General features: G+C 42.3%; 81 protein-coding genes across 81 annotated transcripts in view; 43 read left to right on the forward strand and 38 right to left on the reverse strand.

Moving 5' to 3' along the window:
* Positions 1 to 2,173: 2,173 nt before the first annotated feature.
* FPOAC1_013760 (uncharacterized protein) lies at positions 2,174 to 2,593 on the reverse strand (the record flags this gene model as incomplete). The annotated part of the gene is made up of 1 exon (XM_044858101.1): positions 2,174 to 2,593. One exon carries the CDS (start codon positions 2,591 to 2,593, stop codon positions 2,174 to 2,176), a length of 420 nt encoding a protein of 139 aa, XP_044700925.1.
* Positions 2,594 to 2,637: 44 nt separating this feature from the next.
* Positions 2,638 to 3,129, reverse strand: FPOAC1_013761 (uncharacterized protein; the record flags this gene model as incomplete). The annotated part of the gene is made up of 1 exon (XM_044858102.1): positions 2,638 to 3,129. One exon carries the CDS (start codon positions 3,127 to 3,129, stop codon positions 2,638 to 2,640), a length of 492 nt encoding a protein of 163 aa, XP_044700926.1.
* Positions 3,130 to 3,866: 737 nt separating this feature from the next.
* On the forward strand, positions 3,867 to 5,960 carry FPOAC1_013762 (uncharacterized protein; the record flags this gene model as incomplete). The annotated part of the gene is made up of 4 exons (XM_044858103.1): positions 3,867 to 3,900; positions 3,992 to 4,597; positions 4,667 to 4,741; positions 4,807 to 5,960. 4 exons carry the CDS (start codon positions 3,867 to 3,869, stop codon positions 5,958 to 5,960), a joined length of 1,869 nt encoding a protein of 622 aa, XP_044700927.1.
* A 6,175-nt stretch (positions 5,961 to 12,135) lies between these two features.
* On the reverse strand, positions 12,136 to 13,032 carry FPOAC1_013763 (uncharacterized protein; the record flags this gene model as incomplete). Its single annotated transcript, XM_044858104.1, has 1 exon — positions 12,136 to 13,032. The coding sequence occupies one exon, from the start codon at positions 13,030 to 13,032 to the stop codon at positions 12,136 to 12,138; it is 897 nt and encodes a 298-aa protein (XP_044700928.1).
* Positions 13,033 to 18,235: 5,203 nt separating this feature from the next.
* Positions 18,236 to 20,442, reverse strand: FPOAC1_013764 (uncharacterized protein; the record flags this gene model as incomplete). Its single annotated transcript, XM_044858105.1, has 2 exons — positions 18,236 to 20,032; positions 20,086 to 20,442. 2 exons carry the CDS (start codon positions 20,440 to 20,442, stop codon positions 18,236 to 18,238), a joined length of 2,154 nt encoding a protein of 717 aa, XP_044700929.1.
* Positions 20,443 to 23,898: 3,456 nt separating this feature from the next.
* Positions 23,899 to 25,750, reverse strand: FPOAC1_013765 (uncharacterized protein; the record flags this gene model as incomplete). Its single annotated transcript, XM_044858106.1, has 3 exons — positions 23,899 to 23,961; positions 24,017 to 24,301; positions 25,061 to 25,750. 3 exons carry the CDS (start codon positions 25,748 to 25,750, stop codon positions 23,899 to 23,901), a joined length of 1,038 nt encoding a protein of 345 aa, XP_044700930.1.
* A 4,498-nt stretch (positions 25,751 to 30,248) lies between these two features.
* FPOAC1_013766 (uncharacterized protein) lies at positions 30,249 to 30,634 on the forward strand (the record flags this gene model as incomplete). The annotated part of the gene is made up of 2 exons (XM_044858107.1): positions 30,249 to 30,392; positions 30,413 to 30,634. 2 exons carry the CDS (start codon positions 30,249 to 30,251, stop codon positions 30,632 to 30,634), a joined length of 366 nt encoding a protein of 121 aa, XP_044700931.1.
* Positions 30,635 to 30,948: 314 nt separating this feature from the next.
* On the forward strand, positions 30,949 to 31,316 carry FPOAC1_013767 (uncharacterized protein; the record flags this gene model as incomplete). Its single annotated transcript, XM_044858108.1, has 2 exons — positions 30,949 to 31,097; positions 31,151 to 31,316. 2 exons carry the CDS (start codon positions 30,949 to 30,951, stop codon positions 31,314 to 31,316), a joined length of 315 nt encoding a protein of 104 aa, XP_044700932.1.
* A 2,092-nt stretch (positions 31,317 to 33,408) lies between these two features.
* FPOAC1_013768 (uncharacterized protein) lies at positions 33,409 to 34,440 on the forward strand (the record flags this gene model as incomplete). The annotated part of the gene is made up of 1 exon (XM_044858109.1): positions 33,409 to 34,440. The coding sequence occupies one exon, from the start codon at positions 33,409 to 33,411 to the stop codon at positions 34,438 to 34,440; it is 1,032 nt and encodes a 343-aa protein (XP_044700933.1).
* A 323-nt stretch (positions 34,441 to 34,763) lies between these two features.
* FPOAC1_013769 (uncharacterized protein) lies at positions 34,764 to 35,731 on the forward strand (the record flags this gene model as incomplete). Its single annotated transcript, XM_044858110.1, has 4 exons — positions 34,764 to 35,000; positions 35,028 to 35,330; positions 35,387 to 35,484; positions 35,536 to 35,731. The coding sequence occupies 4 exons, from the start codon at positions 34,764 to 34,766 to the stop codon at positions 35,729 to 35,731; spliced, it is 834 nt and encodes a 277-aa protein (XP_044700934.1).
* Positions 35,732 to 36,081: 350 nt separating this feature from the next.
* On the reverse strand, positions 36,082 to 37,723 carry FPOAC1_013770 (uncharacterized protein; the record flags this gene model as incomplete). The annotated part of the gene is made up of 2 exons (XM_044858111.1): positions 36,082 to 37,450; positions 37,563 to 37,723. The coding sequence occupies 2 exons, from the start codon at positions 37,721 to 37,723 to the stop codon at positions 36,082 to 36,084; spliced, it is 1,530 nt and encodes a 509-aa protein (XP_044700935.1).
* Positions 37,724 to 38,616: 893 nt separating this feature from the next.
* Positions 38,617 to 39,724, forward strand: FPOAC1_013771 (uncharacterized protein; the record flags this gene model as incomplete). The annotated part of the gene is made up of 3 exons (XM_044858112.1): positions 38,617 to 38,898; positions 38,957 to 39,309; positions 39,355 to 39,724. 3 exons carry the CDS (start codon positions 38,617 to 38,619, stop codon positions 39,722 to 39,724), a joined length of 1,005 nt encoding a protein of 334 aa, XP_044700936.1.
* Positions 39,725 to 41,257: 1,533 nt separating this feature from the next.
* On the reverse strand, positions 41,258 to 42,815 carry FPOAC1_013772 (uncharacterized protein; the record flags this gene model as incomplete). Its single annotated transcript, XM_044858113.1, has 4 exons — positions 41,258 to 41,350; positions 41,414 to 41,921; positions 41,969 to 42,157; positions 42,721 to 42,815. The coding sequence occupies 4 exons, from the start codon at positions 42,813 to 42,815 to the stop codon at positions 41,258 to 41,260; spliced, it is 885 nt and encodes a 294-aa protein (XP_044700937.1).
* A 4,749-nt stretch (positions 42,816 to 47,564) lies between these two features.
* On the forward strand, positions 47,565 to 47,927 carry FPOAC1_013773 (uncharacterized protein; the record flags this gene model as incomplete). Its single annotated transcript, XM_044858114.1, has 1 exon — positions 47,565 to 47,927. The coding sequence occupies one exon, from the start codon at positions 47,565 to 47,567 to the stop codon at positions 47,925 to 47,927; it is 363 nt and encodes a 120-aa protein (XP_044700938.1).
* Positions 47,928 to 48,262: 335 nt separating this feature from the next.
* On the reverse strand, positions 48,263 to 48,987 carry FPOAC1_013774 (uncharacterized protein; the record flags this gene model as incomplete). Its single annotated transcript, XM_044858115.1, has 2 exons — positions 48,263 to 48,870; positions 48,921 to 48,987. The coding sequence occupies 2 exons, from the start codon at positions 48,985 to 48,987 to the stop codon at positions 48,263 to 48,265; spliced, it is 675 nt and encodes a 224-aa protein (XP_044700939.1).
* Positions 48,988 to 52,847: 3,860 nt separating this feature from the next.
* FPOAC1_013775 (uncharacterized protein) lies at positions 52,848 to 54,500 on the forward strand (the record flags this gene model as incomplete). The annotated part of the gene is made up of 1 exon (XM_044858116.1): positions 52,848 to 54,500. The coding sequence occupies one exon, from the start codon at positions 52,848 to 52,850 to the stop codon at positions 54,498 to 54,500; it is 1,653 nt and encodes a 550-aa protein (XP_044700940.1).
* Positions 54,501 to 58,813: 4,313 nt separating this feature from the next.
* Positions 58,814 to 62,031, reverse strand: FPOAC1_013776 (uncharacterized protein; the record flags this gene model as incomplete). Its single annotated transcript, XM_044858117.1, has 5 exons — positions 58,814 to 59,177; positions 59,229 to 59,960; positions 60,018 to 61,454; positions 61,510 to 61,619; positions 61,669 to 62,031. 5 exons carry the CDS (start codon positions 62,029 to 62,031, stop codon positions 58,814 to 58,816), a joined length of 3,006 nt encoding a protein of 1,001 aa, XP_044700941.1.
* A 2,340-nt stretch (positions 62,032 to 64,371) lies between these two features.
* FPOAC1_013777 (uncharacterized protein) lies at positions 64,372 to 65,682 on the reverse strand (the record flags this gene model as incomplete). Its single annotated transcript, XM_044858118.1, has 2 exons — positions 64,372 to 64,434; positions 64,483 to 65,682. The coding sequence occupies 2 exons, from the start codon at positions 65,680 to 65,682 to the stop codon at positions 64,372 to 64,374; spliced, it is 1,263 nt and encodes a 420-aa protein (XP_044700942.1).
* A 178-nt stretch (positions 65,683 to 65,860) lies between these two features.
* Positions 65,861 to 66,195, forward strand: FPOAC1_013778 (uncharacterized protein; the record flags this gene model as incomplete). Its single annotated transcript, XM_044858119.1, has 2 exons — positions 65,861 to 65,881; positions 65,983 to 66,195. The coding sequence occupies 2 exons, from the start codon at positions 65,861 to 65,863 to the stop codon at positions 66,193 to 66,195; spliced, it is 234 nt and encodes a 77-aa protein (XP_044700943.1).
* Positions 66,196 to 71,821: 5,626 nt separating this feature from the next.
* Positions 71,822 to 72,436, reverse strand: FPOAC1_013779 (uncharacterized protein; the record flags this gene model as incomplete). The annotated part of the gene is made up of 1 exon (XM_044858120.1): positions 71,822 to 72,436. The coding sequence occupies one exon, from the start codon at positions 72,434 to 72,436 to the stop codon at positions 71,822 to 71,824; it is 615 nt and encodes a 204-aa protein (XP_044700944.1).
* Positions 72,437 to 73,511: 1,075 nt separating this feature from the next.
* On the reverse strand, positions 73,512 to 73,822 carry FPOAC1_013780 (uncharacterized protein; the record flags this gene model as incomplete). Its single annotated transcript, XM_044858121.1, has 2 exons — positions 73,512 to 73,676; positions 73,802 to 73,822. The coding sequence occupies 2 exons, from the start codon at positions 73,820 to 73,822 to the stop codon at positions 73,512 to 73,514; spliced, it is 186 nt and encodes a 61-aa protein (XP_044700945.1).
* A 178-nt stretch (positions 73,823 to 74,000) lies between these two features.
* Positions 74,001 to 75,311, forward strand: FPOAC1_013781 (uncharacterized protein; the record flags this gene model as incomplete). Its single annotated transcript, XM_044858122.1, has 2 exons — positions 74,001 to 75,200; positions 75,249 to 75,311. The coding sequence occupies 2 exons, from the start codon at positions 74,001 to 74,003 to the stop codon at positions 75,309 to 75,311; spliced, it is 1,263 nt and encodes a 420-aa protein (XP_044700946.1).
* Positions 75,312 to 75,535: 224 nt separating this feature from the next.
* Positions 75,536 to 76,079, reverse strand: FPOAC1_013782 (uncharacterized protein; the record flags this gene model as incomplete). Its single annotated transcript, XM_044858123.1, has 3 exons — positions 75,536 to 75,772; positions 75,824 to 75,976; positions 76,029 to 76,079. 3 exons carry the CDS (start codon positions 76,077 to 76,079, stop codon positions 75,536 to 75,538), a joined length of 441 nt encoding a protein of 146 aa, XP_044700947.1.
* Positions 76,080 to 77,658: 1,579 nt separating this feature from the next.
* On the forward strand, positions 77,659 to 80,879 carry FPOAC1_013783 (uncharacterized protein; the record flags this gene model as incomplete). Its single annotated transcript, XM_044858124.1, has 5 exons — positions 77,659 to 78,021; positions 78,071 to 78,180; positions 78,236 to 79,669; positions 79,727 to 80,458; positions 80,510 to 80,879. The coding sequence occupies 5 exons, from the start codon at positions 77,659 to 77,661 to the stop codon at positions 80,877 to 80,879; spliced, it is 3,009 nt and encodes a 1,002-aa protein (XP_044700948.1).
* A 2,156-nt stretch (positions 80,880 to 83,035) lies between these two features.
* FPOAC1_013784 (uncharacterized protein) lies at positions 83,036 to 83,401 on the forward strand (the record flags this gene model as incomplete). Its single annotated transcript, XM_044858125.1, has 1 exon — positions 83,036 to 83,401. One exon carries the CDS (start codon positions 83,036 to 83,038, stop codon positions 83,399 to 83,401), a length of 366 nt encoding a protein of 121 aa, XP_044700949.1.
* A 164-nt stretch (positions 83,402 to 83,565) lies between these two features.
* FPOAC1_013785 (uncharacterized protein) lies at positions 83,566 to 83,841 on the forward strand (the record flags this gene model as incomplete). Its single annotated transcript, XM_044858126.1, has 2 exons — positions 83,566 to 83,676; positions 83,725 to 83,841. The coding sequence occupies 2 exons, from the start codon at positions 83,566 to 83,568 to the stop codon at positions 83,839 to 83,841; spliced, it is 228 nt and encodes a 75-aa protein (XP_044700950.1).
* A 291-nt stretch (positions 83,842 to 84,132) lies between these two features.
* On the reverse strand, positions 84,133 to 86,777 carry FPOAC1_013786 (uncharacterized protein; the record flags this gene model as incomplete). Its single annotated transcript, XM_044858127.1, has 3 exons — positions 84,133 to 86,048; positions 86,105 to 86,378; positions 86,442 to 86,777. 3 exons carry the CDS (start codon positions 86,775 to 86,777, stop codon positions 84,133 to 84,135), a joined length of 2,526 nt encoding a protein of 841 aa, XP_044700951.1.
* A 2,647-nt stretch (positions 86,778 to 89,424) lies between these two features.
* On the forward strand, positions 89,425 to 93,144 carry FPOAC1_013787 (uncharacterized protein; the record flags this gene model as incomplete). The annotated part of the gene is made up of 4 exons (XM_044858128.1): positions 89,425 to 89,843; positions 89,895 to 90,101; positions 90,150 to 92,455; positions 93,011 to 93,144. The coding sequence occupies 4 exons, from the start codon at positions 89,425 to 89,427 to the stop codon at positions 93,142 to 93,144; spliced, it is 3,066 nt and encodes a 1,021-aa protein (XP_044700952.1).
* A 1,434-nt stretch (positions 93,145 to 94,578) lies between these two features.
* Positions 94,579 to 98,449, reverse strand: FPOAC1_013788 (uncharacterized protein; the record flags this gene model as incomplete). Its single annotated transcript, XM_044858129.1, has 7 exons — positions 94,579 to 94,859; positions 95,489 to 95,627; positions 95,685 to 95,945; positions 96,003 to 96,143; positions 96,207 to 97,589; positions 97,645 to 97,964; positions 98,020 to 98,449. The coding sequence occupies 7 exons, from the start codon at positions 98,447 to 98,449 to the stop codon at positions 94,579 to 94,581; spliced, it is 2,955 nt and encodes a 984-aa protein (XP_044700953.1).
* Positions 98,450 to 98,682: 233 nt separating this feature from the next.
* FPOAC1_013789 (uncharacterized protein) lies at positions 98,683 to 100,150 on the forward strand (the record flags this gene model as incomplete). The annotated part of the gene is made up of 5 exons (XM_044858130.1): positions 98,683 to 99,426; positions 99,480 to 99,579; positions 99,639 to 99,898; positions 99,962 to 100,042; positions 100,097 to 100,150. The coding sequence occupies 5 exons, from the start codon at positions 98,683 to 98,685 to the stop codon at positions 100,148 to 100,150; spliced, it is 1,239 nt and encodes a 412-aa protein (XP_044700954.1).
* Positions 100,151 to 100,347: 197 nt separating this feature from the next.
* FPOAC1_013790 (uncharacterized protein) lies at positions 100,348 to 102,150 on the reverse strand (the record flags this gene model as incomplete). The annotated part of the gene is made up of 4 exons (XM_044858131.1): positions 100,348 to 100,442; positions 100,491 to 100,805; positions 100,855 to 101,542; positions 101,593 to 102,150. The coding sequence occupies 4 exons, from the start codon at positions 102,148 to 102,150 to the stop codon at positions 100,348 to 100,350; spliced, it is 1,656 nt and encodes a 551-aa protein (XP_044700955.1).
* Positions 102,151 to 102,801: 651 nt separating this feature from the next.
* FPOAC1_013791 (uncharacterized protein) lies at positions 102,802 to 103,548 on the forward strand (the record flags this gene model as incomplete). Its single annotated transcript, XM_044858132.1, has 1 exon — positions 102,802 to 103,548. One exon carries the CDS (start codon positions 102,802 to 102,804, stop codon positions 103,546 to 103,548), a length of 747 nt encoding a protein of 248 aa, XP_044700956.1.
* A 1,421-nt stretch (positions 103,549 to 104,969) lies between these two features.
* FPOAC1_013792 (uncharacterized protein) lies at positions 104,970 to 105,387 on the reverse strand (the record flags this gene model as incomplete). The annotated part of the gene is made up of 2 exons (XM_044858133.1): positions 104,970 to 105,181; positions 105,258 to 105,387. The coding sequence occupies 2 exons, from the start codon at positions 105,385 to 105,387 to the stop codon at positions 104,970 to 104,972; spliced, it is 342 nt and encodes a 113-aa protein (XP_044700957.1).
* A 360-nt stretch (positions 105,388 to 105,747) lies between these two features.
* Positions 105,748 to 106,176, forward strand: FPOAC1_013793 (uncharacterized protein; the record flags this gene model as incomplete). Its single annotated transcript, XM_044858134.1, has 1 exon — positions 105,748 to 106,176. One exon carries the CDS (start codon positions 105,748 to 105,750, stop codon positions 106,174 to 106,176), a length of 429 nt encoding a protein of 142 aa, XP_044700958.1.
* Positions 106,177 to 114,671: 8,495 nt separating this feature from the next.
* Positions 114,672 to 115,278, reverse strand: FPOAC1_013794 (uncharacterized protein; the record flags this gene model as incomplete). The annotated part of the gene is made up of 2 exons (XM_044858135.1): positions 114,672 to 115,006; positions 115,050 to 115,278. 2 exons carry the CDS (start codon positions 115,276 to 115,278, stop codon positions 114,672 to 114,674), a joined length of 564 nt encoding a protein of 187 aa, XP_044700959.1.
* A 6,241-nt stretch (positions 115,279 to 121,519) lies between these two features.
* On the forward strand, positions 121,520 to 121,789 carry FPOAC1_013795 (uncharacterized protein; the record flags this gene model as incomplete). Its single annotated transcript, XM_044858136.1, has 2 exons — positions 121,520 to 121,550; positions 121,638 to 121,789. The coding sequence occupies 2 exons, from the start codon at positions 121,520 to 121,522 to the stop codon at positions 121,787 to 121,789; spliced, it is 183 nt and encodes a 60-aa protein (XP_044700960.1).
* Positions 121,790 to 173,773: 51,984 nt separating this feature from the next.
* FPOAC1_013796 (uncharacterized protein) lies at positions 173,774 to 174,656 on the reverse strand (the record flags this gene model as incomplete). The annotated part of the gene is made up of 2 exons (XM_044858137.1): positions 173,774 to 174,083; positions 174,580 to 174,656. The coding sequence occupies 2 exons, from the start codon at positions 174,654 to 174,656 to the stop codon at positions 173,774 to 173,776; spliced, it is 387 nt and encodes a 128-aa protein (XP_044700961.1).
* A 744-nt stretch (positions 174,657 to 175,400) lies between these two features.
* Positions 175,401 to 176,015, reverse strand: FPOAC1_013797 (uncharacterized protein; the record flags this gene model as incomplete). The annotated part of the gene is made up of 2 exons (XM_044858138.1): positions 175,401 to 175,604; positions 175,656 to 176,015. 2 exons carry the CDS (start codon positions 176,013 to 176,015, stop codon positions 175,401 to 175,403), a joined length of 564 nt encoding a protein of 187 aa, XP_044700962.1.
* Positions 176,016 to 176,614: 599 nt separating this feature from the next.
* On the reverse strand, positions 176,615 to 177,019 carry FPOAC1_013798 (uncharacterized protein; the record flags this gene model as incomplete). Its single annotated transcript, XM_044858139.1, has 1 exon — positions 176,615 to 177,019. The coding sequence occupies one exon, from the start codon at positions 177,017 to 177,019 to the stop codon at positions 176,615 to 176,617; it is 405 nt and encodes a 134-aa protein (XP_044700963.1).
* Positions 177,020 to 177,494: 475 nt separating this feature from the next.
* Positions 177,495 to 177,951, forward strand: FPOAC1_013799 (uncharacterized protein; the record flags this gene model as incomplete). The annotated part of the gene is made up of 2 exons (XM_044858140.1): positions 177,495 to 177,663; positions 177,716 to 177,951. 2 exons carry the CDS (start codon positions 177,495 to 177,497, stop codon positions 177,949 to 177,951), a joined length of 405 nt encoding a protein of 134 aa, XP_044700964.1.
* A 2,401-nt stretch (positions 177,952 to 180,352) lies between these two features.
* On the reverse strand, positions 180,353 to 182,384 carry FPOAC1_013800 (uncharacterized protein; the record flags this gene model as incomplete). Its single annotated transcript, XM_044858141.1, has 3 exons — positions 180,353 to 181,031; positions 181,105 to 182,151; positions 182,227 to 182,384. 3 exons carry the CDS (start codon positions 182,382 to 182,384, stop codon positions 180,353 to 180,355), a joined length of 1,884 nt encoding a protein of 627 aa, XP_044700965.1.
* A 1,763-nt stretch (positions 182,385 to 184,147) lies between these two features.
* Positions 184,148 to 185,108, forward strand: FPOAC1_013801 (uncharacterized protein; the record flags this gene model as incomplete). The annotated part of the gene is made up of 2 exons (XM_044858142.1): positions 184,148 to 184,897; positions 185,043 to 185,108. The coding sequence occupies 2 exons, from the start codon at positions 184,148 to 184,150 to the stop codon at positions 185,106 to 185,108; spliced, it is 816 nt and encodes a 271-aa protein (XP_044700966.1).
* Positions 185,109 to 187,369: 2,261 nt separating this feature from the next.
* FPOAC1_013802 (uncharacterized protein) lies at positions 187,370 to 187,658 on the forward strand (the record flags this gene model as incomplete). The annotated part of the gene is made up of 2 exons (XM_044858143.1): positions 187,370 to 187,392; positions 187,442 to 187,658. The coding sequence occupies 2 exons, from the start codon at positions 187,370 to 187,372 to the stop codon at positions 187,656 to 187,658; spliced, it is 240 nt and encodes a 79-aa protein (XP_044700967.1).
* Positions 187,659 to 188,439: 781 nt separating this feature from the next.
* FPOAC1_013803 (uncharacterized protein) lies at positions 188,440 to 188,838 on the reverse strand (the record flags this gene model as incomplete). The annotated part of the gene is made up of 1 exon (XM_044858144.1): positions 188,440 to 188,838. The coding sequence occupies one exon, from the start codon at positions 188,836 to 188,838 to the stop codon at positions 188,440 to 188,442; it is 399 nt and encodes a 132-aa protein (XP_044700968.1).
* Positions 188,839 to 191,962: 3,124 nt separating this feature from the next.
* Positions 191,963 to 192,394, reverse strand: FPOAC1_013804 (uncharacterized protein; the record flags this gene model as incomplete). The annotated part of the gene is made up of 1 exon (XM_044858145.1): positions 191,963 to 192,394. One exon carries the CDS (start codon positions 192,392 to 192,394, stop codon positions 191,963 to 191,965), a length of 432 nt encoding a protein of 143 aa, XP_044700969.1.
* Positions 192,395 to 194,022: 1,628 nt separating this feature from the next.
* FPOAC1_013805 (uncharacterized protein) lies at positions 194,023 to 194,914 on the reverse strand (the record flags this gene model as incomplete). The annotated part of the gene is made up of 2 exons (XM_044858146.1): positions 194,023 to 194,727; positions 194,786 to 194,914. The coding sequence occupies 2 exons, from the start codon at positions 194,912 to 194,914 to the stop codon at positions 194,023 to 194,025; spliced, it is 834 nt and encodes a 277-aa protein (XP_044700970.1).
* Positions 194,915 to 196,069: 1,155 nt separating this feature from the next.
* Positions 196,070 to 196,841, reverse strand: FPOAC1_013806 (uncharacterized protein; the record flags this gene model as incomplete). The annotated part of the gene is made up of 2 exons (XM_044858147.1): positions 196,070 to 196,683; positions 196,733 to 196,841. The coding sequence occupies 2 exons, from the start codon at positions 196,839 to 196,841 to the stop codon at positions 196,070 to 196,072; spliced, it is 723 nt and encodes a 240-aa protein (XP_044700971.1).
* A 4,725-nt stretch (positions 196,842 to 201,566) lies between these two features.
* Positions 201,567 to 204,760, reverse strand: FPOAC1_013807 (uncharacterized protein; the record flags this gene model as incomplete). Its single annotated transcript, XM_044858148.1, has 6 exons — positions 201,567 to 202,458; positions 202,509 to 202,535; positions 202,582 to 202,636; positions 202,690 to 203,067; positions 203,116 to 203,682; positions 203,728 to 204,760. 6 exons carry the CDS (start codon positions 204,758 to 204,760, stop codon positions 201,567 to 201,569), a joined length of 2,952 nt encoding a protein of 983 aa, XP_044700972.1.
* Positions 204,761 to 205,568: 808 nt separating this feature from the next.
* FPOAC1_013808 (uncharacterized protein) lies at positions 205,569 to 207,059 on the forward strand (the record flags this gene model as incomplete). Its single annotated transcript, XM_044858149.1, has 1 exon — positions 205,569 to 207,059. One exon carries the CDS (start codon positions 205,569 to 205,571, stop codon positions 207,057 to 207,059), a length of 1,491 nt encoding a protein of 496 aa, XP_044700973.1.
* Positions 207,060 to 208,788: 1,729 nt separating this feature from the next.
* On the reverse strand, positions 208,789 to 209,774 carry FPOAC1_013809 (uncharacterized protein; the record flags this gene model as incomplete). The annotated part of the gene is made up of 4 exons (XM_044858150.1): positions 208,789 to 208,928; positions 208,979 to 209,079; positions 209,126 to 209,330; positions 209,381 to 209,774. The coding sequence occupies 4 exons, from the start codon at positions 209,772 to 209,774 to the stop codon at positions 208,789 to 208,791; spliced, it is 840 nt and encodes a 279-aa protein (XP_044700974.1).
* Positions 209,775 to 210,849: 1,075 nt separating this feature from the next.
* FPOAC1_013810 (uncharacterized protein) lies at positions 210,850 to 211,203 on the reverse strand (the record flags this gene model as incomplete). Its single annotated transcript, XM_044858151.1, has 1 exon — positions 210,850 to 211,203. One exon carries the CDS (start codon positions 211,201 to 211,203, stop codon positions 210,850 to 210,852), a length of 354 nt encoding a protein of 117 aa, XP_044700975.1.
* A 4,055-nt stretch (positions 211,204 to 215,258) lies between these two features.
* Positions 215,259 to 215,645, forward strand: FPOAC1_013811 (uncharacterized protein; the record flags this gene model as incomplete). The annotated part of the gene is made up of 1 exon (XM_044858152.1): positions 215,259 to 215,645. One exon carries the CDS (start codon positions 215,259 to 215,261, stop codon positions 215,643 to 215,645), a length of 387 nt encoding a protein of 128 aa, XP_044700976.1.
* Positions 215,646 to 216,056: 411 nt separating this feature from the next.
* Positions 216,057 to 216,940, reverse strand: FPOAC1_013812 (uncharacterized protein; the record flags this gene model as incomplete). Its single annotated transcript, XM_044858153.1, has 4 exons — positions 216,057 to 216,152; positions 216,196 to 216,365; positions 216,417 to 216,507; positions 216,557 to 216,940. The coding sequence occupies 4 exons, from the start codon at positions 216,938 to 216,940 to the stop codon at positions 216,057 to 216,059; spliced, it is 741 nt and encodes a 246-aa protein (XP_044700977.1).
* Positions 216,941 to 218,518: 1,578 nt separating this feature from the next.
* On the reverse strand, positions 218,519 to 220,175 carry FPOAC1_013813 (uncharacterized protein; the record flags this gene model as incomplete). Its single annotated transcript, XM_044858154.1, has 6 exons — positions 218,519 to 218,591; positions 218,643 to 218,894; positions 218,945 to 219,034; positions 219,295 to 219,619; positions 219,765 to 219,910; positions 219,961 to 220,175. 6 exons carry the CDS (start codon positions 220,173 to 220,175, stop codon positions 218,519 to 218,521), a joined length of 1,101 nt encoding a protein of 366 aa, XP_044700978.1.
* A 6,542-nt stretch (positions 220,176 to 226,717) lies between these two features.
* On the forward strand, positions 226,718 to 228,568 carry FPOAC1_013815 (uncharacterized protein; the record flags this gene model as incomplete). Its single annotated transcript, XM_044858155.1, has 2 exons — positions 226,718 to 226,945; positions 227,021 to 228,568. 2 exons carry the CDS (start codon positions 226,718 to 226,720, stop codon positions 228,566 to 228,568), a joined length of 1,776 nt encoding a protein of 591 aa, XP_044700979.1.
* Positions 228,569 to 229,370: 802 nt separating this feature from the next.
* Positions 229,371 to 229,898, forward strand: FPOAC1_013816 (uncharacterized protein; the record flags this gene model as incomplete). Its single annotated transcript, XM_044858156.1, has 1 exon — positions 229,371 to 229,898. The coding sequence occupies one exon, from the start codon at positions 229,371 to 229,373 to the stop codon at positions 229,896 to 229,898; it is 528 nt and encodes a 175-aa protein (XP_044700980.1).
* A 149-nt stretch (positions 229,899 to 230,047) lies between these two features.
* On the forward strand, positions 230,048 to 230,488 carry FPOAC1_013817 (uncharacterized protein; the record flags this gene model as incomplete). The annotated part of the gene is made up of 1 exon (XM_044858157.1): positions 230,048 to 230,488. The coding sequence occupies one exon, from the start codon at positions 230,048 to 230,050 to the stop codon at positions 230,486 to 230,488; it is 441 nt and encodes a 146-aa protein (XP_044700981.1).
* Positions 230,489 to 231,413: 925 nt separating this feature from the next.
* Positions 231,414 to 232,520, forward strand: FPOAC1_013818 (uncharacterized protein; the record flags this gene model as incomplete). Its single annotated transcript, XM_044858158.1, has 1 exon — positions 231,414 to 232,520. The coding sequence occupies one exon, from the start codon at positions 231,414 to 231,416 to the stop codon at positions 232,518 to 232,520; it is 1,107 nt and encodes a 368-aa protein (XP_044700982.1).
* Positions 232,521 to 233,171: 651 nt separating this feature from the next.
* Positions 233,172 to 234,461, forward strand: FPOAC1_013819 (uncharacterized protein; the record flags this gene model as incomplete). Its single annotated transcript, XM_044858159.1, has 1 exon — positions 233,172 to 234,461. One exon carries the CDS (start codon positions 233,172 to 233,174, stop codon positions 234,459 to 234,461), a length of 1,290 nt encoding a protein of 429 aa, XP_044700983.1.
* Positions 234,462 to 236,000: 1,539 nt separating this feature from the next.
* FPOAC1_013820 (uncharacterized protein) lies at positions 236,001 to 236,789 on the forward strand (the record flags this gene model as incomplete). The annotated part of the gene is made up of 3 exons (XM_044858160.1): positions 236,001 to 236,068; positions 236,176 to 236,425; positions 236,478 to 236,789. 3 exons carry the CDS (start codon positions 236,001 to 236,003, stop codon positions 236,787 to 236,789), a joined length of 630 nt encoding a protein of 209 aa, XP_044700984.1.
* A 1,219-nt stretch (positions 236,790 to 238,008) lies between these two features.
* Positions 238,009 to 238,504, reverse strand: FPOAC1_013821 (uncharacterized protein; the record flags this gene model as incomplete). Its single annotated transcript, XM_044858161.1, has 2 exons — positions 238,009 to 238,400; positions 238,453 to 238,504. 2 exons carry the CDS (start codon positions 238,502 to 238,504, stop codon positions 238,009 to 238,011), a joined length of 444 nt encoding a protein of 147 aa, XP_044700985.1.
* A 2,371-nt stretch (positions 238,505 to 240,875) lies between these two features.
* On the forward strand, positions 240,876 to 241,718 carry FPOAC1_013822 (uncharacterized protein; the record flags this gene model as incomplete). Its single annotated transcript, XM_044858162.1, has 1 exon — positions 240,876 to 241,718. The coding sequence occupies one exon, from the start codon at positions 240,876 to 240,878 to the stop codon at positions 241,716 to 241,718; it is 843 nt and encodes a 280-aa protein (XP_044700986.1).
* Positions 241,719 to 243,140: 1,422 nt separating this feature from the next.
* Positions 243,141 to 245,956, forward strand: FPOAC1_013823 (uncharacterized protein; the record flags this gene model as incomplete). The annotated part of the gene is made up of 4 exons (XM_044858163.1): positions 243,141 to 243,435; positions 244,031 to 244,608; positions 244,655 to 244,957; positions 245,183 to 245,956. 4 exons carry the CDS (start codon positions 243,141 to 243,143, stop codon positions 245,954 to 245,956), a joined length of 1,950 nt encoding a protein of 649 aa, XP_044700987.1.
* A 1,959-nt stretch (positions 245,957 to 247,915) lies between these two features.
* On the forward strand, positions 247,916 to 248,881 carry FPOAC1_013824 (uncharacterized protein; the record flags this gene model as incomplete). The annotated part of the gene is made up of 2 exons (XM_044858164.1): positions 247,916 to 248,318; positions 248,823 to 248,881. 2 exons carry the CDS (start codon positions 247,916 to 247,918, stop codon positions 248,879 to 248,881), a joined length of 462 nt encoding a protein of 153 aa, XP_044700988.1.
* A 370-nt stretch (positions 248,882 to 249,251) lies between these two features.
* On the forward strand, positions 249,252 to 250,250 carry FPOAC1_013825 (uncharacterized protein; the record flags this gene model as incomplete). The annotated part of the gene is made up of 3 exons (XM_044858165.1): positions 249,252 to 249,341; positions 249,420 to 249,555; positions 249,622 to 250,250. 3 exons carry the CDS (start codon positions 249,252 to 249,254, stop codon positions 250,248 to 250,250), a joined length of 855 nt encoding a protein of 284 aa, XP_044700989.1.
* A 6,750-nt stretch (positions 250,251 to 257,000) lies between these two features.
* On the forward strand, positions 257,001 to 257,459 carry FPOAC1_013826 (uncharacterized protein; the record flags this gene model as incomplete). Its single annotated transcript, XM_044858166.1, has 1 exon — positions 257,001 to 257,459. One exon carries the CDS (start codon positions 257,001 to 257,003, stop codon positions 257,457 to 257,459), a length of 459 nt encoding a protein of 152 aa, XP_044700990.1.
* Positions 257,460 to 258,537: 1,078 nt separating this feature from the next.
* Positions 258,538 to 259,098, forward strand: FPOAC1_013827 (uncharacterized protein; the record flags this gene model as incomplete). Its single annotated transcript, XM_044858167.1, has 1 exon — positions 258,538 to 259,098. The coding sequence occupies one exon, from the start codon at positions 258,538 to 258,540 to the stop codon at positions 259,096 to 259,098; it is 561 nt and encodes a 186-aa protein (XP_044700991.1).
* A 1,008-nt stretch (positions 259,099 to 260,106) lies between these two features.
* Positions 260,107 to 260,766, forward strand: FPOAC1_013828 (uncharacterized protein; the record flags this gene model as incomplete). The annotated part of the gene is made up of 1 exon (XM_044858168.1): positions 260,107 to 260,766. One exon carries the CDS (start codon positions 260,107 to 260,109, stop codon positions 260,764 to 260,766), a length of 660 nt encoding a protein of 219 aa, XP_044700992.1.
* A 345-nt stretch (positions 260,767 to 261,111) lies between these two features.
* On the reverse strand, positions 261,112 to 261,645 carry FPOAC1_013829 (uncharacterized protein; the record flags this gene model as incomplete). The annotated part of the gene is made up of 2 exons (XM_044858169.1): positions 261,112 to 261,117; positions 261,175 to 261,645. The coding sequence occupies 2 exons, from the start codon at positions 261,643 to 261,645 to the stop codon at positions 261,112 to 261,114; spliced, it is 477 nt and encodes a 158-aa protein (XP_044700993.1).
* A 143-nt stretch (positions 261,646 to 261,788) lies between these two features.
* On the forward strand, positions 261,789 to 261,994 carry FPOAC1_013830 (uncharacterized protein; the record flags this gene model as incomplete). Its single annotated transcript, XM_044858170.1, has 2 exons — positions 261,789 to 261,795; positions 261,828 to 261,994. The coding sequence occupies 2 exons, from the start codon at positions 261,789 to 261,791 to the stop codon at positions 261,992 to 261,994; spliced, it is 174 nt and encodes a 57-aa protein (XP_044700994.1).
* Positions 261,995 to 262,875: 881 nt separating this feature from the next.
* FPOAC1_013831 (uncharacterized protein) lies at positions 262,876 to 263,376 on the reverse strand (the record flags this gene model as incomplete). Its single annotated transcript, XM_044858171.1, has 1 exon — positions 262,876 to 263,376. The coding sequence occupies one exon, from the start codon at positions 263,374 to 263,376 to the stop codon at positions 262,876 to 262,878; it is 501 nt and encodes a 166-aa protein (XP_044700995.1).
* A 1,082-nt stretch (positions 263,377 to 264,458) lies between these two features.
* Positions 264,459 to 264,779, forward strand: FPOAC1_013832 (uncharacterized protein; the record flags this gene model as incomplete). The annotated part of the gene is made up of 1 exon (XM_044858172.1): positions 264,459 to 264,779. The coding sequence occupies one exon, from the start codon at positions 264,459 to 264,461 to the stop codon at positions 264,777 to 264,779; it is 321 nt and encodes a 106-aa protein (XP_044700996.1).
* Positions 264,780 to 265,189: 410 nt separating this feature from the next.
* FPOAC1_013833 (uncharacterized protein) lies at positions 265,190 to 265,555 on the reverse strand (the record flags this gene model as incomplete). Its single annotated transcript, XM_044858173.1, has 1 exon — positions 265,190 to 265,555. One exon carries the CDS (start codon positions 265,553 to 265,555, stop codon positions 265,190 to 265,192), a length of 366 nt encoding a protein of 121 aa, XP_044700997.1.
* A 1,156-nt stretch (positions 265,556 to 266,711) lies between these two features.
* On the forward strand, positions 266,712 to 267,780 carry FPOAC1_013834 (uncharacterized protein; the record flags this gene model as incomplete). The annotated part of the gene is made up of 3 exons (XM_044858174.1): positions 266,712 to 266,832; positions 266,900 to 267,182; positions 267,330 to 267,780. 3 exons carry the CDS (start codon positions 266,712 to 266,714, stop codon positions 267,778 to 267,780), a joined length of 855 nt encoding a protein of 284 aa, XP_044700998.1.
* A 29-nt stretch (positions 267,781 to 267,809) lies between these two features.
* Positions 267,810 to 268,502, forward strand: FPOAC1_013835 (uncharacterized protein; the record flags this gene model as incomplete). Its single annotated transcript, XM_044858175.1, has 1 exon — positions 267,810 to 268,502. The coding sequence occupies one exon, from the start codon at positions 267,810 to 267,812 to the stop codon at positions 268,500 to 268,502; it is 693 nt and encodes a 230-aa protein (XP_044700999.1).
* A 701-nt stretch (positions 268,503 to 269,203) lies between these two features.
* Positions 269,204 to 269,788, forward strand: FPOAC1_013836 (uncharacterized protein; the record flags this gene model as incomplete). Its single annotated transcript, XM_044858176.1, has 1 exon — positions 269,204 to 269,788. The coding sequence occupies one exon, from the start codon at positions 269,204 to 269,206 to the stop codon at positions 269,786 to 269,788; it is 585 nt and encodes a 194-aa protein (XP_044701000.1).
* Positions 269,789 to 270,937: 1,149 nt separating this feature from the next.
* Positions 270,938 to 271,396, reverse strand: FPOAC1_013837 (uncharacterized protein; the record flags this gene model as incomplete). Its single annotated transcript, XM_044858177.1, has 2 exons — positions 270,938 to 271,120; positions 271,145 to 271,396. 2 exons carry the CDS (start codon positions 271,394 to 271,396, stop codon positions 270,938 to 270,940), a joined length of 435 nt encoding a protein of 144 aa, XP_044701001.1.
* An 855-nt stretch (positions 271,397 to 272,251) lies between these two features.
* On the reverse strand, positions 272,252 to 273,982 carry FPOAC1_013838 (uncharacterized protein; the record flags this gene model as incomplete). Its single annotated transcript, XM_044858178.1, has 1 exon — positions 272,252 to 273,982. The coding sequence occupies one exon, from the start codon at positions 273,980 to 273,982 to the stop codon at positions 272,252 to 272,254; it is 1,731 nt and encodes a 576-aa protein (XP_044701002.1).
* Positions 273,983 to 275,599: 1,617 nt separating this feature from the next.
* FPOAC1_013839 (uncharacterized protein) lies at positions 275,600 to 276,361 on the reverse strand (the record flags this gene model as incomplete). The annotated part of the gene is made up of 2 exons (XM_044858179.1): positions 275,600 to 275,956; positions 276,017 to 276,361. 2 exons carry the CDS (start codon positions 276,359 to 276,361, stop codon positions 275,600 to 275,602), a joined length of 702 nt encoding a protein of 233 aa, XP_044701003.1.
* Positions 276,362 to 276,426: 65 nt separating this feature from the next.
* Positions 276,427 to 277,095, forward strand: FPOAC1_013840 (uncharacterized protein; the record flags this gene model as incomplete). The annotated part of the gene is made up of 3 exons (XM_044858180.1): positions 276,427 to 276,531; positions 276,556 to 276,647; positions 276,696 to 277,095. The coding sequence occupies 3 exons, from the start codon at positions 276,427 to 276,429 to the stop codon at positions 277,093 to 277,095; spliced, it is 597 nt and encodes a 198-aa protein (XP_044701004.1).
* A 2,167-nt stretch (positions 277,096 to 279,262) lies between these two features.
* Positions 279,263 to 279,530, forward strand: part of FPOAC1_013841 (uncharacterized protein) — a gene marked incomplete at both ends in the record, with an annotated part of 426 nt that continues 158 nt past the window's right edge. The window contains one exon of the mRNA XM_044858181.1: positions 279,263 to 279,530. This exon is cut by the window's right edge and continues 158 nt beyond it. Coding sequence (XP_044701005.1) covers positions 279,263 to 279,530 — 268 coding nt within the window.

The raw sequence follows: 279,530 nt of genomic DNA on the forward strand, positions 1-279,530 counted from the left end.
TCAGGACAAGGCACCATCCGGGAGATCTACAAACATGCCGAACGAGTTGGAAAGGGTGGAAACACCATCACGATGCGTTGGGTATCGCCCACGAATGACTCTTTCACACTGGGAGCAAAAGCAAAGACCGAAGCGCGAAAAGCCACAGATAGCGGATGCAGAGCAACGAAACCGCTGTACCAGGCCCGATCGACCCGACTGAGAGTACTGCTAGCACAACGTCGGCAGCACATGGTGCTACCTGAGAGCGTAGGCAGCTATTCGAAGCAGCTCGATAAGGCGCTGCCCGGCAAGCACACGCGCACACTATATGACGCCCTGAAGAGACGCGAATCCGACATCCTGGTGCAACTACGAACGGGAATGGCACGGGTCAACAGGTATCTGCACAGGATAGGCGCAGCAGAGACAGATACGTGCGATTGCGGCCAGGAAGAAGAAACGGTGGACCATTTCCTCTTCCGATGTCCATGGTGGGATGAGCAACGAGAACACATGCGAAATGTCGACGGGGAAATGATGGGTAATCTATCATTTTTCCTGGGAGGCAAGACGGCGGAAGACGGGCATAAGTGGAGGCCGAACCTGGCAGCAGTGCGAGCAGCGATCAAGTTTGCGAAAAGCACGGGGCGTTTGGATGCTACACGGACATGATAACATACAAGATATACTAACAAACCAAACGATATAATACAGCAAGAACTAATATAGTACAGCCTCTGGTAGACAGACCAGGCTTCAGCCGCTGAAGATGGGACGCTGAACACTTGGAGAATTTGGGCTTCAAGAAGGCCTGTCGCAGGGACAAGCGAGGCTGGGAAATGTGGCGAGGAGTAGGGATTGTGATGTTTGAGGGTTATAGGGCTAGAAGTCGGAAAAGAATGTAACTAACGAGACTTAATGTTGTGGGCCCTATGAGGCGTATCCTCCCGGGCGGAATAAATTCATTCATTCATTCTTTGTGCATGCGCCACGCTTAATCCACTTTTGGGCATTTTTGGTAAAATTACAATGGCAGCTTACTGACGCTGGACCTGCACCTCACTGTAACCAATTAATCTACCTTTAGATTGCTCTCCGGCCGAGCCCTGAGCGGCCTGGGGCTCAAAACCAGCCAATCGGCTTGACTCAGTCCTCTAGCACCATTGCTTCTTGGGGAAGTGCCCCACTCTACGGGACCGGAACATTTATATTGGGGATATTTCGGGGCGGAACATAAGGATGATCCGACGGTTCTAGGGTAGTCACCATCTTTTCTAGAGATATCAGATATATCAGATGCATATATGCTTGTGTTTGAATTGATTGATCTGTTAAAATACCGTATTTGATCTGAATTGATTGAATTGATTGATATATCTGATTGTTAATCTGATCTGACAGCAGCCCTGGCTCGTCACTCAGCTCACGCAAGGTTGCGTCGTGGGACCTTCGAGGTTGAGCCATCATATGCAGTCAAAGGGAATCTGCGAAGTCGCTGTTTTGGTTTTGGCGCAGGTCCAGGCGGACTGGACTTAGTGTATGACAGTAGGGTTTTGGTTGGGTAGCGCCAGTGGGGGGTAAAGCGTAGATGACCTTTCTAGGCGTCGAAATGACAGCTGGCAAGGATAATTCCAACCAGGGTGGAATCAATGCCAGTAAGGCGCTCTCGCCAGGAGAACTTCAGCGACTATGCCTTCAACTTGCATGATGGATATTTTGTAGAGACCAGCGTGTTTGCTCGGAGGTCAAGTGCATTGCGCAACAGATCGAGTGAGCCAATCTACCCTATACAGCGAATAGGGGCTACTGTGACGGCTGTGATTCCCAAGGGATAAACTAGTCCGTACTAGGTTTATGTTGGCAGATGCCTAGGGCGTTGTCACTGAGCGGTTGCAAAGTGTCACGTCTCTTAATAATGAATAGTGCGGGTAAGCAGTGATCGGAATGGTCTGGTATGGTCTGGTATGGGGGGTCAAACCAAACCATACCAGATGCTTACATAATAACCGGTATGGTATTACCGGTAAGACCAATAATACCATTAAGGATGCCAAGACTTTTAAGAACGACGTCGAAAAGCTATAGAAGGGTGAAAGTGTTGAAATACAAAAAGGGATTATTTCTTAGTGGCTGTTGAGACTTATATCTCAACAGAAAGAAAGTGTATTATACTACTACTGTAGCTAGTGACTTAATCGTCGTCGTTCTCACTGTCCTCAATATCGTTGTTCTCCTCAAATCGGGGCTTTCCATACCAAGCCCGGAGATACTCACAGGCCTCTATAATATCCGCCTTCAGCCTACCACGGCGATCAACTATGGTAAGCTTTGCACTGCTGAAAAGGCGTTCACACTCATCTGGCATGGGCGAGATCGCAAACAGATCCAGAGCGAAGCGAGCAAGATCTCTTTGGGAGTCATAACGGGATAGCCAGTATGCGGTAGCCTCATCGCAACCTGCCTCATCGTCATGAAGCCGGTCGGTGGAAATGTATTGTTCATACAAATCAGCTGCAGAGACCGGAGCGTCTATTCTAATGCGTTTGTGTTCCCTCTGGCGATCAAATGCTGGGTCAGGATATCTCTCCTTTCTGACTGGTGGCGGCAGCATCTCAACGGCGTATCTTCCCTTATACCCTGTCTCCCAGAGCTGCTTCACCGCAGATTGTGCGTTATCAAACTACATTTGTTTTTCTTTTCCGGCTTGGAGTACCCATTCTTGCCTGAACCATGCCCACTTTCGATATGGGTCGAGTATCTGAGCTGCATAGTACGCTGGTGGAAGGTCAGTATCTTCAGGGAATCGATTCTGCCATTGATAATAAATAGCTCTTGCTTATGCTTTCCGGCTGCACACTCGTGGCAGTAATACACTTCTTTCTTATCACTGTCTCGGATGTAGCGAAGACCATACTTCCATACATATGATGAGCCCAGACGGGCTGCTTTCTTTGTGGTCTTTTCGCGATTCAAGTACGTGATGTTGTCTTGTACAAATTCGTCTGGAGGCTCGGGATACTGAAGGGGAACCGGTGATGGCGTCGAGACAAGTAGTGTGGGAGCAGGCGACGGTGTAGGAGTCTTGAAGGATAATGGCGTTGAGCTCGTAGCCGGAGAGGACGGCGAGGTTGGAACTGGAGATTCCATATGTGATACCTCAATACCGTAAATAGGTCAACTACGTGTTGTAGGATTGTAATTTTAAGCCGAGAAAATTCTTGACCTTGAGGCGCTAGCCAGTTTGGTCCTTAACCCAACCGCCTAGCGCCACCAACTCAGCCTATTTTTAGCCCATTTTAGCCTTACTGGTATGACTTGGTATACCGGTAATACCATGGTATTGAGATTTCTTCAAACCATACCAAGTCTTGGCGGTATTTACCATACCAATACCAACTCATACCAGACCATTCCGATCACTGCGGGTAAGGCGTATTCAGGTAAAGGAGTTTTGTTGATAGCTGGTGAGCTAAGTTCTATCTAGTGCTAAATGAATGTATATATACTTGGTGGAGTCGTGTAGTTCTGTTAGGATCACTGGGTGATTCTGATAATCGCCAATGATTCCTGAGAGTCGCTGCTGATCGTGAGTCCGTGGCGGTGATTCCATATGGATGCTTATTGGCCAGTGCGTGACTACGTGGTGACTCTGTCTAATAGGTGGAATAAGTGGGGTACACGTGATGTAATAACGGGGATCGTAACATCTCACTGTATATTCCTGGCGGGGTCGGCAGGGGTTGATAAGGCTCATCCCTGGAGGTTGAAAGGGATATAAACTTTGGAGATCAGCCTTGCGTCACCCCTCCTTTCCAAGCTATATTTCTAGCCTCTTCTCGGTTTAGCTGAATAGACTTTCTTGCAGTTGATTCCTGCTTCTGCCGATGGAAGACTTCGATTTGGTTGTCGTTGGAGCCGGTAAGTCATCACCATTGGAACTGAAACACATTGCGGATCTGTGCATCTTGTTCGTTCGTCAGTTGATAGCAATTAACTCATCCTAATCAAGGCTACTACGGCCTCGGCGCTGCGAAACAGTATCGCGTAACTCACCCACACCATTCCCTCGCTATCTTCGATGCCAACGCGTCCGTCGGTGGTGTCTGGTCCAATGAGCGCATCTACCCATGCCTCAGGTCCAACAACCTGCTTGGAACCTATGAGTATCCAGATTTCTCCATGGCCACCGAACGTTTCGGCGCCAAGCCACTACAGTACATTCCAGCAGAGGTCATGCATAATTACTTCGAGGCTTATGCGCAAGAGTTCGGCATAGACCGACACCTGAGACTCAGTACCAAGGTTCTATCGGCCGAGCATCAAGACGACGGTGGCTGGTTGCTTGAAATCAAGAACGAGGAATCCGAACTTCCTACCAGGGTTTTCGCCAAGAGGCTAATTGTGGCGACGGGTCAGGATTCCGAGCCATTGATGCCCCATATCAGAGGGCAAGAGCAATACAACAGACCACTCTTTCACAGCAGAGACTTCCAAAAGTACAAAGATACTGTCAATACAGCAAAGAGTGTCACTGTCTTTGGGGGAACCAAGTCTGGCTGGGACGCTGTCTATGCGTACGCAACTCATGGTGCCCAAGTTGATTGGATCATCAGACGTAAGTATCGTGATGAGCAAGCCATGGTGTGTCATGGACCATTGAACTGACAATGCTTCCTCTGCATAGCGACTGGTCATGGTCCTGTTTGGATGGCTCCCTCTTTCGTGACACCTTTCAAAGTATGGATTGAGAAGCTCGTTAGTAAGTCTAGACAGTTGCTTGCGGATTCAGTATTCGTTTCAGTGCTAATGTTTATCTCACGGTAGATATCCGTTTGCTTCATTGGTTTGCTCCATGCATCTGGGGTCAAGATAGTGGCTACCACAGCATTAAATCCTTCTGGCATGGTACAGCCGTCGGTCGCGCCATCGTCTCAGTCTTCTGGAAGATTCTCGCCAGCGATGTCATTGCCAAAATGAAGTTTGATACCCATCCTGAGCTCAAAAAGCTCAAACCAACTGCTTCAGCCATGCATACTGGCACAGCCTTTGGCATCTTCAATTATGCAACCGACTTTTATCAGCCGATACGTGATGGCACCGTGAAAATCTACGAGTCGGATCTCTCGCATCTTAGTGAGGGAAAGGTCCATCTTGATGATGAAGAAGGAACGACGATTGCCTCCGATGCTTTTGTCGCGGTTACTGGTTGGAAGCCATTCTCACCTCTGAAGTTTTTGCCTGAGGGCATTGACCGCAAGATTGGGCTTCCTTATGTGCCGATCGCCGATGATAAAGGCAACATCCCAGATGAAGGCCTTGCTAACTGTACTGCCCTTCTTGATCGGGCTGATCAGGAGATTCAGAAGCGGTTCCCAATGCTCAAGACGCCAATGAAGTTCAACCCAAACTATAAGCCTCTTACCGAAACAAAAGCCTTCAGCATGCCTGCTACTGATGAATCCCTCACCCCAACAGCATCGCATACGCCTCTGATGCTCTATCACTTTATGGTCCCCGGTACGGCAGAATTTCTCCGTACTAAGGACATTGCTTTTACGGGATACTCAACAAATTTTAGCAACGGTACTTGTGCACACATCCAGGGTCTTTGGATCAGCGCTTTCTTCGATGGAACTCTAGCTCGCGACCCAAGTTCGGCAGTTACTGCGTCCAGTACAACACTCAATGACATGAACGAAGGCAAGAATGCAATTCAAAAGACTATGACGCTAGATGAGGTACACTGGCAGACAGTCTTGCATAACCGCTTTGGCAAGTGGCGTTATCCAAGGGACTCGGGAGCCAATATACCGGACTTCATCTTTGAGGCTGTGCCGTTCATGGATATGATGATGGCAGACTTGGGGCTCCCGGTGCATCGGAAGCGGGGGCTCTTTAAAGAGATTACTGAGCCTTACGGACCAGAGGATTATAGGACAATCAATGAACAGCACGCAGCTAGGTTGAACGGTAGTTAAGATACCCTAGTCTAGCTGTATCATTGCTGACTACAGGGTTGTCGATGAGGACTAGTCGCCGTAATTGCCCACTGTCAATGCAAAAGGTTCTGGGAGTAGCGGATTCAATTGCGGAAGCTTCTGCGGTAACCTACAGTTGCTACCTACACCCGTGTGGGAACTTGACTGAACCCGCCTTTTTAGCACCTATGGATGTAGGCCTACAAGATGACTAGAATGTTATAGACGAAGATATAGAGCCATGGCATCTTAATTCTACCCGTTTGGTCGTTGCACGTGACCTTATTGTTGTACAACTGTTGTAAAGTTGTACAACACTACCTCACAACATACAACTATTGTACAACGTGCTACGGATCCACCCTATATGACTATAGGGTAAGCTGTCCCGCCCTGGGCTGTGACATCCCTCGAGAAAGGTGCGGAATTTATTTCGACACTTATAAATTTTGCAAATATGAACAAACTAACTAGACTACATTTAGGGACCAGACCTGAGGTCTTGCCATGCAGCCCTGAATTAGGCCACGGAATGCAAAGATATACCATACACCAAGGGTGTGCTCAACTCAACGTATTTCAATATGTTGAATGGATTGACGATCAACGTCAACTCAACGTCAATCAACATCGAATAAGGATTACATAAACATCAATCCATTTTGAGTTATCATTGATTGAATGGATTGAAGGTGGTGGATTTAGGGTAGCTGGTAATAGGACTCGTGATTCCTGAAGAGGTTTTGGCATCTTGAGTCTTTGTGGTCCACCCTTCCCGTCACACTAACCTTAATATGGTTTAGTTCACCACCTTTGGGTTTTTTCCCGATTAGATCAGTGCCGACGCGCTCCATGATCGCGTTCTTCCGCGACCGTGATACGGCTGGACGCTCTGAATCAGAAGGAATGGAGTCTACAGCGCCCTCCACGAACGACGTTGACGTGTTATCTTCCGCAACACTTGCAGTGGCCTCTTTAGCGACGCCAGCTCCCAGCCTGCGAGAGGAAACACCACATGAAGAAGTAGAGCATCAGTACCTCTGGCGTTGTTTCCCGGATTACGTGTGGTCCCAACGCGTCCGAGATACACCATCGTGGGTATGGAGTTTTGGGTACGATGTTGAGGATTCCTCTGGTAGTCGGCGGTGGGTCTGCAGGCGCTGCATCCAGAATAAGAATCCCAAACCCAGAAGCTTTGCGGAGAAGGGAATCCAGAATGCGAACGCCCATTTATTCAAGGGCCATGGAATACGCGCTCCCCCTGACAAGACGAAATCAGCCGCTGAGAAAAAGCCGAGAAGTTGAAGGCCAAGGATCAGAGGTCCATCGCCGAAGTGATGAAGCTCGATACGCGACTCCCGCGCGAACAAGATATTGCGAACAGTCTGGCCAAGGGTTTCGACCGCAAGCATTTCCAGCGCCTCCTACTCGAATGGATCATCGAGGAAAACCACGCATTTAGCGTCTGTGAGCAAGGAAGACTACGCCAGATATTCGAATACCTCAACCCACTTGTCAAGATCACGGATGCCAATATTACCAGGACAACCATCCGCCGCAAAGTCCTCTCGGCCTACGAAATGCATAAGGATAAGGTCATCGCAGCGCTGAAGCAGTCATGCGGCCTGATTCACGTCTCCTTTGACGGATGGAAGTCAGGCAACAGGCACAGCCTGTACGGGATTGCTTGTTTCTTTCGGGATGAGAAAAGCCAGCCACGCAAGCTGGCGCTTGGTGTGCCGGAATTGCGGACTCGCCATTTCGGACACAACATTGCGGCCGAAATACTGGACGTCCTTGACGCCTATGGGATCCAGGATAAGATTGGGTACTTCACACTGGACAACGCGGAAAGCAACGACAAGGCCATGGAGGTAATTGGTGGCGAGCTCGGGTTCGTCGGGTCGACGAGGCGTGGGCGCTGCTTCGGCCATACGCTAAATCTCTCGGCCAAAGCGCTGCTGTTTGGCCACAACGTCGAGGCTTTCGAAGAGCAGTTGTCAGGGGAAGCCGCTCTGTCTGAGGCGGAGCACACACTTTGGCGGCGCAAAGGACCTGTCGGAAAGCTGCACAATCTGGTGGTTGACGTCCGAAGGTCGGACCAGCTTACTTATTTGCTGCGGAGTATACAACGCTCCGAATTCGATCTATCCTCGGATCCCAGTATTAGAGCGAGGCAGCCGGTCGATTTGATCATTGACAACGATACCCGGTGGCTTTCTCAACTATACATGATTAGACGCGCCATCATTCTTCGACCATTCATCGAACAACTCGTCTTGAAGCATCGTCAACAGTGGGAGCAGGACAACAGATCAAAGAGGACAGGGAATCTCAGAAAGTCTGCGAGGGAGCCCCGGATTTGCTTGGAGGAAAACCAGCTTACGGTCAATGACTGGGCAGTCCTGGAACACCTGGCTAAGCTTCTTGGATTCTACGAGGATGCCGTGAAGACTCTAGAAGGCGATGGCCAACAACGCAAGCGGAAAGGAGGGTGGGTTGGCTCGTACGGGAATGTATGGGAGGTTATCCAGGGATTCGAGTTCTTGTTGGAAGTGCTCGAGGACTATAAGCAGCTTGCTTCTGAGATACCCGACGCGGAGCACTTCCGAATCAATATTAATCTGGGTTGGGAAAAACTCAACAAGTACTACAGCAAGCTGGATGAGACACCAATCTATTACACGGCCTTAGCGCTGCACCCGGCTTTCCGGTGGGGGTATTTCGAGAATGAGTGGAAGGATAACACGAAATGGGTGATGAAGGCGAAGCAGATGGTCCGAGAAGTGTGGGAATCGGACTATCGTCACCTGCAGGTGGTCCGGAGTCCCGTGGACGACGAACCAGTTGCGAAGCGGCAGCGAAAGTACTACAACCCATTTCAAGCGTACTGTGAGCGCACGCGGCCGGTTCTCGGATACGGTTTGGTGAAAGAGGAAGCGGCTTTGCCTGACGACATCAATGAAGATATTGACGAGCTCGAATTATGGCAGTCGTCGTGGGAGGATGGAGATAACGATGTTAGAGATGCAATATCATACTGGCATGAGCGCAAACGTCGGTATCCTCGTCTTTCACGAATGGCGCTGGACTTCCTTACGATCCAGCCGATGTCAGCAGAGTGCGAGAGGATGTTTGCAGCGGCAGGGCGGATGGTGACGCCACTACGAAATCGGCTGGACGCGGACATTATAGGAATGTGTCAAGTGCTGCGATCGTGGTTACGGGCTGGGGTGATTGACGACCTGGACGTGTCATTACTTCCTACCGAGAATGGTAGTGGTGATGGGCCGGAAGAAGGATCATGGGTGGAGGTGGGATGTGAAGAAAAGGGGATGGAAGAGTGGGAGTGAAATAGCTCAGCTTGGAGATCAACGACTTCAACCAGTGTCCATTCAACTCAATTTGACGGATAATTGATCAACGCCACTGGAGAGAGTGGTTGACCAGGTCAACTCACCGCCACCGGGCCATTCGGTTGATTGAATTGAGTGGTGCACATCCTTGCCATACACAACCCCCCTTTCGACAGCCCCACCCTTTCGTCAAGCAAAAAAAAAAAGAGCACCACCAAAATTAGTCAACTTCACTTACACGAAAGTTGGCCAGAATAAATAGCTACCTAAAAGAAGCTTCTTTTATTGGTTATAGAAATGAGTGGCGATAATTATTTTGACCTGTTGAGGATGTGCTGGGCACGCGATATATGTAAGTCATGCTATTGAAATATTTTTAATATGGTCACTAACCTCCTCACCGCTCTTTCTCGTGATTTTTGATCTTTACCCTCGACAACAGAAGAAAAATGCCTAAATCACGACTTCAATGGGAATATACAGAGGACGATATGGCCGAGGCCATATTGGATATTACCGATCATGGTCTTTCACTCCCTCAAGCGGCCCAGAGAAGAGGAGTGCCCCGAACGACCCTCATCGATAGACTTAACGGCCGTGGGGCCGCTGAAGACCAGATCCAGCCTCGTCGACGTTTGTCCAAGAGCCAAGAAGATAGGCTAGCTTTCTGGATCCTCCGCCAGGAGTCCTTGGGCTATGCTCTGTCCCACAGTCAGATCCGCGCTTGTATCATGGGCTTGTTGAGACAGCAGGGCGAACATCCCGACTTAGGACGCAACTGGGCGATCAAGTTTATCAATCGCCGCGCAGATCTAAAGACCAAGATGGGTAGACGTCAAGAAGCTAAAAGGTTCGACTCTTTTACCCCTAAAGCGGTTCATTGGTACTTTGATATCCGGGACGGCCAGTATGGCTGGATCAAGCCTGAAAACACCGTCAACGTTGATGAAGGCGGTATTATGGCTGATTTCGGCAAGCATTCACCTCTATTCCTTGTCAATTCTTGAATTTTGGCCGACTAACCCTCTGGGTTCAGGTCTAGATAGCCTGGTCGTTGGAAGCGCGGACCCGAAGCGCAAGGCCTTTCTCAAAGGACCACAAACTCGAAATTGGACTTCATTCATCGAAGCTGTCACTGCTGACGGTCGCGCTTTAGTTCCTGGCATAATCTTCAAGGGAAAAGAACTGCAGAAACAATGGTTTCTTGAGGAGTTCAAGCAGATAGCAGACTGGTATTACATAACATCGCCCAACGGGTGGACTGATGACCACATAGGCATTGAATGGCTTGAAAGAGTTTATCTACCCCAGACTACACCTGCTGACGAGTCAGACGCTAGACTGATCATTTTAGATGGTCATGGAAGCCATGCAACAGTATGTTCTCCATTTTCCCCACCTCAAGATTAGTGCTGAGTGATGGAAGGATGAATGGATGGCTACGTGCTTTTTGAACAACGTTTATTGCTGCTATCTACCAGCACACTGCTCTCATGGACTCCAGCCACTGGACAATGGAGTATTCAACGCATTGAAGGCTGCATATCGACGAGAGTTGGAAAGGTTCGCTTCGTTGACTGATTCCGCTCCGATGGACAAGGTCAATTTCATCAGGGCCTACGCCAAAGCTCGCCGAGTTGGAATGACTAAGAAGAACATACTGTCAGGCTGGAGGGTCACTGGAAACTGGCCAATTTCACGTGCGAAAGCGTTACGGCACCCTGAAATCCAACAAGATAGGCCAAACGGCAGCCCAAGAGTGACTCCTGAACCCAGGCCGTATCTTGGCTCGGACGATACGCCACAGACGAGCCGTCAAATTCGTGATCTTGGGTTGAACAAGACACCAAAGACGCGGAGACGATACAACGTGATAGCCAAGGGCTTTGAAGCTCACCAGCAGACAGTAGCGGCGCATACGCAGAGGATTGCCAGCCTAGAGGAAGAATTGGCTCGGCTGAAAAGAGGAAAGAAGAGGAAGGCGGTGCCGAATCCTAACAAACGTTTCATGACTCTTGGAGAGACTCTAGCTGGTAAAGAGTCCATACCAGAAGGGGCGACTCGTTATACGCCTATCGGGGTGGAATTTATCTCTTCAAGCGAGCAAGAGTCAGCATCGGAGGCTGGCTCGGTCATAGAAGTCAGAGAGGAAAACATACCCCACCAACCAACCAGGCGGTCGCAGCGGATAGTGAAAAAAACCAGAGTACAATAGATTGATCTACTTATGACTCATTAAATGAATGATTTTACGCATTTCTGTCAATTTGGTCAAATTCTGTGTAAGTGAAGTTGGTGAGTTTTGGTGGAGCTTTTTTTATTTTGCCTGGCGAAAGAGGGGTGGTGGCGAAAGAGGGGTTGTGGATGGTAGTGGAATTGCACAGCGGGAGGCAATCCGATAGCGGAGAGGGCTAGACTGAATATGGCAATTGGGACGGGACCCGTCCCATTTTAGAAGGACGGGTACCCGTCCGCTTATTAGCCGCCGCCCTTTGTGACTTGATGGAACTCAGTATTTGCCGGTATAGGAGGAAGCTACACGAACGCTGCGTTTTACTTCTTCTATGATCTGGCTGCCAGCACCAGTATCGCAATCTTACAAACGAAAACAAGGTAAAAATAGCAAACTGTCTAGACAGTTCATAGCGCCGTTGTAACACAATCCCCATCAGTGATTTTGCCGTGGTGGTATGTGGCTGACATTTACAATCGGAATCGCCGGATTACCGAAGAGTCTTCTGTCGTGCCGGACTTGCCATGCTACGCCTGACCCAGTTTTTGAGATAATGTAACGGTTCTGTTGTCCTTGAAAGTCTACCTCAAAACTGGTCGATACTTCCGTTATTTTCTTTGTGTGTGGGAACCCACTCAGCGTCATCATTGAGCTTCCAATGTCCAACTCTAATTTCCATAAGAAGTTCATCATTCCAATCGTCAATAGCAGCCTCTCTCTGTTCGCGATCCCACCAACTCTCTGGGCCCAAGTTTTGTCTGTCTTGTTTTCCCGGGCCTTTTTTAGAATCTTGCACTCTCTCCTGGGACTCCGCACGTGCGAAACGAAGCCAGACAAGCTCCCCAGGAAGACCAAGCTTGCGCCTGTAAACCGCCCACAGGGCAGGAAATAGCTCGAAACGCCTCCGAGATTGCCGAGGCACATGGCCTCGAGAGTTGAATAGGTACATGTCAGTCGAGTCATCTGACTGCAGCCAACGACGTTTAACGATGTTGGAGTCTGGAATGTCCTGGACAATGCATTGCGAGAGCCCAGCGAGAAACTTTTTAGACTGCCCATCGTCTCTGCTCGCGAGCTCCATAAGTTGAAGGTCATACATGTTACCAAGCGACACATTCAGTTGATTAAATAAGAGTCGGGACATGCCGCGGATGTCGAATCCTACTTTTGGGATAGCCTCTGACTCAAGTATTAGGCGGAGTGATTCGCCATTGTCACTGACAGTGGACAGAATCGTGGCACCAAGACAACCCATGTCGATCACGTATAGTGTATTCTTTGGCGGCACTAGAAATTGTAAGTTGAGCAGCTGATCTTGGCCAACACCTGATGCATCAAGGTAGATCGAAGGTGGTTTGATGGGAAGCGCGGCGAGATCTTGTAGCAGTCGTTTGAGCTGGTGGGTCGACCTGATCTCCACGGTGGATAAGTCATTGTCCTGGGCTGAATCGCTGATGGAATGAGAGGAATGGCAATTCGTCATGGTGATGGTAGTATTGAAAAGAAAAAGGATTGAGATCCTAGTGGCAATTGAGACCTATATCTCAACAGGTAGATACAGACTGAATGGAAAGTATAGGTTTATTTGTATCAGACGCCAGGTCGTGGCGGGTGGACCAAATTCGAATATATGAGTTATTATCTGCGGGCGCCCTGATGATCACCGGGTGAAGATGTTAAACAATAATTATAGTGGTGTTCAAAGTTACTTATACGAGCCTGCAGCCGGCTAAGCTGTAAAAACAACGGTTTGCACCATTGGTCGGCTTGAACAATTGCGGGAGCACTTGATGGAAAAAGAAAACAACCGTAGTACATGGCTGTCTTTGGGTTCGTTGCAAACCCTGTCGGAGGCTTGAAAGCGGCCAGCTTGATCGGCTGCAGCGACAAAGCCCTTTCGCTAGGGTAAACAAGGCAGGCTTCGACACATGTTAGTCCGAGCACAGGGTTAATGGTGGGCAAGTGACCACGTCACTGATGTACAAGGCCATTGGGTGTGCAGCTTAAGAGAATGGTGGGCACATTATGATCCGTCGAAATACCATTCTACGTTGCGCGGCCACACGTGGGCATGGATGGTACCGGGATCTGCTGCATATTTTCAACCTCCGTGATTAATGAACAGGCCGCGGCTACCGGGACCACTGCAGTCATCCTTAAAGTATGCTGTGTGACCCTCAAAAGTTGTCAAATCCATGTTTGATTGAGCGCCGAGCAAGGCGGGGTAGTGAGGCGCGCAGGACTGAAGGAGGAGGTAACAAGTTCGATTACAAGGCTTGTGCCACTTAGCACTGTCAATTATGACAGGACCAGGCCTTCATATGTTAGAATTGAATTTAATCCTACTAACAATAACTATAGTTATAACTAAGCTTATATGGAACTTATCTCTTTGAGCGGCACAAGACTACCACCAGGTCACGACAGGGGTGAAGAGCCAATCAAAATGACCGTGATGATTGGTACTTTCACCTACACCCAGATTGGCGTGTAATAGAAGTACCAACAGTCAGCATTGCTACATAAAGCTACATCACATACTTTACAACTGTACACGTTGGCTCGAGTTGGGGGGGCCAACTAAGCAAGCTTAGTTGGCCACAAAATCGCGTGACATCTGCGGGGGTGTGATTTTGGTGTGATTTTCAACAATTCTCATATTACGGTGCTTAAATCTTGTCGGAAAGGTCAGAAATTGCACAGAAGAGATAAATTGAGGTCTCTCGTGATATCAATTGACTACTGACTATCTTCGGGCTGCAGAGGCAGCTACAGCGGCGGCCAGGCTCGGGTGCCTTGCAGTGTGAGAAATAGGCGGTTCAGTCCAGTCCAGACACCCTGGACTGGACCGCCTATGTAACAGGAAGCACTGGACTGGACCGCCCAGCAGTCCAAAGGGCTTGGACTGAACCGCCTGCCTTAACTGGACTGGTGCCAAGGTCGGACCAAAATTTGGTATGGCGATCAAGTTTCGGTGTTGTTGTGCCTAGTTATGCTTCAGCAGCCGCCTGCGCAGCCAGCCTGCCGTACGGCCAACTTTTTACTCTGCAATATCTGCTTTATAGATTTCGAAGGTATGTAGGCCGGTCAAATAATCATAGTTTCCACCAAGCTCAACCAATCAGATTGCACTATTTACTCACCTAACAATATGGGCCTTAAATGGGCGGTCCAGGCGGTCCAATGACCCTGGACTGGACCACCTGGTCCAGCAATTTTTCCGGACTGGACTGGACTGAATAGGCGGTCCAGTCCAACAGCCCACTATGGACCGCCTATTTCCCACACTGGTGCCTTGTAGAACAGCCTCCCACGTAAATTATGCTGTAGATGTGTTTCCTTGATTGGCGGCGCCTGTATTCCTTCTTTCTGTGATGAGATTGTAAAGGGAATCTTCAGATCGGCCTTAGTGTTGAGTCGGGCACGGCGTTGAGTAGGGCAGGGGTGACTCAGAAAGTGATTCAGGAAGTGACTCGTAGTCAGGCAGGCACGGCGGCGATGAGGGCATCGCCACTTCATCTAGATCAGAGAATTCGTTAGGGTTATCTTCATGCTCGCTATCGGTATAAGCGTGAGGTTGTGTGAGGTTGAAGTCAACAGTATCATCACTGTGATTGAGCCTTGATTAATCTACTGCGCTGAGCGGCTTTGCAGCAAATCGAGCGTTGCGAATAGACTCATTGACTTCCGGTGCTCGCTGTGTATCAATTGTGAAGAATTCCTCCTTTTGACTAAGCTTCCTTGACATATCAGCACGGTTTTCATCGATAGAGTAATATTCCACATTCTTTCCTGTGTACTCAAGCCACTGCTTAAACTGTAGCCTCTTTGTGTCACGATCCCTGTCCCAGCGTCACGTGTACTCCACCTTTTTTACCAATCACCTGCAGGCTCACTTCCCCTTAAGTGAACCCTCATGTATATATACATTCTCTTAGCACTAGTTAGTACAATGGCCTACCAGCTATCAACAAAACTTCTTTACCTGAATACGCCTTACCCGCACTATTCATTATTAAGAGACGTGACACTTTGCTACCGCTCAGTGACAACGCCCTACGCATCTGCCAACATAAACCTAGTACGGACTAGTTTATCCCTTGGGAATCACAACCGTCACACTTTGGAAGCCCTTCAATAGTGACTTCTCTATTCTCTCGCCACTCTTTCTTAATTGAATCAAGCTCACGGATAGCTAGGCTTCGCGCCAAACGGAGCTGTTGCCGTATATCCTTCTTCTCGCCATCAGCAAGCAATTCGGTCTGTTGGTCTCGTAGGTCCTGTAAGCTTATGTTAAGAAAACAATCCCCTATAGTTTTTCCTCGCTTGCCTCTCTTTCGTTGGTTATACCTCTTCTCAATACGGGCCCGGCGGTCATCTACATGACTTTCAACAACCTGTTCAAGTAGAATAGCTTCGCTAACGATATTCTTGATATGCTTCAAGCCCTGAATTGTTGGGGAGCTCAGGATATCGTGATAACGCTCGCCGACGCGTTTAGCAGTATCAGATGCAAGAGTGAAGCGTGCTTCAGGCGGAAGAAGTGAAGAAAAAGCGGGATTAACAGCCTGCTTCTTTTTCAGCTTCTGCTTCATAAGGTATGTGACTGCAGGTTCGGGTGTTGGTGGAAAGATTCCTGACTTTTCAAACCCTCTGATGATATGTGCAGTTGTGAAGCCTTCATTGAAGATCTCCTGATTTTTATGAGATTAGTATGTGGAAAGCGGGGAAACTAAGAGATCCTTAATTTCATACATACCTAAAAAGCTCCTGCAAAGTCACGGCGGTTAAAAGTCAACTTTCCCTTCCGTAATGCATCACGAAGCTTCTTTTGGTGTGCATTCTTCAGGAATTGAAATACGCCTACATCCATTGGTTGAAGGATATGCGTTGAATGAGGAAGAAGATATGCCACGAGAATATTGAACTTTAAGCAGTATTCTCGAAAGGCAAAGGAGCCATGACCGGAGAAGCCATCGATAACAAGCAGTCGCCATATAAGATCATCACGATCCTTGTGGAGGGTCTTTGGAGGCACATCGACCTCCTGACTGAAGGTATCACCAGTCGTCTTTAGGTGCTCGTTACACCCAAACCACTCTTCAAAATCAAGCTGACGACGTTGTACAGTAGTAGATTTCTCCCAGGAGGTGCGGTTGAAATGCTTTGCCCACTCGAGCGTTATTTCACTGTTGGAAAAAGCTGTATCCGACTGTGCAAATCGCATATCAGGATCTGCATCGATGTTTGACCACTCCAAGGTTGGAAAGGCTTTGAAGATCAGCCAAGGAGGAGTTGTTGCTCCTGCTGCGTTGCCCGTGCCGATAACGGTACAAGTCTCACGATCCTCAGGGGAGACGACTTCTGCAGCCGACCTCTTCTTCGTACGTACAACAAGGCATTCCACTCGTTCTCGCAGTATCCCTACTCTAATACCGGCCTGATCAGCATTACAACACTCAGAAGGACCGATATTATAGTTAGCGATGACTTCGCGAAGTCTTTGAAACCACTCTTTGGTCTCTTCTATGCCTGCGGCTTCATATTCGGCACGAGAAACTTCCCTTGCCTTCAGTATCGATTTCTGAAGCTCAGGATGATTATCTCGGAAGCGGCTGTACCACATCTTGCTCAGAGGCTCTGCTTCAGGATCTCTGCGGTGGCGCAAGGTATTTGCTGCATCTTCAATCTCATACTTTGCGGCAGGCAATCCTGACCTATCCATCCATATAACGAAGCTCACGATAGCTTCTTCTTCTTCATCCGTCAAAAGTCGTGGCCGCCCTACGATTCCATCTACCAATTCCGAAGCATCAAGAGTATTTGCAGCTTCTAGCCGCTTAATCACACGTGAGATGCTCCCGCGATTAGAGCCGCGATATCTCTTTGCAGCTTCACGAACCGAGAGAGGCTGCTGCAGAGCTCCTGTAGCGCTACGAATCAGGCCCCTTCGGTGGCGAACGCGTGACCGAACAACGGCCTGACCGGCGAGGAGATTTGCTTGTGAGGTCATATTGAAGGTTGGACAAATTTTCGTTATTTTCACTGATTTATGTCTAGCTTTTCATGTGTTTTTGGTGCAAGAAGCCGCCAAAGTCAGACAGCCGGCCGTGCGGAGGTGTCACGCGATTTTGTGGCCAACTAAGCTTGCTTAGTTGCCCCCCCCCCGGCTCGAGCCAACGGGTACCTAGTCTGTGGGCCTCGCGCATTTCCTGATGTAGGGTGTAAATACCCTTCTTTTTGCTTCTTATTTTTGAAGGGTCGGGGCTGCCCTTGAAGGCGGGGGGTTAAAGCTATCATCATCTATGCAATCTTGTATTTTTTGAGAGCTCATTGTTTTCTTTATGACACTGGAGGGTTAATTTGTATAGGGATTTTGATGTATTTGGTTGTAACGGTTGCACCTAACCGTTAGGCCACAGGGCAAAAGATCGGGCTATAATCACTGTGCTAGCGATCATAGTGGTGCTTACAGCTGCCTATAGGGGCCAATCGTAACATTGGTGGTGTTTTTTGAAGCTGTTGTCTGACAGCTATAGTTAAGGTAAATGTACTAATAATTTCAGTAATATGAACTTCATTCTTTTCTAAATAAAAAGAAAACAGCCTTAGTTTATAGCTATTTTTAATGCTAGTGTAAATACTATTAAAATCCTAAAACGGCTTGCTTGGCTGGTTGCAGCCAGTTAACCTAAAATCTCAATAGCTTGTGCTAAATCCTGCAGCGCTGTCTGCAGGGTTTGACGCTTTTCCTGAGTCGCGCGGGACTCACTCGCAATCGATTGTAGCTTCTCATCACTCAAATCCAGCACCCACTGTTCACAAAATAGAATCAGAGGACTTGATGGGCCTGAAAGCAAGCAGTGATCAACGGCCTGGTGGTAGATGTTATCGACAAAGCGCTTACGGGCCACTTTATAGTAGGCCTGGAGAATATCGTGTATCTCTTCTGCTGTATGCTGGGAATTGCTTTGGTTGTTTACCACTGATGAGATATCATCAAGCTTAACAACTTGCTGCGCAGTATCTTTATCGCTCCATGACTTTTTTTTCAGAGCTTTATTAATTCGGTCGTTCCGTGCTTTCTGTAAGTTCTCGTTGAAATAATGGTTAAGCGTGTAGGGCTTTTTGTGTCTCTCGATATGAACCAAGTGAATGGCTCGGTTCATACCATCCTGATATTTGGCAAGGAGATCAGGCGTCAAGCCAGATATGAGCTCATCGAGAATATGAGTTTCATAACAGATTTTCCTGAGGGCTCCCAGTATGAACTTGTGGACGGATAAGATGACTTTACTCAAGTACTGTGTTGCCATCTTCTGCCAGTAAATAGACTGTTCTTGAAAGGCGCTGGATAGAACTCGTGGCCCGAAAGTACCTAGTTCGACACCTCGAGAACGTCGATGCATTTGAGTGATCCAAGGCATGATTCCTATCGATGGTTGACGTGAAATCCAGTCTTTTGTTATGATGCCCTCTAGATCGGGAAACAAGTTCAGATCAAAGCGAGTAGGTGGCTCATCATCAATATCCTCTTCCTCCTCATCTTCGAAATTAGAGAAAGTTGGTCGAGGAACTTCATGAGAGAAAAGCTTCGTCCGATTTATCGCTTCAAAACTGTAGGTGTGCGCACAGGCTTCGAAGTCGACAGCAAATTCATCTGTCGTGTTAACAACCTCCGTGATGAGACGTAAGTTGTCATCTTCGAATGCTTGGTGTGTTGAGTAGTCAGCATCCAATGCCGCTCTCACAATGTTCTGGAACTTGCTCGCAACGCTGACTAGAAACTGTTGCTGTTGTCTTTCTGTCTGGCGTGGAGGTCCAAGACTCGCTAGCTCTTCTTGCTTCTCAATGAGCTTGCGACGCGTCTCGGATCGAAGTTTAGGAAATGCCTTGTCAGCGATCTGACCGAGAAGCTCTTGTAAACATTCCCGAAGAGCCTTGACCCCGGTCTTGTGGTCTGGCAGAGACGTCCAAGGCTCATCTTCGAACATGTCTTCACGTTGCAGCAAGTCGGCATCCGCATTAGAATCTTCCTCGTCGCCACCTCGGCTCCTAACGACATAGTAACCAAGGGTAAGAGGCCGTCGTTTACCCAGGACTAAGTCGCAGACAACGGCTTTCGCACTGCGTTCTTTGAGAAGATCGGGCTTGGTAAGAATACCAAGCGTACGCTCACCAGTTGGGTCGACGTCTTCAGCAAAGGCGAGAATTTCCTGAGTGGCAATATCGACGTTACATGGAAGAACAGCCAGAATTACTGTGCGGCTGTCGCGAATGTAATTCTTGACCATTCTTTCGACTAACTGGCGATCTTTATCTGTAGTGACTCCTTGGGTGGTGATACGAAAGATTCCAGGAACGTCGATGACTGTCAGATAATCTTCATCTGGTCCACATCTCTCGATTTTCAACACGTCTTCAGTAAACGTCTTAATACCGCCAGGGTTTCTGGGCGTTTTGATCCCCATAAGTGTGTTCACCTGTTACCCGAAAGTCAGCATTGGATTCCCAAGATAATTGACGGTGTCTGTACCTCAATTAAAATATCCGGGAACTCGGCGTGGAGCTGATCAGCCGTGCACACCTCTTTAGTAAAACCATGGAGTTTCTCTTTATGCTCTGCTGTGGCCGTTGGTCCTGGAATGATACCAATAGTAATACGAGATATAGCATCGCGACGGTGAGTGATCTGGGTTGCATAACGAGTGCAAAGCTCTTGACCACGCGGAAATGGTATTCCAGTCAGATTTTCTAGGAGTGATGACTTCCCAGAACTTTGATCTCCGACGGCAACCAATTGGGGTAGGGCAAGGTAAGTAGCAATGTTTCTCTCACGAAGCTGGTCAATCTTACGCAGCCGGTCTGGGCTGGTTAGCATAGATTGGCTCATGGTGAGTTTTTGGTAGATTAAGAGTGGTGAGTGAAGTATGATGTTGTCAAGCACAGACTGAGGTTTTGACGACAAGGAGTCTGAGAGTAGCCAAATGTTTTAAAGGATGTTGACCAAGCGCTCTCTTTAATTTACTCATAGTCTGACTTAACTCTATTTATCGCCCTCAACCATCTGGAGATTTTCCACGAGCGCACAGAGTGTTTGGTGGGCCGCCATACAGCAACGATGACGAATACAACGCCATGGAACTAATTCTTCGCAGCAAGACAATGCATAAATAAACTTATCGGGAAACTTTTAGAGAGACGTGCAGGAAAGCCTGTGGGCTTCAAAAAGAGGTGGCCACTTAAGCGCTATTGCTCAAGGTGAGAGATAGCATTAGCACCAATCACATTGCTTGGTCTTCATTCGTGCCAACCTAGTCCGTCGCCTGACTGTATGAGAGCTAACGAACCAAAGCTTGGACGGCAGAGCCTGTCGATGCCCCGATGAGAGTAAAACTATTGGGAGGCTCGTTAATTGGTGCAGCCAATAATTCAGAGCAAGCGATATGCATGATGAGGCCTTCTTCTACCTGCAAGTTGTTGTTGGCTCGAATGCGGAAAGATTGACCGACACTTAAAGCGACGTGTCAGCCTTATCGGACGAACGGAAGCATGTCATTTTAGGGGAACATAACATATTAGAAGGGATGGGAAACAAGGCGCAGTAACATATACTTAAGATTCTAATAAGAATAAAATAAAATCTCTTATACTTATAAAAGAATTCAATTCTGGCCTGTATAATTGTAATTTCTTGCATAGGTTAGATGTACGCTCCATGTTGTCTCTTCTCCGTCTTATTGAGAAAAGAAGAGACCTACTGCGGTATCACTTTGGAACATAATTGTTGGCTGCATGACCCTGTCGACATGGGTGAAAAGGGAAGTGGCTACATGTTTCCGCCTCTCACAGATAACAAATAATAGGTCGCAGTTCTTCGGACGGATGCAGTCATCACTGGTTTATGCTGTATGAGGCTCGGGAGATGTCCATTCCGTCAATAGTTTATCGCCAAGCAGAGCGGGGTAGTAATACATGCAGGACGAAGAGAGGCAACAAGCGTGCTGTCATATGTCTCTTTTTTTTCCCGTAAGTAGAGCAGTGACAGTGCTTTGAAAAAGTGCAAATCTTGGTCACACAGACAGGTCAGGATATCTAAAAAGTGCAGCAACTGCATGTTCTCGACCAAAGTCGACAAAGGGCCATTCATGAATCGTGGCACTCAAGCCTTGAAAGTTGGCAGTCCTTTACTTGATTGAGCGCCCGACATAGCGGGGTAATGAGTCATGTGGAATAGACAGCAAGCAACAAGCTTGAAGATCATATCGGATAAAAGTGGGCAAGCCAAAGAAGTCTTGCCAGATATCGGGCCCGCGGATCAGTATTAACAAGTGAGATACGTGCAATGATTACCTCTACGGAAAGGGGTGGTGTTGAACGGATCGCGTGCGCCTTGATGTCCTTAATTGTATATGTATTGTTCAACTTTTTTCCCCCCGCCTTCCTTGGAGAGGGGTCTGCTTATTATGCTTTCCTGAATGGGTCTAGGGTCGCCGACAGCTGACCGATAGGTCACACGATACCCCGTGCGGCCATCCTACTGTTCAACACGCCCCTTCAGCGTGAGGGCCTCGCCGTCATGCTGCTCCCTTCTATAGCTCCTCTTCTAGCTCCCTTCTTCTGGTCATAACGAGCTTCTCCGATAAGTCAGCGAGGCGTAGCCGCTGCATAAAGAGTTCAAATTTATCCTCCGGCAGAGCCTTCGTAAACCCATCTGCTAACAGCTGTGCTGACGATGTGTATACCACATCTATCCTTCCTTGCGTTATCTCCTGCCTTAACCAGTGGTTGTGTATATCCACGTGCCGTAATTTCGTCCGTAGCTTGATAAGTTCTTCCTTTACTAGCCGTATCGTCTGCTTATTGTCGCACTCAATGGTGACTCGCGATGGTTGGGAGGTGCGTCGCCTTGCGGTGGGTGCTGAAAGGTCGATCTTTATAGCGGATAGGAGTCGACTCGCGAATAGAGCCTCTTTTGCCGCTTGTGAGAGCGCAAGGAGCTCTGCTTCTGTAGTTGAAGTTGTGACAGTGTCTTGTTTATTGGCTTTCCATGATGTGATCCCTCCGAATAGCCTCATTGTGAAGGCTTGAGAACTGCGGCGGTCTAGCGAGTTATCACCGAAGCTGGCGTCTGATGCTACTTGTAGTCCATCCTCCTTGCTTCCTGGCTCTGATCCGAATTCGAGGGAATGGCCTCTGGTTTGTAATAGGTACCATAGGACACGATCTGCTGCTTTGTGGTGTGAGGGACCCGGGTTCTGGTTGAATCTTGCTAGCCTGCTCGATGCAAAGGCTATGTCTGGCCGTGTCATCACCGCTGCATACATCAGTGTGCCAACCTTGCGTTGGTATGAGTTCGTGCTGCCTGGGCTTGCGATCCCTTCATAGGGCAGGAGCTCTTCTTGTGTCATCGGTATGACCTTCTTCGGTATCGGCATTGTATCGGGGAGCAGTCGCTTCATCTTGTCGATATAGACTGACTGCGAGAGCCATAAGCGGCGCGTGGGCCGGTCTCGGATAACTTCGATGCCCAGGAACCATTGGAGGGGCTGGCCTCCTTCGATATGGTATATCCTCTGTAAGTTTCCCATTAGTTTGGATGCCTCTTTCTTCATTGTCTCAGGGAAGCAGAGGACACAGTCGTCCACATAGAAGAAGAAGATAATGTCGCCGTGTAACCAGCAACAGCCTTCGCCGGGTACTCTCTGGAATCCTGTTCGTATTAGGCCTTTCTCGAAGTGCTTTTGCCACAGAAGAGGAGATCTCCGTAGGCCATAGAGTGCTTTTCGCAGCTTCAATATTCTGCCTTTCTTGCGGTAGCCCATCGGCATCTCCATATAGATATCTTCGTCGATTGTGGCGTGCACAAAGGCATTTACCGCGTCATATTGGAGCATCTCGTAATCAAATCTATTAGCAAGCGCCACAAGTGTTCGGAATGACATGCCTGCGAGCGTGGCTGCATATGTGTCTCGCTCATCCTTATCCTGTTGGTCGCCGCGGATTACAAGACGTGCCTTGATCTTGACTAGCCGCCCGTGCTTATCGAGCTTATAAGTATATACCCAATGGCAGCCGAGTATTTGACGGCCTCTCGCCGTACTCTTTGCGACTTCTTCCCATGAGTTTGATTGTTTGTGGCTTTGAAGATGTGCTTTCTCGGCCTCTAAAATCGCATCCCGGTATGGATGACTTTTTATCTGCATATGGGAGCTCGGCAGTTTCTCCAGCAAGCTCCAATGTATACCGACAATGTGCTGCTCTTTTCCCTTGTATTGTGGTGGGAGGAGAGGTTTGTTCCTGCCACCTCCTGCTCTTGATGATACGGGAGTGGCCACTCCGTCTGTCATTATTTGGCAGGTGCTCCGATGCTTGTGTTTCGGCGCTTGTATGCCGCCAGCGAGGAATGCAGCTTTGAATGAAATTCTTTGCCTTCGTGTCGCTGGGGTGGAATTTTTTCCACCGACTGATCCACCTCGCCCCTTCACGTCGAGACCGAAGGCCTCGGCGTGGAAGAACGCAGTCGGTGGCGATGGGGGCGGTGTAGGTAACACCTCAAACCTTGAGGTTGTGTACTCACTCATCGATCCATCGCCCTCTTCCCCTCTCGGAGGCAGCTTCGCGTGCTGGTCCTCCTCCGAGGTGGAGGCATCCTGCTGCGCCAACTGGTCGCTGCAGGGTATGTCTTCATCGTTTAGGACTTCCTCATGCTCCTCGTCAGGTAGCTGAGTTGTCCATTGCGATGGCTGCTCCTGTGCCATTATTAGCTCTTGGATTCGCTTTTGTATTGCTTCTAGGTCTGCCTGTAATAGGTCATCCCTGAGGCTTTCCGTGCGTCCGTCAAAATGTTGCCGCTCGTTGAATGTGACATCCCTCATTGTGAACACTTCACTCTGGAGGGGGTTCCAGATGCGAAATGAGTTACTCGAAGTATACCCAATCAGAAAACCGATCCAGGCCCTTGGGGCCTGCTTCTGCAACCGCTTGCGCCTTAGCTGTGTATCTGCAGTCAGGGCAAAAGCCTTGCAGCCGTACGAACGCAAGTGGGCTAAATCAGGCTTCGCCGTAGGGTCGCCTGGTTCTCGGCTAGCTGAGTGGAATATCTCATACGGGGTCTTCCTATCTCGGCGGAGCGACGGTGTACGGTTGTAGAGATATGTAGCTGCTTTCATAGTTTCAGGCCATAGATACGCTGGTAACTTGGCTGCTATTCTCATGGCTCGGCTTTTCTCAATGATCACTGCTGCGACTCTTTCTGCTCCCCCGTTCTGGGCCTGTGTATTCGGCGCCGAGGGTTCACAGATAATTCCCCTTTCTCTGATATCATCTGCCACTCGGGTATGTATCTCAGTGATTTCATTGTCACACTCGATGACTTTAACTTTGATAGAGTATTGTACCTCTAACATTCTGAGGAAACTTTGGATCATTGATCGGAGAGTGGGCGTCGAGCGCTCGGTTAGGTAGTAGTCCCACGAGTAGCCTGATGCTCTGTCAGTCAGGATGCATACCGAAGTGTAGCCTGCGTATCCCAGGGTAAGTGGGTGAAAATCTATTGCGATGCGGTCTCCCGGCCTTGCTCTTGCTGTAGCTTCTCGCGGTGCTCGGCGGATAAGCCGGTGAGCTTTCGCTGTGCCACAGGAGTCGCAGTTAACCGTAGTAATCCTCTGGGGTCCTTTAGGGGTGTCTCCCTTGATTCTGACGCCCCTTGAGGCTGTTGTAAGGTATCTTAGGACCTCGGGGCCTGGATGACCGAGCCTCTTGTGCCAGGTTAAGGAGTCTCCCTTCAGCGGTCTTCTGGGAGTCCATGAGGTATGCTGCTTGCGTTGCCGCGGTTTTGACGATACTTCAGCAATCAGCGCGGCTCTTAAGGTCGCGGCAGGTTCATAGCTTGTGCGATATTCCAGGACTTGTTGGCCGTTAATCTCTTCCACTTCACCTAGATAGCTCCCGTCTGCTCTTCGTAGGCAGTTGTTACCTGGTTTTGTATCCCACCAGTAGCCCCTCTTCCTCAACTTTGAGAAAGATACAAGGTTTGTAGTGAGAGCCGTACACAGGGCAACGTTGTACAGAGTGAGATAAGTCGGCGAGCCATCGCCGGATTTGAGGATAATTCGGGCCTCCCCGTAGCCATCGATCGGCACCTGTGTTGTTCCTGACCATAGGAAGTCTCCGATAGGGGCCGCTCGCAGGCTTTTCATCCGCTTCGTATCTCTGAAGATGTGGAGCGTAGCTCCCCGAGTCGAGGAGCACGCTCTCCTGCAGCGGGTATTCTTCGGCGATCATTAGGGCTGCCTTGGAGTTACAGGTGCCCACCGGCCGTAGTCAGGCTGACTTCTCCATCTTAATCTTCTTAATCTTCTCAGCCACGCCATCAGCATTGTCGTCAATTCTCTGCCGCACTAAGTCAGTGGTGCGCTGAGATATCTTAAAGTTAGCTGGTCGTAGATGTGGGAAGACATGGAAACACTTGTCCAAGGGATGACTTCGTTGGCAAGCTGGGCACTCGGCCGGTCTATCGCCGCCCTCTCGGCGTTGTTTCTTCTTTGGAGGTTGCTTTCTTTTATTCTCCTTTCTTGGTGTGTCCTTGTCACTATCGGCCTCTTCCTCCGTCCCTTCAGCTGTGAAGAAGGCTCCATGGGTAACACGAGGTCGTTTCGCCCAGTGTGTCCAATAACCAAGTTATTTGATTTGCTTGGTTGTGGTTGGTTGATTACGTAACAACCAACCACAAGTAAGACCCCCTCCGACCAACCACAAGCAAGCCTTTTTGGCTTACTCGAGTTAACTTGAAGTTACTCGACTAAGTTACCGGATTGGGAAAGTGGCCAACAAAGTCTAACCTTAATAGGGCAGGCTAGGAAGACAGCGCACCCTGATTGGCCCAGTCTTTAAATGAAATGGGTGAGGATCTCCTTTTCTTTCTCCTCCAACCTTTCCACAGAGCCAAGGCTGCCGATTTGGTCCAATAACTTGAAGAACAAACCAAATATGTCTTCGCGCCCATTCTTTAAGCCTCATGGAAGGCTCGAAAAAACCACTCCTCCTAGGACCCCTTCTGAGTCGCTCGGCCCCGCCCAGCCGAGCACTCCTAGCTCCGCCTCAACTCAAACCCATGTGCCTAACGATAAGCCCTCCCCTTCAAGGCTTTCTGACGAAAGAGGTGCGCCGGACGCCTCTCAGTGCCCTTTCCCTATCGACTGGGACAAAATCCGCTACAACAGGAAGCCAGTACCATCTATTCGATACCGCCAGCCCCACAAGCGCGCCATCAACTCCAAATCCCAGCCTTCAGCAATCTACAGGCACGGCGCACAGCTTACCACAGATGGGAACAATAAGTTCTGGCTCTGCAAGTATTGCCATAGTAGCGGCCATCACGATGCTGCGCTTTTTGCCAGTGAGAGCACGACCAGCATCAATTATCACCTTAAACAGCAGCACAGACTGGAAGAATTCGGTTACAAAGCCATAGGAGCCGATCCTTTCAGCATAGCCAAGAGGACAGCAAGCCTTACGCCATACCTCGGAAGCCGGCGCGCGGTGTTCAACGACCTGAAATTCAAGGACGATTTTACTGACTGGGTGACTGACCTTGGCCTCACATTTCGTCAGGCGACTCATCAGCGGACGAATGAGATGTTTATCAATTATCTGGAGGATATCGATAAGATCCTTCCCAGAAGCCCATTTACTCTTGGCAGTTGGGTCAAAGAGAAGTGGCTTGGCGATGGTGGGAGACGCGTTTGGCTAAGGACAAAGCTGCAATCCGCCAAAAGCAAGGTCCATGTATCGATGGATGCATGGACATCTGAAGAAGGGACAAACTATCTTGCCGTTGTCGCTCACTTCCTGGATGAGCGCCACAAGTTACAAACAGCTCTTCTAGACCTCCCACCTCTAAAGGGTCCTCATTCCGGTGAGAACATTGCCAAAGTGTTGTCGACCGTCATCGACTTTTACGACGTCTCGCCAATCATTGGCTTCTTCATGATGGACAACGCTGCAAGCAACGATGTATGCATCCAAGAGCTAGCAGAGCAGTACCCGACAATCAACCGCGAAAGCCGCCTTCGGTGCGTCGGCCATATGCTGAACATCATCGTCAAAGCTCTTCTCTTTGGCAAGGGCGTTAGCAAGCTGGAGAAACAGCTGCGCGCTGCATCCGATGACGAGCGGTTTGAGATATGGAGGAAGCAAAGCTGTATTGGCAAGCTCCATAACTTCTGCGTGTGGATCAACAGAAGCGACCAGAGACGGGAGCGGCTGAAACAGTACATCCTGCGGGCTTATGACGAAGGCAGTATCGAACACCTCTACACCAGGGCCCTGGTCGATGGTGGTATCCGCTGGAACTCTGTACATTCCATGATTGAGAGAGCTCTGAAACTCCGCCACGCCATTGATCTCTTCTTTCTCAACTATCGCCGCATCGTCGCCGAAGGATACGATATCTCACAAGATATCCTAACTCCGCAGGATTGGGTTGATCTCGATCACTTCCTCAATATCCTCAAACCTTTCAAGGGTCTAACAAAACGCATGGAGGGCCGGGCTAACAAATCTGGCTCGGAAGGATCACATGGCTCACTTCACGAGACTCTCGAGTCGCTGGATGTGCTCTTCAAGAAGCTCCAAGAGGCTGGGAAGTTCGCAGATGATCACCCTGACGTGGTGTCAACATACTATTCCCATGCTATTGATGCCGCTCGTATCAAGCTTGAGGAATATTTTGGCCTCACTGATGCCACCCCTGCATACCGGTGTGCAGTTGCCCTACATCCGGCTAACAAATTTACCTATTTCGAGCTTGAATGGAGTCACAACAGGCAATGGATCAGCGGCGCAAAGAGAGTGGTACAGGAGGTTTTTGCACAATACGAGGCAGCAGCTGCGGAAGCGGACCGAATGGACGGAGTAGGACAAGAGGAGGAGCCGGAGGAGCTGGAGGAGGAAGCAATTGCTGACAACAGTATCGCTCTTGATCCACTTCAGCAAGCTCGTAAGCGTCGGCAGAGGCTTGCTGTCACTGCGATGTCAGCTACACGAGGAAAGAAGCGGGTAAAGTTGACGTCTGAGCTGGATGAGTTTATGGCGAGGACTAACAAGGCTGATCTGGATGTTGAGGATCCTCTGGAGTGGTGGGTTCGCCATGCATCTGACTATCCTATCCTGTCGAAGATGGCGTTTGACTTGTTCAGTTGCCCAGCAATGAGCGCTGAATGTGAGCGCGTCTTCTCACAGACAAAGAAGGTCATTACGGATGAACGGAACCGGCTCAGTTCGGACACGGCAGTAGCGATTGAATGCCAGAAGCACTTGCTTCGAAGCGGAATATTAGCCTAGATCTACCACCGTAGCTATACAGGGCATGAAAAATAGTCGAGTAATGCCAACCAACCAAGTAAATCAAGCCGCTGTTGCCGAGTAAACCAAGTCAAGCAAGGGGTTCTGTCAACCAAGTAAAAAAAAGGGTCCAAATTTTGCTTTACTTGGTTATTGGACACACTGGAAGGGAGCAGGTAAGAGTGATTGCAGTATAGTATCTGTATAAGTCAGTATAGCCCAAGCATATTTAACAACCCCGACTGACCCCGCTTCTAGCCATCTCTCATTGGGATTGGCGATATGTCCATCCAGATTTTTATTGAAACCATTCATAGAGTCTTCAAGTTTGTCCCAAGACTTCCCAGAGAAGAGTATACCATGAGCGCGAATGAATGAACCATCGATTGGATTCAAGCGAGCGGCGCTGTTACTCAGCAGAGGATCAAAAACCTTCATGATACTTTCCTGTGTGCTGAGAAATGGAATGGGGATGCAAAGAGATTTGGTATAGTAGAATAGCTGTTGAACTGCGTTGGGTCTTGCCAAGATAGCAAGATGGTGATAAAGTCTCCCTGTCTCGGGGCTCATGTCTGACGCTTTGCTGTACCAATGCCGGCTGACATCCGTCCAAAATTCGCGGTCGCCGATATTGTCATCTTCAATGACCATACGATATCGAGCGATATCGCCAAGACACTCAATCCAGGTATCGTCGAACGCAGGCACAGTTTCTTATAGCAAGGGCATCATACCATAGGCCACGTTTAGGAAAGTGAGCATATTGTTGAATAGTGTCAAAAGGAAGCTCATGGAAGTAGCTTGAAAAGGCTATTGTCATCAAAGATGACAGTTGCCACCTATTGCCACAGGCTTAGGTAGCAAGCAGATTCTAGTTGATTCCACATAGCACAGAAAAGACATATAGAGCCTGCTTTACACCTCAAGTAGAAAAGGAAGAACAACAGAATTCACCTCAATATCTGACAGCAACCGACTGCGAGAGGCAGTTCAGCCTAGCCAAGCTGACACTAACATCGCAAAGGCTCGCAATGGGCGCCGACACGCTGGAGCGAGTTCATTGTCTGAGGAACTGGGTCCGACACGGCGGGGTAAAGCTGGGCAGTTGGGTCGGCAATTGAGGCTTTGGATCCGGCGTAATACCTTCACATACTCACATACTCAATATATAGGCCTCCCATACAATTGATTGAGACGAGCCAATCAAACCAAACAAATCAACTTTTACCTCAAAGTTGATTTGATTGATTTATGATTGATTTATGATTGATTTATGATTGATTTATGATTGATTTATGATTGATTTATGATTGATTTATGATTGATTTATGATTGATTTATGATTGATTTATGATGAGCGCTGATTGGGAGAATATCTGGCACGGTGGCAAACGACTTATGGGCGCCAAAAGGAGGCCCCGTCACAGGCGGGTCATCGGTACCAGGATCAAAGAGTCGTGGATATACCGACATGGCGCCAATTTGGAGCATCACGGGGTACGTTACTGGCTTTGCAGGATCTGTCATGTGAAGAAGAGCTATTCGACAGCTCTATACGTCTCATCGGGGACGTCTCATACCGCGAGGCACCTGCTCCGTCAGCACCAAATCACGGAGGCAGGGGAGAGCGATCCCAGCTTAGCGACTCCGTTTACGTTGGCGGCGACGTCTGGCTCCTCGTTGTCCCGTCTTTTGTCGCGGCAGGCCAGCCTTGGCTTGCAGCTTGCTTCACGTTTTGAGGAAGGAACATGGAAAGCTTGTTGTTATAATGCGCAGTCATGCCGGGTGCTCTTGTGTGTAAAAATTCAGTTGTTCGTTATTTTTCTTCTATTCAAGAATCATCAAGGTCTTTTATACTTGAGTTATCTTTGAGTTCTCGCATCTTCTATGTACTATTAACTCTGATCATGATGTGAGGGGAAACCCTGGTACTTCCAACAAGACTCCAAGTCTGTAAGTCGCTTTTCAAGTACCTGCTGTTGGAGAGCTAAACCTTCCGTATTGGCTTGAATACATACGATCGACTAAGTCTTGAAACCTTGATGTGCTTCCTATGCTTCGCCGTGAGAGCTGGGCGTTTGCTTCGAGTGTCGAGGCCCAAGCTGCTTCGACGCTGTTTAATTGTACAGTGAAGTATTGTATTGGAATAGTCTGGGATGAAGAAGAATCAGCAGAGGAAGGTGGACCATCCTGTGGTGGCCAGTGAGCGATCACCGTTCCAAGACGAAGCTAACAGCATGGAGGACTATATGTAGGAATATACTGTTTGTTTCGGGCAAGAGCGAAGCCGATAATGATAGCAAGATCGGTGGTGGTTACGTGCTTCCTATCGATAGGTCCAAGGTCGATACCCTGGGCTTTCAAAGAAGGCTAGATGGTCAACAAGGCGTCATCTTTGATAGGTACTCTGTCTATCAATAGGGGTTTGCTGCCGGTGGTGAAAGATGTGTTCTGGATTTCCTTGACGTGGCCCACGAAATCTTTAGCTACGTATTTGAAAGGAAGATTGAGGGCTTCGCGGAACTTGTAAATCGTCGACAACATCAAACTGTGAGCATCTTCTAGCCTGCTCTTGGTAGTAGTCCGGGATGACACGCTTCCATTGGGATCAAACGACGAGAGACAAGCCAACGAGTAAATGATCCCTCCGAGGCTATCGTCATCGGTTGTCAAGGTAGCTGGGGCAATCGGGTTGTGGCCGGCAACGTCCAATGTGGAAACAGAGGTAAGAGGGAAAGTCGGTAACAATAAGTAAAGCTACACAAGAACGGGACATATAAGGTGCTTATTCTGACAGAAGTCGGCCAGAGTTTGATAGAGAAGCTAAAAAATCTCCTTCCGGAAACACAGGTTTAAGTCACTTGATACTGTATGCCAGATTGGACGATGGAAAGACCTCGGCTGTGAACTCGATTCTCTTGTGTATGATGAGCGAAATAAAGCAGCAAGACTCTATCCCTGGATAAATTGAAGTATGGGGTCATCTATTACTGGCATCTGCTACGACTCCAACGTTTTCCTCTTCTCTTCTCTTATGTCCCCCTTCCCCACCTTTTTACCTAGATCTCCTCCCTTAGCGCTATCCCCTGTTCTGTCTCTTTTTTTGTCTCCCTTTGTCTCTTCTATCTCCTTTGCCTGTCTTTGCGTCTTTTTATACCTCTTTGTCTCTTTGTTTACGTCCTGCTCCCCATTTGTCAAGCCTCCTCCCTCCTTTCCTCTCATTCGATCCATTTTACTCCCCCGTTCTCCCCTTTTCTCTTCCCGTCTCTTTTTGCTAGACTCCGCTCACACTCTTGCTAGACAGCGCCACGTTTGGGAGCTCGTCAAAGGATCCCGATCCCGGTCGTGGTTTTGTGATTCATTTCGAAGATCAGTGGAGGTGTGCATGAATAGAGGATCATAGGTGTCACGCGCGACGGCCTTTGCAGACATACCCGTATGCAATAATGCCACCATTAAAGCTTTGACTTCGGGAAACAATTCTTCATTTTTCTTTCTATTGGGACATAATATTTGCCAAAGGAGAGGTCGTTGCGACATTATTAGAAATAACTGTATAAGGTTGAAGCCGTAGAAGGGTCGCGTTGTTCAAAAATTGGGGTGGTTGGTGGAGGGGTCGGCAGACTTTTGGCACTATACTGCGACAGTGGTGCTAAAGAAGCAAGGAAAAGATAACTACTGTAGCCTACTCCAAAGCGGTGGTTGTTGCCCACTCCCACGAACAATCGGCGGCTATCCCGAGGTTGGTGTGGGACAGGGGATGAAGCAGCTAACAGGCAGAGACTCCCAATCCCTCGAGAGGAGAATACTCGGCAGGGTTCAAATCCACGACACATCTGAGCTCAGTGTAGTGAATTTGAACCCTGATACACGGTCACATTGCCTCAACTACTGGAGTGGGAAGAAGAAGGTGGTGGTTTGATTATACGGTACATAGGTCCAGTGCCAAGTTCATCTTTGGCACCACCATGCATCAATGGAGGCAAGCTTCGATGTTTTCTTACAAAGTATCTCGTTGCTACTATTACCGCGTACTCATCGAACGGCAACCGCTTACTAAATTTGTCGACCTTGTTATTTGGACAACCCGTGACAAATTCCTCATGCACACCCCGAGTCCCCACCTCAGCCCCGTTTTCGACCAGTGGCAAAAACGCTCAGACGACAAGAAAGAAAGCCATAGTATTATGAAAGGCCTGGTTCGAATTAGTACTAGACAATGTGGGAATAAACATGGAGAGGCGACCTATATTTCCATGTAAATGCTGCGGGGATATGATGTATAGGTGGAATATGCAAGGATTTTGCTGACATGTTCATCCATGTGATCCTTGACAGGTTTGCTGCAACGGCACTTTATCTGCTCAGCTGAACCGTTTGCTAGTACTCTAAGAGTTCTCGTGATTTTCTGTTAAATAACTTACGTGTCTTGGTTATACCCCTCTCAAGTTGTGACTGTGCATTTAGAGTACAGGTCCAACATCCAGCCTGCTTCGACTACCGTCTGGCGATCATGCCTATGCAACTCCTACCAGCATCCGCTGCTGCATTTTCCCCTCGACCTTCATCTGTCAATGTTGTCTTGGGTTCAAAGGTTGAAAAATGGCTCACATCAATTCTGAAACGCATTCGGAGAGATAGAAGCTGTCTCAATTCTGTACCGCAGCAGCAGCGATTTCTCACCAATATTCTTTCATCACCAAATGCCATCTGGACCTTGGCTTCGTTCATGCTACCCAAGACACCTGAGTCCGACTTCAAACTAGCTGCCAACAATCCTCTCCTAGAGTCCATCACAAACTATGAGCTTGTTCACGTCGAGGCTTATGTTGTTTATGTCGACATGGTTCTGCGCAATGAGGTCGCCTACAAGCTAACCAAAGACACCATCGAAGCTTTTGTTAAGTACCACCAGGATATTCACTGTGCCGACGCCAAGGCCGACACTTACGACTGGACAGATAAGGAGCAGCAGTGCAAGAAACTTCACGAAGGTTTTGTTGAGGACATTAACAAGTTCGTCTTCCGCACCCATGTCTCTGCTCTTGAGGGTCTCGAGGAGGGAGGTGCTGGAGAACTTCTCTGCGGTGAGAGTGAGGAGGTCAAGAACAACATCAGTGCTCTCATGAAGCCTCTGCTACCTCAACCCCCTCATTACTTCGCCGAAGCTGTCCAACAGCCTGAACTGCTGCCCGAGTCTGCCGTCAACAACATGTGTTCACAACCTGCTTTTCAGTGCAGCCTTGCTGATATAGCAATCCCCTCGAGGTCCGGCGAAAAACCATCTGCCGACTCAAGTACAAGTCCTATCGGGGCACCCAGGACCCTGACTGATCTGTCGCCTACTCCCGCCTTCACCCAGCCTCACTCTACCGCTGGCTTTTTCTGGAGCTCGCCTCAAGTAACGGCCTCTATCCACGCCTCCCAACCCTTAAATAGCATGTTTGATCTCGCTCAATGTGGTATGGGTATGGGTATGGGAGGCATTGGCGGTATGTCTGGCTCTGAGTGGAATCAATACCGAGAGAACGCAGCCAACATGTGATAGCCAGGGATTGTTGGAAGGACCAAGGTTTCCCCTCACATCATGATCAAAGTTAATAATACATAGAAGATTCGAGAACTCAAGGATAATTCAAGTATAAAAGACCTTGATGATTCTTGAATAGAAGAACAATAATGAACAACTGAATTCTTACACACAAGTGCACCCGGCATGACTGCGCATCATAACAACAGGATCCTGAGTACAATAAGCTTGCTCTGACATTCTGGACTTGCCTGTAGCTCGAGAGCGATCTCGTCGCGGAGGTGCCACTCCCACCGTCAGGACTGCTCTCGCACGGCGATGGCATGCCTCATTCCAACATGAGTCTTCTGGAGGGCTTCAACCACCGAATTCTGGACAGCCATCCGGGTCAACTGTACCTTCGAACGCATCTTAATAATATCCATCGAATGTTCTACGCGCCCGAAGACCCCGCCAAAGCAGTTGAGGATAAGTTCAAGGACGTTGGCGTCGTTTCTGACGCTGTCTGGGCCATGCACTGGGTTGCCCCCAGCTTTGCATTCCGGGAGGATGACCCACCGGCCGGGGATATCCTGGTTGCAAGATTGTGTGCAAAGTACTAGGGTGCTCAGGTGATTGCCTACCGTCCGTTTATTCGACGGATTCATCAGTTTTCGCACTCCATCAAGAACCATGCTTCAAGCCCCAACTTCCCCAGCGTCAGCTCGGAATTCAGACAGGACGTTATTACGCCTGCTATCCACCCGAAGGCCAGGACGGTTGGAGATATCGACCCGCAAGTGGTTGAGTTGGCTAAGAAGGGCATCAAGGCCCTTATCGAGAGTACCCGCCCCAGCGCTGCCCACAATTCAAGTTCAAGTAACTTTAAGGCCAAATGCAGCAATATGATTGGAGAACTTGATCAAGTTCAATTCAATTATCTCAAGTTATCCAATTAAAAATCCGAATTCTTGCATCAAAGTTACTTGAACTTGAATTGTGGGCAGCGCTGACCCGCGCCTTCCATGGTCTAGGAGACAAGAGGCCGATCATCACCAACATCTTCGGCACTGCCCATACGTGAGTCCCCTCCTCTACATTGTTCCTTCAAACTATACTGACCAACCGTAGTCAATGGGGTAACCTCTTGATCCCTTTGGCTGCTTTCCGCGACCCCGTGCTTCACAGCTATGTGGACGAGGAACTGCTGCAGACGTTGTTCCATAAAACAATAAAGTTTCTGCGTCAGCCGGCAACAGAAACAAGTGCACTTCGAACGGACATGCGCAGTGCTGAACGGAATGATCTTTGGATGTTATTGGGATGATACAATTTAGAATTACCTGTTGCGTCCAGGTGCGTGATTTGTGGCGTTTATTTGGAATTGGGAAAGACGAAATAGACACCGTTAGAGAGCGCGTACAATTTATAATTATAAGCGATATGTAGCCCAGGAAACAAATTTCAGCACATCGAGGTTATATTAGCTATTACTATCGCCTGTGCGCTTCAGTCTTGCAATGGCGCCAGTTCCAGTCAAGCGTATGCACAAATGCAACGAGACTTATCCAGGGAATGGGTTATGGGAAACAATCTCTGCTGTAAGTCCTCCGGGGTCAATGATTGCTAGTAAGCGGGTTCCATCGACTTTGGCCTCAGTTAGGCTCCGTAGAACGATCAAATTTCGTCCGTTTCCATGACCCGACGCGCAATCCCATCGTCTGGCCGCTTCCATGTATTGTTCCGAGCCCTTATAAACCAGTACAGAACCACCATTACGAGCACGGACACCATCAACGGCCCGCAGTAATTCATGTTTGATGGAGTGACAGGAAGTGTGGAAGGAAAAGGCAAGAACACCATGACGTACAAGGTGAATGCCAGCGCGAAAGTGTTGACATACACTCCGCATCGTCCAAGGTTCCACTTACCGAGTTTGACGGACCCGATGAAGCGGGCATACAACATGCTCGCAATAGCAATGGCATAGCTGGTATATAGGGAGATTGACGAGAGCGACGTCAAGGCTCCAAAGGCGATGTAAGGGCCATTTCCAATATTGAGCAGACAGAGCGCGCTCGGGATGACAGCCGTGAGGCATACTGCTTTGATAGGGACATTCCTTGTTTCATCGATAAAGGAAAGTTGTCTTGGCAATCCATCATCTCGCGCCCAAGCGGATGTTAGACGGGAGACGCTAGCAACGTTCGCTATGTTGCAGCTGAGGTTGACTATGGAAAACGCTGACATCAAAACTGTAGTAGCAGCCTTTGACCCGGTGGTGCGCATGAGAATGGCGATGATCGGATTGTCCATCGCAAGGACCTCCTCCGGCGAACCCATAGTCAAGACAAGGACGTTAACCATGCAAAATCCAAGGATGCCGTTCAACACGATGGACCAGAATATCGCTTGAGGTACGGCAGATTTGGCTTTGCGCGTGTCTTCACTCATGTGCATGGCGCCATCGAAGCCTGTGAAAGCCCAAACGCTTGCCACCATACCCATATTCCACGAGACAAATCCATCCTGCCATCCGGAAGATGAATTTTTCGAGAGCCAAAAGACACCACTGTTCCGTGTTCCGGAGACAGCGAGGACGACGGCGATGACAATAAACAAGGCAACGTGCAATACGCCGGCTACCATCTCGATCCAGGGAATGAGTTTGAAGCCAAAGATGTTCACAGCTCCGATGATTGTGAACATGAAAATGACAAGAACGGAGGTTTTCCATCCACCAGGAACAAAGTCGGGATAATTAAGCTTCACAATACTTTGCAGAAATATGATTGTGACATTGGCCATGCCTGCCACAATCGACATGTAACCGAACCATGTCGACCAACCTTGCAGCCATGCCGCAAAGGTTCTGCATCTCTCAGGCGCAAGATCAGAGGTCCATTGATACTGTGCACCGGCAACCGGCTTCATTGATGCCATCTCACAGATGGAACCCGCCTGCGACATGGCACCAAGGAAAACTATAATGAAGCCGAAAACGAGGGGTTGCGGGCCACCGTTATAGAGCGCCGCGTACAGATTTCTATTACAGCCGTTAGTCGTAACCCTACTGATATCAGGGACATGAAGGGCAGTAATAAATAAAAAATAAAAAATAAACACAAGTAAACAACGAGGAGTGGGGAGAGACCAACCCGATCATACTCTCCCAAACGGCCATGTATGTCAACGAAAAGGCAAACAGCTGTACACCTGAGAAGGTTCTCCTCTTCACAATCTGCCTTCCCACCTCGGGTCTTGGTCTGAGATCTTCGTGGCCGCCGCAGACAGACATTTCATTGTCCAGAACAGCCATGGCGTCGTAGAGCAACAGGTTCGAGTCGGAGGACGACAAAAGCTTGGGATCGATACTTGGTTGGTAGCGGATTCGGGTTGGATGGAGACAGCAAGTGCTGGGAAACAGTTGAGGGCTTGTTTATGAATCAAGAACAAGGTCGGAGACTTGTCTGGGAGATGGAGAAAATCAGGAAGCAAGGAGAGACCTAACATGGGAGAACAGCTCAGCGAGAAGAATCGCATGCCTGTTGCTTCGTACATAGGCGATCCAATCACCTATCTTGTAGGGGTTAATAGGTTGGGAAGGTCGGTCCGGCTAGATCCCAGACGGGGATACATGGTCTGGGTAGTACCCCGTGTACTTGCGTTTCCGGCTAGCTACTTCCCAAGGCTCGGCTCTCTTACAGGCTCAGGCCCCGCCTCCCATGTTCTGGCTTCCCGTAGCATACATGGGAACCACCCATTGAATTCGGTAGCTCGTGAGCATTTGATGACAGGGTTATCAAATAACCCGATGCAAGAGCCGGTCTAGTCTCCCGTACGTTGTAGCGCCTAGGCGGATGTGAAGTCTTTCATTCCGATTGGACGATTGTTGGTGTTTCACATTCCTTCAATCCATACAGAGTAATTTACAGCACCAATGCATCTATCTATCATTTCGTCTTTATATGGGCATAAATACTCTCATGTCATAGTTTTTGATCATTATTAAAAGCCCTGATACCCATTTTAGTCAAGTCAAGCCTCTTCTCCATTTCTTATGTTTACTCAACTATTCGATTCTGTGCTCCTATGCAAGCTGTAGCTGTACCTACACCAGAAGCACAAACCATTCTCAGAATACGGTCCTCGAACCAATTTTGCGGAAATTGTTGACCCATATGCTTTCCTCAAGAAAGACGGCCGTCGAAGATGTCCACTACCTACCCTCCCTTATACCCTCTGAGTAATGACAATCGCGCTGGCGTTGTCGTGATCACCGCGGTTGTTACCGCTGTTTTTACACTTATTGTCCTCACAATCAAATGTTCCGTCCGGCCTGGCGTCTCGATAACGAACCCGTCCGACATTGTGATACTCATCAGCATAACAACATACCTTATAGAGACCGCCTTCGTTGTAGTTGCATGCAACCATGGTTTAGGACAACCGCAGGGAGTGCTCCCAGCAAATAACGTCGAGACAGTCAAAAGAGTATGCATCGCCACGTTAACCCGTCTACCGTCAGGGATATCTGACACTGCGCTCACAGACTCTACTCGTATCACAGCTTCTGGGCCTGTTGAGCTTTGCCTGTTCAAAGCTTTCGGTCTGTCTACTTATCAACCGGTTGTGGAAGTTTGGTAAACTCCGATGGGCGAATATGATTCTCGTCGCGCTTGTCTTCCTATGGGTTGTTGCAGGCCTCCCGCTTCTCATAACCGGATGCGCAGGGGGGGAATCATGGGGCTCTGAGCAATGTCCGGTCAGTCGATCGGCACATATCTTCAACGGCCTCATAAACATCATGACAGATTCCGCGCTTTGCATCCTTGCCTTTGTATTAATTAGCATGATCAAATCTGGAAAGGGACATCTCATGCTCCTTTTCAACTGTCGCATAATGTGAGTGACTCTCAGCCTACGGAGTAATCACTAATATCGCCCTAGCACGGTGGTGCCAATGATTATTGACCTCAGCACATTCGGGCCTCTATCTGATGCAACCTGGGTACTTGCCACAACTATGATCTGCTTCCAAGTCTCATTGTGTCTCTCAATCATCACGGCCTGTATATCGAGTCTCAAGGTTGTGGGGGATATTTTTTTAGGGGGGGATGGGGTGGACGGTCGAGAGTGTCACGAGCTGACGAGGCTTGGGGTTTGCAATGCCTCGCGTTCGGTCGAATATCACCAGGGCAGATACTATAAAACACATCCGACGCTTAATAGAAACTTTGGAGATGAAGAAAGGACCATAGCGCTGTCGACGACACGGACGGGAGGCGAAAGTGTCGAGCGATTGAATCCTGGGTCCTGAGTCCTGATGAGCGGGATGGGAGGGAATACAGAAAGATAAGCTCAGCAGGAAGTTCCCTGGCACCTTTGTTTTTTGTATCTTGTATTTTGTATTTTTATTTATATTTTCTTGAAATCAGAATGTAAGATGTGTCTCGTCTCTTCCTACCCATACAACAATACCATCGATCTAAAGCTGAAGCTAAAGCACCGAGGACGTTATGAACTAGCTGCAAAACGTAAAGTTGAACTTTTATGCCTAGTCTATCATAAAAGGTACAGATAGCACCTCTTAGCCATTCTGGCGGGTGCTGCGAAAATCATAGTCATGCTAACCCCAGCTCGCATAAGGGCGATACTCTACGTACCTTTCCTTTCGGTCACATAGTGTTACCGAGTCAATTATCTGTCGTCTGCCAAGAACATTGAACTCAGATAGTAAAACGCTGGCGGACAAAACAAACATGAAGTGGTGCAACAGAAGAAAAGGAGCGAAAGGCGTTACCAACACCTCCCACCACCACCGTTCCCTCAGGCTTATTGCATCTTCACTGTCGGGGGTCGATCTTAGAACCTGGGATTGGGTTTCTTTAGCAAAGGACCCTTCGTCCGCTCCGAATCTGAGGGAGTGGATGTCAAAACGGGCTGTTGCACGGCAGTTCAAAACAGGCCACCGCGCAGTTGACCGTATTATCAAAGGATTCGTCAAAACACACACATTTAACAGAAATACTCGTATCGGGCGTCCTTTGAAGCTGAATCGATTATAGAGAAGGAATATACTAAGGTATATCCGGCAAGACCACTTTATCTCATGGGAGAAGCTCCGAGGACTGATGGATAACTCTATATCAGTCAGGACCATCAAGCACGCCATATCCTTCCACTACAGGATGATATGGAAGTCAATGGATCGACTAAAGTTTAATAAAGAAAAAGACAGAATCCGGCTTCATTTTTGTCAAGGTTGGATTGAAGATTTGAAGAATTGAAGGAAGTATGCTGCAAATCACAAGGAAGGTAGTTTCGATATTGACAACAGTTTAGTTCATCAACTCAGATGAAGTCTCTGTGGCTAACGCAAGCAGCAACCCCAAAAGCTTCTGCTTCCGTATGCCACATGAAAAGTATAATAAGGACCTTGTGAACAAGAATGATTATGTCAAACCAACAATTTCGGTCATGTTCTGGGTTGCTATCTGGAAAACGGGAAGACCTCGACTTATCACTATGACACGCGATCCGTTGAGCAATAATAACGGATATAGCTTCAATTACAGAATTCACAAGATGCGTCGAGTTGGCGTGGGAAGCTATCCCACGGGACAAGATTTTAAAGTGTATCAATTCCTTGGAGAAAGGACTGAGAGCTTGCATTTAGTTAGGCCCGAGATTGGTAGTTATACAGAATATTAAATGCTAGAATTAGGTCTTTCTAATTATATATATATCGTCTCAATTGACATCTTATTGATAAATAAATAATATGTTGATTGTGTGGTGTTGAAATTCCTCCATGGGCGAAAATGGTGTGGTGAGGTCAGACTTTGGCCTCTCACCGTACGGGTTGAACGATACATTCCTGGTTCATGAGGGCGCAATTCTGGCACTTGCTACCGAGGGCGCCCTGACGGCCGCTGCAGCGGATCTACAGATAGTCAGCATTTTTGAGCGGCAATGATGTTACCCTCAAACATCGGCAGGCACAAACCTTTCTCTTCCGGCAATGATTGCAAGCAATTGATATTCGTTTTCGCCGTAAAGGCGCACGGCCGTATCTGACCAGAGGGTATTTATAGACACCAGCAGGGTAGCCCGGGTAGCCATTTGGTGGTGGAGGTCCTTGAGGAGGCTGTCCACGGCAGTAGGCATAATAGGGATCCTTGTCATAGGGCTGTTGCTCGTATGGTAGACGGCGGTCATCGTAATTGTCACCTCGTTGGTCCGGCGGTGGAGGAGGATAGGCCGAAGATCGGGGGTCAGATTGCGGCTGCAGAGGCAGGAGGTACTGCGGAGGCTGATGGCCGAGAGGCGAGTAAGGATTGATGACATTGGGAGATGCGTATCGCGGCTCTGCATGCGGCGGGCCGTAGCCGCGAGAGTCGTGGATAAAGGGCAAATTACCGGTAACTGATGTAGCCATGCTGGATGGAGGAGCGTCGGAAGGCCGCTGGGCGGTATCCGGCGGAGGAGGATAGTGTGGCTGGGGTCGGGAGTACCTAGCTGTCGTCGGCCATGCTATGTTGAGGCGCAAAGGGTCGCATACGGACAGATGCGTTCAGCGGCAATCATACCAAAAGCATACAGCCGAATGAGATAGAGCACGTTCTGCGAATGGATATTTGACGATGGAGATAATCCAAAACCACGTCGGATTGGAAGGAAGAGGAAATGGTTAAGTGATCTAATCTGAGCCTTTGAGATCTTGGCCCATCGAGGACGGGACGACGAATTGCTGCGAGTCAAGAATGAGTGAGCGAGTGTGTATATCGATGGGAAAGGTAACAAATTCCAAGAGGCCTTCAGACCGCGAACCAAAGCCTAGCTCGCGGAGGAGGATGAAGGTGATCTATGGCCGTCAACAGGGTTGCAGCAGGGCAGGCTGATACTTATAGCGAAGGGAGGAAATGTGAAGGGAGGAAATGTGAAGGGAGGAAATGGGAAGGGAGGAACGTCCGATTCAGCTTGATCCATGTTGATGGTGTACGTGCAGTGCAGCGTGCACAGGAAACTCAGGCACTAGGCAACTGTGAGTAGAGGCTGAGTTTTTGGAGATTATGAATTACAGAAAGGAGGACGTAAGCCTAGCAAAAGAGACCAGGGGTAGGTTTGGTACAGGGGCTTTTGCTAAGTATAAAAGGATGGGAGCTTTTAGTGCGTGGTGTAGATAAGCCCGAAGCCGTGACGTGCCCAGGGAAACGGCGCCCGCTAGTCGCATCAAAGTGATTGGAGATAGTCCTAATCGGGGCTGTTCCATGTTCTGATGCTTAAAGCGCAAGCATACTGGACGACAATGACATACTGGGGCTTGTGAAGTAAGCTCGGCTCTGCGGGATGAAATTAGAGTTGCGGTGGCTGAACTCAGCAACAGGGATAACCTCTGCTTCCTGCATACAGGGTTGTATGTAAATTTCAACGCCGTTTTCTTCTCTTGTGTCGCATCCGATTCGTCTGCACCCCTTGTAGTGATCGGCAGCAACCCCCGAACCAGAAATTGCACTGACTGACGTGACAGGGTGTGAAGGCCTATGAGGTATCAATAGTACCTGCGTTCTAGAAAGAGCACTTCCGTTCGGGCCACAGTCAGAGCGGGATCAGTAGTAGTGTTCATTACGCCCGGGAGAACGGATCTCAGGGCCTATAGCTACGCTAAGCTATCCACGTATCCCCGCTTTTCGTCCACTCTACACAGAAGAAAGCCCTACTGCCACTATAGGTACCTGCCGCTGACGAAGCTGGCACTCGCCCACGATGGCACAGTAGAACGGATGGAGACGATCGAGCCGTATGCGCTACCACCGTGGCATAGGCACATGGTGGTGGAGTACCGGTACGACGACTCAGACAGGCAGGCAGCGGCAGGTGCAGTTGCAGGTGTAGTTGCAGGTGACGGCTTGACCGAGACCAGAAAAATGAGACAAGTGCTCATCGCAACGAGCGCCTCTGCGAGAAACGGACTAGTCGGCATGGGCGGTGTTGTGCGCAACACCACCGGCGGAGGAGTGAACGGGGATGTTATAGCAAAGTACTCCGTCACTCTTGGCCCGCGAGACGAGCAGAGCGCATATACGGCCGAGCTGGAAGCGATAGCACTGGTCCTCAGGTGCATGCCTGACGGTCTCCGACATCGAGATGTAATTATTGCGACAAGAAACCGATCGGCGCTACAAGCAATTGCGAAACCTCGACAACAGTCAGGACAATGCACCACCCGGGAGATCTACAGACATGCGAGACGACTGGGAAAGGGTGGCAACATCATTAAAATGCGCTGGGTACCTATCGTCCACAAACGAGTCTTCCACACTAGGAGTAAAAGCAAAGGCAGAAGCACGGAAAGCCACAGACAGCGGATGCAGAGCAACGAAGCCGCCGTACCAGGCCCGATCGACCCGGCTGAGAGACTATGCGGTGCTGGCAGTCGCCTAACCGTACGCCCTCATGGAGGGATCGGTGGTGACAACGCCAAATAGTCACAGAGACTGGATTAAGTACATACCTACAAAGAGACATGAGATGCAATGGCCGATCCGGAGCATGCTCTGGATCCGCAGCGACCTAGAGGCAGAGCAGGTGCCGGCACGATCAGCTCTGAGGAGGCGACGATGTGACAGGCAGGAGACAAGGTGAGGCAGGGCCGATCATTAATCTCATGGACGAGCATGGCCTTCTCAGTCCTGTCTCACGAGGCACTAAGACGCGGGAAGGACCAGGCGGCGAGAGCACGATCGACCTGACGCTCGCGTCAGCTGAGCTGGCAGACGAGATGGTCCACTGCGGTATACACCCGACCGAGCATGGATCAGATCACAGGGTGATCCAGACAGAGTTTGATCTCGCGACGCCCGGGAGGACGACGGAACCAATATTGCTGTTCAAAAATGCGCCCTGGAACGCGATTAGAGAAAGGGTGAAGGAAAAGCTCTCTCCACTTCCGTGGGGCGGCGGCGCCCAGACACAGAATGACAGGTTGATGGACGTGGTCCTCGATGCAATCCACAATCTAGTCCCACGTGCGAAGCCATTACCATACGCAAAGAGATGGTGGACAGCAGACCTCACCAGTGTGTCCAATAACCAAGTAAAGCAAAATTTGGACCCTTTTTTTTACTTGGTTGACAGAACCCCTTGCTTGACTTGGTTTACTCGGCAACAGCGGCTTGATTTACTTGGTTGGTTGGCATTACTCGACTATTTTTCATGCCCTGTATAGCTACGGTGGTAGATCTAGGCTAATATTCCGCTTCGAAGCAAGTGCTTCTGGCATTCAATCGCTACTGCCGTGTCCGAACTGAGCCGGTTCCGTTCATCCGTAATGACCTTCTTTGTCTGTGAGAAGACGCGCTCACATTCAGCGCTCATTGCTGGGCAACTGAACAAGTCAAACGCCATCTTCGACAGGATAGGATAGTCAGATGCATGGCGAACCCACCACTCCAGAGGATCCTCAACATCCAGATCAGCCTTGTTAGTCCTCGCCATAAACTCATCCAGCTCAGACGTCAACTTTACCCGCTTCTTTCCTCGTGTAGCTGACATCGCAGTGACAGCAAGCCTCTGCCGACGCTTACGAGCTTGCTGAAGTGGATCAAGAGCGATACTGTTGTCAGCAATTGCTTCCTCCTCCAGCTCCTCCGGCTCCTCCTCTTGTCCTACTCCGTCCATTCGGTCCGCTTCCGCAGCTGCTGCCTCGTATTGTGCAAAAACCTCCTGTACCACTCTCTTTGCGCCGCTGATCCATTGCCTGTTGTGACTCCATTCAAGCTCGAAATAGGTAAATTTGTTAGCCGGATGTAGGGCAACTGCACACCGGTATGCAGGGGTGGCATCAGTGAGGCCAAAATATTCCTCAAGCTTGATACGAGCGGCATCAATAGCATGGGAATAGTATGTTGACACCACGTCAGGGTGATCATCTGCGAACTTCCCAGCCTCTTGGAGCTTCTTGAAGAGCACATCCAGCGACTCGAGAGTCTCGTGAAGTGAGCCATGTGATCCTTCCGAGCCAGATTTGTTAGCCCGGCCCTCCATGCGTTTTGTTAGACCCTTGAAAGGTTTGAGGATATTGAGGAAGTGATCGAGATCAACCCAATCCTGCGGAGTTAGGATATCTTGTGAGATATCGTATCCTTCGGCGACGATGCGGCGATAGTTGAGAAAGAAGAGATCAATGGCGTGGCGGAGTTTCAGAGCTCTCTCAATCATGGAATGTACAGAGTTCCAGCGGATACCACCATCGACCAGGGCCCTGGTGTAGAGGTGTTCGATACTGCCTTCGTCATAAGCCCGCAGGATGTACTGTTTCAGCCGCTCCCGTCTCTGGTCGCTTCTGTTGATCCACACGCAGAAGTTATGGAGCTTGCCAATACAGCTTTGCTTCCTCCATATCTCAAACCGCTCGTCATCGGATGCAGCGCGCAGCTGTTTCTCCAGCTTGCTAACGCCCTTGCCAAAGAGAAGAGCTTTGACGATGATGTTCAGCATATGGCCGACGCACCGAAGGCGGCTTTCGCGGTTGATTGTCGGGTACTGCTCTGCTAGCTCTTGGATGCATACATCGTTGCTTGCAGCGTTGTCCATCATGAAGAAGCCAATGATTGGCGAGACGTCGTAAAAGTCGATGACGGTCGACAACACTTTGGCAATGTTCTCACCGGAATGAGGACCCTTTAGAGGTGGGAGGTCTAGAAGAGCTGTTTGTAACTTGTGGCGCTCATCCAGGAAGTGAGCGACAACGGCAAGATAGTTTGTCCCTTCTTCAGATGTCCATGCATCCATCGATACATGGACCTTGCTTTTGGCGGATTGCAGCTTTGTCCTTAGCCAAACGCGTCTCCCACCATCGCCAAGCCACTTCTCTTTGACCCAACTGCCAAGAGTAAATGGGCTTCTGGGAAGGATCTTATCGATATCCTCCAGATAATTGATAAACATCTCATTCGTCCGCTGATGAGTCGCCTGACGAAATGTGAGGCCAAGGTCAGTCACCCAGTCAGTAAAATCGTCCTTGAATTTCAGGTCGTTGAACACCGCGCGCCGGCTTCCGAGGTATGGCGTAAGGCTTGCTGTCCTCTTGGCTATGCTGAAAGGATCGGCTCCTATGGCTTTGTAACCGAATTCTTCCAGTCTGTGCTGCTGTTTAAGGTGATAATTGATGCTGGTCGTGCTCTCACTGGCAAAAAGCGCAGCATCGTGATGGCCGCTACTATGGCAATACTTGCAGAGCCAGAACTTATTGTTCCCATCTGTGGTAAGCTGTGCGCCGTGCCTGTAGATTGCTGAAGGCTGGGATTTGGAGTTGATGGCGCGCTTGTGGGGCTGGCGGTATCGAATAGATGGTACTGGCTTCCTGTTGTAGCGGATTTTGTCCCAGTCGATAGGGAAAGGGCACTGAGAGGCGTCCGGCGCACCTCTTTCGTCAGAAAGCCTTGAAGGGGAGGGCTTATCGTTAGGCACATGGGTTTGAGTTGAGGCGGAGCTAGGAGTGCTCGGCTGGGCGGGGCCGAGCGACTCAGAAGGGGTCCTAGGAGGAGTGGTTTTTTCGAGCCTTCCATGAGGCTTAAAGAATGGGCGCGAAGACATATTTGGTTTGTTCTTCAAGTTATTGGACCAAATCGGCAGCCTTGGCTCTGTGGAAAGGTTGGAGGAGAAAGAAAAGGAGATCCTCACCCATTTCATTTAAAGACTGGGCCAATCAGGGTGCGCTGTCTTCCTAGCCTGCCCTATTAAGGTTAGACTTTGTTGGCCACTTTCCCAATCCGGTAACTTAGTCGAGTAACTTCAAGTTAACTCGAGTAAGCCAAAAAGGCTTGCTTGTGGTTGGTCGGAGGGGGTCTTACTTGTGGTTGGTTGTTACGTAATCAACCAACCACAACCAAGCAAATCAAATAACTTGGTTATTGGACACACTGCTCCCTTCCTGGTTACGGTGCCGAATCCAACGTCCTTATGCGAGCTATTTCCAAGACGCCCGGGGGAGCAGATGTTACTACGGATAGAAGTAGCATTTCCGAGACCATGCCGGACGAGAAATTTAAGCATGCTTACAAGTTTGGGTGACCACTATTGAGACGGTCCTTAATCGTCAGGGAGATGTAAACACGTTGCCTTTCCTGCACGCGATTTTTGTCTTTATTAACTACATGACCCTAAACCCTGCGGCCATTAACCACTTGGAGAATGATTTTCCTTGGGGGCTGACTGCTTTAATGTTCAACTCTTTGTTAGAATCTTGCGAGCCTGGATACAAAGTGCAAAGTCACACAACGCTGCTTGATAATGATCAGTCGAAGCGCCCATTGCCAGAAGACTTCGCAATGAGAGGGCTACTCTACTCAGAGGACTATCCTCCTAAGGACTGGTTCCACAATGACAGAATCGACGACGATGAGAGATATTCTGAACTGGCGCCCATGGCAGAAGAACGAAAGCACCGGATTCTTTCTTTGGGGCTTGGCATTGCTAATTCAGGCTGCTGGCTGATTTGGGATGAGGCAACTAGCTAATTCTCACCCGCAGCCAGATATTCCACCGCTCAAACAAGCAAAAGAGGTACGGCAGAAGTACATGGTATAAGGTTAGCTCTCACCATTGGCAGAGCTGCATAATCTGCGTAACATTGGTCAGAAGGTGGTCAAAACCGAGCCACCTCCATTCCTCTTACGCTGGAGTGACGATGGGAAGGTCGTGTCGTACGGGAGCAATTTCTCACTTTCTATGGAGGAGTTTCGTGGACTAGCCGATCACTTTATTGCAAGAAAGTATGCGGCAGGCTTTCTAGGCGAGCCCTCCGGATTTTTAGAATCTTGTGACTTGACTGTGCCAGAAGATAAAAGATAATTCATAAACTATCAACCGTACCCACGCTGCCCAGCGAAGCATTCGTCTCATTATGTGTCGCAGCGTAAGGAATCTCCATGATTTTGAGGGCCTCCTCAAAAAACTCCTTACGAGGTTTCCTGACGGCGTATTCGTGCCAGTTCGCTGCATCCACACCGTGCACCCTTTCTGCTACTATTTTACCTGCGGTCATGCGCAAACAATCTTTGTTACCATCCACATGTCCTCTTCTCCGCTCCGCCTCATCTAAGAACCAGTGGTTTAGGGTTGTTCCATTTGTCGTTCTGGTCACCGTTCTACCAGTCGAGACATTGAACAAGACAATAAGAGCCGCATCCACTGGCTTTTGATCATTCTTCCTCTCAAAGAAGCTTTCGATGACCGCAATAAAGACTGTGCCGATTTCTTTGTCTTCCAGGTACGTCTTGTATTCGGGTCTAGATCGAAATTTATTCATCGCTTTCAATATGCGATCTTCTGCGCGAATGCGGCCTTGGTCATTGCATGGCTGGCTGCACCCGTTGTCCGATACTGGTATCTCCTCGAACAATAACGAGTTGACATCACTAGGCTTTTCGTTGTTGTTAAAGTGCGCTTTCAAAGCCTCGACTTTGTGTTTGTTTCCTGTGGGAAAGATAACAAGACAATTCTTTCCATACTGGTGCCACCCTCAGGGTTCAAATCCATACCACGAAATCCACATATGGATCCATAATGTGGATCCATATCCATTCCATTCCATTCCACGTAGGCTTCAGCATTTCCATATCCACGCCACGGAATCCCTTCCACATGTTCCACATGTGGAAATTGTGGCAAGGAATGGAAATTTAGGTGGGGTTTGAAAATACCTGGATTTCCTTATGAAATAGCGCATACCCTAAGTACTTTCCATCGGCAATAACAACGCAACAGCAACAATTTTCCACTCCGTTTTACCCGTACACAAAGTTCAAACAAGTCTATTCTAGGACGGTTTACTATTACTCACGCCCTTACTATCCCAAATCGAAATGGCCACCCTTCATCCTACCAAGTCAACCACACCCGTTCCAGAACGTACAGAAGAAGACAATCAACGACTCTTCCAGCTCTACAAAGGCTGGACCTTGACGGAGAGAGACGGCCAAGTGCGTCAATGGGTATATCAGTTCGGCTACGATATCCAGCATGCCCAAAAGGGGGAACGCCGATGGGTGTGTTGCCTTTGCATCAAGCAAAAGCGGCCGAGGCCAAAGAGTTATGCCATCAAAGGGTTGCAGAACGCTGAGGGTCACCTGTACACGGACCACAATGGCATCATGGATCCGACAGGCAAGAGGCAAAAGCCTGCGAAGGCATCCGAGAAAGCACATCAGTCCATTGCAACAATCCTACAGTTGAACCCGAAGGAGCCGAAGGAACAAGATTTGATCAATACCTTGATCAAACGTTTCGACAAAACTGTATTCCAGCAGAAACTTGTCAACTGGATTGTCAATTCTAACCAATCCTTCTCGATCGTCAACGATCAAGATCTTCGAGACATCTTCAACTACCTCAATCCATCTGTTGAGATCACAAAAGCTAACATTACTGACGTGACCGTGCGTGCCATCGCAGAACGAGAATTTACCAACAATATGGAAAGAGTGAAGGATGCTTTGCGAAAGAGTCCGGGACAGATCCATATCCAGTACGATGGCTGGAAGTCTGGTAACCGACACGCCTTATACGGCATCACATGTGTGTTTCGGGATTCAAACAATCGGCCGCAGAAGTGCGTTCTCGGACTGCCTGAGCTTACGGAGCGGCACACAGGCGAGAATATCGCCGGGCAAATTATCGAGATCATTCGGGAGTACGAGATCAGCGATAAACTCGGATATTTTACACTGGATAATGCCGGTAACAATAAAACCTCGATGGGGGAGATTGGATTAGAATTTGGTTTCGACTGGGCGAAGCGATGGGTTCGCTGCGTTGGCCACGTTGTCAACATAGTAGTGAAACAGATGCTGTATGGCAAGAACCCGGATGTTTTCGAGAAAGAGGTCTTCGAAGGACTTCACACGGCAGCGAAGGAGCATGAAGTCTGGAGGAGGCGAGGCTCTGTTGGAAAATGGCATAACTTTGCTGTTGTAGGTGGCTGAGTCACCTGCTTTATTTGTTATACTCACGAAGACCTAGGAGGTGAGCAGATCGGACACGTGGACCGATATGCTCAAGAAGGTACAAGCTGTCGAGAGCCAACTCTCTGATGATGCTCAGCTCAAGAAACACCGTCCAGTTGGAGTTGTGGTCGACAATGCTACCCGGTGGCTTTCTCAATTCTCGATGATTGAGCGCGCTCTCGCCTTGAGGCCATTTTATAATTCTTTTGTCCAGAGAGCATCAAACGAGTGGGAGAAGGTCAACTTGACGAGAGCTGGCCACATCAAAAAGGGCTCCAAGCTGCCCTTCTTCCTGAAGGAAGAGAATCGCATGACAGCTGATGATTGGCATGTGCTCGGGACTCTTTACGACATTTTGCTTGACTTCCAGCTGGTTGTGAGAGGCCTTGAGGGTGATGGACAGGGAAAACACCAGAGAAAGGTCGAAGAAAACGAGATCGACCCTCCACTGTCTGGTAAGCCTTAGACTTCTCAAAAGCGGCCTGATTCCTATTTTAACAGCTGACTTGTACAGGAACAAGCTGGGATCTTATTCACGCGTACGAATTTCTTCTCGAAACCCTCGAATCCGGGAAAAGAGCAGTCGCCAATTTTCCGGACGGCCATCATCTCGCTGTCAACATCAACCTGGGCTGGCTCAAATTGAACGAATACTACGAGCATCTGAACGACAGCCCCCTGATCTATGGCGCCGCAGTTCTTCATCCTGCCTACCGGTGGGCACTGTTTGACGATTTGTGGGGAGACGACGACGAAAGACAGTTGTGGATTACCAAGGCGAAGGAGATGGTCCAGGATCTCTGGGAGAGAGAGTATAGGGACCTGGAGGTTGATGACCCAGAGATTGAGTTGCCTGCCAATAAGCGGCTGAAGACCTCAAGAAACAAGTTCACAGCGTGGCGCACAAAGAAGCGAGGACTGACGGCTGGAGGGATTTCTGTTACCGAGTCGCCAATTCAATCCCCAGCTCAATCCCCTAGGTCCTCGGTTGGCGGTCTGGATCTTGATGAATACGAGCAGTGGCAGCGTGATATCGAGGATGCTGATGCTTCTGTCACAGATCCCTACGAATACTGGCACATAAGGCGGCTCAAATACCCCCGGTTGTCTAGAATGGCCTTGGATCTGCTTACTGTGCCACCAATGTCAGCCGAGTGTGAGAGGCTATTCTCGACCACTGGCCGCATGGTTACCAAGAGCCGCAATAGGCTAGATGCCAGTACAATTGGGCTTTGTCAGACACTACGGAGTTGGTTGCGTGCCGGTTTGATCGGGTCGCTAGATAGGATTCTAATGGACGAGTGACAAAAACGTCGACGACCAAGACCTGGATGCGGCCCACTAATTACCATTGTTGGACAAAGTAGGTTTCATTCCACAAATTCCACAATATGGATTCATTTCCATAATGGATCCATTTCCACCCATTCCACATCGAAGTTATTAGTCAGCATCCATATCCACGCCATATTCACAAATGTGTCGTGGAGTGTCGTGGATTTGAACCCTGGCCACCCTTGAGGTCCTATATTAGAAACCTCATCATTGCGAGGTGGGTCGACGATCGTCTCAGATCCCGTGAACTCTTCGAGCGTTTTGGGGACCCCAGAGTGGGGCGACGTTTCCGGCATCATGGAGACAGATTAAAAATATAGATTTAGAGAGTGGTATGAGGAAATCTGGCCAAGCGGCGATCTGGAAAGGCTGATGATAATTTGGGTACGGTCAAGACGAGGAGAAATGCGTCTATTTATGTGTTTTCCTGGAACATTCTTGTGCCTGCACATCGTTCCTAATCTGCCTCGGGTCGAGACTGTGTCCGCCTAGATTGACGGTGACGCCCGAAGCGGCAACATTGTCGTTGTGATAATATTGTCGGGATACATTAGCCAGTCCTTACGGCAAGGCGCCACCACAGGGAACAGGCCAGGCACGCCTTGCGCTTCCACCCACCGCGTCGCAAGGCAGGGTGCAAGGCGAAATTTGATGACAAACTACGTTGGCAGTCTTATAACGCTTACAAGCGGGTTTGTTTATCATTGGCCATTATAAATACACTACCTTCTGTAGGTTTAATCCGCTGAATCACTCTCACCCTGTTTCATTTGTTGCTGGGCGTAACCTTCGATATTCGTACTTTACCGTCTGCTCCTGAACATACAACGCCACTTCTGACAACACTCATCTAAAGGCACACTTTATAACAACGCACGAAAGATGTCCAATCCAGATGATGTCACCATTGGGTACATCTGCACAGATGTACCCACATTGACGAGCTGTCGTATCTCGTTGGACCAGGAACAACGTCCTTTTTTTGGACAGCTGCCCCGAGACGACAACACCTACACCATCGGTAAAATTGGTTCATTTTTGGTCGCTTCCTGCGTAGGACTCGGCGATGCGACAAGCACAGCCATTTGTGCAACTCATATGCGGCGTACATTCCCGAATATAAAGCTGCTGTTTCTGCTTAGCAGTAAGGCCGGCATTGTGCCACATGATAGTGGCTCTGGCCGTGTTGGCGATGTACTTGTCCCGCATAGCCTACTCATGAGAGACCAAGATGGAAACAGCAGAACGGTGGACCTCACTAAGATTTTGATTCAAGATTTATCGTGTGGGCTCAACGAGAGCATCGAGAACCTGATTTCCCGAAACGAGAAATGGGGCAGGAAATGCCAGCGACCTACAGCGGATCACGTGGACGGGCTGAGTAAGGTTTTCGTGCAAAAAGCTGGTTGCTCGATATATCCAGACGGAGCGGTTATCTCCATGGGTGACTGTCCGGAGGATGCGGATTACAGGGACGACGTCGCAGCCTCCTTCAACACGCGATCTATCGTCTGCTTCGATGACGGACACACGTCAAGTCTATTGCGTCAGATGGGTGACAACGATCTGAGTGTGGTGCCTATTCTGGGTATCTCGCACTACTGTGATGAACGTACGACATCTAGTCAACGCATTTGGAAAAACTATGCTTCTGTAGCTGTGGCGGCTTGTGCACGAATGGTTCTTGAACAAGATAATCTCAGCTCCTTTGGCCATAGCCGGCAAACATCCCATACATCAAAAGCTGATGTGAACGGAAACACGTTGACTGACAGTAGTATCGACTGCGGGAGTATTGCCACCCCCAGTAGCATTACAGCTACATGTACATTGCCGCAGGGGGACGAGCGCTCCGTGGACACAACTTCCCAGCAAATATCAGCCCTGGAGCATCCCATCAGACCACCACCCTCACCAGAACCTACAGTCATACTCGCCGAGATCCAAAATGCTGCTCAAAACGTATCGCAGCTCGCTGGGCGATTCGGCTTCAAGATGATTGCAACGCTCCAACGCCCCAGAATCAAGACTGCGCTATTTAAAGACCAGAAAAAGCTCCAGTTATCAAGCCTGAGATACGCCGATAACTTTAACTGTCGGGTTACGAAACGTTTCGGAAAGCCAGGGAGCTTCAGTACTGTCTCAGCTCCGGCGCTTTGGTGGTTATGGGACCCGCTACTAGAGTGGCTCGGACCATCATATCGCTCGACCGATTACACACTCGAATTTACGCCGATTTCGAAGAGAGCCGACATCGACTTGAGTTACGGCATCAAGATAAGGCTTTGCGTTGAGGAGAATGAGTATCTTATCGAGCTCACAGCAACCTTTGGCGGTATATTCAGGGAGCAACGTATCTTCAAGGCACCAGTCACGATATTTCAATTTCCAAAATTAACATGCTTCGGCGTATCTAAGCCTGCCTTGGACGTTGATGAACGCCCATATAAAGGAGAAGGCTCCTTCAAAGACACATTCGACTACCTCATGCCAGCCTACGGAAACCTGTGGCGCAGCGCCATGGGTGACTCTCCAGCAGAGGAAATATTACTAGTTGAGGCTTTGTCTAACACTTGTAAGGCCGAGGATGACTATATGTACATGTCTAAGGATCAAGACTGCCAGTGTCAGAACCTAGTACTGCGCTTCTCTCCAGCAGCCAGGGAGTTTGTCACGGAGCGGGGCCTTGTCGGAAGGAAGGGCGGGGCATACAGCAAGGCCGCCAATGGCCCTCCCGGCCCAAAGGACTAGCCCACTAGCTGGGAAGTCTAGCACCAGGATTGAGGGTTGAATGGACAGTAGGTATCACTATTATTTCACTATCATGTCTATTAATCACCAACATCATTTTATCTGATCTACATCAGGTCTTACGGCAATCAAGACGAACAAAAAAAACTAGGAAGTGAATTAATAGGTCAGATAGTTTATTTCTTAAATAGAGACTGATACCCATCTACAAGTGAGCAACGACCAAGCCGGGCTAGTAATCAATAACAGTAGGAACTCTAGTAGAGTTCTTTTATGCGCCCCACCTTACAGGGGGTAGAGTTCCTTTAACAGACAGGGGTGAGTTCTTTCTTATCGCCACCAATTATAATCTCTTATATATACTACCTGATACACGCGAGTATGCGAAGCATATCGAAAGAAAACAAGTCCTACTTCCAGTACTTACAAGAGCTATCTGGCATATAACATAACATAATTAGAGGTGTGCCTAGTAACAAATAACCAAATCAACTCTACTAGAATTGATTTTACTGACCCACTTTAAGCATTGTAGACCAGCTGAGGGAGGGGCAGTGATCCTACGCTTGATTGGATGAAAATACGGGACACACACGACGTAGCCGTGAGGCTGCTGCCACTGAACCCCTGACAAGAGGCACAAGACGTAGGTTCAAAAACCAACTGGCGTGCACGGATAAAAGGAATGTAATTTACAGTAGGGATCTTATCTGCTACACAACTATAGTGATATGTCTAGCACACTAGTACTCGATAAGATCTGAAGTATAGGAAAGGGCCGAGCTCTTCCATAATGAGTAAGTATGATTTAATGTGGTCCTTTAAAAATATTAGTAGAGGCTGTATATTTCGGTGCTGTATGCGGTTATTGCCTTGTGCGCCTTATGCAAGAGATCAGTAGCGTTTAATTGGCTGACATAAATCAACTCTTCCCCTGTTAATTAGATCAACTCTACCCCCTGTATAGTGGGGCTGGAAAATCAATTCTACGAATTGATATTGTCATTAACTACTACCCGTTGGCTCGAGCCAACGGGTAACGTGCTTGATAAGCGAGCGTGACAAAAATCCCTTACCTAACAACATTTTAATCTAATCAGATAATTATCAACAACGCAATATGTCACAGTCTTCAAATGAAGCTAGAATCCTTCTGGCCCTTTAAGCCCTTTAAAATGACTCAAATCTAAGTCTCCGACGCGCTGCAGAGATCTATGAAGTTGGCCGAATGCATTTATGGCGCCGCCATAATGGCATTCAATCACGACGTGATTCCGGCCCAAATTTGCGGCGACTATCTGATCTGGAAGAACAGACTGTAGTTCAGTTTATTCTTAACCTAGATTCGCAAGGATTCCCCTTGCGACTGCGTTTTGTGGAAGAAATGGCTAATTCCCTGCTTGCTGACCGCGATGCATTAGGTACCTGTTGGCAAGCGCTGGGCTCATAACTTCGTGAAGCGACAACCAGAGCTAAAGATGCGTATCTTTCGGAGATATGACTACCAGAGAGCTAAATGCGAAGATCCTACGATTATTCGTGGCTAGTTTAGGCTTGTACAGAACACAATCGCAAAGTACAGCATCCAATCCGGTGATATCTGGAACTTCAATGCGACCGGCTTTATGATGGGTCTGATACAGTCCGGGATGGTTGTCACAGGCTCAGAAAGGCAAGGAAGGCCAAAATCAGTGCAGCCTAAAAACCGTAAATGGATTACCGCAATTCCAGCGATAAACGCTGAAGGCCAATCGATCCCGCCGTTTATCATTAGTTCAGGCCAGTATCATCTTGCGAATTGGTACCGAGAAAGCAACCTTCCCGCTGATTGGGTTATTGCAATGAGCCAAAATGGATGGACAAATAAAGAAATGGGTCTTGAGTGGCTAAGGCACTTCGATCGATCAACAGCGAAGCGATCAGTTAGTCTCTATCGTCTCTTGATCCTCGATGGTCACGAAAGTCACCACTCCGTTGACTTTGAGAGATATTGTCAGGATTACAAGATCATTACACTTTGTATGCCTGCTCATGCATCCCACTTGCTCCAGCCTCTCGATGTCGGGTGTTTCTCAGTACTGAAGAATGCTTATGGTCGAGAAATAGAGCATCTGATCAGATGCTCTATAACCCATATTTCCAAGACCGAGTTTTTCCCAGCCTTTTATGCCGCTTTTCAAGTTACTTTTACAGAAAGCAACATCCGGGGGGCATTTAGAGGAGCTGGGCTTTATCCTCTTAACCCGGAAACTGTTATCTCAAAGCTTGATATACAGCTACGGACTCCAACGCCTCCCGGGGAGGCAAGCCAATTGTCTAGTCCATGGGTTTCAAAGACCCCAAAGACAGTAAGAGAGGCTCAATCTCAATCCGAATACCTAACTAGACGAGTTATCATGAGAAGATTACATCTACAGTCTAGATGCTGCCGGCCACAAGAGGCAGTGCAGCTGCTAACGTAGCTAGTCAAGAACTCGGAATGATCCGGGCAGTCGAGCTGGAAGTCGGGAACAAACTGCTTGCCCTCGAGAACATTCTGAGGAACGTGGCCATGTAAGTGCTTGCAATCAGTCCAAAGCGGAGTGATGATCTTCACCACTTCTCATGTCCCCCGAGGGCTTGCTGGACAGTCCGTGGATCAGCTTGAAGAATCTATGAGTGCTTTTAATAATCAGCTAGAAAATGATATTGCCGAATCAGCCAGTAAATGGCTTAAGGGAGGGTCAGTTAATGCGAATGAGATTGATTAAAAAAAACAGGAAACTAATTCAGATAGTTAGGTACTTTATTGCGAACTCTTTATCTTGCTCATTATTGGGCTATGGCCGTAAAAATAACGTCCTCATGCAGGCCATATCAGAGAGTGATGGAACCACAGTGGACAGCAATGTTGAGCAAGCGTCCTTGAACAAGAGGTTCCACTTTGCCCTCTTGTTTTCCATAACTACCATCCGGATTATGTTTTATCGTGTTGGGGATCCTTACATCTTACCTTTCGCGCATGTTATCTTAGTCTTCGTAGACTACATGGCACAAAATCTGGAGGCCATGGCCTTTATTGAGAAGGGATTTCTGGGGACTAACCTCTAATCTGCTTAATGCTCTGTTGGCTTCCAAGAAGCATGGTTGTACAGTACGTAGGTAGCAGATGGATCCAGGCCTCCAAGCAAGGACGTGTACAAACGCCCATTGCCAGAAGAATTTGCCATCCGAGGCCTACTTTACGCTGAGAGCCATTTACCCGGTGGCCGGTGTAAGAGCCATGGGATGAATAAGGACGAGAGGTTTCTTGATTTGTCCTTCAGGAGGAACTGGCGGGTGAACCGGATTTTGTCACTTGCTTACAAGACTGCCGACTCTGGTGATTGGTTGATCTGGGACGCAAGCGACGGCGAATTCTCAGCTGGGACCAAGAAAACCATCCGCAAGGCCTAAGTGACATCGTGCATACATCGCAGATGGTAGGAATGCATCACCAGATGCACGGAAGCTGTTGAGACTAGCTGGGGAAGGAGATACCGTATGAGTTGGGGGAGCGGTCTCCTAGTTGTTAGTTTAGAGTACACCAGCTCAAAGAAGAGTCTTCGGTCAAAGAGTTGTATCGTTTTCAAACATGACAAGATTGTCAATTTAATATCTTATGTCGCGAATAGGAGTGGCGGTCTCGTCACCTATTATTTACCCATGAACTGCTCCATCGAGTAGCGACAGAATTCTCGTTCAAACCGTGAGCATTGGAAATGTATGCTACGACAGAATTAGGCGGCGATACATTGCTGATACCTACTCGCGGTTGCATCAAGCCAGTTCACAACGCAGTGGCGGGGTAGAATGATAAGAAGTGAAGGAATGGGTTCTGAAAGTGTCCATCTCCTGTTGTTTATATTGCGCAGTACTGCAGGGTGAAAATATATTTTATTGAGCTTGATTGTTCATTATTGAGATGAGAGTTCTTCTCGAATTTATATCTCCAGATGTTTTCGTCTAGAACATTGAACTCTAAAGTAGGACTTTCTGATTAATAATAGTCTAAACCCTGAAGGGAAGGGGGATCTCCGGATTTTCCAACACGGACAGGGTGTGAGGATCGTAATTGGATGGACCGCTTGTCCGTTCTCAGGAGGCGCACATTCATATTTATATAGAGAGAGAAACAAGATTCAGCATTCATTCTAAGTACTTTAGCGCGAAATCACATTGATAAGAAAGAGAAGGAAAAAAATAGCGGGTGCCATGCGATGATTATGATAAGATGATAATGAGAGTCATCAGGACTGATCTCCACGTCCCGGTGGGAAGTATCTTCGACCCTATCACTGCCGGTGCGATGGGTTCATCTGTAAATGGTGAGGCATGGATCGTAGATGCCCTTGGTCGCCCATTTGATGAGGCATCCGAGGCTGCGCAGCCATGAGACCAGGTCTTGGAGTATGGCAGCCAGGTGCGCTTGTGCCGCTCGAGAAGTTCGAGTTGATCCGAGGATCATAGCTGAAAAGATCTCTCTGCAGGCCTTCGAGAATATGCATGTCCGTTCGAAGTGCGCTCGTTGCTGTTGCCGACTGTCGCAAGAACTGGATCGTCTTGTGGAACAGTGTTCGGAGGAGTTCTTCATCCACGTAAGTGCAAAGGATTGGATCACAGAATGCAGCTGATAAGATTAAGAGGTTGCCCCACTGCCTGCAACGTGGTCAGTTGAGGTGGAGGCAGTTGGTGAGGAAAAGGACTTACGCGTGAGCTGTGCCAAAAATATTGGTGATAATCGGCCTCTTGTCTCCGAGACCATGGAAGGCACGGGTGCTCTCGATAAGCGCCTTGATGCCCGTTTTGGCCAACTCGACAACTTGAGGATCGATATCGCCATGCGTTCTGGCTTTGGGGTGCATGGCAGGTGCAGTGATATCCTGTCGAAACTCGGAGTCGACGCTGGGAAAGTTGGGGCTCGATGCATGGTTCTTGATGGAGTGCGAGAACTGCAGAATTTGTTGGATGAATGGGCGGTAAGTAATCGCCTGGGCTCCCCAGTACTTTGCTCGCAATCTTGCCGCCAGAATATCATCTGCGGGTGGATCATCCTCTCTGAATGCGAAACTGGGAGCGACCCAATGCATGCCCGAGACAGCATCGGAAACAACGCCAACATTTCCAAACTTATCCTTGCCTGGTTTGGCCGGATCCTCGGGAGCGTAGAACATGCGGTGGATGCTGTTGAGATGAGTTCGTAGATATAGCTGGCCTGGGTAGCTGTCGAGGATACGCTGGTCGAACCCTTCCAAGAGACTCATGTTGGGGTGCGGCATATCATCTTCGTGCGAGAGCAGGACTGATGGAGGGAGTTGCATCTCTGCAATGATATCACTTTCTAACTGCAGGCAGGTCCAGAATGCGAGAGAAAATTGGTTGTACTTGGTTTCCTGAATGAACTCGTTGTTGCGCTTGATTCGTCTCATTTTATCCAAGCTCCTGGCATCTCGTTAGTCACACCATCACCTGTGTTTTGTTGAAGATCCTAATACCCACGGTCGCATAATGGCCTGCAGCTTGTGGCTGGCCGTGTGAATGAACGCAAAACTCTCCATTGGTCTACCCAGCTGGCCATGATATAACCCAGCAAAGATGTTGGCGTACACATTCTTCATGTTGTACGCGCCAGTGTGGTTGCCAAGGATATCCGTAGCATATGCAAAGTATTCTAAGCCAGGAATCACCTCGTAGTTTCTCGTAGGGCTGCTACCAGCGCCGGAAGCACCCACGCCACGGAATAATGGACGGTCGTCAAGTTTCGTATCCCCTTCCTCCTTCGGCGAGGGCAGACCCGACGACGAGTGCGATTGGGACGAACATCGCCGGCGAGGGCGTCGATCGGACGGCGGCGGGATGGCTCCATTGCGAAGGACAGCATCAGGGACATTATCGCGGTGAAGGCAAACGCTGCCCAGAGCCAGAACCGTGAGAACCAGAGCGGTGTGGATGGACCGATCTGGTCGACCGGTGCGAGATGGCGCGGGTGGTGGTGGCTCGGAGCCATCCGGCCCTGGCGGTCGTTTTCTCTTTGAGCCTGCCACTTCTTCCGTCTGCGAGCCTCCTCCAACGTCAAAGGTGGGCTTTGATGTTTGTGGTTTCGCTGGACGTGGCTGTGATGCTGGGAGGTTATCCAGAAAGTGCCTGACCCAACTGTCTAAAATCTTGGGCTCAATGATAGGGTGCATGTTGAGAATGTTTTTCTTGAAACTTTCCACATACGCCCACACTTTCGGCTCAGAGAAGTCAGGGTTGCCATCAACCAAAACGCCCCCCTTGTATTCCACTTGATCAGGAGGGCTGAGTCCACCAAGCTGGCCCCAATCAGCCGCCGGTGAAGGAGATGCGGTATCGGATGAATCGTCCGCCATGTCCAAGTGGCCATGGTCGGTCGGTTCTCGAACTTGTCGCGATGGGTGAGCATCTTCACCTTGCCCATAAACCATCAGAACACCTCTGTTTTGTTCTTGGCTGGTGGGGTATTCGCTGATGAATCGGACACCTTCGCGCTCAACGTGGTGTTTTGTAAGCTCCCGAATGGAAGGCCATTCCAACAGCAGTCCGGCCAACGTCGTGTGATTAATAGGGATAGCAGGCTCACCAGGGGGAACAGGTGGACCGGGCTCAACCTCCATCTCATCTTCAGCCATCATACGAAGTGGCATAGATTCCGATGAGGTGTGATTGCGGTAAGGATCGGCGTAGCAATGGTCGGCAGAAGCGTCGTTAGCCACGTAAGGCGATGCTGGCGCGCACTTGTACTCGTCGCCCGCTGATGGTTCTGTCGTTGGAGTTAATGTCGCGATATGCTGGTGCAAGAGGGATTCCATATTGGTCAATCTCTGGTCGAAGCGCCCCAGGTGCGACATGATCGAATCAAGTGAAGCCAGAACTGTATTGAGACCATCCCGGATATCGGCCTGAGCCTTGTCCGTGCTATTTGAACCGTTTAGTGTCCGCACGGTTCAGATAAAGATTTTACCCAACTTACGGCTTAAGGACTGGGTCACGGTATTTGCATTCCACGCCCTTTCCCGAGCACATTCCGCATGGTATCTGCTCATCACATTTATGTTTCCGTCGCCGGCAACTCTCACACGCCTTTGTCATGTTAGAACTTGCACTCTTCCAATTCTCAAGAGGCTCATACCTGATAAGCTCGCGTGTTCTTCTTTCTAGCCAGGACGGGCAACGAATACCCATCATAGAAGGGTTCCTGAGTGTTTGAAGGACAATCTCCATGTTGCTCATAGGGCGTCTGATGAGGTACGGGAGTAGGCTGTAGGAATCTGGGCGCACGATAGCCACCCGGTGTTGGAGGCATAGAAGGCGCGCCTTCATAATTCATGTGTCTCGGTGGATTATCCGGATATGCGCCAGGAGGAGGTGGTGGTGGGAGCGAGGTTGGCAGGAGATGAGATGTTGACGACATTCCTTCGGGCGCATGGCCCTTCGAGTTGGGTAGGGGTCCATCCTCGGCAGGATATGGCAAAGGAAGATTAATGTTGGACATTTCAAAATCAAGCTGAGAACTTGTAGAATTGGCAGAAGGGCTCCGTCATGGCGAGCCACCGGGCTGCCTTGTCGGGTTGCACAGCATTTTAAGTCAATGTCCCTGCTCTGCACCAAACCCAGAACACCGGAGGGACGGAATCGACCCCTCGTTTGCAGAAATTGCGTACATTGTGGCTAACAAGGGGATGGTGTTGACTTTCCTTTCTGCACCCATGAAAGGCAGCATGACTGCGTGCTGATGGTTGCTTCTCCGGAACCCAACCTCGCACATTTCTGCCTCATAAGGCAAGGCGACGTCTCGGAACCCTCAAAGCGTGGGATGTCTCATTCGTATCTCGAATGCCATTTCAGCTCCCAGCGCGACAGGGGTCTTTGATCATGTCTCGTCACACCCTGTTTCTGCGGACTGTTTTCTAAAATGCAGGACCAGGATGCTGAACAAGGTTGGCGCACGGGGCTGTTGGCGTCTTAGTGTCGCCTCGAGGCCGTCGTATACAGTACCTGCTATCAACAGTAATGGCCGATCATCCCCGCTAGTCCCTGACAGATTTCGCTAGGTGACAGTTGCCATTAGTGCATGCTGGGAGGAAATGAAACTGCGGACTCAACTACAACCCAATATAAACTACAACAAGCCGAAATTTCTGATCTAATCTATTAATTATACTACAAGAATAGAGACGATGTAGAGAAAAACTTACTTAACCCTGTAGTCTGCGATGTAGAAAAGTAGCAATTTTCCTTAATATTATTATCGTCGATGCAAGTTATCGAGGTTGGAGTCTCGCGTCTGGAGTCTTATTTCCCCCTTCAGCACATGCCCATCACGGAAGACAATGCAGCTTTGGGGAGCTGAAGGACAGTATGGTAATCTTAACTGTATGGTGCGCTACGAGATGCCTTGCTATCTACGATCATGTCTCTGCAAAGGCCAGCCAGGCAAGAACGTAGACACCAACCCAGACATGGAGATGCTATCCTCACCCTTATGGGACAGCCCCTGACTGTTTGCGTACATGAGGCTGCAGGATCACCAACATGTTCCCATCCCAACCAGCCATGGCTGCATTCTGTTCTCTCGTTCCCTGCTACCGCTTCTCTTGCTTGAACCTGCAGTATGTACCTTGGGTCGCAATCCTTTGCTTCAAACGAGGCTCTTAAACCACATGCAATACGTTTTTGGCCTTGCATCAACTTGCTTTTTCCCATCATTCGTACATGTTTACCACATGTAGAAAACTCCTGGACTTCCTGGACAACAATTCATGAAATTCAGGTTCTTGATGTTTGTTGTGGGGGGCGCTAGTAGCAGATCTGCATTGGACTCATCGGAGATACATTCCAAAATTAGCGGCTGAAGTTGCAAGGCTGGGAATGTGTACCTCATAGGTAGAGGTATAGGTTAATTCACACGATATTTAACTTAGCATTGCAACTAATGAATCTATCAATCTATTGTCAATTTGAATTATCTGATCTCCCCCACCATTTTCTCGTCTTCGCTTTTACAAAGTTTTCTCATTTCTATCACCGCTCCCATACCTGAGTGTGTTTCTCACTCCTACCAGCCATGCATATTGACGAACACTTATTATCTCATTTGGCTGCCGTTTCCCACCAGGTAGGCAAGTTCAACATCTCTACTCAGAATCGAGGCTGAGGGCTATCAAAAGCTAGCATTAAACCACCGCGTAACAGCAGAACTTGTACGGAATGGGCTATCGGAAGAAAGGATATGCCAGGTTCGCTCAGGCCTCTGCAGAGGAAAGATAGGCGAGAATCTGGATACCAAAGTCTTGATTTTAAAGATGCTAATCCGTCTTAGTGTGGCAAGTATGTTCCCAAATAGCGATAGAAGCTCTCTAACTTGACGATAGGTAGGATGGAAAAAGGAAGACGGTTTTTACTGCAATCGAAATGGATGTGGACATCGTCATCCTTTCGCTCAACTTGGAGATTGGTGGGAGCACATGTATGTACATTTGGACAGAGTCTTTGGTCCATTAAACATGGACGGCCCGAACATGCAGATGCCTCAACTGAACGATAAGATGCTCAGGAAGTTGGGGCATCGTTTTGCTGACTGTTCCATATTTGCCTGCAGTACTATCTAATTGCAACAACAGAAGTACTAGAAGTCAAGACAAAGGGTTAGAAGCAGGCAGTGGCTTACTACTAGAGCCGTCATGCATGTAGAGGATAAAAGTGCATCGATACAGCAGGACAGTAAAAAATGTATTTAAATGGTCATTGAATTAGCATTACGAGTTCACTGCTTTTAAGATAGTAACGGTACCCCTAATTAGGTCATTAAACTTCCCCAACCGCCCTTTGTATTTCATGTCTTCCGTTTCCTCTTTTTCCCTCCTTTTTTCGATTTCTGAATCTTGAGAATTAAAACCTACATCCAGGTTAGTGATGCCATTATTACTTCGAGATGCAGTCTCACCTTTGCCTTTTCTTCAATTTCTCGAGCCTCGTCCTGTCCTCCCATCTCCTCGACGTCGTCGCGCTCTATTCGGCCCTGAATAATATTGAGAGCGGGCTCTAGCAAACGCAGCATGCTATCCTTTGTCATATCTTCGTTGGTTATACGCGGGTGCTCGCGCTGCAAATCCATTATCCTCAACCAACTATCGATATCAGACCACTTCAGGAAGTGGCCCGTTATGGACAGCGTGTCTTCCAGGCGAACAACGCCATGTGGAGTTCCGGGCGGAATGAAGATGGTCTGTCCTGGTTTCGCAACCACGTACCGGACTTTGTCCTTATCATATGAGCGATCCTTAATCCAACCTTCCATGTCATCCGCTGTGAGACGGGTCAGCCAGATAAACCCAAACTCCCCGTCCTGCGGTGTGATCCAAGTGGCGAAGCCATTAGCGTCGAGGTGTACATCCGTGTTGCTCCCACGCTGACCTACGAGTGAGCCTTCGAACAAGTTTTTATGCTGCCGCGCCTCACCCGTTGATGCAGCGTCTCTTTGGGCTGATTTGATGCTTAGGCTGGCATCAATGATAAGATGAAGAAATCTACAAGAGTCTGGTTCAAGCATCCTTGGATAGATATTTGGGGAACGGGACCGGATGTCCAGTGCGTTCACTGGGTCATCAGACGCCTTGTCGGCTAAGAATCTTTGAGTGAGCTCTCCTATCGTGAGTTTCTCGTAAGAGGTCTCATCGATGGAACGGCTGGGGATCTGCACACAAACCTCGAGATCTGGCTCGTCACGCCACTGTACTAAAAATTGCTGGATAGGAGGTTTTCCGAGTGTCCATTTATAACTCTGCTGGTCCTTGGCTATGATAAGATTCTTGGTTTCGGTCAAAGCCTTTTTGCAATCCTCATGGGTAGTACAGAAACGTGCGTCTATATCTCCTTTGCTTTCGTCCAGGTTTGGGGGTGAAGCGTTGACCAGATAACGATAAAGATTCCTGTTGGTACGTTCTCCATGCGTCATTGCTTCTTGACCATCACCAAACCTGCACATCAGATCCTGGAGAGCCTTCTGTTTCCATTCCTTATCATTGCAAGGAGAATGTCGTGTATTGGCAGCAGTGGAAGGTCGACTAGCCACAGGAGAGCCCAATGCGAGTTTTTCCTTTTGTAGTAAGGTATGGCGACATTTAGAAACGTTACTTGCCGACATAAGTTTATGACAGACAGGGCACTGTTTTGTTGGTCCGGGCGGGCCTCGCACCATCTTCAAGATTTCTCCATGCTGCCTCCGAAGGTGTTCCAGTATGTTCTTTATTGGTTTCTTCGATTGGTCCGATTCACAGCGTTCTAGCCGGCAAAATGCTCGGTCCCCTTCATGAAACCTTTTTATGTCCTCTATTCTATACAATGTAAGCCATGGACCGTCAACAGCCACATCCGTGGCGTCTGTATTCGGATGAATATTTTCTAAAGGAGACGGCAAAGTCATAGGTAACGGCTGGTTGACGAGCTGGATGACGAGCTGGATGACGAGCCGGTTGACGAGCTGGATGACGAGCTGGATGACGAGCTGGATGACGAGCCGGATGACGAGCTGGATGACGAGCCGGATGACGAGCTGGATGACGAGCCGGATGACGAGCTGGATGACGAGCCGGATGACGAGCTGGATGACGAGCCGGAAATGCTTGATAGGATGGGCAAGACAATAATATCTTCTTAGGCCCTTATTATCATTATGGTACTACTTCTGCTTCCTAGTAGCGATTGCAGCAGTCCACCCTGTCATCTGCAGACTGGCGAGGCTGCGATAACCAGGCCTGCAGACACCATCCGATTCCTCGCAGGCCGTCCCTGACTCTCTACTCAGACAAGAATTTTGAATCATCCGCCCACATCCCAGCTAGCATGGCTGCATTCCGTTCTCTCATTCCCTGCTACCGCTTCCCTTTCTTGAACCTGTAGTATGTACCTCGGGTCGCAGGGGTCTAGAGAGAACGCCCTCAAAAGGTCGCACACGCTACTGTATCCGTACTTTCCTTAAACGAGAGTGAAATGTCTTGCAATACACTTCTCGCCTTTGCTTAACCTGTTGCTTCTTGTTGTTAGTACAAGCATTCCGCACATAGATACCATGCAGTACCCACCTGCCGGTCATACCCACCTACCGGTCAGCGAAAAAAGAAATTCCCCATACAAAATGTCCAACTTCGCTTGCACAGTGCTTGGCCAAAATTGAAGTTATTTACATGGAACAGATTGTGTCATACTGAGAGTTTCATGTTGTTTCATATTGGCATGTTCATTTGTATTTTACACAAGCAGTTTGGTCGCATGGCACTAATGTAAAATTTCTCGAAATGTCTCCTTCATCACCCAGCCTCCCCGAAATTTCATCAAACTTTTATCTGTAGCAGCTTCCTTTAATCGCCTTGAAAATGCCTCAACAGTCTTATACAGAGAATGATGTCATTGAAGCTATACTGGGTGTTACAGATAATCACCTCTCGCAGCACCAGGCCGCCCAGAAGCATGGAATGCCCCAAACCACTCTGTCTGACCGATTAAGAGGCCTACCGTCAAAGTCTGAGGTCACCCAACCTACCCAGCTGTTATACAAATCCCAAGAGGCTAGATTAGTTACATGGATACTTCGACAAGAGGCCTTGGGCTATGCTCCTTCCCACAGTCAAGTTCGCGCCACCGTAACTGCCCTGTTGAGACAGCAAGGCCGGGAAAGGCCTATCGGTGTACACTGGCTAGCCAGGTTTATTAAACGCCATCCAGAGATCGATACAAAGGTGGGAAAACGCCAGGAAGCTGCAAGGTTCAATTCTTTTACCCCAATGGCCGTCCATTGGTACTTTGATATCCGGGAAAGAGAATATGGCTGGATCAAGCCTGAGAACACGGTTAATGTTGACGAGGGCGGTATCATGGCTGGATTTGGTGAGTACTGACCACTTCTGATACAAGACTTACCAATAAATTGCAAATCTAGTTTTGGATTCCTTGGTAATTGGCAGTAGCGATCCCAGGAGGAAGGCCTTCCTCAAAGGCTCGCAGTCCCGCACTTGGACTAGTTTTATCGAAGCCGTCACTGCAGATGGCCGTCTTCTAAAGCCGGGAATTATCTTCAAGGGCAAAGAACTTCAGAAGCAGTGGTTTATTGATGAGTTTAACAAGATCGCCGACTGGTATTATATCACGTCCGATAACGGCTGGACAGACAACCATATCGCGGTCGAGTGGCTCAAAGAGGTTTATCTGCCCCAAACTCAGCCAGCAGATGAGTCAGATGCAAGGCTCATAATATTAGATGGCCATGGGAGCCATGTATCTGTGGGTGTCTACCTGTTCTCGATCAGAAATACCGCTGACTGAAAATCCAGGATGAGTGGATGGCCACGTGTTTTTTGAACAACGTATATTGCTGTTACCTGCCTGCACATTGCTCTCATGGCCTACAGCCACTGGATAATGGTGTTTTCAACGCATCCAAGGCTGCATAGCGAAAAGAACTCCAAAAACTGGCAAGCCTGACGGATTCTGCGCCGGTGGACAAGGTCAACTTCATCAAGGCTTATGCCAAAGCCAGGGAAGTGGGTATGACGAAGAAAAACATCCTTTCGGGCTGGAGAGTGACTGGAAACTGGCCGATCTCACGACGGAAAGCGCTCATGCATCCTGAGATTCAGCCAGACAAGAAGGAAACGACGCCTGGATCAGACGGCCACAGAGACGGGCAAGTCGACTCTGATAATACGCCAAAGACCAGCCGTCACATCAGAGACCTGGGGAAGAACAAGATCCCCTCTACCAGAAGGCGGTATTCTGTGATATCAAAGGGTTTGAAGCCCAAGAGTCCAAGATCGCCTCTTTGAGCACCAGAATAGCCAGCCTGGAGGAGGAAGTTGGCCGGTTGAGTAGAGGTAAGAAGAGAAAGGCGGTACCGAACCCCAATAAGAAATTTATGACGCTGGCAGAGGCTTTAGCGGCTGGTGACACAATTTCAGAGCCAAACGAAGCAATTGAAGGGGCGGGTGTTGTTGAGGATGTGATCGAGGTGGGAGGGATGGAAGAGGATGAGAGGTCATATTCAGGGAGGGAAGAATTAGGTGTCGTACGCACCCGCACAGGGCGTGAGGTTAAGAGACCTAGAGAATACTAAAATAGATCCAATTTTGATCTGAACTCCAGTGATTAACTTATTTTTACTATTTTTATTAAATTTTTCCCATGAGGTTACAAACGCGCATTATGTATGGGGGATTTTTTTTTTCGCTGACCGGTAGGTGGGTATGACCGGCAGGTGGGTACTGCATGGTAAAGAAAGTGCCTTCTGAGATACCATCCTAGGGAGCTCGCCCAGATACTCTGAGCCGCACCCAACTGTCAGATATAAAAAACCACTCATGCCTTGCTCTAAGTGGGGATTCCCATTTTGGTGGCGTGTGGTGTAGTTGGTAAAAATCTAACACCAACGTGTTCTCGCGCCGTTAACACCTCGTCCTATACACAAGCTTGACGAAACTCCCTTTCCTAGTCTTCCAGCATACCTTGGATTGCCTCGACAAGCCGATACAAATGACTCATGCCGTTCAGGAGATAGCTCTTGATATTGTTGTTGCTAGCCTCTGTACCGGAGGTCACTCGAATGCCGAAGTTGCGGTACTTCCGGATAAAACAACGGACCCACTGCGCCCTCACAGGCATGTACGTACCATATAGATACGCAAGGATTGCTTTCTGGTCACCGAATTGCGTACAGAGGCACTCCCAGGCCTTCTCATGATCCTCTTCCGTCTCGGTAAACACCACCAGCCTCCATAGCATAAGCACTCTGTGATAATCGTGGGTTATCAGCCGAGACAAGTTATCGTGGGTGATTGGCTCTTCTTGCCTTCCGGATGCCTGTACTGCCTGTCGATCACGCTGGCTGAGGGCAGCGTCGGGCTCATCCGAACTGCTCTCTTCGCCAGTCCTGCTATCCCTCGTGGTGTGCGCCCACTTCCGTTTGGACTGCAGTATTACATTGGAGTTGATATGGTGGATGCAAAGCTGCTACTGGGCGTCTTGAAACTCAACCCCCAGTGCCTTCTTCATCTGGTCGTCAAAGTCGGTAATGACAACGTCGGGGGTCCGGGTGCTGTATCGGTCGAGGAGCGTGCGTACACCGTTTGTAAGGAACTGGGACCCTTCAAGCCTCTCGTTGTCGATCAACCCGAATGCGGCGTTGAAGACAGTACCCAAGCAGGTCTGTCCCGTAACTTGGAAGAGTGGCAACTTGAAGCGGTTCGTGTTGCACGTGTTGTCGAAACTGATGACCTCGGGGAAACGCCTCCACATCTGGATATAGTGAATTGCCGATCGCTTTACAATATTCTCAGATCATTCCATTCATGGAGTAGTGCGGTGTGTTCATTGCAAGGCCGACATAGGCTTAGAATAAACTGATTTCGTATGCAGCGCGTCGCATGATGGTAAGAAACCAGAATTTCGTGTAACCTTACGCGACGCGGGCAGGGGCATAATGACTGGCAGTGATTGGGCCAGATCACAGAAGTGGGACTTATCCAAATAGCCAGATATCCAAATAAATTTGATTTGATTTGGATAACATTATGGCCCATTTGATTTGATTTGATTTGGATAGATTTGATTTGATTTGGATAGATTTGATTTGATTTGGATAGATTTGATTTGATTTGGATAGATTTGATTTGATTTGAATAGATTTGGATTTGATTTATTTGTTTGCAAGCCTGGTTTCAACCTGAAAGGTGAATATTTACCGACTATGGTTGTGCGCACAAGCTTGTCTGATGCTTTTTCTCCAATATAATCTAACTTTTCATCTAACTTAGTTTCTACTAGCTTCATCTCACTTTACATCACTTTGTTTCACTTCACTTCACTTCATCTTACTCGAGGTTGATGGGCTCCACTTTCCTTTCTCGCATACTATTCTCGTATCCAGAAGGGGAGGAGGAATTGAACCAAATCCCTGATCAAGGAAAGGAATCAAATGATACTTGGGTCCACACCTTGATCCACTCACCCCATTATTCACGCTTATCCAATACCCATTTGCCCCATTATTAACTATGGATTTTCACCATGAATATTCTCACTTCACTTCACTTCACTTCACTTCACTTCACTTCACTTCACTTTACCTCACCTCGCCGGACTTCATCTTCCTTCATCTCCTTTCGCCTCGCGTCATTCCCTCTCATCCCCTACGCTTCTTCCTCCCGCTTTAGTCATCGTTAGCTTCAATACGTTTTACCTATTTTCACTAAGTCTTAGTTTGCATCACTATTCTCAAATTAGACGACCATGCTATAACGTCACTAGCGGCGGCATTAGGCACGAATTTTGCCGAATACGCCGCTACCCGAATGGCCGAAGGTTACAGAGTGGTGCGAGTTCAGCGTGTCAGTAACTTGTTATTGTAGTTTTATTGAGAGTGCCCCAAAATGGACTAAACGTGGCGCATGCCCCGCGTACTGCCGCCGATGGGATGGTCCCTGCCCTTCGTACTCACTAACAGCATTTAGATGGGTATCAGTGATCCCAAGTGAATTTGAACTCCATGCATGACCGGAAGAAATGATGAGGATAGTTCGAGCTGGCTCTTATGAAAAGAGAGTATTTGTAAGTCGATTATACTACGGATCTTTGAAGCCCGGACGCCGAAATAACTGGACTCTGTTATGTCTGATACCTGGCGGGGTCGATTTCGACTCTGGCTGTGTACATGGCATGCGCCACGCTTAGTCCGTTTTTGGTTACTTCCATTAAAGCTAAAATAAGAAACTACTGACGCTGGACCCGCACCACCCTGTACCCTAAGAAGCTTAGCAACACTACCTACTCAACTCTTCTCACCGCCCTCAGCTCCGAATTGCAACACACTCAAACAGCCATTTGTATTATTGCTTTTCTCTTAATTAATCACAGATATGGTGCAGCACATATCGGAGGCTATCGCCAAAGACGAGGGAAAACTCAAGCAGGAGGTCCAAAGACTGGTAGGCTCGCATATTTTATCTTCAGGCTACGTTTTTAACTGTCACTTAGTTCGATGATCAAACGAAGCTCCTTGCCGAAACACAAGGGACGGGAGGTTACTATGTGCCAGCCGTACAGTTTAGTAGAGTCTGCGGAGTGTTTGTCGTTGTTCAGAGCGGTTATGGAGCTGTGAGGGTACTCGGCAAAGATCAAAGCCTGCATGAGAATGTGATCACAAGCCCTAACGAGAAGGAGCGATACTGTATTATCACGATTGAACCAGGGCAAGAATGTGGGATCCTAGGAAAGCCGTCTTATCGTCTCATAACCTGTTAAGAATCTTTTTCTCGTGCTTGCCTCTGCATAACCTGCCGTCCAATTGCATGTACCATGCTCACAGACATTTCCATCTTTACAAACGAGTCGTTCGATCCAAGTCTAACAAACGGGAGAGGGATTCCATTGTAAGGGCACGATATTTGAAGCTGCGTATCCCCAAATTGTTCCAGAAGAAAGCTAAATAACTCTTTGCAAGTGATTGGAATCTGGACTTCTCGTGAATTAGGCGGTGATTCTAGTACTGATGGGAGAGCGTCTTTGGTGAGATCGATGACTCTCGTCAAGCCTTGAGGCTTATCCACTTCGTGCCACCATCGCGATGCAGCGGCCAGATAAGTGCGTGATTTCAGCGACGCGAGCTCAGTCTGAGTAAATGCCAGAGAGCATAAGAAGTAGACTTCTGGCAGATGCGTCCATAGCTCAGTCAAAATAGTATGTGCTCGTTTTTTTGGGATATTTTTGACGATATGCGATGCATCTTGTGCTATTAGAAGCTTGGATTGCTTCAGGCGGTTGATCTGCTTGGTGGTCAAAGGGAGGTACCCAAGGGAAAACTCTCGGAGCTTCTCCTGGAGTCCGGCGATGAATTTATTGTCGTCAAGGGCCATATCGGCGAACACAAGGGTCTTTTTGACGATATTGGGGGTGCGTGGGATGAGATGATGGTAAGTGAATTAAAGTGAAGTGAGGTGAGGTGAAGTGAAGTGAAGTGAGGTGAAGTGAAGTGAGGTGAGGTGAAGTGAAGTGAGGTGAGGTGATCACAGAGAAAGAGAGATGTTTTGAGCAATATTCTTTCTATTTTCTATGATGACGTGGCCCAAGACCGTTGGCCGGCTTCTCACTGGACAAGCCCCGCTCAAACCCCATAACCTCCATGCATCCCCGTTGTGGGGACAGGATTGAAGGGGAACTGATTGGTCTACGAACATTGCTCGGCGTCATAAGCTAGACAGGCAGCATCTGGGAGTGTCCACCTCACCAGTCAAGTGTGGGACCAAGACTACATTGCATTCAATCTTCAGCAGGTTACCTCTATAGTGAAGCGAAGCGAGCCGGAACCGGCCGAACCCTGGCCCGACATCTGCGGACCCCTGCGTTGGCTAAGCACCTAAAATATTTTTTTGCCGGCTTCCGTAGCCCTGTATCCTCAGCCGCTAATCTTAGTACGTATCTCCGATCAGACTAATGCAAATCTGGTACTAGCGCCCTCCACAACGATCTTCAAGAACCAGAAGTGCATGAAATTGTTGTCCAGGAAGTCCAGGTGTCTTCTGTATGGTATTTATAAGAATAAAAAAGAGAGATAGAGGAGTAGAATACCGTAAGTGCATACCAAAACATTGTTAGAGTCTCGTGAAAGGAAAACACGTATGTCGTAGCGTGCGCAACCTTTTGAGAGCGTTCTCTCTAGACCCCTGCAAATGGAAGGTACGCAATGCAGGTTCAATAATGCAAAGTAGTTTCAGTGTGCGAGACAACGGAATGAATCCATAGCTGGCAGGGATAGGGACGGTTTGGGATGATCTAACATACTCGCCTGAGTAGATAGTCGGGGGCGGGCTACAGGATGCGGATTTCATCTCGAGGTCTGGCTATCGCAGCCTCACCGGTCTGCAGATGACAGGGTGGACTGCTGCAATCGCTACTAGGAAGCAGAAGTAGCACCGTAGTGATAATAAGGGTTTAAGAAGATATTATTGTCTTGCCCATCCTATCAAGCATTTCCAGCTCGTCATCTGGCTCATCAACTAGCTCGTCAACCAGCTCGTCAACCAGCTCGTCATCCAGCTCGTCATCCAGCTCGTCAACCGGCTCGTCATCCAGCTCGTCAACCGGCTCGTCATCTGGCTAATCAACTAGTTCGTCAACCAGCTCGTCAACCAGCCGTTACCTATGACTTTGCCGTCTCCTTTAGAAAATATTCATCCGAATACAGACGCCACGGATGTGGCTGTTGACGGTCCATGGCTTACATTGTATAGAATAGAGGACATAAAAAAGTTTCATGAAGGGGACCGAGCATTTTGCCGGCTAGAACGTTGTGAATCGGACCAATCGAAGAAACCAATAAAGAACATACTGGAACACCTTCGGAGGCAGCATGGAGAAATCTTGAAGATGGTGCGAGGCCCGCCCGGACCAACAAAACAGTGCCCTGTCTGTCATAAACTTATGTCGGCAAGTAACGTTTCTAAATGTCGCCATACCTTACTACAAAAGGAAAAACTCGCATTGGGCTCTCCTGTGGCTAGTCGACCTTCCACTGCTGCCAATACACGACATTCTTCTTACAATGATAAGGAATGGAAACAGAAGGCTCTCCAGGATCTGATGTGCAGGTTTGGTGATGGTCAAGAAGCAATGACGCATGGCGAACGTACCAACAGGAATCTTTATCGTTATCTGGTCAACGCTTCACCCCCAAACCTGGACGAAAGCAAAGGAGATATAGACGCACGTTTCTGTACTACCCATGAGGATTGCAAAAAGGCTTTGACCGAAACCAAGAATCTTATCATAGCCAAGGACCAGCAGAGTTATAAATGGCCACTCGGAAAACCTCCTATCCAGCAATTTTTAGCACAGTGGCGTGACGGGCCAGATCTCGAGGTTTGTGTGCAGATCCCCAGCCGTTCCATCGATGAGACCTCTTACGAGAAACTCACGATAGGAGAGCTCACTCAAAGATTCTTAGCCGACAAGGCGTCTGATGACCCAGTGAACGCACTGGACATCCGGTCCCGTTCCCCAAATATCTATCCAAGGATGCTTGAACCAGACTCTTGTAGATTTCTTCATCTTATCATTGATGCCAGCCTAAGCATCAAATCAGCCCAAAGAGACGCTGCATCAACGGGTGAGGCGCGGCAGCATAAAAACTTGTTCGAAGGCTCACTCGTAGGTCAGCGCGGGAGCAACACGGATGTACACCTCGACGCTAATGGCTTCGCCACTTGGATCACACCACAGGACGGGGAGTTTGGGTTTATCTGGCTGACCCGTCTCACAGCGGATGACATGGAAGGTTGGATTAAGGATCGCTCATATGATAAGGACAAAGTCCGGTACGTGGTTGCGAAACCAGGACAGACCATCTTCATTCCGCCCGGAACTCCACATGGTGTTGTTCGCCTGGAAGACACGCTGTCCATAACGGGCCACTTCCTGAAGTGGTCTGATATCGATAGTTGGTTGAGGATAATGGATTTGCAGCGCGAGCACCCGCGTATAACCAACGAAGATATGACAAAGGATAGCATGCTGCGTTTGCTAGAGCCCGCTCTCAATATTATTCAGGGCCGAATAGAGCGCGACGACGTCGAGGAGATGGGAGGACAGGACGAGGCTCGAGAAATTGAAGAAAAGGCAAAGGTGAGACTGCATCTCGAAGTAATAATGGCATCACTAACCTGGATGTAGGTTTTAATTCTCAAGATTCAGAAATCGAAAAAAGGAGGGAAAAAGAGGAAACGGAAGACATGAAATACGAAGGGCGGTTGGGGAAGTTTAATGACCTAATTAAGGGTACCGTAACTATCTTAAAAGCAGTGAACTCGTAATGCTAATTGAATGACCATTTAAATACATTTTTTACTGTCCTGCTGTATCGATGCACTTTTATCCTCTACATGCATGACGGCTCTAGTAGTAAGCCACTGCCTGCTTCTAACCCTTTGTCTTGACTTCTAGTACTTCTGTTGTTGCAATTAGATAGTACTGCAGGCAAATATGGAACAGTCAGCAAAACGATGCCCCAACTTCCTGAGCATCTTATCGTTCAGTTGAGGCATCTGCATGTTCGGGCCGTCCATGTTTAATGGACCGAAGACTCTGTCCAAATGTACATACATGTGCTCCCACCAATCTCCAAGTTGAGCGAAAGGATGACGATGTCCACATCCATTTCGAGTGCAGTGAAAACCGTCTTCCTTTTTCCATCCTACCTATCGCCAAGTTAGAGAGCTTCTATCGCTATTTGGGAACATCCTTGCCACACTAAGATGGATTAGCATCTTCAAAATCAAGACTTTGGTGTCCAGATTCTCGCCTATCTTTCCTCTGCAGAGGCCTGAGCGAACCTGGCATATCCTTTCTTCCGATAGCCTATTCCGTACAAGTTCTGCTGTTACGCGGTGGTTTAAGGCTAGCTTTTGATAACCTTCAGCCTCAATTCTGAGAAGAGATGTTGAACTTGCCTACCTGGCGGAAGACGGCAGTCAAATGAGATAATAAGGGTCCGTCACTATGCATGGCTGGTATGATTGAGAAACGTACTCAGGTATTGGAGCGGTGATAGAAATGAGAAAACTTTGTAAAAGCGAAGACGAGAAAATGGTGGGGGAGATCAGATAATTCAAATTGACAAAAGATTGATAGATTCATTAGTTGCAATGCTAAGTTAAATATCGTGTGAATTAACCTATACCTCTACCTATGAGGTACACATTCCCAGCCTTGCAACTTCAGCCGCTAATTTTGGAATGTATCTCCGATGAGCCCAATGCAGATCTGCTACTAGCGCCCCCCACAACAAACATCAAGAACCTGAATTTCATGAATTGTTGTCCAGGAAGTCCAGGAGTTTTCTACATGTGGTAAACATGTACGAATGATGGGGGAAAGCAGGTTGGTGCAAGGTCAAAAACGTATTGCATGTAGTTTAAGAGCCTCGTTTGAAGTAAAGGATGGATATAGTAACGAGAGCGACCTTCCAGCATTCTCTCTAGACCCCTGCGACCCAAGGTACATACTGCAGGTTCAAGAAAGGGAAGCGGTAGCAGGGAACGAGAGAACGGAATCCTGCAGCCTCATGTACGCGAACAGTCAGGGGCTGTCCCATAAGGGTGAGGACAGCATCTCCATGTCTGGGTTGGTGTCTACGTTCTTTCCTGGTTGGCCTTTGCAAAGACATGATCGTAGATATCAAGGCATCTCGTAGCGCGCCATACAGTTAAGATTACCATACTGTCCTTCAGCTCCCCAAAGCTGCATTGCCTTCCGTGATGGGCATGTGCTGAAGGGGGAAATAAGACTCCAGACGCGAGACTCCAACCTCGATAACTTGCATCGACGATAATAATATTAAGCAAAATTGCTACTTTTCTACATCGCAGACTACAGGGTTAAGTAAGTTTTTCTCTACATCGCCTCTATTCTTGTAGTATAATTAATAGATTAGATCAGAAATTTCGGCTTGTTGTAGTTTATATTGGGTTGTAGTTGAGTCCGCAGTTTCATTTCCTCCCAGCATGCACTAATGGCAAATGTCACCTAGCGAAATCTGTCAGGGACCAGCGGGGATGATCGGCCATTACTGTTGATAGCAGGTACTGTATACGACGGCCTCGAGGCGACACTAAGACGCCAACAGCCCCATGCACCAACCTTGTTCAGGATCCTGGTTCCGCATTTTAGAAGACAGTCCGCACAAACAGGGTGCGAAGAGACATGATCAAAGACCCCTGTCGCGCTGGGAGCTGAAATGGCATTCGAGATACGAATGAGACACCCCACGCTTTGAGGGTTCCGAGACGTCGCCTTGCCTTATGAGGCAGAAGTGTGCGAGGTTGGGTTCCGGAGAAGCAACCATCAGCACGCGGTCATGCTACATTTCATGGGCACCGAAAGGAAAGTCAACACCATCCCCTTGTTAGCCACAATGCACGCAATTTCTGCAAACGAGGGGTCAATCCCGTCCCTCCGGTGTACTGGGTTTGGTGTAGGGCAGGGACATTGACTTAAAATGCTGTGCAACCCGACAAGGCAGCCCGGTGGTCCGCCATGACGGAGCCCTTCTGCCAATTCTACAAGTCCTCAGCTTGATTTTGAAATGTCCAACATTAATCTTCCTTTGTCATATCCTGCCGAGGATGGACCCCTACCCAACTCGAAGGGCCATGCGCCCGAAGGAATGTCGTCAACATCTCATCTCCTGCCAACCTCGCTCCCACCACCACCTCCTCCTGGCGCATATCCGGATAATCCACCGAGACACATGAATTATGAAGGCGCAACTTCTATGCCCCCAACACTGGGTGGCTATCATGCGCCCAGCTTCCTACAGCCTACTCCCGTACCTCATCAGATGCCCTATGAGCAACATGGAGGTTATCCTCCAAACACTCAGGAACCCTTCTATGATGGGTATTCGTCGCCCGTCCTGACTAAAAAGAAGAACACGCGAGCTTCTCAGGTACGAGCCTCTTGAGAATCGGAAGAGCGCAAGTTCTAATATGATAAAGGCGTGTGAGAGTTGCCGGCGACGGAAACATAAATGTGATGAGCAGATACCATGCGGAATGTGCTCGGGAAAGGGCGTGGAATGCAAATACCGTGACCCAGTCCTTAAGCCGTAAGTTGGGTAAAATCTTTATCTGAACCGTGCGGAGACTAAACGGTTCAAATAGCACGGACAAGGCTCAGGCCGATATCCGGGATGGTCTCAATACAGTTCTGGCTTCACTTGATTCGATCATGTCGCACCTGGGGCGCTTCGACCAGAGATTGACCAATATGGAATCCCTCTTGCACCAGCATATCGCGACATTAACTCCAACGACAGAACCATCAGCGGACGACGAGTACAAGTGCGCGCCAGCATCGCCTTACGTGGCTAACGACGCTTCTGCCGACCATTGCTACGCCGATCCTTACCGCAATCACACCTCATCGGAATCTATGCCACTTCGTATGATGGCTGAAGATGAAATGGAGGTTGAGCCCGGTCCACCTGTTCCCCCTGGTGAGCCCGCGATTCCCATCAATCATACGACTTTAGCAGGCCTGCTCTTGGAATGGCCTTCCATTAGGGAGCTTGCAAAACACCACGTTGAGCGCGAAGGTGTCCGATTCATCAGCGAATACCCCATCAGCCAAGAACAAAACAGAGGTGTTATGATGGTTTATGGGCAAGGTGAAGATGGTCACCCATCGCGACAAGTTCGAGAACCGACCGACCATGGCCACTTGGACATGGCGGACGATTCATCCGATACCGCATCTCCTTCACCGGCGGCTGATTGGGGCCAGCTTGGTGGACTCAGCCCTCCTGATCAAGTGGAATACAAGGGGGGCGTTTTGGTTGATGGCAACCCTGACTTCTCTGAGCCGAAAGTGTGGGCGTATGTGGAAAGTTTCAAGAAAAACATTCTCAACATGCACCCTATCATTGAGCCCAAGATTTTAGACGATTTGGTCAGGCACTTTCTGGATAACCTCCCAGCATCACAGCCACGTTCAGCGAAACCACAAACATCAAAGCCCACCTTTGACGTTGGAGGAGGCTCGCAGACGGAAGAAGTGGCAGGCTCAAAGAGAAAACGACCGCCGGGGTTGGATGGCTCCGAGCCACCACCCGCGCCATCTCGCACTGGTCGACCAGATCGGTCCATCCACACCGCTCTGGTTCTCACGGTTCTGGCTCTGGGTAGCGTTTGCCTTCACCGCGATAATGTCCCTGATGCTGTCCTTCGCAATGGAGCCATCCCGCCGCCGTCCGATCGACGCCCTCGCCGGCGATGTTCGTCCCAATCGCACTCGTCGTCGGGTCTGCCCTCGCCGAAGGAGGAAGGGGATACGAAACTTGACGACCGTCCATTATTCCGTGGCGTGGGTGCTTCCGGCGCTGGTAGCAGCCCTACGAAAAACTACGAGGTGATTCCTGGCTTAGAATACTTTGCATATGCTACGGATATCCTTGGCAACCACACTGGCGCGTACAACATGAATAATGTATACGCCAACATCTTTGCTGGGTTATATCATGGCCAGCTGGGTAGACCAATGGAGAGTTTTGCGTTCATTCACACGGCCAGCCACAAGCTGCAGGCCATTATGCGACCGTGGGTATTAGGATCTTCAATAAAACACAGGCGATGGTGTGACTAACGAGATGCCAGGAGCTTGGACAAAATGAGACGAATCAAGCGCAACAACGAGTTCATTCAGGAAACCAAGTACAACCAATTTTCTCTCGCATTCTGGACCTGCCTGCAGTTAGAAAGTGATATCATTGCAGAGATGCAACTCCCTCCATCAGGCCTGCTCTCGCACGAAGATGATATGCCGCACCCCAACATGAGTCTCTTGCAAGGTTTCGACCAGCGTATCCTCGACAGCTACCCAGGCCAGCTATATCTACGAACTCACCTCAACAGCATCCACCGAATGTTCTACGCCCCTGAGGATCAGGCTAAACCAGGCAAGGATAAGTTAGGAAATGTTGGCGTTGTTTCTGATGCTGTCTCGGGCATGCATTGGGTCGCTCCCAGTTTCGCATTCAGAGAGGATGATCCACCCGCAGATGATATTCTGGCGGCAAGATTGCGAGCAAAGTACTGGGGAGCCCAGGCGATTACTTACCGCCCATTCATCCAACAAATTCTGCAGTTCTCGCACTCTATCAAGAACCATGCATCGAGCCCCAACTTTCCCAGCGTCATCTCCGAGTTTCGACAGGATATCACTGCACCTGCCATGCACCCCAAAGCCAGAACGCATGGCGATATCGATCCTCAAGTTGTCGAGTTGGCCAAAAAGGGCATCAAGGCGCTTATCGAGAGCACCCGTGCCTTCCATGGTCTCGGAGACAAGAGGCCGATTATCACCAATATTTTCGGCACAGCTCACGCGTAAGTCCTTTCCCCCACCAACTGCCTCCACCTCAACTGACCACATTGTAGGCAATGGGGAAACCTGTTAATCTTATCAGCTGCATTCCGTGACCCAATTCTTCACACTTATGTGGATGAGGAACTCCTCCGAACACTGTTCCACAAGACGATCCAGTTCTTGCGACAGTCGGCAACAGCAACGAGCGCACTTCGAACGGACATGCATATTCTCGAAGGCCTGCAGAGAGATCTTTTCAGCTATGATCATGATCCTCGGACCAGCTGGAGCTTCTCGAGCGGCACAAGCGCACCTAGCTGCCATACTCCAAGGCCTGGTCCCATGGCTGCGCAGCCTCGGATGCCTCATCAAATGGGCGACCAAGGGCATCTACGATCCATGCCTCACCATTTACAGATGAACCCATCGCACCGGCAGTGATAGGGTGGAAGATACTTCCCACCGGGACGTGGAGATCGGTCCCGATGACTCTCATTATTATCTTATCATAATCATCGCATGGCACCCGCTATTTTTTTCCTTCTCTTTCTTATCAATGTGATTTCGCGCTAAAGTACTTAGAATGAATGCTGAATCTTGTTTCTCTCTCTATATAAATATGAATGTGCGCCTCCTGAGAACGGACAAGCGGTCCATCCAATTACGATCCTCACACCCTGTCCGTGTTGGAAAATCCGGAGATCCCCCTTCCCTTCAGGGTTTAGACTATTATTAATCAGAAAGTCCTACTTTAGAGTTCAATGTTCTAGACGAAAACATCTGGAGATATAAATTCGAGAAGAACTCTCATCTCAATAATGAACAATCAAGCTCAATAAAATATATTTTCACCCTGCAGTACTGCGCAATATTACAACATCATCCAAGTCCACTCCCAATCAATAACAGAGTGAATGTTGCGATGATTGGCAACTACGATATCGGTTGTTCAAGGTCTGAGTGAGACAGGCGGAGGGATCACGGTGCCACTCTGGAATGATGAGCTCTGGGATTATGTGCTGCAAATGATCAAGTGCAAACAGTTCAAGTTTAACGGTTTCGCAGAGGAGCTCGCTCCTTGGCAGTTGTTAGGTTTCTGGCATTGACTTTAATTGAGGGGATCAATGAAGATTGCAGTTTAGCAAATCTTTTCTGAAAGCGTATTGAGATCTCCACATTCCTACAAGCCAGTGCAGGTAGACAATATTCATGGCATTTGTAACTTGACCACCTCTATGGTTTTTTTTAGATAGGGTGTCAGAGAGGTGGTGCGGTTGTAAGCATGTTCGCCGCAAAATAGATTCGATCTGAAAAAGGAGGAGATTGGTGAGCAGGGGATGAGTGGCTTTACATCGTGAAGCTTCACAGACTTTAGCATCGCCATGTAATGCCTTGTCCAACATGGTAACACGCGCATTCTCAGTAGCAAAACTCATCCATAAGAACCTTTGCCATTCATATATGACTTTCTCTTCGCTCCAAGCGCGGGCGCTTCTGCTGACGTGTTGCATCAGGAATTTGGTTTCGAATGCTGCGGAACATTTCGCGTCACTATCACGTTTGACGGACCACCAATGTTCATCTCATGCGAATGTGTTGAATGTTGGAGGGTTCACCCTCAGCTTTAGGATTAAGGTTTAGGATTAAAGTTTGAAATCCTAAACTTAGATCATAGGACTTTCATCTAGGACTTTCACCTAGGACTCAAGTCCTAGAAGGAACCAGCCGAAGATATAAGGTCTCAATAGTCCTTCGATTGCGAGAGGATGAAGAAATACACACAATACACCTTAACATCTGACAGAATGACAGGCTCTATGTCAAACGCGCTGCGCAATAAATTGATCCCTGAGATTGATATATCTGTCGAGACCGTCTCTGGACATGCCCAGGGTTGGTTGGAGTAAACTACCCTAACAGAACAAAGTCACACACGCCTCCTTGGTTCAGCTGTAGGTGTGTGCCGGTTTCCATTCGACATGGTGGGGAAGATCACCAATAGAACGCTGTTGATGTGACACGGGATGTGGGGATCGTCCGCATTGAAGCAAAAGCCAGCCCTGGTCGCTCGGATCCTTGTTTGTGACTGTTGATATTATCAGCAGCTGCCCTACAACGATTCGGAAATGAATACAATCGCGAGTCGACGAGGGTTGAAAATTTAAGGAACGATGCCGCTGTAACGAGTAGCTATGATGTAAATTCAATACTCGTTTCAATGAACTATCTAGCAGTGGTACGGTCTTATCGTCCGAACTGTCGATTTGAACGTCGTCAAGAGAAGAACTAATCCACAACTTCTCGATTATGCAGGGTAGTGCGCTAAGCTGGTTTCTGTACCCGCTAAGTGTCGAGATGGTGGCGGGGAAGCTTACCCGGTGGGTCAAAGACGGACCAGGAACGAACCCCCAACTCGTTTCCCTTGGTGAGAGAAATAGTTGAACCATGGGATCTTCACCAGCGCTGGAATTCCTGCAAGGGGGAACGTCTGCGTTGTTCCTTTTCCTTCTGGTGACTTGCATGTGCATGTCTCGGCGTGGCACTGTACATTTATAAAATGAAGTGGTCGACATCCTAGGTACTTCAATCTTCGGATCATGCAGGAAGAATCCCGATTCCTTTCTAGCATTCACGTCTACCAGAGAGACAACACGTTACTTCCGACCCAGCTCCCATCTCAAGCGGTCCAGCAGCACCCGTGGAGAACCGATGTGAACCATCTCGGCCCGCCCCAGTCTGTTCTGTCTCACGGTCTGTTCAGAGTGCTCCAAAGCAATGGAGATGCCGCTTGTCTCAACGTACACTACACGGACCTTTGTGACCCTCCTGACCTGTACGCTGCGCTCCGTGAGGAGCAGATCCCTCCACCCTGTGAAGATATGAACCCCGAGGACCCCGGCATGATTCCCTGTGAGCAGGAGTTAAGATTTGAAGGCGATCTTTACACCCCGAGATGGATTTGAGGTCGTGGTAACAAGCGGGAGGGTTGGTGTGGAATCTGCAAGCCTGGGCGATGGCTTGTGCTAAAGAACTCCGCGTTCTGGTATGACAAGTCGTTCTCTCATGGTATCAGCGCCGCCACCGGAAACCCATTCCATGAACCTCAAGTCCTCAACAGAAGAGGCTTATGGATGGAAAGCCTGATGTCTGGGAAGGACTTTTTGGTGTCTGTGGACAGTGGATTGCACTTATTAGCAGCAAGAAGAAGGTAACTACCTGGTTTAGACACGCTTATAAGGTAAGTCTGACCAATTCTTCAAACGGCGCTTTGACTAACAACATCCAGTGTCACACGCACCTTAAGGTGAAAGACACATCTAAACGTCGCCGTAAAAGGGGAAACGCCAAGGGTTTTGGCCAAGCCTCAAGGCGGAAGCTCAACATCAACGGCCCATGGCAATGATGGAAAGATGAACCGACTCAAGTTAGCGTTGCCCGAGTACGAGATTGGTTTCCTCCTGTGTCCCGGCTCCTAGCCCTGACGTCAGACTGACAATTTCTGCACGTTCTACATCATTCTTATTCTGCTGCACAATAGCAGAGACGTCTTAGTTTGAGAATTGCTACTTAGTTTAGGGTGTCTTCACGCTTTGGGACGCCATTTGGGTATATTATGGATCATGCTATGCATTCTAGTGCGGGAGGTAATGTGGTGGTTCATGTCAATTAGCCTCAGCCCGGCCCCAAAGGCATATCAGTCAAATAATGTTTGGAGTGTGATAGCTTTGTCTTTCGAGTAAACCCGAACACCCACAATACACACAGCATTCCAAGGACTCGGCGTTTCGTCTTCACTTGAGTTATCACTGTCTGTGCTCTCTCCTACTAGAGCTCCCCTCACAGCATGCTCACACCTAGTATTCCTCCGAGGCTCATCCCTCGACTCTTTCTCCAGAGAGTGTGTGGTGTCATCAGTGTTGTACAGCTCTTCCCATTCACCAATCGGGGAATCTGATGAATCGCCAGCCGAGTCCCAAAAGGAAGAACCAGGTAAACGCTCATCAAGTCTTGAAGATGTCGACACTGGCACAGGCTTTACCGGCGACTCCTCTGCTCCCACAAGCCTCCCATGGCATGACCGGATCACCATTCCGTCTCCTGTATGACTGCCGACGATGATTTCCTGTTGAACAGTACCCTTTTCAACGCCACCTAGTAAAGTGTAATCTCCCGTCCCTTCGACATCAGCATTGGCGTTCCTCGTCAATGCCCCTGCACCCGTGTGTGTCGAAATCAGGGGCTCTTTGTTAGAAGCGCTATCTGTTTCTTTGTGAACTTTGCAACGAGTTCGCTGTTTGCCTTTGTTCTTCTGTTTCTGCTTTTTGGTAAGGACCCGTTTGATGTGGCGTTCCTCCCATCTTCGACGGCGCTCCTCCTGACGGCATTTTGATGCTCTCTCTCGATCCTTGATCTTTTCTAAGCGTTTGACTTCGCTAGTATAAGCTTCAGCCTTCTTGTGGGCTAAGTCGTAAGCAAAGCCAACCTGCGCCAGCTTGAGGTTCTCCGTCCTGGCCCTGCACTCCTGCTTGATGACGTCCTCGACCGATTCCAACGACGTGTCTCTTTCCGCATCTACTCGTGTGCATATAGTGTAGGTACCGGGTGTCAACTCGGGCAGCTCTACAGAAGCTGATCGTGTCATCAAATAGTTACCATGAGACTGCGCTACGCACCGACGAACCCCTGAGTCTGCTTCATGATAAATGCGAAAACTAATACAGAAGGAGTATTGGCCGTGGAGGCCATTGAAATATCGTCCGTCAAGCTGTGAAACTGTGACGACAGCTGGAGACTCTTTTGTCAGGACGATACGGAATCGGTCTTGGTAGCATGCCCTCCAGGGCACGTTAATGCTGATCCAGCTCTGGGTGCACCTCCAGTCTACGTCTCGGAAGAGCTTTGTGCGATCCAGGTGCGAGTATTTTCGCAGAAAGTCTTCGAAAGAGATCCAAAAGACAGAGTCGCCACCGAAGCGATGCCCGAGTTCCTGCTGGACTTCTGCCGTCCACTCCTTTGAGCCATCACTCCAGGCGCCTTCCCAGATGCCCTTACGGGCATGAGCCCACGGATTGCGGATCTTGAGCAGCCTCTTGCCCGACTTGAGTGTGTGGGCCGCCACGACAATGTAGGCGTGGCCCTCTGAGATGCCGTCACGTTCGCCGTAGCCGCCATCCAGTATCCCAGTCGAGGCGCCAAACAGAAACTCCTGGTTGACCTTGGATAATTCATCAGCCCAGAAGACGTCAGGATCAAGAATGTCTGAGGTAAATAGCTGAGTCGTTACTCCGCCGGAAAGATCTTCCAGCCCCTCACCAACCCAGCCACATGCCAATGCTGCATAGTCACCATGAGCCTTCGCATAAGCTTTCTCGATGAGAGGAACCCAGGTTTCGTTCTGGTCTCTACACTGGGCAAAGAAAAGGGCCTTGGAACCGGTCTGGTACGTTCTCTTGTACTCACTTTCCGCGTCAACTCGATCGGTCTGTTGCAGAAGTGCTCTCTGCAAACTCGGAGAGTCCCAACAGGGTGATTGAAGGTAGAGTGTATCATCGATGATGGTGTATGTCCACGCTCCGTCTCGGTAGAAGACGAAGCCGTAGACGCCGACTCCTACTCTAACTATTAGTATCTTTTGAGACTGCAACATGATATGAAATGGGGTATACCTGTGTCATGCGCCGCACATGTCTGAGTGAGCCCATGTTCAAGGTTCGCAAGAGCGGTCAAGCCTGCAACAAACCAGCAGTTGCTGAGCTTGCCCTGCTTCACATCCCCGCCATCTACGTTCTTCATGAACGTAGGCAGTGAAAAGATTTCATGTACCCTTTTGACGGCACCAGGTGCATTTGACTCCGTGTCGAGGCAAGATACCTCACCGAGATCAAATATTGTCTGTCGAAGCCCATTCAGACAATGACCTTGATCCGCAAAATCAAATAACTGAGCTATGCAATTAACTACCAAGAACCAATCCGGCGTCCGAGGGTCACTATGAGTACTCACGAGGTCCCAGTCATGGTCTCTATATCTCATATTCACCCGCTTACACTCTTTGACGATCTCGTTCACTTTTCGCTGGCACTGTGTTACTGCTCGGAGACGTCCTTCAGTAAGCAATTCGTTACTATGATTGCCGTTTGGAGCAGCTTTTTCTGGCTGATCCAGTGGCAGGATCGCCAGGGCTTGTTGAGGGCGGGGGCTTGAGAAGCATCTCCAAATATTGTTGATCGAGGTCTGCGGCGACAACAACGGTTTCTTCTTCTTTTTCTTCCTTGTTTTCAAATTCACCCTACCGCTCCGCGAAGAGCTTTCTGAGTCAGATGAAGTAGAATGTGTCATGTATCGTAGATGACACGCGAGAACCAAGTGGTGGCAAGCTGGGGGTTTTATAACCCAATCCTAACAGCTCGATTGAGGAATAGTGGTTGATAACGGACTCCCTGGAAGTCCAGAATGAGATGTTTTCTTCTAAATCTTCGCTCGCAAGCCTCATTCATCTTTACGTCCAATCTAGCGCGCATCAACGTGAGCTCCAAGATCCGGAAACGGACTTTTTCAGACTTCGTTGACCGAAATAGGGACTTCAGGCGACGGACATTCCCACGGAGTCAAGCATGGAATATCGACATTCCACCTTCATGTCAACTCCGAATCTGGTTGCTATCCAGTAGGTCGAACCCTATGTAAGAAGAGCCAGAGGCAGAAATCCATCCCCTTTGACTGATCGATTGCGCTGTATAAGCTCCGCAGCCCTAAGTGGACATTAAGTAGTCTGCTTGTCCGAAGGCGTTGTTCATGTTGAAGCAAAAACGGGTTGGTTGTATTGTTATTAGTTCTAAGTTACATGTGTCTGAGGAGCACAGCTCCTAACATAGTATCCACATCCCAGCCACCAGTAGGTCGGACCACCTTAGCCACACTGTCTCAACAGTTCAAGCCTTGGGTACACACACACACACACAAGTCTATTACGCCCGGTAGGCCATAGCCCAGAGGGCTCTATGAGCTAAAAAATACATACATCTCGCCTGGTCGTCGCTTGTCTCCTTGATCCCCATAATTGTTAGTAATTAACCTTGGGTACATTTGCTACAACACGTAAGTGTTGCTGATTGCCATGTGCCCCACGCAGTATGATCAAGAAGGATTACAGTAGTTTTGTCGCTTGCTGGAAGCCTTTATACGACTGGTTGGCACTGTAACAGACAAAGCCACTTCTGGACTAGTGCTTATGCCAATGGCTACTTCCCGGCGGCTAATAGGCGGACGGGTCCCGTCCCAGTTTCCATTTTTGGTATAATTTTCTTCCGCTATCGGATTATGTCAGATATTCAGGTGAATTATTGTTGTTGCTCCTGCTACTTGAGGTGTAAAGCAAGCTCTATATGTCTTTTCTGTGCTATGTGGAATCAACTAGAAGCTGCTTGCTAAGCCTGTGGCAATAGGTGGCAACTGTCATCTTTGATGACAATAGCCTTTTCAAGCTACTTCCATGAGCTTCCTTTTGACACTATTCAACAGATTACCTCACGCCTTGTTCCACTGCCTCAAGTAGTTTGACGAGCCCCATTTACCAGCTATTCCAACAAACCATTGGCTTGAGGTGAATAGCCACGACATATCTGAGTTCCAAATTTACTCCAAACTCTACTAGAGCTAGAGCTGTACCACAATACAACTTTCTTCCTCTTCGATAGCCGAGTACAAGGCTTCTTATTCATCGATGTCCTGCTAGGCTATTTCCCAAAGCTCACCGATGCCTCTTCTGCTTGTGAACAGTCGCCCGTTCTCGGTCTCTCGAGCTACTTGTGCTTCGATGCGATCAGGCTCTGCTTTGTCCTAGTCTGAATAAGCCACCATCTCTTCTTTGGTCCATTCTCTTAGGCTCGTTGAGGTTGAGCAGCACCTCCCCATCTGCTTATGATCAAGACACCAGCTGTAGATTGCTTTTGGATATGCTAAAGGCAGGCCCATTGCTTTCCTATACTGGCGGTTACCTAGTGACGTATCCCTGGTGGATTGCTCATGGATCATCGTATCTCAGCCGCGTTGAATCTGGAACTGGATCTTGCAAGTGTAAGGGTGACGATGCTGGCGGTCCGATAGCGGAGCAAAACTATACCATATATGGAAACTGGGACGGGACCCGTCCAATTTTAGAAGGACGGGTACCCGTCCGCCTATTAGCCGCCCTCCTTCTCAGGTACGCTTGTCATACGATACAAGTACGTTTACAGGCCAATTTTCAACCCAAACTGGACGGCAAGCTTGGATGTAGATGCTTGCACCTAAAGAGCGCCTCCTTTTTCCCAAAGAAAGACAATGTCGTTGCAAAGAGGAAAATGCCCATGCACTATACAGTGAGGTGCAGGTCCAGCGTCAGTAAGCTGCCATTGTAATTTTACCAAAAATGCCCAAAAGTGGATTAAGCGTGGCGCATGCACAGTGTACCACTAGCTCTAACATGATCCCTGCCCTTTCCAAGCACTAACAGCATGTAAGCGCCTGAATATTCAGAAAGCAAGAGCCATGGACGACCAACTAAAGATGGACCTGCAATATTCTAATGTCCGTTTCTGACCAAAAATCTATACAACATTTATCAGCAGTTACGCATACACATCCCACTGACGAAGACGTAAAAACGTCGATTACTGTGGCCCTCATGTGGCCTAGCCCAAGGGTAGGTGCGAAGAACGAACTTCCTGCGTACAACATACAGCTGATCGGCCAATATGCCAACTACAACGCCGGACAATTCCTCGTTTGGCGCTCTTGTACTGAGGAAGCCTGCCTCATGGATTATCAAGTTGCTGTTGGGGCACCAGCCAGTCGCCATCACCATCATCGCCTACCAATCATGATCAACGAATGCTCAGCTGCGCCTACCCCTCTCTGCAGATGGAGGCCTCACAGAAATGAGGGGTATTCCAACTTTCCCACGTCATTCCACGGTATCGATCATTAGATGTGAGCCGGAACGGTCATGGAAGGACTCGGAGTCGCCGCCAACATAATCGCTGTCATCGACCTCTCCGCCAAGGTCGCGACGCTGTGCTTCCAGTATTCCAAAGATGTCTCTAGCGCCCGGGCGGATATCGAGCGTCTCCGCAACCAGGTCGAACACCTGGGGACTACTCTGCGGGCTACGCAGTGCCTGGTAGAAGGGACCAAAAGCTTGTCGCTTTCGATATCCAAGGGACTTGTTGGCTCATTCCGCAGCTGCATCGCCGACCTGGAGCGATTGGAGAAAAAGCTTGATCCAAATCCTGTACGTACCGCTATGCGGCGCTATGGCATTCGAGCACTCAAATGGCCATTTAACAGCAAAGAGGTCGACCAACTTCTGGCCGGTCTTGACCGTCACGAGAAAACCATCTTACTCGGACTCCAGGTTGATCAGACGTACGAGCACAGACAAATTCCCTGTCGCTACCGAGACTAACATATTACCAGGGCCATACTCGTCGACATGCATGAAAGGGTCAAACGGCTGGGGCTTCAGCCGGCCGAGGATGCCTCGGTTTCCCGCAAGCCCCATTTCATGATGCCGTTCACTCCTGACCCAGACTTTGTCCACCGTCCTATGATCGAGAAATGGATGCAAGACAAATACAGCCAACCCAGCCAGCGGATGGCTTTGGTCGGCATGGGCGGCTTCGGGTAATGAATCCTCGCTATTTCTCCATGCTGGCACTAACATGGTAATAGGAAATCCCAGCTGGCCATCCAGTTTGCACACCACGTCTATGCGGCTGAACCCGGAACCAGTGTATTCTGGGTGCATGGCCGCAGCAAGGCGACGTTCGAGGAGTCGTACCGCGCTCTTGCAGATGTTCTCGCCTTGCCTCGTCGGCACGAACCAGAGGTCAACGTGCTGGCACTCGTGCGTGACTGGCTGCAGAGGGATGACATCAATCCGTGGCTGATGGTCGTCGACAATGCCGATGATACCAGGCTATTCTTTCTTGACAGAGGGCACGATGACGCCTTACAAGATCGAGTTGCCTCGTATTTGCCCAAATCAACCAAGGGCAAGATTCTCGTCACATCGCGCAGCCTTGACGCAGCAGAAAAGCTAGTCGGTAGTAGCCAAGCAACGTTGCGAATCCCCACCATGGGAGAGGAGCAAGCTCTGGAACTTTTGCAGAGGAGGCTGGAAAACAAGACAGACGAAGCTGCAGCAAAGGATCTTGTCCGCACACTTGATTGCATCCCGCTAGCAGTAAACCAGGCAGCAGCATACATCAATCGACGCAGTCCACGAGTGACTACCAAGTCATATCTGCATGAATTTTACAGAAGTGAAAAGCGAAGAGATAGCCTTCTTCGCAGCGATAAAGGAGATCTTGGTCGGCAAGATGGGGTTTCCAACTCTGTTGTGGTGACGTGGCAGGTGACGTTCGAGCAGATCAGGCGGGAGCAACCGCGCGCCGCCAATCTTCTATCGTTGATGAGCCAATTTCAGGCTCAAAACATACCTGAGATCATGCTCCATAGCTACAACGACGACGACGAAGAGACCACGGCGGACGAGGGAAATGATGTAGACGGCATAGACACTGGAAGCGAAAGCGACGGTGAAAGCGAACGAACAGGCTTTGAGAACGATATGGACGTGCTGCGAGGCTACTCTCTTGTTCATATTTCGACGGTGGGGCTCTGTGAGATGCATTCGCTTGTCCAGTTCTGCACTCGCTCGTGGATCTCGGAATATGGTGACCCAGCAAGGTGGAGTCGGCTGTTCATGAAGCTAGCAGCCGACCATTTCCCCTCTGGCACGTTCGAGACATGGGCTGTCTGTCAAAGTCTTCTTCCTCACGTCGAACCTTTAGTTGATAGAAAGCCAAGAGAGGAGAGCATTGTTGCAAATTGGGCTGAAGTACTGACAAATATATCTTGGTACATGCTGATGATTGGCGAATACACACGAGCAGAGACGCTGGCAAAGGCAGCTGTTCAGGCAAGAATTTGCATCAATGGTCTCGATCATCCCTCGACGCTGACCAGTATGGCCAACTTAGCTTCGACGTTTTGGAACCAGGGTCGATGGGAGGAGGCAGAGAAGCTTGAGGTGGAAGTGATGGAGACTCGCAAGGCGAAGCTTGGGGTCGATCATCCCGACACGCTGACCAGTATGGCCAACTTAGCTTCGACGTACAGGAACCAGGGTCGATGGGAGGATGCAGAGAAGCTTGAGGTGGAAGTGATGGAGACGAGCAAGGCGAAGCTTGGGGTCGATCATCCCGACACGCTGACCAGTATGGCCAACTTAGCTTCAACGTACAGCAACCAGGGTCGATGGGAGGAGGCAGAGAAGCTATTTGTGGAAGTGATGGAGACGAGCAAGGCGAAGCTTGGGGTCGATCATCCCGACACGCTGACCAGTATGGCCAACTTAGCTTCGACGTACAGGAACCAGGGTCGATGGGAGGATGCAGAGAAGCTTGACGTGGAAGTGATGGAGACGAGCAAGGCGAAGCTTGGGGTCGATCATCCCGACACGCTGACCAGTATGGCCAACTTAGCTTCAACGTTTTGGAACCAGGGTCGATGGGAGGAGGCAGAGAAGCTATTTGTGGAAGTGATGGAGACGAGCAAGGCGAAGCTTGGGGTCGATCATCCCGACACGCTGACCAGTATGGCCAGCTTAGCTTCGACGTACAGGAACCAGGGTCGATGGGAGGATGCAGAGAAGCTTGACGTGGAAGTGATGGAGACTCGCAAGGCGAAGCTTGGGGTCGATCATCCCGACACGCTGACCAGTATGGCCAACTTAGCTTCGACGTACAGGAACCAGGGTCGATGGGAGGAGGCAGAGAAGCTTGAGGTGGAAGTGATGGAGACTCGCAAGGCGAAGCTTGGGGTCGATCATCCCGACACGCTGACCAGTAGGGCCAACTTAGCTTCGACGTTTTGGAACCAGGGTCGATGGGAGGAGGCAGAGAAGCTTGAGGTGGAAGTGATGGAGACTCGCAAGGCGAAGCTTGGGGTCGATCATCCCGACACGCTGACCAGTATGGCCAACCTAGCATTCACTTGGCACAGTCAAGGCCGGCTTGAAGATTCTCTTACTTTGATGCAAGGCTGCGCTCATCTACGTCAAAAGAAGTTAGGCCACACCCATCCGCACACTCAGTCATCAGTCGCAACGCTGCATTCATGGCAGGCTAGTCGTCTCGCGCTGGAAGGTGCCTCCAGTTGTTAAATTCGTTTCCTAGAGTAATTATATATTTATTCTTTTTTTAATTAGTGCTTTCTCAGTAAGCGATACGAATTTTACAGTTTTTTCAACGGAATTTCAATGATTGTAGCTTTCATGCAGAAACATATGGCCATTGGAGTGTTGTAATCATAGACGATCTTCAAAGTTGGTCGTGGGCAGGGTCATTGAAGGTCTTATTTTCCAGGCACACACTGTGCATGCGCCACGCTTAGTCCGCTTTTGGGCATTTTTTCTACAAAAAGTTTCTGAGCACAGACCAGGTCATGGCTGGTGTGGCATGTACAGTGCGCAACTTGAAACGTCAGAAACACCAAAAATGCTGACGCGCCATACATAACGCTTCCAGCGGCTGGTGCTGACAATGACAGCAGTCAACTTTCATCCGCCCCAAGACGTCTAAAACAAGCCTCAGCTTGCTGTCCCAATATGGCGCCCAGGCTATCTGATGCTGGCGCTTACGCCGCGGCTGTTGATGCCTGACAGTTGAGGCGTGCGAAAGTCGAGATCGTCGTAGTCCCACTGGGTTGGGTCAAACGGCTGACTGTCATCCTCCATAGCAGCGACTTTAGGGCGTTTGAATGACGGACGACGACGAGAGGGATGGAAGAGCGAAAACACGACAGCAACACATGGGAAGACGTTTCGTGACACTTGATTACAGCTAGCTAGAACATTCTGCCCGTCTGAACCACGCAAGCCCATGGCCTTTGATCTCTTTGTCCCTCTTTTGGTGAACCCCTTCGTTCAAAGAAGGGCTAAAAACAGAGCAGCCCCACTTTCCTTTGACCTTGCATCTCATTGAAGCGGTTATCGATAAGCAATCGATAAGAGTATCAACCATTCCGCCTTGGGCTAATGTGCCATGACAGACGCGCCGTCCTCAATTACTCCAGGGTGCTGGGCCTGCTTAATCCTATCCAGAACCTAGTCTGATGCTTCTGACGAAATTTTCTTCTGACTTGCAGCGACAATTCAAGACTAAACACATGGCCGACATGACTACCTGCAATGACTTCTACAGCCTTACAGATGGCGTTAAGTCACGTGGATCATGCATGTTTGGGAGGACTGAGCCTCGTTGACCCCGCGCGACGGTCAGGCTGCCATTGCTGTAGGGTAATTAATTTGTGCTTTTCGTCGTCTGCTGTCAGCATCACAATATGACTGAGTATATTAAAATAAGAAATAACCGCATTCTGGACGTCCGGAATACAGTAGAGTATAAGTTAAGACGAAATATGCCGACTTTTTGCGGCCATAAACAACCGTTTTAACGACCGTAAGCGACAACAGCGGCCATTACGAGAAGGTAGGACAAACCATGCCACACACTGTGACTAGCCACAAGCCACAGTAGCCACAGTAGCCATGCCATGGTCCGTGCCCAGAAACTTTTTTTACAAAGTGTCGCACTTGGCGTGCTTAAAGGGTTAAAGTGAATGTGATGTGCAGCGGCAGCCTTTGATTTCGGCCGGGACTGTACTGCTGTTGCCTGGAATTCCTGGTTGCGGATCTGGGGAAGTACTCTCGCTTGCATGAATGAGGTAAGTACATTAAGATGTGCGCTTTTTCAATCGAGCAAGAGAGTACACAATGTAAGGCTCTACTATAGGTGGATCTGTAGGGCTTAGTTTATAAAACGAGAGTTATTGTCGGAGAGGAAGGTGCAAATACTCAATACTGTCGAGACGCGCTGTGACATGAGATGGGCACGTCTCAAGATATCTTGGACAGAAGTGGATACATCATCTGACTCGTTGGGAGCATCATACTCTCCATATAAACCACTTTCTGCTCCTCTTGTCCTTGCGGCATGAGGGTGACTCGTTGCTTCAGATACATCGTCTAGTTCTTGACCATCGTAATTTGTTGACCGCAGGGTAAGCATACCTCGAAAATACCATCATCAAAACACTAGTCCCAGAATGGCGTTCCCTTGGTACGGCGCGTCAGCCACTTCTTGTCAGCACGCGCCATTGACCATGGGATAATGCCATACACACCTAATTGAGAGTTGTAAGATGGGATCGCCATGAAAAACTTAAACTCAGTGTCACTCTCAGAAACCATACCAGTACACACAGCCCAGCGCAAGGAACATGGCAGTTTGCAAGTGCCAGAGTATAAAGTAAGCCATTTTACGTACACTGGGGCAAATTGCGGACCAGCAGAGATGTGCCAGGCCAAGTAAAATGCTAGTATACAAGCGCTGGTACACAAACTACTCTGGCTTACCTGTGCTGGCACACATGCGCTGGCGCACATGTGCCAGGACATTCGTAGTGGCGCATGCTGGCCAGAGCAGGACTACTAGTGGATGTAGCCTAGCTCATGTGTGCCATTCCGGATACGCCAGCACACGTGGTGTAGCTTATCTGTAACAGCATGGATGGGGCGGCACGTGTGTGCTAGCGCAAGTGAACCAGCGTATACACGCCAGCACACACTGCGTGCCGACACAGATGTGCCAGTGCAACACCTGTACTAGCACACCCAGACCAGCTCAGCATGTATGCTGGTCCATGTGTGCAGGCGCATTTGTTGTACTAGTTAACCAGCTCCAGTTCACCTAAAGTGCCAGTGCACGCGGACTATCGCAGGGAATGTTCTAGCACATATATGCCAGGTCATCTCGCTGAAACGATTTGATTGAGTAATCTTGATCTATCTCGCAGAGATATTGGGTACAGTTAAAGAGTACCATCAGCATCATCAGTTGCAGGTACCCTATTCCTCTTGATTTGCAGCGCACGGTGAAGAAAACCCTCTCTTGCTCTTTTCCTAGGCCTCATGGAATAAATATCTCCCAAGATATCATGCTCACTATATACCAGGTTTTCTTTGATAAGGATTATGAGCCTGTTCTCTTCCTTTTCCTCGATCTCCAACGCTCTAAAGCATGTGTAAGACGTCAACGTCCTCATATCCTTGTCAGCTATACTGTAGCCTTGTTTCTCGATTACCTGTGACCATACCGTCAACTCTGCCTTCGTCTTTACAACCCTTGTTCTTCTCCTTACTTCCACCGGGAATGCCATCCTTTGCAAGTCCGAGGTTTCAGGCGTGAGCGGTGGATTGTCCTCTTCGATTTCTCGCAAGTCTGCGGTTTCGGAATAAATATCTCCCAAGATATCATGCTCACTATATACCAGGTTTTCTTTGATAAGGATTATGAGCCTGTTCTCTTCCTTTTCCTCGATCTCCAACGCTCTAAAGCATGTGTAAGACGTCAACGTCCTCATATCCTTGTCAGCTATACTGTAGCCTTGTTGCTCGATTACCTGTGACCATGCCGTCAACTCTGCCTTCGTCTTTACAACCCTTGTTCTTCTCCTTACTTCCACCGGGAATGCCATCCTTTGCAAGTCCGAGGTTTCAGGCGTGAGCGGTGGATTGTCCTCTTCGATTTCTCGCAAGTCTGCGGTTTCGGACATGGGCGGTGGGGAGTCCCCTGCGAACGGAAAAAGGTCTGCCTCCTCCTAGTATGGTTGATTAGTCTTTTTCTTTTTCTTGCCACTTGCCATGGAGACTACGTCTCTTACCTCTTGATTTCTCACCCCCTGTGCTTCTGATTCGAGTTCCTTCCTGCGAGATTCCAAGGTGTCAATAACCTGCTCAACATTCTTCTTTTGGTGTTCAAGGCGTTCTAAGTCGTCACTGGCCGTCTCTTTCCTGGAGTTGAGGGCGGAGAGACTCTGTCGCTCGTCTGAAATCTTCTGACACAGGGTCTGGTACTCTGTGTCCAGATCTCTCTTAGCCGCTTCTCCTTGATTTACTTCAGTCTGAAGTTGTGTTTTCCGATTTTCCAGAATCTGTCCCTGCGCTTTGAGGGTTCTGATGCTTTCGTCGAGCTTATTCTCTTCCTGCTTTTTGTCGTCAATTCTTCTTCTCTGGTACTGCGATTCTAGCGAGAGTAACTGGTCATATCTCTCCTGCAGTTCAGAAATGGATGCGCGTAGTTGCTCCTCTTGGCGTACTAATTGTTCACTGGCCCCATGCGTTTGAGGCCGGTATTCATCGTCAACCAGGTCGTACTCGCCCACCTCGGACGCCCTTTGAAGTAACACGTCGATACCGCGTGGTTCAACTGGGTAGATGTCAAAGTAGAGCGATCGTTGGGTGAAGAAGAAGGATGATTCAAGACTTTCCGAGTCGAACGGCTTATGGAAATTCGAAAGAAAGAGCGAACTTTTGTACCTCTCCAAGTCCTCAGGATAAGGTTTGCCGTGCTTATAAGGCTTCGTGACGATGTCCGGATCGTGTATAGAGGCGGGCTGTGAAGAGGATGGTCGCCAGCACGCGTGGGCCCGTATATGATCTATCTGATCCGATCGGCATCCGAGCCTATGAGCAAGTACCGCGAGCTCGAAGAGCTTCGCCTCGTTTACGCTGCTCTTGGGCCCAGCTCGTTTTGGCGTTTCGTCGCGAGGTAAAGATCGAAATTCTCGTAAAGCAAAAAGCCACAGCTGTCTACGTGCGATCTCGAATTGATCGATGTCGCCGACGTGAACCAGTTTGAAACGAGTGTCAGATACCTGTAACAAGCAACGGCCATCGCCTCTCTCTACAAACCCATGATTTAAATCGTCCCATAGGTCCCGCGCGGGACGGCCAGGTGGGACCAGGTGTCTCAGGCAATCGGTAATTTTCTCTAGATAGTTTACGTTCCCGAAGAAAATGTCCAACGTTGGAACAGCTCGGTCCGTCGTGGCTGATTCAAGCCGAGACAAGATGGCGGCTCGTTCTGGAGCGTCGAAGTTACGCAAGACCTCGCCAATGTTGGCAAGGTTGAGGTCGGCGTAGGCACCTGACCCTCTGCCACTGACCGCCTTGACAGTGTTCATATCTAACCTCAGTTTCATGCTCACATCGTGACAGCAGATGTAGTCCCAGAAGTCAAACACCCGCCTGATCTGATTTCGGGTCTGAAGCGTCAATGTTTAGAAAAGCATGCAGTGTCATCATTGTCGAAGCGCCTACCTGTTGTCTCGGCATGGCTATTATCTTCCCTATGTTACCGAGGCTGATTCCCCAGAAGAGGGCGGGAATCTCATGGAATCGCCTCAGTACGTCTCCTTGAGAAGACGGACCCGACCATAGCCGCTTCAGGGCTTTCGCTTTGCCCTCGGAATGACGTATAAGCTGGGCGAACCATGGGTTGGGTGTGTGTCCTTGTCCAGGACCGCCATTCTTCAACCACAGCAGAGTGATGTTGTAAAAGTATTCAGCATCTGTCGTTTGTCTCTCGCTCACCCTCTCGTTTGCCAGGTCGTGTCTCGCATCTTCGCTTAGATCTGTTTCTTGGACTTAACACAGCCATATTCTCGGAACGTCAGGTCGAGAAGCATCGCATACCTGTTGAGTACAAGCGGACAATCCAACGTTTCTTTCGGTTTGCCACGGTTGCGTCAGAGGCCAGAACTCGGTGTTCACCTTTGAGGCAGATGACTTTGCCATCGGCAAGATCCAGTTCAGCAAATACCCCGTCTTCCTTCTTGAGACTTTCGAGGGAGAGGTTGTTCTCAGCTCTCTGCAGGCTTTCCTCGAGCAGTGTTGGATCGATCAAGGCCGGGATCTGGTGGCTGACCTGCTCCGGGGACCAGTCGCACCCGCGTCTGAACATGGTCTCCAAACTAGCCACATTCTTCTCGTCTGGGCTTTCTCTGAGCGGATTCTGTTGCCGGCACCAGTCGAAACTTAGGGCTCCAAATCTGATGCTTGCTACGCCCAAGAAACGCTGCTGCTTCTCTTTGTTTAGCCGCTCTCTGCGGGTACGGGAATCCATTGTTGATGGAAGTTATCGTGGTGCAAATGTCAACAGCGATGGAAAGACACAAATAAAGAGAAACAAAAGGGCCAAAACAGTCACTGCCAATGCTGCAAGGGACGAGACATAGGAGTTTGCGAGGGGCCGACTCTCTGGCGGTTATAACAGCCTTTAATAGACCTTTTTCTTTTGATCTCTCCTCTGGACAGCATATATGTAAGACTAAGTGATATATATCCTATGCTTCTGCCATGGCATCCAGTCCATTCTATCGTGGCATGACCGTGGGCATTATGGACGGCGTGAACGAACCGGATAAGAGGGCCACTCGGCTTGAAGATTTCTTTGGCGGTGGTGGTGACATGGCAGACTTTGAGGTTCCATCACCCAATATAATTCCTGCGGAAGGGGATCCCTCTAGTAGTCAAAGCACGTCCGACAAGAAAGCCAAGACCCTTCACGGAACTCCACCCCATCCCAAGGCTCCGCAAGCCCTGAAGCTCTCTAAGAGAGTTGCTTTTGCCGGCCTCCCAGTGATAGTTGAGAACCAGGAGACTGTGGCAGGTCCTAAGGAGCACGTAGAGCATAAAGAAGTAGCCGCATCACAGCTGCATGATCCATCCAAGAGCAGCCCCCTATCACGGCACTTTGAAGCATACTACAAGATCCAACTAGGTCGAAACGAGGATATACCAGTGTGCAGGATAAAACCGGCGGCCTTCGAAGAGAATCCAGCGGTCCTAGACCAGAAACTGACCTCTGTCTTGTTATGGACCCTATCGGGATCCGACGATAGAGTCCCTAACAAAAGCGAAGACCAGGTGAAGATAGTCCATGCGATTGTGAGTGAAAAGTTCGTTAAAGGAATTGGAGGGTACGAGATGCCCAAGCGAGGCGTGTTCACTATAGTGTACGAATTCATGCCAGTATCTCTCGCAGATGTAGCGGCGTCCCGTAAGGTTCGTGGTTCCGAACTGGCCTATATCCTGAAACAGGTTTGTGCCTCAACGATTCCTCACAGTCAAGTGCTCATGTGCTCACATGCAAGATCCTGGGCGGGCTGTTGTACCTTGAGGGACGTGATATGGGTAACGCAGAGTTGGATTGCTCCAACGTGCTGCTTGATACGTCTGGCGAGGTCAAGATTTGTATGGCAACCCCTTTCCGAAAGCAGATTGGCATCCTAACTAACCTTTTTGTAAAAAAGGGGGTCAGCATTTCTGTTCCTCTGGGACAGCCGATAACTTGGTCGCCGGTTTCTGGAGAATAACAGTAGAGCTCATGAATGGCTATGTGAAGGAAGACGTGCGAGGGGACCATCTTGACTACGCAAAGTGGACGGCATACCCAGAAGCTGTCGACTTTTACAAGTGTCTGGAGACTTTGAACAACGCTACAAGTGATGGCGTACGTCTGTCACCCACTAAGAGCAGCACAGGTCGTAGCAGGTTCGAGACCATCAAAAAGGTAAGAGAAGAACCATTCCACATGATGTGCGCCTGGTCGGGAGTGAGCTAATCCCGAGTGAAGCATCCATTCTGGGCCACGGCCTGCAGACCTCACGAGGTTGGGGTACTTGCACAGCTTGTTCTGTACACAAATCGATGGGTAGTAAGTAAGTTATAGAGAAATATTCTGATACAAGGGGCGGTAGATAAGCTATAGGAGACTCGCGGCTACGGGAACGTGCCTAATAACCTGGCGCGAGTGAAATCGTAGATTTATTTAGTCTAGGTTGATCTATTTACTGCTAGAAGAAGTGTGTTCGTAAAAATACAAAGCCAATTTCCCGACACCTAAGAAAGGTTCCGGAGCAACAACGTGTAGCAAGGCACAACCCGCTTCCCAAGGCGACTGTCTCTGATATCGTCAGTTCAACTACCATGTGCAAATATGAGAGGATGATAACGAGTACATCAAGGTTGATAATCTGTAAACACTAGGTCGACAGCGCGCGAATGCTCTTCTGCAAATTCGACGAGCGTGTTCCTCATATCTTTGGAAACCGACGCTGCACGTGCTGTCAGTCTTGCTCGGCATATTAAGATCAAAGACTGACCTGCGATCATGGTGGGCTTCTCGGAGTCGTCATGAGCCGGGGTCATGACTGCATCGCAGATCAAAAGTGTCTCGAGAGGCAAGTGACGTTTGTAAACCTTGATCCTAGTCCTACCTGGCTTCTCACTTTCCTTCTTTTCCATTTCCTGGATGAACAGCTGGACTTTCGGGGGCAATAAGGAGTTTTCCTCCTCGTAACACATGGAAATCTTTAAACCCGATATTTGCGGGGGTTTCCTGCCTCCCTCCTTCGTGTCATTGCCTTCGTCAAGGGCAAGGGCAAAGTCGATTATATCAAAAACCGCATGTGATTGTTCTATAGCACTGGTCAATCGGAGAAGAGAATAAAAGAAGCAGGGACCTACTCCAGGACGGGATATGCCAGATGAGATGTATGGGCGCGCTACAGATTCCACGCGCCCGAATCGCATGCACTAGCCATTGTAGATACGGCGCGACAGCCACCACACCTAGGCCTGTGGCAACCAGCAGGATCGTTTCATACCCTTTCATGTCGGTTGTAGATCCGTAAGGGCCCATGTAAAGACCAATGTTGGACTTCAAGCCACGCTTCACTGCATCCCGTAACTTGCTGGTGAGGCCGCGGTTGACATCGACAAACACCTTCAGTTCTGTTTGCGCATGGGTTGACCAGTTGGCAACGGTGAACGGGTGGCTCTGGACCCCTGATAGCGGGCCCAACGGGATCCATAGGTTAATGTATTGCCCAGGCTCGACCTTGACTGGCTTTCGCAGCGCCATCCTGACCTGAATGTAATCGTAGCTACCATTCTGACCGAGGGACACCGACTGAAACCACCAACCGTTCGTATACACAGTCTCCCCGACCTGCCAGGTCAGGGAGCCTACGAAGATGCCGGAGATCACATAGAGAAAGATGCGAGAAAAGTTCGTGTCGGTCGGAATGTGGCGCCACATGGCGAAGCCCAACCATCCTGCTGCAAGATAGTGAACGGACAGCAGCATCTCATAAGGAATCCATGACGGGAACGTCCTGATAGGTATGAGGACGAAGTAGATCCCAGCAAGCGCCTGTGTGATGTCAGCTCTCAACAACTTATCGCGGATAGCGGGCTCGTTACTAAAGCAGCATAACGATTGTGCTCCTGATTTACAATAGACCATCCGTGTCTGGAGAACGATCCTACGACGTGGATGGTGGACAGCATGACAACCACGTACCCTACACTGGCGTGTATTCGTCTCTGGGCACGAAGCCGAAAACGCAAGACGGAAGCGATGAAGTCGAGGCAGGGGCTAATATACATGATTATGAGGTTAATGAATGCTAGCTTGCCCGCTCTAGAGCAGGCCTCTGCTATGTCCTTGGCATTGATGAGGACGCAGCACAGGTTTGGTGCAAGGTAAAAGATAAACATGAAAAGATGAGCCCAGGTTATAATATCCACGCTACTTCCGCGACGGAATGGACCCCTATACGCCAGACGCATCACCACCCATTGAGAGATTCTTCTTCCCAGGCGACCGAAGAAGGGGAGCCTGTAGATGCGTAAGGCCGGTGGACATAGGCAACGGAGAATGATCCGTATGACACGCCGCAGGGCTAGCAGCACGAGAAAGCCCGTCAACCCTATTGCGTACCAGTCCGTTACGGTTAGGATACTAACATCAAGCTCCATTGATGCGGTGAATCTTTTGATACACGAGGGAAGGGGGCAGCCAGGATATCGGATGCCATGCATATGCATATAAGTGCCTAGACAGGCCGTTCCAGCCGCTTCATGATGCAGTGGCGTGGAAATGAACTAATGCTTACAGCTCGGTTTGGCTCCTGTGAGTGCGAGACCAAAAGTCCAAATCGGTCTTTTTCAAGGTTACCGATGTGCATCAAGGACAAAAACTGGCCGAAAGTCTAAACCCAGTTCTGTGCTTTCTTCTGAATTTGTACGCGCTCGGCGTCACAGGATCTTACGTTTGGGTCTTGACGAGCCTTCGTAGCAGCATGGCAAGCTCGCGTGCAAGAACTACTCATACCCACCCAGCGCGTCGCTCGTCCTCGACATCCTCACGACAACGGACGATATGAGCGCAAGTACACTACTATAGCGACCGATAATGCACGACATGTGTCATGTAACGCAGGATATGTCTCTAAGTCTTATACGTTGCGGTGTTCAAGCCCTCCCAGTCCGCTAAAAATCATTTATCTGTACTGCTGGTGCAAGAGCAGAATAGGTTCCAGCGATCAACTGTTGGCACCATACTAGGCCCACGCGCGCACCGACATCCTCTGCGCGTCTGGTGTTCACATCTCGTTACAAGAGCGATATATGCGAAGCCCCAGAGAACCGAACGAAGAAGCGAACATCCTGCCCGGTCCTGAGCGTGACACAATGTTCATCTTTTGCTCCGTCCACAGTAACCCCTTCCCGGAGGCCACTTCACCTCTGTCGCGGATTGGGCGATACGCGCTTGCCTCCGTGCTCTTCATCACCGAGTTGACGTTGCTGATGGGCGTGCCAGCGACGACAGGCTTTCTGGCATGGTCTACTCGAAACCAGCTCTGGCCGGCTCTGAACGATGCGGGGCTGGGGAAGGAAGCAGAGGAGGTCCTGGGCTACCTCGTCTTTGACACGATATTTCTTGGTTTGCTGATCTGGGGTGCTGTGCCCGTTCTTACGGTGAGCAGAATGGGTGGCAATAGAGGAAGGGTGCTCACGTATGCGGCGTTCGGCGGGATGACGGTGGTGTTTGTCGGCGTCTCGATTCGTACGATGTACTTGACCTGGAACTGGGCAGTGCTTTTCGAGCTGGCGACCGGCGATGCGAGTCTGGCGGGACGATGCAAGTTCATCTCCCTCACGTTGGGTGTCCTGCTATGTTTGGGTTGCGCGTCGGCCGTCATCTACTCACTCTATACGGCAAAACTCGGTACGCCCTCGGTCATTCGGCAGATGCTGGATGATGCTGCGCACTTGCTTTGTCCCGATAAGATGCGAGTCAGGAGGGTAGCCGACGGAGATGATGAGGAGAGCATGAGCAAGAGCGCCGGTGTCCAACTATCGCGTAGTCCGTAGCAGTGCGTGCCGCACAAGGGGACGGTGAGGGGAGAAAGCATGCGTCGTTTGCGTTCAAGGGGGCGGGTAGGAGCTCCGAGCTGAAACGAGAAACGAGCGTGCATGTTTGGGCTCGCAGCAAAGGCGAGTTCAGAGTGCCAAGTGAATTGGGATACAGAGTATATCAGGTGGATCGGCAAGTGGGTACAGAGTACCATCAGGTGGATCGGCAAGTGGGTACAGAGTACCATCAGGTGGATCGGCAAGTGAATTGGGGTACAGAGTACAAAGTGAATTGGGGTACAAAGTGGATACATCAGCTATGGCGCGTATCGCGCACGCATGGCGTGTCGCATTTCACGTGAAACGTGACGCGTGACGCGTGATGCGTGGGGTTCATGCATCCAATGATCATTCGTTAAAACTGGCACTCTTGAATTACCCCTGGATCCTACCTATGCCCGCACTTGGGCGGCGACCTGTTGTCCAAGATGATCGTGGAAAAGCGATAAGGTGAGACCGACAACGAGGCATTACGAAAAACAACCACAGAGGCCACTCCCTGCGACAATTCTTCCTGTCTGTTCGTGATAACCAGCAAAATGAGCCTTGTTATCATTCCCCACACCATCGTCAATCTCACCCAAGGGTGAGCTCTCGAACTCGTCGGACAAAACGGGCTACCTACACTGCTGGGGCTATATCAGTTACTAAACCAGCGGAGAGGAGGGTGAGCTTGGAGACAACAGGAGAAGACGCTCCAGGAAATGTTCCATATTGCAAGGCGGCGGGGCACTGATGCACATAGTGGTAGACGGGTATGAACGTCTTGGTATCACATTGAACGGGGCACATTGAACGGGGCGGCTTTCCATCCATTTCGCTACGCAAGCACTCTTTTCGTCCAACTCTCGCAAGATCTTTCTGAACAAGTGTTGCTCTGATCAGTAATTCCGTAGCCTCTTCGACGCAGTGCCGGCATAACAATACTTTTGACTTGCCGCTGTCTGTTGCAGGTTACCGTTCGGCAATAGACTGGAAACCAATTCATAAGAACACATTTGCTCAGCATAGCGCAGTGATTCTAGGTAACCTGTAAGCACTCGTGGCAAATTGGACGACTGGAGGCACTGGCAAGCAACATGATCCTGACGAGGACGACAATGCTTTGATGGTGGCGTAACAGCAATCTATGCTATACTGAATCATTCTTTGTAAGACTGGCAAAGCTAAGTATGCTTACTAGGAGCATGAGACAAGACAAGACTAAAATCAGTACATGGTAGATAAGCATTGTCACTGCCTAATAGCTCAACAACTTTATTTTAACTCGTAGGAAATATGTAAGAAAGCGTCACTGCCTAATAGCTCAACAACTTTATTTTAACTCGTAGGAAATATGTAAGAAAGCATGGGCATAGCACATCACTCGCACAAGGTGGTCAACAACTCGACGAGACATCCGTTTCCTCATCTTCAGGCTTTTCCATGGCTACTTCCTCTAATCGCTCCGCTACTTCCGGATTGCCCATGACCGTTGCGATTTGGGGATAGGTGAAAAGACCACGACCAATCCGAATACGGTACCATGGATCTGCTCCTTCCTCAATGAGAAGCGCGATGGTCTTCCAATTATGAGGTGCCTTCGTATCGACTTTTCTGCGGTTGAGTAGATGGCCAATAAGAGGAAAGGAAAGACAAAAAGTGCTTTGGAAAGGGGCTGTGTATACCCAAGTTGAGGGAGAGGAAATCAACTTGGCACTCAGTAGAATATGTAACAAAGACGGTTTGAAGGCGGTGAAGAAGGAAGTTGGGATATGAGACTCGAGGGGGCATCACTCCTTTGCGTAGCGTCCGCATGATGCTGCGAGCGGCTAAGGACCAGCTTTACCACGTAACATTCCGATACACCCAATTAAGGCGATTTCCGGCCTCGCAACCAAGCTTTCCGACTTGATCAGGCCCAAACCAGGGAACAGCCCTTTGATGCAAGTAAAAGAATATTATACTCTGACAGCCTAAACAGTCTCTGGAAAAGCTAGTCTGCCATTCCATCAATAAATAGTCTCCACAGGGACAGCGCGGGCCTAAGATCCTAGGGTATATAAACTGGTACTTCTCCTCGCCCCTGGAATCTGAGAAACAATGTCGTTCACATACCTGCTACTGAGCTAGGGCTACCTCTGACATAGAAGTCATAACCAAACCCTACCACATACAATGGCAGCCCTCAGGTGCCCACAACGTGTCGAGGAAGGTGCCCTTATACGGACTCCTTGGTCTGCCCACGTCATGATAAAGGACATTCTCGTAACTGCCCAGGTGGGGCCATGGATCTTTTATGGTGTTCTTGCTCAGACTTTAGATGCGATTTCGTCGGACTGGATGAGCTCCGACTGCCTTCTATGGGTTTTTGACGATGAGTCAGGGCCACGGATGTGGCAAGACACCGCCCAGCCGTCGCCCTTCAATTATGAGGACCCCGAAAAGAACTTTGACCAGATCGTAGGCCATTATGAATCCCATGATGGAGAGTGCTATCTCGCAGTCAAATGGAAAAACTGCCTGGCACCGACGTGGGAGAGAGAGACAGGCATGATGTGTTGTAGTCGTACCATCACGCAGTACTTCGCCGAGAATTATACTTGAGTCTTGCTTACCAGGCTGTTGCTTGTCAGCCACTTTATCTGACTGGCAAGACTTCTCGAGGTCGCTTCTTTGTTGCATGAGGCCTTCTCGCTGCGGAACCTTCTGATGGGGAAGCCACCTTCATCCGGAGCATTCTGATCAGAGAGCCAGCAGTGGCGGCCAATACATGGGCACCTAGGTGCCCAAATAAAGTGTAAAGTTGCGCACCCAGGTGCGCCGCCTGACTAGGCGTGGCACCAATACATAGCCTACAACAGGACGGTTAGGGCTACTTTGGAGAGCTGTTGCTGGACAGATAGGCGGGGGATGAGCTCAAAGATACAGCTGTAGCCTAACTGTGGGTTAATGGCTGATTAAAGTCTTGAACACATTATTTTGCGGTGAACACGATTCTATAGGTCCACGGAGCGTTGCAGAGTCGACAGCATGAAAACTGATCCAAAGGCCGCCCTGTGAGGAGTAAGAGCACAGCACACATGTCAATTCAGCGCGCAAAACGACTTGATTATTAGATAGGAAGTGACTATATTCTTTGGTCCATATACGTTTAATTCCAATGCAATATCATCTCCAGGTATCAATGACGGTGTTGTAGTTGAGTCGATGAAGCAAATGTCTTAACACAATCTCAGGTGTTAGTGCTGTTGTACCTGCCGTACGAGTCATGAAGGCCGGCTGAGGCTTTAGTGCTTTGTCAAAGTGTGGGGAATTTTGAGCCAATAATATTGCGTGCCCTAGGGGGGGTGCCCAAGGTTATTTGGGCACCTAGGTGCCCATGTATTGGCCGCCGCCAGCAGTCCGTACCTTATGTAAGCCCAAAGCAAATGATCCAGAGACGCCCCTTATTCCGAGGGGGATTTGAACGAGGCTGCTTCGGACGAGCGTGATGCATGAAGTTGGTTTCGAAGCGCAAGTCATAACAGTTTGTAGCGAGTTGAGTTTCCAAAGAACAGATTAGTCCGTTGTAGGTTTATGTTGGCAGATAATAGGGCGGTATGCTAAGCGACATGACGTGGCACGCTCTTAACACTGAATAGAGCGGGTTATGTCTATTACGGAAAAGAAGCCTTGTTGATAGCTGCTGAGCTACGTTTTCGGTCTAGTGCTAAACAAAGGTATATATACATGGAATTCACGGCTGTGTAAGTGAGCCTGTGTCAAAGACTCATGATGTTTCCAGTGAGCTACAGGGTAATTTTTGTAACGGTTGCACCTAACCGCTAAGCCACAGGGCAAAAGATCGGGCCATAACCACTATGCTAGCGATTACAGTGGTGCTTACAGCTGCCTATAAGGGCCGATCGTAACATAAGTCCTAAAGTAAACTATATTAATTTCCCTAGATTTTTAAAAACATCTTATATAGCTAACTATAAGATACAAAATCTAATATACTGTAAGATATAGTGTATTATTAAGATTTCTATAACGTGGTTGATAAGCGAATGCACCATCCAAGCGAGTGCACCAAAAATCCCTCATCCTACAACATTTTCATCTAATCAGATACTTCTCAACCACCAAAGATGTCACAACCTTTAGATGAGGCTAGAATCCTTCTTGCACTTCAAGCCCTTCAAAATAACCCCAAATTAAGTCTCCGACGCGCTTCAAGTATCTATAAGGTTAACTATTGGAAGCTACGTCGCCGTCAAAATGGCATTCAATCGCGACGCGATTGTATCCCGAACTCCCGGAAACTATCTGATCTAGAGGAACAAATAATAATTCAATTCCTCCTTGATCTGGATTCGCGAGGATTTCCTGCGCGACTGCGTTTTGTAGAAGAAATGGCTAATTCTCTTCTTGCCGACCGCGACGCATCACCTGTCGGCAAGCGCTGGGCTCATAACTTCGTAAAGCGACAACCAGAGCTAAAGATACGTTTATTTCGGAGATATGACTACCAGAGAGCTAAATGCGAAGATCCGACTATTATTTGTGGCTGGTTTAGGCTTGTACAGAATACAATCGCGAAGTATGGTATCCGATCAGATGATATCTGGAACTTTGATGAGACTGGCTTTATGATGGGCGTTATTATGGCTGGAATGGCAGTTACAGGCTCAGAAAGGCAAGGAAGACCAAAATCAGTGCAGCCTGGAAATCGTGAATGGATTACAGTAATTCAGGCGATTAATGCGGAAGGCCGGGCGATCCCCCCGTTTATCATTGGTGCAGGCCAATATCACCTTGCTAACTGGTACCGAGAAAGCAACCTCCCAGCCGATTGGGTTATTGCAACGAGCCAAAATGGGTGGACAAATAACGAGCTAGGTCTTGAGTGGCTAAAGCACTTTGATCGGTCTACAAGTAACCGATCAGTTGGTGCCTATCGTCTTCTGATCCTCGATGGCCACGAAAGCCACCACTCTGCTGACTTTGAGAGATACTGTCAGGATAATAAGATTATCACGCTTTGTATGCCACCTCATGCATCTCACCTACTTCAGCCTCTTGATGTTGGGTGCTTTGCAGTGCTGAAACAGGCTTATGGTCGAGAAATAGAGCATCTGATTAGATGCTCTATAACCCACATTTCCAAGACCGAGTTCTTCCCGGCCTTTTATGCCGCCTTTAAAGCTACTTTCACAGAAAGCAATATCCGGGGGGGTTTTAGAGGAGCTGGACTTGCTCCTCTTGACCCAGAAGCCGTGATCTCAAAGCTTGATGTGCAGCTACGAACCCCAACGCCTCCTGGGGAGGTCAGCCAACCATTAACCCCATGGGTTTCAAAGACCCCAAAGACAGCAATTGAGGCTCAATCTCAGTCTGCATACCTCGAAAAACGAATCAGAAGACATAGAGGCAGCTCCCCAGAGTCAATAATAGAAGCTTTAAAGTCAAATACTAAAGCAACAAGGGCAGTTATGCATGAGGTTGTCTTATTGAGGAATGAGGTCCGAAATCTTCGAGATGCAAATGAGATACTAAGCCGGCGCCGCAGGGCAAAAAGAACTAGATTACAGAAAGGAGGGGCTATAACTGTACAGGAAGCATCGCAAGTAATTGATCAGATGGATGTTGATGCGCAGTGTTACGACCAACAGGTCCTTATGCACGCGGAATAAGCACCCCACTTTTCGCTCCAATCATCAACTACCTACCCTGTAGAAGTCGAATGCACGCCATTCGACTTGCATATTGTCAAGCGCACGCCATTCGACTTGCATATTGTCGAACCGACCTCGTTCGATTTGCATACCTCCAAGTATATATACATTCTCTTAGCACTAGATAGAACTTAGCTCACTAGCTATCAACAAAACTTCTTTACCTGAATACGCCTTACCCGCACTATTCATTATTAAGAGACGTGACACTTCGCTACCGCTCAGTGACAACGCCCTACGCATCTGCCAACATAAACCTAGTACGGACTAGTTTATCCCTTGGGAATCACAACCGTCACACGTTGATAGCTCTTGTTCAGACCGTACCGCGTTAACACTGAGCAATAACATACTGTCAAGATGTCCAGCAACAACACCAACAACGCTCCAGCTCCCCCTTACACAGGACCACCCCCAAGCACCGCCGAAATGATGGCTGAACTTCAGCTACTCCGGAACACCGTACGCACCCTGCAGGTACGGGTCACTGAACTACCTGCAGTGGCACCCCCGGTCAACCCTGTGGACAACCAGCGGGACCTTGGAGAAGTCATCAAGCCAACTCCCCCGGAGCCATTCAAGGGAAAGGCAGCGGACGTCATACCATTCCTGACACGAATGAAAGGATACTTCCGCCTGTTCCCACGCAAACTGGATACAGCAGCCAAGAAGATGCTATACACCGCACCACTGATCCAGGGAGACGCCAAAGACTGGTTCGAACCCATCTGGAAGGATTACCTTGAGAACGAATACAATCAGCAGGACCAGGAAACACAGAATATCTTCGCAGACTGGCTTAATTTCGAGGCACTCCTTAAGGACAACTTTGGAGTCATCAATGAAGAACGACAAGCCGCCGCTGAAATCCTGGCCCTCAAACAACACGGCTCATGCGCAGCTCACTCAGCCAAGTTTCGACAGCTCGCAGCCAAAACAGAATGGGACGACGAAGCACTCATGGAAATATACTACCGCAGCCTTAAAGAAGAAGTCAAAGATGAACTATACAAAGCCGACAGACCCGACAACCTCACGGAGTATATCACCATGGCCGTCAAAATTGACGAACGACAGTATGAACGCAGAAAGGAGAAATCCAGTGCCGGCAGGAAAGGGAGTAATTACAACCCATACTACCCTAATCAGCATAACCGCCGCAATCAAACAACTGGACCCCGAAACGGCAGCAACCAAGGAGGGACACAGCAAAATGACACCTCCTATGGCAGCCACTCCGGCCCAATGACTATTGGAGCCACTCGAGCATACAGGCCACCAACTTGCTGGAACTGTGGCAGGAAGGGACACAAAGAAACGGATTGCTATAACCCTGTGAAGACTAACCAGAAGTACCGACCGGTACCTGAAGGAAGGAACGTACGAAATACTAACTTACAGGAGAACGAAGCGCAAATGGCAATTCGCACTACACGACGAACCAATGCCACCACACAGGTAACTCGCAAGAACTGGCAACCAGTGCCTGAGCACCCAACCATGGAACAACAAGGAAGCAGGATTGCTGTGACCAGAAGAGGCAAGAGCGCCCCTGACACGGGATCGACCAAGCAAGCCCCAGGTAGCAACCTGCACGATCAAAAGATAGGCAACATTCCCGTCAGGACAACAAGACCGGGATCCAATCTGCACTACGAGGACCCTAACTTCGTTAGCGCACGACAAGCAACAAAGGAACTCGACAACGAACGAGCCATCGAAGAGTGGAGACAGAACACAAGGAGAGATCCAGACAGGAGAGACACTCCAAACCCCCAGGAACTAAGACTCATCGAGCAAGAAAACGCACGGGATAACCAACTCGCGTCAGAACATCAAGAAGAACTGAGCCGAGAACACCGATGCCCACACAACGAACAATGTCTAGACGAAGAATGCGACTTACGTCACCCTGACCAACAGGGAAAAGACAACAGCCTGCTGTGCTGGTAGAGCCACAGCACGGCGATGAGAGCAGAAGGGTTACAACGACACCCTCAAGAGCTCTACGAACGACCAAGAATGGTCAACGGACCTGCCTAGAACTGAAAGTACGAATCAAGGGAACATGGCTAACCGCTCTTGTGGATAGCGGAGCTGACGTCAATGCAATCGACCCTCGCACGGTCAATCGCTTGAAGCTACCATGGAAAGACAAGACCCATCCTTACCCGATGAGGAACTTGGAAGGTCAACTATTTGACTACGAAGGAGGACTAATCACTCGCGAGATTGATCACCTCAAGATGTTTGTCGGAACCCGAAGACAAAACATTGACCTCGACATCATCCCCACACCAGGACACGACCTGATGCTAGGATACCCATGGCTACAACGCTACAACCCCCACGTCGACTGGAGGACTGGCCAGATCAGCGGTTACGCTGACCCCTCCGACGACGAGGCCGCAGATTCAGAAACAGACGATGAATTGAGATCTCAAACTTCGACCGACACCCACGGCGAAGAACGGCGTGAACAGAGAATTCACCCACCTCCAAACGGAGTACGACACAAGCAAGCACAAGGCAGGGCGAGACGAGTCAGAAGGACCCTCGCATCATTTGGGAATCAGTTAAGAACACTGAACGAACGGCTAGAACAACAGCCAGAAACGACAGACAGGCTTAGGAACGTACCAGAGGAGTACCGCATCTACGATAGGCTATTTAAGGAGGAGCTCGATACGAAGGTGCCGCAGCATTCACGCTGGGACCACGAGATCTGCCTCACATCAGATGAACTACCCTTCCAGAAGATTTACAACCTTAACGAGATGGAACTCACCACTCTCAAGGAATACCTGGAAGAGGAACTACGAAAGGGTAACATACGAGAATCCTCATCCGCTGCAGGATTTCCTGTTATGTTCGTACCCAAGAAAAATGGAAAACTACGACTTGTTGTGGATTACAGAAGGTTGAACGCTCTCACCATCAAGGACCGGACACCACTTCCGCTCATCACGGAACTCAAGGACCGCCTGCAAGGAAAACAAGTTTTTACTGCCCTTGACCTCAAAGGAGCTTACAACCTGATCCGCATCAAGGAAGGCGACGAATGGAAGACCGCCTTTAGAACGAAATTCGGATTGTTCGAATACCTGGTCATGCCTTTTGGACTCACCAATGCTCCGGCAACATTCCAAAGGATGATCAACAATGTTCTACGACAATATCTCGACGTCTTTGTGGTATGCTACCTGGATGATATCCTAATCTTCTCAGATAACGATGAAGAACACAAGGAACACGTCCACAAGGTCCTCAAAGCACTCCAAGACGCCAATCTTCTAGTAGAACCAGAGAAGAGCCACTTCCATGTTACAGAAGTTGACTTTCTCGGACATACCATCTCACCAGGAGAAATCCGAATGGACCGAAAGAAGATCGCAGCAGTACGAGATTGGCCAATACCAACAACAGTCAAGGAAGTACAAAGCTTCTTAGGATTCGCCAACTACTACCGACGCTTTATTAGAGACTTCAGCAAGATCGCAAACCCACTTACGGAACTCACGAAGAAGGACCGCAAGTTCGTTTGGATCAAGGACGCGCAAGATGCATTCGAGAGATTACGCGACGCCATCCTCGAAGAACCAGTTTTGATCATGTTTGACCCCACGAAGGAGATTGAGTTAGAAACGGACTCATCGGACTTCGCCTTGGGAGGACAGATCGGTCAACGAGATGACAACGGAAAGCTACATCCGATAGCCTTTTACTCTCACAAACTACACGGAGCTGAACTCAATTACCCCATCTACGACAAAGAATTCCTAGCCATCGTCAATTGTTTTAAGGAATTTCGACACTACCTTATAGGAAGCCTCCACCAGATCAAGGTCTACACCGACCATCAGAACATTTCGCACTTCGCCACCACTCAAGAGCTGAACCGACGACAACTTCGTTACGCAGAGTATCTATGCGAGTTTGATTTCACAATCATCCATCGCAAGGGATCAGACAATGGACGCGCAGACGCCATCAGCAGAAGACCAGATTACGACACTGGCATCACGAAAGCCAAGGAACAAGTCCTTGAGCTCAACGGAAAGGGAGAATACCGGTTCACCCAACCAGCACGAACAACCGCACGAACGATGCGAGGAACCCCGGATCCAGAAGATAACGAGGAACAGGAACGACGAAAACAGACAGTACGGGAGATACATGAACATCCCCTACATGGACACCAGGGCGTCACAAAGACCCTCAAGCGATTACAGAGCCATTACGATTGGCCCAACATGAGGAGACTAGTCGAAACTGTCATCAAACAATGCGACGTTTGCATGAGGACTAAGTCACAAAGGCATAAGCCTTACGGAACACTACAAGCACTCCCAGTTGCTCAGAGACCTTGGGATTCGATCACGATGGACTTCATTACCAAGTTACCCTTGTCAGAAGAACCCTCAACCGGCATCTTTTATGACAGTATCATGGTCATCGTGGATCGTCTTACGAAATTTTCTTATTATCTACCATACAGAGAAGCAACAGACGCAGAAGAGCTCGCGTACGTCTTCTATAGGCATGTTGTCAGCATACATGGCCTACCACGAGAGATCCTATCCGACAGAGGACCGACATTCGCCGCCAAGTTCTGGCAAGCACTCATGTCCCATCTAGGACTCAACCACCGACTTACCACGGCATTCCGACCACAAGCGGACGGACAGACCGAACGAATGAATCAAGTTTTGGAACAGTATCTACGATGCTATATCAACTACGAACAAAATGATTGGGTTGAAAAGCTACCAGTTGCACAACTAGCTTACAACACCGCCTACAACGAAAGCACGAGATTGACACCAGCTTACGCCAACTTTGGATTCACACCCGACAGTTATCACGCCGCCCGTGAAACCCCGACAATCAACCCTGCCGCACAAATCAAGGCAGAAGATATGAAGAATCTACACGAAGAAATGAAGAAGGAACTGGAATTTGTCAGAAAACGGATGACAAAGTACTATAACACGAAAAGGATTGAGAGACCAACCTTCAAGGAGGGAGAGATGGTCTACCTATCGACAAAAAACATTACAACAAAACGGCCGACACACAAGCTCGACTTCAAGTTCATCGGACCTTACAAAATCCTACGAAAAATCTCAGAAAACAACTACGAACTGGACCTGCCACCGAAGGTCAGGATCCATCCAATCTTTCACATTTCCTTACTCGAATCAGCCGCCGACACGATTCAAGTCAAGATCGGCAACGAACCAGAAGAAATCGACGGACCGGAAACCTACGAAGCCGAAGCAATCAGAGATATGCAGAAAATCGACGGAAAAACAATGTATTTGGTGAAATGGAAAAACTACCCGGAAAACGAAAACACATGGGAACCACCAAAACACCTGATTAATGCTCAACGACTCCTGAAGAACTTCCACCAGCCCCAAGGAAGAAAGAATCGGGAACGGAACTCCAGTCAATAACATCATTACCCTCAAGCAACTGGATGTCATTCAAAGCAGAAGACTCAGCCGCCTGACGATCGGAGGATTCCTGCGCCTCTGAGGCCTCCAATTCATCCAAATCCTCACATCCCCGACGCACCATCTCGGCAGCTTTCTCACGCAAATGTTTTTCCTGACGACGTAACCTCTGGAGACGAGCCAAGGCATCCTGAAGATCTGCCTCCGCCTGCTCCTTTTGCTCATCAATACGATCCTTTTCACGAGATACTCGCGCAACTGCAAATTAGCGATATAACTACACATTCATTCGAAAACCCACAAGATTGAGACGACACACCGCCGAAGTCACAGTTAAAGTACTTTTTGGACACACAGAAATCGCAGCGCTGCTTTCCCTCAGAAACAACGCAATGAGGACGCTCCGCACGAAAACACGCCGAACAACGGGGCATCTCGAAACCGAATTTGTGAATCAAGTTGGAAATATCTTCACGGCGTTCAGCAGCCACCTTGGGACGATTAGTACGCTTGGAAACACGGCTCGACATGACAAGCAACAAGGAAAAATAATTACAGGAAGAAGTTTGGAGCCAACACAAGACTTAGCGCTCGGTCGCTTTACAGGCCTTGAGGGCAAGACCTTGAAAGAGGGAGAGATCGTGTTACGACCAACAGGTCCTTATGCACGCGGAATAAGCACCCCACTTTTCGCTCCAATCATCAACTACCTACCCTGTAGAAGTCGAATGCACGCCATTCGACTTGCATATTGTCAAGCGCACGCCATTCGACTTGCATATTGTCGAACCGACCTCGTTCGATTTGCATACCTCCAAGTATATATACATTCTCTTAGCACTAGATAGAACTTAGCTCACTAGCTATCAACAAAGCTTCTTTACCTGAATACGCCTTACCCGCACTATTCATTATTAAGAGACGTGACACTTCGCTACCGCTCAGTGACAACGCCCTACGCATCTGCCAACATAAACCTAGTACGGACTAGTTTATCCCTTGGGAATCACAACCGTCACATTTAATTTATTATATTATAATATAATATTATTAAATTAAGGTTCTAGTTTAGGCTTTTTAAATCTAAATTATAGTTTTTTAGCTAATTAATTAAAGTAATAGTTTTTATAAATTTATTCTTTATTATTATATCCCAGGGTTGTGACTAATTAGTTAGTAACTAACTAGTTATTAGTCTAACTTAAGTTAGTTATTTTTACTAACTAAGATTAGGTAGTCAGATTATTAGTCAGACTTAAGTTACATTATTTAAAAGTGGAGAAAACCATTAAAAAGTCCTATTTATAGTCTTATATAGTAGTATTAAATAATTAAAAGTTACTAGCTAATAAACTTTTTAAAGCTATTTATTATATAGGTTTTCTTGGATTTATACTATTTAAAATTGCTAATTAAATTAGCCTTTTTATTATATTTTCTTATATAAGCTTTAACTTACACTTTACTATAAGAATATCTTACTTATATAAAATAGCTACTAATATAAGTCTTAAAATATATATAGAAAGCTATATAATATAGTTAGTAGACTCAAATATCTATAATACACATTATTTTTCGATTTTGCCTATATAAGGAAATATTTTTAATTTACTATTTAAAATTCTTTTTTAATAAAGGCTCTAATTTAAGCTTTACTATAATATTAGTCTATAAGTAGTTATAAATAATATTGGTAATAAAATAGCTATGAAGCCTAAAATAGCTATGAAGCCTAAAAAAGCTATATAATATACTACTTTTTATAATTAATAATAATAAAAGACCTACTTATTTTTATATAATTTATATAATTTATTTTCTTAATTTTAAGGTATTTATAACTACCCTGTCTTAAGGGTTATATTATATTTATTATACTATTTCTTTATATATTAGCAGTAATTATAGTTTATAAGTATAAGGTAATTTCTAGCCGGTTTTTAATCTATATAATATAGCTTTTTTCAACTTTTTTATTTATATTAGCACTAATAAAATCTTAACTATTTTACTAATAACTAAGACTATTTAACTTATTTTGTTACTTTTTTATAAGTAAAAATGGCCTTTTTAAGCTTTTAAGGATTTAATTTTTAATTTTCTTAATATAAAATAAGATTTTAGCCTCTTTTTAGTACCAGCCCTTAAAATTAACCTAATTTTTAATTTCCTAAAATAAAAGCTACTATTTTTAAAAAAGGGCTTTTTACTAGGGAATTACTTCTTATTAACCTTTTTCAGGAAAAAAATACAAATTATTTAAATTATATTAGTATTTATTTGTTTATTTTTTTTATAGTTTTTTATAAATAAGGATATATTAATTATAAATAATAATTATATAACTATATTCTTTAAGCTAATTATTAAATTAAGCAGCTTATTAAAGGTTATATTATTAGCTTAATTTAGGGCCTTAATATTTAATTTATAGCTATAGCCTTACCAATTAAGGTAATTATATAATATAATAATATAATATAATAATATCTTAGCTATAATTAAGGTTAGCTTAATATACTATATATTAAAGGCAGAATAATTTACTTAATTGCTTATTTATTTTTACTTAATATAGTTATTATATTAAATAAAGGTAAAAAAAGATTACTATATTATTATAGTATAATATTAAGTAATAGCTATTTTATATTTATTATAAGGGATACCTTTATTAATAAAGTAATTATATAGCTATTTATTTAAGGTATAATATAGTTTAATTAGTTTAATAGTATTATTCTATTAAAGTCCCTTTACTATTATAAGTTTTTAATTAAATTAAATATAAAATTTAATAAATTCTTTATTAAGACCTTAATATAAATATTCTAGCTTCATTTAAGCTATTTTTTATTAATATTAATTCCTATATATACTATTAAGGTAGTTAAAAAACTTTATAAAATTATAGTCTTAAGACTTTTTCCCTTTAAAAAAAGCTATTACTTTTTATTATATTTAATCTTTTAGGTTAAAGAAAATATAAAACTATTCATCCTTATAGACTTTAATGTTATAGATTAATATAAAAATAGTATACTTAATTATTATTTATTAAATAGATTATATATTGTTATTGCCCCTAAAGGTATTAATAATAAATAATTATTAATAGCAGTTTATTTTATTAGTAGTCTTATTTAATATAACGGTAAATATTAAAGTTATTACTATTTAAGCGCCATTATTAGCTAAAGTAATATAAAGGTATAGCTTTAAGTTACTAATTTTATTATTAAGGGTTTCATATTATATTTATATATCATTTATAATAAAGTTTTTAATCTACTTAAATAGAATTTAATGCTTTTACCTATAGGGAAGTTCCTATTAATCTTATAGTTTAATTATTAGCGCTTTTTAAGGTATTTTAATTAAAGGGTTTACTTAACCTTAAATTAAAAAAAGCTAAACAATTATAAAGGATTAACTTTTAGTGGCTACTAAAGGATATTAATAAATAGTATTATTTGACTTAAAGAGAAAAAGGGATTTTCTAATCAAAATAAAATATATTATTATATATAAAGGAACCTATAATATTAAAAATATAGCCTATTATTACTTAAAGGAAATATAAAAGCTATATAGGCTTTTATAGACTGTAGTATTAAACTAAAGACCTTAATTTATGGTAAAGTTTTAATAAAAGCTTATTAAATAACTATTAATTAGCTTATTACTATTTACTACTTATTACCCTAAAATTAATAAATAAACTAAATACTTAAATACTATATTAAAATAGTATTTATAAGCCTATCTATTATAGTTATCTATAAAATATTTAAAATTAATAGCTTTTTTTAATTAAATTTATAGTAAATTCATTAAAATTTAAAACTATTAATATTTTTTTATTTTTTTATAAACTATAGGTTTTACCTATAAATAGGCTTTAAGCCTATAATTATAGTTAAAAGAACTCTAGCTATTAAAAATATAAAATAGTTTATAAAAATAATAAATAATATCTTAAAGCACTTAAGATTAAAAAGTATTACTATAGAAGTCTATTATAAAGCCTAAATAAATTAATATAAATAATTTACCTAATAATATTAAATAGGAAACTTAATATAGCTAAATGCCTAAAATATTAAAACCTTTAGGCTATAAAAGAAATTAAATTAAAAACATATTAACCTATTAAAAATTAATAAAATTATTTCTTTATATACCTATTAATTAAAACTGCCTATTAATATAAAAATATACCTTATATTTTATATAAGCCTATTAAAGCTAATTACTATTAACTTACTGTTTAATTAGAATATAGACTTATTATTATTAATAAAAGCTAAAAAAAGTAAAAAAGTAAAAAGTTAAAAATATTATAAATTTTTAATAAAATAAATAAGGCTAAAAAGGCTACTTTAAGCTAAAGTATACTATAAAGTAGGCTAAATATATTAATTTAATAAAAATCCCTACTATTTATATAAATAATACTATAAAGATTATAATAAATTTCTATAAAAGATATTTTAATAAGCCTAAACTATAGTAATTTATTTTAATAGAGCTTATAAGATATTAAAAAGGGAAATACTATTATAAATTAAAATTAAACCTATTTACCTTGAAGCTATAAGTAGGTTAAATTATATAGTAATATATTATTATTAAGACTTTAATTTACTAATTAAGTCGATCTTAAATATAGCTCTTTAAGCTATATCTTATTAATAAAGCTTAACCTACCTATAATGCCTATCTATAGTAATAGATTCTATTCTGCCTAAAGTATTCCCTATTTACCTATATTCCTAAGACTAGCATATAATATTTATTACTTATTTTATAAAAAGGCTTAAGGCCGCTAATAGCCTTAATTATAATAATATTATAAATATTAAAATAAATTACCTATAGCAGCTTATAAAGGAAAAAGAACAAGCTTTTATAAGCTATATAATTTAAATGGCTAAATTAGATTTACCTATAGTAAAGTAGGAAATTAAAAATATAGTATTTACTTTATAGTATTAATATAATCTTAATATAAGGCTATTAAATAAAATATAATATTTATACTTTTATAATAATTATTTAAAGCTTATAAAATTAATAATAAAGTTATAAAAAGCCTTATATACTTAATATAAAAAAGCCAACTTAAAGGAAATAAAGGAGTAATTTTAAGCGCTTAAGGAAGTTATATTTAAAAATAATATTAACAGATTAAAGACCTAAAATATAAATAAAATAGTAATTAAAGTTAGCATATTATAAAATAAAATAAAATACTTTATTATATATATTAAAAAAAAGCTTTTATTAAAGTATATTTTATATAAAATCATAAAAGCTATATAATTATTAGTATAGGCAATATAGTAGGTATAATAATTCCTTTTTAGCTAATCTTTAACTTACTATTAATACTTAAATAAGTATTCTTTAAAGGTAATCCTAATATGCAATTTATATAATTAAATATAGGCTTTTTTAATATTAAAATAATACTTAAATAGGTAAAGCACTTTAATTAGGCATTATAGGGGAAATGTATTAATACTATATTAATAGAGTATTATTAGTTAACCCTTTATAGTCTATAAAAATATATAAGAAAGTCCTATTAAGGTAAATAATATAAAGGATATTCTATATAGTTAAGGACTTTTAATTATACTATTTTTACTGCTTATTTTTTAATACCTAAGCCTTTATATAAGTACTATTTATAGCATTAATATAGCTAAAAAAGTATTAACTTTTAGGTTAAATTATAGGCTTTAAATATGCCTTATTTAGCTTTAATTAAATAATAAATATTCTATATATATTACTAAATGCCTTTAAAGCTATTTTAATAATAGTAGATATAGAGCTTTAGGTAATACTAAAGTGGTTTACTATTATATATAACCGATAAAATATAAGAAATTTATTAGCTTTAAATATAAGCTTTACTGTTAAAATCCCTTTATTTTTATATTTATATATAACTATTTAACTAACTATAGGAATTTAGCCTTTATAACTTTATACTTTTAATAAAATAATTATTAATTAGATATTATATAAGTATATATTTATAATTATAGCTTATTATACTTATAAATAAACTAAATATAGCTATTTCTAGGGTAGCTTTTTATATAATAAAAAAGTAGGTCTTTTTTTTATTTTATTTCTTAATATTACCTAGCTTTTACTTTTATTAAATTTATATATTTTCTATAGTATTATTAATAATAATAATTTACTGTTAAAACTACAAGTTAAAATACTAGTCGCCATAGGGCATTAATAACATTCTTAGATCAGTCGTTATATAATATTATTATTAGTGATAGATTATTATTACTAATCCTTAATAGGCAAGCTTTCGCTTTAGCTTAAGTTTCGCATTAAACCTTTTAGTATATAAAAATCCTGACAGCCCGATAATATAATTATTATACTAATAATTCAAGATTATCTAGAATACCGTAATTAAATAACTATAATATTAGTAATTATAGACCCTAGAATAACTTAAACTCCTAAACCGTTATAACTATTAATACTAGGTCTAATAACTAGCACATATACCTATCTAACCATATTACTAATAAAAATGCCTTCTTCTCCTTTATTAGTTTAATATTATTATCTAGCTTGCAATAAAGGGCATTAAGATAATATTACTTCTTAAGAATAAAGTTAATATAATCCATTTTAATAAGAAATAGAAAAATTAAGACCTGGCAGTGTTACGATCGGCCCCTATAGGCAGCTGTAAGCACCACTGTAATCGCTAGCATAGTGATTATGGCCCGATCTTTTGCCCTGTGGCTTAGCGGTTAGGTGCAACCGTTACACGATAATCACTGTTAAGCGGGTGGCCCGAAGGTTAAGGGTTCGGTTCCCCCTCTGACCTTTGGAATAGCTGCTCACAAGGGTACCCTCGTAACGCGGTTAGGGCAACTGCGGGGTATGCCTTGGGAGGTTGGCAGCTGTGCTGTACCGCGTACTGTTACAGGGCTTGGTTCCCCCTGTAGGCAGCCGGCTTCAGCGGGTTTCGAGGGCGAAAACCCCTGAAGAGGGAGCATCGTGTTACGATCGGCCCCTATAGGCAGCTGTAAGCACCACTGTAATCGCTAGCATAGTGATTATGGCCCGATCTTTTGCCCTGTGGCTTAGCGGTTAGGTGCAACCGTTACAGGCAGCCAAATTACGCTAATATAATATTAAGCTTATTACTATATATAGATTGCATATTAATGGACCTATTAATATATATACTACTAATTATAGTATTTTTTAGCTTTTTCTAGGCTAAGGTTAAGACATATAAGTTATTTATATATTCTTTACTGGCGGCTAATATAATAATTAGCTGTTCCTTATTATTATATAGGTTATTATTCTTATAGGCCAGGGCCCCAGGGCTATTATCTATAGGGTCTAAGCCTGCCTAGTATAACATATTATTATATAGATTATTAAATAGTTAGCTTTCTTAGTTATAAGCGGTTGATTACAAGGATTTACGTATTATACTTTTCTAATAGTTAGTTTTAATAACTTCCTTATTTTTATTATTTAGTTTAAAATAAGGGGGAATTTTTTACTATCTATTCAAAGCTTATATTTTAATATAAGGTTTAAATATAATATTAAGCCCTGTGGCTTACTGTCTTTATTACTATTATATATATATACTATTTACTTATTATTTTATACTATTAGGCATACTACTCCTTCAAGAGTAACTGCTACAAACTTATTAATAATAATAATACCTAGTATAGATTTTCTATTAATTAAACCGCTTATTATTCTAGTAATAGTTTTAAAAAATATAAAGCTATAGTCTTTTAAAATCTTTTTTTAAATAATAGGTATAATTTAAATCTATTTAATAAAAATAACTATAGGTTAAGCTATAATAATATAATAAGAAACCTTTTATTTAACTTATAATATATTAAAAGGAATATAAAAGTTTATAAATAACTAGTAGTTAAGGCGGCCTTTTATTCAAATAATATTTATAATATAAGGGACTATTTAGGTATTTCTTAATAAGGCTAAAGGTTTAAATAAGGGTAATTTATTTTATATTTAAGTGCTATAGGAGAATTTAGCTATTTTAGCTAAAGTGCTATTATTATAAATATTATTTATAAAAAAAGTAAATATAGCCTATTTAATATATGCCTTTTTTATTATATTATTAACTTTATAAATATATATAGGTAGCTTAGTTTTAATTATATATTAAAGAGTTTTTATCTATTATTAACTAATAATTAGTTTTTTATATTTTATATTAGTATAAATAGTTATAGTAAGGCTATTTTAAGCTATTTTTATTAGAAATTATAAATATATATAGTTACTATTTATTATTTAAGGTAAAGGCTTAAATAATATTATAGCTCTAGCTTTTATATATTAAAAGAATACCTTTTTAGTTTATTTAATATTAACTTTATATTTATAGCAGAGATATTTATATAACTTATTATATAATATAAAGTCCTTTAAGTATATATTATATTATTTTATTTATAATAATTATACTTTTTTTACTTTAAGGTCTTACTTATAATTTAAGGTATATATTAACTTTTTTATATTCCTAAAGTAAGATATAATTAAAAAAGCTATACTTATATTTTTTATATTTATAAGAAAATTTAATTAATATTTCTTATTATAATCTATTAAATATATTACCTTTAAGTATTATTAGGTATATATTTTAGGAATTATAAGAGTAAATAAAGCCTTAATTAAATTTATATTTATAGTTCTTATAATTAAAGAAATCTGGCTTTTATAAGCCTTTTTTACCATTAATATTATTATTATAGGGTTCTTTAAGTAATATTACTTTAATAGCTTAATATTTCTTTTTAAAATATACTTTCTTTTCTTATTAATTATAATATATATAGTTACTTTTCTAAGGGGAATAAGGTTAATGGTTATTATTATAAAAGTAATTATTATAAGAAGATAATAAGTAATTACTATAATTATAATTAATAAAGGAATTACCTAATAAGTTATATTTAATAATATTTTAAATAGCTATTTAATAATCTTTATATTACTTAATAAACTCTATTAATTTAGTTTTATTATTTAAGTAATTAAGGAATTATAAGATTTTAGAGTTAATAAAATTAAATAGAATATAAATAATTAATAACTTTTTTTATTTAAGCTACTTAGTAATTCTTGCCTTTTATTATATTTACTAGGCTAAAGTAATACTATTTTTAACTTAATAAAATATATAATAAGCCTAATATAGTTTTTTAACTAGCTTAGCTTTAATATATTTAAAGCGCTTAATAAGAATATAATAAAAATTAAATATAATACTATTAAGTATTTTATTATAGGCTAAATAATTAAGTTTTACTATAAGTTATATACTAATATTACTAGCTAGTATTCCTAGGTAATAGTGTATTAAAAAATAAATATTATATTACTTAAATAATTATATATATTTATAAAAGGTATATATATTAATATAAATAATTTTATTAAAGCTAGTAGTAATAAGGCTATAATTCTTTATATTATTTAGGTATTTTAAATAAAAAACTCTAAAAGACTCTTATTTAATTTTCTTAGCTAAATTTAAATTAATAATATAAAATTAGCTAGTTAATATAATTAACTTTTTATATTATTTTTCTTTTTTTTCCCTTTTTTATTATTATAGATTATTTTTATTATTTAAACCTTTATTATTTAAATAAGGATTATATTATAATTTTATAATCTTTATAAGTTATTTTAATTTAATTAAAGGATAATAATATAATCTTATTAATTTAAAAATAATAGTATTTAAAATAGACTTTTATTATTAGTTAATATATTTTAAGTATAATACTTTTATATAAAATATAGCTAATACGTATTTAATAAATACCTTTTTAATACTAAATAAAAATATAAAGACTTATATATAAATTATAATTTTTATATCCTAGGTAATAAGTTATTTAAAAACTAATTAAGTTTTATATTTTTTAATTAGCTTTAGGAATTTAATATTTTATTTCAAAAGGTATTAATAGTATTTTAATAACTTAAATTTATTATTTAACTTATTTTTAGGATTATATAGGCTATTATAATATTACTTTTATTATTATTAAAAAGGTAGGCCTTTATTATTAGATTTCTTATTACTAAATTCTAGCCTTATAAATAATAATAGTAGATTTAAAGCTAATAAAAAATAAATATTATTACCTAAACCTTTAAGCTTTATTAATTAAGCTATTTTAGTAAGATTACTTAATATATATAAAGGGTAAGAAGTAATTAACTTTTACTAATTAGTAAATATAGCTTTTTTTATATTATAATAGTCTAATAGTAATAAGTATTATTTATTTAATCTTATAATAAGGAATTATTTTACTATAAATATTATATTTTATTTAGTAAAAGGGTATTCTTTTTAAAGAAATAAGGTATATTTAATAATTTAACTTATTACTTAAATTTAATAATATAATAATTTATAATAACTATAAATAGTAAAAATAACTATTAATTTTAATAATAACTATTAATTTTAATAATAAATATAATAACCTTTAATATTAAATTTTAAATTTTTAATTAATTTCCTTTTATAATATAATATTTAATAACTTATAATTAATTTACTATAAAATAAAAAATTTTTTTACTTTTTTCTTTTTTTTTTCCTTATTTAATACTTTAGGGAATTATATTTTTTAAGAACCTTAGTAAGACCTAGCTATTTATAAGGAATCTTTTACTTTAAGTAGTAATACTCTAGGGGATATCCTAGGGCTAATTAGCCTAAAAACCTTTATTTTTTAAAATATAAAGATAATAATATTAAGGGAAAATAAAGAATTATAAAGATAAGTATTATAATTATTAATATTAATAATTAAAAAGATATACTAGGGTATTAAGGCAATTAAGAATATATAAAGTTATAAATCTATATTAAATCTTTATATATATAGTATAAAAATATAAAATAAGAATACTTTTAAGAGGTTTAATTTACTAAGAATTAAAATTTAATTTCTATAAGCTTTAACTTTTAGTTTTTTAATTAAAATTAAGTAAAAGTTAAAAAGCCAGGGAATATTACTATAATTTAAATAAGGTTAAATAAAGCTATAAGGCAGACTTCTTAATTATATAAATAGGTATTTAATAACTTTTAATAGGTTAAATTCTTTTTAATATATAATAGTATATTATAGCTTTTAATATTTTAATAGCTTAGTATAAGGATTATAGCTATAAGGATATCTTAGCTTAGGCTTATTTTTAGTATTTCTAGAGGTTAATAAATAGTATATTTACTAGGTAAATAATTAATAATAGTAAAAGTAATCTTAATTAAATTAATAAAATAGAATAGAAATTATATTTAATAGTAACTATTACTACTTAATTAATATTAAATTATATTATAAGAGTAATTTAGTATATTATAGGAGTATGATTTTATTATTAGGCTATATTAGCTAAACTATAGATTAGGTATATTAATTAGCTAATCAATCTATATCCTAATACCTTTATATATTATAATTATTATTTTATAATAATAATTACTAGCCTTATTTCTCTTAATAAGGTAATTATATATATTATAATTAATAAAAAGAAATATACTTTAAGAAAATATATTAAGCTTATAAAGTAATATTACCTAAGAAACCTTATAATAATAATATTAATAGTAAAAAAGGCTTATAAAAGCTATATTTTTTTAATTTTAAGAATTATAAGTATAAGTTTAATTAAGGCTTTATTTATTCCTATAGTTTTTAAAATATATACCTAATAGTATTTAAAAATATTATAATTAATAGATTATAATAAAAAATATTAACTAAGTTTTTTTATAAGTATAATATAGCTAGTTAGTTGCCTATTTTTAAAAGTAAATATACTTAAGAGTAGAATAACCTTCCTAATATAACCTAATAAAAAAATAGTAAATAAAAATAAGTTTAATAAGGCTATAAGGCTATATAATTTAATAAGATTTAATATAAACTCTATATTAAAAGAAAAGTATAAATTTATAATAATATAATAATCTTTTTTTACCTTTATTTAATATAATAACTATAAGTAAAAATAAATAAGTAATTAAGTAAGTTATTTTACCTTTAATATATAATATATTAAGCTAACCTTAATAATAGCTAAGATATTTAATATATTATATTATACTATTATATTATATAATTACCCTAATTAGTAAGGCTATAGTTATAAATTAATTATTACGGCCTTAAATTAAGTAAGTAATATAACTTTTAATAAGCTACTTAGTTTAATAATTAGCCTAAAGAATATACTAATAAATAAAAATTAGCTAATTAAGGTAAAAAATAATATCATACTAGTTATATTTAATTATAGATTTTTATATTTGTTTTCCCTTTAGCTGCCTTTATATAATATCTAGGAGATTATAAAAAAAAAACCTACTTAATATATAATATTATAAAATAAGAGGTAACTTTATACAGACTATATTCCTTAATAATCTAAGCTATTTAATATAATTAATAGAAATAAGGCTATTTATTATAATAATTATAATATTTAACTAGACCTAGTATAAATAGTATTTCTATAAATCTAATAATAAAGGCCTAATTAGGGAAATTTTATTAAAGTTAAAATCTATATAATAAAAAGATTTATATATATATAAAAGAGTTTAATATAAAGTTTAAAAAAACTAAATAAAAGCTTATATTATAGTTAATTAAATAAAATTATATAACCTTTTTTATATTATTATATATATAATATAACTATAGTAGTATTAATATTAATTTTAATAGGGCTTTTTATAAGTATAAAAAGTATAAATATAGCTTTTTAAATTATATTTTACTTTAAGAATATAAGAAAATTAATATATATTTTAAATTATAAACTCTTAAAATAAAAAATATATAGCTATTATAAATGAGTTTGTAGTAGTTACTCTTGAAGGAGTAGTGTGCCTAATAGTATAAAACAATAAATAAACCGTATATGTATATAATAGTATTATAGACAGTAAGCCACAGGGCTATAGCTATTATAAATAAAATAGTATAATATATACCTAAAGGACTTTTTATTATATAATAAGTTATATAAATATTTTTACTTTAGGTATAAAGTTAATATTAAATAAATTAAAGAGGTATTTTTTTAATATATAAAAGCTAAAGCTATAATATTATTTAATAAATAATAACTATATATATTTATAATTCCTAGTAAAAGTAGCTTAAAATAGCCTTATTATAATTATTTATATTAATATAAAATATAAAAAACTAATTATTAATTAATAATAGCTAGAAACTCTTTAATATATAATTAAAATTAACTCCTATTAAAACTACTATTATTATTACTATAGTTATATTATATATATAATAATATAAAGAAGGTTATATAATTTTATTTAATTAACTATCATATAAGAAAGCTTTTACTTAGTTTTTTTAACCTTTATATTAAACTCTTTTATATATATATAAATTTTTTATTATAACTTTAACTTTAATAAAGTTTTCTTATAAATTAAGACTTTATAATTAGATTTATAGAAATACTATTTATACTAGGTCTAATTAAATATTATAATTATTATAATAAATAGCCTTATTTTTATTAATTATATTGAATAGCTTAGATTATTAAGAAATATATTCTTTATAAAATTACCCCTTATTTTATAATATTATATATTAAATAGGTTTTTTTTATAACCTTTTAAAATATTATATAAGGGTAATTAAAGAAAAGGAAAATATAAAAATTTATAACTAAATATAATTAATATTATATTATTTTTTACCTTAATTAGCTAGTTTTTATTTTTTAATATATTCTTTAGGCTAATTATTAGATTAAATAGCTTATTAAAGGTTATATTATTTACTTAATTTAAGGTTTTAATGATTAATTTATAATTATAGCTTTACTAATTAAAATCATTATATAATATAATAATATAATATAATAATATCTTAGCTATAATTAAAGTTAGCTTAATATATTATATATTAAAGGTAAAATAATTTACTTATTTATTTATTTATTTTTACTTATAGTTATTATATTAAATAAAAGAAAAAAAAGATTATTATATTATTATAAATTTATATTTTTCTTTTAATATAAAGTTTATATTTTACTATTAAAACTATAAGTTAAAATACTAATTACTATAAAATATTAATAATATTCTTAGATTAATTATTATATAATATTATTATTTATAATAAACTATATATTATTAATTTTTAATAAGTAAGCTTTTACTTTAACGTAAGCTTTATATTAAACTTTTTAATATATAAAAATCCTAATAGCCTAATAATATAATTATTATATTAATAATTTAAGATTATTTAAAATACTATAATTAAATAATTCTTATATTATTAATTATAAACCCTAAAATACCTTAAATTCCTAAACTATTATAACTATTAATATTAAATTTAGTAATTAATATATATATCTATTTAATTATATTATTAATAAAAATACTTTTTTTTTTATTAATTTAATATTTCTATTTAATTTATAATAAAAAGTATTAAAATAATATTACTTTTTAAAAATAAAATTAATATAATTTATTTTAATAAAAAATAAAAAAATTAAAATCTAATAATTAAATTATATTAATATAATATTAAGCTTATTATTATATAAAGATTATATATTAATAAACCTATTAATATATATACTACTAATTATAGTATTTTTAAGCTCTTTTTAAGCTAAAGTTAAAATATATAAATTATTTATATATTTTTTATTAATAGCTAATATAATAATTAGGTATTTGTTATTATTATATAGATTATTATTTCCATAGGCCAAGGCCCTAGGCCTATTATTTATAAAGTCTAAGCCTACTTAATATAATATATTATTATATAAACTATTAAATAATTAGCTTTTTTAATTATAAGCAGTTAATTAAAAAGATTTATATATTATATTTTTTTAATAATTAGTTTTAATAATTTTCTTATTTTTATTATTTAATTTAAAATAAAAGGGAATTTGTTATTATTTATTTAAAGCTTATATTTTAATATAAGGTTTAAATATAATATTAAGCCCTATAGCTTACTATTTATAATATTATTATATATATATATACTTTTTAATATATTTTTTTTATTTAAGTTAACTCTTAAAGTTATTATTATTACTCAGGGAAAAGTTAAGGTTAAATTAATATTATTACCTTTAGTTATAATATTTTTAATATTAACTATAGGAAATACTATTTTTACTAATATTATTACTATTACTTAACCTTAAAAATAAAAAAATAATAAATAGTATTTTATATATAATATCTTTTAATAATAGAATTTATACTAATAACCCTAATATTAATAATTATAAAATCCCCTAAAGATAATATTATTATAATTCTTTCCTTAATATTATATTAAATATAGGTTTAATATTAATTAAAATTTATTAAAATTATAATAAAGAATAATATATATATTTATATAGTTAATCTAATATTTACTAAATTTATTACCTTTTTTATAAATAAATATATTATTATTTAAATTAATACTAAATTAATTAGAATTAATAAGAATAAGAAAATAATAGTATTACTAATTAAGAATTAATATAAATATAAGGTATTTTAATAACTATAAATATAAGGTATTTTAATAACTATATATATATAATTTAAAAGACTAGTATTTTATTAATAAAACATTTAATAATTTATATAAATAGGGCTATATAAAATAAGTAAAATAACCTATTTTTGTTTTTACTTTTATATTTATTATTTAATAAATAATTAATAAAAAGCTAAAAGGTTATATTATTATTAACCTTTAAGCGCTAAATAAGATAATAATATTAAATTATTATTCCTTACTATAATAAAAAGATATTATTAATACTTTAAGAGAAGTAATATATATTTCTACTATTAATACCTTAGTATTTTTTTATTAATTTAATATAATATTAAAATATTATAATTATTTTACTATTATTAGCTATTAAGGACTAAAGTAATTAACTATTACTTTTATAGGTTTTTATAATTCCCAACCTATATATAATAATATATAAATTATTTTTTATAACCCTTTTATTATTTTTATAAAGTATTTATTAATAATATTATTATTTTCTTTTAATTAACTAAAGAATATATAAAATACTTAAAAATAATCCTAAAAAGCTTTATAGCTAAAAATATTTGCATTAGCCTTAAAAAAATTAAATTAAATACTTAAGTGCCTAAGTATTAGGATTTTAAGTTAATATTTTTAATTTATTTATAATATAAAAATAAATAGTATTTTTTATTAAATTTAATTTCCTTAGCTAATTTTTAGCCTTAAAGTAATATATTAATGCCACTAGGTATATTTATTATTTTATCCCCTATTATATATAGCTTATTAAGCTATTATAAAAAAAAAGGTTATTTTTCTTATATTAAGGTATAAAAAAAGAAAGGTAATAGATAATAACCTAGGATAATATAAAGCTTATATAAAAATAACCTACTATAAACTAATAAAAAAAGAGAGACTTTTATTCTAATTAATATAAGCTAAGATTACCTTTAGGAAAGGCTTATTAGCTATTTAATAGCCTTTAGTAGAAGTCTTTTACTATATATAGGCCGTTAGAATTAATAACCTTTAGGCTATTAAAAATACTATAAAATTGCCGTTTAAAAGTAACTTCTTTTATTTAATTTTCCTTTATAGCTATTTATAAAATAAATGAATCTTTTTTATTAATAAAGTTATTATTAAAGCTAATATTAAAGGCAGTATTATTGCCACTAGGATTATTACTAATTATTAAAAGGTTAATATACTAAATTAGTCTTTTAGCCTTATACTATAAGATATAAAAAGGAAAATATATAAGTAAATAAATACTATAAGATTAATATAGTAAAATTATTAGCATTTAATGCCTTTTTTCTATATTTCCTTTAGCATTTTTACTCTATTAGGCTTATAGTTTCTATAATATATAGTATAAATTAAAAATCCCTTATCTATTAAATTCCTTATTAAAAGTTGACCTAAATAGGGATAGCCTTATTTTTATAGCCGCGCTTATAAAAAACAGGGCGCTATTTATATCGATCCAATCTGGGCATAATATAGCTAATAGTAAATAGACTAGGGATTAATTAATTACTACCTTAATATTTAAAAGAGTAATTATTTAAAGGTATTTAATAGTAAATTATAAGAGGAAAAAGCTACTATTAGCGTAATAAAAGCTTTTTTTATTGCCTTTTTATTATAGAGTTTAATTTTTACTATATTGATTAATTTATTAAAAAGGTTATTAAGAAAAAACTTAAATTTAAAATATTAAGTTTTAAATCTATATAGATCTTTTAGTTTTAAATTTATAAGAAAATTTAAGAAGACTTAAGCTCCCTAGAGTATAAAGTAAAATAATAAAAATAACTACTATATCCTTTTAATTTTTACTATTTCCTTTAAGTAAATATTTTACCAAATTACTTAAGTTTTAATAGCTTTAATTTATTTTTAAGTATATAACTATAAGGTATTTAATATTTAATATTATATTATTATTTACTAGGAAATTAACCTTTATAACTGCTTTACTGCTATGGATATTATAATTATTAAAAGTTAACTTAATAGCCTTAACTTTAATTAGAATATTAAAGGTTATAATAACTAATTAATTAATTAATTATAAATTTATAGCTATATTACTCTTTAATTAATATACCTAACTGTAAAAATTAATAAATAAATAGTATATAAAGTTAATAGTAGTAAAGATAATATACTATAGGGCTTAATATTATATTTAAACCTTATATTAAAATATAAGCTTTAAATAAATAGCTAAAAATTTCCCTTCTTTTAAATAAAATATTAAAAATAAGAAAATTATTAATATTAACTATGATAAAAGTATAATATATAAGTCCTTTTAATTAACCGCTTATAATTAAAAAAGCTAATAATTAATAGTCTATATAGTAATATATTATATTAAGTAGGCTTAAACCCTATAAATAATAGTCTTAAAGCCCTAGCCTATAAAAATAATAATTTATATAATAATAAAGAATAGCTAATTATTATATTAATTAATAATTAAAAATATATTAATAAATTATATAATTTAATTTTAATTTAACAAAAAACTTAGAATATTAATATTAATAGTATATATATTAGGCAATTAATATATAGGCATAACACTTTTAAGATAAAATAAATTATATTAATTTTATTTTTAAGAAATAATATTATTAGGCTATTAGGATTTTTATATATTAAAAGTTTAATATAAAGCTTAAGCTAAAATAAAAGCTTACCCATTAAAAAATAGTCTATTACTAATAATAATATTATATAATAATTAATTTAAGAATATGATTAATACCTTATAGTAACTAGTATATTAACTTATAGTTTTAATAGTAAAAATTATATTAATATAATATTAAGCTTATTATTATATATAAATTATATATTCATAGACCTATTAATATATATATTACAAATTATAGTATTTTTAAGCTTTTTTTAGGCTAAGGTTAAGATATATAAGTTATTTATATATTTTTTACTAATAGCTAATATAATAATTAGCTATTTTTTATTATTATATACGTTATTATTTCTATAGGCTAAGGCCCTAGGGCTAATATTTATAAGATTTACGCCTATTTAATATAATATATGATTATATAAACTATTAAATAGTTAGCCTTTTTAATTATAAGCAGTTAATTAAAAGGATTTATATATTATATTTTTTTAATAGTTAATTTTAATAATTTCCTTATTTTTATTATTTTATTTAAAATAAAAAGGAATTTGTTACTATTTATTTAAAGCTTATATTTTAATATAAGCTTTAAATATAATATTAAGCCCTATAGCTTACTATTTATAATACTATTAAAGAAATATATAGTTTATTTATTATTTTATATTATTAAATATATTACTTTTTTTAAAAATAATTATTATAAAACTATATTTAAAACTTTTATTTTATTTTATTATTTTTATATTTTTATTATTAAGTATTTATATTATATATAATATAATTTCTATTTCATACTTTTTATTATTTTTATTATTATTATAAGAAAAATATAAATTTATAATAATATAATAATCTTTTTTTCCCTTTATTTAATATAATAACTATAAGTAAAAATAAATAAATAAATAAATAAGTTATTTTACCTTTAATATATAATATATTAAATTAACTTTAATTATAGCTAAAATATTTAATATATAATATTATACTATTATATTATATAATTACCTTAATTAGTAAGGCTATAGCTATAAACTAATTATTAAGGCCTTAACTTAAGCTAATAATATAACCTTTAATAAGCTGCTTAATTTAATAATTAGCCCAAAGAATATACTAATAAATAAAAACTAGCTAATTAAAATAAAAAATAATATAATATTAGCTATATTTAGCTATAGACTTTTATATTTTTTCTCCGTTTAGCTATTTTTATATAATATTTAAAAGGTTATAGAAAAGGAAGACCTATTTAATATATAATATTAGAAAATAAGGGGTAACTTTATAAAGACTATATTTTTTAATAATTTAAGATATTTAATATAGTTAATAGGGATAAGGCTGCTTTTTTATTTTTCTTATTTTTATTTACTTTATACTCTATAGAGCTTAATTCTTTTTAAACTTTCTTATAAATTTAAAACTAATAGATTTATATAAATTAAGAACCTAATATATTAAATCTAATTTTTTCCTTAATAACTTTTCTAATAAGATAACTAATATAGTAATAATTAAACTTTATAATAAGAGGGTAATAAAAGAAGCTTTTACTAAGCTATATATATAGTTAATTTTTATTTCTATAACTTATTACTAAGTATTTCTAAATGCAGTCAATTAATCCCTAGTCTATCTGCTAATAGCCGCAGACATTAAACAATATAATGCCGCCAAGTGACAGAAGCTATATACAGGGTTAACGGGGTTAACAGGGTTAACAGGGTTAAATAAAGGTTAATAGGGTTAAATAAAGGTTAATAGGATCCTATAATATAGGAAGTTAAAATGCAGGTTAGCCTAGAGGGAAAAACTCTATAGGAATTAACCTAGTTATATAATATACTATTTTAAAATTTTATTATTAAACTCTTATACTAAGATATTAAATTTTAAACTATATTTTAAACGAAGGTTAAATAATTTTAAATTGTTAATAGCATAATTATATTATTAAACTATTAGGATTTTTATATATTAAAAGGTTTAAAATAAAACTTAAGCTAAAATAAAAGCTTATTTATTAAAAATTAGTAATAAATAGTTTATTACTAATAATAATATTATATAATAATTAATTTAAGAATATTATTAATACGTTATAGTAATTAGTATTTTAAATTATAGTTTTAATAATAAAAGTTAATACTTTATAATAACTAGTATTTTAATATAGCTAGTTAGTTATTTATTTTTAAAAGTAAATATACTTAAAAGTTAAATAACCTTTTTAATATAACTTAATAAAAAAAAGAATTAAATAATAATAAGATTAATAAGGTTATAAGGATATATAATTTTATAAGATTTAATATAAACTTTACATTAAAAGAAAAATATAAATTTATAATAATATAGTAATCTTTTTTTTACCTTTATTTAATATAATAACTAACTATAAGTAAAAATAAATAAGTAATTAAATAAGTTATTTTATCGTTAATATATAATATATTAAGTTAACTTTTTATTTCAGCTAAGATATTATAAGGGGCTGAGTTCTAATAAGTTTTATATAAAAGAAATGCCTTATATTAAGCTATGTAAAACTAAGGAAAAAAGAAAAGAAAAAGGTTATTATAAAAAAACACTACTATTTTTCTTATATATAACCTATTTAATAAGAGATTATATAACTAATAAGTATATATTAGTTTAGCTACTATAGCTAGGGCTATTATAATATAAATTAAATTATTAAATATAGCTTAGCTATTTATAAATATAAGCTATATATATATAACATTATAATATACTTATAGTTTTATAGTAATTACTTTTAAAAAAAAGTAGTATACTTAATAGTAAAGAATAATAAATAAATAATATATTTATTTAATAGTATTATAAATAGTAAAAAATTCCCCCTTATTTTAATCTAAATAATAAAAATAAGGAAATTATTAAGACTAACTAAGCTTAAATAGGTAATTTAATTACTTTATAGTAATAGTAAAAAGGCAATAATAATCCTTTTAGCTATATAAGAAGTAATTTTTCTATTTTTAATAAATTACTTATTAAATACTTTAATTTTAAAGGTTTTTTTAAGGATATAAACTTTAGGTTTTAAGATTTAATTTAATTTTTATTAATAAACCTTTCTACTATTAAAACTAAAAGTTAAGATATTAGTTACTATAGGGCATTATTAATATTTATAGATTAGTTATTATATAATATTATTATTATTAATAGACTAAATTATTAATCTTTAGTAAGTAAGCTTTTACTATAGCCTAAACTTTATATTAAACCTTTTAGTATATACACAATTCTAATAATCTTAAAATAAATATACTAATTTAAACTATTTAAGATTATCTTAAATACTATAATTAAATAACTGCTATATTAGTATATATGCCTACCTAATTGCATTATAAATAGAAATGCCTTTTCTTTTACCGTTAGTTTAATATCTTAATTTAGCTTATAATATATATAGGGCATTAAAATAATATTATTCCTATAGGATAAAGTTAATACAATCTATTTTAATAAGGAATAAACGGATTAAGACCTAAAAGCTAATTTATATTAATATAATATTAAGCTTATTATTATATATAGATTATATATTAATAGATCTATTAATATATATATTGCTAATATTAACTCTTTTTAAACTAAAGTTAAATTATATAACTTATTAATATATTCTTTATTAGCAGCTAATATAATAATTAGCTATTTCTTATTATTATATAGATTATTATTCCCCTATTGAAAATACCATTAATTACTATAGTTATATTATATATATAATAGTATAGAAACGGTTATATAACTTTATTTAATTAACTGTAATATAAGCTTTTACCTAGTTTTTAAACTTTATATTAAACTCTCATATATATATAAATCTTTTTATTATAACTTTAACTTTAATAGAGTTTACTTAGTATATTAGGCTTCTATAGTTAGATTTATAGGAATACTATTTATACTAAATCCAATTAAATATTATAATATTATATGTTAGTTAAATATACTTAATACTATATTATCTTTTGCCTTAATTGGCCGGTTCCTATTTATTAGTATATTCTTTAGGCTAATTATTAAATTAAGCAGCTTATTAAAGGTTATATTATTAGCTTAATTTAAGGCCTTAATAATTAGTTTATAGCTATAGCCTTACTAATTAAGGTAATTATATACTATAATAGTATAATATAATAATATCTTAGCTATAATTAAGGTCAACGTAATATACTATATATTAAAGGCAAAATAACTTATTTAGTTACTTATTTATCTTTACTGTAAGTTATAGTTACTATATTAAATAAAGGTAAAAAAGATTACTATATTATTATAAATTTATACTTTTCTTTTAATATAGAGTTTATATTAAATCTTATTAGATTATATAGTCTTATAGCCTTATTAACCTTATTACTATTTAACTTACTGTTTTATTATTAGATTTTTATTAGGAAGGTTATTATGCTTTTAAGTTATATTTACTTTTAAAGACTGGAAACTAACCTGGCGCATTATAGATTATTATTCCTATAGGCTAAGGCCTTAAGGCTATTATCGATAGGGTTTAAGCCTACCTAGTATAATATATTATTATATAGACCTATTAATTATTAGCTTTTTAATTATAAGCGGTTAATTAAATTAATATTACCTTATAAATGAATATTAAAATTATAACCTATTAAGCAATTAGGTTATTATATTAAGTTAAAATAAATAGACTAATAATTAGCTTAATTTTAATTAAATAAAGTACTTTAATAAATCTATAGTTAAGTAATTAATTAATTTTTATTACCTTTTAATCCTTAATAGTTATAAAAGTTATTACTTTATTAAATTTAAAAGATATTATAAAAATAATAAAATTATTATATTTTATATTCTCATTTATACTTTTTATTTACTTTAACCTTTTAACCTAGTGCTTTAGGCCTTTAAAAAAGGCTTATAGTTAAAAGAATAAGGCATTTAATTAAATGCTTTATAACCTATATTTAAAGATTAAATTCTTTAATACTTTTTAAACTTTAAAGACTTATAAATAATTTATATATTTTAAATTTAGCCTAACGAAAGCTTACAAATATTATAATTAATAATATATATTATAATAGGTCTATTAATATATAATTTATATATAATAATAAGCTTAATATTATATTAATATAATTTAATTATTAGGTTTTAATATTTTTATTTTTATTAAAATAAAATATATTAATTTTATTTTTAAAAGTAATATTATTTTAATACCTTTTATTATAAATTAAATAAAAGTATTAAATTAGTAATATAAAAAGGCATTTTTATTAATAATATAATTAAATAAATATAATTTTATAATAATATAGTAATCTTTCCTTACCTTTATTTAATATAATAACTATAACTTATAATAAAGATAAATAAGTAACTAAGTAAATTATTCTGCCTTTTATATATAGTATATTAAGCTAACCTTAATTATAGCTAAGATATTATTATATTATATTATTATATTATATTATATTATATTATATTATATTATATTATATTATATTATATTATATTATATTATATTATATTATATTATATTATATTATATTATATTATATTATATTATATTATATTATATTATATTATATTATATTATATTATATTATATTATATTATATTATATTATTATATTATATTATTATATTATATAATTACCTTAATTAGTAAAGCTATAGTTATAAACTAATTATTAAGGCCTTAAATTAAGTAAATAATATAACCTTCAATAAGCTATTTAGTCTAATAATTAGCCTAAAGAATATACTAATAAATAGGAATTAGCTAATTAAGGTAGAAAATAATATAATATTAGCTATATTTAGCTATAAATCTTTATATTTTTTCTTTTTAGCTGCCTTTATATAATATCTAGGAAGTTATAAAGAGAAAGACCTACTTAATATATAGTATTATAAAATAAGGGGTAATTTTATAAAGACTATATTTCTTAATAATCTAAGCTATTTAATATAGTTAATAGGGATAAGCCTACTTATTATAATAGTTATAATATTTAACTAAACCTAGTATAAATAATACTAATTAGTATTCCTATAAATCTAACTATAAAGGCCTAACCTATAGAGAAACTCTATTAAAGTTAAAGTTATAATAAAAAGATTTATATATATATAAAAGAGTTTAATATAAAGTTTAAAAAAGTAAGTAAAAGCTTATATTATAATTAATTAAATAAAGTTATATAACCTTCTTTATATTATTATATATATAATATAACTATAGTAATATTAATAATAGTGTTAATAGGGGATTTAAAAGACTTATAAAATATCAAGTTTTTATTTTATTAATATAAAATTAAACTAAATAATATATTTAATAGCTATAAATTAATATAAAAATCCTTAAACGTAATTAGTATTTGTATTATATCAATTAGGTTATTATAATTTAAAGATCTTTTTTAGATTTCTTTTAATAATTATAAATATAATAATATATTTAATATAAGTTTTATACAGCCATTAGCTTTATTTAAGTTAGCTTTTAAGTCTTTTAATAATATTAGCTAAGTTAGTTATTTTACTATTTAATTATTTAATTTTCTTTTTTATTATTTTCAAGTTAAATTTAGTAGTATTAAGGATTTTATTATAATATTTATTAAGAAATTAGAATTTATAGTTAAGCTTTTTAATTTTCTTTTTATAAAAGATAGAAATAATAAGGGCTATATCCTTTTATTTTTATTAGTATTTATATCCTTTAGTTTCTTATTAAAGGTAAGTTAAATATTAAAGGGAATTACCTTTTAGTATAGGTTATTTTAAATAATAGTATGATAATTAGGGGTATTAGGTACTATTATATATAATATTACTTAATATAAATCTAATATAATTTAAATAAAAGCTATTAATATATAATAAATAAAGGGTTTTAAGAAATAAACTAGTTTATATTAGTTTATATTAGTTTATATTAGTTTATATTAGTTTATATTAGTTTATATTAGTTTATATTAGTTTATATTAGTAAAGTTATAAAGTATTATTAAATAACTATAAACTATTATATTATTTAATACTAAGTAAATATATATAGTTATACTTAAGGTTTATTTTAAGGATTATAATAATAATTATAATTTAAAAGTTAAAATTATAGTCTTAATTATAAGTATAGCTATAGATTTATATTATTAAATATAAGCTATAATATTACTTTTTAGTAATTAGTTTAGGAATTATAAGATATATATAATATAACCGCTAAGGTTATAATATAAATAAAAGTTCTTAACTATTTTTAATACTTTTAGTTACCTAAGTATTAATATTATTATTTTGTTTATTATTTTTAAGAAAAGTAATTACTTTATAATAATTAATAGATAATATAAAATTTATACTAAATCCTATTAAATTATATAGCCTTATAGCCTTATTAACCTTATTATTATTTAACTTACTGTTTTTTATTAGGTTATATTAGAAAGGTTATTCTACTCTTAAATATATCTACTTTTAAAAATAGGCAACTAACTAGCTATAATATAATATTATAAAAAGTTTATAATATTAATTATAGCCTTTAATTATTTAATAGTAATTAAATCTAAGTAATATATAACTTTAAATATAAAGTAAATAAAAATAACTTAAGTATTAAACTTTAACTTCAACTATATAGTTTTATTTATAAGGCCTTTAATATAAAAGCCTTTATTATTTTAATTACTTTAGCTTTATTTTTATAATTTTATTTTTAATTAATTTAATAAAATTATTAAAAATCTTATTAATTTAAGCTATTTAAGACTAAAAGTATTAATATTAAATCTTATATTTATAATTTAATTTAATTATTTTAAAAATATAATTTTATTTTTATATATATTAAGCCTTTTATAAGCTTTTTTCTTAAATTTCTTAAGTATTTAAGCTTTTATTTAAATTTTATTATTATTTAGCTTTATTTATAAATTTAAAAATACTTTATAAAAATAATAAGATTTTATAATTAAAAGTAATTAATTTAATAAGGTTATAATTATTATTATTATTATATTTAATCTTTTAAAGATATTTAATTTTATATTTTAATTATTTTAAGTTTTTATTATTATTATTAAGTAAAATAGTATTTATAGTATTTTTTATTAAAAAATAGCTTTTAAATAGCTAAGTATATTACTATAAAGGCTTCTTTTCTAGAAATAAGTAATATTATATTAAGTAAAGATTATAAAGTTAATTAATATAAAGTAATTAATAGTAAATAGACTAAAGATTAATTAATTATATAAGTTTAAAGGTATTTAATAGTAAATTATAAAAGAAAAAGTAATTATTATATATATAAAAGCTTTTTATTTTCTTTTATTATAAAGTTTAGCTATTATTATATTAAGCATTTTATTAAGAAAATTAATTATTAAGAAAAGTTAAGTTTAATATATTAAGTTCTTAATCTATATAGATCCGGTAGTTTTAAATTTATAAGATAGCTTTAAAAGACTTAGGCTTTAATAAAGAGTAAAATAAAAATAAAAACTATATTAATTAAGTAATAGCTTATTTTATTAAAATATATAACTTATAGTAAATAAAGCTATAAGCTTAGAAATTTAATAATAATATAATAGTATTAATAGTAATAAAAGCAATAATATTATAAGGCTTAATATAAATCTAAACTTTATATAAGAATATAAGCTTTAAATAGATAATAAAAATTCTCTTTCTCTTATAATATAATAAAAATAATTAATATAATATATTTATATAAAATAAAATTATTAATTTAATATATATTATTAATAATTATATAATATATCTATTATAAGTATAAATATTAATATAATAGGTTAGAAATATAATTTAATATAATAAAAAATTAAATATAATTATATAATTAAAATCTAAAGAGTATATTTCTAATTAATAAGATATAATAGTTTTAAAGAACTTTATATTATTAATAGGATATTTTATTTTAATTATAAAGAGTAAATATTATATATTTACTAAGTAAAGCTATAGGCCTTTTAATAATTAATACTAAGTATCTAGGTTAAAGGATATATATATAAGTAAGTTTTTATTTCTTAATATATAAGATAATATACTATTAGTTTATTATAATTCTTAAGATTAATAAAATACTTAAGACCTTTTATTTAATAATACTAATTATAAATATAAATAGCTATAAATATATTAAATATATTAAAATTCTTAGAAAGTAGATTTTTACTTTCCTTAAATAGAAAAAGTAATAATAATAATATTATAATAACTAATATAATAATAAAATTACTAAGATTAAGTTAAAAGTATTTCTTATAATAATCTATAAGTATAATTATTATATAGAAAATAAATATATAAAGGTAAAGAAAAGTTAATTTAAAAGAAAAAAGAAAAAAGTAAATATAAGAGTTATTAGATATAATAATACTATAATTTTAATAAGGTATTATCTAAAGGCACTAGCTTTTATGTATTAATTAATAATTATTTATTATTTAAAAAGAAAAAAACCTAGGTTTAAATTAATAATCTCTATATTTAATACTATTTTTATATTTATAATTAACTTTTACTTATTTACTATATTAAATATTTAACCCTTTATTATAATATTTTATATTTTCTTTAATTAAAAAGATATTTTATTAACTTCTTTATACTTAAGCTTTTAAAATAAACTAATTAGCTTAATATAGACTAATATCTATAAATAGCTAGGTCTTACTATTTAAAGAATACTATAGGAATATTATATTTATTTATATATAAGATTATTATTAAGAAAATAAAGAAAAATACTAAAAAAGTAAATAAAGTTTAATAAATACTTTAAAGGGTAAATTAAGTAGTAAATATTTTATAATAAAAAGATTATCCCTTATAATTAATAAATAGAAAAAGAGCTATTTAACTATTAGATTATTATAAAAGCTATTTATATTAAATTTATTACTTTAAGATTAATTCTATAATTATAAGTTATATACCTTTAGAAATAAGGTTATAAATATATATTTTAGCTTATATTTAAGTATATAAGTAAATATATAAGCTACTAATATATAAGTAAATATATAAGATTTTAATATAAATAAGGCTTTAAATTATAATATATTAGCTTAATATTTTTAATTAATTAATTTAGTTTTAATTTTAACTTTTTAATTTTTATTTTTCTTTTTTATTTTATTTTTCTTTAAATAATTATTATTTTTACTTTTTCTTATATATAATCTTTATAATAAAGAATTTAATATTTACTTTCCCTAGGGGCTATTATATAAAGCTATACTTATAGTATATAATCTCTAGTAACTCTTTAAGGGCCTTTTAAAGAATTATTTTATAAAGACTTTTCTAAGGGAATTTCCTAATAGGTCCTCTAGAGGTAACTTTATTAAAACTCTCTAGAGGCTCTCTAGAGGGCCTATTAATAGCTTTTTATTATACTTAAAGTATTTATAGTATTTTACTTTAGTCTTTATTTAATTAATAATTTAATATCTATAGATATTAGACTTAAAGATATATTAATATTAATCTTTTATTATATTTATATTATTATATAATAATTTTAATTAAAAATAGTAATAAAATATAAGTTTAAATAGACTAGTTATTAGTTTAATAAATAAAATCTAGCTAATTATTAATTTATATTTTATTAATATAAATAATATAAGGCTTATAATAAATAAGTAAAGCTAGAAAGAACTTTTAATTACTCTATATTATATCTTTATTTAAGTATAGCTTTACTTAAAAGGCAATAAAGACTTTAAAGTATAGCTAATTTATAAATATAGGCTACTCTAGAAATTAAATACTCTAATAATCTCTTTAATCTACTTAATTAAATACTATAATAGCTAGTTTAATAGTTATATACTCTATAAAAATTACTATAGTCTTTATTACTTTATTATTAACTAGGAAAGTATTTCTTTTATTTTTATTAAGTATAAGTAGCTATTTAATTAGCCTTACTTATTAATTTACTTTAAGTTATAAAAGGTAAATAGCTTTAATTAAGATATAGTCTTAAGCTATTAATAATATTAATCTATTTAATATATAAGTAACAAAAATACTAATATATATTAAGGTATTTATAAGTCTTAACTTATTTCTTATTATTCCTTAATCCCTAGGAGTATAATATATTAATTAAGTTTTATTCTTAAGCCTTTATATTATAATCTTAATTACTTTATTTTTATTATTAAAATAAAATCTATAAATTCCTTAAGTTATATTTATAATAATTAGAAAATATTTAATTCTTATAGATCTTTTTATTTTAATTTTACTATTAATTTTTAATTAATTAACTTAATACCCTTTAAAGTAATAATAAAGTATATAAGGTTCTTTAGGGTTAAGGTTATAAAACCTAAAGATAAAGTAAATAAATAATTAAGCTTAAAAGAAAAAAGAAAAAAAAGAATAAAAATAAAATTACTATTTAGATCTTTTTTTATTAAGTATTAATATTTAGCTTATTAAGCCTAAGTATATTATAAATTTAAGGCATTTTAGTTAAAGAAATCTTTAAAGCTATACCTTTTAACTTTTACTTTAAGGTTATTAAAGCCTTATTTATTAATTAATTAACTAGTTTCTTTAGTTTTAATATTACTAAGTCTTATTAAAAGGCAATAAAAGAAATTAATTACTTTATATTAGCCAGAGGAATTAACTACTTTATATTAGCCAGATATATTAATTACTTTAATTATAATTTAAGCCTTAAAAGTCTAATATTTACTATATACCTCTATATAAGCTATTTCCTTACTAGAGATCTTATAAGGTATAATATATTTATATCTCTAATTAGCTTAGATTAATAAAATAGGTTATTATTTAAGTTTAATATAAATATTTTCTTACTTTTTTAATTATATTTAAGGCCTTATTACTTTAAAAGATATAATTAAAGCCTTTTTCTCTTAATTAAATATAATCTAAAGTAATTAATATCTTAATTAGATTAATCTTTTAAATAATATTTTAATATAAGATTATTTAATTCTTAAAGACTTTACTTTTCTTATTATTAAGTAAAAAGTAAAATAGAATAAATTATTTACTTTAAGCTTTTCTAGAATTTATATTTTTATAAGTATAATTACTTAATTCCCTTATTAAAAATATTATTTAAATTACTATAATTATATTATATTTAAGTTAATAGAGAGAAAGTAAATTATATAACTTTATTAATTTAATTATAATATAAGCTTTTATTTAGTTTTTTAAACTTTATATTAAACTCTTTTATATATATATAAATTTCTTTATTATATAAACTTTAATTTTAATAGAGTTTCTCTATAAATTAAGCCTTTATAATTAAACTTATAAAAAGCTATTGTTATTAAATATATTAAAATATTATAATTATTATAATAAAAAGCCTTATCTTTATTAATTATATTAAATAATATAATTTATTAAAAAATATAGTCTCTTTAGAGTTATCTCTTAAATTATAATAATACTTATTAAATAAGTCTTTTTCTTTTATAACCCTATATATATTATATATAAAGATCTAAAGAAATAAAAAAGATATAAAAATTTATAATTAAATATTATTAATATTACTTTATTTTTTACCTTAATTAGCTAATTCTAGTTTATTAAGATATATTTTAATAAAGTTATTAGACTATATAACTTATTAAGGGTTAATTAATTAGCTTAACCTAGGGCCTTAAGGATTAAATAGTAATTTTAGTCTTATTAATTTAAATAATTATATAATATAATAGTATAATATAATATATTAAATATTTTAGCTATAATTAAGTTAGCTTAATATACTATATATTAAAGGTAAGATATTTTACTTAATTACTTAATTATCTTTTATTATAGTTATTATATTAAATAAAGATAAAGAAAGATAATTATATTATTTTAAATTTACTATAGTTAAAACTACTTATTAAGACTCTGCTTATTATAAGCTATATTATTTATATTTACTTAGATAGTTATTATATAATATATTTATATAATATTTATTAATCTTTAAAAAAGCCCTTAATTAAGTTTAAAACTTCTTATTAAATTTAAAATAATTATATAAAAACTAATATTTTAAAATTCTAATAATTTTAATTAACCTTATTATTTTAACTATTATAATTAAATAAATAGCTAATTATTTATTATAAATTACTAAATAATCTAAATATCTTTATAATATAAATAATTATCTTTAAATTTATAATTTAAAGTATATAATTACTTAATTATATTATCTCTAAAGATATCTTTTTTATATTAATAATTTAAATTTTTTAATTTAGCTTTTAATATAAAGTATTAAGTTATTTTTCTTTTATAAGACTTAATTAATATAATTTAATTTAATAAAATATAAAAAGATTAAAATTTAATAATTAAATTAAATTAATATAATATTAAGCTTATTACTATATATATTATTAATTTTAATATTTTTAAGCTTTTTTAATTAAAGGTTAATTAATATAAATCTTTAGTTTATTCTTTATTATTAATTAATATAATAATTAATTTTTCTTTATTATTATATTAATTACTATTTCTATAGGCTAAGGCCTTAAGGCTATTATTTATAAAGTTAAAGCCTATTTAATAGAATAAATTTATATAGATTATTAATAATTAATTATTATTATATAAATAATTAATTAAAATAATTTATATATTATATTAGCTTTAAATATTAATATTAATAATATTTTTATTTTTATTATTATATTATAAAAGAAAAAGAATTTTTTACTATTTATTTAAAGCTTATATTCTTATATAAGGTTTAAATTTATATTAAGCCTTATAGTATTATTACTTTTATTACTATTAATACTATTATATTATTATTAAATTTCTAAGCTTATAGCTTTATTTACTATAAGTTATATATTTTAATTATTTTAAATTCTTTCTATATATTTATTTTAATATTAAGTTTTTATTAAATCTTATTAAATTATATAGCCTTATAGCCTTATTACCCTTTTTATTATTCCTTTTTATTATTCTTATATTAGGTTTATTAGGAAAGTTATTTCTCTCTTAAGTTATATTAACTTTTAAAGACTGGCTTAATAGCTATATAATTATAATTACTTAATTATAAGTAATAATAATATCTTTATTATTCTTTATAACTATAAATATAAAAACTTAATCTCTATAAAGGAAATAAAGTTCTTTTAATATAGATTTAATTTTCTTATTAATAAGTATTAATAAGAATTTATAAACTTACTTAATACTATTTTAAGTTATATTAATTAATCTTTATACTATTTTCTATATTATAACTATAAAAAGTACTTTATATTCCTATATTTCTAATTAAAATATTAATAAAACTCTATAAACTTTAAATAAAAAAAAAAAACTATATTAGCCTAATTATTCTTTTTAAATATATACTATTACTATAAATTTATCCCTTTATCTATTTATTTATTTTTTTACTCTCTATTAAAGCCTAAGTCTTCTTAAAGCTATCTTATAAATTTAAAACTAAAAGATCTATATAGATTAAAAACCTAATATATTAAACTTAACTTTTTCTTAATAATTAATTTTCTTAATAAGATAATATAATAATAGCTAAACTTTATAATAAATAGGAAATAAAAGAAGCTTCTATATATATAGTAGCTATTTCTTCTTTCTATAATTTATTACTAAGTACCTTTAAACTAATTTAAATACTAGGTTATGCAGTTAATTAATCCCTAGTCTATTTACTACTAACCGCTTTATACTAACTAACTTTGCAGTCCTTGCCTAATATAATGCTGCCTGTTTCTAGAAGAAGAAGCCTCTATATCCCTTTATCTATAGAAGTAAATATTAAATATATATAATTAACTAATTACTTAATCTAGAGTAATATAGTTTAATAAATATAGTCTTAATAATATACTAAAGCTATATAGAATTACTAATATTATATTAACTTTTACTATACTTATTCTTTATTATACCTATTAATCTTAAATGCTATAAGCTCTTATTTAACTCTATTAATACTATTAAGAAGCTTTTCTTTATAATCTTTATATCTTAAGCTATTATAGAAAAGCTTAAATAATATAATAATAAGATTATTTAAGCTAACTATAAGTAAATTATTAATATTATAAATAGTTATATATATTAGCTACTATAAGCTATTATTAGTTATTATTTACTTATAATATATTTATATAAATAGATAATATAATATAGAATAATAATATTCTTAGGTTATATTTACTTTAAATTCCTTAAAGCTATTAAAAAAAGATATATTAATAATAATAGCTTTTTAATTCTTTATACTTTTTATAATAGTATATTATATTAAATTATTTAAATCCTAGTATACCTAGTTTATTCTTAAGTAAATAACTATAAGATATTTACTATTATAAGTATATAAAATATTAATATTTATAATTAATTTATTTATATTAAATTTAATTTTCTATACTTTACTAGTAATCCCAGTTAATAAACCAGTTAATAATATACTAATAGAATCTTATAAAGTAGAGTTAGAAGGTTATATAGCTAGATAATTTATACTAAGATAGCCTTTAGCTTTAGGCTTTATTAATATTAACTTTAACTTTATAAAATTACTATTAACCTTGCCTACTGCCTATTACTGCCCTTTGCAATTATATACTTATAGTCTTAGGCTATAACTAATATACTAGCTATAACTTAAAGGCCTTAATTATAACTACTACTTGCCTTTTTAACTATTTAAACTAGTTAATATATAAATACTTACTATTATATATATTAATTTTATCTAGGAATTTCTCTTATATATATAATAAACCTATAGCTAGCCTTTTAATAAGTTTCTTCTTAAGCCTATATAGCCTTTTTAATATTATTTTTACTTTCTTACTCTTTATATATAAAAAGTAAAGCTTATAATTAAAGGCTATTAGTTTAACTTTAATAAGGCTATTTATTTTCTTAATTATAATATATAACTAAGATTTTAATTATTTTATAAAGAAATAAAATACTTAAGAATAATAAATTTTAATAATAAAATAATATTATAAGGCTATAAGGCTATACTTTTTAATAAAGTTTAATAAAATTAATTCTATATTAAAGAATAAAAGCTTTATTAAAATTATAATAATATTATATACTTTCTTTTTTTTATTTAATAAAATTATTAAAAAAAAAATATAAATTATCCTATTTTAATATATAATATATTAAATTAATCTAGATTATAATTATAATATTAATTATATATTACTTTATAATCTAATTAAAAGATAATAGCTTAATAGCTAGGTAATATATATAGTATTTCTAGTATACTTATAGCTAGATTATTAAAGCTTTATATATAATCTTAATTTAATTTTAAAGTTTATATATTTTTATAATAAAAAGGCTAAAATATATTTCTATAGAATAATTATTATTAATTAAAAATAGTATAATATTAACTATATTTAACTATAAAATTCTATAATTCTCTAGCTTTTTTATCCCTTAAGGGTATTTATAGTAAATTTAATAGAAAATATAATAATTTAATATAATATATTACTATATTAAAAGTAAAATTAGCTTTATAGAAAAATTAATTACTTTTTAAAATATAATAAATTAATATATATTATAGTTTATAGAATTAAAAGTTCTTATTTAAATTATTAAAAATAAATATAAATATTCTAAGTAATAGCTTTTTAGCTATAGTAGCTTAAATAAGAAACTCTATTTAAATTAAAGTCTATAGATAAAGAAATTTATATATATAGTTAAGAATTTAATATAAAATTAAAAAGCTAAAGTAAAAGCTAACTTTATTAATATTATAAATAATTAAATTTAATTATATACTTAATCTCTTACTATATTATATAATTACTATAATCTCTTATAATTATAAGTATTAGTAGTTTTAATAAAGATTTTCTTAATTATATAAAGATTAATAGCCTTTATATATAATTCTTTTAATTTTATTATATTTTTATATAACTTAATAGATTTCTTAATAGTTTTAATATTAAGATTAAGAAAATAGCTATTATTAATAAGTCTTAGTTTAAGGATTAATATTATATTATATAAGACCTATAAAAGTAATTAATAAGATACTATAAGGGATTAAGATTAATTAACTTTATAGATATCTTAAATAATATTATAGACTTATTAATTATTTAAAATTAAAAGAAGAAAAAGTTATTACTATTTATATAGTTTAATAAAAGCTTTTTTTATTTATTATTAATATTATAGAGTTTAAGTAATTACTTTATTAATTATATTTATATTATAAACCTTATCTTAAGAAAAACTATATATAATTCTTTAATCTATATAGATAGATAAAGTATTATAAATAACCTTTAATAAAACTAAAAGGGTAAAAATAATCTTATAATTATATATTAAAAAAAAAAAAAGAAAACCTTATTGAAAAGTATAGCCTTATAGCCTTATAATATTATTTTATTATTAAAGTATATTATTCTTAAGTATTTTATTTCTTTATAAAATAATTAAAATCTTAATTATATATTATATTTAGTAAATATTACTTTTAATTAATATTACTTTAAAATAAAAGCTATTAAAATTAAGTAATTAAATAATTTAACTAGATAAATATTATTCTTAATTAGTAATATATTTAACTCTTTTTCTTTTTTATATTTTAAGTATAAATTATAAAATAGACTTTATAAAAAGATAAAAAATAAAGTAATTAAGAATATAATAAAGATTATATAAATAAAATAAGATTTTTTATTATATTTTAATTAAAAATACCTTAAGGATAATACATTACTAAAGTAATTATATTAATTTATTCCTTTATAATAATAAAGAAAATAAATCTTAATTATATTATTAAAACTAAATTAAATTAGAATAATTTAAATTAAAAATAAACTCTTTTAAAAGATAAAATAAATAATTTATTAAAAAATAAAAAAGAGAAAAAGTAAAAATATACTTTTTATACTTAAAGGGTATAATACTCTAAGGGTTTATAAATTATAGATTTAATTATATCTATATAGACTTTTTATATTAATATACTTTTTTCTTTTTTTTTTTTATAAATTTGTTTTTTTATATATTTCTTTTTTTCTTTTCTCTTTATTAATTATATTCTTTTCTTTTATATCTTTTATTTATTCTTTTTACTTTCTATTTATTATAATAAGTCTTTAAGCTATTATTAATATATAGTTACTATTATACTTAAAGAAACCTAGTTAATAAACTAGTTAATAATATACTAATAGAATCTTATAAAATAGAGTTAAAAGGTTATATAGCTAGATAATTTATATTAAAATAGCCTTTAGCTTTAGGCTTTATTAATATTAACTTTAACTTTATAATAAACTTAACTTTTTTATTATTTAATTACTATTAACCTTACTTACTGCTTATTATTACCCTTTATAGTTATATATTTATAGTTTTAAGCTATAATTAATATACTATAACTTAAAGGCCTTAATTATAACTATTACTTGCCTTTTTAATTATTTAAATTAGTTAATATATAAATACTTATTATTATATATATTACTTCTATTTAAGAATTCTTTTTATATATATAATAAACCTATAGCTAGCCTTTTAATAAGCTTTTTCTTAAGTTTATATAGCCTTTTTAATATTATTTCTATCTTTTTACTCTTTATATATAAAAAGTAAAGCTTATAATTAAAAGCTATTAATTTAATTTTAATAAAACTATTTATTTTCTTAATTATATAAAGATTAATAGCCTTTATATATAATTTTTCTAGTTTTATTATATTTTTATATAATTTAATAAATCTCTTAATAGTCTTAATATTAAAATTAAGAAAGTAATTATTATTAATAGGTTTTAATTTAAAGATAGCTAGTATTATATTATATAAGACCTATAAAAGTAATTAATAAGGTATTATAAGGGATTAAGATTAATTAACTTTAATTAAGGTTAAAAAAGAAAGAAATTATTACTATTTATATAGTTTAATAAAAGCTTTTTTTATTAATTATTAATATTATAAAGTTTAAGTAATTATCTTATTAATTATATTTATATTAAAAACCTTATTTTAAGAGAAACTATATATAATTCTTTAATTTATATAGATAAATAAAGTATTATAAATAACCTTTAATAAAACTAAAAAGGGTAAAAGTAATCTTATAATTATAAATTAAAAACAAAATACTTAAAGAAAAACCTTATAAACCTTATTTAAATTACTAATTATAAGATTAATTTAAAAGACTTTAAAAAAAGAATTTCTTATACTTAATAAGGCTATTTAATTTTCTGTACTTTACTAGTAAATACTAGTCCAAGCCTCTTAATAACTCTAATTTTCAATAGAATATCCATATGGATCTTAATAAGGCTATAAGGATATTCTTGTTAATATAAAGCTATTCCTTTATATTAAGCTTATAAGTCTTTAATTACTTTACTATATTATAAACTTATTTATTAATTTAATTATTTAGATTTTAAATTAACTTAGCTTTTAAATTTACTTTTAAAATACTTTAAATTATAATAGCTATTCTCTATATATAAAAATTACTATTAACCTTAATAATACTATTAATAATAAAGTAGCTTTTTTTATATTCTTTTTAAATTCTTTATTTCTTATAAAAAGTAATTAAATCCTTATAATAGCTATTAAATAATATTAATATTAAAAGCTTTAAAATATATATATTCTAGTTAATTTTATTTATTTTTATAGCTAATTTATTAGTAAACTTACTTAGAATATTTAATACTTAAAGGCTTTTTTAATTAGTTTTTTTAATATTAAAAACCCTTAAATATATTATAATTATATTATTATTTATATTTTTATTATTAATTAAAATAATAAATATATTTTATAGCTATTTTATTATTATATCTCTATTAAACCCTTTTTTAATAAATAATATTTAAATTATACTTAACCTCAGTTTAAAATATAGTTTAAAATTATAGTATCTTAGTATAAGTATTTAATAATAAAATCTTAAGATAGTATATTATATAATTAAATTAATTCCTATAAAGCTTTTACCTTTAAATTAGCTTATATTTTAATTTTCTATATTTCTAATAGAATTCTATTAATTTTTAATTAACTCTATTTACCTTATTAACCCTATATATAGCTTTTATTACTTATAAAGCCTTTAATATAAAAGCCTTTATTATTTTAATTATTTTAACTTTATTTTTTATAATTCTATTTTTAATTAATTTAATAAGATTATTAAAAACCTTATTAATTTAAATTACTTAGGACTTAAAATATTAATATTAAGTTTTATATTTATAATTTAATTTAATTATATTTATAATTTAATTTAACTATTTTAAAAAATATAATTTTATTTTTATATATATTAAGCCTTTTTATAAGCTTTTTCTTTAAGTCTTTTAAGTATTTAAGCTTTTATTTAAGCTTTATTACTATTTAGCCTTATTTATAGATTTAAAAATACTTTATAAAGAATAATAAGATTTTATAATTAAAAGTAATTAATTTAATAAGGCTATAATTATTATTATTATTATATTAAATTTATTAAAAGTATTTAATTTTATATTTTAATTATTTTAAGTTTTTATTATTATTATTAAATAAAATAGGATTTATATTATCTTTTTTATTAAAAAAATAGCCTTTTAAATAACTAGATATATTACTATAAAGGCTTTTTTTTTAGAATTTAATATTAAGTTATTTTTTCTTAAAATAAATAATATTATATTAAGTAAATATTATAAAGTTAATTAATATAAAGTAATTAATAGTAAATAGACTAAGGATTAATTAATTATATAAATTTAAAGGTATTTAATAATAAATTATAAAAGAAAAAAGTAATTACTATATATATAAAAGCTTTTTTTATTTATTTTTTATTATAAAGTTTAATTATTATTATATTAATTATAGTCTTATTAAGAAAGTTAATTATTAAGAAAAAGTTAGGTTTAATATATTAGGTTTTTAATCTATATAGATCTTTTAGTTTTAAATTTATAAAATAGCTTTAAAAAGACTTGAGCTTTAATAAAAAGTAAAAAATAAAAAATAAATAAATACTTAAAGTATTAAATTTAATTATAAATAGTAATACCTTTTTATCTATTAAGCTAATAATAATAATATTATATTTTTAGATTTTTCTCTTTTAAAATTAAAAATAATTAAAATTTTAGCTAATAGTTATATTATTAATTAATTTAACCTTATTAATTACCTTTAGATTATAAACTAATAGTTTATTATAGTATATAGTAAATAGTATATTAAAATCTAAAAGAAAATCCAGAATATTATTATTAAAAATAAAAAGAATAATTCTTAGCCTATTTTAGCTTAAACTTATAGTTATATATATACTTATTTTTCTAATTATTTAAATTCTAGTTATTAATAATACTTTATTTCTTTTTAAATAAATAGCTTATCTTTTTAAATTTTAATTAAATAGTATTATTTACTTATTATTCTAGTATTATAATTATAATTTTTAATATTATATTTTATAATATATAACTAAGATTTTAATTATTTTATAAAGAAATAAAATACTTAAGAATAATAAACTTTAATAATAAAATAATATTATAAGGCTATAAGGCTATACTTTTTAATAAAGTTTAATAAAGTTAACTCTATATTAAAGAGTAAAAGCTCTATTAAAATTATAATAATATTATATACTTTCTTTTTCCTTATTTAATAAGATTACTAGGAAAAAAGATATAAGTTATCCTGCCTTAATATATAATATACTAAGCTAACCTAGATTATAGTTATAATATCAGTTATATATTGCCTTATAATCTGGCCAAAAGACAGTAGCCTAATAGCTAGGCAATATATATAGATAGCATTTCCAGTATACCTATAGCCAGATCATCAGAGCCCTGTATGCATATTATATTTTATAATTTATTATATTATAATTATTATTATAATATTATAAAAGCTCTTTATAATATTATATTTTTTACTCTTATTATTTATTATATTTATAGCTTTAAAATAGTATTTATAGTCTTTAGAGCTATATTTATACTTTTTTAAAGAAGTATTTTCTAGTCTTAAAAGCTATATTTATAGCTCTTAAGGCTATATTTAATATATTCTATATTCTATTTAGTATTATTTTTATTATATCTAGGTAATCTTTTAATTTATTAAAATATATTTTTATTTATATTTTAATTTATATTTAAATAGTATAGTTTAAAATTATAATATCTTAATATAAGTATTTAATAATAGAATTTTAAGATAATATATTATATAATTAAATTAATTCCTATAGAGCTTTTATTTCTAGGTTAACTTATATTTTAACTTTCTATATCCTTAATAGAATCCTATTAACCTCTAGTTAACCCTATTAACCCTATTAACGTTATATATAGTTTCCTTTATAAGGCTTTTAATATAAAAGCCTTTATTATTTTAGCTATTTTAGCTTTATTTTTTATAATCTTATTTTTAATTAATTTAATAAGATTATTAAAGACTTTATTAATTTAAATTACTTAAAACTTAAAATATTAATATTAAGTTTTATATTTATAATTTAATTTAATTACCTTAAGAAATATAACTTTATTTTTATATATATTAAGCCTTTTTATAAGCTTTTTGTTTAAGATTTTTAAGTATTTAAGCTTTTATTTAAGCTTTATTATTATTTAGCTTTATTTATAGATTTAAAAATACTTTATAAAAAATAATAAGACTTTATAATTAAAAATAATTAATTTAATAAAGCTATAATTATTATTATTATTATATTTAATCTTTTAAAGGTATTTAGCTTTATATTTTAATTATTTTAAGTTTTTATTATTATTATTAAGTAAAATAGTATTTATAATATCTTTTTTATTAAAAAAATAGCCTTTTAAATAGCTAGGTATATTATTATAAAGGCTTTTTCTTTTAAGTAATATTATATTAAGTAAAGACTATAAAGTTAATTAATATAAAATAATTAATAATAAATAGACTAAGGATTAATTAATTATATAAGTTTAAAGGTATTTAATAGTAAATTATAAGAAAAAGAAATAATTACTATATATATAGAAGCTTTTTTTTATTTCTTTCTTATTAGAGAGTTTAGCTATTATTATATTATCTTATTAGGAAAGTTAATTATTAAGAAAAAGTTAAGTTTAATATATTAGGTTCTTAATCTATATAGATTTTTTAGTTTTAAATTTATAAGGTAGCTTTAAAAAGACTTAGGCTTTAATAAAGAATAAAAAAATAAATTATATTTAAATAGTTCTTATTACTTATTTTTTATATTTAAAATTATTTTTTAATTTATTTTTTATATTTATTTATTTAATTATTTAAGTTCTTATAAGCTAATTATTTATATTTTTAAATTTAATAGTAATTCTAGGTACTTTTATATTTATTAATTAGAAATATCTTTAATTTCTTAATCTTAATTCTTTATTATTATTTAATTCTTATTTTTTTATTACTTAAAATAAATTAAAATAATATTAATTATTCTTTTTTTTTTTATTCTTTTTATTTCTTTTTTTTTTTCTAGCTCTATAGCCTTATTACTTTCTCTTTATATTAAAAAGACCTATTTTTACTTAAGTCTTTTAGTAAATTATTCTTTATTTTTAATTATTTAATTAATTTAAACTTTACCTTTTTATTATTTTTTATTATTAATATATATACCTTTATCCTTATTAAAAGTCTTTATAGTAAATATAGTATAAAATTTAATTTATTAAGGTTCTCTTTTTTATCTTTTAATTTACTTAAAGATATACTTAAGTTAAATATATTAATAGTATATATTACTTAATTAAATAAATTACTAGCTATTTAATATATTTATATTTAAATAAATCTCTTTAAGTTTATATTATTAATTTCTTAAATAAAGATATTCTCTTTACTAATTTACTATCTAAAGTTATTTTAAATAAAGAGTTTTAATTAATCTTTATATATTTACTATAATAATTTAAATTAATTTAACTCTTAAAGAATATAAAAAGTAGTCCTTTTATTTAAATATATAACTTATAGTAAATAAAGCTATAAGCTTAGAAATTTAATAATAATATAATAGTATTAATAGTAATAAAAGTAATAATACTATAGGGCTTAATATAAATCTAAACTTTATATAAGAATATAAACTTTAAATAAATAGCAAAAATTCTATTTCTCTTATAATATAATAATAAAAATAAAGAAATTATTAATATTAATATTTAAAGCTAATATAATATATTAATTATTTTAATTAATTACTTATATAATAATAGCTAATTATTAATAATAGTTTATATAAAAATATTTTATTAAATAAGCTTTAATTCTATAGATAATAGCCTTAAGGCCTTAATATATAAAAATATTAATTAATAATAAAGAATAAGCTAAAGATTTATATTAATTAATTTTTAATTAAAATAAGCTTAAAAATATTAAAATTAATAATATATATAATAATAAGCTTAATATTATATTAATTTAATTTAATTATTAAGCTTTAGTCTTTTATATTTTATTAAATTAGATTATATTAATTAGATCTTATAAAAAGAAAAATAATTTAATACTTTATATTAAAAATTAAATTAAAAGATTAAACTATTAATATAAAAAAAGAAAGTATTTTTAAAGATAATATAATTAAATAATTATATACTTTAGATTATAAATCTAGAAATAATTATTTATATTATAAAAATATTTAAACTATTTAATAGTTTATAATAAATAATTAGCTATCTATTTAATTATAATAGTTAAAATAATAAGGTTAATTAAAATTATTAAAATTTTAAAATATTAATTTTTTATATAATTATTTTAAATTTAATAAGAAATTTTAAGCTTAATTAAAAGCTTTTTTTAAGGATTAATAAATATTATATAAATATATTATATAATAACTATCTAAGTAGATATAAATAATATGCCCTATAATAAGTAGAGTCTTAATAAGTAGTTTTAACTATAAGTAATCCCTTTATAATACCTTATAATTCTATAAAAACTATCTTATTAATAAATTATTTTATATTTTATTAATATATTATTAGCCTTAAGTATATTTTACTTAAGTATTAAGTCTTTAATCTATAGTTTTTCTTAATATAGCTTATACTTAAGCTCTTAATTTCTTTAATTTAATACTTTCTTTTAATATTTTATAATTTTAATTTAAGCTACTTTTATTATATATAACTAAGATTTTAATTATTTTATAAAAAAATAAGATACTTAAGAATAATAAACTTTAATAATAAAATATTATTATAAGGCTATAAGGCTATATATTTTAATAAGGTTTAATAAAATTAACTCTATATTAAAGAATAAAAGCTTTATTAAAATTATAATAATATTATATACTTTTTTCTTTTTTACTTAATAAAATTATTAAAAAAAAAGATATAAATTATTTTACTTTAATATATAATATATTAAATTAATCTAGATTATAATTATAATATTAATTATATATTATCTTATAATTTAATTAAAAAATAATAATTTAATAGCTAGGTAATATATATAGTATTTTTAATATACTTATAGCTAGATTATTAAAGCCTTATATATAACCTTAATTTAATTTTAAGGTCTATATATCTTTATAATAAAGAGGCTAAAATATATCTCTATAGAATAATTACTATTAATTAAAGATAATATAATATTAATTATATTTAATTATAAAATTCTATAATTCCTTAGCCTTTTTATCTCTTAAGGGGATTTATAGTAAATTTAATAAAAAATATAGTAATTTAATATAATATATTACTATATTAAGCGTAAGACTAGCTTTATAAAAAAGTAAATTACTTTTTAAAATATAATAAGTTAATATATATTATAATTTATAGAATTAAAGATTCTTATTTAGACTATTAAAGATAAATATAAGCATTTTAAGTAATAGCTTTTTAATATATTCTAGCTATAGTAGCTTAAATAGGAAACTCTATTTAAGTTAAAGTTAAATAAAGAAATTTATATATATAGTTAAGAATTTAATATAAAGTTAAAAAGTTAAAGTAAAAGCTTTATTAATATTATAGATAATTAAACTTAATTATATACTTAACCTCTTACTATATTATATAATTACTATAATCTCTTATAATTACTAGTATTAGTAGTTTTAATAAAGTAGCTACTTTTATATTTAATTACTTTATAGCTAGAATTCTAATCCTTACTTTAAGATAATTAACTAAAGAATATATATTATTTTAATTAATTAAATACTATATAAAATACTTAATTTTTATTAAATATATAAGCTTTTAACTATATATAAAATAGAATAACTACTATTAAAACTACTAATTAAGATTATACTTACTATAGGCAATTATTTATATTTATTTAAATAGTTATTATATAATATATTTATATAATATTTACTAATCCTTAGAAAAAGCCCTTAATTAAGCTTAAAATTTCCTATTAAACTTAAAATAATTATATAAAAAACTAATATTCTAAAATTCTAATAATTCTAATTAACCTTATTATTTTAACTACTATAACTAAATAAATAGCTAATTATTTATTATAAACTATTAAATAGTTTAAATATCTTTATAATATAAATAATTATTTTTAAGTCTATAATTTAAAGTATATAATTACTTAATTATATTACCTCTAGAAATATTTCCCTTTTTTATATTAATAATTTAATTTCTTAATTTAGCTTTTAATATAAAGTATTAAATTATTCTTTTTTCTATAGAATCTAATTAATATAATTTAATTTAATAAGATATAAAAAGACTAAGATTTAATAATTAAATTAAATTAATATAATATTAAGCTTATTATTATATATATTATTAACTTTAGTATTTTTAAGCTTATTTTAATTAAAGGTTAATTAATATAAATCTTTAGCTTATTCTTTATTATTAGCTAGTATAATAATTAATTTTTCCTTATTATTATATTAATTACTATTTTTATATACTAAGGCCTTAAGGCTATTATCTATAGGGTTAAAGCCTACTTAATAAGATATATTTATATAGACTATTATTAATAATTAATTACTATTATATAAGTAATTAATTAAAATAATTTATATATTATATTAGCTTTAAATATTAATATTAATAATTTCCTTATTTTTATTATTATATTATAAAAGAAAAAGAATTTTTTATTATCTATTTAAAGCTTATATCTTTATATAAGATTTAGATTTATATTAAGCCCTATAGTATTATTACTTTTATTACTATTAATACTATTATATTATTATTAAATTTCTAAGCTTATAGCTTTATTTACTATAAGTTATATATTTTAATAAAATAAAATAAAAAATAATTATAAAATCTTTTAATAGTAATTTATTTAATATAAAAAGCTTATTTAAGGTTTTTAAGTTAAAATATATTAATTCTTTAATTTATTTTCTTTAGAATATTATAAAATATATTATAGCTATATTTTACTATAATATTAACTTTAAAGTTATATAAAGAGAGAGACTAAGATTTTAATTATCTTATAAGTCTATAGGGTTTTTTTAAAAAGATCTTTAAACTTAAGTCTTTTTTTTACTATTATTATTAAAATTATATTAAATTAATAAATTAAGCCTTTAACTTATTAAATTACTTCTTTAATAATTAATTTCTTTAATAATTTTACTTCTAGCTATTTAATTATATTATAATATACTTTATATAAATATTTATAATCCTTATTAATAAATATATACTATTTATTAAAATAAACTTTTTAAAATAATATACTTAAAATAATATATTAGACCTTTTCTTTTAATTATTAATTTATATAAACCTAATATATTAAATAAATTCTTAAGGCTTTATTAATATTTAATTAAATACTTTTCTAAAAAATATTACTATTTAATAAGATTTATTAAAATATATAACTTATAGTAAATAAAGCTATAAGCTTAAAATTTCAATAATAATATAATAGTATTAATAGTAATAAAAGCAGTAATACTATAGGGCTTAATATAAGTCTAAACCTTATATAAGAATATAAGCTTTAAATAGATAGTAAAAAATTCTCTCTCTCTTATAATATAATAATAAAAACTTAATAAGATTTATAATTACTTTATATCCTTTATAACTAGAACTTTTATAAAATAATTTAATTAATTACTTTTAAATCTTAAAGTCTAGTTTTATTAATAATAATATATTTTAAATATTTCTTAATTTTTTCTATAGTTAATATCCTTAAATAAAGAATTATATTACTTATTTTTATAGCTATTTATATAAACTATCTTTTATACTTTATAGTTATTTTAAAATATTAAAATAAATTACTATTTATTTAAGCTCTTTAAAATATATCTTATTAAAATATTTCTATTTAAGCTTAATTTTTATTAAATTTATATAAAGATTAATAAAGTTATTAATATTTATTTTAATAGCTTTATTATTCTTATTAAAAGGTTTAATAGTTTTTTTTAATAAGCTACTAGCTATTTTATTTTTATTTTTTAAAATATAATAAACTTTAAAATTAAATAATAAAAAATAGTTAATTTATTTTAAAATAAAAGCACTAGAAATATTATTAATCTTACTATTTAATTAATAAATTAAAACTTAAATATTAATTTTTAATATAAAGTAAATCCTATAGATTATTCTTTTTAATCTTTTAATAGTATATTTATTTTTTTATTCTTTACTAAAGCCTAAGTCTTCTTAAAGCTATCTTATAAATTTAAAATTAAAGAATCTATATAGATTAAGAACCTAATATATTAAACTTAACTTTTTCTTAATAATTAACTTTCTTAATAAAACTATAATTAATATAATAATAGCTAAACTTTATAATAAAGAGGAAATAAAAGAAGCTTTTATATATATAATAGCTACTTTTTACTTTTATAATTTACTATTAAATACCTTTAAATTAGTCTAAATATTAAGCTATTATATAATTAATTAATAGTTATTACCCTAATAGTTATAGTATATATTCTTAGTAAAAAAGTAAGTTATTAAGAGAATCTTAATTTAATATATTAAGTTTTTAATCTATATAGATATTCTATTAAAAATTAAAGTTATTAAAAGGCTTAAATTAATATTTACTAATAAAGTATAAAAAATTAAATATAGTTAATTAATCCTTAGTCTATTTACTATTAATTACTTTATATTAATTAACTTTATAATCTTTACTTAATATAATATTACTTATTTTAAAAAGAAATAATTTAATATTAAATATTAAAAACAAAAGCCTTTATAGTAATATACCTAGCTATTTAAAAGGCTATTTTTTTAATAAAAAAGATATTATAAATATTATTTTATTTAATAATAATAATAAAAACTTAAAATAATTAAAATATAAAATTAAATATTTTTAATATATTAAATATAATAATAATAATAATTATAGCCTTATTAAATTAATTATTTTTAATTATAAGGTCTTATTACTTTTTATAAAGTATTTTTAAATCTATATATAAGGCTAAATAATAATAAAGTTTAAATAAAAGCTTAAATATTTAAAAAACCTAAAGAAAAAACTTATAAAAAGGCTTAATATATATAAAAATAAAATTATATTCTTTAAAGTAATTAAATTAAACTATAAATATAAGATTTAATATTAATATTATAAGTTTTAAATAATTTAAATTAATAATATCTTTAATTTATTTTTTTTTTTTATTCTCTATTAAAGCTTAAGTTTTCTTAAAGCTATCTTATAAATTTAAAACTAAAAGATCTATATAGATTAAGAACCTAATATATTAAACTTAACTTTTTCTTAATAATTAACTTTCTTAATAAGATTATAATATAGTAATAGCTAAACTCTATAATAAGAAAAAAATAAAAAAAGTTTCTATATATATAGTAATTACTTTTTTCTCTTATAATTTACTATTAAATACCTTTAAACTTATATAATTAATTAATCTTTAGTCTATTTATTATTAACTACTTTATATTAATTAACTTTATAGTCTTTACTTAATATAATATTATTAAAAAGAAATAATTTAATATTAAATATTAAAAAAAGAAGCCTTTATAATAATATACCTAGCTATTTAAAAAGCTATTTTCTTAATAAAAAGAATATTATAAATACTATTTTATTTAATAATAATAATAAAGACTTAAAATAGCAAAAATATAAGGCTAAATATCTCTAAAGGATTAAATATAATAATAATAATAATTATAGCCTTATTAAATTAATTACTTTTAATTATAAGATCTTATTACTTTTTATAAGGTATTTTTAAATTTATAAATAAAGCTAAATAATAATAAGGCTTAAGTAAAAATTTAAATATTTAAAAGACCTAGAGAAAAAGCTTATAAAAAGGCTTAATATATATAAAGATAAAGTTATATTTCTTAAGGTAATTAGATTAAATTATAAATATAAGACTTAATATTAATACCTTAAGTCTTAAGTAGTCTAGGCTAATAAGGTCTTTAATAATCTTATTAAATTAATTAAAAATAAGATTATAAAGAATAAAGTCCTCTATTAAAAATATTATTTAAATTACTATAATTATATTATATTTAAATTAATAGAAAGAAAATAAATTATATAACTTTATTAATTTAACTATAATATAAGCCTTTATTTAATTTTTTTAAACTTTATACTAAACTCTTTTATATATATATAAATTTCTTTATTATATAGACTTTAATCTTAATAAAGTTTCTTTAATTAAGTCTTTATAATTAGATTTATAAGAAAGCTATTATTACTAAGTATATTAAAATATTATAATTATTATAATAAAAGGCCTTATCTTTATTAACTATATTAAATATTATAATTTATTAAAGAATATAGTCTCTTTAGAGTTATTTCTTAGATTATAATAATACTTATTAAGTAAAGTTTCTTTCTTTATAACCCTATATATATTATATATAAAGATTTAAAGAGATAGAAAAAAATATAGAAATCTATAGCTAAATATTATTAATATTACCTTATTTTTTACTTTAATTAGCTAGTTTTAATTTATTAAGATATACTTTAATAAAATTATTAGATTATATAGCTTATTAAGGGTTAATTAGCTAGCTTAACCTAAGGCCTTAAGGATTAAATAGTAATTTTAGCCTTATTAATTTAAGCAATTATATAATATAATAATATAATATAATAATATTTTAATTATAATTAGATTAATTTAATATACTATATATTAAAAGTAAAATATCTTATTTAATTACTTAATTATCTTTTATTATAGTTATTATATTAAATAAAAATAAAGAAAGATAATTATATTATTTTAGATTCTTTTTATATATTTATTTTAATATTAAGTTTTTATTAAATCTTATTAAATTATATAGCCTTATAGCCTTATTACCTTTTTTATTATTCCTTTTTATTATTTTTATATTAGATTTATTAAGAAAATTATTTTTCTTTTAAATTATATTAACTTTTAAAGACTAGCTTAATAGCTATATGATTATAAAGAATAAAGCTAAAGTAACTAAAGTAATAAAGGCTTCTATATTAAAGGCCTTATAAGGGAAACTATATATAGGGTTAATAGGGTTAATAAGATTAATTAGAGGTTAATCTAGGGATTCTATTAAAGATATAGAAAGTTAAAATATAAATTAATCTAAAGGTAAAAGCTTTATAAGAATTAATTTAGTTATATAATATACTATCTTAAAATTCTATTACTAAATATATACTAAAATACTATAATTTTAAACTATATTTTAAATTAAAAATAATATCTTTAATAATCTTATTAAATTAATTAAAAATAAGATTATAAAGAATAAAGCTAAAATAGCTAAAATAATAAAAGCTTTTATATTAAAGGCCGTATAAAAAAAACTATATATAGAATTTATAAGGTTAATAGGGTTAATTAGAGATTAATCTAGGGATTTTATTAAAAATATAAAAAATTAAAATATAAGCTAATTTAAAAATAAAAGCTAACTTTATAGGAATTAATTTAATTATATAATATACTATCTTAAGATTTTATTATTAAATATTTATATTAAAATATTATAATTTTAAACTATATTTTAAACTAAAGTATTAATAATATATAATATAGCTTAATATTCCCTTTTAATTATATTATACTTCTTTTTAATTAAAGTCTATAGCCTTAATTTAAATTAAATAAAATACTTTTTACTATTTATAATTTATATTAAGGCTATTTTATATTTTTTATTATTAATATTAATTATTAAAATAAGTTTATTTAAATCTTTATTAATATTTAAAAATATTAAAATAAAAAAGCTTATAATTAACTTTTTTAAGCTATTTATTATTATTTATTTTATCTCTTTTTAATTAAACTCTAAATCCTTTTTAATTTTATTAAAAGAAATTTAATAACTTAAGTAAATTAAAAAATCTAATATCTATAATATTTAATAATCTTAAAAAATAAGCTAATTTTAAATATATTTTAATATTATTTCTATTTTAAGATTTTAATTCCTTTAGCTTTCTTTAAGAATTTATTATTTATTCTATAGAAATAGCCTATTATAATTATTATTTTTTAATAAAATTATAATTTTCTTTTAATAATAATATACCTAAAGAGCTTAATATTAATAAGTATTTTATTAATATTATAAAGATATTTTAAAATATATTATTAAATTCCTAAGGTAATTTCTTTATTATTATATATTAAAGTATTATAATCTTTTTATATTAATATTATTAAAGAAAGCTTAATAGACTTTTAATATTAAATTTTAAAAGATTTAATATATATACTTTATAAATTAAATTATTAAATTAATACTTCTTTATAGTAAAAGTATATCTTTAGAAAACCTATTAATATGTTAAATATTATAAGGTTTTAATTAATCTTTATTAAAAGTATTTAATTATATTTTTAAAAGAAATTAAGAGAAAATATTATTATATATATTATAAAATCTAATAAGAACTTTTTAGCTTTAAATAAAAAAATCTATTATAAATTATTACTTTATTTATTTAAATAATTAAATTAATAAGTTTAAAATTCTTATTTTTCTTTATAATAATAAAGAAAAAGTTCTTATAAACTATATAAGATTCTTTTAAAATACTTTTTATTAATTATTCTTTTAAAAGCTAAATAATTATAGCTTTATATTCTTTAAAGATTAATATATTCTTTAATTTTTATATTTAATATAATATTATCTTAATTATTTATAATAATATAATTATTAAATCTATTTTATTATATTTAATAAAGTTCTATATTAATATAATTTTATAATTAAATATTATTTTATAAAATATTTCTTTTTTATTTTTATTAAATTATTTTTTATTTAATTTATTATTTTTTTAATTTTTCTTTATAAAAATAGCTTTTATAATTAATTATTAAAAACTTAAAAGTAATTTAATTAAAAACTTTAATATTAAAATTAAGTTTCCTTTTTACTTTTTTTTACTTTTTATCTTTTTATAATAAATCTCTAAGTAATATAAAACTATTAAAAAGTATATTATCTATAAAATATATCTTAATACTTTTCTTTTTATATATTATATTTATTTATATTATTTACTTTTTTTTTTTTCTTTTTTTTTATTTCTCTATTTAAATATACTTTTATAACTCTTTTTATACTTTAATTCAAACTTCTTAATATTATCTTATATATTCTTTTATAATTAATTAAATAATCTTATTATTAATCTTAATAATTAATAGCTATAAAAATTTTAAAATATTATTTTTTTTTAAATAAATATTATTTTTAATTTTTTACTTTTTATTTATTTTTTTAATATATAATTATAAGATTATTTTTACTCTTTTTAATTTTATTAAAGATTATTTATAATACTTTATTTATCTATATAAATTAAAGAATTATATATAGTTTCTCTTAAGATAAGGTTTTTAATATAAATATAATTAATAAAGTAATTACTTAAACTTTATAATATTAATAATAAATAAAAAAAACTATTATTAAACTATATAGATAATAATAACTTCTTTCTTTTTTAATCTTAATTAATTACTTATTTAAGATATCTATAGTTATTACTAATTATCTTATTAAAATAAACTAAGTTAATTAATCTTAATCCTTTATAGTACCTTATTAACTACTTTTATAGATCTTATATAATATAATACTAGCTATTATCCTTAAACTAAGACCTATTAATTAATTAATTCCTTATTTAATAAAGAAATTAATATTTATTTTAAATTATAAGATTTATTAAAGGCACTTTTTATAGATTTTTATTATATTAAGCCTATAGCCTAGGTTATAAACTTTATTAACTCTAAATAGTAAGTTAATATTAATATATTTTTTTTAAAAGAATAATTAAATATAGCTTAAGTATAATAAATAAATAGTATCCTTAAGATAAAAAGTATAAAAACTAAATTATTAAATACTATATAAAGTCTTTATAATACTTAAATATTAGCTAAATAAATCTTAATATTAACCTAGCCTAATATTTTAATCTTATTTTCTATATATAATATAAAGGCTATTAATTTAAAGATATTAACTTATTTTAACTTATATATTTTTACTATAGATTTTATAATAATATTTACTTATTTAATTTTCTATACTTTATTAATAAATACTAATTTAAGCCTTTTAATAATTTTAACTTTTAATAGAATATCTATATAGATTAGAAACTTAATATATATATTAAAAAGTTAATGTAACTTAAAAAGTAAAATAAAATATATTAAAATCCTTATTTACCCTTCAATAAGCTTAATAGTATATATTAATAGACTTTATTATATATTTACCGCTTAATAAAGAAAATATTACTATTTTAATTATAGCCTATTATCGAATTAAAATAAGATATATTATTATATATAAAGGAATTTATAATATTAAAAATATAGTTTATTATTATTTAAATGAAATATAAAAGCTATATAGGCTTTTATAAATTATAATATTAAACTAAAGACTTTAATTTATTGTAAAATTTTAATAAAAGCTTATTAAATAATTATTAATTAGCTTATTACTATTTACTGCTTATTACCTTAAGACTAATAAATAAATTAAATGCCTAAATACTATATTAAAATAGTATTTATAAGTCTATATATTATACCTATAGGATAATTAGAATTAATAGTTCCCTTTAATTAAATTTATAGTAAATTCCTTAAAATTTAATACTATTAATATATTTTTATTTTTATAAATTATAAGTTTTATTTATAAATAGTCTTTAACCTTATAATTATAGTTAAAAAAAAACCCTAACTATTAAAAATATAAAATAATTTATGAAAATAATAAATAATATTTTAAAGTACTTAAGATTAAAAAGTATTATTATATAAGCCTATTATAAAGCTTAAGTAAATTAATATAAATAATTTATTTAATAACATTAGATAGGAAACTTAATATAACTAGTTAAATGCCTAAAATATTAAAACCCTTAAGCTATAAAAGAAATTAAATTAAAAAGAATTAGCCTATTAAAAATTAATAAGATTATTAAAAATTAATAAGATTATTAAAAATTAATAAGATTATTAAAAATTAATAAGATTATTAAAAATTAAAAAGGTTATTAAAAATTAAAAAGGTTATTTTTTTTTTGTTACGGAATAAGCACCAAATCATCAACTACCTACCCTGTAGAAGTCGAATGCACGCCATTCGACTTGCATATTATCAAGCGCACGCCATTCGGCTTGCATATTAGCACTAGATAGAACTTAGCTCATCAGCTATCAACAAAACTTCTTTACCTGAATACGCCTTACCCGCACTATTCATTATTAAGAGACGTGACACTTCGCTACCGCTCAGTGACAACGCCCTACGCATCTGCCAACATAAACCTAGTACGGACTAGTTTATCCCTTGGGAATCACAACCGTCACAAAGCTTACTTATTAAAAATTAATAATTTAATCTATTAATAATAATAATATTATATAATAATTAATCTATAAATATTAATAATGGCCTATAGTAATTAGTATTTTAACTTATAGTTTTAATAGTAAATTGTGACGGGTGAAGGTTCCCAAGGGATAAATTAGTCCGTACTGGTTTATGTTGGCAGAGTCGTAGGGCGTTGTCACTGAGCGTTGCGAAGTGTCACGTCTCTTAATAGTGAATAGTGCGGGTAAGGCGTATTCAGGTAAAGAAGTTTTGTTGATAGCTGATGAGCTAAGTTCTATCTAGTGCTAAGAGAATGTATATATACTTGGGAGGTATGCAAATCGAACGAGGTCGGTTCGACAATATGCAAGTCGAATGGCGTGCATTCGACTTCTACAGGGTAGGTAGCTGATGATTGGAGCGAAAAGTGGGGTGCTTATTCCACGTGTGCATAAGGACCTGTTGGGCCGTAACATCTTTCTGTTATTTACTTAATATTAACTTGCACTATTACGTTAATACTTAATATGTTCCTATACTATGTTGTAAAATCTTATAGTTAATATAATTATACTCTCTCTTATATTTAGAGTCTTGGGAAAATATAGAGAGATATGACTCTGAGCCCTTGCGCTTTCTCTCCGTCACTCCCTTTCAAGTATCAAATCTGTCGTCGTACCCTATGCCAAGAATACCACTATCCTCGGTTGATGGTCTCTTCCCCCAGCAACCAGTGGCTCCTGTGGAGGCTCTTTCATGCGCTGACTTTTATTCGGACTCCCGCTTCTTGACGCCGCTTGCTTGACAGCGATAGCACATACCAATGCGTTCACAACTGTAGTCGTGTGTTGTCCTGTTTCTTCGTCCCAAACAAACAACTGTCTTGGCTCCTTGGCTATGAAGACAAAGTCACGGAAGACCATCGTGAGGAACACGCCCACCACTTCAGTGCGAGCCGACTACAGACTGGATTACTCCAGGGTTCGGATCAATTCAACGAGCATCAACCATCAATCAACGGGCGTCAGAGATGTTTCAATATCTATCAATCAATTTCATTACTCGCCAAGACATATCAATTCAACGAGATGGCATCAACGTTGATGAAGTTGATGTTTGTTGACGGCGGACTGCAGGGTAGGTGGGCGGACCGAGGCAAGATATTTCGCGCGCAACGAGACGCGTCGTTGACGCGTTCGCCAACAGCAACCACCTGACGAAATGCAGAGCTCGGCCACCATTGCTCCATCATCCACACCGTCAACGCCTTTGCGAAGCAAATCAGCCTCCCCTCATCCCCACGCTCATGATGCCAACTTTACAGGTTCTGACCCCCTGGACCTTACTGACGAGGATCATGATTTCGTCTTCGAACGATTCAAAGGCTACACCCTCAGTGAACGCAGGTCATCTACAAGACAATGGGTATGGAAGTTCGGCTTCGATATCTCAAAGGCGGGCAACAGTGCCACATGGGTCTGCGGCTTTTGCGTTAAGAAGCGAGACCTTCGACCCTCACACTACGACCCTCGAAACCTCAGCAACGTTGAGCTACATCTCTCGAGCTTCCACAACGTGCGCAACGCGAGCGCGAAGCGAACCGTACCGAATACTCTGAAACGTCCACATGACATGGCGGATCAGATGTCGGTCGTTTCGTTCTTTGGCCTCGACGTCAACGACGCGAATCAGCAAGCTATGGCGAATCGACTGGTTGCCTCTTTCAACAAGGAGGAGTTCCAACGCAAGATGGTCAAGTGGATGGTCAGCGCCAACCTGCCCTTCCGCACCGCGCAACATCCCTTTCTTCGCGAAGTCCTCGAGTATCTCAGCCCTTCGGTCGGCATCCAACGCGCGCACATCAGCGACAAGAGCGTGCGGGCGATTGCGTTTCGCGAATACGAGAAAAACAAGGGGCTGGTAGCCAAGACGCTTCAGGAGAGCTCTGGTCAAGTTCATCTTGCTTTTGATGGCTGGACTTCAACAAACGGCCTCTCACTCTATGGTGTCAGTGCCGTATATCGCGACCGACAGGCACAACCCCACAAAATTGTGCTTGGTCTGCCTGAAATGGATGGCAGGCATACTGGGAAGAATATCGCCGCTGCGGTTCTCGAAGTCATCAGCTCCTACGATATCGAGAAGAAGATCGGATATTTCACTGTCGACAATGCATCGAACAACGATACGGCTTTGGCGGAAATCGGGGATGCCCTGGGCTTTCATTGGCCAGAGCGCAGAGTTCGCTGCCTGGGTCATGTTATAAATTTGGTTGTAAAGGCCCTTCTTTTCGGCCAAGATTATGAGTCTTTCGAGCGGGATGTTAACGATGGCCTGCTTACTGTGCAGCGCGAACACGAGCAGTGGAGGAAGAGAGGACCCATTGGGAAGCTTCACAACTTCTGTCAAGAAGTCAATCGGTCAGACCTATGGACGAGGAAGCTTATCTCGGCCCAGGAGCACCGCATTCGAGAGGCAGCAGAAGACTCTGGGTTCAAAGCCCATAAACCAGTTAAGGTTGTCACCGACAATGCCACCCGATGGCTTTCGCAATTCTACATGATGCAACGCGCGCTTCGACTAAAGCCTTTTTACGATACCTTCATATTCGAGGCTAGGGCACATTTCGACTCTGAGAACCGAACAAGATGCGGCAACTTGAGGAAGGGCGTCAGAGAACCCTACTTTCTCCAGGAAGGCAATAGGCTGGAAGAGAGTGATTGGGAGGCAATACAAGCTCTCCATGACATCCTTCTCAATTTTGAGCTTGTCATCAAATCCCTGCAGGGCGACTCCCAGTCTCGCGAGAAACAGCGAAGCCTTGGCGAGGAAGCCATTGACCAGATTCATGGCGCAAGTTGGGAAATCCTTGATGCATATGAGTTTCTCCTCGACGGCCTCGAGACTGCGAAGGGCATCGTGGCAGGTCTTCCTGAAGGTGATCATTTGGTCGTGAACGTCAACAATGCGTGGAAGAAGCTCGATTCCTACTACGCGAAGGCGGGTGAATCACCATTGATCTACGCTGCCGCGGTTCTGAATCCTGGGAAACGTTGGGACGCTTTCGACGGGTGGTACGAAGATCACCCCAACTGGATCGACCCAGCGAGGCAATAGGTGTACCGCCTATGGCGTGAACAGTACAAAGATTTGCCGATTGACGCTGAAGACGTCCTCGAGCCGCCTAGGAAAGCCCTTCGTCTTTCGACCAACAAATTCACAAACTTCAAAAAGCAAAGGCGAGACGTCAGCGGGCAAACGTCAGCCTCCTTGTCACCATGTGCGTCGCCAGCGGCAACTGAGCCGGATGAGTTTGAACTATGGGAGCATGATCACGCTGCAGGCGATAAGCATGTGGAGGACCCACGTCTTTACTGGCACAAGAGAAGGCAAAAATACCCTCGGCTATCACGCATGGCTCTAGATCTACACACTGTACTTCCCATGAGTGCTGAGGTCGAGCGTCTGTTTAGCGTCACCGGTCACATGGTGGTTCCTCTGCGCAACCGACTGCATGCCGATACTCTTTCACTCTGTCAGACCATCCGGAGCTGGTACCACGCTGGTGTGATCCAGGATCTTGATCCAATGTTGAAGTGGACGGGCAACATGATACCAGATGTCGAAGAATCTGAGGATTAACAGCTAGAGGCTTGGTTTGTCAGCAAATATGGGTGCAACACCTATCAACGGATACCAACATTTATCAATCAATGTCGTTTGTTTATCAACTTCTATCAATCAACCCACCTGTCATTACGTAATCATCTATTATCTATCAACGAGGTGTTATATTGATGCTCGTTGAATTGATCCGAACCCTGGATTACTCTAGGGCTTCGGGAGCCGCAGCGTCGCCACAGACATCTATATCTGCGAAACCATCTCTATTGTCCTCTTCGTTCAGTATGCAAAACTTGCAGAATTGGCTGCTGGTCATCCGACCCCAAGCCATCGTTCCAGCCAAGTGACAAACTCAGTCTCCATCCGCAGAGCCAGCTCCCTCAGTATCCCAACGATGCGGTACAGCCCGACCAAGTTGCTGGTCTCGCCTATCCTTATCTGCTCCGCGATATGCTAAAGGCCGATTAGCTATCCTGCCACAGCCAACGACTGTGTAATGTTACTCACAATTGCATTGCCTTGATCAAATGCAAACATGAGCTTCCATGCATTCTCCATAACCATAATCATCGGTGATGTAATGATTTGCTCTTCACTAGTTCGGAGCGCACCCATTCGCTTATGACACGTCGCCACCCACAATGCAAGTTGAATCCTGGCCTCCTCGATAAGCCCACTTGCGATCTTTGTCTCCATGGGTACTGCAATCGGATCGTTCCCGACGGGCCCATATGGCGTCTGGTTGATAGATCGTTTTTCGTGCGGTAGAGCGTCTATCACCTGGCTGATATGTTGAGCCGTAGATGCCGAGGGTCGCACTGTAGTCCCCCGAACGATCATCTTATACCTCATTATATCGTATAATGAATCCGTTCGCATCTCCGGGATAAAGGGCGGGCTGATCCTCGCGTGTGTCAGAATCTCGCGATTCACCGACTCAAACCGCTTGAAAGCAAGCTCCAACAGCGGCCCATGAACGTCTACATTCTAGGCAGATTCTGAAGCTCCCTGTATCTGACGAGAAACCGCAGCTTCCTTAATCTTGACAAGAGCAGCATGTTCCTCCATGTAGGACAGAGTTTCGTTGTCAGGGTGATCCAACAAATATCTCGACCGGATTTCTTCATCACTGACTTCTAATTCTTTTTGGGCTGCATTGGGAATGAACTTTTCACCGTCTGCGATGTCGGATATGCTGTTGTATGTCTCCTGCATGTTGTCTCGGAAATGCGATCGTATAGTGGGGACGAAGTTCACAGGCTTCTGGAGGAGCTCCAGCGTGGAGCGTTTGACAGGACTGCTACATCAGCAACGACTTGAATTCGAAGACGCGGAAGATGACGGAGGTAAAGAGGGAGGTTTCAAAAAGGGCCGGGTCGGGATCGTCATCCGAAGTGTTCTTGCAGGACCGGTAGGTGTCTGGTTGTCGTTGAGAGGGCTGTCATAGCTCGTGTTGTCTTCCCAGGGATCGTCCTGTCGAGGCCGATTTGGGGATCGCCTTCTATTATTTCTAGGTGTTTCTTGAGCCGAGTCTGACGGCGGTGGAGTGGGCATGCCTTTCGAACTGGGTGTAGGACCAGACTGTGCGTCGCATTCCCGACCGAAGGATGGAGTGGTGGAAACGAGGAAGGTGTCGAGTCAGCCAACAACGTAGTGTGACAGCTGCGTGTCGTAGTCGGTCGTAGATGATAACGCATACAACCTCTAGGTTGTGCAGTGTTTCGAACGAGCCGTCGGCCCTGTCAATTCGGTCTCTTACCTCCGACGATACGAGTAGCTGGCTTTTGTGGTACCTGCATCTGATGTCACAGGTGTCCAGACCGCTCTCGCCTGCAGTTGAAGACTGCTGGTTCGTCCCTTGCGAGGTCATATTAGGAGGACTGGAAGTTTAGGGAGACCGAAATCCTTCTGTATAGCAAGGACTTGGGGATCCTACCCATGTTCTTCCGAGCTTGCGGTCCCCGGGCTGCAGGCTCTTTACATCAATAAATGCCAAACCATCTCCGTGCCTGTGTCATAAGCGGTGGCCTCTGCGTGAGAAGGTAATTCATCCCACTGTTGTGGTGATGTTCGTGGTGTGAAGAAGGAAGTGAGTAAAGGACTTCTTGACATGTTCAATGCGACCTGAAAGCTTTTTCACGGGGTCGTTGTTCAAGCGTAATGCCCGACCGGGAGGGTTGCTTTATTTGATGACCTGCCAATCTACCTCGTTTAATGTGTGCAATCTTAATCTATCTCTAAGGAGACATCATTACGTGCTTGAAAAGCGTGAACTCAAATTTGTCTCCAAGGTCGGAAGGCCACCTTGCGATTAGGAGTTCATCCGAATGCCTAGAGCGTAGTATGGAAGACGCACGTTCTTGGACCTACGGCGTCCTACGGTTCCGCATTGCGTCTATAGAGTCAGCCATCCATATATTCCACGCGCATCTTGTGAGGCGGCAAGGGATTCGGGAGGGTTGGATAGGTTGATCGATAATTCATGACTAGGTAGCCTTTTGAACAAGCCTCGTCGACTTGAAGCAAACGTTTAGAACCCAACGGCAAAGGAGGGACCTTCAAGAGAGTATACAACAAACAAAATAGAATGAGACTCCCTGACACTGTAATATGATCACACAGTATCCAGCGTTTCTTGACTAGGTACGCGGAATGCGTAATCTGGGGTGCCTTGGTCTTTGTCGGGGTGCCACTGTGAAGTTGACTTGTTCCCGTGCGACTCCAGCTCGACCTCAACCTCAGGACTCCGATGTAACTCTGCGGGGACAAGCGATATGGTATATAATACACTGTGCGCACCACGGATGGTAGCAGTAGCCTTGAGTATGTCAGCGATAATTCCTCTATGCTCGTGTGGTCTGTTGCGCACCATGAGGTTGAAATCATTGGACGATGAAAGCAAGAACACAGAGGCCGCTATAGTTAAGACAATACGAGCCATAAGGTAGGTCTTCACCATCAAGCCGGCCTCTTTTCCCGACTGGAACTGTCCCTTCGCAGCAACCACGTTGATCCATTCCCAGATGAAATAAAGGTGGTAGCCGCTGTCCGATATCCTTGCGATTATGAGTCCGTAACTGGAGATATCGAGTAGTCGGATTGTAACCCCGACGATGAGAAAAGCCCCAGCGATGATAAAACCAGACCAGATACGCCGGGGCTTGAACATCGTCATGCCTTTCCGCCCTGTGAGCGTTGAAATGATAGCCTGCGTGGATTCATTAGCCATGTGCTTTAATCTTGTCATCGAGATTGGTGCACCTCATGAGACCAATTCGCAACTATAATCCAAGCTGCGAGTACCGTGGTGTAAGGGTCGCCTTTGATCAAGGCTGGAACTGCAAGAGCTGATGTTGTCATAGATATAACAAGTATGAACAGCGACATCCGCCAAAGATAGCGCCTAGGGTGCTGTTCCTTGTAAGTCTGTGATGGTGAGGAGTCTACTGTTCTCGGCCGCCGTGCTTGGCGGTGCCGCCAGTAGACAAGTCGTGCTGAAGAAATCAGATAAGAGACACAGGCGAGGATGAGAGTGATCAAAAGAAGGATAAAAGGCGACGACGAGGGCATTTTGCGAGAAGGAACAGGATAGTTGTGCGTAGGTGAGAGAAGTGTGCTGTTTGCTTGGTTTGCAGGGTCTGCCTTATTTGCAGAGACTTGCTGCAGGTCGACAAGGCATTTATATATAAACCAGGGCTATCGTGTTGACGGTCATCGAGGAGAAAGCCCCAGCCAACGTGCCTTTCATTAAACAGAACACAGTTTTCGGGGACCGGAGCGGTTGATCGACAGATACCGCAACAGTAGCTATCATTCCGTGATCCATGTTTAACAAGCTAGCGATTCCTGCAGCCAGTGGCTCTCAGGGAAGCCGCGTCCTCCGCTATGCTGGATGTCCTGGGGGTGGACTTCCTTTAGGTGCCGAGAGAGAACCTCGAGACTAGTCGATCGGAGCCCACAATGCCTGCAGGCGGCGCCCTGCTGGATGCGGAGGTGAGGGTGAGGTGAAGAGCCATCCGGCCGCACTGGCAGTGTCTTTGGGTCTGGAAGGCGAAGAGCTCGGATGAATAAGCCAGGCCCTCGACGAGCCAGCTTGGAGATACCATGCCGCTCTCCGAGGTGCCGCGAGACACGGTCTCCATCGGCCTTGAGGGCGAACTTGCATTGAATGCATAGGATCGCTGGCTCTGGCTGGTTGAGGTAAAGTCCGAAGCGGTCGAGCTGCTCCATCATTGTTCACTTTTGCGAAGAGGATAGCTAATTAAGAAGATGATTGCTAGTTGATATTGGGCTGTTTAGGAAGGAGGGCTCTTTTCACTCTTTGACTTACCTCCTCGAGAGAGAAAGGGGGAGGGCACGGTTCCCGAGGTGGCAGTAGACAAGGATGGTTGGGGATAGGTGATTGGCGCAGAAGCGGGAATGGGGCGCGTTCCCGACTTGAATACCTGGTAGGTACTTCTAGACACCTCATCTGTGCACGACCATCTCCGGTATCCCCATTGTCCTGCTCGATCACTCGATGATGTGATCCGGCTGCGCATCTTCACTACATTTAACGGAGCTCAATGTTTTTACATACTGGTGTCGACATTTCCAAATCGCAAAGTCTTCTCGACAAATCTCCTCCAATATCTATCATCCCTCATCGAGTCCGCAATATTCAAGAAAGGTTAGAACGTGACGTGAAATTAGGCAGCAACACATCAAAATGCAGGAGACGCCTTCTTCGCTCACTATGGATAACCCAAACTCTAAGAAAAGGAATGCCGATGGCGAAGCTATCGGGGGAGTGCATACCGCGAACGACTCGAGGAAGACTGACTCTATGGTACCCGCTCCAGGAGAAGATGATACGTCACAACCGCCCCTGAAAAGACGTAAACCCCAGCACTTTTGTGAAAACAATGGAAGGATGAACGACACTCTCAGGGATCCTCTCACCAAGTCTTCCATGCAATCAAATAGAAGGACAATCACCGCCTTTATCACGCCGTGAAGTACCCACAAGCACACAGGAATGTCACGATGGATGGAAAACGTTTTTCGAAGCAATCAGTCCGAGGGGAAAGACATATGATGAAGAGAGTGGTGAAGGAAAAGGGGATGCTATTCTTCCATCATCTTGGAACAACACTCCCGTGGAAGAGGGTGCAAAAACGGTGTAAGATGATGCAGCGGAATGGTCGCGGGAACGGTTCCTTCTGTGATGTCTCAAACCTGTCAGAGGTCAATCACCAGCATCAAGGATGGGCTTCTATTCCCAACAACCATTTGTGCAATTAAAACTGTGCCTCGTATTCTCAAAAGACCGACGTGCCAGGAATTCAAAAAATCGCATCAGAACGGCAAGGGCAACTTGCGATTCGTGGCTTTAGTTGAAACACCCGATCTGCATTGACATCGCTTGATGCCCTCTAACGTCACTGCAATCCTTTTGAGCAGTCTGACTAACGAGTGGTCCATGTATTCTAAACCAAATTATACCCATACGATTTTCTGGGATGATAGCTCTCCAGCGGCAGAAAGTCAGGTCGTTGGTCATTGGTGACTAATTTACTAAAGTTATCACCAGGTTTGTCTTGAATGGAAGTAGTTGCTAGTTAGGTGGGCGCCAAGATGGTTCAAGATGTACTCGATACTGTATTTTTCATTCCTATAGCTTTGATCTATCACCAAAGATCTTCAAAGGCTAGTTGAGCCCGGTACCACCTGATCCTTTCTATGCGATCATTGGCTTTATCCTTTTGTCTTTTCATTATTCTTTCTCTTTGAAATGTGCAGGGATCTTCCAGTACTAAGGTATTTCCCACTTGTCAAGACGTTTCTGTTTACTCCCATGCATTCTAAGTTACGATCACAATTCCTTAATGGAACGCGTCTTGCTGTCGCGAGATTACCATAACATAGAGATCGATGACATGTTCACACAAGACATTCCGATAACCAGATTGTGATTAGAATATTGCACCCGACAGTGATCGAGATTACTCGACGGGCTATCAGGCTTGGCGTTATATAGAAAGAGAATATAAATGAGACTCGGTAAGAAAAGACGAGGATGGAAGGAGAGAAATAGAGAGAGAATAAAAGGGAGAAGGAGGGAAAGGGATAAAAAGAGATAAAAAGGAGATAGGCGAGGAGGCAGAGGGAGCAAGAGAAGTGGACATGAGAGAGGTGGAGTTGTGACATTGACCAGGAATGGACAGCCTCATGTGTCTACATCCCCACCGACAGAGCCTTGCCCCTTCGTCTCCGCCAGCATGTACAGTGAAAAGATTTCTCTAGTCAAGACACTCAATCGCCCATTCGAATCTGTGGTATCAAGTGACTTGAACATATAAATCTATGGGAGACCCTTCGCATCCTCTGTCAAGCCTTGGCCCACTCCGCCCGAGAGAAGTTCCTCTATTGTTTTATCTTTACATAGTTTCAGCTTTCGCTATCGGTCTTCTTAATTATCTCTATCTCTACAATGGACGTAGCCGGATCATTCCTGGTCAAAACGTATTATCTTGGATTCTCGAGAGCAGGAAGAATGGTTTTAATAACCAGATCCACTATCCTGGTGAATTTCAGGTCGAATTCTGATGGTGTATCAGGCATCTGCTTGTCAAGCCTCTCGATGGCCTATTTGCCCATACCAAGCGATTTGAAACTTTGTATGTCTCTTTGGCCGATATTCTTTACCAGTACGGCTATCTCAGAAACATACTGCCAGTTTAGGGTCATCTAGTAATAACATGTCTTATGTAATTCTCAGGACTCTCGATAGGAGCTTTATTAAGTCGAAGCAGTGGCATAATTGAAAGTGGTACTACCGATGGGGGGCTGCGGTAAGGCTTTCATTCAAGACAAAATTAAGTCACAAGCAATCACCATAGCTTAATATACTTTCAATTCGAGGTTTAACTACAGAATAATACAGATTTTGTTCCAGGGTGAATATATATACCTGACTCAGACATAGTACCACAATAGATGTATATGCTCATGTTATGCCATTCATTCAGCGTATACTACGATTGGGCTCGAGGTATCTTGACTAAAATTGGTACTGGCATTGCTAGTTATCAGATATGGCGTTTGTCAGACTCCGCGTAAGTCAAGCCGGTCATTCTCCTGCACCAGTAGGCATACTTTCATTTCATTATTCAGGCCACTAAGAATTTACTATATTATTTAAGCGGTAACCTTTCGAGCGGCATCCTTCGGCTGGTACAGTGACTTATTTATAACTCCAGTATAACTAACATATTATGTTATATTATAAACTATATAGAAACTAGCGTACAAGTAATCTCGCTGGATACAGGGCTAGCTATAATACAAAGTCGTTCTACTATAACGATTATACTGCAGGCCACGATGCACCACCACAACTCCTACTTTGCCTTTCTGCCTCTCGGATAGGCCCTAGTACCTCTCTCCTTGATCGAACATCGATCGCAACCTTTGCCTTTGTTCGCTGGCCCACAGTGGCCCTGATCAGCGAGGATAATCTGCAGGGTCTGACTATCGGACCACCACATCAAGCACCTGCTCGCGGATACGGACCACTGTCCCAAGTCATATTCTTTCGCATTTTGCCTGTGCGAGCGGTTCAATATCTGGCTGCGTTGAGAATTGGCTAGTTGCCTCATCCCAAATCAGCCAGCGGCCTGAAGTAGCAATGCTGAGCCCCAAAGAAAGAATCCGGTGCCTTCGCTCTTCTGCCATGTACTCCAGTTCAAAGTATCTCTCGTCGTCGTCGATTCTGTCATTGCGGAACCGTTTCTGAGGAAGATAGCCCTCTGCGTAGAGCAGCCCCCTCATTGCGAAGTCTTCTGGTAAGGGGCGAGTCAACTGATCACTATCAAGCAGCATTGTGTGACTTTGCACTTTGTATCCAGGCTCGCAAGATCCTAACAAAGAGTTGAGCATTACAGCAGTAAGTTTCCAAGGAAATTCATCCTCCAAGTGGTTAATGGCCGCAGGGTGTCGGGTCATGTAGTGGATGAAGATCAAAATCGTGTGCAGAAAAGGTAACGTGTTTACATCTCCCTGACGATCAAGTACCGTCTCAATAGTGGCCACTCCAAACTTGTAAGCCTGCCTGAATCTCTCATCCGGCATGGTCTCGGAAATCGCACTTCCATCCATAGCAGCATCTGTCCCCTCGGGCTTCTTGGAAAGAGCTCGCATAATGACATTGGATTCGGCGCCGTAACCAAGGAGAGAGCAAGCAAGGGAGATGCCAATGTAATATCTACAAAAGTCAGTATAGCTGAATCGATTTCCATTTTCTGTTTTCGTGACAAGTATAAAAAGACTTGACTGACCCTGTTTCCTTCCATCCCTCCTTGGACTTGGCAATATGTTTATCCAGATTCTTATTGAAATCATTCATAGAGTCTTCAAGCTGGTCCCAAGACTTCTCAGAGAAGAGGATACCATGAGCGCGAACGAATGAAGCATCGATTGGATTCAAGCCGGTGGGACTGTTGCTCAACAGAGGATCAAACAACGTCATAATACTTTCTCGGGCACTGGAAAATGGGATGGGGACGCAAAGAGATTTGGTGTAGTAGAATAGCTGTTGAACTGCGTTGGGTCTTGCCAGGATAGCAAGATGGTGATAAAGTCTTCCTGTCTCGGGGTCCGTGTCTGACGCTTTGCTGTACCAATGACGGCTGACATGTCTCCAAACTTCGCGGTCGCGAATATCGTCATCTTCAATGGCCATGCGATATCGGGCAAGGTCGCCAAGACACTCGATCCAAGTATCTTCGAACGCAGGCACAGTTTCGTACAGCAAGGCCATCATACTATACGCCAAGTGCAAGAAATTGAGCATATGTTCGAGCGAGGCTGGCAATCGCTGCCGTAGAAGTTCCAGGAACGAATGGATACCGTGCCTCCACATGCGCGCAGGCATCACATATTTGGAAGGTAATCTGCGCAGGGCCGGGCTGGCGGAGGGATGCTGACTGGCGAGCAAGAAGTCGTGATGTTCGTGGAGGAGTGTTCTATGCAGTGCAATCAACGCCTGCCATTGTTCGTTATTGAGCTTCGCGTTGGCATCGGTATTGGATGATTGTGCATTATCAACTTCAATGCATTTGGTCTCGACCATGACCAGCCCCGCATATATGCCCTTGACCTCTGCGACGAGCTGATCTTGAGAGATCGGCCTAGTCTCTGGTTGGCCCATGATCTCGAACGAGTCGTCATCATCTTCATCCGAAGGTAGGGGAGGCCTCCCAGTCGGGGATACGACACTATCACCCAGTAATAGTCCATGATGCTTTTCATCATAGGTAGGATCTATACCTGCAATTTCGATGCGTGGAGCTTGTCCTGGCTGTGACTTTTCAGGATCTGTCGAGCTATGATGAGAAGAAGGTCAGTCCCATTGGGATAGAGCGAGATTCAGTGGCAAAGGTACGAGCAATAGATCTTACATTTCATTGCCTTCATGGCGTTTTGCAAAACGCGACGCCGCCAATACCACCAGAAGGGTGACCAAAATTGCAACCTGGATAATAATCCCAACGAAATAACACCACTGAAGTGAAGAGTAGGGGGGAAGGAGATGGGCAAAGGAGGTGGTATGTTCCATTGTGACTAGATGGTCACTAAGCAGGATTGGTGGTGAAGGGACGGTAATATGACGAAGGCTGAAAGTATAGCTTAATGGAAAGTCAAACTTGAAAATGGATGTTCCTAGGGATCTTAGTTTAAATAGGAGTTTGGCTGGGTTATTCGCCCTGTCTGCCTTGTCTGCCTTGTCTGACATATTCAACTTGTTTGCCTTGTCCGCCTGGTTCGCCAGATCACATCGAGATGTACTGTGTCGTTCTCTTGTTCGAAAGAATAAGGCTTCGAGAAAGACTTACGAATGTAGTATTAGGGCCATCTAATAATATCTTCACATTGACGGTGCAATAGAACTAGATAATCATCAAATTAATCAAAAGCTCTCCTTCTTTTGCAGCTTGGGAAAAACAACTCCGGACTCACACCTGTTTATACGAATTCGGGCCAACCTTACGCGCCGACTCTGGATTGTTCTAGGTAAACTGTAGCTGCAAATACCGCCTTACAGTGATGTGGTCAAGAGAACCGTTGCAATTTCTACTCGATATTTCTTGCATCTTCGACACAATGGCCTGTCTGAGTGCTGGTGGGAAGCCTCCTGGACGATAGGTATGGCTTGCTGTGCCGCTCCGAAAGCTGTTGGGACTGCTAACGACTGCTCACATTGTCACAGAACATCTTTCTGTTGCACACATAAACAGCATGCAGTGTCTGTACTATGCTACTCTAGTAATCTTTCGGGTCCGTTCAGACATCTCGTAGGTCCGTCACACTCGAGAATACGGCTTTGGCCTTGCTTGCCTTCCTACGGCCTATCATACAGAAATAGTCGCCGCTGTAATTTGTTCACCTTTGGAGCTGGAAGCCCTTTTCGCTGTTACCCTTTATGCTCCTGACGTAGTCACTACAAACGATATAGGGCGAGATCCGGCGAAGCCGACCTGCAAATATCTAGGGCTCATCATGGACACTGCGCTGCAATAGAAACTTCATATAGACGAGGTGCGGTGGAAGGTGACGAAGGCGATTTCAGCTCTGAGTAGACTGGGTAGCTCGAAATGGGCCCTTACTTTTTAAGAAATGAGAAGGATCTATCGGGAAGTGGCCGTGCCACAGACCATGTACGCATGCTCTGCATGTTCAAACGCGAATCGGAGAACGCGAAAAGATTTCATTTACTGATAAGATATCAGAGAAATTACAAAATCTGTAGGCACAGGCGACCAGGGTAATCTCTGGTGCCTTCAAAACCACGTCAGCCCCGGCTTGAGACGTCGAAAGACATCTTCTCCCCATCAAGCACCAAAACTGGAACCATGACGCCGAGTGACTGGGAAGAATCGGCTTCGTGGGATGAGACCTTGAGGGAAAGGAAACACAACATAGCTTCGACAGTCAAGGAGAACGGAAGGCAAAGATAAGTCCACCCAAAGAGATACAGAAGGCCAGCCATCCGGGACAAGCAAGGATTCAACGTGAAGGAAATGGAAGCAAGCATCCCGCACGTCGTCTGACCATGGTGAATAAGCCCAAAATCAATCAACGAAGAGAGCGTCGAGAAAGCACTGGGCCAGCTGGCCAAACACCCTAGTGGTGTTGGCGAAGTGGGGCGCTGCGGATAAATACTCGGGGCGCTTCGGCTTTCGGCCAAACCTCACTAGCCAGACATGGCTGCTACAAATAGGGGCTAAAATCGAGTAGGAATGTAACCTAACCCAAACTTTTTCTTTTTTGCCTTAGGCAACTATCCTGGTTGGAAATTTAGGAAACTCTTTTGGTGCAACAATGACAGTCTATTCCTTATCACTTCCTTCCGCAGAGCCCACGACGCCACCAGCTGCCGGCTCCAGCCGTCACGGATCTCCTTTCGCCAGCCCGCTGGAATGTCGTCCGAAATTAAAGCGAAAAGCCGGCAGCCGTCCGCTAATTTTTCCCAAACGACAACAAGCGGAACACTCACAGTTCCTACCGGATGCTTTCAGAAATGCTTCTTATGCGGGTTCCGGCGATCCTCCATCTTCTTCTTCAACAATGTCATTAGAGGGCCTGGTCCGTGAACATAGAGAACGACTGTACGTTCGCCCTTTACAATGGACAATGCAGCATCTTCTTATACTTCACTGCCAGTTCGTGGACCATACTCGGATGCCCGATGAAGTTTCTGGACGACCTGAAGCGAATGGTCCGGGAAACACTCGGCAAACCCGCCAATTAAAACTCTTGCCAACCGCCAAAACCGCTCTGAACCAGTTGCAGACAAAATTCCATGATCCCACAGCGAGGTTATGGGCTGTTGAGGTTTTCCTTACTGTATACAAACTCATCAGTCCAAGGCCACCGAGTAGCTCAATCTTCGAATCCCTTCAACTTCGTTATGGAAAGCACCTAGAAATCCTTAAAGTGGGTCGTGTTTACTCACAACCATCCATGGTTATGGCTTACATAGATCTGGACGATGTTGAATCACTACGACGAGCCACAGTTTACACCAAATGGTATCGAAAGCTTTTCAGGCGATGGCCTGATAACGAGCCTGTGAGAGCAATTTTAAATAAAAGGCTACGCCGAATGCAACCTCGAGAACGGCAATATGATCCGTTCTTGATACCAGTTCTAGTAGCTTTAGGACAAGAGAGGCGGCGACGTAGCTTTGTCAGCGATATTTCTGACCCATTTTCAGACGCACCTGAGCCGCCGTCGAGCCCGAAGCCGCCGCAGGGCACAAGACGAGCCTCTACAAATGTAGGTTTCTGTCCCCACAGCCGTTTTCTATCACTAAAACAGTTCTCTTTAGGTTAATATCTTAGCTACAACCAGTCATGATCCGGATCACATTTGGACATACACTGTTGAATTCACCGACGCCTTTCTAGATTGCTTTGACAACCCGTCCCAGCCCTGCGAAGCAGATCAATTATCCATATCGCACTCAAGAATACCGCTCTCACCGATTGAGGTGACCGCAACAATGCTGCTGGAGATATTTGCCACGAAGCATTAGCCCAGTAGAGATAGGTCAATGGGAACGATCAAGAAGCTAGGACTATCGCATCCTTACCTCATTGCGGCCAATCGACGACCTCCATTTTCGGGTAAGAATCACAAGGCTGCACACCGAGAAAAGGTTCAGGTTGGCTATGAAGATTTACTAGGTTGTCCATAGAGTCGTTTGGGTTTGTCGATTTCGGCGCAGAGGCAACATATAATAACAAGTCAAGTAAGGAACCGTACATTAGTAAAACTACCAGGTACAAGCGCTTTTTAATGGTCGAGTGGTTACGACCAGCCCCTGTGATGAACTTGGTCCGGATACGCCTTTGGGAGCCTCCGATTCCGGATCACCATCAAGTGCCCTTGTTTGACGTCTGCTTTCTGTAGTCTTACTGTTTACCTATCGAAGAAATGGCTGTGATTGTTAGAGTTGGCACTTGTCAGAACTGCTAAGCGCCAGAACTGGACATACACTGAAACGGTTTTTTTTTTACATCTCAAAATGTGTTCAGCACGTGTAATCAGTTACAACCACTTTTCGTAGCGTGCCAGACCTTCTGGTGTTGCCTCAACAAATTATTCATTAAGGCAGTCTCTACAAGGCCGCTTGAATGGTCTGTATGCTCCGTTATTGTCTTATTCCGTACTCCTGTCACGGATGACCATCAATAAGTCAGTTGAGCCCCTGTAGTTTTCTCGTTTTCTCAGTTTACCGATTTCCGTACCGAAAGACCGTGGTGAAAGCTGGCGATTCGGACCCTTTGAAGAAAAACAAGCAAATCATTACCCCTGGATTAGCAGCTACGTTGCCCTTGGAGTAGGATTATAGCCTCGCGTTGAAAAAGCAGCTCATCAAAGCGCAGATACTGGATGATACTCGCCTTTTAGAAATGAAACAATATCAGAAATGTAGAGTGAACCATCTTGCGGACTATTTTGCTTTGATAGGTGATCGCTGGGGTTAAATTCAATCATCTCAGAAAAGAATCATGAACAAAAATGGTGAGCCGATATACCCGCTGAGCCGTCCAGACCTACCGTACTCTTTTCGCCCATCCATCGAACTCCCTAATTGCTGGTAGCAGGTTCAGAGAGACTTGGGAGTCTCGACAAAATGCAGGGTAAAAGGGCAGGAGGATACAAATATGCTATCATTGTCTGTGCGATACAGTTCGGCAATGGCAAACTTGGTTGTTTCTCTGTGAGATATAGAGAGGGAGACATGTGGTGCAGATCAACTATGGACCTAGTTTTAGGATCGTGATTTGATCAAAGAATTGGTTAGTGACCACGTTGATGTCGAATAACTTCAGGCAGCCAGTCTATGGGGACGCTACGGACGTGAGTTTTAGTTGGCGGCTTATTGTGTCGGTATTCGAAAGGATGGCGTGAGTAGTAAACCAGTAGAATAGCAGTGGCTGGAAGGACGTCTGTCAATTATGTGTACACGTCTTTCTAGTTACCGAAACATCTGACGTGTGCGAAAAACAAATCATTGTCCGTCAGCAACTCCTTGAATCGCCACAGCGACGACCGCGAAAAAAGAAAAACTTACGCTCGACCACATCATGACCCGTTGGCCTTCTTACACCTAATACGGCCCTATCTTTGTGAAAGTCCTTCGCAACGAAATGCTCTATCGACCCCGCCGGTTCTAGTCGTGTTATACGAGTTTCATTCACTAACGCATGCGGCATATGATGCATCGAAGGCTGTATTGGTAAGGAAGCAACTGTAACTAACCACTAAAATGGATGGTCGCGGCAACCTTCCTCAAGCTTGGTGGAGATACACAAGGCGACCATACCCCTTGAAGCAACTAGCTGGGGGTCTCCGTTGCTTCCAAAGCTCAAATAGATATATCAACGATGAACTGGTATGCATGATCGGAGAGATTGCATGTGGGTGACCGGCTGTGAGACTAAAAACTATTCCACCGACGAGCCAGACACCGCACTTGGTCTTGGATCTAGTCATCCTAATCAAAAGCCTATACCTATGATACAATCATCGACCATGCCTGACTTTTTGACCAACCCGTAACTTACATAACAATTCCAAGTTTTCTTTCTAAGCTCCCCAAGACAGCGGTTTCGGCGCAAAGACGATTAACACGACCCGACAATCCAAAGCTCTCGATCCTCTTGCCGAATGTATTGGACGGCTGAACATCCGAAGGCCCCATACCACGGAATTAGCCGCCAGTCAGAACCTTGATCTGTTTCCAGAGGGCAATAAGGGCCGTCTATCGATAAATCTTATCCATGGGCGAATAAGCGACTGGTTCTCCATCGGCGCCAACTAGTTGCATCCTAGACCTAATACCTATCTATAGCACAAGCTGTTGCCGAAAAGCCAGTACTCATTCAGTATATACGGCAGAGTGGGTGCAAACGCTTCAGTCTTGTTGACCAGTTATCTCAGCATTGATATATTGTAAACTACGCATGTCTCTATGTCACGGAGGTGGTGTGCTTGCGACCCTAGCGTTGGTCACTTATCGGTTTTATGTTATTGCGAACAAGGAATAGAGGATTGGCCGTGGCACATGCACAATATGGGATCATACTTGTAGGACGTCGACGCTTCACAAAAAGCCACATTGTAGGTGCTCCTTACACTAAAGTACAGTATAGAAGTGCCCAGGTACACATAGCCCGCTAAGTAACTAATTTCTGGCCGCTTGTCTTGACACCTCCTGTTGATCACTCCTCTCATCCCCATGCGGATGGAAATGAAAAAAAGTCATCAAGTCAATGAATCCGGCCAATATATATGGAATATCAAGTGACTTGGAGTAGCGAATCCCTTACAGGCCTTTTCAGAGCTGCCCTACCTCTGTCTTAGCATAGTGAGAGGCTAAATAGATACAAGCTAGTCCGCCGCAACCTATGGCCATTCCGAGGACTCCGAGCAGAAGAGAAGAGTTCACGACGGTCCATCCGATAATAAATGCTCCAAGGATCAGGATAATAGTATTTTTTTTCTGTGGCACTCGCGCTTCGTCTCCCGATCCCGCAAAATATAGTAATGAAAGAAGTCTCACCAGCGTTAGCATAGAACATTTCCAAGCCCATGACACAAACTCACATTACGGCTCGGGCAAGCATCCACGTGATACTATGTCGCCAAATCCACCATGTCAGGAAAAGTACAAAGAGGCCATACCGAGGGAGCCCCAAACTGGTTGTTGGGGGGCTAAGGCATGCCAATAACGGCTCAAGCCTTCGAAAGATTAGCATCCTTGCGAATGGCCGGCCAGATTTGAGCTCGAGAAATCGCGTCAAATTGTTGTAAAGCAGACTCATTGTCTTCATCGGACTCACTAGGTTGCGAGAAGCATCGGCGGATGTCTTGGCCAGTGAAGTTACGTTTGCAGATAAGCGGATACATAGGCTGACTAGTTCACCAATTACAGAAAGCAAATCGCTACTTGTAGATGGTGCAGTAGTAGCACCTTCATCGTGAAGTTCTGCTTGAGACATTGAGAAATAGGATTATCTACAGAGACAATCGTAGAAGTTCGAGGAGTATCGACACGACAAGATCAGTAGTCATGTAGGTATTAATATGAATTGCCGGCCAATATCAGGCAAATTTGTTCTGTAAGTGTAAGTGGCAGAAGCCGGCATGTGCCAGGCTACGAATTCTTCAGTCGTTTCATAATGTTACTGTCGCGGTTGAAATCAGACGCCGCCCAGCTTTTTTTCGTGAAGTTTCTGAGCACGGACTAAGTCGTGGCAGATGTGGCTTTACAGTGGGCGACACGCCAAATGTGATCTTGCGCTAGAACGGTGATGACCTATTTCGGTCGCATGTCGTCATTTCGCCAGCGGCTGATGATGGATTTACTTCGACAGCTGTAACCTTTTATTACAGTACCTGTAACTACTGCAAAGTGTGGTCTGGACCCAGCGGCAGCAATCCCGATCGAAACTTTACCAAAAGAGTCCCGAACCGGCATTGGCGCGGTGCAGATTGGGGGTTTCTGAGGGCCTGTAAGCTTTACCCGCTGGCTGGTTTGCCGATCATAAATAATTGAAGGGTCAGACTACAGGCTGCCTTTAAATTCAGGGTTCAAATCCACGACACTACACTAGCACTTCTGGTGGATTTAGGATCACATAGCGATCCGTGCACGAGTGCACGGATATTGTTGCGCCACGTGCAACCCCTGTTTCCACTACACTGAGCCTAGATGTGTCGTGGATTTGAACCCTGCCTTTAATCCGGCCCTTCTCGTTAATGTACACAGCCCACGCCATCAAGTCTCTATGCCTCTACACTTTGCGGATAAGTTGCACCTCAACAAAATCACCTGCACACCTATCTACATCGACCCTGAAAAAATGAAGGAAGAGTCTTTAAAGGAGCTTGATACAATAAGGAGTCTCGAACTGAGTGGACAACGGGTTGATGATTCTACAATATTCTTGAATAAGCACGGAGTTTTCTCGCATAGAGTGATAAAAAAAGGATCTTTTAAAATGCGTACACAGAAAGCATCTTTTTTCATGGCAAACCTCGTTTCCTCGCCTGGACATAAAGCCTCACCAGAAGAAACGCTGCTTATATCTGGACGTGGACTGCTACTCTCACTTCTTGCGCATGCATGGCTTTGGGGGAGGCCCAAAGTGTTAGACAATAAAGGCAAGCCGGTCGCTTTTGAAAACAGGCAAGTACTTGCGCCTCAGGGTATTCTTGATTTTCTTGGCAAGATTCGAGCTTGCCAGGGCAGTTGTACCTACGAAAGAATACGGGAGTTTCTGGTCAGTCTAGAAGCAGTCCATCTACATGAGGATACATCTAAGTGGAATATAACGGGGGTTATTGCATGTCTGAGGTGGGATAAATCTCATAATCGATATGATGAGGGACCGTGGTGCTCCTGTCGGCTCGAGAAGGAGCACTCTCCACCACCTTATCAGAAGGAGCACTCTCCACCACCTTATCAAGAGTTTTGCCTAGCCAAAAGCCCAAACCTCGGTGTGGTACGTCAATTTAGACATTGGCTCCTCCGTGGCAGCAGCAGGGAGGGGAAGAAAGCAGGATGTAAGATGGACATGACTAAAGCATGAAGACTTAAAGAAAGACCAATTATATCTCCCAAATTGCACGCGTTATTTGATTACATGAAAGCTTGTGATACCTAGTCGTTTAGATCCATAAGCAGCCTCCATAAAGATCATGGCACGTGCTTGGATTCCTTCCTGCCCATTTGCAGCCATACACAATGCAAAAGCCACATGAGCTAGCTACAGCCATGGCTTGTGCGCGGAGGCTGATTTTATATTTGTCAAACTGGGTAAGCAGCCTCTGATCTCGATCTGGACTGTATCTCGCAATCCTACCAACATAAACCTAGAACGCCCTGGTTCATCTCTTGGGAAACTACAACAGTCACAGTTTCCTTTCGGCCTTCAAGTGCACTCAACACATCTACACTGTCTCCCTCGATGCAGTATGATGCGGTCACACTTATTTTGACGACGCTTCTCTGTCGGGCTACAGTAATAAAAGCCCTTCTCCGCTTGTTGCCGGAATTTATCAGTGCTGGATCCTGTTCGCAACTTTCGTTTCCATAATAGTAACCACCACGAACAGCGATAAACCAAAGCCACGTAAAATCATGATGTTTCTGACACAGCGAACCCCTAATCCAGTCTAATGGTGCCATGATATATTCGCATTGGTACTCTGATATTGATTATGTTTAGGGACGATTTAGACGCCCTTAATATTGTGAAGGGGCTCTGCTCTCGCAGAAGATGTAGTGTTGGCACGGTTTACCCGAGAACATACGGAACAAAAGGCAATGTACCCTAGGCAAAAAGACGATGGATCGTACACAGAGGAAAGTCACACAAAACCGCTATAGTAGAAACAGTTTCTATATCGGAGCCTTGATTGTCCACAAGGCCCGAGGTGTTTTTGGGATCATCACTTTCGATCGTTGTGCAATGTAATCCCAAGAAAAGGACTAGAGATTAGATATAAAGATACGACAAAACTGAAAGGGTCTCAGAATGTTTGTTTAGTAATAATCAAATGGGTTCATTAGCAGACAGTTCGATCAGAGAACAACTCTTGATAAACCTTTTAATAGGAATTCCAGCTGTGAGACGCTGACGATCGAAACTTCAGCCCCTACCCTGTGAAACCCCACGCAACGATGAAAATTCACATATCACATACATGAAGAACCCGTACCCTATGGAATATTGCAATGTTTCTTATATGTTACGTCCTTGTTGCATGAACGCCTCTACACGGAGGTGTTCGAAGATCCACGAGCAGCCGTGTAGGGTCGATCACGCAAAGATAGCGGCTGTAGCGTTCCGCCTTGAGGCAAATATTGGCTGAACAGAAGGCTCTATATATATAGGCACGCTATCTAGCGGACCTGGGTATTCCCTTTTTCTTCTTCTTATGTAGAGAAGTTTTGTTGAAGATGGACCAGACATTCCGTCAGGTCTTGAACGGCAAATTTACATAATTTTAACAAGGAAAAATGCGGGTAAAGGACAAATGTTCGGTTTGTCAGCTTCTGCTGTGAAATGAACATTCTTTTGTCCCTTAAGAAGTTTAGTGTAGGTGTGCTTAGTGAGCTTAGTGTGTAAACTTCCTCTTTTTCCTCAAACCGCTATGTGTCTGCCAGTCTTGCTCTTGAATGTCTTTCAACTGATTTTGCATGCTGGCGACTGTTTCTGTAAGCTTTTCCTTTTCGTTGGTCAAGTGAGAAATATTGCAATATAAAGCACCAATGTGGAAGCGCTGTGCTTCGATTGTAGCGTCCCTCTCTTGTAATAATCCTTCACATCGTTTAACCTCTAATCTTAGTCTGTCAATCTGAGTTATTTGACTTTCTGATTCCTTTCTACCAGCAGACATTTTGTCGAAAGCGACGACTGCTTGTGTAAAACCATGTTGTTCCGGGGTCCTTTGGGTCAGGGCTCCAGTTTGTTCTGAAGCATGGGAGCTCATCAGAACCGCGTTATCACTCAAGGTGCCCGAAAGGTCTTCGATATCAAGAGCTGTCATATCTGAAACCCAAAGCAAGCTACCCGGGGAGCTGGTGCTGTAAGAGTTCTGTGATTTGTAGCTAAGATAGAGAGCTATGATATATATTGCATCCCCCGGCAAAAGAATGCCTCTTTCCAACACTCGATCTAAATTAGAGGCCGTTGTTGCATAAGGCCCGATGAGGACGAGGTGAGTCACAGAGACTTCCAAGTTTTGAGCATAGTGATGCATCCATATACGGGAGGTACAGTGAAATAGTTGAAGCGGCCGGACCTGTACTGTAACGCAAGGGGAACATGGGATAGGTAATACAGTCCCAGCCGAAATTAGGGGCCGCTTGCCTAGTTCAGTACATGTAAGATAGGCTTTCGCGCACGAACCAGACCGTAACCCATGTGGCTTACGTCAGTACACAGAGCGCGGCTAAAACCGTGATGGTTAACCTTGTCTCCTTGTACTGTACTGTAATGCCTGTCATTATCGCATACTGTCATCAAAACTGTCCAATTATGGCTTCCAGGTGGTCGAAGTCATCTGATTACAAGAGGATGTATCTAGGATAAGTCTTAGATTTCTAGCTCTAGATGGCTTTCAAAGAAAGGGCACATCGGGGTTCAGGACCTTGCTCTTCGTGACGTCATTATGGATAAGCAATCGAGAACGAAGGTCAATATCTCCCTTTCACTCAGGTCTATTCTGGATGTGGCGGATGATGACATCTGCCCCATTTGAGTCCATAATCAGCCTTCATGGAAAACACGGCACGTGCTTGGACATTTCCAGTCAGTCACGCATGTGAAAGCCACATTAGCCACGGTTCGGCCCGTGCGCGAAAGCTTATCTTACATTTACTGAATTAGGCAAGCGCCCTCTAATTTCGGCCGGGACTGTATGTGTATTCGACCTGTTGATCAAGAATCGTGTCTGTATGTCTTGGCTCTGTAAAAATGATGCCCCCCTCAGAACTTTAATATTTCCGGGTGCCATGCCACCTGTTTTAACAGGAATAGGCGTTTGATACTGTAATCGATTTCGACTTTTACTGTATATAGAATGCAAACCTGTTGCGATTTCAACTCTTATGTGACGTGTACCCCATAAACTTCATCTTGTCACAACAAATTAGAAGCAGACCAAACTGAACTATTTCAGTCCAAACCACCCATCCAATGACCGGCGGACCGGATACTTTGATATCGATCCAGGACTGAACAACTACATCTCGGTTCGAAAAACACAAACTTCATAAGCTATTTACTTGTACCACCCGGACAAGTATATATACACATCTCTTAAGCACCATGTAGAGTTCAGATCACCAGCTTTCAATAAAGCCTCTTTACCTAGATACGCTTACCTCGCTCTGTTCACTTTCAAAATATGAGAGACTTCGCAGCGCTTAGCATCACGCCCTACGCAATCTGCCAACATAAAACCTTGTGCGGACTAGTTTATCTCTTGGGAACCACAACCCTCACAAAACCAATGTCGATCATCTATATAATGATTCGAAAAAGGCTAGACTCATTTCCAAGAACTCTGAAAGTGAATATTCTTTCTATCATATTTATAATTAACAGAACTCTGGGTGACAGATCGTCTGATTGGAACTCACCGATGCTAGCCGATGTCCTGGGCTTTACTTTCTAGACCCCTATACACTTCCCAAGCACTAGACAAGCCAGTTGAGAAGCGGAGGCAACTAGCGAAGCAATAGACACCCATAGTGCTGGACCCGATTGAAAGGAGCCTCTAGTGACTTCTGCTAACCCGCGACCAGAAGACCATATGATGATAACAAATGCCATGAAGGAGGCAAACAAGCCACAAGCGCATATACTTATACTGATGATAATGTATGCAAGGGCTTTCAATAACCATCCGTTACTTGTTATTTGCAAAATCACAAGCAGCGTGTTTACGACCGAGTAGACGACTGATGTGGCGAAGCAAGCGAGACCAGCAATGAACAAGCTTTGCAGCGAAGGGAGATGCCCTAATTGCGTTACAAGGGAGCTAGCTCCGTCCGATAGATTATAGATGATGCCCAAGATCTTATCGTCGTCGACCGGGAACTTCATGCAGTCGGATCGACCGCCGCCATATTCCACACATCCGGTCGTGGTCCCGACTGCTAAAGCTTCTGGAACGAGCCCATGCAAAAGTGTTTCCCCGGCCGCAATTGCGCTAGTAATCTTACTTTGGACATCTTGAACGACATTTGTAGCTTGGGCGATCGCGATAGTTGCTTGTTTGGCAACGTCGCCGGCCCCTCCGACTACTTCTGTTACCTGGGAGGGGATACCATCTGTAGGGATGGGAAGACCTCGAGAGAAAATATTTCGACCTAGCTATACGTGAACGTACATCAGTTGATAGCGACCGTGTAGTAGCTGGGAAATCTAATACTTCAACTTTGAAGATGCCTTCTTTCTGGTTATCGCTATCATTGAGAAGTTTCGAACTTGCTAGAAATAAAAATATGGCAAGAGCGGTGTGAACCGCAAGTATGATACTAGCTCTAATTCTTTTGGACATAACGAACTACCAGATGATGAGGTTGGGACTACGGAGTATAAGTGAACGTGATGGCAGATCGACAGTATTAAACAACAACAAGCGGCCATTCATCGCCGCTTTATCACTTCCTCAAAAACAGTCCCATACAGTCACTAGTGGCCAATATAGACTTTTCTCGCAACCAATGTCGGGGTAGGATAGCCATATTAGGACTGTGTCACAACAGTACAAACCTATAATAAATGAGAGATGCAACTGACCCTCGGTGAATCAAGGAACACGGCCGCCTTGTTCAACATAACGAAGAGATAATATGATATCAGCCGATGTATCTTTGCAATTACGTAACATAGATGTACGATATGCCATCTTGAAGTGTCATACAAGAACCTTCATTCAAACTGACATATGGAACAGGTCGCCTCACAGCAGTACTGTTATCCAGTGCCGCGCATGACACCTCAGCCTACGCCCCCGTCCATTGAACCTCCAATTAACATACTTACACCTCCGATTAATCACCTAATGGTGACTGGCACTATCTCGGAGACAATGATGTCATTGCGACAAACAGAAACCCCGTTCCACTCTCCTATTAGTACACCGTCCACATTGTTCAGTAGCAATCTTTCAAGAACTGTCTGGGCCCCCCCCGGAATTGCCACTGAGACTCCAGTGTGGAACTCTTCAGCAAGCGCAGAACTTGGAACATCAAGTCTTATGCTGTGGTTGAGCTTTTTGGGTGCGATGGCTGTACGATGGCTGTAGCTTTCGATAGACTTTTATATTATGGTCCGCCTATGGTTCATTTCTATGAACCAATCAAGAACCCTAGATAGCATCCAAAATCTTTCTTGGCTTTGTCATTCTAATAGCTGTAGCCGACGCCAAACTGTGTATTTTTCGGACTGGTCTTAGTCTCCTCACAATTATGTCGACCAATCATTCAAAACTCGAGCTTGTCACCAGGGCGAATTGGATAAAACGTAGAATCTAGACACCCTTATTATTCAACACTTTTATGCGCCTCGTCGGAGGGATGAAGGTACTAGGTTCTTTAACGAAGACTTCAAATATCATATACACCTTACGCATGCCGTCTTTCCTGACAATGCCACTATCTATCTGCATCGCCAATGGTAGTTCCTGCTTTGATATGCCGGAAACAATACGTTAGCTGTCGTGATCTTGACATTCCTCAGTGCTGTATCCATTCATAGGCCCTTCCACAGCATTAAACCAACCCTCTCGAAGACTTTGGATTGTCCTCTCCATGTCATCCATCTTCAAAAACGCGTTCAAGATAAACGAATCATATCTTTCATTCCGCTCAATGGCCGCCTGCAAGTGTATCCTACAGTCTTGTAACTGCCGAATGGCGCATTCGTGCTGCGAGTTTAGATCCTCAAACTGCATTTTCAAGATATTGACTTCCTGTTCGCCTGACAGTGAGTCGCTGAAGGTTTCAATTGAGTGGTTGTTTCCTTCCAGTTTCGTACGCGTCATGTTATTATCCACGTTAGGTGTGGAAGGCGCTATATGGGGCGATTGGTAATAAGGTGCATAGTCGCAATTTGGACCTTGCACAACCGCTGAGGTCGGTATGGCTTTGAAAGTGTAACCAACCTCCTGGCTCAGCTGTCTACAAGCAGACATACTGAGGCTACTAAGTGTCTTTGAGAAGTGCCTCGCAATGAACTTGTTCTGGAAGACCCAGAAGTAACCATGTTTTTGAGGATTGTGGAGACTGACTTGGTCTAATTCGATCGAGAGACCTGGCTGATTGTCTGCAGGATGGTAAGTATGGTGTAGTGTTACGATTAGTTTAGTACTTACTGATATGCACCGCAAGTGTCTTTTTGCATTCTTCCCGGGTGTCGAGGTGATTCTTACGGCTTCTGGAACGTTTCCTTCCCCTATCTGGCGTAGTCATCACCTCAGGCATAGTAACAATGAGTACAAGACTAGTGATTCGGCACGTCAATAAGAATGGGCAGAGGAAAGGAGAGAGTTTTTTTCGAGAGACATATCTAATGAGAGTCCTTCAGGCTCAATTTTGAGTCGAGACCACCTCCTTTAATGATGTTCAGGTGTACATAGCACTCCATTCCTATAGTCCTTCAGGCTTTTAAGGTCAAAAACTGGCTTTGAGTGAGCCACATTAGTTGTGATAGACGCGGCCCTTAGATAGCCTTAGGGCACTTGCAGGTAATTGGTACCCAGCATTGCACATTCCTCTACAACAATACAGTATTGAGCACCGACAGTGCAACCAATTCTGTGCAGATCATGAAGGTATAGGGTATAGGCAGAAATTAGTTACTGAATTGAAGCACTTTAATGGCTTAGATAAGGTCGAAGTACCCTTGACTCGCACTGTTGAACGGTCTCCCCAGTCTTTAGGCAGCTGCGGTACTTCTGGATACTTCCCTCAACCAGCCAGAAATTGATTGTAGGCCGGTTTAAGGGCCTAATTCTGACGCAACATCTGCTTTTTGGGTAGAGTCATGTACTCAACGGTCCCCACCCTAGACTTGATATAAAGCATGTTATTTTGGAGCGGAAGCTGCCAATGCTCAATAGGTAGTATAACACTCTTTTATAAAGAAAGTCCTACAAATCTAAGAGGAAAGTATATCTTAACACTGTGTACACAACGATCTGCCACAAAAGGAGCGCATAGCAATGTACTTATCTTTTTAATGCAAGCGACAGTACTTATGGTTCGCACCGCTGATTTGTTCCCACTTCCCCAGATTCGCGACCGGAACTTCAGGCATCATCGTTACTTACGGATACTCCATTCGCCAAGCCAGAAGTTGCTTACGCACCCATAAGGCGGCCAAATTCTGACAGAGCATCTGCTTATGAGGTGGCATCATGTACCTAGATAGCCCCACCCTAGACTTTACAAACAGCGGGGGTTGTTTTTTATTGGACCGGAAGGTGCAAGTGCTCAGTACTGGAACTTCCTTTTTCAAACCTTAGTGACCGTAAAGCAACAGGCATTTCTCAGGTATTTCTCATAACAGAATTCGGCACTTTGAAAGACTAACTTACTTTGAAGCCCAATCACTTCCAAAATTCCAAGATGTTTCTTCAAAATTAAAAAAAAAAGTTGTTCGAACTTATGGCGTCAATTTCAAGACGTTTCCCAGATGGCTAGCCCTTGAAATGGCTGCTGAGCTAGTCCAGTATCTTGGAACAGAGCCCTCAAATCCGCACTCACCCGATCCTGTCTGACAGGTCCTCCATATTGTATGACAAAGACACGAATAAACCAGGGAACAGCGTCACCATAATATCCCTGCATGTTCAGTACCAATGAATATATAATTTCTTGCAAAGGCGTCTTGCAGCATACTTTGTTGTTCTCTCACTTCAGCTCTCAATATGACCAAGTAAAGTTTTAGGCATAACAATACAAATAACGAATGACAAAGTAAAGGACAGGTACGTGTTTCGATAGACGTAGAATCCTGCTGATTAAGAGGGAATCTAAACCCAAGAGCTCTGAAGGCACCGTACAGATTGAAATGACATTAGAGCGACAGCAACAGGCCGATCAGAGATGTTTTTTCATATAAATGACTTATTAGAAGACAAATTGACAGCATTGTCGTCTGCATGAGCTATTACATCACTGATGTTCTTATGCAGAGAGCTACAGCGTGAAGAGACAAGTCAATATGTCACGTCAAGTCAGCTAATTGGCTGGAAATGACGCTATCATGCCCGGCATCAAGAGCTCTTTACGACTCTACTGTCATCAATAAACACCGGTGACGAGTATCGCTGGGAAATCCAATCTGTGGATATGTTCCTACGAAACTCGAAAAAAGCCTTTTCGTGTTCATCAAGCGTAAAAGCATCTCGAATCCACTCTGGTGTGTTGTTTTTTATCTTTGAAATTATCCGGCTACAATGAGATTGGCGAATGCTCTCATTGCCGCTATCTGATGAAGTGTAAAAGTAACTTTGCTCCGGGGCGATATCTACAGGATTTCGTTCTTCCCCAAGCAGGCTACGCATTCTTCTCGAATGTCTAGAACCCATAGAGTCGCGAAGTACGTGCCCGTACCCAGAATGAGCCTTCCCCAAGAATTGATTATCCTGCATGTCAGGGAAAGTATTCAAAGTACCTTCGTCAACAGCCCTTAGACGCCCGACCTTGTCACCGTACTGCTGACTATCTGTTTCAGGTTCCTGTACAGATTTGGGACGAGTGATCAGGCAACGCACTGATTCACTCCGCCAGTCTCTGATATGACGCGCAACCTTTCTTGTTAGGCGAGGGGGGGGCAAAATCTCTCATTCCCTCCTAGTGAGCTTGGGGAATTGGCACTCAGGTTCAAGTCGTTGCTGAAAGGCACCAGAGGTTCTAGTACTGGGCGCTTTGTGTCATTTATTAGATCAGACTTGCAGAGCTGGCTGTCTGTGCCACACAAACTATCCCTTTCTCGAAAACACCTCAATTTATCGTTGATGTGGGCTTTCAAAGAGGCGTATATATTTCTTGTGCTGTCCTCCGTTTTGCGGGAGCGACTGGGCTTGGAGGATATCCTTACGCCATGGACAGTGCCGTCAGTATTGGTACCCATAGCTTCCCTGCGGATACCTCCATGACCAAAGATATTCAAATGTCCTGTCTGCGGGTTTTTGGTTTCTCTTTATGGACGGCGGCAGAAACCAAGCTCGCTGCGAAGGCCAGATAATCTATATGCGGAGTCCAGTTTCGAACTCCAGTGACAAGTACTGCCTAACCGTCTTTTTCTCTTCAGTATTCCTTTTAGCCTGACGTTTGTGGAAACAAGTTATAATGTCCAGATAAAGTGATTTGCTCAACTGTTGGGGGTAACGAATGGACCTTCGTAAGTCACGCAGCAACAACCTGATTTCGCCGATATCACCTTTCAAGCCAATTTCTAACTTCTTCCAAGGTGTAGTACATTAGATTACAGGTTCGAAATCAGATCAGATGTTTTCGGGACCTGAGGATACTCTGAGCATGAGTTTCCATCTTTGTCTCGTGTCTTGATGGGCTGCTCACATATTTAAGACGCCTAAAGACAATTTGCCGATCTACATATTTGTCTGTATAAGAAAGAGGAAGTATGAGTGTGGAATTTGGTGCAAGTTTGAGTGCTCTTGCTTCGTTTCCTCACGATATGTTAAATCAGCTGCAGGAAAAGCTGGAACTTGGCCGTCGATTACACGATGAGAATGTTCGTCTGAAGCGTCAAGTTGCGGAACTACAGATACGAGAGGCTCGACTTCTGTCTTATCAGAATACATGCGGAGAGATGGTTGCCACGCAAAGCGAATTGATCTTATCGTTGAACGCAAGGACGGATATAGGCGAGTCTTCTGCTTGATTTGACCTCTTAGCCAATCAGAAGTCCAAACCCTTACGCAATTTCGTTTTTGAGGGACCATAAGATTCAAATACTTCACCAACTTTGAACAATGCGACATGAGTGGCGCTGTATACGATTTCTTGTACAGATGATGGTTTCCATATTCAGTCCTTGTCAGACCAAGAACGCAAAATTGGTGAGTGCACCTGTCAGATATGTACGTATAGCAGTTAACTAGTCTGGAGATTACTGATTTGTGAATAGACGAAAGATTCAGAGTTGCGGCCAAGGAAGACAGGAGAGCTGGAGGGGAAAGAATTGTTAGTACTTCAGGAAGCAGCAACGACGGACATATTTAGAAGGTTTTGTAGGTGAACATGGACATTGGAGTTCAACAGTAAATTGTGTGAGAATCTGATTGTGACATGCTACCTTCAGCCTTACAAGGTGGAACAGAGAAAGAAAATAAACTTTGCCCATCGAATAACAGCAGTCAACTTTTGGATAGTGGACATATGCTAGGAGGTCATGTTTAAGCAAGGGTCTTCTGAAATCGTGCGTAGAGATCACCGAATCTTTCCAAAGACAGATCAAGAAGATCTGCAGTAGCCGAATAAGCATACGGCACTTTTACAGCTCTTATTGCATATTTCTAGAAGTTACCCATGCCGACCACCAAGTGACTGTATGAATGGTAAGGATAAATCAATTGAGGAAATGTCTCTAATATATCTATATAATCACCTGATACTGTCAAACTGAATTCTAATAGCTATGATTTCTATGCATTATTTGATACGCCTGAAATCAATGATCAACGAAACCATCTGCAACTGGCCTGAGCAAACATTCGGAGTAGCAATTTTATGCTTTATAGTAAGGTGCGAGTTCACAGTCAGTAGTCCACAATTGTAATTTGGAAGTGTCCCAAATCAGACTAGATGTGGCGTCCGCTCCACATCTCGACAGCATCAATACGAGGCCTGTCCTTGTCGCTCACTAACAGAATTCAAATTGGTGTCAGATGGCACAAATGGTTTAAAACTCCGATCAGTACCAGACTCGTTGAATAGATAGTACTAGGTAGTCTTTCAGATATTCCATGCTGTCAGGAGTTGGTATCAGGATGAACATTTAGTTTCCGAACCCCGAGATAGCAAGATGCTATTACGACCAAGAGGTGGTGGTGGGGTTCATCGTAGCCCTGGCTGTGCACTACGTGTGCACCACACTTAGCCCATTCTAGGGCTCTGTCCATAGAAACACGATGGTGGCTTAGTGACGGTGAACTCGCACCCTACTGTAATCAAAGTTCACTGCTGCAAGTCATCCTTTTCTTCAGTGATAGCGTGATGAGTTTGTGGAACACAATCAAGATCAGAATGCACCAACTCTCGATGATCGGATGTGCCGAAGGGGCTATTTAGTGCTTGCCGGCTGATAAGCCATTCTATGGCGAAAGGTGAACCGTTGATATGGAACTCCTCATCCGTCTCTTCCAACAAGGTAATCGAGATCGAGCTGCTGAGATTTGGTACAGAGAACCTTACCTCAAAACAAAGATCTGTGTTGATGTTTTCATCCGTGATCCTCACAAGCTGAGCTCCTACTCGGAATATCGCCGCTCTGTCACACAGCTGCCTGATAAATTCTTTATATTCTGGAGTGTGTGCTCTTAGCCGGCAGATGATACGGCCAGTACACTGGTAAGCTCCTCGCATATAGTATGGTGGACTGAGTTGGTCTAGTTCGAAAAGGAAAAGCTCAGCCCGCAGCTGGCGGCACAACTGACGAAGGCTCTGTGAACCTGCCGCTGTAGAATGGGCTGTTAGTTGTACGTGCTCTACCATACTCACCTCATCTAGCAAAGGCTCTTCCCCCATAAAGTCAACGTCGAATCGAAACAGCTTTGTGTTACTCGCGGCTCTCTGATGACTGAGGAGATGTTTCCACGTAACTTTTGAACCGGTTTGCTTCCAAAGAGCTCTCGAAAGTCTAGGAAAGAACCTTTCTGAAAATAGTCCCGATGAGTTGCTATCGTCGTCTGAAGCTGACCCAGTACCAAGAGAAACCACAACACTGGGCTCCGCCAGATCTGGACTTAGCAATGTTGCTTCGCGAATAGCAATGCACACTGGGTTGTTAACTGCAAGTCCACCATCTTGGAAAACTTCGAGGTCGCCAATACGTGCAGGTTTGAAGTAGCTTCAGATCATTTAGCCTTGATTGGTAGACCATCCGTCATTCTAACTTACTATGGTGCTGCGGTTGCGCATCGTAAACTGTCGGGATTTAGCTTAGTCTTGAAAGAGTTTTTCAATTTCTTACATCTGCCACCATTTGCTCTTCGCTTGCCCTTCTTGCAACTCGAGATGATGATAGTCTAGTCGAGATTAATACGGTATTACACCAAGTAGCACTCTGACTGATACCCACCTGAATCCTGAGCTTCTGCTGTGACACTATTATAATTCGTGGCAAGAAATACACTACCATCACGGGCCCTGGTCAATGTTACGCCTATATGAGTACCCATAGAGGTGGCTAGAGATATGTCGGCTGTACCACGGCTTTGGCCATAAGTTTCAATCAGTAGCTTCTCCAGCCCCTCAGCGCTGTATTTGCTATCAGTCAGAAACGTGTATATCAGTTCAAATAGCCATACGGCACTGGAAAAAAGTGGCAGACGGCTGAGTAGGCGGGTAAGACGCCCAGAGCGCTGAATGAATGATTGCTGGGCAAATTGTTTGAGATGACTCATGCAATCGTCTACGTTCCACCCCAAGATGTCCAAACAGGTCACCGCCAATGCACCTGCTATCCATTAGTGTTGCGGGAGGTTTAACAGTAAGCGAAACTCACCAGAACTAGTTCCGACCTTAACGTCGAAGCTGCGTTGTACATTGTAATACGGTATACCAATCTCATCTTGCATCGCCTTGAGGAAGCCAATCGGAGCGGACCCACGTATACCCCCACCATCAATACTCAAGACCCTGAGTCGACTGGTTTCAGGGAACTCTCGTATTAAAATTCCGTGGGCAGATTGACCGCAAACATGACATGATTCCGGTACAAACATCCAAGGGTCAGAGCTACTCTTAGGTGTAAACGTTCTGATACAATTTCGACAAATAAGATGTCCACATGGAAAGCCATATTGCGGCCGCCGCCTAATGCAGCTCAGGCACGTATCGTTCGACATGATAGTTTGTAAAATAGCAAAATTTCGTTTAAGTTGCTCAAGGTGCCAGTCACGTGTCGAACCAAGAGCTTGGGACTGTGCAAACTGAGTGAACATGCTGCACGATATTAATCTCACGGTTTCTGAGGGCGGCATTAACTTCTTAGAACTTGATGCAAGTCCTGAGCTGGCTTGGAAGCAAGGATCTTCATAAAGTTCATGGAAAACCTGGTGGCAGTCGAATGCTAAACCAGGTCAGTATGGGCGACGGAAGTATTTAGGTAACTTACGATGCATCCCAGGCGAGTAATGATCTAGCAGTAGACTTGAGGCGACTAACGGGATCGCCACCTGTTGGAACGTCTTGATTGAATCGAACTTTTCAAAAAAGCTTTTGATATGATGACTCAAGTCTCGAGCTACTCCTCGAAGAAGCCGAGAGATCTTCACAAAGCTGAGAGGCTCTGTAGATGAGCTCAAGGCTACGCTAGCAGCATACTGTAAGAAGTGAGAAAGATGGTGTACTGAAAAGATCGAGTCGGATCGTCTTCTGGCTTGTCTACTAGTATCTAACGCTTTTGATAACACCGGACCAAGCACTTGCCATCGGCGTGTCTGGCCGCAGTTTCGGCGTCTGCCTTTACCCGACATTCTGGGAACACCAACGAGATTGATGCTATGGAAACCTGAATCAGAGCTTCCATATTGGTGTTCTGAAACAAACCTATTGAGATCACATTCGTACCTCTGTCTTGACTCTTGTCTCACTACAAGTAGGATATGTGGGCGCACTGGGCTAGTCGATGGTGGTCCATTTCGGAGCCAGAAATGTAATCGTTTCAGCGACTCATCAAACTCTCCTAAATCATCGACGAATATGCATATAACATCAGCAGATGCAAACAGGGATCTCTGTAAAAGGTTTTCATAGTTGGGAGCCTCATCAGCAACGTGTTGTGTCGTGTCAGTCAGGACTTTGATAGCGTGACAAGGACTGGAGCTTAATGATGGCGGCTTGGGCTGCCGACCGGACACATCAGTATCCGCTATAATGATGCGCTTATGGCGGTTCTCTTTCAATGATGAAGCGAGCAGATGAATTTCACCGCCCGTCCTCGCCTGGATCCTGCCCGTCTGGAAACTTAGCTTCTTGAAAGCCGTCTGCTTCGATTGATTTCCGATTAACACCAGGAGGCCAGCACTCTCAGTATTGGGATCTTTGAACTCCTTCAAGATCTTTTGAGGTCGGTCTGTCACTTCTACGCCCCTTTCTATGCCCAGGCTCCATGGTTTAAGCCAACATGTATGACGGCATGGGCTCATGGTTGGTGTTTATCAAATGCTTTGGGAAAATGCCTGGGCCATGTTTAAATACCTACAACCTTGGTGCATGATTTGCCTGAACGTCTTTTGTCGGCCTTTTCTCGCTGTCATCCATATTTCCAAAATCAGGCATTTCTAGTGCCAATGGCCATACTCCGTGTGCTTTATTTGGACGAAAATAGTGTTCTATCGGCTTGCTACTGCTTCCAAAAAGGCCCCGCCTTTTACATGCAAAACTTGATACAGTTGAGAATAAAGAACATATCGTTAGATATTTTCCCAAGATACAGTACCGCAACTTGGAAGACATCCGAGTCTGGACGAGACGTCAACCTTTTCTTGGTATACCCTATACAAGCCCAACAATGTACAGTGGGCGTCGTACCAGGCTCTTTACACCCCCCCCCCCCCCCCCCAGCATATCCCCTTCCACTAGATCATGAAGAGAATTGGCATCGGTGTCCGACACTGTCTTGAGGTAGAATCACATCGGGAATAGAGAATCAGAACTTGTAACTCTATCCACGTAACGGCCAGGGTCCAAATGCGCCCGTTTGTCAGTCCATTACTCGACCAAACGGTGTTGCGCAGCTGGACTCTGTGTCGATTGGCGTCGCAGCCTGGTGGCTCACACGCAACAAGACTATTATGGGGAGTTGGGTTAAAGAAGGAAAAGATCTCGAATGAATGCCACGGCTTGTGAAATACTGTAGGGCTTTGTACGATTTGGCCAGCAGCACACGACAACGAAGCGATTCCGCTCATCTTCTAAATCTGAGCCTTCTCATCTGATGAAATCCATCTCGCAATGGATACGCACAAAGAAGCTATCTTGTGCATTGCCGAGAGAGTCCGCAGTTTCCACATTCGTGACGAACCTTTCCGGTTGTACCACGGGTCGACCAACAGCACGCGGCACTCGGATCGAAATGTTGACAATGTTGTCGATACTAGCGGGCTCAAAAACATCCTCGAGGTGGACAAGGGCAAGAAAACAGTTCTTGTCGAGTCAAATGTTACGATGGAAGCCCTTGTAGACGCGACACTACCGCACGGGCTCGTCCCGCTGGTCGTGATGGAGTTTCCAGCCATCACCGTTGGAGGCGGCTTTTCGGGAACATCGGGTGAGAGCAGCTCTTTTCGATATGGAGCTTTCGATGCTACCATCAACTGGATCGAGATCATCCTCGCAGACGGAACTGTAAGCAACGCTTCGAAATACGATAGGCAGGATCTGTTCTGGGGGGCTGCTTCAGGCTTCGGGACTCTGGGAGTTGTCACGCTATTGGAGGTGCAACTCAAGGACGCAAAGACGTTCGTCGAGCTCACCTACAAGGTCGTGTGGGGCTTCCCCGAGGCGGTCGAAACCATCAAGAAAGAGTGCGAGAAAGACGAGAACGACTACATCGACGGCATCGTCTACTCGAAAGACACAGCAGTGATGTGCATCGGACGTCTTGTGGATAGGGTACCGGCAGCGGCGATACCAAGACAGCTCAGCCGAAGGAAGGATGAATGGTTCTACCTCCATGTCGAAAAGGTGCAGGACGACCTGCGAAAGGGCTCGGTAGTTTGCGTTATCGATTATATCCCCCTACGGGACTACCTCTTCCGATACGACAGAGGCGGTTTCTGGGTAGCCAAGTACGCGTTTCAGTACTTCATCACACCATTCAATCGCGTCACAAGATACATCCTGGATCCTCTCCTCCGAGCCCGGGTCATGTACTCGGCAGGCCACAAGAGCAAGCTCTTCGACTACTACATGGTACAAGACGTCGGCGTTCCTTACAGCCACGCACTGGAGTTCCACAACTGGTTAGACAACAGGTTCGGCATATACCCTATCTGGATATGCCCGCTGCGCGTGCAACGCGATGAACCTAACTCGAACCACGGGCTTCACGCCGACTTCGGGAAACCCGGCGCCGTCGACTACCTCAACTTTGGTATCTGGGGTCCGCTGCGAGGAAACAGGCGCGATGCTATCGAGCACAACCGCGCTCTGGAGAGAAAGGTGGGGGTGTGCGGGGGAAAGAAGTGGCTTTACGCCCAAGCCTACTACACAAAAGACGAGTTCTGGTCGCTGTACGATAAGAAGTCTTATGATGAGCTGAGGAAGAAGTATGGGGCCTCGGGCCTGCCAAGTGTGTATGAAAAGGTCAAGGTGGATATCGAAGGTGATGAGGGGGTCATGAGGTCAACCGCGAAGACAAGGTGGCCCTTGAGGGGCTTGCACGGCGTGTGTAAAGCAGTTTTCAGGGGGGATTACCTGTTGCAAAAAAAGACCAACAAGTGAGCAGAACGTCCTTCGGGTATCCTCATGAAACATTCCTTTCAATTCAACTTATGATAGGCAGGCCCAGAGTGGTTTGGTCTTACTGCCAATTTCCTTGAACCGCTTTTCCACCTATGCGAATATCCGTGCCTCCACCCCTCAATCACAGCCTGTAGTTTGGTTGTAGTACTGTGCGCGCAACAAAGTAGGGAATATTGCTTTGGCCATTGGTAGTTTTCCATCCGGGTGTCTTTGGTATCACGCCACCAGTCGGCTAGCCTACTAACTATGCCAGTCGACGTATTTTCGTAGTATCTGACGATGCAATATAATCTGGTCTCTTCTCGCCTCTCCTTTTTCCATTGCACCTTGCCTTGAAATCTGTGCTGGCGTTTTCCCGTCTCTGGCACGCTTGCGATTCAAGGCTGTCCTGCGGCTCCTGCGGCTCCTACGGAGGATTGACCGATAAGGTGTTGTTCTTATGGGTGTTGATGGTCGGATTGAAGTCGGCGCTTTTGGAAGGCTCTACTAAGAATTAGCATCCATGTTGGTGTTGGTGGGTTGAGTTTTAACGTTACCTTGGTCATAAGTCGAGGCTTTCAGCTGACCTAGACCAGCTTGCCATTCCGCGACAACAGATTTCCATACCGTCGGCCAAAGTATTTTCATTAGCTCTTGTAAGTCGGCCAATCGCAAAGCCTCGGAACCTGCCACACTCGCGCTCAATCTTTAGCATGTGCTGTAGGCACACCATATCGTCCACTCTGTAGCGATCGCAACGGGAACTGCTGCTTTTGCTAATGCTGGCGCAGAATGTCATTCCCTTGACCTGGGAATATTGATACCAGCCCTGGAGCGTAGTGGGATATCGCTTTATCAGCTGAGCTAGCGGTACTGCTTATCAACGTCGTCGTGGGATGGGGCTGCGTTGTGCTCTTAGTAGGGAAGTACCCTCCACCCTCCACCCTCTGCTGACAGCTTCGAAAGTCGACCCCGATTGCTCCATACTTCACTCTATACTCTTAGTGTGATATCTCCCACGTCACCTAGAAATGTGCGTTTGATTATTCTTCCGAGAGTGGCTCAACTTTGATTCAAGAGCCTTGACAGAACAGGAGCGATCTCTTCTTTAATTAATTACAGTATTGAGCACTTGCATCTTCCTCTCCAACAATAACTCTCGTTTATAAACGAAGCCCCATATATAGTTCTTGAGTAAGTTTCCACACTGTGTACACACTTGTCTGATACAAAAAGCGCGCATCTCGATGTATTTACCTGATTGATGTAAGCGACAGTACTTATAGCTCGCACTGTCGATCTGTCTCCACTTCCCCACATTCGCGCCCCGGAGATCCAGGCAGCAGCGGTACTTCTAAGCCAGAAATTGCTTACGCACCCATAAGGTGGCCAAATTCTGACAGAACATCTGCTTGTGGCCCCACTCTAGACTTACAAAGAGCATGTTTTTTTTGGACCGGAAGGTGCAAGTGCTCAATACTGTACCTAACTATAACTACAGTACAAGAGAAAGATTAAAGTTGCTTGACCACGATGACTCTGACCGTACTGTTTCCCCTCACAATGTGACCCTTTACACTTGATCCTCGTTAGAGTAAGGCGATGATTGCGAACCAAGTGCTGATACCCCGTCCTCATTCTACATCAAGACGCTTTCTTTGTCAATGATTTCTCAAGTCACATTCCACATGGTTACAGCACTGAGCCTAGCCGGTCTAAGAAATAAGGGTTAATTCTCGCCGGTCAAATCAATCTCAAGCCCGCCATCACTACGTATTTTACAAGGATATTTGATGCCTTCAAAAGAAAGGTACGATTGGCAAATATGACGAGAACCGTACGGGATAACACCCTGGCTGACAAGCGCATCTAGAAAACACATGAATATGTGTATCCCTGACCAGAGCGATCCCACTTACCATAAGGTCGATAGTAGAAGTGATAGTCTCCAGCGCAGCATTGAGGCGTGAGTTTAATATTGCGCACCTTGGGAGTTCTGGCGTTTCTGATACGCTTGCAGCTAAGGCAAGTTAGAACAAGCTTTGTATTTTGGAAGATAGGCCAACCGAGTCCCATGACGGACAGCAGGATCGCTGCGGACACGAGCTTTTTGGGAGAAGACGAGTGAAGGTTCGTTTGCGTTAACTCTTCTATTTTCATGGCCTGTCTTGGACTCTGTTTGTTTCGCGAACGATACCGCTACCCGGATCTCCCCCACGAAAGGTAAACGCTTGATGTCGCGGTCGGTTGTCTTGCAATCAGCTTTCTCGTCTGCAAAAGGTCAATACTTGACTGAAGGCAGGCCTTGGTAGAATACAAACTGGATGATAAGTTCTGGAAGGTCAGACGTTCGGAGTAAGATGTACCGTTTTCTGCCGTAGTGAGACGATAGGAAATACTACCGATATAGTCGTTCGTGCCCTTCAAACTATCCCTGTGCACAGATTTACCAACAAAGAATTTTCCATCAACGTAAAGGTCAAAGGCTAAGTGGTTTGCGTTTTCAGGAAGCTTAAAGGTCGGTGATATTCTGTATTGGATGAAGTAGGTGCTGACTGCCTTGGACTCGATATAGCATTGTTCGGTGGGAATGCCCTTGCATGGTTCAGAACCGGCAGTTCTCGATGTCCGGTGAAGACAAGTGTATTCGGTAGCGGGGTCTTTGTCAACAAAAACGGTGACCGAAAGGCCTAAAACCTTGGGAATAATCATCATGTATGAGGGATAGAAAAAGAGCAGTTGCCTGCAAAGTAATGGGAGTCGTGGACGACCTTGGCGCCGTGGATTGGCAGGTGAGCTTAGAAAAATGAAAGTTTGTAGTTGCAATGTCTTGCGGAGACCAAAGGCGAAAAGGCAAACAGAGATTGGTATGTTCAGGTTAGAATTCCCGATATAGAGGACCGCATGTGCCTGGAGTGGAAGGCAAACGCGTCAATCCAAAGTTGAGAAAGGGGCATTATATAGGGAGCCTGACACAACTCTCCATCACAGCTGCCGTGCACGATCCAGCAACTTCTCAGTGAATTGAACCTTATGATAGGCAGTCTCCAAAGCGGTTAGGTATCGCTGTCCATTTCCTTGAACCGCTTTTCCGCCTCTGCCGAAGATCCGTGCTTCCATCCTCCCAAGCACAGCCTGCAGCTTAGTTGTGGTGCTATTACGCCCAGTCTCAGGATTCTGGAGATGTCGCTACAGCGAAGGGATGGGCGTGCTCGGTGGCGTAGACGCTACCTTGTCGTATGTCGGAGGCAGCTGTCCAGTCTGAGCAGAGAGAGAGCGACAAACCACCTTGGCTCCATTCCCACCATAGAGGTTGGACAAGTCATGTTGTCAGCTGCGAAGACCGCTGTGAGCTGATTTGTACAGACTCTGCCTACATGTGCGATTGATCGACTGCAGGTAGTTATCTCACAGCACAACTCCTTGGGCGTAGACGGATAGGGCGTTGTATCGGAGAGTTAACAGACAGCATCGATGATACTTCCAGATGGACCGCGACCTGGTATGAGAGGGCTAATCGGCGTTGTTGGGGACGGGGGATGTCTCCGTGTATTTGATCTTGATCGGTATGCTCGGCTCAACGGATGCGCGCGTCGTATCAAAGCGTGTCATATCGAATCGTGTCGTAAGGGTGATGTTACTGTACGAGGGTCGGGCTTGGTCAAAAAAGCGTCGCGTCGCCCCGTTGTCAACTAATGACAGCGGGCATCGTTCAATTGATCTTGGTGTCTAGTGAGTCTATCCTCAACAAGATAGTAGGGTCGACTAAACGAGTTCCAGGCTTACCATATCACTCGGGAATATCGCGGCTTACAACAGAACCGGGAGAATCAGCTCCGTCGATACGCGACCCATGGCCTCCAGACCATAGCTGGCAAGACTGAGTCAAGTCCATTGAACAGTCCTTGGTTGTTCCAATGGAGGGGGCAGATGAGAAGTTGCTGGCCCGAAGGGAACAAGCGACGTTTTTTTTTTTTTTTGACAGCCTGTAGTGACGGTTCACCGGCTTCCTGCGTGTCTGTGTTGTGCTGAACATTAGCGATGACAGTGACGGTGGGAGAATGGACTTGACGTATGAAAACAGACGCGATGTGAAACGACGCGAGGTGCACTCCGATATGGCGCGCGCTTCGGCACGACACATTTTGAGTGCGTACAATTGGTCGAAAAGGCCAGTCTTCCGCCTCAGGCAGCGTCGCATCTCAGGCTAGAGGCAGCCACGCTGACGACATCAACTTCTCATTTTAGAGGGGGTGGCAAGAAGCCGAACATCGAATTTGCTTGATCGATCCTACAACATTGTTCCAGAACTATGAAGATTTTTCCTTTCCAACTGTAAGAATCCTTCGCGTTGAAAGTGAAAGTATGCTAGGGAAGGTCAGGTCTGGCCATAGAGAAGGCTCAGTACCGATTGTTCGACGAAATACCTCAACTGGAGGTTATTTCTATTGGCGGTACAGTAAAATGGAAGCACTAGTAAGAGGAGAAGCCTGGCGGTATAGCGCACATCAGATATGTCTATACATGCTGGATTCAGACAAGCTGGATGCGGTACAGAGTGGTGCGAGTCCAGCGTCAGTAATTTATTATTGTAGTTTTATTGAGAGTGCCCCAAAATAGACTAAACGTGGCGCATGCCCAGTGTACAACCGACACTAGTATGATCCCCGTCCTTCGTACTCACTAGCAGCATTTAGATGGGCATCAGTGATCCCAAGTGAATTTAGACTTCATGTAGGACCGGACAAAATGAAGAGGATGAGCCAGGCTGGCTATTATAAGAGGCAAACGGATTTAATTTGATTACAATACGGATCTTCGAAGCCCGGACGCCGAAATATCTAGATCCTGTTATGACTGAGAAATGGCGAGGTTGATTTTGGCTCTGGCTGTGCATATGGCATGCGCCGCGCTTAGTCCGCTTTGGGGCACTTCCATTAAAACTACAATAATAAACTACTGACGCTGGACCCGCACCGCCCTGTACAGTATTGGACAATATGATTTCTTCTATTTACTCAGTTACTGTACATCGCCTTATACACTCCTGAAGTTTTGTCAAGAAACAGAATCTTTAAAGGATGCCTTCGGTAAGGTATTACGGTTTACATGTTCTGGGGGTACAGTTCGTTATGAATAAATATAACTAATGCAATTACTGACAGCATTAGCTATCACCCAATTGCCTCTCCGTAACCACATCCTAGGGTAAATGCTCCTGTATTCATGGTTATCCATGAACTTTTGGCGGTCTTACATCAGGTTTGGTAATACACAAAGCTTGACTGGCTGACAGTCGCTTGATCGATTATGATAAGATACAAAAGCACAACCAGCCATTTTTGGCCATTTTCAATGTTGCTGGGAAATGCTCTGCTAATCCAACATGCGCAAGATAAGGTCTCGGCCGTAGAGAATACTTGAAATACTGTATTAGGCAGTACTCCATATTACGATATCTGTCACCAACCTGCTATGGGCCTAAAACATCCTCCCTCTCATGACTGTTCGAAGTCTCAATTTGAAGCCAAGTGCTTAGCATACGACACTCCTAGAGGACGAAAAGAGACCACCATATTGACAACGTATACATTTGCTCAACAAGTGATACGACTCAAGCTATATATGACAGATCGTCTTCAACTGCACGCCTTACTCTAGTTGGATCTTACATCTTTCTGCGCGATAGGGGAAACTGCAGCTGATTCCCAAAACGATGAACCAGAGTATACGAGCTGAAAGAGGTGCTCTCAACATCCCGTATCTTGCTCGAGGCGAAACAAGCAGGCAGCCAGGCGGTGCCCAATTTGATGAAGGCATTGGAGTTTCAAGCTTCATCGCAGCACTAAGCAGTGGTTTTATAATTTTCTTGTTGCAGCTCTTACTCTTCTTACTGTTGAGGAACAAACTAAGTCATATCTTGTAAGGCCATCTGCGTGCACTATGAGCTTTTAAGACACTAAGTCTCCTAGTAATAAAACGAAAACGAAACGGCACATTGTCTCAAGTAAGCCTGACTTGGAACCTCTGGGATTACTCGCCTCCGTCAAACAGTCATGGAACAGAGGTGATTTGGACATTGCAAAGGAATGTGGTCTCGATGCCTACTTTTTCCTTCGCTACTTGAGAACTTTGCTCCTTGCATTCACCCCATTGACGACACTTGTAATACCTGTGCTGATTCCATTGAACTATATCAACGGGCGCGGTCATCGCGTTGATGCCGATGGACGTGCTAAGGATGAGGGTGATAATACACAGGTTACCGGCCTGGATACGCTGGCCTGGGGCAACATTCGACCGAGCAATAGCCAACGCTACTGGGCTCATCTTGTGATGGCCGTTACTACTGTTGCATGGGTTTGTGCATTGTTCTTCTTTGAAATGAGAGCCTATATCAAAGTACGACAAACTCATCTTACCAGTGCTGACCATCGATCAAGACCTTCAGCAGCAACAATTCTTGTCAATTCCATCCCTGCTAGTAATTGTAATGATAAGTACCTGAGACAAGTTTTTAACCATTTTCCGGGAGGAGTGAAGAACATATGGATAAACAAAGACTTGTCCTTGCTCCTTCAAATGATCAATCGGCGAGAATTGCTTGTTCAGCAGCTGGAAGTTGCAGAGACAACCTTGATCAGAAAAGCTCATAACGCTAAGAAACGTTGTCAGGGCAAAAATATAACGAGATATTGGCAACGTCTCTTTCCTACAAATTTCACAGACACCAGGATCCAAAGACACAGCAGGAGCAGCAGCCTCATTACCAGTGAGCTCTCGACTACTGACTGCGAGAAATTCAACAGCAGGGGAATATGGGAAAAGTTCATTAGTAAGAGTGACCGGCCGACACACAGACTCCCATACCAGGGATTGCACTGGTTGCCCCGTATTGCGCCTTTCTCCGAAAAGGTCGACACCATAAGTTGGTGTCGGAAAGAGTTAGATGAGCTTAACACGAGAATTGAGGAGCAAAAGGGACTTTATGACGACCTCCCACCCGCAAACTCAGCATTTATCCAGTTCCACAATCAGATCGCGGCGCATATGGCTTGTCAAAGCGAGATCCACCACCTCCCAGAGCATATGACACCCAGAAGCATTGGATTTTCCCCCGATGAGATCATTTGGACTAATTTGGCTTTGTCCTACAGATCTGGTTGGGTTCGTACCATAATAACTTATGGTGTCTTGTTCCTGATGCTATCGTTCTGGTCAATTCCAGTGGCTTGGACGGGCGTCCTCAGTCAGGTAGATCAACTTATTCAAGGCTTCGACCTACTTTCGTTCATTAACCACACAGAGATGCTCAGGCATGCTATCTCAGTAATTGCCGGTTTATTGCCGACCATGGCGTTAACAGCACTTTTAATCCTTCTACCATTGTTTTTAGAATATTTGGCGGGTTTCAAAGGAGTTAAGACCTACTCTCTGAGAGAAGAGTTCGTCCAGACTTTCTATTTTGCTTTCTTGTTCATACAAGTATTCCTAGTTGTATCCATTGCCTCATTTTTCACAGCCTCGATTAGAGAGCTAGTCACGAACGTCCGGGGCGTGCAGGAAGCTAGTGAAGTGATCAACATTCTTGCTCAAAACCTCCCTAGAGCATCAAATTACTTCTTTTCCTATATGGTGCTCCAGTCCTTCTCTACCAGTTCCGCAACGCTACTCCAGGTGGGCAGTTTGATCTCACATTACATTCTCGCTCCCTTATTCGACATTAGTCCACGAGATAAGTGGGTTCGCAAGATGAGGCCGCGTTCGGTAAAATGGGGCTCTGTTTTTCCCGTTTACACGAATTTCGCATGCATCGCGCTAATTTATTGCATAATATCTCCAATCATCTCTGCCTTCGCTGTCCTTACCTTTGGCCTCATGTGGCTTTCTCAACGGTATACGATATTGAATTTTTACCAACCCGACCATGACACTGGGGGAGTTCTTTATCCTCGGGCTCTTAATCAAACGTTTACCGGTGTGTACGTAATGGAGTTATGTCTCATTGGTCTTTTCTTCATGGTCAAGGATGAAAACGCAGATGCTGTTTGTTCAGCACATGCAATCATCATGGTCATAGTACTAGCGGCTACTGTCCTCTTTCAGACATTTCTGAATTGGAGATTTGCTCCTCTCTTTCGATTTCTACCGGTGGAGTTGGGCAATTGTGACGGGACAGTGGTCTTTCCGGAACAGCAAATGAAGAGTGTTCCCCAACTCCAACAGGGGCTTTTAGGGGATCCCACAAGGATGAATGAAGTAGTTTCAGACGAGAGGAATCCACACGCCCACACGGTCGATTCGGTGATTACCGAATTTCCCACGACTCTGAAAGACATACCTGAAGAAGACCGTGAATTACTCGTAAACGACGCATTCAAACATTACGCTCTCACTGTCGAAGAACCTACGATCTGGATCCCTCGAGACAAACTTGGCGTCAGCGATGATGAAGTTTACCAATGTAAACAAGTTTCAAGTTCTGTTTCTATGTCCAACCTGCGTGCTGATTTAGATGATCATGGGCGTGTGGTCTGCGATGGCAAACCACCCGATGTTTCTAGATTCACCTATGTGAAGCTTTAACCAAAGACAGTTATTCTTGATAATTGTTTGCGAAAGAGATTCATTATTTGGCTTATTATACAATCGAAATACTTGATCAAATTCTTCGACACCCCTCAGGGACCTCGCACATATGTTTGCCGCCTTGCTACAAGACGGATCTAGAGTGGCACAGCATGGGCTTGGGGAAACGAGGACGAAAAGCAGGCGTTGTATGTAAGCATTAGCAACTAGTGCCCTTTCGGTCAGAACAGGCCGCCGGGCGTAATAAATTGTATTGTAGGTACTGTACACTAGCTACTAATCAGATCCAATAACAATTTTTGAATCATAGTACCTCCGCAGAGTCAATGCCATCGCGTGACGTTTGGATCGCTGCCAAAGTACCACGCCTTTCTGGACTCCAGACATATGAATCACTACCTAAGATGGTCAACGCTTGTCGCTCATAAGCAATCGTTCACGGATAGCGAACTGTATGGCTCTCTTCAACACGTGGGGCCCGGGAGCGTCACGGATGTAAGAATTCTAGATGGAATTAGCTGTGTACTTTCATCCAAATTTGACTCACATCAAGATCAGGCAATACTCCATCTGCAAGGAACCTAAAAGCCTCTGCAGGTAGATCTAAACAGCTTTGGGCCATTGTAGTCATGACTCTTTCAAGATAGACAACTAGGTAGCCTTCGTTCGCATCGCAGAGAATGCCATCGGCACAAAACTCCCAATTCCAATCGAGCACTCATTTTCGTTAGTCAGAAACATTTAATCCTTTAATGTGAATAGTTCTACCTATCTTAATCAACCCGTATTCGTTGACTTGGATATTATCGATGCCGAATACGATTTCGAGGTTCTTGAGATGGCAAAGGCCTGCAACAATCTTAGGTTGTGAGCTGGCCATCCCAACTGTCCCGGAAAGAATGTCTCACCTGTTTGATTATGCAGGTTACCTCTTCCGGATATAGGGGGAAAAGGTCGAACAGATCGAGATGCAGGTACTCGAAAACGATGAAGAACTTGTCATTTTCAGGCTCGTAATAGAAAGATTCTGGCCGTATAACATTGTCATGGGAGATGCTGGCAAGCTTTTCACAATCGGACAAAGACGCCCGTGGAAGCTGTTTGATTCTAACCAGCTGGCGGTTCATCAAATGGCGATGCTGGCCAATCCACATCTTCCCATGATTATGTTGGCGACGGCGTTGATAGTCCGAATCAGGATGCCTGTGCAGGTGACATGGAACAGCTGCTGGCTTGGAACTTTGCGTCTGGATCACGCAAAAGCTCTGTTTTCGTCGGATCTGTGTGCTCATAGTTTTAATTAGCTAGACATAGAAATGAAGGCCATCTGGGTATATATACTACCTTGGCCAACCGAGTTTGTGAACTACGGAAGTACTTTGATCGTTTCATCTAGTATGGACCCTGGATACCGGCCTTCCTCAAGTCTGTATTCAGACGAACCCTTCTTTCTGGAAAGCCTGGTTTGTGCCTCTGCATCTTCAATACCTGAGGATGGTATACCTATCAAGACGGAGCCAGTGAATGAAATTGAGCTTCTCCAGTCTGAAGTCGCGACTTTAAAGGCTCGTTGGACACACATATATGAGGCTCTTCAGCTCTCTGCAGCGCTTACGTGTCATATGGAAGTACTTTTCCAAAGCGCCAAGGAGCGCATCGCAGTGGAGAGAAACAAATGGCTGGCGAACTGTACGGCTATTTAATATATAGCATACTAATAGGCTACCTGATGCTCTTTAGAAGCGTGTGGCGTCCATCGCAAAGTGCCGCAGACTACAGAATAAGATGCAGACATTCTGCTGCCCAAATTGTACGTTGACGCTGATCGCCAAGAATATACCGGTTTCGCTCGGTTCTACAGTATTGAGCACTTGCACCTTCCCGTCCAAAAAAAACATACTCTTTGTAAAGTCTAGGGTGGGGCTATCCGGGTACATAGCTCTACCTCATAAGCAGATGTTTGGTCAGAATTTGGCCGCCTTATGGGTGTGTAAGCAATTTCTGGCTGAGCAAACGAAGTACTTAGAAGTACCGCTGCTGCCTGGAGTTCTGGGTCGCGAATCTGGAGAAGTGGAGACAGTCCCACAGTATGAACAATAAGTACCATAGCTTGCATCAATCAGGTAAGCACATCAAGACTCGCCCTTTTTGTTCCGGAGAAGAGTGTACACAGTGTGAAAATATACTTGGGCTACATATATGGGGCTTTGTTTATAAACGACAGTTATTTTTGGAGAGGAAGCTGCAAGTGCTGTATTATAAGGAGAAACGGCTATGTTCCTTTTGACGCCGAAATACCTAGATTCTGTTGTGGCTGATACCTGGCAGGGTTGATTTCGGCTCTGGCTGTGCATATGACATGCGCCACGCTTAGTCCATTTTGGGGCATTTCCATTAAAACTACAATAATAAACTACTGACGCTGGACCCGCACCACCCTGTATCAGCACAAATGCTTTGAGCAATCGTCCATGATTCCAGCCCACCTTCTATTTATTTGCTATATCTATCACGCTGGGTAGACCCCGGAATAGAAAGGACAGGAGATTGAAGTTCGGCTCGTTACATATTCAAGTTAATCTTTGAAGAAGTCATGGCATTATGGCATATGCATTAAATAGGCAATTCGTAGCCAAAGTAGTTAAAGTTGGCTCTAGAAACCATACATAGTATACTGGATACCATCGCTAGTATCCCACTCCGATCGATAAATCTAACAATTGTCGTTCGCTAGCCCTTACATAACACCACGTTTGCGCGTTCCAGTTTATCCAATTTTCCGTCATCACACCTCTGTACCCGAGAAGATATCCCTGCGCTATCTAGTATGGTCGGCAACTCAAACATTCTTGATATACACAATTGCCAGTTCAAGGAAGCTTCATCATTCGTGTCTCTTTGACCTTAGGACCCTCATCACCCAGATATCGGAATGTAGTTAAACTGCACTTGTCAACCACTCATGAACCATAAGCATTCTAGGCCGGTACATACCTCCAGTGAAGATTACCTAGGGCAATATTTCTGCAACCGCTGACAAACTTGATCACGTCTCGGTCAATACCCTCTCCCCAAGATGGAAGATCTGCGAGGGCAGTGCCCCATCGTCGGTAACAATCGCACAGCATCTCTCCAATCTCGTCCACAGCTTGCTGTTCTGTTAGACCCTGATCTTTGAGAATGAAGATGACGTTATTGTCCTCGCCTTGAATAAGGTCTTTTCGGTAGGAGCATAGGTCGTTTTGCCTGCTGGATATCGGTATCAGAGAGGTTTAATTACATAGGATTTGGCTCACAAGGTGATCAAATCGCATGTGAGTCGGGAGATGGCTTCGAGAGAAGGATGATCCATGACGTCTTGCGGTAAGTCAATTTTTTCAGCGAACCTGGCATTTACAGATCAACTGATTGGTTATTGAATTTTATGTATTATTGACCTGTCCCTTAGTTTTAGAGTGTCTTCGGCTCGTAGCCAATGAGCTTGAGCCTCAGCAACCGCAAACACATCTCAATCCAGACGAGATGTGCAACCATTCTTGGCTCAGGCATTGTCAAACAGGGTCATCCAAGGCAGAATGTTTCCAGTCACTCTGACTGTAGGGTGATCGACGGTGAGAAAAGGAACAAAGGATAAAAAGAAACTTACTCCATCAGCCCAATGCAGGGATACGCCCCAACGCCTCCGGCTCTCATATCCATGTACTCCCCAATGCTTAGTCTTGAAGCAGTATTTTGCACACCAACTTGCCGAAGGACACCGACGCAGTACATGGTGAGATGCCTCTTCCAGCGATACTGTAGCGCGGGACTCGCGCGTAGTCGGAAGCGGTTCCAGCATGATTGTAGGGTATGGCGCAATGGGTTCACGTCAGGTGATATTACAGGGTGGATGTTATCGAGAATAGCGAGCGTGTAAATTATCTCTTCGGCTGCTTTGATGGGGTTGTTTGCGAAGGAACCCTCGTCGAAAGCTGTTGGTTGTTAGCGGATTGTTCTGGTCAACACTTTTTTGCATGCATGGGGCGGCGTGGGCCAATGGTGACGGCTTAAACTTCTCCAAGTTTATGAGGCGAGGTTGGTTCTACCATCTGGGTGCTATTGACTGAGATTACTCACGATCATCAAATGCAAAAACCCATCCATTCCAATCATTCATAAGCTTAAGTGTCTCCAGGTCGGCATTGGGTGCAGAGATAGCGCTCATGTAGGCGATGTCGAGTCGGCTCCAAATGCTAGCCGTTTTGTCATCCATGCGAAGCGCACTGTGCGGTGTGTCAGCTATCGTTGGTGATTGACGCACGATGTGGCTTACTCTCTTAGCCATGCATCTGAGAGAGCTTTTGATGTCTTGTGCATGGGGTTGACTTCCGGCTCGACGGCCATAATTGACGAGAACAGAGCCTCGGGCAACCTGATCCACCTGTCACTCACCTCATTGGGGATGTCGACGTGATCTGAACAGATACTTGTCGAGGCGAGATGGCCGCCAACATAACTGGACGACGGTATGATAATTGAAGGCGCCATGGTTAGTTGTTGAGACTTGTGCTGTGTTTGGTTGTAAGAACAGTTATTGATTGATAGAATTACGATGCTTGAATGACGGGGACACAAAACTTCATAATGGAAAGAGGTGTGATTATAGAGTCCTCGCCGAAATTAGAGGCCGCTTGTCTAATTCAACAAATGTAAGATAAACTTTCGCGTACGGACCGAACCGTAGCCCATGTGGCTTCTACAAGGTGTATGACTGAAAATGCCGGGAATATGTCCAGGCATGTGCCGTAATCTCCATGGAGGCCGATTATGGATTCAAATGGGGGCAGATGTCATCATCCTCCACGTCCAGAATAGACCTCAGGCAAAGGGAGATATTGACCTTCGTTGTCGATTGCTTATCTATAATAACGTCACGGAGAGCCAGGTCCTGCACCCCGATGTGCCCTCTCCTTGAAAGGCATTTCGAGCCAGAAATCTAGAACTTGTTCCGGATATGCCCACGAGTAATCAGATGACTTCCACCGCTTGGAAGCCATAATTGGTCGGCTTTGATGTCATTACTGTCACAGCCTGAAGCCTGAAGCCTGAACTGATCCTGATCCGAGGGCGCTATAGCTATATATATGAGAATGCAGTGTAAGGTCAGGGACCTTGCATCCTAGTCTTTTGCCATTTAGTGCAGCGGTAAGACCCTGAATGCATCCAGGGACCCTGGCCGTGGCAATATATAAGTCCTAAAATAAGCTTGATTAGATTTTTTAAAACTTAAAAATAATTCTATAAGGTCAGTATAACTATTAAATAGCTACTTATACTATATATATGTTACGATTGGTTACCGTAACAGCGCTATAAGGCTCTATAAGCAGCTGTAAGCACTACCGTAATTGCTACAATAGCAGTTATGGCCCGATCTTTTGCCCTGTGGCTTAACGGTTAGGTGCAACCGTTACACTGATAGAGCAATCGAACAACGATTGGAAACAGAATATACAGGCCCTTGAGTCGTGAGCCGCTACGTCAGATGGCTGGCGACTGATACGTGGGCGCCCGGGCGCGCCCACTGACTAATCACCACACAATACCTTCTCCCATTGGTGCTTATGGGTCGCGCTCTGCAGCAGCAATAATCAGTCATCAAACTGCATGTTAGAAATGGCCCAAACGTTCGTGGAGGATGCCCTCCCCCCGGAAGGTACCTACTCAGCACTATACGGCACAACTTCCGCAAGTAATAGTGTCGGGACCACAAGACATGCTTGCTGAAGTCGAAGACTTCTATAGACTGTCATTGTGTCCGCAACAAGAGCAGTGGACGCGTTACGGCCCTCCGGTCGAGGGTACAACCACTGGATAACTACCTGTACATGAGAGATGCAGCATACCAACCACTTTGAAATAAATTCTGGTGTCTGCATCGTTTACTCTCCTTGCATGACATTCGTCGATACGCCAGGAAGCGCGATGTGTTTATCGGATTTGATCCGAGCTTTTGACATCATCACCAGTACAGTTCACTAATTGCGATACTTGTAGCGCTAGGATGAAGGGCATAGTACCGACACTAATCGAGCCTTGACGAAGAAAAACAGAATTGCAAATTAGAAGTAGCCCATGGATAGAATACTGCTTGTTCGCTGATCCCGGTTTCCTACAACAAGGCTTCCCACACATGAAGTGCTACGATGTGGAGGTTGATCTATGCCACATTTCGCGCGTCGGCACCGTGGGCACTATCCACTGAACGTCAGCAATGTTGTTGGCGGGTCGGAACGTAAAGACTCCATAAGAAAAGAGCCTATAGGGGTGCGAACTGGAATACTGTTTAATTCTATGATTCAGTAGAAATAGAGTGCCCAAGGCTGTCCCGTGTTTACTCCAGCCTCTAAGGAAGACCCACTTCGGTCAACCAAAAGCTTTATCTTTGGTCTTTTGTCTCCGGCATAATACTTCCTCGCCATTGAACTTTCCAAGTAATTGCATAGCACCCATCCCATGTAGGTGCGATGATGCCACTCGCCGTCTGGTGCGGGCGCGTCTACCAATTTACTCATTCGGCTGAGCATTTCCTCATCATGCCGTATCGTTTCCTGCCAATTTATAGCCTGGTGCTCTTCGACAGTATCTGATGGTATAATGATGATTATGGTCTGTAGAGAAGGAAGTCTTGCTAGTGCTTCAAAAAGGGGGAAAAGATCAGGGCTGTCCGCAACATTGATGGCGACGTGCTCTATAGGTAGCATGAGATGCTCCAGCTGCGAGTCTGTGACTGCGGACGGAGGAACTAGAAAGAGGGTCCGCGGGACAAATAGATACTCCGGAGCTCGATCAGGTCCTTCGCAAATGCTAATGGAGCGAAACCATTCGCTTCTAGCCTCCTTACACGCATGTGCGATTGGTGGCGATCGACCATGCGCGGAGCGAGGATGGCTTACCGTGATTTCACACCAATCGTGCGCGAAGGTGCAGACTCCAACGGCCGGGTCTATGCTTGCAAAAGCCGCCCGCCAGATTGCGAGACGAAGCTCAGTTGGTAGGTATTTGAAACGGGGAAATTTCGCTATACCTCCGTGTCTTTGTGTGCTTGTGCATTCCTCTCTATATTTGTTTGAACATTGATCCTCATACCGGGGCCGAGGACGGCGCTAGCGCCATATGGCGCTGCCGGGCGTGGGCTTGGGCTTGTCTGGTCTTTGAAGGGTCCATGGAATGTGAGATGAAGAGATGGACTCGCGAGGAGCGTGACAAGATGGAGACAAAGTGGAAAAGGAAAAAAATAGGCAGGTCAAATGATAAGTCCGTAGACAAATCACCAGACAGATGAGTTGACGAGTGGACAAGTGGACAAGTGGACAAGTGGACAAGTGGCCGAATTAAGATGCCAAAGCCTCTATGCCGGAGTCAATTCAACTTGCAACAGGCAAACGCACAACAAAGGATGTGCCAAACGTCCAATTCTCTCCTCCACGACACTTTTATATATGAACAAAGTGGCCGTTACCGACAGTCTGGTTCAGCCCAGGCAACTGCAGTCCTCCTGTTGGGTCAGGGGGGGGCAACTGCACGAATATTCAATCATCACCACCATGGGTACAGTACCTTTGACGAAGTTTACCTACTCTTACCAAGTCTTTTGCAAGAAGCTATTCTTGTTTTTTTTTTTTTAATTCCTTTCTTGCCTTATTTTAACCCGTTTATCACTCTAATAAACGAATATATATATAAAAAGGCAAGAAAAAGAGGTTAAGTTATAGAAGGGTCCAAAACTAGACGATTTAATTGACTAGCGCGACGCCTGCTCGCGTCCGTCTTCCGCACCTGTCCACTGCCCTACGGCTTAGCACTGTTTGGCACCTTTAGTGCCCAATTTCTTCGTTTTTGATGTCATTCAAGCTCCATGTCTTTTTTCCACCCCCGGATGAAGAGGCCCGTCTGGCCGAGTGAGGAAGAAAAGTTGTATTGAAATAGATAGAGTAAAAAATAAACGGAATTTGACTAAGCACAATTCAAAATAACATGTATAAAAATAAACACCATTCTTGGGACCTCAACGCTAATACCGGGTATCTATCCAACTTGAGACGGCAATTCCGTAAAACCCTGGATTAGGAATGTAAGAGGGCAGTTTTTTTCCCCTGCCTCGATCGTTGAGTGTGACTGAGAGAAAGACAATTTTAGTGGGTGGGGGGCGGATTCGTTTACTGATTAATTAACACCAACTAATTTATGTTCAGTGGTGGGGACGCCGGAAGCCCGGAATGATCCTGATGCTGCCTTGTCGCGGTAGCTTATCACCGCAGTGGATAACAAAGGGTCGCGACGTTTCGGCAGCTCTGACCTGTCCGCACAAATATGGCTAAAAGCGTCCGGCTGCCGTTTGCCGTCTACCGTCTGCCGTCTCACGTTTGACGTCTCACGTTTGACGTCTTACGTCTTACATCGTACATCGTACATCGTACGGCCCTGGAGGTCTGCAGGTGGCAGATCGACTTTGAGGCCTAAAATCGACCTGACTCAAGTCCCGGGTTTTCAACCCAGCTTCTATCTACTGTGCAACGTGGAAGTAGTGGGTACTATCAGGAAAGCCCGGTTGACGAACTTGCTTTACGCGATCTTACAAAATAGCCCGAAGTGGGCTCCCACTTGGGATGTCGTTCGCTCAACGACTAGTCTATGTGGACGTGACACTGTTCCGACAGATGACAATTCGTCCCTGCCTGTCGCCAATTTCGGCCGCAGAGACTGACCTACGGCTCGAAAGAATCGGCGATTTAGTATCGGCCAGATTCGTTCTGTGGCAGAAGTGCCAACGTCCAAACCCCCACCCATGGAACAGATTCCGTAACGAAGTGGAAAGCAAGCGGAATAGCTTCTTCGTAAATGAACAATGGCCCGTCATGTAACGAACGGTGGTACCATTGCCAGTCCTTCACGGCCAACTGAGCAGTAGTCTTGGCAGTGTCCTCGACCAGCAACCCCAGTTGAGCTTCCCATCACCACTAGGGCCCTATCGCAGAGGTCAGAAAGAACCCTCAAGCACTCGCGGTCGTCCAATATTGGCTGATCACTGATGATGGTAGGTAAACAAAAGATCGTTGTAGATCGGAGTTTCTGAACAACATGGGTGAGCCTGGTAATGCGTCAGAGAGTGAGAGAGTGGTGGATGGTCACGGCGGGTTCTGCCCCATATGGTTGATGGGCGAGGATGGCCACCCCGGGGAACTCATCCGTTTTCTCCTAGCTCATGCGAGGTGATTGGCAACGATCAACCGATACAGGTGTCGCTGCTGCTTCTTCTCTGCTGCTGCTGCCCTGCACGTTCACTCCAAGGTTCAAGGTTCAAAGGCTTCGGTTACTCGGAGGCAGCCTGTTTTGGGCGACCGAAATGTCATACGCCCCTTCGTTCCCGCTTACCAGTGGAGTTTCTCCTCGCTTCTTTTGAGTTTTATTTTGATTGATTCCCTTAGCCTCTTGATCTAAAACGTCAAAGCTTGACAGCCTGTCAGGCTTTTACTGTGGTGCCTGAACAATCTGTCTGCTAGCCGCAGTAGCCCTGCACTACGGTACATAATGTCATTTCGGCCAACTTGCCTAGCTTCAGTCTAACTGGAATGATCTGCGTGGTCGGATGCCGCTACTTGAGCACTTCGCGATCAGTTTTAGCTTTGTCGTTAGCTCACATGACATCCCGAGTTGTAGAGCCTTATGCAGTTCATCAAAGCGAAGCGCACAATAATCCATCGACGCGTGAAGGTGCATACTGGATGCGTAAACGAGGATGCTCCGATGTCAGCAGGGACATAACAAGGATATAACGAAAAGAAGGCCGAGAAAGAGTAGCGATAACAGAAAGTAAAAAAGGAAAGGAAGGGAAGGCAGAGAAGAAACGAGAGCCAGAAGCCGGGAGGCCCAAGTCAGCTTAGCTTGCGAAGTTATTTGTCAGGTTTGTCTTGCGCGACGCTAGAGCCAGGACGTTGACACTGGATTATGTAAGCAAAAGCAAAAGCAAAAATTAAAGTAAAAATTAAAGTAAGAATGGCGTCATATCGCGGTGTCATCGTCCAAAATGACATATGGCAATACCGCGGTAGCCTGACCATGCACACATCGTGAAGGACGGAAGGCTCAAAATACAACAATGCGAAATAGAACTACCGTGCTGCGCGTTGGTCTTCACGATAGTCATTGCTGCTGGCCACTACATTCATTGAGCTGTGGATAGACAAATCCGGTTTGACTTGATCACTCGATTGACTCGGGGGAAACCTCAGACTACCCTATACTACTCCGGACTTTGAGTCTGATAGGGCAGTGTCCCAGCCGTCAAGATATGTGCTCCACACAGAAGTGGATTTATTCTATCTAGCACGGCAAGACGTGATACCACGTGATATGGGCCCGATGCATGCTATGTTGACCGCAGCTGCCAATGTAACCTCAGAACTGAGCTTGACTGTACCAAGTGGGGACGCGGTACAATATACGGACGAACGGAAGTCCGGAACAGGACGCTGTGAACAAGATTGACAGAAGCGACGTGCAATTGAATCCACAGCCAGGGTTCGCAAAAGTTGTTGGTTCTCATCAACACCCCACCCCCCCTGGCCCTTCTCGATCATGAGATGTCGTGTCGTGTCTCATATTAGGTACTCTCTTCCTTTCCCCCCGACATTGCTTTTGTCCCGACAGTCTGGTACCGTGAAGTAGCGGTTGAATTTGGACGGAAACCCGTTGGATGAGTGTTTTTTTTTTTCAATTCTTTCTTGGTTCTAGGATCGACTATGGATGGAGTAACACCGACATCACCGCTCGTCTGCGCAGCGACGGACCAACAGCCCTTACGGACGAAATGGGCCATTCTGTTGCAAGAAACCTGCGAGTCCAGTTCAGGACCCGACACTCGACCCATTCGATCTCGTCGTTCGCTCAAAAGCCCGGCCTGCTAGGTCCCGATAAGGGTTCGGGAAGATGACGGCCGGGGATCGATCGATGATGGCCCTTCTTCGTCTCTGCCTCCATTTCGACTCCAGAGACTGTCATACAAACAGGTCAAAAGAATCCTCCAAAACATGGCGCCCAAGAAGACTCGATCCAGGTCGCCCGACCCAAATGACCGAGCACGGGTCAGCTCGGCGATGCGCAAGAGAGGGAACACGGCGATCAAGAAGAACTACAAGTTCGGCAAGGACTGCGGTACGATCGCGGTGCTGTTGTTCTACAACAAGATCCACGGATTCTGGGACGGGTCAGTGTACACCCCCCCGGGGGAATCACTACCAGAAAACACGGACGAGCTGGTAAGTTCACCAATACAGGAACCCCGGAGAAGCCGACCGGGCAAGCTGCTGACTGGGGGATGATGGCGATTGCAGATACGAGACGTCGAGCGCAGGCAGGTCGTGTCCAACCACAATCTTGTTCTGAGACCAGCAAGACAACGGAAGCAGCAGGATAGGGCAAAGCCGTGCAAGGTCACAAAGTCCTACAAGGCCACGAAACCGGCACCGAGGCCGTCGCCCCGCGTACGCAGCCTTCGCAGTAGAAGACGGCCCGGTGATGGATCACCTGTGCCTGGAGCCTCGCCGGCTCAACCCCAGATTACCGTTGCTGGCGATGAGTCGGAGTCCGAAGATGAAGATGAAGACGAAGACGAAGACGAAGGCGGAGATGGAGACGACGGCGCGAGTGTCTGGGACGTCCCCAGAAGTCCAGCGCCGAGGGAGACGCAACGTCGGAGTCGTCGGGGTCGTCGTAGTGTTCGCTCTGATGCGGATAAGCCCGTAGCTCGACGCCAGAACGATGCCGCCCCAGGCACCTATGCAGTTGATCCTGTTCGCGTCGCTGAGCGTACCAACGATCATGTCAGCGACGACGATGAAGGTGGCGACTATAAACAAAAGCACCGAGGCCAAGCCCGCCGAGCCCGCGGCCGCAATCGTCGTCGTGGGTTTGACGATCAAGGCGAACCGGCAGAACCAAACAGGAATGCCGCCTCGCACCACCTTGGCGACCATGAGGTGGCACACGAGCAGAGCGCTGCGATACCGTACACTTCTATGGAGGACGGAGATGCGGAAGGTGAGCCGTGGGGCGAACCGACGGCACCTCTTGCTCCTATGGGTACGGCTGGTCCGATGGATGCTGCAGTTGACATGGCCCACTGTGATGAGGTAAGGTCCATGGATATGACGACGGGGACGGAAGACGATGCCTGGATGCACTCGGCTATCATGGAGTTTGGTGACATGGCGGATATGCCAGGTGCGCAGCACTGGGGTGACATGCTGGAGTTTGATGCCGACAACATAGATATGCACATGGATGTGGACTTGGACATGGGCCTGATGGATCAGTTTGGCAACGGGCAGCTAGCCATCGACATGATGGGTCTTCCCTCAGCCGGCCCTGGTGTCGTTCCTGCGGTGTCCACAGAAGTCGGAGGAAACCAGGACGACCTTGGACTGGTGCAAGGCGACGGCGGCGACGCTAACGGTGATGGTGATGCGGATGGTGATGCGGATGGTGATGCGGATGTTAATGCCGATGCCGATGCTGGCAATGGCACCATCAAAATGTTACAGCCCAGTGCTGTTACTGCCAGTGGCAGCCGCGTATTCTCCACCCAGTCCAGTGATGGTGCCCTTGGAGTACAGGCGCAGCGTCTGCTGGACGAGACGCATCCTAGCCCACGGTCGATCGGCGTTCCAGGCTGGCCCGACACTCTGGAACATACCACAACTGCGGTTAAGGACGGAGAACGGCCGGCTCGTTTTGCTGGAAACCAGCTGTTGGCGATCATCGCTAAAGCATTGTCCCAGATGGACAGCTACGGAGATGTTGAGCCAGATATCGGCGATAAAAGTTGTTGGCCAATGCAAAGTCGAGACATGATCGGTATGCCGTTCGCGATGCCGGCTTGATGAGTACGGACTACCTCCGGCTTGCATCGTCCTTCACTCGCTTGCCCATCACTGCGCTTCTTTCGCCTCTGTTTTTCCGTCAGTCGTCCATTCGGGAATCGAGAAAGAAGAGGAGCAGAGACGAAGGGGGCAAGACAGGTATCGGAGTGTCTCTCTCTGTCTCTCTCGACAGTACGACATGATGGATGGAGGAAACAAGGATAGAATTAGAATAGAAGAAATGAACAGAATGAAGATACCGTACTCGTTGCATTACTTGTTGGTTGAGTGATTTATCAAGCAAGGCAAAACTCTTGCCGTGGTGGCTTGTCTCCTTCCACTGATCTACGCGGTCAGGCACGCGGTCAGGGGCAATTGATTTCACCTAATCAAACGATGGGATGGCTCGTGCACATATTGAGTGGGGGCCCGGGGGACCGGCTTACCATAATTTCGCGTCAGTCAGCAATAAAAAGAGATGGACTATTACAACAATGCTTGCTACATGGGAAATTGATCGCCAAGTCATTACACGGATCGAGATGACAGAATATACTACAATTACTTCCTTCCTTCCATCCATCTCAAGCTACACGTGGCATGTAGCGACAGCATGTCGACAGCAATGTCCAGATGGGCATAATAGAGCCTGCGGTGTATTTGATGTGACTGGCAGAATGTTACTCAAGATGACCAATAAAGTTTGATTACCGGTATGTCGAGTCGACATTGTCGACGATGATAGCTAGCCAACAGATTGTGGAGCATGCATGGCTTGCTCGAGCAGAGTGAGAGAGAGAGAAGAGGCCAGAACCAGACAATCATGACTACGTTTACAGCAGAAACCATACAAAACTCATGGCCACCAAAGGAAGCACAGAAGTCCATCATCCACGTCTCGTCCCATGCGGCCAAAAAAAGAGTTGTTCGTTCGATGTTTAAGTATTGGTTACTGCGCCGCAGTAGAATGTCTCACTGCTGCACCATATACGTCCGCTCTCAAGCCACCATGAACGTCAGAGGCTTGGCGCACAAACAAAACGTAAGACCACCGCCTATCTTGCGTTCAATTTTTCTGCGCAGATCGAACTCGCAAAAGCATCATCATCAGCAGGATCGGGCTCTTGAGACTGGAGCTGATCGAGGACATGGTCCGCAAGCGGCCGGAAAAACAATGGACGCTAATTCTTGGTTTGAGCGGATGGACATAGATCAGGAGGAGGCGCCGAGAGACACAGAGATGGTTATACCAACGATTGTGATACATCCGCCATCAGGCGATGATTGTGATATGCAGGAGGAGACAATGGATGTGGAGATGGTCTGTACTGAGGATGAGTCGCAGCTATAGGGTAGGCAACTCAATTGGAACACAGCATCTGGACATATTCTGGCGCGTCAAAGAAGGGTGTTTGCGGCCCGGATGGACTGACAGGTTTGGCAAAAGCCCAAAGAGCCGTCTTGGGTGTGCATAAAACTGCACTACCGCCATGTTCGGAGATGTCTGCATCGCGAGCTCCTTTGGATCCGATGGCTCGTGGTGAATACATGAAACTGGACGAAAAGAGAGCCTTGCAACGCAGTGTACTGGACAGGGATAGGGAGCATGGCACCGGGAAAGAAGCCAAACCGTGGGAGAGACTCAAGAGGCTAGCGAAGACGCCATACAAAAGAACAAATCGTTACCTTCAGGTACCAGATTCCAGACCAGCTCAATCGGTCGTGCACTCTGCAGCAAGCCATCCTCTCGATACACCATCACGTGTTACGGAGGACAGAACCAGGTCGACAACTGAAGACCATCGCAAGGAGGATGGCCGCATATTTATCCACTTCACCCACAATCATCCATGTAGAGAAGACGGAGAGGATGAGGATCTCCGCTGCCTGTGGATTGATTTCAGCGATGATGAAGCCGATGGCCAAGTGATCCGCACATGAAGACACCGCCCCAGTGATGATTCGACCGAGGCCAGCTTGAATAGTATGTACCAGGTATAGCCATGAAGGGCCTTGGCTAGTGTAGCTGAGGCCAGCGTGTCTAGGCTTTGTAGATATTGTAATATGCCGCCTCATCACCTCGTGAGGAGCTGCTGTTGTCGGTTTACTAGCCTGGTATCAAGGAATGTAGATCTGACCAGCACATCATTGCCCGTAGGGCGTCGCGTCGAGAGTTGTCATAGATGAACCGTTACTGAATTCTCTCCAGCCATAGACTCGTAGAGATAAAAGACATCGCTGCCCAACTCCTGAACGCTCTGTTTGCTTTGGCAAGGTTGGCACGGCTTGACGCGACGTGAAAACGGGTCTCGTTCGCGTTCAGCCATTGTAAGATAGATGCCACAGTACAGAGGCGTGATTATTCCAACTGCATTGTATTGCATACAAGCCACAGCTTGGTTTACATGCGGCCCTTCCTCATAACAATGCAGAGGACCCACCCACCAAGGCACTAGATCCTTTGACCTGGGAACTTCTTTTCAATCTCCCGTCCCCGTGTGGACTTTGTATCAACAACGCATCGCATCAGCTACACATCCTTCATAATGGAAACGCATCGTGGTTATGTACAAACTGTTGAGGTTGAAGATTGAACATGAAGGATGGTACAATGATAGTCCGATCCGTCTGTCATATAAGCTTGGGATGACATGTCCTGTCTGTAGTTAGTTGTTCTTTATCCTTACATCAATCAATCTCATTACCTCACTTCAATACAAACACCAGCCGATGCCATTCGACTTTTGGAAGCCTGCCGATTAGGCGTTTTGCCCCGTTTGCAACGACGAGTCGACGACTTTCGGGAAAAGAGCGGCAATCAATTCGATCTGGTTCTGTTTTTGTCTGGGATGAGCGGGAAACCGGTATGAGAAGATGGACTGATGGCAAGTCATGGAGTGCCAGTCGGATTGCAGGAGGCTTCCTCATATACCGTGAACTGAAAGCCAAGCGAGGCGGATGCTTCTCTACTAATCGAAGAGGTGCGGATAAAACTGCAGACTCCGATCGCGGTTGTGATGGGTACCAGGACTATGGAGAGTCTGGGAGGCAACGATACAAGGCAGACGGTCTTGTGAAGCAGTCGTTCAGCATCACCACCTCCTGTGGCAACCACTTTCACCTCATCTCGTACTACTCCTGGCTTCAGCATGGCCAATCTGGTCTTCAGCGACCGACAAACGACCCTGAATTGCGAAACATCGTTCCCCCCAAACACATTTACACCAAGTCCAGTATGGACAAGTTCAACACCACACCCGCTCTCACTCGCGAGCCGATGCAGCAGCCTCCTTACGTCGCTCCTCAGCCTCGTCAACAACCTCATGCTGTCGACGGTCAGCCTGGATATAGCCGGACTCCTTCTCCTGCAGCTACTCCTCCTTACACGCGTCGCGTCTCCCACTACCCTCCCACTGCTCTCCAACAATACCCTCCACATGTCAGCTATCCAGACCTGCCTCTCCCAAACTACGCCAACACAGCTGTTTACGAACAGCCTGGGCTTCTTTCTGTCCTGCCGGCCAAACCTTACACAGAAAACGCTTCACAGCACTACTCGCATCCTACTCTTCCCGGAACGCACGAACGCTCTCGCGACCAGCATCTTAAGTCAGTCGGCCAGAGCGCCGTAGGTGATGCTCCATCGAGTACTTCCCACACTTACCAAGTAGCACTACCAAGTCCCGGCGCTTTGGCCAACGGTCCTACCGGTGCTTCCTTGGCGGCAATTGGCACACCTTCTGGTAGAACCGTGAGTGTTGGGCCCCCCGGAAACTCTCACTTCTATGTATCGCGACCGTCTGCCCTTGATGCTGTGCTGCACCACACCCCCACTGCTGGCGAGAGTGGCAGCGTCAAGCCTGGCAACGTTACGAGCAGTCCTCGGGCGTCCAGTGCAAGCGTACTGGAGACGGGTGGTTCTAGCGAGGACGCGAAAGCGTTGAAGTTGTTGGACCGCAGGTTTTGTATCTGATCTAGCAGAAGGAACGGCCCGCAGTTTTTGAAGACCCATCTTAGAATGATTCAAGCTGGTCTGGACACTTTCATCTGGGGCTGTATCAGATTGGGAGGGAGGGGGGTGTTGTTTCTACACATCATGCGACTGAAACACGTTGTGGAAATTGGGGAACACAAATTTCAAGATAACGTATTGTGTCTGTCTACCGGCAAGTCCGAGCCAACATATCGTTTGGCCCATCCGGGGGGTATTTCAGAGAACCCCACCACAATGTCAGACGTGCGGAGTCGCTAACCGTTGGCGACGGATTTTGGTGGTGACGCGATTCTTCTCTTGCCCCCACCCCCCCTGCGTATGTAATTGGTATCCAGGGAACTTTAAGAACAGGCTCATCTCCCACCTGGACATTCTGCGTTTTCACCTGCTTCCCTAGCTTTGCTCTATTTCATCTATCCTCACCGTTTTAAAGTACTTTTCGTCTCCTCCTCCTCCTTCTTCTTTCCCCTTTGGTACTGTTACGTCTCTATTAGAGACCCCATCCGTTGTGTTTGCGGCAAGTACCATAAAAACCTACCAAGGGTACCAGAACTTATATCTCTCTTCACACAACGGTACATCTTCCTGATCGCAGATCCATTGTTTCGCGAATCATTCCGCTCTGCAGAAATGTCAGCCACTTCGAGGCGAGAGAATGAAGGTCCCGCATGTGATAAACGTTCTGCTGTCGACCCTTCAGGACCGCATCGGGAACGCCTCCATCAATACCCCAAGAACTCTCTCCGTGATCTTCTTCAGATAAACCTCGACAAAGGGCTATTCAGACAACCCGTACAGTGGGTAGATTTGCACGCTCGACTACTCGGTACGCAATGGGAGGAATTACCGCCATGTGATACACCTGGCCCTATAGTGGTCAAAGGCACGCAACCTTCGCGAAGTCATCTTGACCCGTCAGAACCCGCCCAGGCTCTCTGCAACGCGCTTACAGACATTATCCAGCCTGATCTGGACCCTGCTCGCTTATCCAATGCTATCAAAACCGGCCTAGGGACACTATGGCCGGCGGTCTTCAGCAACTCAGGCCACCTCCCCGAACTCGATCTGTACTTTGGCGACCACGTTTACTTGAGTGCGGTGCAAGTGAAGGCCATATGGCATCTCCCCTGTGACGGGGCAAAGTCTCACTACTCTTCACCCGCACCAGCTTCAACACAACCTGCAGGTTGTTCCGACACGTCAACACAATCCCCATCCAGTGATAACTACACTACCGGTCCCGCGATTGCCTACATCAGCAAGGAAGAACTGGCGTTCAGGCGAAGCAGACCGTTCGAAGTCCACGAGCATCCGGAAACAAAACAGAACGAGCCTGTCATCCACCTTGGGGAATTAATAGCTCGCAAGCTTGTCCCTTCAAACATGGACCGCGATGCGTATCTTGTCGCCGTATTTCTCGGGATGGCGCAGGCGCACTTCTACAGTCCGCCACCTGCTGCTAACAAAGGTAGACCGACGATTAAACTAAAGGAAGGCATTCCGCCATGTCCGGACTTTCGTGATCTCAAATTAAGGATCGTCACCCACAATACCGAGACATCAAGCTTTATCGTCTACACCGGACATGTGACGAGCAGATTTCTGCAAAAGTTCCACGATCCTTCTTACGCTTGCCCCAATGATGACAATGCTTCCTCGTCTGGCATCAAGATCGAATACACCCGAGTTCCTGTATGGCCAATCCTGGGCCTACGCGAAAGGCTCGGCAAAGCTTTGGGCGACGAGATTGTCGGGGCTTTCAACCAAGATGAGATGAAAACGTGGGAGAAAGATCCTGGGGAGAAGCGTGGGGAGAAGCGAAAGCGGGATCTGTGTCCAAAACTTCCCATCGGCGACAAGAATGTCTCGAGTGAGAGAGACAAACGCCGGCGTGGCCCGCAAAAGGGAGGTCAAGCATGAAGTCCATCATAGGTGGTAATGATGGCTTGTAGCCGGCATTGGACTGTCGCATCTGCTATCAGGTACATCTCTCCATGACGAGACGGTAACAAGAGGTCGTACGTGGCACATCACCGCATTTCCCTTTGTCTAGGAAGAGCTATGGGACCTGCAAGATATCGTCCAGGAGAGGATTATTTAAAGGGGATTTAGAGTGATTGTTGAGCTATGTTTCTTCCTTTCTTGGATGTATATATACACTTAGAGACCGATTACTATATATTTCCTTACGTTTATTTAGAGTAAAAATACCGGTTGATAGTCACCGTAAGAACGCTTGCTCATACCCAAATCTCGTGATGTGCATGAACATGGCAGCATACATAGTTCGAGAAACGCAGTTGACGCTAGCTCACCCCAAGTGTGGAGTCAGATTTATTTTTAGATAATTAACTAACGTTACCGAATCGGACCACCCCGCAAACCCGTGTTAGTGGCCGATTGGACTCAAATCGCCCGCTAATAACCTCTTTAGGAAACTAAAACATTTGCTGTCCTTTTACCCACGAGACTCCAGGTCTCTCAGTATTTCGCAGTGCAGCATTGAGCAGCCGCACCTTCCGGTTGAAAATTACACAATGTTATTAAAATCCGTAACGAGACAGCTGGTGTACATGGCTCTACCTCAGCGTTCTCCTCTCCATGTATGGCGTTGTTGGTGTAAAGCATGACGAGACCGGCACCATTGTCGACCCTGATGTCGTCGCCGAGACTTGGACTCTCCTACTGCTGCTCAGGCTGAGTGGTACAGTCGCAGCCCAATTGATAGGCAAATAGACCAAGTCTACCATTCTGAGAAACGTTCACTATACCATTCATCCCTTAAAAGAAAGAAGGAAGGAAGAAAGGAAGAAAGGAGAGTGCTTACAGGAGATACACTTTGATGGCTAACGAGTCAATCACGCAGAGATTGGTTGTTCGATATGTGGTCCTGTTTGGCAATCTCACAAACACTCTCCTCATCAAATCGGTTGATACGTTGACGAAGCACCTAAAGGAGGCATACAGCCTTTCCACAGGTTAGCTCTGGAATAGCATGCCCGATGCCGAAATGGCCACGTAATAGTTTGCGTTCGCAGCAAGTATTGGCGTGTGTTGCGGATGACCTGCAAGTATGGCTCTTTCTTCATTCGCATTGTCTATGTGGAGTGCGATCGAAAACCTGGAAGAAGCTCATGTCTTCTCGGTCGGGACAAAACGCTCTCCCTCAACCTAGCAACAGCAGTACCAGTGGGTGTCGTGTTTATCCTCACCAATCGCGTGGCCTCGGCTCGACGGCCAAGAGCGCGGCGTAATCGCTAATAGTAAGCTGCTCTCCTATCCTGAGATGCGATATCCGGGAACCTTTGTAATCTATGTATCACATGGCGAAAGTCGATCGTGGAGCAAGGGGATTCAACGTGACACTGACTACCTCTGATCGCATTATAAATATGGCCAGCGGCACATTCTATTCGAGAGGTTTGACAGAGCATTCCTCTTTTCCTCTTCACACATAAAATGTCTTTTCACGCGAACGCGGCAAAATCGACCCCATCCGCCATGCCCCATGATGATGGCCTAACAGAGTAGGTATAGGCTGAGGAAATCGGAGTAAGTACCATAGACGCTCTATATTTGACTCTCTTTCACTAACTTCAATCGTTTCCTTTGGCAGAATCTTATGCTTACCAAGCCAGCGAAAAATCGAGTTCCTAGTTGGTGAACACGAGACGCTGTATACCTTTCCATTAGAACTCTTTACCGAAGAATCCACCAAACTCGCCGCAAAAGCAGAGAAGGAGGCGGGTGATCTCAAGGATACATTGAGACATTGTACTGAGAAGACTTTCGGTCGTCTTTTTCAAGCCCTCACGATCCTTGACTATCGCGAAGAGGTGCCGGCCGACATCCTTACGAAGGAAACAACAGACGCCCAAGAAAAGGTTGGACATCGCACCTGTCTCAGGATGTAGCTCTTTTGTTCATGTTTCTCAGCCCGTCTTGGTTAAAGAAGAAGACAACCGCCGTGATGGTTCGACTGTTAACAAAGACCACCTCAAGCTAGTCGTTCCTGATAAACTCCCGTATTCCATGGCATCATACAAGGAGCGATGGAAATCTTTCGAAACTACAGGATCAGAGCCTTGGTCCCTCGATGCGTACAAGCACGGACTCAGAGTTACCGCCATCAACTCCTTTCTTCGGCCACTGCGGAGCTCAGGTTACCCTGGTGGCATGGTATGGGAGCCCGATGCATGTGAAGATGTTGGCAAGTCGTATTTTTCCCGTATTCATGAGTCATTTTGAGCTATTCAAAATCGCAAATGAATTAGGACCCGGACTGATCAGTGAAATGGCCTTATATCGTCTCAGAGTCAGACTGAGTACATATGTGGTGCATGAGGCTGCGTTTCCTGACTTGATCCGATTTACCGTCGAAGTATACAAGACCACGGCACCAGGCAACCCGGCAAGAGCCATCATATCGAACTTTGTTGCATGTTTTCATCAACACATGTTTCATTATAAGGGCTTCATCACGGCCTTGGGGGAGGTGGACGATCTTTTACTGGATGTCCATGGTTACTTTGATGAGAAGTATTCTCCATCCACTGCCCTGCGCGCGAAGAGGCAGAGAACCAAGTAGACGTTCTTGGGCGGTGTCGTTCCAGCAGGAAGATCGCCATCGTTTCACAGAAATACTCATTGCGGAGGGTCCGTTCAGTGTAACTAGGACGTTTAGGAAGATTCTACCAAATAGAATTGCGTCACAGGTAGAGCTGAGACACCGACCGTGATTTTCCGAAGTGAACGTATAGCACGTGGGACTAGGATCTAACCAACTATGCCAGACGCCACTTGCTAATGATACCAAGATCGCACACCTCCGTGGTCTAGTACGCAGGGTTATTATCCGAGTGTCGGAAGACATGAGAAGCACAGTTGTGGGAAATGGCATGGTAATGAACATGCATGCTAACAGAAACGTATGGGGAGGTGCTAAACTGGATGGTGTCCTTGCCGACCGAAACTACGATACTTATCGATCTAGTCTACTGAGAGGGTTAGCTTTATGAACCTGCTCCAGGGTTCCTCTTAGCTCCAATTGTCCGATACTGCCAAATATATGCTACGAGGATAGAGAGCTTCTGAGCACTGGACTTTAGCGCCCGGGAATAGGCTTGGTTTTGATACTCTCTACTGACATTCGCCGACTTCTTTGGTCACCCCTAACAGAGCCTTCTCAGACGCAGTCTCAAATATGGGACAGGATGGGGGGAAGATGACTACGTCGGGACAGCTTTCGCCGATAAACTAAACAGCGTAGACAAAGGATACATTGTTGTAGCGGAAAGGGGGATGGCATGAAGAGGAGCCATAGGGAGAAAAGTATTTTGTATAGCAAAAAGAAGTTCACTAATTGTGTAGGTGTGACCCATGCGAGCTCGAAGATGGCTTCTCCCGCAGCTCTAGTCTGTCTCAGTCTAGCTAGCAACGTAGCCTACAACGAGACCAGCAAGCTTACTCAGCGCCTCTTATCCTGTAGAACCCCCCCCAGTATATCATAGATCTCGTACTTTATGTCTTCGATATCAGCTGCCATATCTTCTATTGCCTCTGCCAACGCCTCGAGTCTGCTACTTAGAAAGTGGAGGCGGTGCTGGCCTCGCGAGCCGCTGTCGACGTCTCGATGGCGCGTGTAGGGCGTCGGAGACTCGTCTGAGCCGGAGAATCTGTCGTCCTCGACCTCCGAGAACGCGCTGCGTTCAACAGGCCTTATGCGTCTGTACCTCTGACTCAGAGTTGATTGGGGAACTGTAGGTGTTTGCGGAAGTGAGTTTCCATCATCCCCTTCAGAGTCGGGGACGATGAAGCTATCGGAATCACTGCTATGGCTCGAACCATCGTCGCTATACTCTACAGGATATTAAGAACTAACACTACGCAATTTTGTAGCTCATACCCATACCTAAAGCTTCGTGGTTGTGAGGTTGGTGATGCATCATCAGACGGTGTGCCATGGTTATATGGCTACTGGTAAGACACAGGTGCTACTCTTAGCCTAACGAGAGCTTTACGATATCGAGGGGACTTCTGTCAACTATATACCCCAAGTACATTGCATGTATTGTTGCGCTGTTTGCCTGCAAGGCGATATAGTCGTACTACCCCAAAGTCAATTGGTGGTTCAGGCAAAAACTGGCGCTTACTTTCGCTGAGATATCGTGTGTCCATGTTATGTGAGGCGTAGTAGGTATGGAATGGCGCTTATGATGCTGTGTCCACTTCCAGCCCGGCAACAGTCATCTAATTCACGTCGCAGTAGCATGCACAGGTTTAGAGGCTCTTCTATGCCTGTCTTTCGTGTCGAAGAGCTAATTGCAACCCCCTTTGTGTTTGGGAGTTGTTGAGGAGAAGACAATGCAGTGACCAGAAACAGGCTTTTGTTAACCTGAGCTTGTGTGAACTCATCACGAGTGCTCGAGGTCCTGTTTTTTTTTCCGCCAGCCCAATAATGACAACTACTGTGAGATATCCATAGTTGGATGGGCTGGAAATGTGCAAAATCGCCAGGTTTATTTTGAAGTCTTCATTGCCGTAGAGAGCAGTCTATGAAGGGGAAGTAAAGGAGTTGAAGCTGCATGCCCTATATGGGAAGGTCACATTTCCCGAGTCTTTTGGATCTTGAACAATCGTGTTCATCGAGCGCCTTGGTGAGAGTTGTGGAGCGTGGAGGGATTCCTCTCAAATCCTGAATACTGACGTAGACTGGTATATTATGCCGCAGGATAGGCTACCCGCAGTCGTTATCTCTGCAACGAAGATACTGTCCCTTTCACAAGTCGCAGAGAGACCATTCAACCGGGCAAGTGGCCATCATGATCACGGCCAGATTCGTCCTTCACCAGGGCCCAGCAAAGCCACTGATACTGACCAGCGAAATCAAGAGTCCAACTCCTACCGATGTAAGTTGACGGTCGGCTTTCTGGTTTGATCATACATTTATTGACCTTGAATCTTTCTCATAGGTATTCGTCTTTTTTTTCTTCTTTTTTTTCTTTTGCTTTTGTTGAGGTTTAAGTCCTGATGCAACGAATGAAACTTCGTGAGGGACTACAGTACCATAAGCTGCTCTAATCGCATTGCTTTCGTGCCGTCACATCCGGCATAAGAGGCACTATGGATGGTGTCCATGCCACTTCCCGAGGTTGTATTGCCGTCCTAAACATTGTAATCTACCTGTGTACGTGGCTAACATGCCATGTCGATAGGTAGTGGTTTCTCGAAATCTAATTTTACCCCTTATCAAAAACCAAGCCTACCCTGTAAAGCGGGGTAAAGAAAATCAATCACATAATAACTAATTGATTTTGGATTGTAGGACTAGGCCACTAGCCTTTCCCTTCTTTTTCATATACCTTATCATCCTACGCTATGAGTATTAACGCACAGGGCTTTACCACAAAGGAAAGACCGACACATTGTGGGTACTTCGAGGTCGTAATGCTCCATCACTTACAATACGCATCAGGCGTGAAAGATGATGATGTGCTTTGTGGCTACGGTAGTTGAGTTACAGGGGCGTCTATTTACCAATGGGGGGCTGGGCATACAACAGTACATCGCAAACCTGCGTATACTACACGCACCAGCCGATATTGGTAAATATTCCAACAAGCAATTTTTTGACTATCGGTACATGATGTCAGTCACCTGCCCTACAAGCTCTTTCTGGATTGTCCAGAGATATAAGAAAAAATAGTTTCTCTCGGCATGGAGTTTGTTTCGTTTCGAGTTCGGGCAGGAGAGAGCGTTGATATCTGTTTCTGTCCTCAATTATCCCTCCTTCAGCTCCTGCTTTCATTATCAATGGGGGAACATGTCAGACACGGGTCTTGTCCCAACCACAGCACTGAAGCCTTGCAAGGAGTTCGTAGAATAGATTATGAAGTGCAGCGGCTCGGCGGTAGAACCAGTGTTTCCCACCCTTCAATCACTTGTGTGGAACGGCCTGACGATCAGGTATCACTTCGGAGGAGAATCGTAGAACTCAACCGGGAGAACGGGACCTTACAGCATGAAGATGAATATTTTACTGCGTTGGCTAACGATGCGCTAGTAGCCCTCAAAGCCTCCATTCACTCTCATCTACCTAGCGTGCTAGAATCCCTTCCATGTGATAACACTATTGTCTCTCATAACAGCGAAATGGGTAGCAGCTCCTCACAGACTCTTGTGTATCACCGCCCACGTACTGACGGCTTCTTAGGCTCCAAGTCGCGCAAGGATTCAAGTCGAGGTTTGTCTGATCCCCAAGGGCCTCAGGTAATTTTAATGTCTTCCTGGAGTCAAAGTGCAAGACACCGTCCCTTGCCGCCAACTCCACATCCAATGACGAACTCTATGCTCGAGAAGTTGGAGATTGATCTCATAAGGCAGAATGGGATGATGAGGCAATCGATCTCGCTGAATAGGAAACTTTACTACAGAGTGTTACTGGGTTTAGTTTCTCAGATACGACAATTAGCATCGGCCCTTCGATCGGTTATCGAAGAGGCAAACCTCGTGATAGAGCAAGCGAATAAGGATTGGCGACAGTATGTAGAAGGTGTTATGAAAGAAGAAGAACAAGAACAAGAAGAACAAGAAGAAGTGGAGCCAGGAAGGAGGTGTACGGGGCCTGAACTGGTTGACTGGTTCGAGTCCGAAGGCCAGGTCTGCAGCATCGTAGACGGGCTAGGGTCGAGACTCAGAGACTCGGACATCAGTTTGAGTACCAAGACTGCGCCAACGGTGCCTGGTGACAAGCCAAGTGACTGTATACGCAGTCCCGCAGCACAGTCCCTTTGCAGAGATCCCAATCCGCTGAACAGCGCACCTATGGATCCAGTAGATTCGGACATGGGACAAGACAAAGATGTGCAAGGCCATACCTGGCCCTATGTAGAACCTCTTCGAATTACTCGTCAGCGATGTGAGCCAGTCCGCGATGGTGATACTGTGTACTCCGGATCAAACATGAGACGACGCCTCGCTATGCTTCATTATGAGCGGCGGTACTACGAGAGACTCGTCAACGAGGCACATGTTCGATCCTTACCTGCAATAAGGCATCAGATTCGCGAGCTCCAGTGTGTTTTACACGACTCTGGTGTCGAGGAGGATAGATTGAGGGATTTACTCCAGGAGCAGATCAGACTCCGAACGCCGGAGGATCCAGGTGGTTGCGGATGAGATCTACATGACCACCGTCCATCATTCAGATGGTGCTGGTTGCTTACTCGTCTCCCGTTATCCCGTCGTCATTTTCTTTCTTAATTTGCGTTTTTCCAATTTTCCATTTTTTCTCTCGAATGTCTCTCACGTTCTATTCCCACATCTTCGTGCTGCTTTTCTTTTCCCGCTTGTGTGACGCTCTCCATGGTGCTACATTTTCAATAGATAAGTAAGAAAATCCCAACATGGCTTGTGCATGTATACGTAGCAAGGGAAAAAGGCAGGAACGACAGCCCTGAAACATATCTTGAAGCCCGTCAGGTGTAGGGTAGGGTGTCGTGGCATATCTCCATGCTCGGGTCGATGCTTGGGTCGATACTCGGGTTAGTAGGGTCATGACGTCATAGCGGCTTATGCTTAGTAGTCGAGGCATAAAACAGGGCGGCCAATACATGGGCACCTAGGTGCCCAAATAAAGTTGCGCACCCAGGTGCGCCACCTGACTAAGCGTGGCACCAATACATAGCCTACAACAGGACGGTTAGGGCTACTTTGGAGAGCTGTTGCTGGACAAATAGGCGGGGGATGAGCTCAAAGATACAGCTGTAGCCTAACTGTGAGTTAATGGGTGATTAAAGTCTTGAACACATTATTTTGCGGTGAACACGATTCTATAGGTCCACGGAGCGTTGCAGAGTCGACACTGTCGACTCGACAGCATGAAACTGATCCAAAGGCCGCCCTGTGAGGAGTAAGAGCACAGCACACATGTCAATTCAGCGCGCAAAACGACTTGATTATTAGATAGGAAGTGACTATATTCTTTGGTCCATATACGTTTAATTCCAATGAAATATCATCTCCAGGTATCAATGACGGTGTTGTAGTTGAGTCGATGAAGCAAATGTCTTAACACAATCTCAGGTGTTAGTGGCTTTAGTGCTTTGTCAAAGTGTGGGGAATTTTGAGCCAATAATATTGCGTGCCCTAGGGGGGGGTGCCCATGTATTGGCCGCCATAAAACAAGTCAAGATGAGTCACTCTAATCGGGTTTAGTCAAGCGGCTGATCGTTATCGATCCTTTATCGATAAGAGCTGCCACTACTCCCGATCAGGCGAATGTGCAGACGCGGAACCCACCATTATTGCTATAAACGCGTCGCGCTAGAATGACCGACCCATAATCTGACACATACCTAAACCCCCTCCTCGGAACGTTGTATAGCGGTTCTAACGAAATGCACTTCTCTCGACCGTAGCGGCGACTCAGCCCTCCTGCCTGGCGGTTTCGAATACGCACTTGCTATGGCTTCTGCAGCGTCGCTGATTGGTGTAAGTCACGTGTGTTATATGCAGTGTTGGGAGGACGGAGACTGAGCCTTGCTAACCCCGCACAATGGTCTGGCCACCCATCGCCAACAAATGCGGTAATCAGATCCAATGGCGGAAGCGCTCGGCGTCGCATCCGGCGTTATCGCTGTTGTCGATATGTCGGCTAAAGTGGTTAATTGGTGCGTACGATACGCTCAGGATGTATCGCATGCCAAAGAGGACAAGACGAGGCTGGTAGAGGAGGTCACGCGTCTGAACCTAGCGTCAGTAAACGCTCGCAACTTGCTAGATGGGCCAGGTGGCTCGAAGCTCAAAGCATCTCACGCCCTCCTTCTGGCAACAGACAAAAGTCGACCTCAGCTTCAACGTATTGAGAGCCAGCTTGCCGCGGGAACTGGGCAGGGTAAAGGCAGATTGGAGGCTTTGAGATGACCGTTCAAGAGCAAGGATGTTCAGGTAGCGATTCAAGACATTCGCCAATGCACCGAGGCTATTTACTCAGCCTTGGAAATCGATCAGACGTTGGTGTTTCTATTGCAGCTTACGATGGATCTAACTAATGATAACTCGGCCTCACCTCCGGATCTTCTTGACGAGCAGACCAGAGCTTCCGATCCGACTAGGGTTCAGCGAGGTTCAAAGTTCCTACCAAGACCTAGTTCTGCACGAAATCCCGGCAGACATCGTCAAGCACGGCATAGCTGTCTTTTTGCATAAAGAGTTCGAGAGGATTCGCCATGATTACAACTTGACTGTGGGCGACGAACGGAAGCTGCCACCAGATTGACCAGGTTGCTCGACGGTGCAGAGGCTCACCCAACTGGCTGTTCCGCTCTTTATCTTTGCTGCAACCGTTTGTCACTTCATTGATGATCGGAATCGCAACAGCCCTCGGGTCCAGTTGCGTAAGGTTCTCGACTACGGGAGTAAAGGTCACGTATCTCAGTTGGACCGAACTTATGGGCCCGTTCTAGACTCGCTGATCGCTGATGTTTCAGAAGATGGCAAAGAGGAGATCATCAAAGACTTTAAGATGATAGTTGGCAGTATAGTCATGCTTGCCAATCCTCTTTCAGTTTCGGCCTTGTCGCAGCTGCTCGAGGTCGATCCCGAAGTGGTAGACAACAGACTTGACACACTCCATTCGGTTCTCAGCGTGCCACCAAGACGCAAAGAGCCTGTGCGGTTGCTGCATTTGTCATTTCTAGACTATCCCATCACAAAAGAAAGCGAGTTCCGGGTAGACAAAAGACATGCCCACCAAACCTTGGCGAAACACTGCTTGCGCGTCATGTGGGGTGGTTTGCGTGAGAACATATGCGGCCTATCTTTCCCGGGAATGCGCAGATCTACGGTAGACAGCTCAGAGCTTGAGGAACACATTCCTGCACAAGGTCAATATGCTTGCATGTACTGGGTTTATCATCAGATGGAGGGTGATCCCGGATTGAACGACAGCGAGAAAGTTTATGATTTCTTAACGACACATTTTCTGCATTGGCTGGAAGCGATGAGTTTACTGGGCCGAGTCAAGGAACGTCTCGACTCACTTAGGCCACTGGCAAGATGGCTAGAGGTTTGTCTTCGTGTCTTGGCGCTTCAACCTTGCTAACAAGGGTTAGAACCGCGAAGACTCAAGCCTATTGTCTTTTGTAGCTGACGCAGTGCGATTTGTTCAGCTCAATTTCTCCGTCATTGCCGAAGCACCGCTACAGGTTTATTGTTGTCTAGCTTTCGCACCAAGCAAGAGTATCGCGAGAAAGATATTTGAGAACGCTATTCCAAAGTGGATAAGTAATCTGCCGAAGGTTGAGGAAAACTGGGACTCATGCTTGTTGACTCTAGAGGGCCACAGCGACTGGGTCGACTCGGTGGTGTTCTCGTACGACTCGAAAAAGGTGGCGTCGGGCTCTTCTGACATAACGGTACGGATCTGGGATGCAGAGACTGGAAAGTGTGAGAAAGTGCTGGAGGGCCATATCAGTACGGTCTTCTCAGTGGCATTCTCGCACGACTCAAAAAAGATATGATCGGGCTCTTATAATGAGGCGATACGGATCTGGAATGCAGAGACAGGCGAGTGCCAGCGAGTGCTAGAGGGTCATAGCCAGATAGTTCACTCCTTGGTGTTCTCGCACGACTCGAAAAAGATCGCATCGGGCTCTGAGACGGTACGGATCTGGGATACAGAGACGGGCGAGTGCAAGCAAGTGCTGCAGGGCCATAGTGACGAAGTCAACTCGGTGGTGTTCTCGCATGACTCGAAAAAGATCGCAGCGGCCTCGAAAAACATGACAGTGCGAATCTGGGACGCAAAGACGGGAAAGTGTGAGCATAGGATGGAGGGCCACCGTGGCTTGGCCAACTCGGTGGGGTTCTCGCCTAACTCGATAATGGTGGCATCGGCTTCTGACGAAGAGACAGTGCGAATCTGGGACGCAAAGATGGGCGCGTGTGAGCGAGTACTAGAGGGCCATGACGACTATAGTCACTCCTTGGTGGTCTCCCACGACTCAAAAAAGGTGGCATCGGGCTCCTCTGACGAGACGGTACGGATCTGGGACGCAGAGACGGGCGAGTGCAAGCAAGTGCTGCAGGGCCAGGATGACGAGGTTGACTCGGTGGTGTTCTCGCACGACTCGAAAAAAGTTGTATCGAGCTCTAGTGACAAGAAGATACGGATCTGGGATGTCGAGACAGGTCGCTGTAAAAACGGCTTTTCATTGGATCGATATGCAGGCGTTCTTTCTTTTACGCCCGACGAACGTGGTATTGTTACCAATCGTGGCACGTTTGCTTTGCCAGATGGCTCGCAGGCTTCTGCTGAGTTTGCCACGGCATGGCGATGCTCGAAGGCTGCGATACTGACCTGTATCGACGATACTTGGGTCGTGGTGGTAGGGAAAGACCAGTGTGGGAAATAGGCGGTCCATAGTGGGCTGTTGGACTGGACCGCCTATTCAGTCCAGTCCAGTCCGGAAAAATTGCTGGACCAGGTGGTCCAGTCCAGGGTCATTGGACCGCCTGGACCGCCCATTTAAGGCCCATATTGTTAGGTGAGTAAATAGTGCAATCTGATTGGTTGAGCTTGGTGGAACTATGATTATTTGACCGGCCTACATACCTTCGAAATCTATAAAGCAGATATTGCAGAGTAAAAAGTTGGCCGTACGGCAGGCTGGCTGCGCAGGCGGCTGCTGAAGCATAACTAGGCACAACAACACCGAAACTTGATCGCCATATCAAATTTTGGTCCGACCTTGGCACCAGTCCAGTTAAGGCAGGCGGTTCAGTCCAAGCCCTTTGGACTGCTGGGCGGTCCAGTCCAGTGCTTCCTGTTACATAGGCGGTCCAGTCCAGGGTGTCTGGACTGGACTGAACCGCCTATTTCTCACACTGGGAAAGACTTACTTTGGCCCCCTCTTGAATGCCGTAGTGGACAAGTAGCTGTCTTGGGAAGTACAGTTGTTGGCTGTCCATCAGGAAGAGTCGTGTTCTTGGGGATTTCCATACAAGATGTACAATTATCAATGGACACATGACCACTGAGAACATAACGTGGAACGAACTAGACGACCGTCCTTGTTGGTCATCCAGCTGTGGGCCTCGACGTCTGTCTCTGCATGATCATCAATTCATGCTTTTCTCGGTGCGTCGGCATATGATATCGATGGCGACGTGGCTGGTTATAAGTGAATTCAATGGAGATGCGATCATCGTCTCTACGGTGATTGTTAGTTTTCAGTTTGAGGAGTCTTCAGCCCGAGGGAGCCACCAGAATGGCCGAAGTAATCGGAACCGAATGATAGAGCTCCCGTGCTGGCAGACAGCATGTGTTGAAGACGAGAGGTGCTTGAGAGGAACCAGTGCAGTATGGCGTCACTCGCGTCGACTTTATCGTCAGCGGGGCCAATATGACCGGACCGAGCAGCTCCATCGGACAGCCCTAGACCTCTACCGACAAATTGTCGGAGAAAGGTTATCCTAATGCGATACAGAATATAGGGCGTCTCATTTCCACACAGAGGGCATTGCAGCAACTCATCTCTTGCCGAACCAGTCCGTTATTTTGCGGTCACACAAGCTGTTGAGTCGAAGGAAGATCAGAAACGTGTCGCAGATTGCTATGGAAGGTTACATACACATGATAAGGTTGACAAGCTCCGTAAGTCCAGATCGGCCGACATTGTTCAGGGGGGCCTTCGAACGACGCTCTGAGTACTATAATGTCTGAGACCAGTCTCGTCGGCCATGGTCTAAAATGAGCGGTACGGACGACGAAGAGTAATAGGTGCCATGCATAAGCTCGAAGGTGACGTCCGCATCCGTCCTCGCGCTGCATGTGAGCGAGTCCCTGGAGCCGTTTCCTAGAAAGGGTGATATATCAAGTCGACTTCGAGCAGAATTTCGCGAACTACGAGTATTGCAAACTTTTGGACCATGTATCCCTTACTCTGGTTGTTGATCTACGCGCTGTTGTGCGCCGCTTGCGATGTCAGTAACGGTCACTCTGTGTTGACCTCTCGTCTAGAAGAAACAACAGTTCGGGAGGTTACCCTGTTACTTACAGACAGCACCACGGAAGCACCTGAAAGACCGACCAGAGGGTCCTCCGCCGCTAAGCCCCTTTGTTACTGTCAGTTTCATTCAGGTCCTCCATACGGCCCCGATATGACAATGTCCTCACAAACGACCATGTCGCGTGATCTTCCCAGTACCTCACCAATAGACGGGGAACAGGAAACACAAATCACCCCAAGACTCACGCAGCAGACGGCGTCGTCTGCGACTTTTGGAAGTAGCTCCGACGAGACCACAACCAGTCCTATCACTGCACCCGGTGATAAAATGACTGACCCCCACCAACAGACAGAACGACAGACATGGATTCTGGCAGCAGCGCATCCAACCCGACTTCCGCAGAGAATACATCTCCCTTGGAAACTCGCACAACTATGGCGGCAAATGGAAACAAGCCGGCTAGCGATGTCACAGAGACGCTAGTTGACGCTGCCTCTACATCGGAAATTGAGTGGAAAGGAAAAGCTAGTTCAGTCACGACTACAAGTACAAAACAGCCTCCTCCTACGACGCTGATGCGCAGTACCACTAGCTCGTCCGAAGAGGCAGTGCCCAGCCAGAACACCGAGCCAGAAGAAGGTGAAGTCCAACAATGGCCGGTTTGTAACGGCCGGAACAGCGGCCCCACCATGGCAGTGGCTTCGCGAATGATATCCGCAAAGTCGTTTTGCGACCAGTTCAGGGAGGCCCCGCTGACTCTCGAAGGTTGGAGAAAAAAGTCCAGGGTAGACGGGATACTGTTTGGTGTGAACTTTAGCAAAAGCAGCAGCCAGAGCTGTGACGAGTACAGAGTGGATGACGTGGTGTGCCGGAAGCACCTAGTAAAAGTCGAACGCTTATGTGGTAAGTTCGGGGGCTTTGTGATTGGCGAATGCGTTCTCGTGTGGTCTGATCCAGATTTGGGTACAACGGCTTGATACAGCGTAGCTTTGCGTATTCCGCTTACTGGTGGACGAGTGGAAAATAGACTATCTGAACTGCATACCAAAAACATCCTGCGCATGACCCTGCTGTTGTTATTGCTTAACCTCCGTTAGAGGAGGAGGAGGATCTGTGTGCAAAAAAGCCATCCATCGGACCCCTTTTATTGCCAATAGACTTCTTCAATAGGATCTCTGTGCTAAGATCGATCGAAGAGGGTTGGGGTTGATGGACAACCGATTCCTATCTTTACTGTACAGCACAAGGCTAACTGACACAGTGCTACAGCCCGTACTACACATGCTTATCTTATTACACATCAGCTGGTTGATGTCAAGGCCGTTTAAAGTACAAATCAGGCCCGCCTCAGTTTTATAGCTTGTGTCTGGCGCTTTCAAGGACACAAACCTCAAGGATAGGGTAGACACGCGTTTGAAGTAGAAAGCCCCAGCCCCGTAAGGTAAAAGGCCTTCGATTTCAGCCTGAAAAGTACCTGCCAGACGTTCTCAGTCGATTAATCTAGAACGGGCTGTCTCCTGTAGGAGCTGGTTTTGGTATGAACCGATTTTAGTTCATCACAAGAGATGTTGTAATCTATCATAAACACGATTCGCTCACACTTGTCCTTGTGCTGAAAACATCGTCTGTCCCGATCACTTGCCAACCTACGAAGAAATACCGGAGAACTTTGCGACGTGAAGAACATAATACGAGAGCATGCCACGAATTGCCCTCGATCTGCCCACACATCTTATCGATGTGCCAGCTGGTCTCAGCAGCGAGCGTTACTATGTTCCTATATATAATGTAAACAAACCTCGCCATCTCCCACAGTCACAGCCACTCATGTCACTCATGCCAGTCCGTCGCTTACATTCCTTTTAGATCCCTTTTGGGGGTGCACGAGAGCTCCTGAGCCACTGGCTGCAGGACTGCGGCGTTGCGGATTGGCAATTTCACAATGACGCTAAATCAGGATGGGTCTGCCTCGAGGGCAAGAAGGACTTTGAAGCTTCACTTGGTTTGTCTTCACGTCGCCACACATGTCTCTCGACAGGATTGTGATGTCTAATTTGGGCGATGACAGACAGGTTACGGGAGATGAAGCGACTTCACCCAAAGCTCGAATACTCGGCCGTCAACAAGTTGGCAAGTATCAAACTCGAGGTCATCGATCACACCTCAACCCGGCCCAGGTTTGTCAGATTATATCCCAGCCACGCCAAAAAGGCACTGGGGCGTAGTGATGACCTGATCGACTGGATCAGATTGGACCTGCCTAACATTGACGTAAGCAGAACGCAGAGAGCCTTGCTAACAGGGCTCTCGTCCCGCCCGAACATCCACGAGTTGAACACATGGATCCGTTCGAGGCTTGGGTCAGATTGTCTGCTCGTTGTCGCCTCACGTATCGCTCACATAAGCTCTTCGCGTGTGTTGGTCTTCATCTGCACTCTAGCCACGGCAAACGGTTTATCTGTGGACAAGATAGAAAAGTTCCTTGATGGAGCAGCGTTTGGCAGCGAAGTCGTCAGTGTCCTCGTTGAGCAGGGCGACAGCCACATTGCTGCATCGGAGCGCCGACAAGATGCAGCGCCTCTTGTCGCGTTGGGATCGTCGAGATTGCCGCCTCGCTGGCCTCGCATAGTCTCGCGATGGAATCGCTGTCTTGCTGAAGAAAGACAGAAGCGTCAGTTAGAAACGGTCCACGAGTAGCATGCTGCCTGCCTGCTGAGTACAAGTTCTCGAACGAAGCCTTGCAGACGTGGGGGTCTTAGCCATGGGGGGGGCTGCTCTGCGGCTATGGCCGTGTCAGACGCAGGGGTTTGACAGCTGGATCGACAGTCGCTTCTGCCTCTCCACATTATGTGCAAGGGCCCAGCCCGATAGCCTGCGATTCTGAAACTGCCTGTTTAGGAAGTTGAGGAAGGCGAACGAAAACCATCCATGATGGTTCAGCCAAGCAAATCTATCGGACAGGTGGCTTAGGTTAAACGAACGAAAAAAGAAAGAAAGAAAGAAAGAAAAAACGATAGAAATAAAATAGATATTAAAAAAACTGGATCGACTTTGGAGAATATCCAAAATTACCTGTTCTTCAGCGGTGGTGCCAGACCGAAGAACGCAGTACAAATGTTCTCGGCGTGGATGAACCCACCCCCTTTTTTACAGTTTCACTTACGTCCATGCTAGTCCTCTCTACATTTATGTCTCATAGTGGTGCTAGACTAAGGTTCAAGTGCACATTCACCTGCAGATCGTTATACGATATTGCACATACTCTTGTACCCAGAACTGGATGTAAGAACAAGAGTTGCCCCTTTTAAGTAAGTGCAAGTTTCTCTAGTCAGACACTTATACTGGCATATCTGGCGTACAAGAGATCAATATACAGGAAGAAGGAGAAAGTTATGGACAGGGTCAAGCGTCTCCAAGTAATGCTACAGGGTGTTTACTGAGACTGACATGCCATGACATTTGACAATATTGCTTGGAGGGACGTTGGAGTGTTGGAAAATCCGGGGATCCCCCTTCCTTTCAGGGTTTAGACTGTCAGACTGAAAGTCCTAGATTTAGAGTTCAAAGTCCTAGATGAAATCATCTAGAGATATAAACCCGAGAAGAACTCTCATATCAATAATGAACAATCAAGTTTTATAAAATACATTTTCACCCAGCACTACTGCGCAATATAAACATTAGGTTATGAGCCCGGGTTAGCAAACACCGGGTTTCTCTTCTGAATCAAAGAACCGAACTTTAACCTCATCCCAAAATGGCCTCACGTCGAGCCCCACCTTTCACTATGCAAACTCGCAACACCATCAGAGTGTCGCCTGCATCCGAATCGTCGCGATCTGGTGCTTCAGGTCAAGACCACACACCATCTTCAACCTATGACAGTACCACGGTCATCTCCGAAAAGAATACTCTTTTCCTTCCGCAAGAGCTCAAGCTAGGCGGCCCCTCCAATTGGGAGCAATATTGCCCAGCTCAGAAGGCCATTCTTCGGATCAATGGTCTCGAAGATGCTGTCTTTGGTGATTACCCTCCCGAGGAACAGCAGACAATGGATCAAAAGATCAGGGCGGCGAAAGCTGCCGTCTCCATCCGAGGTAACTGCACTGGAGAAGCACTCAGTCAACTGGTCGGGATTGAAAACCCCCAGGAGATGTTCAACCTTCTCCAGGCCTACTGTATTGGCACAGGCCCAGTTCTCCTGCAGACAACACTTTACCAGTTTATCCGGATCAAATCAAGCTCTTACGAGACAATTCCACAATTCAATGTCGATTTCGAACGACTCGTCAAACTTCTCCTCGAGCAAAAGGAACCAATCTCAGATACCCTCAAAAGGTGGTCTATCTGACTGCCTGTGAGAACGAGTACCCCGACTGGACTGCCAGACAACGGGCTCTCCTTCGCTCTGAGCATCCGCCAACACTACGATCAATGCAGCAAGATCTCATTGATGAAAACAGGTCATCAGATGACGATGACAGTCATGGTACTGCCTCTACGTACTGGGCCCACGGTAAAAAGACCGGGAGGAAGGGCCTAACCACAAGAAAGCAAGAGGCAAGTGGACGGAGGAGAGGCTCTTCAAAGAACCAGCGAGCCGCGAACAAGTTTAACCAGGAGACCAATCATCGAGTCGGCAAGCACAAGGATTATACCTGCACAAACTGCAAGAAGAGAGGACATCACGAAAATGATTGTTGGTTCGCCCATAAGGGTAAGCGGCCCGACTGGGCAGTCCGTCTCGCCAAGGAACTCATGGAGCATGATCGTCAACGCGACAACAGCAAGAATCTCCATATTAAGGAATCAAATCACATGACAGTCGAGCGATCTTTTCTGATTCTTGAAGACAGCGTCTCAGACGAGCCGCCTATGGACAATACAGAAACGTGTAAGGTCTCCCTTGATAGCATCTCTTCAACCGCAGAATGGCTGTTCGACACGGGTTCGTCAGTCCACATTTGCAACGACCAAAGACTATTCACAGTGCTGCAGCCTGCAACCCGAACGGTCCTCGTTACGGGCGGTGGGAAGGTGTACCCATCCGGTCGAGGGACAGTCAAAATTTGCTTCATAAACAAATGGGGCGATCAGGTCACAGTCAACCTCAAAGACACGCTATTCATCCCTGAGTTTCCGGTAAACGTCATGTCAGGGCTCAGGCTGTACAAGAACGGCGGCTGGATTGACGGTAACGACATATACGACCCAACAGGAGACGTCTTTGGTCTCCTCCGTATAGGAAGGGACGGTCTGTACGTCAACACTGAGGTCAGAGAGACAGCCGTTTCAAACCAGGCCGTCTCCGAACTCCAGCCAGAACCATGCAATCACCACATTGTTTCATCAAAGCAATGCCTGGATGTCGATCTTTGGCACCGAAGACTCGGCCACGTCAACGTATATCAGGTATCGCAGACTGCCAAAATGACGAGAGGAATGTTCTGCGACAGCCACCACAATCATGAGCCTTTCAATTACTGCCTCGCCTGCGATATCGCAAAGGCCCTACGATGGACTCCACGAAACAAACGGAAGCGAGCCTCCAAGGCCGGTTTCATCCATGTTGACACCTTCAAAGTCAATCCACCGGGTATTAGAGGCGAACGATGGGGAATGATTGCCACAGATGATAAACATCGAATGAGATGGGCCTACACATTCACGAGGAAGGGAATGGCTTCGGAACTTCTAGGCCAGCTCATCTCGAAGATACGAACTCAGTATGGCATCCGAGTGTACGCAATCCAGATGGATGGCGGCTCTGAGCTCTATGGTGCGTCTCTCAAGAACCTCGAGTACACCCACGGCGTCAAAATCATCAAGACGACACCATATACTCCTGAATTTAACGGAGTTGCTGAGCGCTCTAACCGCATCATCTTTGACAAAGTCAGAGCAACCATGGAATCGGAAAGAATCCCGATAGAGCTCTGGCCATTGGTCCTGGAAGATATGGTGCGCAAGACAAACGTGACAGCCACCAGGGCAATTGATGGCCTCACTCCCATGGAAAGCTTTCTCAACGAGGCCTTCCCCGGACAAGACAACAAGCCGGATCTATCCGGAGAACGAATTTGTGGCTCACAAGTCACGATACACATACCAAAAGAACGAAGATTGAGATCACACAAGTTTGGTCCAAGAGGAGAGGCTGGAATCTACCTATGCATGGAAGGTTCACAGATCTACACCTGCTGGGTGCCCTCTCGCAGAAAGGGACATCAGATCGTCCGCTCTGCAAATGTGAAATTCTACGAAAAGGTCGGGGAGAAAGAACTCCTGACCGAAACTGAGCATGATGTTGAGCCGGAAATCCGCAAGAACGGAGCTCCCATCTCAAGCCGGCCACAGTCAGTCACGGAGCAGACAGAAACTCCGAGCCCACGAAGGTCTGAAGTGAACAATCTTCAGCATGCCGAGGTGCATAATCCTCAGCATGGACAGACGACAACATCCATGACATCAGCTAAGCTGCCAGATCCCCGAAAAGAGGTGATCACTGAGCCCAAAACAATGACTGAAGCGCTTCAAGGTCCGCAAAGGGAGCATTGGCTCAGAGCAATACACAGTGAGCTGCGCAGTCTCCTCACGAAAGGAACTTGGCGCATGCTGGACCGCAACCAAGCTCACAATAGGCCACTTACAGTCAAGTGGGTATTCAAGGTCAAGAAAAAAGAGGACGGCAACCTGGACAAGTTCAAGGCGCGGCTGGTGGTCAGAGGCTTTGAACAACAGTTCGGCTTTGACTACAACCAGACCTTTGCCTCTGTTGCCAAATCGGCGACCTGGAGAATCCTCCTCACCGTTGCTGCCTGTCTTGACTGGGAAATTGAGCAGATGGACGTGTCGACGGCGTTCTTGGAAGGGGACCTCGACGAAGAAGTCTTCATCGAAATGCCGGAAGGACTTGTCGAGTATTTTGACCAACACCCAGAAGACCGTCCGCCAGAATTTTCAACTGAGAAGATCTGCAAATTGATCAAATCCCTCTATGGGCTCAAGCAGGCGCCTCGGCAATGGCAAAAGAAGCTGAAGGAGACCTTGGAATCCCTTGACTTCAGACAAGCAACGTCTGACACGGCCGTATATCACAATCCCACAACGGGAGTGATCATCATCACATATTTGGATGACTTCCTCATCATGGGCAGCAACAAGGAAGCAATCCAAGGGTACAAAGCCCGCCTGGGAGAGATCTTTACCATGACTGATCTTGGTCCCGCTAGCCATTTTCTTGGAGTAAGAATAACCCGAGACAGGAACTCAAGGCTGATCTACCTTTCCCAGGATGCATATTTTACCAGAATACTGAAGAAATTCGGCTTAGAGGATTGCCGACCGGTCAAGACCCCGATGGAGCGAAATTCACTCTCGACACTGCAACCAAGAGACAATGGCGACTCGGCTTCTCCAGAAGAACGAGAAGACTATAGCTCGAAAACCGACTCGTTGATGTATGGAATGACCCAAACCAGACCCGATTTAGCTTTTTCTTCTCTCGGTACTCTCGAGATACATGTCGAATCCATCACCAGCACATTCACGACTGATCAAAAGAAGTCTTCGCTATCTACAGCAGACAAGAGACCACGGCCTAGTGCTTGGGGGCGTCAAGAAAGATCCTGAATCCGCTTGGAGCATCACAGCTTGGGCCGACTCAGATTGGAAAGGCGACACCGTTACGGGAAGATCGACGTTCGGGTGGCTCGTTCAACTTGAAGGGTCTACAGTCTCATGGAGGGCCAAACGGCACGAAACAGTAGCACTATCGACCACTGAGGCTGAATATACAGCACTCTCCCAGTGTGCCAGAGAATTGGCCTGGGTTAGGAACCTCTTTTCTGAACTGCTCCTTCCGCTACATATGCCCATCCTACTGAACGGCGACAACCAGGGTTCCCTAAAGCTATGCAGAAACCCTGAGCTCCACCAAAGGACAAAGCACATTCCGTTAACCGAGCACCATATCCGAGAAGAAGTTGAAGCCGGGAACATTGATGTGCAATACGTTAGCACACACGAGCAGGTAGCAGACGGACTCACTAAACCGTTGAATGCAGTCAGTCATGGCCACTTTCTAGAAGCCATTCGAGTCAGTGCATGTCCGATCGAGGAAGCAGGTCGTATTATTTGGAGTACTGAAGTCCACGATGACTCTGTACCCTGAAGACAAGGTGGATGGGGGCGTGTTGGAAAATCCGGGGATCCCCCTTCCTTTCAGGGTTTAGACTGTCAGACTGAAAGTCCTAGATTTAGAGTTCAAAGTCCTAGATGAAATCATCTAGAGATATAAACCCGAGAAGAACTCTCATATCAATAATGAACAATCAAGTTTTATAAAATACATTTTCACCCAGCACTACTGCGCAATATAAACATTATGGAGTCGTCACTCATGGAGTCGTCACTCATGGAGTCGGAATGTCAGACGTATTAGGGACTGGTGAACAAACCTGATGTTCCCTGTGTGACTAGACATGACCCATTGAAGCCCACTGTTGCAGACAGGAATCCCCTGACTTCTCTGATCTCCTGCGTGGCTCATCGTTAGCCCCGGTGGATGGATATGGATATGCATGTGGATGTAGCTATATAGATACCATGCCGTGCTCGTCGTACACCTACCAAACAGGTCAGCTTTGCGAGGGCCCATCTTTGCAGCTCGAGGTGGCTACTGTCCTCATCCTGGTATCTAGCATCCGCATGGCCCTGGATACTGTACCGATATGGTACTCGGTTCTGCACGACCTTGCCTTGCGTTAACTACACACCCCTTCTCTGAAATCCGTCACCCTTACCTAGCGGGACCAGACCAGTGCAGAGCCTAATGGTCTTTCGTTGACATCTGTCGCCCTCCCCCTATTATTGTTATTATCTCGTATGGAGCTTTATCGAATATCCAGTCTACCTGACTCGAGCCCAACTCAACCAGACGCTGCATGGTCTGTTCTAACGACTCGGTATTCGGAGCCAACTTGGTGGGACTACGTTACGTTGTTGGTCGTACAATTGAAGGTCCGTCGTTCAGAATCCGACCAGTCATTACCCCTATACTCCCTTGTCCTTCCTTCTGAGCCTGTTCCATCATCCCCCAAGAAGCAACGGTCCATAGCGACATTCCTCCTTTCTGGCGTATAGCCCTCCTCCGGCCCCGATTAAAGTTCTTGTTTCCGGTCCACTGGACAAGCCTGGATTAGGTCTTACATGAGCGCGAGACATTTCAGTACTGAGGTCCCACTCAACCTGGACCCTGACGCCGACTCCGAGACGCAGGTTTGTGGGTACCTTATGCCATAGGACTGTCATGAAATTCCCACCACTGTGCCTCATGAGTATCATGGGCCTACAGTGCACATCGACGCTCAACTTGGTCATCCATCCGGAGCCATGCCACACCAGGCGTACTACGTAACCGAGCAAGGGATCCCTGGCGTTTCCACGATGGCAAGCTCATTGCCTACTCATTACCACTTATCGCAACAAGTGGAGCCACTTGCCTTGGAGACGCCGAAGTCGGCTCCAGGAATTTCGGCGTCGATCCAGAGCAGCCCCAGCACCTTTTATCCAACCTCGGTTCCTGGCCCTATCGTCGAGGACGGCTTCTATACGTACCAAACTGCATACGCAACAGCGGAGTATCAAGCGGCTACGATTCAATACCATCAGCATGCCCAGCAACACACGGTACAGCCTCAGCAGCCGGCGGTGTCGGAACCACAGCATACACCTGATACGACTGAACAATACTATCCACCATCAGTACACCCGCAACAAGAGCAATGGACTCACTACGACCCTTCAATCGAAGTTACAACCATCGGACAGCAACCCGCGCACGGGAGTGTAGCATATCACAACTGGACCACGCTCCCCAAACATAATCCTTGTTGGTATTTTTGAAGAGTATATACCCATCGGAACTTTTATCGGAAGAGAGCTGGATGCAATATCGCCCAAAATTATCAGTCTTTCTTTAGGGCTTATAGGAGACGTCATCCACGATTCGAAACGCCGTCATTGCGTGTTTTGCGATACCTTGTGCGATTCGAGTCCAGCAATATTCTTTCCCCCTTGTTGTCAACCGTTGCTGCCGCAGCATCTGTAACTTAGGACCATAGGCGTTACGGTGGCTCAGTCTTACTATTCGGATCCTATAGCTGAGATTCTTCAAGTGACAGCCCATCATGCTTGAGCAGTATCCCTGATTTTGTCTAATTTGTTTTCTTGTTTTTCAGAGCAATAAATAGAACCACTACCTTGCATAAGTTTTGAGCATAATCCACATGTATAATACGACTAACTTGTTTGCTGTCACGGCAAGTGCTAATGAATAGTTTTTGCTGAGCCTGTCTTCCGGAAGCCCCTATGCCACAATGCCATGAGAGGAGCGATATCATGTCATGAAAACCCTCAGCCTCGCAACTTTCATTGCTCACTGGGAAAAGGCAAAGGCGGAAAAGAAAAAAAAAAACCATCCAAAATTGTCTGTTCTTCGACGGCGGGTCCGGACCGGGGATGAAGTCGCCCCCACTTTTACACTTGCGCTTGCGTCCAAAATAGACCTTTCTACCTATCTGTCTCCAATGGTACAATACCGAGATTGAAGTGCATACATATGTGCAGGTCGTTGTACAATGTTGCACACAAATTATTGTATACAGAGGTTCATGCCACGACCAGAGCTGATCGAATTTCTTTGCAAACCTCAACCGACAAAAAAAATCCTCTCTGTTGAAAAACTTCACAAGATGACGCTATTGGACACTTCTGCGCCTCCCAGCGCGTACTGGCCTTGCACTGTCAGCCCTCAGAACACGGCTCGGCCTGATGGGAGTCATGGGTCAATGGCTTTCAGTAACGCTCCAGAGCAGCAACACGGCTCGATACTTGACACGAGTATCTACGTCAACCCTGCCGCCTTACAGTTGACGACCACGGCACCTCCCCAAGACGGGCACATAAAACCAGATACACTCCAATGGGTTATGAAAGAACAGGAAGAACACGATCAGAGGCGTCAAGAACCCAGACAGCTGATGCCCGCTCCTATCCCCTCTCCAACGGTGGTTCAGGGGCCTCCCCCGGCCTCGACCGGAAGCGTCGAGCACCGGCCTGGGCAGTTACGAGGGTTACCCGCACCACTGAGGCATCGAAGACTGAGAACGTGCCAGCAGCAATTACAGATGATGACCACCTGGCGCTTCCCATATTATCAACACGCTCAACCACGGGGAGGTTTGGCAGGACATCCAAACAGGCAAAGCACCGGCGGAACCATTATCCCGCACCACGCGGGCCTGCAGAGAGGCGTAATGGCTCAGACAAGAAATGGCCAAATAAGCCACTATCCGTCGAGTATTCGAAATCCATTGAATCGAAGGTCTACAATGCCGCGAGTTACTCTACCTCCTATCAGAAAGCAGTTGCCCGACATGTTTCCGGCACAAACAGAGCAGCTAGAGACGGATTCAGCGATAGTGCAAGGAAAAGAGTAGAGAACATGACGTACCGTGTATACAATGGCCGATCGTCTCTGTAAAGAACTGTTGAAACCCTAGTCAGACGTGAAAATGGAAAGTGAAAAATTGAAAACGTGGGAATATAAGATAAGAAAGTAAAAAAGTAAAAAAGTAAAAAAGTAAAAAAGTAAAAAAGTAAAAAAGTAAAAAAGTAAACGTCACCATCATCGTCACTACCAGCCTCACCGCCACCAGAGGCAAGCCCAGGTTCGGGGCCGCATAAGAAACGCAAAGTAGGTAGCTCGCGACGAATGGATTGACGTCACCACTCAATTATCAACAGATGACGAGGAACTGCAACGAAAAAGCACACTAAATTCAGTGACTGAGCAAGCCGATAAAATTAACTCACAGCTGACAAAAAACGAAAGATTGTGTGACAATACTATATGTATCGTCAGTGAAGTCTTCAAGCTTGGCCTCCCGTCATCAAAGACCCCGATACAGATTCTGGATCCCGTGCGGTTTGACGTCGATGGAGAAAAGATCCCGTCCAAACTAAAGAACATCCCGAAGCCGGGCGATGAGATATATATCCCCTTACATCACAAGAGTTCCGGCCACTGGACGCTCTGCGTTTTGGTATCCGAATCTGACTATGAAGCTGATTCCGGATCCAAGTCTGTTCGCTTAGACTTCTACGACTTTTTGGAAGATGCAGCACGTTCGGAGCAAGTAAAGGTCTTTTTCATACGGTGGATCAAAGAGCACTACCCTCATTACACAACTGCGTTCTATAGGAAGGTAGAACTCCAACCTCCTCACTTTTCACTACTCGGCGCGTCTGACCTGAATAGAAATCTGCACAGCAAAAGGATGGCACAAGTTGCGGAATATTCGTTCTAGAGAAAATGAGGCGCTTGATTACATCGCAAGACGTGACGCGGACTATAAAGCCGATGAATGTGAGGGAGAATTTCCTGGGCATGATCACTTCACTCGATACAAACTCACCATCGCTTTCGACGACATTACCGGTGATAGAGAGGATCAAAGCATTGCATGGAAAATCCAACAAACCGACGATCATGGCCAGCTCACCTCTTCCCGCCCAGCAACCATCAAGCATCCTACCTTGTCAATATATCATCACCCAGATCAGGACACTGATCGTGTCAGAGGAACATCCATCACAGATCAGCTGTCTTGTGCCCAAAGAGAGTGCCAGCGGATCGCCGAAGAAGAAAAAGCGTGTCGGAAGTGAGCTTAGAGACGCCGAAAAGGAGTTGGACACTGCGATCATCGAAGCGGGGGCTACTGAGAAAGCGTTCAACACGATCTCAGAATCCACCAGAGCGGACGAGACAGTGAATCCTTTGTTGGCCGGCACGAGAAGACAAGCAGCAGAAGACGAAAATAGGCGGATCGCCAATGACGAGCGGAATACACATGCCGGGAAAGCTCGATTGAGTCAGACCCTTGTATTGCTGAACCAGATTCACAGTGCAGCATCGAACCTTGTGCAAGCAGATCGAGATGATCGTGACGAGAGGATTGCAGAAGCGATGAATAACGCTCGACGTGTATCTTCGGAAGGAGTTGAGAGGGCGAAAAGAGAAGTAGAGGAGCTAAGAAAGCAAGTGGCGGATCTCAAGACAAGAAGGTTTGACATGGAAGCACTTGCCCTTGTTTGTCGCGGATTGTCAAATCTTCAACAGAAAGATGGAGGGGAGGTTGGCATGCCGTGATCTCGACGATATTCGTACATCCAGGGTGATATGGGAACAGCGACGAGAAATCTCGAAGAGGGTGTGGATCAAGCCGGTTTTGATCTGCTATCTTCTCGAAAATTTCTGTTCTTTGATAGAATACATGTTTGCCGCGCCGGAAGTGAATTGGCTGTTCTTCTGTTCTTTGAACAAGCTTGCACTCTGAGTTGCAGGGTACGGCGGTCAAACCGAAGACTCCCATTCACCATACAGCCTGATGAATCAGGACGAACCCAACTCGTTAAACGACTCATTTACTCAAGCGCCTTCCAGATATATATATATATATCATCCGCATAGGTGGCCAAAAAACCAGACCGCTCGCTAGAACTGCCAAGAATGTTCACTCCCTCCTGGGCATCCCGGTGTGCCATACACGCCACCTACCATCCATAACACAACGTCGACGAACCACCAGATCCCACCAGCACCGAGAGTCAAGAGCTTGAACACGGCTAGAGGCCAGTGGTGGGCGTAGAACTGATCGATACCAAGCGATCCCAAGAGAAAAGCAAGAAGCATTGCCGTTCGCTCCTGCCGGTAGCACGTGGCGGTCGATGGACGCTCATCAAAACCCCCCCAAGACCTCCTTTTCAGATCCAAAGGTTTCTCAATGGTGCCTGTTTGTTTGTCATTGGTTGTAAGACGATGACGCATAGCGAGGCTGGAAGGTGAAGTTGACATACCGGTTATCCCACAAGTGATGACTCCCAGTACGATCACAGAATAGACCGTCAAGAGCAACCTCCAATGCCTTTGCACTAGGCACATTCGCTCTCCTAGCCAGGAAGTGCTCCTGACATGTTCGGAACGATCTCGATCATCTCGGGTAGTACTCATGACAGCAGGAAGAGCCATTCGAAAGGCACAGCAATTACTACGGGTGGGGTGTTTCGTGAAGATATGACGAAGATAGCAGGGATTCGATTGTCTGGTAGCTTATTAGACTGGGCTAGGCCGTAAAGTATAGGTAGAGTTGAGAGTTGACCAACCTATAAGTGATGCTCCGTAGACTGCCTCTGATTTAATCCCTTGATGAGAAGAAGAAGGGGGAGAAGAAGAAGAGGAGGAAGAGGAAGAGGAAGAGGAAGAGGAAGAGGAAGAGGAAGAGGAAGAGGAAGAGGAAGAGGAAGAGGAAGAGGAAGAGGAAGAGGAAGAGGAAGAGGAAGAGGAAGAGGAAGAGGAAGAGGAAGAGGAAGAGGAATAGGAAGAGGAAGAGGGGGAGGAGGGGGAGGAAGATGGAGGAGACGAAGTCCTGTGTTGAATTTTGCCGGAGCTGTTTCTGGCCGGAATACTTGCTAGACTTTTCATACTTTCACCTACAGCTGTCCAAACTATTGCCGATTCAGGATGGGATTATCGACTTTGGCATTCAGGCCATAGATGGCTGTCTTGGGAAGGGTAATTAAGGTGATGTTAACGATCCGGCGTGATCCCTAAGTGCCTGCAAGAACCCAAAGACTGTATGTAACCATTACTCTCATTGTCCTCGGATTAGGTGTCAGTAAAACCTGCTGATTGGTTCTAGGGTTAGTATTTGTAGCTTCTAGTTGTAAAACAATAATAGGTTCTTCTTTGCTCTTATGGTTTCTCATAAGCAGTCTTGTTGCTCAGTCGGATGTTTGAACCTTAAGTCTCATATGGATGAAACCTTGTAGTATAGCCCATTTTTGGAAGACTACACGGCACTGCGTTGTTGACATGATGGCCAATGATGAGCCCCAAGACCATATAGAGAGACCAGGCTGGACCAAGGCATAGGCTTGTGAAATGTAAAACTCGGTACTCGATACTGCCGTGACAGGTTTGCGCTGGCGTCGACCGACACTGGTGTTCTCTACAGGGCTTTGGGAGAAACGAATGTCTGCATGACAGATATCGTTCAGAAGTTAACAACGTAAAGAAAGGTCTCAGACCCAGCTAGTTAGACGCAGCTACAGCAGTCAATGTTTACTACTTGTGCATGTCACTGATACAAGCACCATGAGACTCACATCGGTACAGGCAAGTCCAGATCCCTTTCTACTGAATATAACATATCGATTCCCGTCCAACATGGCTCATAACGTAGCCCCATTTCCAAACAGTTCACTTGCATATCACGCGATTTCGTACCCGACGGGGCTCGGTGGAGCGCGAGAACCTGTTCTCTCTTGTGATGCCGAGCCCGTCCTCCCGGTCGTGTACTTGATCGTAATAAGGACCTTCGGCTTCATCGTCATCCAAACAGCACATGGCAACCAAGGTTTTGATCTTTCGCCTAGCCCACAAAGATAACACGGTCAAAATGATGAGCAAGACGAGTATTTCTGAAGCGAATAAAACGATGAGCTCATTCGGGAAATTGTTGGTGTACCATAGTAATACGCCAGCTATGGCTTCCAGCATGGCGATATCAAATAAGAACAAAGACACCCAAGACATGATGACGTCTGACCTCTCGTATCGACCGTTTACGGACCCGCAGTTGAATTGAAGGAAGCCAATGATGACGACGGCGGCGACGGCTGTGATGGCGGCACTGGCCAGTAGAGCCGCTGCCGTGAGCGCCGGGCCGCTCAGTCCGTCTGCTTGCGATAGACCAAACATTGTGAAGCCCAGAGATAGTACCGCTAGTGAAGCCACGAGAAGTAGAAAGCCATTGTAAAAACGCACGACTAAGCCAACAATGGATGTTGGAGGGTCGAATTCTGTATTTACCGTGGGCGTTAAATCATCTTACGTCATCCAGTCAAGCAATCCGACATCTTTGGAAGACTCACCTCTAAACATGTTCATTTTGTAGGAAGGAATCTGTGGGTTCGTATTCAGAGACCGAGTTGCACCAGATATTGGTGCTCATTCGTGGTGATATAATGCAGCTGATATACATACACGACCATTCTCGAAGCGATTGAGGTGATAATGGGGTACGACTTGCTTCATATTTCCATTCACTTGTCTTTTTGTTCCATATTCCGTCCATATTCAGTTGGTTTTTTTTGCCGACTAGCCAAGAAATGTCTACAGTATAATCCGTCTGGGGTGAAATCGGTCTATACATCTGCTTCAGGCCTAGGCGTCTGCCATATATGGACGAATGATACCTTGCTTTGACTTCCCTAAGAATGAAGTGCCCCCTTTAAGCAAAACGAGTCAAGTACAGGCCACCTCCCCTAAGACCGATGTTAAGATCTGTGGCCGTGGTACAGTACTGAGCATCTGTACAGTAAAGGGCGAAATCAGTTGTCCCTTTTCCTCTGTCTTTGGTTCATACCCCACCGGACATTTTAGCCGATGGTGTGTTGATCAAACAGTTACTTCTCAATATTCATACAATATTAAAGTACTTTTCACCTCTCTTATCACATTGATACCCCTAACCATCTCTGGGAAAGATTTCTCTCCGTTGTCCGCTGTTGGCGAAACACTGATCCGACGGACGAAAGTCTGTCCGATGGAGATAAGGGTCACTAGGGAGCTGTGCGTGGTCGTGAGACATTGTGTACCCAGGCAGAACGTAGGCAGCAATATACTAACTTAAGCATAATTCAAACTATTGTATGTAATCTCAGCACAAGAAAGCCCACAACATTGAAGTACCTAAAGGGCCCAACAATTCAACGACAGAAACAACTAACCTCTTCTCATGTTACACTTGCAACATCAATAACACTCCCATATAACATAAGATGGCTCAAGACCAAGACATGTCTGACAGTCCCAAGCTGCCATCGTCGGGAACAAAAACCACCATCAGGTCTACAGAGACCCTCGCAGACAATGCGGACATCCCCAACATCGAGATGGGTAGTTTCGTTACCAGGGACTCAGGATCCAAACAGCGCCCAAACTACGGGTCAACGGCTCATGTTCCTACTAAGGATGGTGGGAAAGCGCATGCCTTAGCTATGATCTGGTCGTTGGTGTACGGTTCGACAAACCTTGACATGAATAGGGCGATAAAAGAATTTCTCGTGGGTAATGACCGCTTGGTTTTCATTCCTTGCTAGTGCCAGGATCGCTCTTGCCATTCATGTTCACTCAGTTTTGTTCTCCACTTGGACTTCCACAACTTCAGAATAGTGGGAAAGCGTTTGAATATGAGGCTGCCAACTTTGGCCACACCCCACGGCACCGCTCCGTGCCTGCCATGTGCTTATTTATTTTTTTCTACCCATGTTAATTGAGAGGGGGGGGGCGCATATCCAGGTAAAGAAGTGCCATTAACAGTTGTCGAGTTAAACGTTCTATCTAATGATAAATGAATGTGCATATACATGAAAGATCTTGCCACATATGTCGCTCTTAGGTGAACATATTCACTTGATAGAATATTAACCCATGTCTCCCTGTTGACCATCTAGAGTGGATACCATCTAGACTAGATTCCGACGTCCGCTCTTCGAAAATTCTTCTCTCTTTAGAAACGTCTTTGACATGCCAACAATCTCCCTATCGTCGTGTCCTGCGCATCCTGTACACCTTGCATGTAGTGGATGGTATCGTGCAATGCATCCAAATCTCTGCCCATCTCATTCATCTTGACCTGCATGCTCAAAGTCAGACCTAGAGGACCGTATCCTATCACAGCCTTCGTCTTCTCGCCAGCCATCCCAGTTGGGGTGCCGGGTTGCCCAGTCTCGGCTGGCGTTGACGCCGGTATCATCTTGGGCAAAGTAGAGGATGTAACTACAGAAGGGCCCGGGTAGTCAGGTAAGTCTCGTGGAAGACATAGGACCGGTGATCCATCCTTAGATGGAACTTTGTTCAAATCGGTCGATGGCATTCTGGTCGCAGGACCTTGTACGATATAAAATAGATGGTCACTTCGTCGACCGAGGTCGATTCGTATCGCCTGAATTTATAGTTTGTTAAGCTGGGAAAAGGCGCATGCACAGGGACGAAGTTTCGGATTTCTGCATTGATTAACTAACTCTATGATCTATCGGATGAGATGCTTGTTTTTGGCTGCCCCCGACCCTTGGAAGGCTTGTCCAGCAACACGATGATAAAGAGTAAGTCTCTGGCAATTTCCTTATCAAGGCAAGGACGAGACCACAACTTGATATGAAAAGGGCAGGGAGAAGATGAGTGAGTAGTCAGTTCTTCCACGCAGGCAAGTAATGGGCTAACAGTATGGTGGTTTCCATAACTGGTTCACATGAACGTTGTTCAGCGACGAACACCTCAGCACCCCGATACATCTCATTCAATTTGCGTTGTCTCATGCCTACTTAGGGACGGCATCGTCCAAAGTTATCGTCCAAAATAACGAACTATCTGAATCAGCCAGGACTGAACGCATCGATGACCCCCGATAAAATGCTTGATTGGTTCCCGGACACCCGATTTCAGCCGCTCAGTATCAAAGCCGTTTGTCGAGCTAACAGAAAACCACAGGACTGCATCGGACGCACACATACGTAGTCCATCATTATAATTTTGTCAAAAATGCCCAAAATGGACTAACCGTGGCGCATACACGGTATGTATCACTGGAGCCGCTGTGACCCCGGCTCTCTCCAATCACTAACACCATCCGGATGGATGCCTTAGCATTTCGGCAATCATTAGCCTGTCCCATGGTCGCTCACTATTTAAAGGGTCAGCCTCAATTACTCTAATCCGGACCTAGCCATAGTTTATATTCAATAACGGTCGCCAACGCACGTTCCAGGCATTTTTGTGCTGTTTGTGCTGGGGGAGGGCAGGGGTCGTATTGGGGCCGATGGTATACTGTGCATGCGCCACGATTAGTCCATTTTTGGCTATTCTCAGTAAATTTACAATGACAGATGGCTGACGCTGAACCCGCACCCCACTGTATAAGAAAGTGGCATCATTGTAAACTTGATACTTCTTTCTCTTGTTATTCTGAAACCCAGCAGCTGTTCCAAAGAGGTTTAGTAAACATCACATCACCGCCAAGGGTTCACATCAATATGAAGAGAGTACCGGGTTCCGTTCTTCCGCAAACACCACCACCACCATCACCACCACCATATCAAACTGGAATAGGGTTAGGAACCATCGTTACCATCTACCTAACCTGCATTATCAATGGTGCGTTGCTGAAAAGTTTCGTCAAGGAAATCAGCTTCGTTGGCAATACTAACCAACATCGTATCAGGGTTCGACGTAAGTAACGTTGCCAACATCCAACCACAGCTTTATGAAGCTTTTGGCCATATCGAGTTTCTCCCTTGGATTGGACTTTCTTACTCTCTTGCAAACTTTGCCACACTGGCGTTTGCTCGTAAGATCATCGATTTCTTCAATATCCGTTACGTGTACATCGTCAGCATCGTCGTCTTTTTCGTTGGTGCGACTCTAGCGGGCGTAGCGAACAACATCTCCACGGTCATCGCTGGCCGAGCGATCATGGGGATTGGAGGTTCTATTTGTCAAAACTGGTGAGTATTGTCCTGTTCCTCCCTTTCATTCATTCCTTCTTTTCTTATTGTTTCTCGTTTTTCTTCTTCTTTTTCTTTTGTTCTTTCTCGTTCTGTCGCTCCCCGTTCTTTCGATATGGTGCATACTAAGGTGACCGGTGATCGCAGTGCGATATCATACTTTGCCATGTATGCAACGGATAGTCAAAGTCCTCTTCTATACGGCATAATGAGCGGGTTATGGGCCATTGGCCTTGTGGTAGGAGGCCCGGTAGGTAGCGCGTTTGCGGAGGGCTCGACCACGTCTTGGAGGTGGGCTTTCTTCATCAATTTACCCTTCTTGGGTCTTGCCATCATCTGCGCTCTGATCTTTGTACCAAGCAGACCGGCTTCTGATGGTCTTCCTCTGCGAGATCACCTTGCTGATACTGACATCCTTGGGATTGTCCTCCCAATTACTACAACTATCTTATTCGCTATCGCCGCCACCTTTTCTGGTCCTGTATGGGAATGGAACTCGGCCCCTGTATCGCCATCTGGGCTCTCTTCGCCGTCGTTCTCGCTGCCTGGGGTTTTCAGCAACTTAGAAGCTACCAGAGTCGACCTGGCTATCAAGTGATCCCTATCACAGTCATGACACAGCGTCACATGCTACCTCTCTGGGTAGCTTCAGGCTGCGCTGGTGCCACATACGCCATCATGCTTTACTACATGCCGCTCTTTTATGCTTTCTCGAAGGGGCTGGGCGCGCTACAGCAAACAGTGCGGCTCTTGCCTTTCATCCTCACCTTCATCCTCACCGTGGTCATCATCGCTGCTTCTTTACCGAGACTGAAGCAGTACGGTGTAATCTACCTCGCTGGCGGTGCCATCACACTCTCATCGGCAACAGCCCTTGCGACTACGATCGCGCCGGGCGTCCCTGAAAGCAAGGTCATGGGCCTCACAGCTCTCGTGGCCGTGGGACTTGGCCTACACTTCCAACACAGCAATGCCATCTCCAACAGGATCAACAAAGATCTTCGAGATCGGGTTGAATGCGCTGCGCTCTTGAACATGAGCCTCATGGGAGGTATATCCATGGCACTGATCATTGCAGGCGCTATCTACGAAAATCGCGGCATGTCCTTGTTAAAGTCTGCGCTCGGGTCCGTAGACCGTCCTGAAGCAGACCTTCGCGAGGCGCTGGCAGGAGTTTCGCGTGGTACTTTGGGAGGGGGTGAGGCCCAATTGATGACTTATGGTGCGAAAGCGACGTGTAAAGCCATTTCGCTCCTGCTCTATATTGTCTCCTCCAGCGGCGCTCTTTTGCTTCGCGTGTGGAGCACTTGCTGTATTTGATCATGTGGCGGCTAGCAGGTCTGGGCCGAAGATGCATGCTAAGTAATCGCAAGCCGGCTGATTATGGTGGAAAGATGGAATGCGGCAAGACTAGACTAGTAACAGTGGCATCAACCAGAATGGAGCTCTTGACCAGCGGAAGCTGCGAGAAACGCTTGTTTCTGGATGTACTTCGTGCTGCCGTGACTGGGTTCTTGTATTGGATCTGGTTCGTTATGATCGATAATAGGAAACCTGATTCCAACGGCCAACCATCTATCACGTTCCTGAAACTCTCATCTCATATGCTTCCATTCAAATTCCATTGCGCCGTGCGTAGGGGAGACCAGTATGGCCTACCCTGAATAATTAAATGAAAACAAGATGGCAAGGTATGGTATGGGATGTTGAAGCCGCACCCGGCTACATAAAGACGTACCGTTGACTATTACATAACATAACATGAGCTTGCTTGCCGCTTTGAGCTTTTCTCCTCTTTGTGCCATTCGTAATTTGCCAGTACTGTAACTTGCAAGATTACTTTTCACTACTTAACCGGCTGGGCCCCGGACGCAACCCAGCTCAGTGTACATGTCTTTCCAACAAGATTCAAATCACCGTTCGACTATCCACGTGATCAGATCGCTATCATATCTGTATATTATCAGTTTTATTTGGCATTCTTCAACTGTAGCCACAAGGCTACCCGCACCAACACGAACATGGCCCAACCACCCGGAAATTACCCTCTCAACTTCTTCTATGAAGACGACTTGCCATGTCGAAGAATTGCTGAGAGCCTAGCTTCTTTCCATGGAGAAGCGATGAAACGTTCTGATACGTATCATGATATGGTACATGCAGTCTTTCAATCGGGCAACATAGACGTTTACATCCGTGATCAACTCGAACATGGTTCACTGCGAGTGATTTGGTCCTTTGACCCGAGATCTGGCACATACCCTACAAGAGTAGACATATCTCGCAGAGACATCGAGGCCCAAGCCTGCAAGGCATCCAAAGAGGAGTACTCAAAGGTTACTAGGATGTTAGCCATCAGTTTCCTTATCGGCGGCGTTCGCAAAGCCTTTCGATTTAGTATGCCGGGGAGCCCAGCGGATACTGCAGAGCGACACGAGCCCGAAGACGATATAGCCGTTACACGCGAGCATAACTTGATGTTGCAAGGTGAACCAAACGACATCACCTTCCTAGACGCTGGAGGAGTAGATGTATTGAGGGCTTCGTCCATGGACGTGATTAGTCGTATTTGTCAAGAGATTCGAGAACACCATATACTTTTATGATAGGACGGGAACATTTCACAGTGGCGAGGTACTGTATTTGGGACGAGTGTTTAGCAGCATCAAATCATAGGAGCATAGCATATTCTAGTGAGGAGTAATTCCATCTGGTCTCCTTCTCTGGCCGTGAGTTCTTTGAGTTGAACAAATGTAGAGCTCCTCAAATGATTTTCATCCATTTCTCTCCCTCGAAGAATCCTTTCCAAAGGCTCTAGATGATGACGTTGTGTGACGCGCGTTGTTATGATGCGCAGTCATGCCGGATGCACTTGTGTGTAAGAATTCAGTTGTTCATTGTTGTTCTTCTATTCAAGAATCATCAATGTCTTTTATACTTGAGTTATCCTTGAGTTCTCGAATCTTCTATGTAGTATTAACTTTGATCATGATGTGAGGGGAAACCTTGGTACTTCCAACACTTTATCAACCTGAAGCCATTGAACTAGATGACTTGACAATATTGTTCGACACGTCTCAGGGACTTCGCACATCCGTTCGCTACTTGGGACATAGAAAAGTTCATACTCTCGATTCCGATAGGATCATAGGCCTCTGCGAGGGTCGGAGTCGATCATTGAACGATATCAAGAGAACATTCTTGCTCGATCTGGAATTAAGGGAGGAGGAAATTTTGCCTCAGTGTTTTTCGGTCCCTGGAGGTCCAGGAACTGTTCGCCATGGAAATTCTCTTCGACTCCACCAAGCTTGAATCAAACCATGTTCACGCAAAATGGGCAAAAGAAGATATACGAGACAGCGGTGTGTACAGGTAGCCTACGTAGGCATCTATCTAGGATAATGCCACGTCTCGGCAGAAAATTGACTCTTACTTCTCAATCAAATTCCAACATATGGTGGTGACGTCCAGAAGTTGACGTTCAATCACTACGTAACTCATGTTCTTAGGCCAGAACTTAATTCCGATTATGGAAAGTGGTCGATCGTACCTTGGCCTCTGTTTGGTGTCGTTTCGTTTCGTTTCATTTTGCACATTACCTCTTTGTACCATAGTGTTCGCTCATGATGTAAGCGCTCTGGTTGAAACACCATTCAATTGAACCGGTTTTTCATTACATTCATGATCATTATCCCCGTCTTTGTGGGTGCTGTCCCTGAGGTCTATATATGACCCAGTTCCCTTCCTATGAGGATCTATGCGCGGCCCTTCTCGTAAATTTTCCACGACGTTTTCTTGATCAGGTCTGCACCGTGTAGTCTTTTCTCTGTAATCTTCCGCAATTTGTCTCGAACGCGCTTCGTAGTCGTGACTATTGGCATGTTTTCATCGTCCCTTTGTTGATCTTCATCGATTGCTGCCAAATCTCGGCGTGATCTCTTGTAGCATGTCTAGAAGGCTACGACCATGCCTTGGAGGATTTCTTGCATCATCTTCAACTCTTTGTCCTCTAGATATTCCTCAAAGGGCTTCTCGCCATGAGCGCGTGCACCCCATCGTGCCAGGCGACACTGGATAATAGCAAGCTTCAGGGGAAGTCCCTTGTGGCACAGCTCGTGGAATTGATCAAATCGAACGTAATTGAACAAATCAACACAATCGCTGAAAATGCGAGAGGGACCCCTTTCGGAGATATTTGTAAAAGTCTCGTCCATGTTGAAGAATATTTTGATGTCTACGTATACCACGGTGCCTCTATTACCAAAGCGGGCCTTGTCAGCAGAGCCAGGTATCGGGGAACCCGACGTTGAGTCCGCTATCGCTGAAAGGATTCCTCTTGTCGCTTGGGCCGCATTTTAGATTACCTCGCCTGAGGCATATTTCCATAACCCCACGTGTATCTACACATGTACTTAACTAGTCTTCATTACGTAGCCTACCAGCCTAGATGCCAGTTTGCCAATCATGTCACGCACCACAATATAAGACAATCCCTGTTCGTGCTTGCCCCCTCGTTTTTCTTCTGGGCCCAGTCACGTGCCGAATTTGAAGTAATTATGACCTTCTGAGACGTGAGTGTGGGTCGAGTGTATAGAGAATTGGGGAGTTTATCACGACAAGACCACTCGCATCAATATACTATTAGGAGCCTCTGCCATTGTGGCAAGACCGCTAAGTATAGGTATAGCCTGATGTGGTGCTGACAGTTGTCAGGTTTTTCCGTCCTCCTACTGCGGCTGGCCTTGGCACACGGAGCCGTTACACAATACAACCGGAAGGAGAATTACACAATATAGAATTACTTCAATTAGACCGTTCCTCGTTTATAAACTATGGTACAAGGGTGTATCGCCATGAGTCCGGTACGACGATCCGCCACTCCCCTATTTCTATCTTCGTACACTATGTCGTCTATCAATATAACCGAGTCAAAGGTGACATAGCATACGGACGTTGTTGACTATGTCGCCAGACACACTAGTAGACTACGGCGTCTTTCTAGTCCGTGAGCAGGGCGCCACCGCCTTCAGCCAGCTGCCGCATGTATCTCACCGCGACAAAGCCCTCGGTCATCGCAGGGGCGAGTGTCGTTCCCACCCCTGGGTTCCAAGAAGCGCAACTGATGCGTTGCCCCCAGCAAACAAACCAGAAATCACGCTCCCGTCTGCCCTGAGCACTCTTGCGTGCTGGTCAGTCCGCAGGCCGCCTCGCGTGCCAGCATCACCGGGAAAGATTCTGATGGCGTAAAACGGGCTTTCCTTGACAGGACCCATGCATGGGTTTGGTACCACAGTTGGATCGCCGATGAACTGCTGGTACCTGTCCTCACCTCTGTGGAAATGTTTATCTATACCTTGATGACACATTGTATTCCACTCGCTTACTGTCGCCTGCAGGCTGTGCTTCGGCACCCCTATCTGCTCAGCTAGGCCGTCAATAGTATCCGAGTGCAAGAGCAAGCCTCGTTCGATAGCCTGATCAATCTGCCAGACGGTCTTGAGGCTCCCGATGGGATATCTTTTCCGGTATCTCTGGTCAAAGACAAGCCAGAATGCGGCCGCTTCTGCGTCCTCATTTGCTCTCTCATACATGGACCTAACGGCCTCGCCGTAGGGCTGGGACTCGGAGAAGACGCGGCGGCCCCAGCCATCGACTACTATGGAGAAGGGCTTGGATATGGCAAACATGGCTTCCGTCACTTTTCCCGTCCTAGGATCGACCATGGTGGGAATACCCCAGACTTGACCAAGCTGTGCACTACCAGCGCCAATCTTCAGCCCGGCTTGCAGTGCGATGCCAGCGTCCCCGTTAGATGCTAGACTCCATTCAGCCCTGGTTGACATGACCGAAGTTGCCCCCTTGGCGGTTGTTCTCCCTAGATATGCATCCCTCATTTTCTGGTTCTGGGAGAAACCTCCTGTGGTTAAGATCACACCCAATGATGCGTGTATGTCAACGTGTTCCTCACCGCCTCTGCGGTGAACTCTTGCTCCTATCACGCCTCCATCGCGATCGGATAGCAAGAGTTCGCTCAGCTCCAAGCCAGTCCAAATCTCTACGTTGTCGTGTTCCATGCACATCTTGAGAAGCTGGGCAATGAGCGATCGCCCCATGGACATAGGCCTCACCATTCCTTTCGGAAGAGCCGAGGCTTCCGCAGGATAAAGGCTGGAAGAACGCAACCTTGTCAAGACCCGGAAGTCCTCAAACCTAGGGACCACAGGCACGCCGTCTGGCTTCGGGAGGTATTTCTGGTAATGGCCCAGGCTTGCCGCATCGAAAACCGCTGGGTCCAAGGTGCGGCCATGCTCGACCGCACCGTCAACGTGCGGGTGATAGTCTGGGAACTGGGACGGTTTGGCCATCCATCGGAAGCCCTGGTCTCTAAGGTATCTCATCATCTCGGGCCCCTGCGTCAAGAAAGCGTCGAGGCGCTCATAGCGCAGGTCCACATTAACGGCTTGTTCCTCAAGGACCGGGCTTCCAAGTTTTGCCACAGCATTGATGTAGCGCGCGGCTTGTTCTTTGCTATCTTTGATGTCATTTTCCTGCATGAGAAAATTGTTGGGCATCCACATGCAGCCACCGGACCTGAAAGTTGTGCCGCCAACATGATCTTCCTTCTCTACCAGGATGACTCTGAGGCGCCGACCATCCGCCGCTGCCGCCGCTACCGCCGCAGTCAAGCCGCCGGCGCCGGCGCCCATTATGATGATGTCGCATTTGGTAACTGCTGTTCGTTGATGGTTGGCCGTTTGGTGATGACGACCAAAGTCTTCATGTGCTGCGGCGCATGCCATCACTTGGTCATGCGGGGATATGGCTTGGTTCATTTGTTTGTTCGTCGACAAGTTAGATGGAAATGCGGTTCTTTCATAGGCTGATTCTCTTCCTATATCGAATTGAAGTTATTGAGATGCCTTGGCTTCATCTTATACAAACTATACGCACAGTTCCTGCGTCACCATTCACATACGTTCAGCTCGATCTACGGTGGTTATTGAGGCTGTTCAAAATTGGATCTCAGTCGTCAATATCGGGAGGAACTACTCTTGCACACTTTAGGCCGCACGACCGCAGGTCTCCCGTAACATCGAAGAAAGAGTGTAGACAAAATTGGCCGAGATTTATGCCAGGTTTAGCAGGGTGCATATGGTAAGCACCAGTAGCAGTTGACCCTCGTCCACAGATGCGTCCGAGTTAAGCTGTCTTGTTACGATCGAATGCGCGGCAGCCCGTTCGAGAGGTACGTCTCTGTGGTAAGGGCATCGATCCAAAAATGCTCTCGGTCCTGAAACAGACAGGAAAGCTTGTCATCCCATCATATTCACACTTCCTGTCTCTACCGAACGCGTACACATGTAGTTTTCATCCGGGTCACGATTGCTTGCTTGCTTGCTTGCCAGTATTCGTTCTTCTATTGTAAAGAAGATGTGAAAATATGTTTTGATTGATAACGCACGAGCTTACTAATGCTTGTTCACGATGTTGACCAATTACATGTGTTGGTGAGAAGTATTACTGTACTCGCAGTGAGGGGGGGCAGTTAAAGCGAAGACCACAATTCTCAATCGATTGAGAGCAGATCTGCAAAGTGAGAGAAAGTTGCCGGAGGGAGTTGGCAAGCATTCTAGGAAGGTCGACTCAGCTCTGCCTGGTAAACACACGCGTATGCTCTACGACAAGTTGTCGTGGAAGGAAGCCAGTGTAGTGGCGCAGCTTAGAACCGGAATGGCGCGACTAAACGGATATCTATATCAGATCAGAGCAGCACCAACAGATGAGTGTCCATGTGGGCGGGCAAAGGAAACGGTAGAGCATTTTCTCTTCCGATGCGTGAAATGGACGCCAAACATGGACGCAGTACGAGCCACAATCAGATTCGCGATCGCCACAGGTCGCCTAGAACAGAGATGACAGGAATACCAGTAACCCCGCAACACTTTATCAACACTAACCGATAACCCCCGACACCCTCAAGTAGTCAACAGCAGCCATCGCTTCAGCCCGCCGACGATAGGAAGCTGAACACTTGGAGGAAATAGGCTTCAAGTTGACTTGCTACTACTAACATCTAGAAGGGCCAAGGAGAAATGCGATAACTGGACTGGAAAGGATAAGGCTAAATTCTCATCGGCTTGGCGAGAGCAAGGCAATAATGAGGGAGATGTATGTATTCTTAGCTTCAGAGCCCTCTGGGGGCTGGCCTGCCTGGCGTAATAGACTTGTGTGTGTGTGTGTGTGTGTGTGTGTACTCGCAGTTGTAGATACAGTCTAAAAGCTAGACTCACAGGTGTCCGAACCATCACATAGATCGGTTGGTCGAATCACCCGTCAAGATTAGGGGTGTTTCCTCCTCTCTTTCTCTTTCTCCCTCTCTTTCTCTTTTCTCCCTCTCTCTCTCCTTCCCTCCCTCTTTACACCTTGAGAACTAGTCGAGATATTGGGTCGGCCACCTCCCGATACGTGTTGCGCTTTCCATCTTGCTTCACGGGACAAGCGACTTTCACACTGTTTAGGCTTCGTAAGCAGCTGTGAGGTTTGGTGTTCCATTTCAGGTCTATACTCACTGCGCGTTCCCAATCCTGAGAATCCATGAGCCAGCCGGCGGGCGCCCCGATGGTGACAAGCCATTGTTCCTTGAAAGGGTCGAAACATTTGAACCGACAAGGGACACCATATGCTTCGACGTATTTGGCGATTCCATTATGTAGAGAGCGCAACCATTTTCGGAATATCGCTCTCCCATCCTCGATCCCACTCCCACCCTCGAACTTTAGGGCATAGTCAGTTATCGGGCAGTGTGGGGTAAAGCGGCCACGACCCAGACGTACCTCTCTAATGTTGCGGCTTATCGCGCCAGAAGGTCGAGGCTCCACACCAACCCATGACGAGCAGCCCAGGTCCCAAAAGCACAAGTCTACAGCAATGTCGTCGAACCTCGCAAGCCTGGCCGCTTTTCGTAGCAGGGCGGTTCCGTCAACGAAAGCCTCTCTCATGCTGAAGCGTTTGCCGGGATTCCACTTCTTGACTCTCCGCCGCCTTGTTCGTCGCACGGCCGAATGAACAGCCCGTTCCTCCTGTGGTGAGGTAGTATCGAGGCCAGGATGCTCAAGCTGTTGTTGCGTGGCATGCTGCACAGTATTGCAGTGAGTCTGCGCCAGGTCATGAGTGCTCATTGTGTCAAGGCTCGATTGCTCGCAGCTATGAGCAGATCCCAAGATAAAAATTGACTCGAGCACAAATGGAATCGTTTTGTACGTTTTTGGACGACAGGCCCCAGTCGCCTCCAGAAACACTCAATGCCGGCGACTTTTGGATTTTTGGACTTGGTGTTCGCGTGCAGTTGGTTGGTTACCTAGTTGACATATAGCAAAAGGAGCCCAATTTGGCTGCTCCTCGTCAAAATCTAGCGTGGGCAGCCATGGCCGTCCTAAAATTGCCGATATACCCTGTGGAATCATCGTGTCTAATGGTCAATCCTCGGGATAGTATACATACGTGAGCATTCAGGTCGAAACCGGACGGAGTACCACGCGTTCAAGAACGTCGCCAAATCGCACATATTCGGCCACACAACCTTGTTGTGGAAGCCGAGATTGGCCGCCTCCAGTTTTGGATACTCACCCACGCATACAGCGGACGCTACAGGCCTTATTGTCACAGTGGCAATCAGGAGCATGTCGAACTAACGGCTGAAACTGGACAAACGCCAAAAGCTACCGTTGCCGATTTGGGACGGCATGAGCCTGCTTATGGCCAAATTTATCCGTCAGAGCCGAAGCCCGCACGTCGCTACGAGTCTACAACGCGGACCGATCAACCCTACCTACACGGAGCGCTCGCGCCTCAACGCATCTCCTCAATCGTCTTACGGCACGACCCAGACCTACGCATGGGAACTACATCATAGATATATGGAAAAGACAGTAACAAAAAAAAACTACGAAAAAAAAAACTAAGAAAAAAAAACTAAGAAAAAAAAAACTAAGAAAAAAAAACTAAGAAAAAAAAAAACTAAGAAAAAAAAACTATCTCTGACCGGCTTGGGTGGTGGGAGCTTTGCTCTACCGATCTTCACCTGCGGGAGTTTGTATTGTATGTATCTCTGACCGACTCTGCGGGAGTTTGTATTGTGTCTCTGACCAACTTGGGTGGTGGGAGCTTTGCTCTACCGATCTTCACCTGCGGGAGTTTGTATTGTATGTATCTCTGACCGACTCTGCGGGAGTTTGTATGTCTCTGACCGACTCTGCGGGAGTTTGTATTATATCTCTGACCGACTCTGCGGGAGTTTGTATGTCTCTGACCGACTCTGCGGGAGTTTGTATTATATCTCTGACCGACTCTGCGGGAGTTTGTATGTCTCTGACCGACTCTGCGGGAGTTTGTATTGTGTCTCTGACCAACTTGGGTGGTGGGAGCTTTGCTCTACCGATCTTCACCTGCGGGAGTTTGTATTGTATGTATCTCTGACCGACTCTGCGGGAGTTTGTATGTCTCTGACCGACTCTGCGGGAGTTTGTATTATATCTCTGACCGACTCTGCGGGAGTTTGTATGTCTCTGACCGACTCTGCGGGAGTTTGTATTATATCTCTGACCGACTCTGCGGGAGTTTGTATGTCTCTGACCGACTCTGCGGGAGTTTGTATTATATCTCTGACCGACTTGGGTGGTGGGAGCTTTGCTCTACCGATCTTCACCTGCGGGAGTTTGTATTATATCTCTGACCGACTCTGCGGGAGTTTGTATATCTCTGACCGACTCTGCGGGAGTTTGTATGTCTCTGACCGACTCTGCGGGAGTTTGTATCTCTGACCGACTCTGCGGGAGTTTGTATCTCTGACCGACTCTGCGGGAGTTTGTATTATATCTCTGACCGACTTGGGTGGTGGGAGCTCTGCTTCGACCGACTTTCACCTGCGATGAAGTGGAAAAGAAAAAGGAACTAAACAAGATTGCTGATAAGAAAGTGCTTTAAAGAAACAGAAAAAAGTAGTGGCGCTAAATCGAATCCAGTTAGAATGATTACGTGATGAGCACAAAAGCTGTCAAGAATCGGCCGCTTCTACGGATACTCGTCTAGCCGCTTTAGGCTATCCTGGGCCGCATAATCAATCGTGCTGCACTTTTTTGGACTTTTCACACAAGATGTCATTTACTATAACGTCACCGATCAAACAATCGCCAGTAACCGGGAACTATCTGGCTTGTCGTCCCATTTTGTCCAGTTCAATCAAAGAAGCCGATTTTGGAGAGAATGGCATGCGGGCGACAGCTCGTCTTTCCCAGTTGTCATGTTTCCTAAGCCCGTGAAGATCATGCCTGGCGGCAACATGTAACGTAACGTAAAGAGCTATTCCACGAAGTCGCACGGCGATTATGAATGCTAAAAGTTTATCCGGAAATGCCATTTACTTGTTATGGAGCTGATTATGGGGGGAGATACCTGCCGCACGTCATGGGATCCCGACATGATCGTAAATCACTTGCTCCTACCCATACTCCACGATAGATCATAACTTAGAAGAGTGCAAGGAGATGTCACAACTCTGGCTAACAGTGCGACTGGCTATTGCTGTCTCGTTGCTACAGTAGGGTGCGGGTTCACCGTCAGTAGCCCTTCATCATAATTTTGTTGAATTGACTCAAAGCAGACTAGCTGCGGCGCTAATCCTAGTGACAGATGACGCTAGTGGGGTCATTGTTCTGTTGTTTACTAACAGCACTCTGATCAGCATCAAGGAATTAAAGCGAGGATGGAAATCACCTCGAGTCGGATGAAGGGATAGTTACTAACGAAAAGATCTATCACATGATTGAAGCTATAATAGGCTGGTCTGAATATTGGTACCCTATCCCGGACCGCCGACAAAGCAAGAGACAATTATGGCTGAGAGATGGTGGGGTACATTCTGGCTCGGGCTATGCATGGGTCGTTCGTCACACTAGTCAGTCCATCTTGGGACACTTTTCATAAAAGCACGATAAAAAAACAGCTGACGGTGAACCCGCACCTCACTGTACTGTCCCTTTCACAAGTCGCAGAGAGACCATTCAACCGGGCAAGTGGCCATCATGATCACGGCCAGATTCGTCCTTCTCCAGACCCAGCGAGCAATCTGGGAAGAACGCATACAGAAGGCTCCCTATTGCCCCCCCCCGCCACCACGAAGTCACAAGGAGGAGAAGGCTCTCGTAGACGTCCAAAATGCCTTCAACAAAGGCGGAAGGCTTGCTCGCTTTAGTACATACCTAGATAAGCGTGTCTTATGGTCAGGGATTCAGGGGGCGCTTCCGTCAACAAAAGCCCCTCTCATGCTGAAGCGTTTGCCGGGATTCCGCT

Source organism: Fusarium poae (genome assembly GCF_019609905.1).
Source record: "Fusarium poae strain DAOMC 252244 chromosome Unknown contig_3, whole genome shotgun sequence".
NCBI lineage: Eukaryota > Fungi > Ascomycota > Sordariomycetes > Hypocreales > Nectriaceae > Fusarium > Fusarium poae.